Below are 244,113 nucleotides of genomic sequence, written 5' to 3' on the forward strand. Positions count from 1 at the left end.
CAGGTTTCATTTGGGCTGATCTGGCTGGCTAGGCAGGTGTCCCCTTCTCCCTTCCGCTTCATGTGCATCCATACTGAAGCAACATGCTGTCAAAAGGGACAACCCTGACAGAGGAGGACCGGCTTCAATCAAGAACACAGGAGCCGCTGTGCTCCCCTGCCAGCACCCACAAACCAGCTCTCCAACTAGCTAGACAAGATTTTGAGTGTCTTTATCACAAAAAAAAATTTATAAATATTTAAGGTAATGGATAGGCTCATTACCCTGATTTGATCACTACTCCATGCATATATGTATCAAAGCACACACTTTACCCCGTAAAGTGTTGAAGACGTAACTTTGTGGTAGAGCATTTGCTTAGCTTAGATGAGGCCCTGGGTTTGATCCCTAGCACCGCAAAAATAAATAAATTGAATTTTAAGATAATAAAATATCCATCAGGCAGCAACATGGAGGAGCAATTAGGAGTAAGACTGGGGGTTATTTAAGAGATTCTTGACATAATCTATAATAGTGGCCTCTATTTCACTCTGTTTTTGAGCCGACATCATCATCATCATTAGCATGATCATTATTATTACCATCTTAATAGTACTGGGCATTGAACCCAAGACCTCATACATTCTAGGCAAGCATTTTGGGATAGTGGTCTCTAAATGTGTTTTGACTGTGCTTTTTATAAAGGTAGAATAGATCAATTGGGTCAACCCTCTGACTGAATATGATTAAAAAATCAGAATGAAAAGACACTTTTTTACAAATATCAAGCAGCTAACAAGGTAATAAGGAACAACTGGGTGGAAGATAGAAATGGGTATCTGGAAATGAAGGCAGGGAATTTGGGGACTCTTTACTCAGAGGACACTGAGCATTGCTTCCCGCAGCCTTGGGGGCCACAGACAAGGTAGAGCCTGGACTTGGAGCCCTGGAAGACTACAAGGCACACAGGCAGAGATGCCAAAGAGTAGCACCCCAGGAGGAACAGGAGCCAAAAATAAACCTACAGACTGGGTAGGCTTTGTCTGATCCCATGACCCAGAAAAATTTAAATTCTGAAATTGGATTAAGGAAATCCTGGATTTGTATATCCCCAGGGCTTGGCAGAGACAAAGGAAGAAGCTCATTGTCCTGGGCCTCAAATTCTGTGAATAACTTTTCAAACATGATTTCCAGTAGATACTCAAGCACTTTTAATTGGATATGATTCTTAATTTTCCAACAACAAAAAAATTTTTCAACACACACATTTTATACACATTTGCTTATAAACCATTGTCCTTGTTACTTTACATTATGAATCACAGATGTAGACATTTAGTGGGATGAGATAAAGAGAGATGAGATATTTAACCTTTTAAAATTGTATTTTTAATGACAGAGGAAATGTTTAAAACCATTGCATTAGTTTGCTAGAACCACAAAGTTCCACAAACTGAGTGACTTAAAACGACAGAAATTGCTCTGTGTGACATCACACACCGTAATCCCAGCCACTTGGGAAGCTGAGGCAGAAGGATTCCAAATTCAAGGCCAGCCTGGGCGATTCAGCAAGATACTGTCTCAAAGTGAAATCACAATGGCTGGGAATGTAATTTAGTGGTAGAGAGCTCCCTTTGGTACCAAAAGCAATTATAAAAAACAAACAAACAAACAAACAAACAAAAACAAAAAAACACCCAGAGGGTCCAAAATCAAGGTATTGCCAAGGGCCATGTTCCCTCAGCAAGCCCTAGGGGAAGATCCAGCTCAGCCTTCTCTGCACCTGGCCTCTCCCCTGTGCCTCTGCCTTCTCTCTTATAAGGACACTAGCTACATAAGATCAGATAAGAGCCCACCCTTTTGACCTCCCCACACCTCTCTTTGGTACTGGGGATTAAACTCAGGGGCACTCAATAACCGAGCCCCAGCCCCAGCCCTATTTTCTATTTTATTTAGAGACAGAGTCTCACTGAATTACTTAGCGCCTCACTTTTTGCTGAGGTTGGCTTTGAATTCATTATCCTCCTGCCTAAGTGGCTTGAGCCTTGGGATTACAGGCGTGTGCCACCACGCCCCGTTTATGACTTTCTCTTAATTGAACTAGCTAAATCTACAAGGACCCTGTTCCCAAATAAGGTCAATCTAACGTACTAGGAATTACCTTTCCATGGGACACAATTTGACCCCTAACAATCACCAAATAGTCTTCATTACTTTAAAAAAATCTTTTGAAAATGATGAATACTCTGAGATTCAGCAGTTCAATGATCTAAATTCAGCTTCTCTTATTGCCTAATGTTCATCATAATTTTAAAAGAGATCTAGGACATAAGAAAAACTATATAAAATATATTTGGTCTCTGCCTCTGGTGCCTAACAGAGCTCCAAAAACCCTTGAAGTTTCCTGAACACTAGGGTTACTAGAAATATCTTTTATTCTACCATTTAATCTTTAACTTGGATTGCAGAAACAGAGCTCATAATGGCTTAGAATTTCCTTGGCGATAGGAACATCTTATATTTTAATGAGGTGACTTTTGGTGGCCTTTTGGTTGGGGGCTGATCACCAGAAAGATCAAGTCATGATTAGTAGCTTTATGATTAGAAGCTTGAAATGTTCAGCCCCTATCTCCACCCCATTGGGAGAAGACTAGAGATAGAGTAATGATCTCTTTATTTCTATAATGAAACCACCACAAAAAAATCCCTACACTGTGTTTACAGAGCTTTTGTTTTGGTGAATATATCCATATGCCAGGAGGGTGGTGCACCCCAACTCCATGGGTTCACCCTTCTGGACCTTCTTGATTTAACTATTCATTTGTATCCTGTATTATATCCTTTATTATAAACCAGTAAAAGAAGTAAAAGGCTTCCCAGAGCGCTGTGAGCAGCTCTAACAAATTATGGAACCTGAGGATGAGATAATGGGAGCCCACAATTTACCATCTGTTGGTTAGAGTATGTAACCGGCATTTGAAGGGGAAACAGTTTTTTGAGACTGAGCACTTAACCTGTGGAGTCTGCACCAATTCTGGGTAGTTGGTATCAGAGTTGAATTGTAGGAGACCCAGTGGGTGTCTGGACCCATGGAAAACTGATTGGTGTGAAAACACTACTCTCTCTCTCTCTCTCTCTCTCTCTCTGTGTGTGTGTGTGTGTGTGTGTGTGAGAGAGAGAGAGAGAGAGAGAGAGAGAGAGAGAGAGAGAGCAGTGTGGTGAGTAGAGAATGTTTTCCTTCTACATCTCATTGGATGGAGAGATTCAAATAAAAGCAGCCCATCTCTGACTGACTTTTGAATTGGGACTCACATTTTTTAATCCCATCCACTTTATTTATTTATTTACTTTGAGAAAAAGGAAAAAGATTTATTGCTTTGCTAGCAAAGGAAAAATGCAGGGGACTCCTGTCCCAGAGGCTGTGATTCTGCCCATCAGCAGGAACAGGGGGATTTTAAAGAAGTGATTCAAGGGTTACATTCCATGTGTCCTCTGTGGGAGTTGTGATTCCTTTGTTAATTTGGGAGACAGTCATTTCTGAGATCTTCTGGTGCCATCCCCAAAGTCTGGATGACTTCCTTCCTAAGGTGTGTGTGTGCTCAAGGACAGATAACTCTGCCTAAAATGAGGAAGAAAGATAATCCTGTTTCCCCTGAGATTAGGGAGGGGGAGAGTCATCCATCTTGATGATAAAAAATTCAGCTGGGAAATTTCCATATTTCTGATGCTAATGTGTTGTCCTATTGGGGGGTGATCAGTAATTTGGAACTGAACTCAAGAGTACTTGACCACTGAGCCACATCCCTAGCCCTAATTTGTATTTTATTTAGAGACAGGGTCTCACAGAGTTGCTTAGTGCCTCCCTGTTATGATCCATCTACCTCATCCTTCCAAGGCGTGTGCCACTGAACCTAATGTTATTCCTGAACACTAATGAAAGGTGCTACATTTTTGTTGTTGTTGTTTTATAAATAGGTTAAAAACCATGAGAAACTTTGTTTAGAAAATGCTTGTGCAAGTGAGGCAACTCTGTGTCCATGTTTGTGTGCAGAGGAGGTAACATTGTTGTATGGCTTTTGACACTTAAATCACATAACAGTGGAAATGTTTTTAAACATTTCTTGAAAAAGTACTCTTTCCATAGGAAAGAAATTCCCATAAATTTCTTTCTAAAGTAATGACTTTATTGTTAAGATATCCTTTCTTCTATGAGAAAACAGATTAAATATTGTTATTTTCCCCAAAAGCATTTAGTATGTGATGTGCTATAGAGAATCACTCTTTTTGTTGCATAGAAGTTCAGCATCTTGGTATAACCCAGGTAAACAGCATAGGCTGGGTGGCTTATAAAGTACAGAAATTTATTGTTCACAGTCCTGGAGCCTTGGAAGTCCAGGATCAAGGGCCCTTGGTATTTGGTGAGGGCTTCCTTGGTTCATGGAGATGCCTTCTCACTGTGTACTCACATGGCCAGAGAGGCAGGCAGCTCTCAGGGGTCCCTTTTATCAGGGCATCAATTCTACTCATGAGGCTCTATCCTGATAGCCTAATCACCCCAAAGCCACCAGCTCCTAATACCATCATCTTGGAGATTAGATTTCAACATATGGATTTGGGGTGGGAAAATGGGTGAAAAACATATAGACCACAGTGGTCAACAAGCCTTGTGTGTTTATCTCCTGGGATGAACAGTGATCCAATAGTTGTATTGCTCCAGCTGTAGGAGTGCTGGTGACTCTTCAGGGACTGCCTTACCCACAGCCCTTCCTGGCAGCCTCCTCCAGGGCCTGATACATGCAGGAATATACAGATCTGTTCAGCTCAGCCCAGCTGGGGACAACTTTAAAGTGCCATTCTAGATCCAGATTCCTGTGGGGTCAACCAAGGGGTCTCTGGCCTAAAATGTGTCTTGACTGTTCCCTCTGTTCAGATTACTTCCTTCTTCCCCACCTTTTACTGGTGTTAAAATCCAGGGCATGCCCTAATAATTATTTGCAGAATTTGCCTTGGAGTTTCCTTTTTAGGAACCCAAAATACAACACATTTTATTTTTTTTTTTAAATTTTTTTTTTAATATTTATTTTTTAGTTCTCGGCGGACACAACATCTTTGTTTGTATGTGGTGCTGAGGATCGAACCCGGGCCGCACGCATGCCAGGCGAGCACGCTACCGCTTGAGCCACATCCCCAGCCCAACACATTTTAAATGAAAAAAAAAAAAATGTGTAACTTGCCTTTAAATATTTTGCCCAGAGAAAACTCCTGTGTGGTATAAAAGATTTGCTTGGCTGTTCTAGTGATGACCTATTATTTTAAAGTCTTGCTTTAAATTTACAAAATTAGACATTAAAAATAATTTGTAGCCAGGTGTGGTAGCACACACGCCTGTGATCCCAGTGGCTTGGGAGGCTGAAACAGGAGGATTACAAGTTCAAAGCCAGCCTCAGCAAAAGCCAGACGCTAAGCAACTCAGTGAGACCCTGTCTCTAAATAAAATACAAATTAGGGCTGGGGATCTGGCTCAGTGGTTGAGAGCCCCTGAGTTCAATCCCTGGTACCCGCCCCCCTCCCCCCGCCCCCCCCCCCCCGCAAAAAAAAAAAAAAAAACCAACAACTTGTAGCAAGGAAACAGCAATATTCTATACTACACTGAACTTGGAACTCCTACTATGCTCTCAGGATGCTTCCTACTATACATGACCATATAATATAAGGAACAAGGACCAAGTAAGGGCTCTAGTGTTAATCTTTTTTTTCTTTTTTGCTTAACCACAAAGCCTCATCCCCAGTCCCTTTTTTTATATTTTATTAGTGATAGGGTCTCACTGAGTTGATTAGGGCCTTGCTAAATTGCTGAGGCTGGTTTTGAACTCACAATCCCCTGTCTCAGCCTCTCAAATTGCTGGGATTACAAGGACCCCAAATCCCTTGTTTTTAATAGCCTACTTTTGAAAATTTAAAGTAAGACTTTAATTTTAACAGGTCTGTCTCAGCTTCCCAAGTTGCTGGGATTACAGGTGTGCGCCACAATGCCTGGCTCAGTGTTAGTCTTGATGGCAACTATTAGGAAAGCTAATCTCTTACTGTGTTGGTCAAACATCCACTGCCATACCAAATGCCTGGAACAATGAAATTACAGAGAGGAAGGGTTTATTTTGGCTCACGGTGTTGGAGGTTTCAGTCCGTCGCTGACTAGCCCAGCTGCTCTGGGGCTATGGCAAGGCAGAACGTCACAGCAGGGAGCACGTGGTACAGCCAAGCTTCTCACCACATGTCCAGAACACAAAATAGAGGAAAGAAGAGACCAAGGACCCCAAATCCCTTTTTTTTAAAGAAACCTCAGCCTCATTTATTTTTCTAGATATCATTTTTGTTTCTATCAGCCTATACATAGTCTTATCTTTTTTTTCACATAAGTGAGAATATAGTATATCATGTATTTTGAATTTTTTTTTTTAAAGAGAGAGTGAGAGACAGAGAGAGAGAGAGAGAGAGAGAGAGAGAGAGAGAGAGAGAGAGAGAGAGAATTTTTTAATCTTTATTTTTTAGTTTTCGGCGGGCACAACATCTTTGTTGGTATGTGGTGCTGAGAATGGAACCCAGGCCGCACGCATGCCAGGCGAGCGCGGCTACCGCTTGAGCCACATCCCCAGCCCCCAAATCCCTTTTGATGGCACCTCCCCAAGTGACCCACTTCCTCTCACTAAGCTCCACCTCTTAAAGGTTCCCTCACCTCCCAATAGCACCACCTGGGGACGAAGGCTTTCAAACATGGGCCTTTGGGACATATCCCAGACCCAAACTATAGCAATTATTTTTAAAAGTAAAAACATATTATTTAAAAAAAATTTTAGTAGAAAAAAAGGAAAATAATAAACAAAGCATATTTTTCTTCATCTTTTCTTCTTAGGCTCTTAATGTATTCGACTGCATAATTACACTGGGTAAAAAGCCACAAGAACTAAAGTTAGGGAAGCAAGGACAGATGGGAGCAACACTGTGGAGACAGGCTCCGGAGTTGCTGCTGTGGATAGGAGAAGAGCTGATGATATATATATTCTAGACTGTTAGCCTGGGAGACAGAATAAAAGTGGGTGAGCTGAAATCTTTGACTTGGGGAGGAGATTAGGTGACATTTGCCATGTGGGACTTGGATCATGATGGTGGTACATCTAGATAAAAAGAAACTTGGCACCATGGTTCCAGTGCTTGTGTGTGGAGAGAGTTGAGCTGTGAGAGGTGAAGATCTACACAAGGGTAGAGTTCTTCAATATGATAATTGCAAAAGAAGTAGAAAGCATTAGCCCAAACCATTCCTCCGTCTCTTGGAGCTTAAGTGTAGGCACAGATGAACAGAATCTACATCACCTGAGGCAGAATCTCAGCACACTCCCCCCACCAGCCCTCTCCCAGATCTCCCCAGTCAGACAGAACCCACGTTGTCAATGATTCCCAAATGATGCTTGGGCTCAGATCTCAGCCTTGGTCTCCCTGCAGGGGAGCAACATTGATTAATGAAGTTTACTAGAGCTTTTCCCAAAGTAGAAAATGGCAAAAGAGAGTAGAAAGTACCCATCGCACCTTGTCTTACATCTTGAGGTACACATACGCAGTCAGCTCTTGGTATCCACGTGATCTGCATCCACATATGCAATGAACCTGGAACCAAAAATATTAGGGAAAAATTTATCTCTACCAAACATGTGCAGACTTTTTTTTTCTGTCACCATTCCCTAAATAATACAGTACCATAACTATTTACACAGCACTGACATTGTAGGAGGTATTAGAAGTCATCTAGAGATGATCTAAAGTCTTGGGGAGAATGTTCACAGGCTATTTTAAATTCTACACCACTTTACATAAAGGACTTGAGTATCAGGGGATTTGGGTATCTGCAGGGGTCGTGGAACCAATTCTCCTTGGATACCAAGGGATGCCTGAATATTTCAACTACTTTATCTCTAACTGTTGTGTATCAGTTTTCCAACCCTTAATGTATATGTGTGAGAAAGACATTAGTGGTCTGAAGCAAGCTTTTGGCTTGAGATCAGCATGGTTATTGATGTGCTCACCCTCTGGTCACTTGGTTACTAGTCCTCCTCTCAACTACTTGTCCACCTGCTCTAATTCGCCTCCTTATTCATTCCCACCTCCTCTCCCTTTCTCTCTTATTTCTTTTCTCTCTCAAATCAAGCAATATGATTTCCTTACTCCTTGGCTCATTCTGTTCTCAGGAGTGCATCTAAATAGACATGCGTGTGTGGATGTGTCCTTAGTAGTCTGCATCTCTGGGGGACTTAATGAAATTGATTAAGGGGTATAATAAAATGCATAGTGAAATTTCACCTTAAACTGCATTTATTGAGTTTAAAGCAATGATCAAGGAAATATGGAGGAGGTGGGTATAAAGAAGAAGGGGACAGTGTCCCTATCATAGTCTTTACAATCTCATGATGGAGAGAAGTATAAAATACTTTGCATAGAAATAATGCAAGTGCAGAGGAAGTAGAAGCAAAACTTATTTTGAGTGGGGACTCAGAAAATGCTTCTCAAAGGAGATGGTTTTTGGTCTTTAAAAATGATGACTGGCATTTCTACAGGGGCACAAAAAAGTGGAGAACACACAAGGGCATTTCAAGTGAGCATGGTTGTAGGCATTCTCATAGAGCATGTGGGAGGATGAAATTGGGAAAACAGGGCCTAGTTAGAAAGTCCTAAATGTCATGATTCTCATAGGTTCAATTCTGTCACTCTTGTTTTATCCAGTTAGGTCTTCCTCTTCTGAACACAGCAAGAGTAATTTTGTTCTGAAACAGAGCTGATGGTGTCCTACCCAATCCCTTATCCCAGCTCTTACTTTTAAATTCAATTACTTTTAAATTAAATTAAATTACTTTTAAATCCCATTCCCTTTTAAATTAAAGAGAAAAACTCCCTACTATGACTGACAGGTCCCCTGGGTCTATCCAGACCTGATCTCCCTCCCCTATCCCTCTCTTGATCTCTCAGCTCTGGGGCCTTGTTTGTCTGGCACTGGGAGAGCCATCAAAAGCTCTCTCTGGGTACAGACTGAGACCCCAGCTCACCCTGCTGGTGTCAGCTGGTTAGAGCCTGTTTACTGAGTTCAGTTCTCTCTGCCCAGTCCCACCTGTGACTTGGCCTGCCTAGCTCATGTCTCTCATTACATTTTCACCTGGAGTCGTAGCCTCTCACAGCACACATCATAGTTCACAATTAAGCACTTACTGATCTCTTCATTTGGGGAAAGTCTGCTTCCCAGTAAGATTGTAAACTCACCGAGGACAGAAACAGCATCTGTTGAACTCAAAATGGAATTCCCGGCACTTAGCACTGTGAGCTGAATGAATGAGCAGGGATAACATCATTTGTACTGAGATTTGGCAGATGAATCAGAAGACATTGTAGGAAGATTAGAAGATGATATATGTGTACAAATGCTCACTCACACCAGTGTGTGGCAGAGGGGTGCTGTGATGGAAAAAGGCATAATATTACAAATTTCTCACTTTCCTTAGGTATATTTTAATGTGTGTAAATTATACATGTATTAATGACTATATGTACATCTAAATTTCTTTTTCTAGGGGATCTACAGGAGAAAAATACCTTTGGCTTGTGGACAGCATCAGAAGGGCATTTGCTTAAAGGAGAAACTTCTTGTAGCACATATTTTAAATAATAACTTCTCCAGAGCCTATATTTAAAAGGCACAATTCAAAAATTCAAGTTGGCAGGGATCGCCTGTATTTGCCTAAGATTTACATAATTTCTCCAGCAGAGGGTGCTAAAATATAAATTTGGCACAGTGAAGATTAGCAAGTTTGTTCAATATTGGATTTGCCGATTTAGGCTTGTCAGATTCTTGCAACAAATATATTCAAAGAGGACCAATCCTGTGGGATATGGGTATAGGAGGTCTTAGAAGCTAATTTTTTTTTTTTTAATGAGAAGTTTTAAATTTTAGATACAATGGTAATTTCCCCCAGGTCACTTGTCACTTGACAAAAAACTTTTTTTTTTTTTTTTTGGTACCAGGTATTGAACCCAGGGGTGCTTAATCACTGAGCCATATCTCCAGCCAATTTTATATTTTATTTTGACACAAGGTCTCACTACGTTGCTGAGGGCTTAGCTCAATTGATGAGGTCAGCCTCTCAAGCCTCTGGGATTATGGGTGTGCACCATCATGCCCAGAACTTCTAATGTTTTTGAAAAAAAAAAAAACTTGTTAGAAGAAGATTTAGTATCTCTCTCTCTCTCTCTCTCTCTCTCTCTCTCTCTCTCTCTCACACACACACACACACACACACACACACACATACACAAGTGTCCAGACGATCAGAAAACGAGACTTTTTAGAAAGCATGGCAAAACTATTACTAGTTCCAATTTCTAGAGCGCAAACGTTTGATCAAATCAATTTTTTTTTCTTTTCGCATTATTTCAAGGGTTATCCACAGTTAGAAGTTAGAAGCTTCCCCTCTCTTTTTTGGGAGTGGGGTGCTGGAAATTGAACTCAGAGCCTCCCACAGGCTAAGCATGTGCTCCACCACTGAGCTACCCTGCAGCCCTCAGGTTTTTAGAGACCCTGTGCCTCAGTCAGGTAGGCCAGGAGGTGCAGGGCACATCCAGCTTCAGAGTTGCAGAGACTTAAAGCATCAGATTTTATTTTGAGCTCATGCTGCATGTCCATCAGGTGGCAGTTGGCATCATCAAGGTCCGAGGCTGAGGGAGCAGCAGGAAGGCGCCCGCTGCCATGGCAGGGTAAAGAAAGCATGGACAGTCATGAGTTGCCGCTCAGAGCCTGGGAGGACCTGAGGAGTCGAAGCTTACATGGTACATTGGCTTTTTTTTTTTTTTTTTTTTTTTTTCAGACAAGGTCTTCCTAAGTTGCCCAGCCTGATCTCAAACTTGTGATCCTCCTACTCCAGGTTCCTGAGTCACTGATTACAGGCACCCAGCTACTTTGCTTTAATTACAGCAAATGGTTCGGTTACACCAAACCCCCAGAGTTCAGAAATTCAATGCTTTTTTGCATCTGAGAGGGCAACCAGGATTTAGTCTCTCTAAATGTCTAATTTTCTATTATTATGACATTGACAGTGGTGGTAGTTCCTACTATCCATCACATAGAACTATGTCAATATAAAAAAACATCATCAGAGATAATATAGCCATGAAGTTATCCTTATCTCTTCAAAATAAGGGCCTGTGGGTTATATGATTAAGTCACTGTTGTCACTTAATAACAAGAGCTGCTAGCATGGACAGGTAAACTATTTTGCTTCTGGCAAAATTAGATTCATTATTGCAATGTACAGTTTGGAGGGCAGGCACTGGCCATCAATGCTAGTTCTCAGTGTACATTTTGCTCTGATTAATGTTCAAATCTACTTGTCTTTCCTGAGAAGACCACAACTGCTGGGTGTGTAAGGAAGGGATGCACTAGGCTTGGGGGAAAAGGGTCAGGGAGTCTGAATCTAAGCTTCAGTTGCTGATAGGTGACAAAATAGAAATAGGCTGCTGGGCCTAGCCCTTTTACTCAGCCTCCTACATCCATGGTAGCAGCTTTCTCTGATAAAGATGCCAAATAAAGTAGTCCTCCCAGGCCCTGGAAAGAAGAGCTTCATTTCTAAGGTGGCCAACTAAAAGCAATCTCAGATGGGTCTGCGCTAAGCACAGGGTTTGGCTGCCTCCTGCAGTGAAAGCTGCTCCTTGCTCATCAAGAGCAGTCCAGAGTTGTGATCAGGGTGTAATCAGAGACACACCAAAGTGGTTATCTTGGGAACTGGGGCTCTCCTGCCAAGGTAGAGCTGGCAGGTTGCCTGACCTAACAAAACGAAAGGATGTGTTATGTCAGTGTGCTGGTGAGATAAAGGACAACAGGGATCAAAGGGACCGGGGCTATTACTGATACAAAGATAATCTCAGGCTTTTTTTTTTTTTCTTTTTATAAAAGACAGAAGAAAAAGACATGGCAGCTCCCATGGACAGGCAATATGCCCTTAGCCTGGAGCCCGCCCGCCAACAGCTCCCATCTGCTCATGGAGCAAGTTGCGGATTTATGGAGAAAGGGGCAGTGGATGCTTCTGCATTGCCATGTAATCACAGGGGCAAACGGAAGCCCTGTGAGCTGCCTGGAATGTGGTCCCCATCCACTAAGCCTTGCCTGGAACCACCCTACCCATCATTCCAGCATGTTACAGCTCCCATGTTCTCCAAGAGGAAAGGATGAGACAAAAAAATTCTTTTTGTCTCCACCATGTACCATGAGTAGCACCATCAGAGCATTCCCTACCATCTCCCTCTACCCAGTCTCAGGATTGTGAGCATTTCAAAGAGACAGTGATCAATATGGTTTATTTGCTGATTTCACCCAGTTCCATGTACACAGAAGTGGCTTAATACCTATCTGCTGGTGTAGCTGGATCACATGGTGATTTTGTGATGGCATCCAATTTCCTTTGTTAACCTAAGAAACATTTCCAACACCTGTAAAAGTACCAAGAATAATATAGTGCTCCCTCAGCAGTATATTCATTTCTACGGATGCCTTTACTTAGGTGATAGACCCTAGAGATTAAAGACATGGACTTTGGAGTCAGAATGACATGGGTTTCAACATCTGCTCTGTTTCTGATTAACTGTGTGTTTCAGGCAAATTACTTCACCTTTCCAACCCTCATCTTTCTGTGTATAAAAAGGGGCTGACAATACCTAGCTGGCTGTGTTATTATAATGATTAAGTGACATAGTAGGGGCCAGGAGCACAGCTCAGTGATAAAACCCATGCTTAGCAAGCATGAGGCCCTGTTCAAATCCAGCATAGAATTAAAATTTTAAAAAATAGTTGAAAGGAGATAATATATACAGACAACTATTAGTTAGCTTTCTGCTACTGAGATAAAATACCCGAGAAAATCAACTTAGAGTAGAGAATATTTATTCTGGCTTATGATTTCAGAGGTGTCAGTCCATGGACATTTGGGCTTCATTGATTCTGGGACTGTGGGGATGCAGAGCATCATGGCAGAGAGCACATGGTGGAACATAGCTGCTCACCTGTGGTGACCAGAAATCAGAGAGGGAGGGAATGAGGGAGGGAGAGAAGGGGGGGGGGAGGAAGTCAAATCTACCCTTCAAAGGCATGTCCCCAGTGACTCATCTCTTCCAGTTGGATCCCACTTCCTAAAGGCTCTACCCCACCTCCCAGAAACACCATCAATTGGGAACAAGTTTTCAACACACAAGACTTTGGGGGACATTCCAGATCTACACTGTAACAAATGCTTACCATAATGCCTGGGCAATAAAACTGCCTGAGAAGGCAGCTGTCATTCCATCATATGCATTACCAAAGGCTCCTGGGACTGAGACTATGAGCATGACATCACAAACTTTGAAAAGTATACTATTTAAAAACTGCCTAACGAAAGAGGAAAAAAACCATAAGTCAAAGGAAAATTAAAAGACTTATAACAAATGGCATTGCATTGGAACTTATAGAGATCCTAATGCAAACCAACTGAACGATGTTATCTGATGAGGAATTATTATTAACTCTTAAAGCTATAAGAATGGTATTGTGGTTATGATCTTTAAAAAAAAAAGTCCATATCTTTTACAGATCTTGATACATCGACAGATTAAAATGTATAATAACGTAGGATTTGCTTCAAGATAATATAGGATAGAATGGGGACCATGGGAAACAAGGGTTTTTAGTTGGTACTTTAGCTGGAGACTAATTGGATAATAGACTAGTTGGATAATGAATAATGATGAATATTGGTCAGTAGCAAAAAAAAAAAAAAAAGCTTTTTTTATCCCATCTAGCATACAATGAACACATTCTAAATATTTTCCATGAACACTCGCTGGTTGCAGGTGTTTCCTTTTTACTTATACTTCAGGAGGTCATCCTTCTCTTCCTTACTCTATCTACCAGCTACTGCTCAAGGGGAATGTTTCTTCCACTCTACAAAATGGGTGCAAGGGAGTTAGGCATGTGTACGTCTATGCAGCAGGCTGAGTTAGGGTTTGGATCTTGAGTGTCCCCAGAGGCCCAGGGGCCAGAGACTTGTTCCTCAGCTTGGTGCTGTTGGGAGGTGGTGGACACTTTAACAGGTGGGGCCTACTGGGAAGTTTCAGGTCACGGTGGGTGTGTCATCAAAGGGGATTGTAGGACTCTAATCTTTTTTTCTTTCTTTCCTTTTCTTCCTGGCCATGAGGTACGTTGCTTAATTCTACCATGCACTCTCCATAGTGGTCACCTCGCCTTAGGCCTTAAAGCATCAGGGCCAACTGACCATGAGCTAAAACCTCTGAAGCGGTGAGCCAAAATAAGTTTTCTCTTTATAAGTTGATTATCTTAAGTATTTTGTCACAGTAATGGAAAACTGACAATTTGATAATGAGTGTCACTTTAAACCTTCTTTGAAGGGACTCTAGGGGAAGTTGATAAAAACATTAAATGTTCCTTAATAGCCACATTAATTAATGGATTATCTCACCAGTTTTATTTTCTCCTAAGGCTAAACAGCAGGCTTCTGATTTCATCTCACAAGAGAGTTTCAACTTGCTGAGACCAGAAACAATACTTTGGCCATCTATGTGCATCCCCATTTAAAGGCTTACAGCCAAAGAGCAGTGACTCATTTCAACTGAGAATTACACACACTCACACACACACACACACACACAAACACAATACACACACACTTATTCTCTTTTGCTATAATACACCATCACTTTTAAAATTTGAAGGAAGAAAAATAGGCAAGGTTTTTCTTTTCACTCAGTGAAAATGCTAGTAGATCTTAGATATCTGAAATCGTGGCAAGGCAACCAAAAAGGAGGCCTGAGATAGTTTTTATGAAACTCTGTTAGTTAAATGTACATGGAAAGTTAAAAGATAAGCCCTGGTACAAGAAGAGGCAAAGTAGACTCTATCTGAATGTACCTACCGGGAGAAAAGGAATCGATGGTGTTAACCTTCACACATTTATCTGCCGCAGGTACAGCATTTGAGACAAAGAAGAACTGAGAGAATTCATTGCTGGAAGACCTGTGCTACAAGAAATAGCCAAGGAAAGTCTACAGGCGGGGGAATATGATGGTGGGCATAAAGTTGGATCTATACAAAGAAATGAAGTTAAATTGGTTAACCTGAAAGTACAATATAGAAGTCATTTTCTTTTAAATTGCTCCAAAAGATAATTGATTTTCTAAAAGAAAAAACCCAGAAGTAATAAATTATAGGATTATGACACACATAAAAGTAAAATGCATGCCAACAATAGCACAAAAATAAAAATGAGGAAGCGGGAATATACTGTCATAAAGTTCTTATGCTATTTGAGAAGCAGTATAATATTATTTGAAGATAAACTATGGTTACAGATTAGGGAAACGTATGTATATAGAAGACCTATGAACTTGACACAGCTGACATTGGCTAAAAACAACATTTCATTCAACAGGAGCAGAATACACATGGAACATTCACCAATGTAGGCCATATTCTGAACTAAATGAATAAATTCATATTCTGAAATACTTCCACAGATTTTAAAGAATAAAAATAATACTATGTTCTCTAACTATAACAGAATCAAACTATATATCAATAAAAAAGAGATATCTGGTAATCTGCCAAATATTTAAAAATGAAAAAGCCCTCTTCTATGTCATTCATTTTGAACTGAATAAAATAAAATTACAATATATCAAAATGTATGGGATGTAGCTAAAGTAAAGTTAAAAAGGGGAAAAATGTAGCATTCTGTGCTTATATTAGATAAAATGAAAATCTATATTGCTTTGGTCTGAATATTGGTCACCCGCCACCTGGCCCCGTATCAGACTTATCTGTTGAAACCTAATGACCTATGTGATGGCATTTGGAACAGGGCCTTTGGGAGGAGGCTAGGTCCTGAGGGCTTTGCCTTCATGAACAAGACATAAAGGAGACCCCAGTGAGTGGACACACTCTGTCTCCTATGTGAAGGCACAGTGAGAAGGTGCTATCCAAGAGATAGGAAGGGGTCCCTCACCAGCAACCAGCCATCTACAACTTCCTTGATCTTGGACTTCCCAGCCTCTAGAACTGTGAGGAATCCATTTCTGTTGCTTATAAGCCTCTCAGTTTAAAGCATTTTTTGTTACAGCAGCCCAAATGGACTAAAACAGCCGTCTCAGTTTCTACATTAAGAAAAGCAATTTAATTCAAAGCAAGAGATGGAGGGGGGAAAATCAGAAGAATAGAAATCAATGAAATTAAAAAGAAATACATATATATATATGAAACCAAAAGCTGATACCTTGGAAAAACTCAATAAAACTGACACACCTTTAGCCAAATTGACAATGACTATCAGGACTAAAACTACCAATACTAATTAGGAACAAAAGAAAAGACATCACTGCAGATCCTATAGACATTTAAAGGACAATAAAGTAAAATGACACACAACTTAATGCCAATAATTTTGACAATTTAGATAAAATGAACAAATTATTTTAAAGATACAAATTGCTGAAATTCACTCAAAAAGAAATAAATGATCCAAATGGTCTATTAAGGACATTGAATTTATATTTTAATTTTTTTCTAACAAAGAAATGTTCTGGTTCATATAAATTCAGTGTTTTGTAATGCCAAATGTTTTAAAGAAGAAATAATTCAACACAAGTCCTTCCATAGAATATAAGAGCAGTCTACCCAACTCACTTATTGAGGCCAGCTTTATTCTGATACCAAAACCAGACAAGACATTATCACAAAACAATATTGTTAAGATGCTCAGGAATATAGATGCAGAAAAACTCTCAATAAAATAGTAGGTGAAATCCAGAAACATATCAGAATGATAATACTTCATGTCCAAGTGAACCTTCATAGGAAATGACAGGTTAATTAAACATTCAAAAGTTAATTAATGAAATTTGCCATATCTACAAACTAAAGAAGAAAAAATATAAGATTATCTCACCAAATTCAGCAGCATTTATGACAACAATTTTTTAAAACTCTCATTAAATTGGGAAAAAGGGAACTTTCTCTACATGATAAAGAATATTTACAAGACAAAGGAACAAAAAACCTACTATCATTGAACTTCATGGTGAAAGACTGAACATTTTCCACCTAAGCTAAGGAATAGGCCCAGGATGTATGCTCTCACTACTCTTAATCAGCCCCAGAATGGAAGTCCTAGTCAGCATGAGGAATCAAGCAAAGGAAATAAAAAGCACACAGATGGGAATCTAGGAAGAAATACAACATTCTCTATTAACTGACAACTTGGTGGTATATGTAGAAAATCTCAATCTGTGAAAGAGCTTCTAGAACTAGTAAGTTCAGCCAGACTACCAGATTCAAAATCAATATAAAACTCTATGGTAATTCTATATACTAGGAACAAAACAAAAATTTTAAACTTCTATTCATAATAGCACCAAAAAAATGACATACTCGGGTATAAAGCTAACAAAATATATGCAAGATGTGCTTAAAAGTATAAAACACTGATGAAAGAAGTAAAAACAAATGATGTAAATAAATGGAGACATGTGTCAGTACGGAGAGTGGGAAACTCAATATTGTTAAGATGCCAATTCTTCTCCCAAAGGACTTACAGAGTAAACAGAATAAAACTGTGTCAGTCAGATTTCCACCACTAAGACAAAACACCTGACAAAATAAAAGGATGAAAGGTTTATTTTGGTTCATGGTTTCAGAGGTTCACTCCATGGTCAGTTGGTTCTGTTGGTTTGGGGCCTATGATGAGGCAGAACATCATGGTGGGAGATGTGTGGTGCAGCAAACTACTCACCTCATGGTCAAGAAAAGGAAATAAAAGGCACACAGATGGGAATCCAGGAAGATTTCCACCACTGTAGAGAGAAAGGGGGTCGGGGTCCCAATGTCCCTTTCAAGGGCACCACCCCAGCAACCTCACGTCCTTCCACTGGGCCCCAATTCCTCAAGTCTCCACTTCCTCCCAACAGCTGGGGACAAGGCCTTTAGCCCAGGGCCTCTAAGAGACATTTAAGTTTCCAACCATAACAGGAACTTTCAGTGAGATTTTTCTGGTAGAATGTTGTCAGGCTGATTTTAAAATTTATATGGAAAAGCAAAGGAGCTGGAAAGACAGAATCATTTTCAAAAGCAAAATGGAAAGTTTACAAAACTTGATTTTTATTTATTTATTTTTATTTGGTGCTGAGGATCAAACCCAGTGCCTCACAAATTCTAGGCAAGTGCTCTACCACTGAGCTACAACCACAGTCCCAACATGTACTCTCTTAAATCTGTACTTATTGAACAAGATTATCTTTACAAACAATGCAAATATGCAGAAAACAAACAAACAAAAAGCCAACTTCCTTAACTTAATAAAAACTTGATTTTAAAAGAATTATCATATGGAAACAAAAATCCAGACAGTGTGGTATTGGTGAAACAAAAACAGACACATAGGTTGAAGGAACAGAGCAGAAAATCCAGAATAGACCCCTACCTGTATGGTCAATAGATTTTGGACAAAGCTCACGGTCAATTCAAAGTGAAAATGGTAGTCTTTTTAACAAATGATACTAGAATAACTGGACAGCCATATGCAAAAAGAAAAAGGCAAAGGAGAAGAACCTTGACCCATCCCTTGCACCATATACAAAAACTGAAAATGAATCATATTCTAGAAGGAAAAATAGGAAGAAAATCTTTGTGACCTTGGAAAGCAAATGTTTCTTATACACGACACCAAAAGTAATAAATTATGTCATTCAAAAATCAATAACTTGGTAATAGATGATGACAAAGAGAAAGATACATTACCATACAGAGTAAAACAAAGCATTTTAATTTGTTGAAGCATACTGTAACCCTTAGCCATTTGTGTTAGTTTTTCAGGGAAGCCACTATTTAACCATGCACTCATACATTTCACAGTTACATCATGGGCCACTATTTGTGTATATTTATTTTACTAGCTGCAGGAGAGAAAAAATATAACAGCATAAGTTTTTTTTAAAAGGATCCAGCAAATTAAATAAAATGTCATGACCTTTACTTCTCTCTTATAGGTTTATTTTAAATTATCACATTATCCTGTAAAAAGGAATTTTCAAATGGCATGTGATTTTTCCATTCTAATAAACTTCTTCAGAATACTATCATAAACAAAAGAAAAAGAAATAACTTGGGCTTTATCAAAAATTTGGAACTTCTCTTTGAAAGGTACTGTTAAGAGAAAGAAAAAATATACCGTGAATTAGAAGCAAATATTTGCACCATACTTACATGATAAAGGACTTTTCTCCAGAATGTAAAATTCAATAAGAAAACAAGTAACCTAATAAAAAAAATGAGCAAAATATGTGAAGAGATTCTTTTTTTTTTATATAAGAAGGCTTTCTATGAACATATAAAACAAACCCCTACAAACCCAGTGCCTTACACACATGCTAGGCAAGCGCTCTGCCACTAAGCCACAACTCTATCCCCAGGTAAATATTTTTAAAATGTGTCATTGTGCTTTATTTACTTATTTACTTTTCTATTTTATTTTTTCTTTTTTCTTCTAGTAAGGGCTACTGACCTGTTCCCCACCAATTTCAAAGGATGTGAGTTTTTTTTTCAATTGTTTGTGTAATAAATTCAAAAGGTGTTTTGACTCTTGCATATATAAGTATGCTTTGAATGCTATTACAACAGAGCATGCTAAAGTTCCAAGAGACAGTCTGGCTACTGAAAACAGCTTACTTAGTCTGGATGATGAAAGTATATACAGTCATCAGCAGAAGTTCATTTAGCAAGGTCCAAAGCTACTTAATACTTTGTAGAGTCTGATGATGGGATGAGGGTTGGGATTGCAGGATAAGTTCAAAGTTGCATGCTGAAAAAGACCTTACTCCAAATGTGGGATCTCTGGTAGCTTCTATGTATCAAAGATCAGGAATTTAGTGACTTTGGTTCACTAAAAACAGTGCACTATAAATTCCATTGCCTTCAAAGCTATAGACATTAGTATAAAAATGCAGGTGGGCTCAAGTTCAAGTGGAAGCATTAACATGCTTCTTTCAATAGGGAGACTGAAATGCAAATGAACTAAACCTTATTTCTTTCATTGATACTAAGAGAAATAACTTAAGTGGCCCCACATATCTCAGGCTCTCATGTATGTAAGTTTTCTAGAAGTCAATTCCCAGTTCAGTGATTGCAGCTGATATTGCAATGATTGCAGTTTAATATTTCAGCTGATATTGGGTTTCAATTGGCCCCCAGGCACTAGTCGGGTGGCAAGGTGATTTCCTCACTGTTAGTACCATGTTTGGTGTAATCAGCAGAAACATGGAGAGAATGCTTGAATCTGCAAGACACAAACTCCAAATGCAGCCATGCGCTTAACAAATATGATTTTCTTTTTTTTTTAAAAAGAGAGAGAGAGAGAGAGAGAATGAAATTTTAATATTTATTTTTTAGTTTTCGGCAGACACAACATCTTTGTTTGTATGTGGTGCTGAGGATCGAACCCGGGCCGCACGCATGCCAGGCGAGCACGCTACCGCTTGAGCCACATCCCCAGCCCTCAAATATGATTTTCATGTTTTGTGTTATTTAAATGTTCTATGCCTATATATCTTATCTCTGTTTTACCTGGAACTATGTGTACAGAGTTTTCTGCAAACATCTCAGTTCTGGCAGGGTGAAGGCCTCAGGAGAGTAATAGCCACATTCATTTCACAACATTATTTATATAAATGATATCATTAAAATAGGATATCAGAGACTATTTTTCTATTAGTGAATAAAACAATATACTTTTCAAAGACCTTTGAGTCTAATAAAATTCTTTTAAAATTGTCACAGAAACTTTAGGTAGCGTGGGATTAAAAAAAATTTAAAGGACCAGTTTGTCTCAAATATTAATTGAATGTCTACTCTGTGACAGAAGGTATGAAGACAGTCAGGATTAACATTTTAAGTTAAAACTGAAAATAAGCTGACATATTTGCAGAATTAATTGCAAAGTTACCTTCAACAGAATGAGTTATAGATTGACGATAGACTATATTTCGCCTCAAGATTACTACAATATAAACTTTTCCATGTAATTAGTTTAAGGAGGTCACCAAACAAGATTTTATTCAAAAAATCCCTCACTTCTCATTCACCTGATCTCTGACCTAGCTCCTCTTGAAAAGGACCAATCACATTAAAGCCTTTTGTTAATTTTTTCCTTTTTCGGAGCTTATGTAAACAAAGAAAAATTCTTTGAAAGATTCACTCTATTTTCAGATAGAACATAAAAGATGTGAAAAACAAGTTGGGCAATAACAGTTAACTGTGGCACTGCTGATGTTGGCAGCAGGTGTGAGCATTTCCAAATACTACTTATTCTTGACCTAACCTCATATCTAAATTTTGGACTTGCTCTCTGCACTTTTACTTTGTTAATGAACCATGTGTCTGCTTTGTGACTGGCAGTTTTTTCGACTCTCCTATACAAAGTGTTCCTATAAGTAACCAAAGAGTACACATGGGAAAGTTTCTCTTTAGAATGTTCTAGCTAATAGACAAAAGGAATGTAGAGCTAGTAGATCATAATCCTGTAACTCATAATGAACTGGTGGATGGAAGCATTGTACACCACCTGTTGTCTAGACACCTCAAAAGAGTGACAATCAGGTCTACTCTGCCTCCCAATAGGAAAAGACACCACCACCTACTGAAGTATTCTTGCCAATTTTTTTTTTTCCTAATGTGATTCTGATCAAGCCTTACAGAGCAAGTTACAGTCACCAATATACAAAATCACAGAGGTCAGAGGCACATGTTAAAGTGTACTGCAAGGAGGCCATCAGCAAAATCCAGATTGCTGCAAATTCTGCAGTGCAAACAAGTTGAAAGAAAATAAAAAGAGATGGAAGGGAGAGGTGTAGAAATCGAAAGAGACTTGAAAGATGTATGAAGCAATTGCAATAAAATCAATGGTCATAAAATCAATGGAAAGTTGTATACACAATGCTTGTGTTCAATAACATTAAGAAATTATAGTTAATTTTCAAGGTATTATAATGGTATTGTGATTGTATTTTTTAAAACGAATTTCTGTTTTTAGAGATACATACTAAAATGGTTATGGGTAAAATATTGTATTTGGGGTTTACTTCAAAATAACACAATGAGGGGAAGTAAATAGTGATCTAGATAAAACAAGACTGGTCATGAGGTGTTAACTTTTTAAAGAAAGATGTTAACTTTCTTTAAAGAAAGGTGTTAACTTTTTAAGAAAGATGATGGATGCAGTTGGGATTCATTATTATTTTGTCCACTTTCGAAGTATTCCATAATGAAGAAAAATATAATCACTGGAAGGCTCACACTTTATCTGCCCCTCTAGATTTTAGTACTGATAACAAAACAAGACCAGCGACATGAACTCACCTTCTGGATCCTTCAGCAAACACTATAGGAAAACTCCCCTTTCACTGTCTCTTGGAAATGAATTTACAGATCTATCAAGGTCAGCTTTAAGCCACGTGGACAGAGTTATCCACCCAACCCTTGTACCAATGCTATGCGAATCTCTTAGAGCCACTGTGGGCCCATTGTATAATCAATTGGCCCCCAATAAATGCACAAATGATCCACAGAAAGTGTGTTTCTCTGCCAGGTTTATATGGATTCCTAAACAGCATAGGATAATAATAGTCCTTGGATTGAATACTGGCTCTCCCAATCTCCAACTGCCTAACTGTGTGAAACTGTGTACATTATTTAACCTGTCTGAGCCTCAGGGCCCTCATCTGTACAATGGGACTAGTGACTGAAGTATTGTGAGGATTAAATAAGCTACCGTTGCCTGGTGTAGTTAGACATTCTGTATGTGAGTATCAAACTTGAACTAAAAGAATAATGAGGTTATGAGGCTGCCTGCAACTTTAATTTTAGGATCCTTTTAGGATCTGTTTATCATACATCAAAGAAGATGCTTAGGGCTGAGCATGGTGATGGACACCTATAATTACAGTGAATTGGGAGGCTGAGGCAAGAAGATTCCAAGTTCAAGACCAGCCTCAGCAACACAGGGAGACCATCTAAAAATAAAAAAGCAAGGAGCTGGGGATGTAGCTCAGGGGTAAAGCGCCCCTGGATTCAATCCCTAGTATGTAAAAGAAAGAAGCAGTTAACGTATAGTGTCTAGCCATTTATATATTTGGTTATGTGTACATATGTGTTTTATACATTCATTTAAACATATGAAAATATTGGTACTTGTGCCAGGTACAGTGGAGCATACCTATAATCCCAGCCACTCAAGAGGCTGAGGCAGGAGGATCATGAGTTCAAAGCCAGCCTCAGCAAAATCGAGGTACTAAGCAACTCAGGAGATCCTGTCTCCGAATAAAATACAAAATAGGGCTCCGGGTGTGGCTCAATGGCCAAGTGCCCCTGAGTTCAATCCCCAGTACCACCCCACCCAAATATATTGTTACTTGTTTTCCAGTTACATTTTAGATCCCAGAATAGTGCAGAATAACAGCCTATATATTTGAAATATATAAGATATTTCAAATATTTTGAAAATACTTTCATTGTAAAATTTAAAACAAAAACCTTGACTTTTGTTTTTCATTTTAGTATGTCTTGTAATTGTTTTCTTGATAAAAGGAACTGCTAAGGAGGACATAGAAAATTCAAACAGATCAATTTCAAGCAATAAAATTGAAGAATCCATCAAAGGACTACCAACAAAGAACAGTCCAGGACCAGATGGGTTCTCAGCCAAGTTCTACCAGACCTTCAAAGAAGAATTAACACCAATAATCCTCAAATTATCCATGAAGTAGAAAAGGAGGGAACCCTTCCATACTCATTCTATGAAGCTAGTATCGCCCTGGAACCAAAACCAAACAAAGACACATCAAGGAAAGAAAACTTTAGACCAATATCCCTGATGAACATAGATGCAAAAATTCTTAATAAAATAAAAAAATTCTTAATAAAATTCTTAATAAAAATTCTTAATAAAATAACTGGCAAATCGCATATAAAAACATATTAAAAAGATAGTGCACCATGATCAAGTGGGTTCATCCCAGGGATGCAAGTTTGGTTCAACACATGGAAATCAATAAATGTAGTTGCTTAGGTTGTTGTGACACGTGTGGTCGAAACCTGTGATAACAAAAATGCTCTTCATACTCCTGACCATTATTTAGATTCTCCCTCTCTCTCCCTCTCCTAGAATGTTCATTCACTAATTTATTAAAAAAAATAAAATGTTAACTACATTTTTATTTACTGTTTCTTATTTTGTATCCCATTAAATATCAGAACAAATATAAGAATGCACTAGCTCTTTTTCCCCATTAATATAACAAAATATCTGAGGCTATGAACTAAAGTTAAAAAGGTTCATTTATCTCACAGTTCTGGAAGTTCAAGGGCGAGGTGCTGCCAGCTTCTCCTCAGCTCTCCTGAAGACCTCAGGGCAGATGGCATCATGTCAGCTTAGGAACCAAATTCCTGTGGGGCATCATGGGCAGGAACATGTGCAAGAGCGGGAATCGAATGCAGGACATATCAGAGACCCAGACAGCAAAGACAAACCCACATAAATATAGTATCTCATACTAGACAAAGGCTTCATAAACATACTTTGGAGAAAAGCCTCTTCAACAAACGGTGCTGGGAAAACTGGAAATCCATGTGTAGCAAACTGAAATTAAACCCTTATCTCTCACCCTACTTTGAAACTCAATTCAAAGTAGATTAAGAATCTAGACCAGAGGCCCTGCACCTACTAAAAGAAAAAGTAGGCCCAAATCTTCATCGTGTTGGCTTAGGAAACTAATTCCTCAACAAGACTCCTAAAGTACAAGAGGTAAAATCAAGAATCAAAAAATGGGATGGTATCAAACTAAAAATCTTCTTCACAGCAAAGGAAACCATCAAGAATATGACAAGAGAGCCTACGGAGTGGGAGAAAATCTTTGCCACCTGCACCTCAGATAGAGCATTAATCTCCAGAAAATAAAGTTAACACCAAAAAAAAAAATAACCCAATCAAAGGAACTGAACAGGTACTTCACAGAAGATGAAATATGATGGGTCAACAAATATATGAAAAAAAAGTTTTAAATTTTGGCAATTAAAAAATGAAAATTTAAACTATACTGAGGGGCTGGAATTGTGGCTCAGTGATAGAGCAAAATAAATAAATAAATAAAAGCATTGTGTTGTGTACATCTACAAAAAAGTTTCTCTCTCTCTCTAAAAAAAAAAAAAAAACTACACTAAGATTTCATCTAACTCCAGTCACAATGGTACTTATCAAGAATACAAGCAACAATAAATGTTGGCAGAGATGTGGTACACTTATACATTGCTGGTGGGACTGAAAATTGGTGCAACCACTATGGGAAGTAATATGGAGATTCCTCAGAAAACTTGGAATGGAACCACCATTTGATCTAGTTATCCCACTCTTCAGCATATACCCAAAGGACTTAAAATCAGCATACTAAAATGATACAGCCACATCAATGTTTATAGTGGCTTAATATCCAATAGCTAAGCTATGGAACCAACCTAGGTGCCCTTCAACAGATGATTGGATAAAGAAAATGTGATATATATACACAATGGAATATTACTCCGTCATAAAGGAGAATGAAATTATAGCATTTGCCAGTAAACGGATAGAACTGGAGACTACCTTGCTAAGTGAAATAAGCCAATCCTCAAAATCCAAAGGCTGAATGTTCTCTTTGATATGTGGATACTAACACAAAATATGGGGGTGAGGAGGGGAGAATAGAAGTTCAGTGGATTAGACAAAGAGGAAATGAAGGGAAGGGAGGGGGTATGGAAATAAGAAAGACAATAGAATGAATCAGACATAACTTTCCTATGTTTATATATAAATTCACGACCAGTGTAACTCCACAGCATGTGCAACTGCAAGAATGAGAAGTTATAATATATAGTATAATATGTCAAAATAAATGTTACTGTCACTTATAACTAAAAATAACAAATAAAAAAGTAATTGTGAGGTACTAGTCTAGTCTCTTACACTACTCTCATTCCAAGCAAGAATGCTTCTGGTAAGGAAGGATGTGTGGCTAGTCAACACTCTCCACCCACAGTGTGTCCTCCTGAATTTTTTTTAACTCATGCTAGGAGCTGCACTTCATTTTATGCTATTTGCTCACTTTTTATTGGTGCATCACAGTTGTACCTATTGATGGGATGTGTTGTTACATATATTCTGACATGCACACAATATGCAATATAATTTGGCCAATTCACCCCCCCCAGCATTTCCCCCCTTCCTCCCTGCTTTCCACCCCTTGTGAATGGCTGGGTTTTATAAGCATTCAGTTGATTTTTGTCATGATTTAAATTTTAGATGTCCCCCAAACGCTCATGCGAGACAGTGCAAGAAAATTTAGAGGTGAAATGATTGGGTTACCAGAAGCTAAATGTAATCATTGCATTAATCTGCTGATAGGTATTACCATGTCTGTAGCTGTAGGCAGGTAGGGTATGAAAGGAAGCGGTGGGTCACTGGGGCCATGCCTTTGGGGTTTAATTTTGTCTGTGGTGAGGGGGAACACTCTCTCTGCTTCCTAGTGCCATGTCCTGAGCTGCTTTCCACAGCCATACACTTGCTGCCATAATGTTATGCCTCCATTCAAGCCCTGAGGAATGGAATCAGTTGTCTATGGACTGAGACCTCTGAAACCATGAGCCCCAAATATACTTTCCTCCTCTAAAATTGTTTTTTGTCAGTCCTTTTGGTCACAGTGGTGAAAAGCTGACTAAAACAGAAATTGGTACCAGGAGCACGGCCACTGCTGTGGATAAACTGATCTAATTGTTCAGAAGTTTTGGAGCTTTTTGGAATTTGCGGGAGGAATTAGGAGACATTTAGAGATGCAACCTAGAAAAGTTTTAGGTTATTGTAAGCAGAGCTTAATGGGCAATGCTGGTGGGAACTCCGAAGACCAGAATTCTAACAGGTCTATGAAGAGTAGGATTCATGAGATTTCAGAGAAGAATGACTCTGGAGGAAACTGGACAAAAGTCCATTCATGTTACATTCTGGTTAAGAAATTGTCTACATTTTGCTCATTTCCTGAGTCTTTTTGTGAGGCTGAATTCAAAGGTGATGGACTTCTTTTTTTTGTATGGTAGGGTTCTTTCCAGTTATTCATGACAGTAGAATCTATTTTGATATTTATACAAGCATGGAATATATCTTATTACTAATTAGAATCCCAGTCTTGTGGATGTACACGATGGTGAGATTCACTGTGGTGTATTCATATAGGTACATGGAAAAGTTATGTCATATTCATTTCACTGTCTTTCCTATTGAGTCTCCTTTATGCCCCTTTGTCTAATCCACTGAACTTCTATTCTTTTCCCTCCCTTTGTGGGTTAACATCCACATATCAGACCTTTTTTTGGGGGGGATTGGCTTATTTCCCTTAGCATTATAGAATCCAGATCTATCCATTTACTGGCAAATACCATAAAGTTGTTGTGTAAGGGTCCGGCGAAGCATCGGAGAAGGAGAGACCACACGAGACTAGCTCCATGCAATGGCAAGGGGGATTTATTAGGGATCCGTTCCAGCCCACTGGGGCTCCGTGCTCACTCAAGAAGGGAGAGCAGCCCAGAGCCCAGAGCAGAGGTCAAGCAGAGCTTAAGTACACTTTTTGGAGAGGGTGGGGGGCTTTGCATACATCAGAACAAATCATCATGAGGCACGGGAAAATTGAACAACAACTCTGATACATGATTAGTCCATTCATTGGCGGGAACAGGCTGGGCAGGGGTAATTGGTCACTTCTAAACTGGGTACACATTCAAACTGATTGGTTCGGGCCCTGTGACAAACTGCACAGGGCCCTAGGCTGAATGGCCAGTAGGGCATTGTCTTAACTATCTCAGGAATCTGGGTGTAACAGAGGAACTTAATAATACCTAATCTTTTACATTTTAATTCAAGCTTTCCAGCTTAGAAACTTTACCCTTTCAGTTGTTGTTGTTCTTCTTCTTTATTGGGGGTGGGGTGGGGTACCAGGGATTGAGCCACATCAGGGGCACTCAACCACTGAACCACATCCCCAGCTCGCTGAGTTGCTTAGGGCCCTGCTAAGTTGCTGAGGCTGGCTTTGAACTTGCGACCCTCCTGCTTCAGCCTCCCAAGTTGCTGAGATTACAGGTGTGTGTCACCACACCCTGCTAGATGGTGGACTTCTTAACCTGGCAGAAGAAATTGCTAGACAGCATAGCCTTCAGGTATTGGCATGGATTTGCTGGTGACTTTTAGTCAAGTTTACAGTGATAATCAGGAGCAGAAACAAAGAGCAGAAAGATTTGAAAAATTTGAAGTTTGGCCATAAAATTGTAAGTAAAGCTGGGGCTAAGGAAGGTGTGGTTGTTAAAGACATTACAGACACTTTGCTTTACCACTGGCAGTTTTCTCGACTCTCCTATACACAATGGGAATCCACTAAATACCGAAAATGTGGCTTGAGGACATTGCAGGAATTGGCAAGATCACAGCCTCTCAGACTCAAGGATGGAAAATTCCTTTGAGAAGAGACCATGGGGGCACCCTGCTTGTACAGGGGTCCTGGCAAGTTGTTTCACCAGGCTCAGCTGCTGAGGCACTCAGAGGCTGCTGCAGCCATGGTTCCTAGAGTTTTGGTAACTACTTGTGATGGTGGCAGATACTGGCATCAACTGCATGGTACTGGACCTGCAGGATGATTGCAGGATGCTGAAATTAGCAGGTCACGGAGGCTTCCATTGAGATTTCAAAGGAAGTTCTGTGATGCCAAAGTGCAGCAGGGTCAGAGTCCCTGTGGGATGCCTCTGGGAGGATAATGCATGGAGATGTGAGGAGGAGGCTGAAGCTGCAGTAGAGACCCCCAAGATTAAGAGATGATAGTAACATGGGATATGAGCCAAGGGAAGCTGTAGGAATTGAACAGAAATAAGCCAGGAGTGGGCTATAACCAGCAAAGCCATAGGGACAGAGCCACCACAAGCCCTTTAGAGAGAACATCACAATGCCCTGAGCCCCAGAGGCTGGATGTGAAGCTACAGAATTTGTTTTCCCAGCTGGATTTCAGATTTGCTTTGGCCCCATCCCTTCTTTCTATGCCCCTATATATTCCTTTTGAAATGAAAATGTTTTCTCTGTGCCTTTGAATATGGGGTATATGTAACTTGCTTTTGATTTTTACAGAGGCTCACGCTGAGAGTTTGCCTTGTATCTCAGGGGAGACTTTGAACTTGAACGTTGGGGCAATGCAAAAACTGTTAAGATTACGGGGACTTTTGGAATAGACTAAATATATTTTGCATTGTAAGATGGTAATGTGCTTTGGGGGGCTAGGTGTAGAATGTTATGGTTTAGATCTGAGGTGTCCCACAAAAGCTTTATGTTGTGAGACAATGCAAGAAAATTTAGAGGTGAAATGATCGGGTTATGAGAGTTTTAACCTAATCAGTGCAGTAATCCCCCAATAGTAATTAAATAGTTATCAACTGTAGGCAGGTAGAGTGTCACTGGAGGAGGTGGGTCATTGGAGGGCATGCCTTTGGAGTACATATTTTGTTCTTGGTGAGTGGGGTTCTCTGCTTCTTTGTGTCCTGAGCTGCCTTCCTCTACCACACCCTTCTGCCATGATATTCTGCCTCACCTTGGGCTCAGAACAGTGGAGTCGGCCATCCCTGGACTAAGACCTCTGAAATCATGAGTGCCCAATAAACTTTTCCTCCTCTAAAATTGTTTTTTGTTGGGTCTTTTGGTCACAGTGGCCAAAAAAAAAAAAAAAAAAAAAAAAGGCTGACTAAAACAATTTCTGAGCTTTAAGTTTGGTGGAGAATAAATAGAATAAATACACAGTAAATGTAGACTGGGGAACTACTATACAGAGTTAATCTCAGACAGAGAAGACACCTGAGAAAGGAACAGCCCATGCATGGTGTGTGTTGGAAAGGCTATTGTGGGTCATGTTGAGGAATTATGGACCCTCCCCCTTTCTTGTGAAGGAGGCTGTCCCACTTGATGCCCAGGCTACTAGTCATGTACAAAATGATCTTTTAAAAAAGAATATCAAATTGAATTAACAAATTCAAGTAAAACAGCATCTATGAAAGATAATATGGTAAAGTGAATGAACGTGTAGAGGAAAAAGACAGTTAAATGAGTGTAATAAAAAGATGAAAGGAGAACAAAATAATGGTCCCACCAGGTGTTTTGGGTTTTAAACTGAGGTGGCTGCAGCTGTAGAAATCATGTGAGAATGTTCAACCAGGACGAGGCTCTTGGGGCTGAGGTTCTCAAGGCTTGGGTCTAGGGGCTCAGGCTAACCACGGTGGTGTCAACAGACACACAGATCTTAATCTACAGGAGTGGGTGGGAGGGTGTGTCATTACAACTCCTGACTCACATATCTCTGGCCTCTTTCTGCTCCTCAAGAAAGCCCACCTGCTCATCAAGGACCCCCACCCTGGCCTCTTCATGCCCTTCTGTCTGGCTTGTTTTCATCATTAGTTCTCGACTCAGACATCATCTAATCAGCGAGGCCTTTCCTGACCATTCTACTCCCCAAGTCACTCTCTGTCGTATTATTTCTTTCTGACACGTCTCCATTTAGAATCATGTTGTCTTCTTCCTTCCCATTAAAGTCTAATCTTTATAAAAGGAGGGAGACCTATCAATATTGTTCAAGGCCATAGATATATCATCTAAGTTCTAGAGAGATTCACCTATGTTTTTTTGTTAAGGGTCAAATAATAAATATTACAAGTTTTGTGGACCATACAGTTTCTGTCACAACTAGGCAACAGGGCTATTGTAGTACCAAAGCAGCCATGCATAGTAGGAAAACAGATGGGCATGGTTGTGTTCTAATAAAACTTTATAAACAAAGACAGGCAATGGGATTTGTCCTATAACTGCAGTTTGCCAACTCCTGCTCTAGAATATTTTACTAGATCACAGTACTCAGTATGATATTTTTAAATGAACGAATAAACATAATTTTTAAAAATCTGATGGATATGATATTATAATTGTCTACTTGTTACTCCATCCCAACCAAATGAGCAATATGTTTAGATATTGCTTTTTCATAAACCCTTAGTCCTGACAATATTGAGAGAAGGATGTGATAAATCTGTTGGAGGTAACTCAGTTGTGTCAGTGTGGCTTTGTCAGGGTATATGCTTTGTCTTATAATTATTTTTCATTTCTAAACTCTTAGGTGCAGAACTTAATTAGAGTAGAATATGTGGCCAAGGAGGGGATTTGATTTCTGGAATTTGCTTCTACTATTACACCAAAAATACAAATACTCTGAAAAAAAAGTGATAGATAGGTTTAAAGTCATAATAAGTCATTAATAAGGATTTTCCCAAGTTTTGTGGTAAAGCATGTCCCTAGCATGTACAGGACCCTCGGTTCATCCTCAGTACCACCAAAATAAACAACAAAAACACCATGCTAGATATCAAAAGAAGAGATGCTTCAGAAGAAAACCATGCAGAAAAAGGACCAGACTCACAAAAATCAGTTTTCCTCCTTCATAATTTTGAAGAGAGCTAAAAGACTAATATGGATGGTAATTGAGATGATAAGAATACTGGCCCAGGATTCAAGAGATCTGGGCTTTAAGACAATCACCTAGCAGTTGTCAGTCTTCTCTAACTTCTCTGAGATAGTTTATTCACCTGTAAAATATAACATGTACATGAAAAAATATAAAATTTAAAGAGATAAAAATAGAGTCTGATCTTTTTTTTAGGTTTAAGATTCTTATATTAATTATGACTTTATATCATAGCACATGATGAAGCTATAATTATGTTATTGCATACACATTCAATATGAGCTAAGAAATACCAGCAGATTCTAGCTTTTATATACAAATAGAAGAGAATAAATAATAAGAAAGAAGTATTATAAAGTTATATTAGTGATGGCATATTAAAACCTTCATATTGATAAATAGGTGGGAATTCATATTATGTCTAATTAAGACCTTTCCCTGTTATATCTAGTTAAGACACTTTCCCAATTCTGTTTATAGAAGTAAAACTGCTTCCTTTCTCTATTTAATGAATAGTGGTGGGAAAAAATACCCTCTGACACTTGCTGTCTCTTGTGTTTCTTTATTGTAGTAATGGGGGAAACCATCAAATAGTAGTTTAAGAAATATAGATGACTTTTTAGACTTCCTTCTTGCCCTGTAGGTTGACATGTTTTTAAGTAATAAAGGCAAAATAATAATCATCAGGCTAAATAGGTAATGGTAATAGAGTAAATTCAAAGTTTAAGAGTTCCTTCCACATTCTAATGTGGTGTGCCTTGTAAGGTATAGGTGACTTCAATCAAGATTCTTGCAAGTAAACAGCAGCAGAGTGCTTGGAGGTTTATGTCATTTAACTTTTTTTTTTTTTGGTGAGGTCCTTAGTTCAATCCCAGTGTGTGTATGTGTGTGTGGCGGGGGTGTCCCCTTACATTGTTAGAAAAATCGACTAAAACTTCCCTTGAGTAGATGATAGTACTATGTTTCTCAAAAGATAGTCCATGGACCACCTCCCTGCATCAGCATCATTTGTGGTTTGTGAAAAATCCATATTCCTGATCTGTACCTGAGACCACCTGGACTCCTGGGGTATCTGTATTGAATCAGACACCCTCTGTAGCTATTTATACACAGTAAAGTCTAAGAATCACTATCTAGAATCCTAACTGTAGAGTATGTGTTGGGGGTTTGCTCATCAATGCATTACCAGCTCCAACCACAATGCCTCAATATTTGTTGAATGAACAAAATGAATAACTGGACTCATTTTGAATGTTTGATTTTGGCTCCCTGGACACTTCTTATAAAAATATGCCTGGACTAAATATAGTATTACTTTTTGATTTTCACTGTCATCAAGTCAATAACTAGTATTTTTTTGCATTGGACATTTTCCTAGAGTTTTACTCCTATTAATTTCATCCTAATGTTATATAGTGTAGGTGCTATTTTATTCTCATAGAGGAGGAAACTGGAGCACAGAGCCCAATAACCCACAACCAATATGTGGCAGAGGTGAGTCTTGAGATTTTTGAGTCTTAGCAAATATATACCTGTTTATGGTCATAAAGTTATCCATTTCTTATTGACAAATATCTACTTGATGTTTATCGCTCCAACTAAGGGAAACTCTAAAGCATGGAGTGATTATGCAAGAGTTAAGACTCAGCCCGGGAACCTGTAGTTACGCACTTAGCTACTTTACAAAATTCTGCAAACAAGTCCTGCGTCAGGTGTGAAATATGAAATGTATGTTACCTCCGTGCACATTCTGAAGCGTGTGGCATTCTCAACTACAAAACACACGTAGGACTTTGGGCGCTATATAAAAAAGCAAGTACACATTCTTATGGCCCCAAAGAATGAAAGGTCAAGTAACACAAGTTTACCTTTCCCTAGGTCTTTCCTTTAGCGTGCCCACACTCACACAAAATAAAAATTCCAGGGCATCAGATTCCACACATTCGGTTCGCAGAGTTGAACCACTAACAATGGAGATCACTGGCAGAGAAGCCCTGGGGCTAAGATTTCTGGAGGTTGTGCCAGACCTGCGGGAGCAAGAGCCAATCCCCCTTAACGCGTGCTTGAAAACACTTAGCCAGACTTAAAAAAGCAGCGATTGACTCTCCTCCCCACGGTTGGTTCTCGCGACTGTGGCTTTCATCCGGGGGCTGCAGGTGGGTCCTCGACGGGCTCCGCGATCCTGGAGCAGCCGCGCACAAATGGCGCCAGCTGAGCCTGCAAATCTCCGCCCGACCGGCAGGAGGCGCACGAGGCAGTGTCCCCGCGCGCCCTCCTTGCGCCTCCGCCCGCGAGGCCCCCGCGGCTCGCTGGGCGGGGCGGGGCGCGGGCGAAACGGCCCTGAGTAGGGCGCGCCGCGCGGCAGCGGCGCGAGCCCGAGGGGGCGTGGAGGCGCGGGCGGCGTGCGCGCGCCGGGCGTGGGCGCGGGTTAGGGTAAGAGGAGCGGGCGCCGAGCGAGCGCCGGCAGAGGGACGCCGGCTACCCTGGACAGCGCATCGCCGCGCAGCATGGTGAGTGCGGGCCGCGCGCCGCCCCTCGGGCCGCGCTTCCTTTCTCTCCTCCGCCCGCGCACTCGGCGGGAACCGGCGGCGCGGGCGCTGGGGGTTCGACTGCTAGAATCCGCGGCTGTTGGCGGGGCCCGGCCGGGTCCGCGCGGGCGGGCCTGGGGAGGGGGCGGTGGACGTTTGGGCGGGGGCGCGCGGGCCGGAGCGGGGCCTGTGGTCACAGAAACTTTGCCGGGGTCGCTCCCCGGGACCTCGAGGCGCCCACTCGCGTCCAGCCCCCTGTTGCATGCACGCGGACGCCGAGGACCCGGCCGCGCCCGCCCGCCGAAGCCCCCGACCCGCTCTCGCCCACCGGGACCGAGGACCGCTTTTCCCGCGCGCGGGACCCACGCTGCCTCGGGAGATTCTGGGGTCGGGGCCCTAACGGTTGAATCCCTGCGCCCTTCTCGCCTGCACCCGGGGGTGTGTCTGCGCGGCCGCCCTCCCCGGCCGGCGTCGGGTGCTTTGGGGTGAGTGTCGGGGGACCCCGCCCGGCCCGTGGGTAACGCTGGCTCCTCCGCCGGGAGCTCGTCTCCTGGAGAGGGAGGGTGTCCCGGCGTCCAGCGGCCTGCCCGAGAGTTTTAGCAGCACAGCCCGGTTCTCTGGATACAAAAAGAGAAATGGTGTTGTGCTTCGCAGGGAAGAACAGCCCTTGGCAAAATGTGAAATCCACATTTGTCTTCCGAGGTCCATTTTCTGCCTTCGCCTCCCTCCACTTGAGGGCTTGTTAAAATTCACTAATCTCCTTTTCCCTACTCCACCTGACCCTAATCAGCCCGAGGTTTTGCCCCCGCTACTGTTTTAGGCACACAAATGCCACTTGATTGTATGTGAAGTCCGATCACTTTTTTTCTGAAATTCCCACCATGTTCATATTTTGTTTACCTGCTTCATTTTTGTCTTCATTTATTATTTAGCATGCTGTATATTTTGTTTCTTGTTTATTGAGCATCTCCACCAACATCTAAGTTTCAGGAAGACAATTTTTTTTTTCCTATCTCTCTCTCTCTCTCTCACACACACACACACACACCCCACCAGTGCTGGGCACATAGTAGGTGTTCAAGAACTATTTAAAAAAAATTAATCCCAGTAAATCAAAATACTTTCTGTTCATGCACAACTGGGAAGCAGCATTCACTTTGTAATGACTGGGTAATCACTTTGAGGATTATCCCGTTGACATTGTGATGATGAGAGTCTCTAGTGATGTTTGGGAAGAGGTAGATATTCTTGGACAGTGGGGATTCAATTTTGTGACCCTCAATGGTAAGAGTATAGGTGGTCATCTCTTATTCCTGGTCTGTCACTTCATGCTCTTGACATCTTGGCATCAGAATAGACAGGTATTTTAGGGCTAATTGGCTCTCTCCTTTGTTCCAAAGTATAGGTAGGAGATTACTTGAATAAGGGAACAAATTCAAGGGTATCTCCTTAACTGAATGAAAAAGTTGTGAGAATTAATCTAACAGCTAGAATCGAGGATAGGCTCTTCTAAATTTTATCCTATACAGTTGTGCTACTACTTCTTTTGGTAGGCATTTTTCAGTAATGTATCTGAATCCAGATTATCTCACTTAAAAAAATGGGGCAGGGGGTTGGGGATATATAGCCCAGTTGGTAGAGTGCTTGCTTCACATGCACAAAGCCATGGGTTCACTCTGCAGCACCAAACGCGCGCGCGCGCACACACACACACACACACACACACACACACACACACAAACACACAAATAATAATAATGGGGCAGGGAGGGAGAAACATTGGGGGTTGAGTTTATATATAGTGGGTCAGTGAGAGAAACCCTTTTGAATTCCAATAAGAGCTATATGACATGGTTTGTTCTTAATCTAAGGAGTATGTTATTATAATTGGAGACCAACTGCTTAATGAAATTTAGAGGAGCAAACTTTTGAAAATGATGTTTTTTTAATTGTGACCTCATACAGGTTGGTTGTTCTGTGTTAACCATCTTGTCCAGATAGGTGATAGAAATTAAAGGTGAAAAGGAAGGGAAGACAAGCCTGTTTTTGAAATCAAAGCCAAATAATAATAAATGAAAGATACCTTATTCTTTGGTTCTAATTGATATTTGTTGGAGATTTTACTGTAAGGACTCTGGTCAAAATATCAAGTCTTTTTCTATCCCTTCACAGTGTAGCATTTTCAAGAAGTATAAGATTCATTTTAAAGTATCCAGTTGGGTAGGCTTAATTTTTGAATCTTTAGCAAATGGTTGCAATTTAACCTAGCTTCCTTCAAAACATTTTAGTCAATTTGGGCAGTTCAGGTGCTGTCATAGTCTGAAAGGGACTGCTGAAAATTTAAGCACATGCATTTCATATCTCTAGTTATACTCAGAAAACAGGGTTCTCCTCTTCAAGGTAGTGCCAATAACCCATCTTCATTGTACAGTTAGGTATGTACCATTTAACTTGGCAGGTGGAACTTTTAGGAGTAAATGCTGATAAAGGGAAACAAGTTTTGGTGGAGACTTATTTGGTGACTCAACATGATGAAAGTATGCCAACAGAAGTAGCTCATCATAATTCAAAAGTAACACTTTGCCGGATGTTGTGGGGTATGCTTGTAATCCCAGCTGCTTGGGAGGCTGAGGCAGGAGGATTGCTACCCTCAGTAAAAGCAAGGCACTAAGCAACTCAGTGAGACAATGTTTCTAAATAAAAAGTACAAAATAAGGCATGGGATGTGGCTCAGTGGTTGAGTGCCCCTGATTTCAATCCCTGATACAAACACATTTGTATTTTCTTCTCAAATTAGGGCATTACCAGTTAATCACTGACTCTGATAAGGAACCATTTTTAAGAATTGTTAGATTTTCAAAGGCTGTAATTAAACTGTTTAATAACTGGAGAGAGAACTTGTTTTAGAACTTGAGATTTGGTGTCATTCATGGGTTTGCATCTCAATACCAATATTTCACTGTGACCTTGGATCTCAGTATTTTCTTCTATGAAAGATGATAATATTTTTTCATAAGGCTGGGAGGAACAAATAAGATGTACTTTGTGTCAAGCATAGCACTTAGAGTGCTCAGTTAATACTTTTAAAATGTGTTCTTATTTTTTGTGTATCTGTTTTTTATTGAGACACTAGATGGTATCTCTTATCTATTTCATATTTCTCTGTCCTTTATGTAATTTTAATATATATCTTAAACATTGTTCTGCATCAACACTGTACAATAGGAACATAATGTAAACCACATGTAATTTTCTAGTAGTAACATTTAAAAAAAAGACTAGTAGAATTAATGATGTATTTTATTTAACCCACTCAATACAAGTATCAATGTAAAAAGGTTGATAACATATTTTACTTGCTTTTTCCATAAAAAAATCTTCAAAATCTGGTGTGTATTTATTCCTATAGCACAGAGCAAGTCAGACTAGGCACATGTATTTAGAGGCTGCTGTGTTGCACAAGACACCCTAAATAGCACACATCCTTCAAATTTACACGTTATCTGCTAGGCCCTCTCCACTGGGGAGAGCCTCACTGCCACCTAAACCCAGCATTGCACAGAGGAAGCTACTCATCTTTCAGACCCTCCTCTCTGTTCCCTCTCATTGCCAGTAATTCCACCAGCTCTTCAGTCTACTGTGTCTGAAATCTGATTCTTGTTCTCTTTTCTTTTATGTTGTTTATTGTCCTAAAATTCTTAATATTCTTGTTCAAAAATTCATTCTTTTCAGCTCTTTCTGTCATTTTTACCTTTTTTACAGGTGTCCAATTTTATTGTCTGTTTTAAATTTCTGCCTCTATTGAAAAATGTAGTTCTCTATATAAATCACTGAACTCTACATTCTATTCTTTACTTAGCCCTTTTCATGTGAAATTATAAAATGGGTTCTGTTTCATAGCTTATTCCTATGCTTAACCTCTTTCCTTTATGAAATATCCAAAGAAGAATACTGAATATGATAATCTGGTATTAAAATGATCCACCCAAGAAAAGGATAAAAATAAGCCACAAAAGGAAAAATGAAATTGTTTATTGAAATTTTATTACCTTCCAAGAGGCATAATAGAACTAATAATAACAATGACTATCACAACAGTGATGACACCCTACATACTTTATAAGAAACAGCACTGTCCTCTTTGCCTGGTGAATGAAGGCACAAAACAGAAAACAGACACTGGACCAAGAGTCAGCACACCCAGTGTCTAGACCTGGCTTTAGTATTTACTAGATCTATTCCCTTGATCAAGTACTTCTGAGTCACTCGTTACCTACCTGCTAACTGGGTGTTCTTTTCTACAATATTGTTAAAATCCCAAGGGGCCTGTGCCCCTCTTTACCTCCCTTGGCTGCATGGCTTTTCCCCCCAGAGAGCTGGATGTTTGTCTTAATCCTTTCACAGTCAGACCTGCCCTGATTATGCTGCTCATCAGGTTACTCATTTACATACACTTGAACCACTTGTGGTTTTTTATTTTTATTTTTTTGATTTTTTGTAGATGGACACCATACCTTTATTTATTTTTATGTGGCACTAAGGATCCAACCCATTGCCTCACACATGCTAGTCAGGTGCTTTATCGCTAAGCTACAATTCCAGCCTTCATCTATGTTTTTATTTATCAAATCGTTTATTTCTTACCTGAATGCAAATTTCCTGAGGCCAGAGTTTTGTTCAGTAGTGTATCTCAAGCACCCAGGTTGTTGCCTGGCGGGGAGGAAGTGCTAAGCTCTTTTGGCTGAGAAGCTGAATGCCAGCTCTCCTGACCTGCTGCACTGCTGTTCTCTTCACATCCCCCATGGTGGTTTGAGAAATGAACATTGGCTTTGCAAAGATACTGTGTAGTTCCTTCAAATTGCAGACACTCTTGAGGCAGTCAATTTTATTTTATTATAATCATGATTCAGCTTAGACACGTTTCAGTAACATAGCTGCTTCATTAATGCACATGTGCCAGTGTAACTTTTAGTAAAAGAGAAAGTGCATACAGTCCTACACCTATGTTTACACTTTAGTCATATTTGTGAAAGGAGCCAGGTTATATAATTATATTCAAATGATGAAATCTGTAATTTTATTATAAATTCTTACAAAATTAAAACATGCATTTCCATACTTAAGTTTGCATTTCATGGTATAATTTGTTGAAGGGGCCAGGTTATGTTATTTTTACATCATGAAATCTATAATTATAGCATTAAGTTCTTACTAAAACAAAAAAGTCTCAATGTAACCAAAGATGTGATACATAAATTTGCAGAATAATTTTTACTTTATATGTATTTATAGTAATTTTTAGCATTAGTTATATCTTAAATATCTCATATTTATTAATCAGTTAAATATTTTCAATGCATTTTTGTACACATTCACTCTTTTGAAGCTTCCATTACAAGAAAACAAATGCTGTATCAAAATATCTCCTTTACAATTAAGAAAATTGAGTTTCAAAAAAGCTAAATGAGGGCTGGGATTGTGGCTCAGCAGTAGCGCACTGGCCTTGCATGTGTGAGACGCTGGAGTTGATTCTCAGCACCACATATAAATAAATAAAGATCTATCAACAACTAAGGGAAAAATATTTTTTTAAAAAACTAAATGATTTGTTCAGATGTACACATACTGTGGGTAACAAAACCAGGTCTTAACCTTCAGATCTAAAAATGATACCGTTTCTACTATTCCATATATTCTAGCCATTAGCCAGCCTAAATATACTCATATAAATTAACAAAGTACTTTGGGAGAATCACTGTGACTTCTCTGTGTAGTTTCCTCCCCATGAATTACAAGAATAGACAGATATTTATGGATTTTACATATATATATGTACATACACATATATGTAAATATATAAATATATAAAAATGCTCACATATGTATATGTGTATTATAAATACATATTATATACATATGTATTTATATATATGTAATACATACATATACATACATACACACAAACACACAGGTTGGATGTCCTTTATCTGAAATGCTTGGGTCCAGAAGTATTTTGTATTTTTTTTAGATTTTGGAATATTTGCATATAAATAATGAGATATCTTGGGGATGGAATCCGAGTCTAAACATGAAATTAATTCGTGTTTCATGTATTCCTCCTATGTACAACCTGAAAGTAATTGTAATATTTTTAGTGCAACTGTGTATTAACTGTGACCTATTACATTAGGTGAGGTGTGGAATGTTCCACCTGTGGCCTCGTGTCAGTGCTTAAAAATTTCAGATTTAATTTTGGATTTTGGATAAGGATGCTCAAACTGTAATATGCACATATTTACTTAAACATATTAAATATACAAAAATCTGTTTCCATTTTGTATGTATAGAAAATGGGACCTACAAGGAAAAAGTGTTGTTTGTAATGGAGGTGTTCATGAACAAAATATGCACATATTAAACTTATTAGAATAATAAATTGGAGCACCCTTAAACTAGACTAATAATTTTCAAGTCACTGTTTTTTTAATAGAATGCAATATTAAGACATTGATCAGAAAGAATAGCAGTAGCTTTGCACATACCTTCTTATTTCAAAATGAAATTTTATAATTTGGCTTTATTTCTAGTACTTTTAACCATTGAAACACATTGAATTTTTCATGTGACTAAGCATAATTTGGTTTGTGAAATCTTTTTGAGTTTCACAGATAATAGGACTACCTTATTTCTTCGATAGGGTCAAAAATTTATTGACCATTAAGGAGTTAAAAATTAACTCATGCCCTTAAAGAAAAAGACAATGTGTCCATAATGCAAAAATAAGTTTGAGCCATTTTCAGTGTTCCTGGAAATCCAGTTCTGTTCCCCTGACCGTCTCTGCCTCTGGAAAGTCTGTGTAGTGCTGAGGCATGGCAGGAATAAAGGAAGTTTGTGCTTGGAGCCTCTGCTCCTGTTCTTTAGGCTTTTCTTAAATTGTTATAGGGAAGGCAGTCTTGGAACAGCAGCTTCCTTGACTTTGGGACATCAGATTTTATGGCTGTTCTAATGTCAGTCATGAAGTTATGCTTAAGAGGGAGGGTGCTTTGGGCTGTCAGGAAAACTCTCAGTGGGCTGTACTCTCCTCTAGGGCAACCCAACCAAAATTGTTCTTGGGGCTTCTTTACTTCCCTGTCTCCAGAGGCTAGGCAGTTGTTATCTCTTGTATTTTCAAGGAAGCCATTATCCTACCTTCCTTTGGCCTTTTCTGCTTTCAGACTCCTAAAAAGAAATGACACAGATCACAAGTCAATCTGAGATTTATTGCCTGAAGTCTTTTTCAAGCTCACAAATGCAAAAAGCAACCAAGCTAGTTTCATTGTTTTGTTACTGTGTTTCTTTCTTAAACAAGAGCATAGTTATGACATCAACCCCTAAAAAGTCCTACCAGTGCCACTAAAATGCTGCCAGGTTCATTTTGCAAACTAGGTTTATTGTAATAATTGTTAACCTTTACAGTTTAAAAAGTCGATGGAAACATCCCTGTGTTAATACATTTCTGAAAAGAACACTAATCTTATGAATGCTTGCCTCATATAAGCTAGAACAAGTATCTCTAATAGTCTTAAGCCCTTAGTGTGAAATTCGAAATTAATAGTTTTCATTTGTCGTTCTTTGGAAGGAAAGAAGTATGTTGTCTACATTGAATATCTGAGTCTTTAAAATTGCTCTCAAGGATACATGCAAATACATTGCCTCAATCATTTTTTGATTAGATATATTCAACACTTTGTTCATTCAGCATATACTCGGTACTGCTCATTACAGATTGTGTGTAGGCACTATCAATTTAAAATAAAAGACAGTCTCTGCTTCAAGAAATGTGTAGCAAAAGTGATGATTTGTGTCTTCCAGTGCAGTATACCTCAAGTCATCAGAGAGCCTTCATGTCCTACTCAGGCTACTAAATGTGCTTCCATGTCTATATCCTTCTATCTAATAGAAATACCTAGTCTAATAACATGACTGATTATCATACACAAAATACAGATTCTGTGGCATGGGTAAATTTTAATTTATCATAACAAGTATGTGGTCAAGGCATGCAGAGGACTGGTAACTAAGAGCCAAAATATCAAGGATTAATAAGAAGACAAATCTGTGTGACACCAGAGTACTCTGTAGACAAGGCAATTCAGTGAAGAGGAAAAAAGACAAACCAGTGGTCTGAGAGATAGTATTGATAAGGTAGTGTGGGTTTGAACAGGGCCCCAGGAATCTGACAGACATGTTTAAATGCACATGTGCAGACTGGGTGTAGCCAGACCTGCTACATGAGAATTTCTGAGGGAAAGGCCTGAGAATCTGTATGCTAGGAATCACCTGCCTCACATTTGAAATCTGATGCTCTAGGAAATACTTTCTAGCTGAATGTTTAGAATATGCTTCCTGAAGGAATTGGGATCAGTATTGAATCACAACTGGGTTATATTTTGATAGGCAGGAAAAGGGAGGAGTGTAGGATTGAGCTGAACATCCTGGTTAGAGGAAATAGGTGGGTAATGTCCCAGAAAGTAGTAACAGATGTATTTGAGAGACACTATACAATAAGCATTTTATGGATTAGGTGTCCGCATGGAGCTAGCTCACATGTAGGTGTTCAGTAGTTGCTTTTTGGATATGTAAAGTCTATGTATCACATGGTTATGGGGCTTATACCAGGGAGAGATGAAATCAAGTCAGATTCTGAAGTTTTAGACTAAGATGTTTCTCCTAGATTTTGAAGGTGGTAGAGAATGGTCCAGTTTTTGATATAGAGAGTCCACTGATAGCAGCATCATTCAGGAAGATTAATCTAATTCCCATAATCCATGGGGCTGGAAGGGCCTGGGTAAGGAGGTTATAAGGGTTCAAGTAACATTCTCTGCCTTTCACTTATTTTCATGTTGTCAACTTTTGAAAAAAATCTTGCTGCACATTCCTGGGTTCAAGTCCCTATTCCATGTATTACTAGGTTAGTTATTTGAACGTCAGTGGTCTCATTTATGACATGTATAATAACTAGCACATAGTGAAGGTGGGTCAGATAGGATAGGACATTTTAAGATTCTCATGTTACACAGGCCAGCTGGTGCAGATACCCACAGAAACTGAACCATTTCATCTTTACAATCTTTTCCCCAACCCCTCTATGCCTAAACAGGAGATATTTTAAAACTATCTTGATTAGTGTATATGCATTTACATTTTTAAAATTCTCAAATCAAATTCCTATGATAATGGATTTGAATTTTAACATGCAGGATTTTTTCTTAGAAGAAAAAAAAGTAAAAAAGATTCATTACCTGATTTCTGATCCTTATCTATAAGATTAATTCTGCTAGAGTAATCAGTGAATAATAGTAATTAGTGAACATAGTTCATGTTTGTTTCAAAACTATTTTTGTCATGTTCTCACCTATAGATGCATTGGTATTACAAAACTGAATTTTTTTTTGGAAAATTTTCATGGATTTGAATAACATTGAAAAATCTCAAGAGATCCACATAACCATTAAACCTCAGTTATCTGCCCAACCACTGGCATCAAATTGTCTGTCTTGAGCTTCTTAATAGTCTTTAATCTAGTGCCTTAACCCCTAAAAGTTACACTGCAGGAAAACATATCTTCCATTCTCTGTCTTTCCCACCTAAATATGATAAATAATTGGATTTGTGTATTGTTTTGGAAATAATAAAGAGGATGCATATATGAATTTAGCTTCTTGTCTGTCAATTTTGAAGTAATGCAATTTGATTACATGTTTAAGTGGATAAATGGGAACAATAAATGAAGAACAGGCAGTGTTAGATTAAGTGGGAAAAGGAGGAAACACAGGTTGGGTGTATTAGCAACTAATAGACCAACTGGACTGGAATGAATTCCTGTGCAAGGGACTGATTGAAGACAAGAAGGGAATATTTTGAACCAAACAGAATGACGTTTCTAGGTCTCTGGTCAAAGTCCGTAACTCCCTCCAGTGTAAAATGTTTTCCTGCTTGGTAGAATAACTTTGTTTTATACCCTTTGAATGGAGGGCAGAATTTAAAGATACAATCAGGCATCCCTTGCTGAAGACAAACTAATAGGAGGAGAATTTTTGAACCATATATTTTCAGAGAAACTTATTTAAAAGTAATATTTTTAAGCCCTAAGTCATGTTCTTTTGTACTTTTTATTTTGTAGGGCTTCTGCACACAAATATCTTTGTGCAGTAAATTGTTTTATAGAAACAGAAAATAAGATGCAAACTACTTTGAGAAAGGCAGAATCAAGTTTCTGAATTTGGTACATGTTTATAATAATATATGTGGGGGGGGGCAATGTATTTTTAGATTTCCTATCTCTGGCAATGTTTTCTTAGTTCAGTAAGTAATTTCTTGGTTAAAGACATTTCAGTAGAATACATGAACTTTGGAGTAATATAGTAAAAATACCAACTAACCATCACCACAACAAAACTGTCATTTTAGCCATTTGGAATACCCAATATCTTAATGGGGTTAAAAAAACAAACACAATGAAAATTTTCTTAAGAGTTTATTGGTATTTGTCTTCCTTTCCAGAAGTCACCTTGTTTTACACAAGTTTGCAAGTTCCTCTCCTGAGCTAAGTGCTCAAATAGGCCAGTTTGCTAAAGTCAGAGGTGTCTTGAATGCTTGATTTATTTGTAATAATTCAAGGGATATTTGATTATCCTTTGTTCATGTGAAAATAGATGGTATCTGCTACTCGAATTCCCTAGATTTGCCAATGATCTTGTACATACGGTAGAAAAAAATTAAGGGTTTAACACTAGATTTTTGTGGCCTTGTAGAGGTACTATCCAGGTCTCTCTTGCTTTTTGTTTTGGTAAAAACTTTTATTCAAAGTGGTAAAAAATATGAAAATTAATTGTGGCAGTTTTTAGAATAAATTCTGCAATTTAATAGTGTTGTCACTATTTTTAAGACCTTGAAGGTTTTTTCATAGCTAAGACCTCAATCTTATAAGGAGCGAAATAGACAAATATTTTAAACATCCTGTTAGAGGTATGACAGAATCGAAGCATAGAAAGTCACTTCTCCAACACATCTGTGGCAGACTAAAACTGGAGTCCAGGTCTTTGACTTCTAGTTCTTCCCTGTTTATAATAGGAAAACATCTTTGGTTTTGCCATAGAAATGTGGAAATTTCTGAATAGACATCTGGATCAGTGAGACAAAAAGAGAAAGTCCGTGTAGATGTGGGACCTTGCTACCAGAGAGGTGGCATTATAAACCAGAAGAGACTGCTCAGGGAATAGTGTTGGATAGATTAAATCTCTACTTGACATCTACAAAATAAATTTCAGACCACTTAAAATACTGAAGAAAAGTGAAGCTTTAAAGTATTAGAAAATATAGGTTATGGAAGGAATAATGTCTTAAATGAGACTAAAAAACATAAATGATGATAGATTTGGACTGAGGCCATACCTGGAAAAGGAAAAAGTGATAGGTTTGACCACATCAAATAAGGGCAGGCTAGAAGAAGGTATTTTCAATGTACATAAACAAAAAGAGTAACATCTAGGATATAAAAATGACTTTAAACACAAGTCAAATAATCCATTAGGAATATGAATGAAGGATATTCAAGACAGCTCACTGCTGGGCGTGGTTACACATGCCTGTAATCCCAGAACACAGGAGGCTGGGCAGAAAAATCACAAATTTGAGGCCAGCTTTAGCAACTTAGACCCTGTCTCAAAATAAAAAATAAAAAGGGCTAGGTATGTGACTCATCTGTGTTCAATCCCTAGTATCAGTTAATGAATACATACATACACACATACATAGGTAGCTCACTGAAGAGGAAACTATATTATGTGAGTAAATATTTTAAAACTTGCACAACTGCAATAGCAATATGGAAATGCAAATTAAAACCATGGTAAACACATGGACTTGGCAAAAATTAAAAACAGTAGCAGGTTCTGTAAATTTTTCAGAGCAATGTGAAAGTTTTTACAAAAATTAAAAATGCATTCTTTAAACAACATAGCAGCTCCACAACTAGATTTATTCCTAGAGAAATTGTGACTTGTGAACATAGAGATTTGTATAAAGCAGCACTTTTCATAATGACAGAAAATTGGTAACAACCTAAAATGTCCACTAGTAAAGAAATGGACACATAACAGTATAGAGCACCCACGTGGTGGAGTGCAGCCAGCAAACAAGACTGGGGCAGAAGGAGCCACAGAAAGGCCAGTGTGTACGGTACAGTGTATATGAACCCAAATGCCCAAAGCCTCTTGTGAGTGTCTGGAAATCTGTAGCAACGGGGAATGCAGACAGAAGAAGGGAAGCAAGGTCCAGGGATGTGCTGAGGGAATGACATCCCTATCCATTGTCTTATTTCTCAGTGTCCAGCACATGACAGATAACTCATAAACATTTTTTAATTAATTAATTTTAAAAGATTTGGAGCAAAAATGATATAATTTTAACATGCATGTGTTTGTCTTATTATTCTCTTCATTTCTGTGCTTCACATCTCCCCTTCCAAGTTAAAAATAGGTTTGGATTTGGGATCTGCATTAGAGTCTCAGATCAGAATTCTATTAATTAAGAACTGCATCCAGGACAGATGAGCCACAGGGCAGGAGACCTTCTGTTGTTCTGTTAAACCTTAATCCTGTTGTCTTGTCTAAATGAATCGACAGGTTGCCTCCATGCAGCTGTAGAGAACTGATAACACAGAAGGCTGGGTTTGTCATTTTCAACATCTGAGAAAAGAATAAGCCAATTTCCCCATCATGGAAAGACAGAATGACCAAATATAAGCAGTAATAGCAACGAATACATCTGATCGAGTGTTCCTTCCTTCCCAGCAGCTATAGGAATCTGTTCTTTGCTCACTCAACTTCACAGCAACTCTGGACGTTGCTACTGTCATTCCCTTTTTACAGATAAGGAAACTGAGGCAAGTCCAGGTGAGAGGGATATAAAGGAATAAGGAGAGCATTTTTACTCCAATTGTACACCATAAATATTTGTTTCCTAACCAGAAGTCAGTTGTGAAGGGCTCTCAGGAACCGGTAGTGTCCTCTCCCTTCTCTCTTTTCATATGCACACCTCATTCCAGTGTTGTTTTTGAGAATTGTATATTGACTGTCCATGAATTGCAACTCTCCTTTTTACACCACTGAATTTCCTCTTTTATTTTTATTTTTTTCAAGATGTCATTCTTGACAAAAGCACTAAAGGAGGATGCTTCTCTAGGATGACACTCCCCTTGGAGACAAGTCTGATGGCAGTGGGAGGGAGTGGAAAGCCTTGACAGTGTGTGCCTGCATTGGGATGCGAAAACTTAGAACACTGAGGTGCTATCTGTTATCTTCCATGTCCTGCCTGTCATAGATGCCTTTACAAATATGAGGTTGTTGACTCTTCACAACAACACTGTGAGGTTAGGGTGATTAGCCCCATTTCCTAGATAACAAAGATGCTGCTCAGAGATAATGGTTTACCCAAGATATGCAGTTACTTGGAGTCAGAGTCAAGACTGGGACTTGTGTAAACTCCCATTCTCTGCAGTGAACCGTGCTGAATGCCATGCTACCTCTTGGCCATAGCCTGAAGTGACCACTAGACAGGTTTGGCTGAAAATAATCACAACGTGAGTGACTGGCAGGAAGACAAAGCCATCCTATAAACAAGTCACTCATCATTAGCTCTATGAAATGGGGCAAGTGGCTTTATTTCTCCAAGCCTTATTTTACCAGTCTGTCAAGGGGGAAAGAAAATACCTACCTTATAGAGCAGTTAAGATAAAGAAAAGAGATAATAGGATGCAGTGTATCCAGTACAATGGCTGGTGTCTAGTGACACTTTCTTGCTACTTTCACTTGTTATTCCAGTTATCATCATCTTCTGTAGTGTATGTAATGAAGAAATAAGTGATGACGGAATTCTAAAATTGGGAAGTTCTTGATGTATTCTAAAATGGAAAAAAATAGAGTTAGCTTTATGACTGCTGTAGTAGCTAATGTGGAAGAATGTAATCTTTTCCCTTTTTATCAATCACTAAATAAAAATAAAGGAAAAGAAAGCTGACCACCATTGTCACAACATGGAGACGATTTACTCTTCTGATGGGAACAGTTGCTCCGCACTGAAGCCATTCAATCATGGGTCAGCCTGTTTTTTGTACCTGCTTCTAGTCAATAGTAAAATCTCCTTATAAAGTGACCCAACTAAAGAGCCAGAGAACTGGAATAAATCGTGCAATGGTTTATCTTGGCAACTATAGCCAATGAAGCATGCAATATTCTGGATTGACTGTTTTATTCTACTAAGGAGTTAAAATGCTATCCAAATCTAAAACTAGAAAATAAATCCCCAGAGAGCAAAAGGCATCCCCTAACCAGTGCGACTTAGATGTAGTTAAAAAGGAACTCTGCCGTCATCATTTGCTTGATTGAAAAGAAGAGAAATCCATGTGTGTTGACCCCCGCCCTGCACTGGCAAAAGTCCAAAGGACACCATTTGGAGGAAGGTGCCAGGGGAAAAGGTTTTAGAGAGGCCCAAGCAAAAGAATTGGTTATATCAATAGGCACACGGTGTTCATATTAGGAGTGGTAATAATATTTCTATTACTTTCTGAAAGTGTTCACTTCCGAGAGCTCTAAAATTGTTTAAAAATGGACAAACCTGAAAGATTTTTTAGCACAAAATTAGGAAGGGCTTTCCAAAAATAAGAAACATTTAAAGCTAGACTTTTTGAGCTGGTTTGGAGGCTCTGGCAGGGGAGCACAGCTGCACCTGTGCCCTGCCCTTGACCACAGCCTGTCCCCCTCATCCTAGCACACAGATTCTGGAGGGATACACGGGGAGAAGAGAGGGGAAGGGGACACCCACCAGCCAACCAGATCAGCCTCGTCAACCCTGGTGATCAGTGCAATGATGGATGTCACAGCCAGATCTCCCCCACACCAAGAACTTAAGGTCCCTCACTGGAGGTTTTCTAGTATGGTTGGTAAATGTCTATCAGAATTGTGGAAATATTTCGATGGAAAGTTGAAATAGATGTTTATGACTCTCTGATATTATAAGAGCTGAAAAACTGCTCATTCACCTGAGGTTGAAAAAAAAATTGCTTTTTGAGCTCTTTTTCTATTCAAAATAACTGGACCATGCAGAGCTAGTTTTTATGCTTTTACCTTGTGATAGGCAGTGAATCCTTACAATAAAAATTGACATTTTTCTTTACGTTTTAAAAATTATTTTTCATAAAACATAAGGATGAATTTAAGGAACAGAAGTACTCATACTAAAGATTTTCAGTGTATTTTACCTAAAGATATAAATCTTTTGCTGGTCAAAGGACACAAAATTTCAGTTTGACAGGAGAAATAAGTTTATAAGATCTATTTTACAACATGGTTATTAGCTAATAACAATATCCTTGAAAATTGCTAAGAGAATAAATTTTGAGTGTTCTCACAACAATAAATAAAAGAGATGTGAGAAATGCATGTAATTAGCCCAATTTAACTGTTCCATTTATATTTGAAATATACATATTTTAAAACATCATGCTGTACACTATTAGCATATATAATTTGTATTTATCAATTGTAAATCAAAAGATGTAAATCTCTAAGGTTAGTTAATCTGCTGGGTGTAATAATATTAGTAATCTACCTGGTTAAAGTTCATATGAAGAAATCAGGTTGCATTGTATAGACTGGTAAAAAAAAAAAAAAAATTCTGTTACTACTTCTACTTTCTATGTTCTGGATACATAAAAAGCTAGAGACCCAAGTTCAAAGGCAGATTTTAACATTAATCCAGGCATCATGTTGGAATTACATGTGAATAACAACTCAAAAGTATACTTATTTTACTGATTCTAAAATGTAGTGAGACGCCTTGATGCATAATTGATATTCTATGAATCTTTGTCTTCATAAAATCTTTGTTTCTAGGTATGTCTCAATAGCAGCTAATTCATTCATCATAAAAAGGATGAATATATATACACACATATTTGTGTGTATATATAAATAAAATTGAAGTCCAAGACCACAAAACTTGTTATTTTGACTTGCCAGACCCAAGTTAAGAATGTAGATCTCTTAATGCATATTCTGGTGCTTTCTGGCTTATGATGATGATTACTAACTTTGTAGTGAAACATTAATCTTTTAGCCCTTAATCCATTTTGGTTAATATAGGACTTCTAATTAACATATCAACCCTGAATTCCTTCTATATTCTGACATTTTGCTAAATGTATGCAAGCTGCTCTTATGGGTTTGACATAAATTTGCTTTATGCTAAAATATTTTAAGATGAAGTAACTATTTCTGGCATGGAATCAAATAGCTTTCTTTATTAATATATTTAAGTGACTCTTCAATTAGAGAATTCTATGGACTGAGGGATAGCAAACTAGAATGAGCCTAGATAATAGGTGAAAATCAGCCTGCATCTGTCTAAGAGACTGTGGTAAGGTTCTCTTTCTATCACTTCCCACTGCTACCATCATAATAAGTTTCTGAGACTTAAATCTCCTTACTGATGAGACGGTGGACATTAAAAACCATTAATAAGCAGCTGTTTCCCCACCACTCCTAGTCTGTCAGTGAAACAAGGGAGGTGCTCTCCTGCAGCCCAGCCCAACCCAGCTTGCCCATCCTTGTAGCTGAGAGGAGCCTTTGGATGTCCTGCCAGGAGCTGCCTTACTGTCTCTTGATGGCCAGCCCTGTGTGATCTGCTAGGCTTGCTACTGGCTGTGTCCAAGTCATTTACCCTTTCAACCCTGGGATGTTTTTTAAAGCCATGCAAATGAGTTAACCAGACTTTATCCTTTAAAAGCCAACAATAATTTAAAACAAAAAAATTGATAGTCTAGCAACTCCTTTGCCTTTTTTAATAAATCTAACCCCAGTACACATTTATTTTTTACATAGTTGATCAGGAAACTGTAAGTCTTTACTTACAGGACTAATTTGGCCGCTATTGGAGAAACAACCAAAACCACGGACGAGGCTGAGACCACTTGCGAAGTGGAAGCCATGCTGTCGTTAACTGTCATAACTCCTGTGTTGCTATGTCCATTTCACCATCCTGAAAACACCCACTGGAAGAAAACTCCAGAATGTTCTCAGCTCGCCTGTGCACACCTGTGATCCTCTTACTACCCACTAGTGTTACTGCATTTATCCTTTCCCTTCTGTAGGTTGAAAGGAAAAACACTAAATCTTGCACAGCGGCATTAACTACAGTAGTTAACACTCTCTATAACAAGACATCTCTGAAAGCCATATCTGAAAAGAAAAACCAAATCATCTTTGGGAGCTAAAAGGCTAAAACTAGGCGAAGACTTCTGCCAAGAAAATATTCTAAGAATTATGAAAGTAATTGTTAGAATATTTTTGTTTATTTTATAGAAACCAAGTACTTTCTAATGGACAAGGGAACAGATTGAGTCATACCTGTACACTTTTTAAAGATAATTTGGGAGTATTCTCTTAAATTATTTTGATGTCCATGGTTGCGCTTTTCTGACTGCACTTTGATTTTTATTATACATTCATAATTATTTCAAATAGGCAATTATTATTTTTAAAACTTTCCTTCCACCCTGCTAAAAGTTACACTGATAAGCATTTAAAAGAAGACCTTGCTGGCGTGCAGTTGAACTAAAAAATGGTCAAACGAATGAAATGCCTAAAGCAGCCCAACTCATCACACAAATCACTGAATTTTAACTTCAAAGGCTTCAGATTTTGGTCTCACTGATTTCAGGTTTGTCTTGCCTGTTTTTTTTCTAAATTACTCATCAGTCTTATGTACACCAGATACTGGCATCATACATGAAGCCAGAACTAGGTTAATTTGGTCATTATGAATTTTACATTATTTTCAGCAGTAGCTTCAAAAACTTATATAAGAATGGATGGCCATAGGGTTGGCAGCTGGGGGTGGAGGATGAGGACCAGGGGAGTGGGCATAAAGCTGCTTTTACTTCAGAGTTGATTAAGAAAATAGAACTTCTGCACTCTGAAGAAGGTGGGCTGGAAGTTACGGGAGGGTGCTGAAGCCTTACAAAGCCATTTTTCTTTGCTTCTGTTGCACATTGCCGCTGCTTCACCTAACAAGGCTACTGAAATCTTTTGGCAGGGGTGGGGGGCATGGAACAAACTTACTTCTTTTTTTCTGAATTTTTTAAAACAGGTACAGAAGGACTGTAAAACAGTTTCTCTCTGGCAGGAAATCCGAACAGATTTTTCCTTGGAGTTTAGGTACAGACTCATGCTTTTCCTCCCGAAGCAAACTTGCTCTTCAAAAACCCAATTTAAGCATATGTGGTGGTGCATGCCTGTGATCCCAATGACTTGGGAGGCTGAGGCAGGAAGAGGGAAAGTTTGAGGCCAGTCTCAGCAACCTAGTCAGACCCTGTCTCAAAAATGAAAAAGGCTAGGTATATGCTTGGTGGTAGAGTGCCTCTGCGTTCAATCCTCAGTAATACAAAAAGAAAAAAGAAGAAAAGAAAGCCCATTTAGGTCAAGGCTACTTTTTTCAAATAGGCAGTTATTATTTTTAAAACTTTCCTTTCACCCTGAAAAAGTTAACACAGATAAGCATTTAAAAGAAGACCTTGTTGGCATGCAGTTGAACTAAAAAATAGTCTAATGAAGAAAATGCCTAAAGTTACTTTTTTACTTGGGGAGGAGTACTAGGGATTGAATTTACGGGCTCTCTACTACTGAGTTACATCCCCAGCCCTATTTTGTATCTTATTTAGAGACAAGGCCTCACTGAGTTGTTTAGTGCCTTGCTTTTGTGAAGGCTGTCTTTGAACTCGAAATCTTCCTGCCTCAGCCCCCAGAGCCACTGGGATAATAGGTATGTGCTATCATGCTTGGCTCAAGGTTACTTTTTAGAGTTTTTGTACTTCTTGTTGCAAAAGCCATGGTAATTTCATTTTTGGTGATTGTTGAAACTTTAGAGTAATTCTTCCTTTTTGATGAGTCTCGTGCTTTGTCTAGCAGTTTTGAGACTGGAAGGGAGAAGAGGCAAGAATAAAAAGAATGGGAGGAAAAAAAACTCATTATCATTGTCTCTTTAAAACTTTAAAGTGGGAAAGGGCCTTGGGGGTCACTTTATTCAATAATTCTTTTTTTTATACTGTAATTACAAAAAGTTATGGTCTTAGAGGCCTACTAATAGCAGGAATAAAATGTTTCTTTAGGGAGCATTTTGAACTACAAAATGCTTTCTATTCATTAGAAAAAGGGTAGTATTCTTAATAGCTGCCATTCTGACTGGAGTGAGATGAAATCTTAGAGTAGTTTTGATTTGCATTTCTCTAATTGCTAGAGATGATGAACATTTTTTTATATATTTGTTGATTGATTGTATATCTTCTGAGAAGTATCTATTCAGTTCCTTGGCCCATTTATTGATTGGGTTATTCGTTTTTTTGGTGTTAAGATTTTTTAGTTCTTTATATATTCTAGAGATTAGTGCCCTATCTGACCTGCATGTAGTAAGAATCTGACCTGCTCTATCTACCTGCATGTGGTAGTAGGCTCTCTATTTACTTCACTGATTGTTTCTTTTGCTGAGATGAAGCTTTTTAGCTTGAATCCATCCCATTTATTGATTCTTGACATTCTTGTGCTATAGGAGTCTTATTAAAGAAGTTGGGGCCTAATCCAACATGATGGAGATTGGGCCTACTTTTTCTTGTAATAGATGCAGTGTTTCTGGCTTAATTCCTAGATCCTCAATCCACTTTGAGTTGAGTTTTGTGCATGGTGAGAGGGGTCTAATTTCATTTTGTTGCATATGGATTTCCAATTTTCCCAGCACCATTTATTGAAGAGGCTATTTTTTCTCCAATGTACATTTTTGGCGCCTTTGTCAAATATAACTGTAATTATGTGGGTTAGTGTCTGTGACCTCTGTTCTGTACCATTGTTCTACAAGTCTATTTTGGTCCAATACCATGCTCATACATTGCTGGTGGGACTGCAAATTGGTGTGACCAATATGGAAAGCAGTATAGAAAATCCTTGGAAAACTTGGAATGGAGCTACCATTTGACCCAGCTATCCCGCTCTTTGGTCTATACCCAAAGGACTTAAAAACAGCATACTACAGGGACACAGCCACATTAATGTTTTATAAGAGCACAATTCACAATAGCTAAACTGTGGAACCAACCTAGATGCCCTTCAGTAGATGAATGGACAAAGCAAATGTGGTATACATACATAATAGAATATTATTCAGCATTAAAAGTGAATAAAATCATGGCATTTGCAGGTAAATGGATGGAGCTGGAGAATATAATGCTAAGTGAAATTAGCCAATTCTAAAAAACCGAATGCTGAATGACTTCTCTGATTTAAGGATGCTGATTCATAATATTCTGTGTGGTGGGGGATGGGAGGATTAAATTAACTCTAGATAGGGGAGAGGGGGGAGGGAGGGAAATAGAGGGAGTATAGAGGTAGGAAAGATGGTGGAATGGGGTGGTCATCATTACCCTAAGTACATGTATGAAGATACAAAGGATGTGACTCTACTTTGTGTACAACCAGAGATGTGAAAAATTATGCTGTATATGTGTAATATGAATTGTAATGCATTCTGTTGACATATATAACAAATTAATTTTTTTTTTTAAAAAAAAGGGTAGTCATTACCCTTTCATAAAAGTGCTCACTTAGCAGGAGTCAAAACAATAGCCAAGTAGATTATTTTTTAAAATGGGGATCAGAGCCTTATATTTACATAATATTCTTTCTTTTTTAATTAAGTTGATTAATTTACTCTGTTTTGCCATCCTTGGGATTGAATCCAGGGCACTTTACCACTGAACTGCATCTCCACTCCTTTTTAAATTTTATTTTGAGACAGGGTCTTGCTTAAGTTGCTGAGCTTTGCTTTGAATCTGTGATCTTCCTGCCTCAGCCTCCTAAATTGCTGAGATTACAGGCATGTGCCACTGCCTGGCTAATTTTCTTCATTGTGACACAATATCTTGGCAAAAGCATTGGCTTAGTTACACATGGTGTATAGCTTGTAATAGATAACTTTTGTCTTTACTCTTCAGCCTGTTTTGGGAGACCGTGATGACTGATGGTTGAACACTGATGAGTGAACTTAGGTGAATTAAGTTGAGGTCCCAGAAGGTGTGTAAAATAACATGAACTTAAAATATCTAAAATTAGCTTGTCACACACTCTATCCATCATAAAGCCAAGGGTGATGTCCTTCCCATTTTTGTGCATACACAGCTTAGGCTGCAATTGCTGTTGATGATTTTTTTTGTTGTTGTTGCTGTTCTCATAATGGCTGCTAATAGTGTTCAGTTTGACTTGATATTGTCCAGGTTAAAATGCTAAGGGAGAGGTATGAATTTTTTTCCTTTACCTCTTAGAAAAAACTTTACACAGTGAAGAGTGGTACAGCTATCACTTTCGTGATAATATGCTGCCAAACAAAGAAGTGTTGAATAAGTATTTCATAAATTTCCATATTGGTTGGTTTTATATCTTAAAGAAATGTGTAACCAGTCTGTCTATATGCCTCTCATTTTGTCTCTTGCTCAGTATAGCAGTAAAAGAATACACCTTTTAACTTACCATAAATACATTTAAGTACTATTTAGTTTTAGAATATACATACAAATAATATAGATGTGAGCATTGTTTTTTATTAACTTTGTTTAATTTATATATGACAGCAGAATTCATTACAATTCATATTACATATATAGAACATAATTTTTCATATCTCTGGTTGTATACAAAGTATGTTCACACCAATTCGTGTCTTCACACACGTACTTTGGAAAATGATTCTACCATCATTTCTAACCCCATGCCCCCTCCCTTCCCCTCCCACCCCTCTGCCCTATCTAGAGTTTGTCTATTCCTCCCATGCTAGATATGAGCATTATTTAAAAATAAGGAATAATGACTTATATTTTTTTCCAAGAAATCATTTAAAAGGTTTGCTTTGTTTTCATATCCAAAAGGGTACCACTTGTACATGCAGAATAGCCAACCTGCTTTCCCTCTGGTCAGTACTTGATAACCAGAGCACATTCGAACAGAATCTCCTTTCATTGCTACTGTTAATTGTGAAAGAGCTTTATTCTTTCCCCATGTCCCCAAATTCAGAAACTGGTACAATTCCAAGTTGTCCTGAGTACAGATATCTGTTTTTGGATTAAATCTCCAAGGAGTTTTATATTCACTCACCACTTCCTGTGGAAGTTTAAATTGTAATACTTATAATCTTGAATTGCAAACTTAGCATTCTTGGCTTTTTTGCTCTTTGCATATTGAATCACAGAATAACTTTTTAAAATTTTTTTAATCATGAAATTGAAACTTTGTTTTTCTGTTTAGCAGATTTTATTTTATTCAGTTAAAATTAAGGCAAGTTATTTAATATCTTTCAACCCATAAAGTTCAAAGTTTTCAATGCTGTAATTATTTCTGTGAAATTGACAACAGTTGCATTAAAATAGGTTGGAAATCATTATATTAATCAGCATTATCATAGTTTTATATAATCTCAGATTATAAAATTTTATATACTGAAAGTTTTTTATATGTATTCCAAATCTAAGACAATGGAACAAAATGTTATGAGATAAATGTGTTTGGATTTTATTCCCATACTCTGGGAAAGAAAGCCATAACTTTCAAAAGGACTGGAAAGAAATTAATTCATTGTATTCATTTTTAATGATATGCATTTAGTAAAATATCATTTTCCTTAAACTTGGTGAATATACCTGTATAACCAATGAATTAATTCACAAACTGTTGAAGCCTTGTGTGAGTGTATTTTAAAGGTGTTCAAAATCTGTTCTTATGATTTAGGTATGTTTATATCATTGACCAAGCACTGTTCTGTGTCCATTGATGCCTTGTATCTATAGCTTATGTTTCACCAATTCTCCTCCCACTCCTCATGAATTTCCTGCAGTATTCTCCACCCTCCATCCACTTCTTTTCAGGAGTGCTTCCTGGTTGCTCCTGATGATTCTGGTCTGTTATTTCATGACACCTGTGGGGCAGTCGTCTTCTCACTCCGATCTCCTTTGCTGGACAAGGCATCGTCCCTTGAGCACTCACCCCTGCATCTGTGGAGAGCTGACTACCTGTTGAGCACTGCTCCATGCAGTGCTATTGTCTCACTGAGTGTCTCCATCTCTGCTGGGCACTGATTTCTCTCTAGCTGAACAGGAGCTGTGACACAGTGGAGCTCTGCACATACCAGACTTTATTCTGTGGAGAAGTTGAGGAGAATGCCTGTCTCCGCTTTTCTGTTCTGTTAGATTTCAAAGCCTCTGTTTTGCAATCCAATATTTTTGTAAGTTACGTGTGCCCTATTTTTCATCACTGCTTTCTCTCTGCCTGGGATCTGTGACGAATCCAGGATATTACCTCAACTGCATTTCACATGACTTTACTCCTCTCATGTCCAGGGCTTGGTTACTGAGGCAGTCCTGTCAGTATCTGGCTGCTGCACCAGCGAGCCTCCCTAGGACCAGCTCCTCTCAAGACATTGCTCAGGTTCTTGTGCAAAGTGGACTCTTGTGCCAGTTTGTAGAGTTATTCTACAGGCAAGAGGCAAACCATCTGCAGCACTTGGCCACGTGTGGCAAGACCAGAGGTCAAAGGGCATATGTGCCTTCTAGTAATTCAGAAGTCTGCTGTTTAAAACATGGAAATTAGTGATTTTTAAACATTGGTGTTTGTTTCTTTAAAATCTAGAATAAAAATATTTGGGGGTATGGAGATATGGTAGAGGGCTTGCCTAGCATGTATGAGGCCCTGGATCCATTTCCCAGTCAATGAAAAAAAAAAATTTTTTTTTAATTAGGGTTTTACTAGTTGGTGATTTCCACTGAGTCATGGTCCCTTAGTATTTTTTGTATCCATGCTCTCTTACTCTCTCTCCAATTTAAAAATACAGTGATACTTTGCCAAAGCTTTTCCAGTGACTCTCTTCTTTTTGTTCCCCACTACTCTTTACTTGTCAAATATATGTTCATACATATATATACACATAAATATATATATATATATATTCATACATATTCAATCCTGATAATCCTCCAAGCCTGTTAAAGAAGAGCATTGTCAAAATAAAAGGAGTCAAAGGTGGACCCTTAATGTTTTCTATCCCATTCCTGGTGTGATTCTGGCAAACTCATTCTTTCATTAACAGAGGCATTCCACAAATGTTTCTTTAAAATTATTATGTATAATAGTAAGAAGCATTTTTACTAAATCACAAAAGCATGGGATATAATTTGCTCCAATTTAGTCCCCAGAACTTCCTCCCCTCTGCCCCCAATCTCCTGCCTCTACTGATCTTTCCTCAATTTTAGTTTAGGTGGGTTTTTTTGTTTTGTTTTTTTGTTTTGTTTTGTGGATATACTTGATGTTGGGATTCATGGTGCTATGTTCACATATCTACATACAAACGTTTGGTCAGATTCATTCTACTGTCTTTACTTTTCCTGTCCCTCCATTCTCCCCTTAATTCCCTTCATCTACTATAGTGCTCTTTCCTCTATTTTGATGAAATTCCTTCTCCCTTTCTCTATCTCTCTCTTTCCAACCTTATTTTAGATTAGTTTCTGTGTATCAGAGAAACATTCAACCTTTGGTTTTTTGGGACTTGCTTATTTCACTTAGCATGATAGTCTCCAGTTTCATCTATTTACCAGCAAATGCCATCATTTCATTCTTTTTATGGTGAGTAGTACTCCATTCTGTATAGTACCACATTTTCTGAACACCTAGTATGTGCCAGGCAAAGAGGGTCTTGACTGGTTTGTGAGGTGGTGAGTGGCTTGGGAAAACCAAAATACAGCTGGGAGGCATCCAGGCAGAAACAAGAACATATATGCCATGGCACACAGAGATGCATAGTGCATTGGATGGATGTGTCTGGAGCAGAGCGCACGGAAAGAGGTCAGAAAAAAGGGGGTGAAGGTTATTGAATTCTGCAGCAGTCCGCCAACGGAGTTAATACAGTGACTTGATTTTCTAAAAGCTTTCATATTTTATGCTAAATTAGAAAAAGTAGTTCCTTTTGTAATGTTCAGATGAGTACCAAGGAATCGCAGTTAAGATGCCTAGTGTGTGTGTTTGAATTACCTTAGAGCAGTCCACTGAGCAGATGTACTTTCCTTCCACTGAGTTCTGTAATTTTTGTGTTATATTAAAATACTGGTAATAGTATCACTAACACTTGTAATAATAGAAATAATGAGGCTGTTACTGAAGTAGGTTGCTTTGGGACTCTTTGTAAAATTTTAATCTGTTTTACTGTTATACAAAATGTAATCTGACACATACTCAGGACAGACTGCTGTTTCCCTTGAGGGAAGCCCTGACAGGTTGCTTTTATTAAAGGCAGGTCCTTCTCTTGCTATGAGAATGGAGCTGTGGATCACCCGGATTCTTGTTCTCTTGTGGTGTTAGTGGGTAAAGCAGAGCGGAGACAGTTGTTAAAGGGCCCTCTTGATCTGTTCTCTGAGCATCCTGGTATAGAAACGTTGTGGGTGGACAGCTACTGGCTTTACTGATCTTTTGAAGGTAGTTGGATTTTAGTAGCTTAGAGTATGTGATTTGAGATTCAAGATTTAACCAAATGTGTGCTGATTACTATAGAGAATGGGACTAATCACTAATCTGTTTGTATCAATACAAAATAATAAAATATTTGATGGAAATTTAAGTTGCTTGTCAGGTACTTAGTCAAAAATTTCTAAGTAGGGTTATATTTTGTAGACATTTTATATGATGATATCTATTTTATCAAACCAACCCATTAAAAATTGATTTTCTTTTCCAACTCGAGGAGAGCATTGTACAACTTTCCTGTAATTCCATTAATTTTCTAGATTTTAGTTGTAATAGTTCAATTATGTAACTGATGTATTGATAGTGAGTTACTAGAGGTGATCATCTGGAACAGTTTGTGTATTGTGAAAAAGAAATTTTTTTTTACTTGGACACACATGCTAGGTAAATAGGTATACTATTTATTATCTAAGCCAAATCTCCTTAAGTCAAATTTATGCTTTGTTATCCAACTTCACCATGGTTTCGTTTCTTGGAGAAAGGCGGTCCTTGAAGTTATAGAAAGGCATTCCAGAAGGCTATTTTTCCTTTTACCTAGACTACTCAGTTTCATTTTATTATTTTAATAAAGGTGTCAAAATTTTGAAATAAACATGTTAAATTGGGAGAGGAGACAAATATACGTCTTGGAATTTGAATTGATCTTGTCAAGAGGCAAAAATAAGGTGGAAATGAAGATAAATTCAATAGCAATAAAAATTTAAATTGCCATATAGTTTTAAGTTTATTTGGAGGAGTGTGGTAAGGCTTGAATTGTATAGCTCACATGAGAAAACCTTGTGGTGCTTATCAGCAGACTGACAAAGCATCTGAATCCAGTCCTATGATGCTTTAATAGAAATATTATGACCTGATCAGGAGAGACCCAGGTCTTATCTCCCTTCCATGCCACCAAAAGGAAAAGAAAAGGTATATGTATTGTATGTGAAAAACTGTGTGTGTGTACACATATGTACATATATATATATATATATATATATATATATATTTATATATATTTATTCATAGAAGAAATTGTTTTCTTTGCTCTTTGGAGGAAAGAAACGTCAAAAGAGAAATTAAGAAAACATGGGGGATGGCGGCGGGAAGTGAGTAAGCCGCTCTGAGCCCCGCGCCGCCGCGTCTGAAAAGATGAGGTAAAGATCATTAAAGGAGATCTGTCGACAAAAACCCAGCACCGTGTCAAGAAAGGGGCCTAGGTGGAGTGAATCCGCCACTAATCCAGCCAAGGTGAAGGGAGTCCAGCACGACTTCAGCGCGAGCAGTAAGGACGCAGCCCGAGCTGCCCGGCTCCCTCGGCCCCTTCTCCCTCTCATCTCCGCCTCTCCGCCTTGCTTCTTTCTCCCCAGCTGTCCCTACTCCCAAGCTCAGTCTCTAAATTTAGATCTCAATTTCTTTCCCCCACCCCGCCCGCTCTCCTGCGTGTCCGGTACCAGACCGCGCGGCCCTGAGGCGCCGCCTCCCCTCCCCCAACCCGAACCCCCTCCCCGGGGGTCCCGAAGGCCGCCGCCGCTGCCGCCGCCGCCGCCGCCTCCCGCGGAGCACAATAGAGCAGACTCTTCACCGCGCGATTGAGCTGCCGAATTATATGAAACAGCTGATAAGATGAGTGACAATTTAAAATCCAAGTGATCCGAGAACACGCACTGAGCTCTGACCCGCTGAATTCAAACTCCTGGTCACCTGCTTCCCGCAGACAAACAGCTATGACTCGGCATTAATTCGTCCGGCTGAAACAACTGGTCAGCCCTTCTCATCATACAAAGGTAAATGCCTACCGAGCCTTCATAAGTAGTGGCCACAGGTTTGAAATGGGGCTTGGGAGAGAAGGACCCACCCGTTGAATTGGTCGCCCGGCAAAGGGAAACGACGTCATCAGACTGCTGCAGAGGAGATAACTTCTTTGAAACAGGGGTGTGATCCCATAGCCTTCCCTCTCCACACATCGGGAAAACTCAAGGGCCCCTCCCAGCTCTCCCGTAAGGGCCCCTCCCAGCTCTCCCGTGAGTGCTACAGCCAGCCCGAGGGAATCAGAGGTGGTGCAGGTCCCGCGGAGCTAAACTACCGCTCCCACCAGGGCTAGACTTCTGAGGTCTCTTGCACCAGCTACGGGGAAGTGGATACTGGAGGGCAAGTAAAATCCGCTGAGGATTCTCAGCCCCAAACGCTACAAGCTTAGGGTCTGAGGGAATGGCAAACTGGAAGAGTGTGCCCAGTCGTTCATGAAAACAGGGCTCCCGGGAGCAGCAGACTTGGCGTGTAGCCAGTATTGTGGTGAGAGGGGCCTGGCTAGAGAAAAAGTGGGAAGTGAATAGACACATGAGGAGGCCCTAGACACTCAGGATTGGAGACTCGCCCAGTCTTGGAGGAGCTGCTACACAGTGATTGGTTCCCGCGTATGGACAGGAGAAACTTGACCTGGTGGGCACAGTGCCATCTACTGGAAGAGAAGCTAATCAAACTCTAAGACTGCATTTATTAGGGTTTTTTTTTTTTTCGTTTTTTTTTTCTGATTTGGGTTTTTCTTTCATTTTCATTTTTTTTCTTTCTTGTTGTTTTATTAATTTTTTTTTTACAAAATATTTTTTTTATTTTTTTTCTACTAATTTCAACTTAAATTTTTTTTAACTATTATTATTATTTTATTTTTTATTTTTTTTATTTTTTTTTAATTGTTCTCTTTTTAGTTCCTATTCTTTTTCTTCTTTAGTCTTTTCATTTTTCTTATCCCCCCTTTTTCCTTGAATTCTACCTGCCTACTCTCATTCTCTTTAGAGACTTCTCCCCTTCCCTTCAAATACCTTTCCTCCCAAGCATCAAATTAATTTATAGGACTAAACTGTAACTCAGCAGTCAAACAGAACAAGAAGCAACATGAGCAGCTTCAAAAAACAAGGAAGAAAAAGGAGTACAAACAATGCAGGACAGCCTAAATATTCAGGAGGACCTAGAGTCATCAGAAAAATGGTCATATAAAGAACTCAAGGAACACCTAAGACAGATGGAATGGAACCTTAAAGAGGATACAAGACAGCAAATTCAAGCAGTGAAAGAACACATTGAGAATGCATTCCATAAACAGATAAAAGAAGAAGTTAAGCATCTTTATCAGGAGATAGAGATTATAAAAAATAATCAAACAATAATTCTAGAAATGAAGGAAACGATAAACCAAATTAAAATCTCAATTGAGAGTATCACTAACAGAGTGGAGCAAGTAGAAACCAGAACGTCAGATAATGAAGACAAAATATACCATCTTGAAAAGAGTCTAGCCAACTCAGAAAGGCTGGTAAAAAATCACGAGAAAAACATACAAGAGTTATGCGATAACATGAAGAAACCAAACATACGAGTCATCGGGATAGAAGAAGGTACAGAGATTCAAACCAAGGGAATGAGAAAACTGCTGGATGAAATAATTACAGAAAACTTTCCAGAAATAAAAAAGGAAACAGATATACAAATTGAAGATGCATACAGGACACCGAGCACACAAAATCACAGTAGACCAATGCCAAGACACATTGTTATGAAGATATCCAATATACAGAACAAAGAGAAAATATTAAAAGCTACAAGAGAAAGGAGACAGATTACATTTAGGGGTAAACCAATACGGTTAACCACGGATTTTTCATCACAGACACTGAAAGCAAGAAGGTCATGGAACAATGTATTTCAAACACTGAAAGACAATGGATGCCAACCAAGAATTCTGTATCCAGCAAAATTAAGCTTCAGGTATGACAACGAGATAAAAATCTTTCATGATAAACAAAAATTAAAATAATTTGCAGCCAGAAAACCAGCATTGCAAAGCATTTTGAGCAAAACACTACAAGAAGAAGAAATGAAAAACAACAACCAAAACCATCAGTGGGAAGTGCCTCAGTAAAGACAGAGGGCGAGGGGAAAGACAATCATGGAGAAACAAACTAAAATTTTTTTTAAAAAAGGATAAACAATCAAACATGGATGGAAGTTCAAACCACATATCAATAGTAACTCTGAATGTTAATGGCTTAAACTCTCCAATAAAGCGACATAGGCTGGTATCATGGATTAAAAAAACAAATCCAACAATATGCTGCCTCCAGGAGACACATCTGATTGGAAAAGACATACACAGGCTGAAGGTGAAAGGATGGGAAAAAATATACCACGCACACAGTCCTCGCAAGCAAGCAGGGGTGGCCATCCTCATATCGAATAAAATCGACTTCAAGACTAAGTTAATCAAAAGGGATAAGGAAGGACATTATATACTGTTAAAAGGAACCATTCACCAACAAGACATAACAATTATCAATATTTATGCACCAAATAATGGTGCTGTGACATTCATAAAACAAATTCTCCTCAAGTTCAAGAATCAAATAGACCACAACACAATAATTATGGGTGACTTCAACAAACCTCTCTCACCATTGGACAGATCCTCCAAACAAAAGTTAAATAAAGAAACTATAGAACTCAATACCACAATCAATAACCTAGACTTAACTGACATATATAGAATATATCAACCATCATCAAATGGATATACTTTTTTCTCAGCAGCACATGGATCCTTCTCAAAAATAGACCATATATTATGCCATAGGGCAACCCTCAGTAAATATAAACGGGTGGAGATAATACCATGCATTTTATCTGATCATAATGGAATGAAACTGGAAATCAATGATAAAAGAAGGAAGAAAAAACCCTACATCACATGGAAAATGAACAATATGTTACTGAATGATCAATGGGTTACAGAAGACATAAAGGAGGAAATCAAAAAATTTACTTAGAGATAAATGAAAATACAGACACAACATATCGGAATATATGGGACACAATGAAAGCAGTTTTAAGAGGAAAGTTCATCGCCTGGGGGTCACTCCTCAAAAAAAGAAGAAACCAACAAATAAATGAGCTCACACTTCATCTCAAAGCCCTAGAAAAGGAAGAACAAAACAACAGCAAATGTAGCAGAAGGCAAGAAATAATTAAAATCAGAGCGAAAATCAATGAAATTGAAACAAAAGAAACTATTGCAAAAATTAACAAAACTAAAAGTTGGTTCTTCGAAAAAATAAATAAGATTGACAGACCTTTAGCCATGCTAACGAAGAGGAGAAGAGAGAGAACTCAAATTACTAACATACGGGATGAAAAAGGCAATATCACAACAGATGCTACAGAAATACAGAAGACAATTAGAAATTATTTTGAAAACCTATATTCCAATAAAATAGAAGATAGTGAAGACATCGATAAATTTCTTAAGTCGTATGATTTTCCTAAACTGAGTCAGGAGGATACACACAATCTGAACAGACCAATATCAATGGATGAAATTGAAGAAGCCATCAAAAGACTACCAACCAAGAAAAGCCCAGGACCGGATGGGTATACAGCGGAGTTTTACAAAACCTTTAAAGAAGAATTAATACCAATACTTTTCAAGTTATTTCAGGAAATAGAAAAAGAGGGAGCTCTTCCAAATTCATTCTATGAGGCCAACATCACCCTGATCCCGAAACCAGACAAATCACCTCAAAGAAAGAAAACTACAGACCAATATCTCTAATGAACCTAGATGCAAAAATCCTCAATAAAATTCTGGCGAATCGAATACAAAAACACATCAAAAAAATAGTGCACCATGATCAAGTAGGATTCATCCCTGGGATGCAAGGATGGTTCAACATATGGAAATCAATAAATGTTATTCACCACATCAATAGACTTAAAGATAAGAACCATATGATCATCTCGATAGATGCAGAGAAAGCATTCGATAAAGTACAGCATGCCTTTATGTTCAAAACATTAGAAAAACTAGGGATAACAGGATCTTACCTTGACATTGTAAAAGCTATCTATGCCAAGCCTCAGGCTAGCATCATTCTGAATGGACAAAAGTTGAAGGCATTCCCTCTAAAATCCGGAACAAGACAGGGATGCCCTCTATCTCCACTTCTATTCAATATAGTTCTCGAAACACTGGCCAGAGCAATTAGACAGACGAAAGAAATTAAAGGCATAAAAATAGGAAAAGAAGAACTTAAATTATCACTATTTGCAGATGACATGATTCTATACCTAGAAGACCCAAAAGGGTCTACAAAGAAACTACTAGAACTAATAAATGAATTCAGCAAAGTGGCAAGATATAAAATCAACACGCATAAATCAAAGGCATTTCTGTATATCAGCGACAAAACTTCTGAAATGGAAATGAGGAAAAACACTCCATTCACAATATCCTCAAAAAAAATAAAATACTTGGGAATCAACCTAACAAAAGAGGTGAAAGATCTATACAATGAAAACTACAGAACCCTAAAGAGAGAAGTAGAAGAAGATCTTAGAAGATGGAAAAATATACCCTGTTCATGGATAGGCAGAACTAACATCATCAAAATGGCAATATTACCAAAAGTTCTCTATAGATTTAATGCAATGCCAATCAAAATCCCAACGGCATTTCTTGTAGAAATAGATAAAGCAATCATGAAATTCATATGGAAAAATAAAAGACCCAGAATAGCAAAAGCAATTCTAAGCAGAAAGTGTGAATCAGGCGGTATAGCGATACCAGATTTCAAACTATATTACAGAGCAATAGTGACAAAAACAGCATGGTACTGGTACCAAAACAGGCGGGTGGATCAATGGTATAAAATAGAGGACACAGAGACTAATCCACAAAGCTACAACTATCTTATATTTGATAAAGGGGCTATAATCATGCAATGGAGGAAGGATAGCATCTTCAACAAATGGTGTTGGGAAAACTGGAAATCCATATGCAACAAAATGAAACTGAATCCCTTTCTCTCGCCATGCACAAAAGTTAACTCAAAATGGATCAAGGAGCTTGATATCAAATCAGAAACTCTGCGCCTGATAGAAGATAAAGTTGGCTCCGATCTACAGATTGTGGGGTCGGGCTCCAAATTCCTTAATAGGACACCCATAGCACAAGAGTTAACAACTAGAATCAACAAATGGGACTTAATTAAACTTAAAAGTTTTTTCTCAGCAAAAGAAACAATAAGAGAGGTAAATAGGGAGCCTACATCCTGGGAACAAATTTTTACGCCTCACACTTCAGATAGAGCCCTAATATCCAAAGTATACAAAGAACTCAAAAAATTAGACAACAAGATAACAAATAACCCAATCAACAAATGGGCCAAGGACCTGAACAGACACTTCTCAGAAGAGGATATACAATCAATCAACAAGTACATGAAAAAATGCTCAGCATCTCTAGCAGTCAGAGAAATGCAAATCAAAACCACCCTAAGATACCATCTCACTCCAGTAAGACTGGCAGCCACTATGAAGTCAAACAACAACAAGTGCTGGCGAGGATGTGGAGAAAAGGGTACACTTGTACATTGCTGGTGGGACTGCAAATTGGTGCGGCCAATTTGGAAAGCAGTTTGGAGATTCCTGGGAAAGCTGGGAATGGAACCACCATTTGACCCTGCTATTGCCCTTCTCGGACTATTCCCTGAAGACCTTAAAAGAGCATGCTACAGGGATACTGCCACATCGATGTTCATAGCAGCACAATTCACAATAGCTAGACTGTGGAACCAACCCAGATGCCCTTCAATAGATGAATGGATAAAAAAAATGTGGCATCTATACACAATGGAGTACTATGCAGCAATAAAAAAATGACAAAATCATAGAATTTTCAGGGAAATGGATGGCACTAGAGCAGATTATGCTTAGTGAAGCTAGCCAATCCCTAAAAAAACAAATACCAAATGTCTTCTTTGATATAATGAGAGCAACTATAAACAGAGCAGGGAGGAAGAGTAGGAAGAAAAGATTAACATTAAACAGAGACTTGAAATGGGAGGGAAAGGGAGAGAAAAGGGAAATTGCATGGAAATGAAGGGAGACCCTCATTGCTAAACAAAATTACATATAAGAGGTGTGAGGGGAATGGGAAAATAAACAAAGAGAGAAATGAATTACAGTAGATGGGGTAGAGAGAGAAGTTGGGAGGGGAGGGAGAGGAGGGGGGATAGTAGGGGATAGGAAAGGTAGCATAATACAAAAATTACTATTAGGGCATTATGTAAAATTGTGGATGTGTAACTGACGTGATTCTGCAATCTGCATTTGGGGTAAAATTGGGGGTTCATAACCCACTTCAATCTAATGTATGAAATATAATATGTCAAGAGCTTTGTAATGTTGTGAACAACCAATAAAAAAAAATAAAATAAAATAAAAATTTTTGACGTCAAAAAAAAAAAAAAAAAAGAAAACATGGGTCCTGTTGGCTCTGAGGGTAAACCTAGCATTGTGAGTGCTTAGAGTCATTCAAAATACATTAGAAACCAAATCGACATATATGAGAATGTTAATAAGGTACCCAAATTAATATGAAAAAAGGAGCAGATGAGTATTGTGAATGTTTAGAAGAAGAAAGTTTCATCAATTCATTCAATAAATATTAAATACCCTTTGTGGTCAGTCATTGTTCTTGGGGATTTTGGTGGAGGACCCAGACATTAAACAAAACAGCCAGTGATAAGTTTGGTAATGACAAGGGCTAGGAAGAAAAAGTAGAGCAGGTCAAGAGATGGCCAGTGATTCTACAGCCCAGGTCCAGACCCCACAAGCAGGTGCCATCCTCCTCCTTGGAATTGGACCCATGAGAGATCACCAGGGAGATGTCTAAGGAGCTATCATTTGACTAGACCCTAAATGAGATGAAGATCCTCGTGGGAGGGCAGAACATAATAAACAAAACTGCAGTCATCATTTCTGGCCTTTGTAAAGTCTGTTTATCCCCTAATTGAAATTGTCCTGCCGACTCAGTTACCCAGGAATATTGCCAGACACTGCAGCCCAAGGAAGAAAGGTAAGCCCTGCTGGCTGTCTCATCTCCTGACATGCTGTCATTTAGCCCTGCTTAGAGACTTCCTCTGACACCCAGGCTCTGGAACCTCTCCATCTAAAGGCATGAGAACCCTGAAGGAGGGTGCTGCGCTTTAGTTCAGGCCTGATGTGGCCACAGTGCCCTTGAGCCTGTAGCTCGACATCTGTAAGTCAGGAAAGATTCCCAGCTTTTAAGGCTGTTGTGAAACCCTGGATGGTGTACCTCAAATGCCCAGCACATAATAAGTGTTTGATAAAATAGTAGCCAATATTACTCGCCATATGGTTCACTCATTTCTATTTTAAGATGTGATAACCAAATGTAAGTGTTCCTCTGATTTTTCAGGACTTAATTTAGACCAAGATTTCAGTTTTGGAAATCATTCTGTAAGACACAACAATTTAGAGTAGTTGTACCCCCACCCATTGCCTACCCTCAACCTAACTTCATTCATTGCTCTCTCCAGAGAACACTAGTGGGAAGGTGGGGATATGGAGTGAGTAGGTCCCCGAAAGGCAGTTCAGAGTGTCAGTGTAATGTGTGCATAATACACACTGTCAGGTCATCTGCATGGCAGCCAAAGAATTGGATGTGTTTGTGTCTGTTCACTTATCAGTCGTCTGAGCCTTTTAGTTTCAGTCACAAATGTGAACACATATAGTTTCTTCAGATACTTGAGGGACTGGCTGGGAACAATCGAGTCTGCCAAAAGAGGTCTCAACTTTTGACAACCATCCTGAGCCCTTTTACAATATAAAAGCCTTATTATGTTTGGCTCATAGTGTGACTGTACTCTAAACTGCCTCCCTTGTCCCTGAGAGGAGCCACATCTCCTCCTCTGTCTGCACAACTCAGCCTTGACCCTAAGCCATGACCTGGGAAACTATTAGGGAGTGACAGATTAATCCCAATATGCTCCATTCCTCAGCTGGCTGTCCCAACTCCTAATGTGCTGTCATCGAGCACTTCAGACTTAGTTCACTGTGAAACACAAGGAAGAAAGGATTTGGATCCATGTCTCCTTTTACATGTAAGAGTCTGTTTTGTGATCTTGATGCTTTTGCTAATTTTAAAAAGCACTGAGTTTGTGCTGAGGAATTGCTATTCTGGTTGTCTTCAAAATGTATAAAACTATCAACAAAACCGAACAAACACTGAGCTCTTGAATCTGTTTTTTTATATACAACACAATGTCATGGTAGACAGATGCTAAGAACTACAACACGCTTAAGACAAAGAATGGAGAGAGAAGAAAGGAAGGAAAGGAGATGGAAGAGAGGAAGGTAGCAAAGGAAGTGAAGGAAGAGAGGAAGGAAAGACAGCTCAATCTGGAGTCCTTTGGAGATCAGAAGCGGCACAGCAGGGTTTTGTAGTGGGGTTCGTTTTAGCCTTTCCTCCTGCCTCGGCTTCTGTGAAATGGCCCTTGATCCTGGTGGTTAAATTCTGACTGCAGGGCAGCCTTTTCTGAAGAAAAGGTGGGCTGTTGTGGTGTTCTGGGTGACCCCAAGCTCCACGCCTTCAGTTCACAGACATAAAGTGGCCTTGCATTGAAGACTTGGGGTAATGTTGACCCGGCTGATACAGTTAGGGTGGGAGTTTCATTGAGCATCATGGTGGCAACAAGTAAAATGTGACCTTCCTGGCTTTCCCGTCTACCACATATCCACAAAAGGTGATGGCTGACACAGGAGTGTGTGTGTGTGGGGGGGGTACCCATTTAGTTGCCAGGAAGATTGTCCCACCTCCAAGCAGTCTTCTGCTAGCAGAAGGAACAGGCATAGGATATCAGCCAGGTGTTAAGCAGTGCTGCTTCCTGGGGTAGGGATGAGATGGCATAAGAGGTGGTAGTGGTGGTGCTGGCAGTGACAGAGGCAGTCGTGAGTTAGGGTAGCATCTGTGTTAGGGTGCTCTGCGTTATGGCTCTTCAGTGAGATCCATTTCTATTGCTTTTGATTTTCTCTAAATTCTACTTTCCATGTGGAATCACTTATCTTTAGTGAAGACATCTTTAACATGCTATATAGTGCAGTTCTGCTGGCTACCAATTCTCACTTAAGCATATGTGCAGATGTCCTTACTTAACTCTTATTTTTGAAGGATATTCTGGTTTCTTCCTTTGCAGTCCTTAAGCAACCACTGATCTGCTTTTTGTCACTATAAATTATATTTTCTAGAATTTTATAAAAATGGAAATATGTAGTATATATTCTTTAATCTAGCTTGCTTCATGCAGCATAATAATTTTATGCTCTACCTGTCTCATTATATGACAGTTCCCAACTTACCACCTATTGGTGGACATTCCGGGTTTCTATTTTTAGCTATTACAGAGCTGCTATATTTTAATACCAGTCTATGCATGGAAATATTCTCTTTTTTCTCTTGGGTGGATACCCAGAAGTGGGGTGCTAGATCATACAGTGGGTGTATGTTTGTTTTTACTGCCAAACTGTTTTGAAAGTGATTGTTCTATTTTACATTCCCACCCACTGTAAGAAGTCATCAGGGACACATCCTCCTTGCTTCCATCCTTTCTGTTCCTTAGCTATCTATTGCACACAACCACAAACATGGAACATGGACTTTTTTGTTGGGGCAAGGAGTTTTAGAAGTGTGTTCGGGTTAGTTGGTAGAGTGTCCTGAGGCCTTGGGATCTTGAGACAGTCTGGAGAGGAGACATTGTATCCATGGGTAAATGTGTTTCCTTGGCCGAAATAACTTTTTTTCCTGTGTGATGGGGTATAGCCAAAGGATGACTAGAGAAGAGTCCTCAAAAGTGTGGAGCTCGGGACAGCACTTGTCTTGCTCAGTTCTGAAGGCAGGACGGTTCCCCTACCTTCTAATCTATCTTGTTTCTAACTATCTTTAAAAACCCATCTCACTCTTACTCCTATATCTTTCACCCTGGCTCTTGGAGGCTCTCCCTCAATTTCTTGCTGTTCACCTTTCTATATGCCTCACCTTCCCAATTATCTGTATGCTTTTGCGCCAACCACTTCTATGTCTTCAACTATCTGACAGACATATAAATTCATTAAAAATGTTGAATGAAGCAGAGTATGAAGTTGGTTTTTCTCTGTTCCTGGATTATCATGCTAATCTTGAGTTGCCCGGCATGCTTTTCCATTTGCACAGGTAGAACTTGCACATGTACATTGTTATTTTCCTGTCCAAGCTCTACTGCATCATTCTTGGCTGTGTTTGTCTTCAGTTAACTAACACCACAAAATTCTGTGTACTTTGCTTATATTTTACTCACCCAGTGTAACCTCCTTACTCGCTATGTGAAATGACCCAGAAACCCAGAGGCAATTTTTACTAGGCTTCTGATTTTCCTGCATTGGCTGTATTTGTCTTCCAGGTTACTAGAAAACCTGGCCATGAACATTTACCAAGTGAGTGGTGCCCAGTGTGCTTGTCCACACACCTGTCTCTTCCTGGTGTGCTCTTTCTTTCCTCCATCTAGACGATGGAAGAATATTTCAAAATTCAGCAACAGCTTTATCTCTTCCTGGAAGCTTTCTCTTTGGGGGAGATCTAAATTAAAGTACTTTTCTGTCTTCTTATAGTACATTTCTGTAAATCTCTCATAATATTTAAGTACTGGCACTGAGATTTTCAATTTACTTGCTGGTTAGTCTTTCTAGACTGAAAACTGGAAAGACAGGAATCGTGTCTCATTTGACTTTGTGCTTTAGCATCTAACATAGTACTGGCTTGTGGCAGTGCCCACATAACTGGTTAATAAATGAATACATAAGTGAATGAAAGAATGCCCTTTATATTCATCTTTTTGCATTTTCTGCTTTTCTTCATATTTTTTTTTTGTTTCTACTCTTTCACTTTGAATAAGTTTCTGCAAGTTTATGGAGTGAGTTTTGTGGCCTTTTAATTAGTTTTACTAGCTCTACAAATTTTGGAAAAAGGATTTTGAACCTTAGCAAACAAACTAAAATGTTAAATATTTGTTCACAGACATGGCAATGGAAGGTTTCATTGGTATCTGCTGCATGGGCAGGTACATCCTTTAGGTTCTTAACCTTCTCTGTTGAGAATCATGGGCCTCTGAACAGATCTACCCATTCCAGCAACCACACAGATCCTGTGCTGTCACACTGATAAGTTAGGTAACTGACCTTTCTCAAGTCAGGAGGGCTCCCTATATGGAAGCCAAAGTTTAAAGTACTGTCGAGAAACTTCCAGGCTTGATTTAGCCAAAATAATTTTTATAAAGATGTTATGAAATAAGGAAAACAAAGTCATTAATGCCTTGGTCAGCAGTAGTAGGTGCTAGTAAATGTAGTCCCATCCTCCCTCCCAGGCTTCCTGAAGTTCCCAGAGATCTAAATTCCCTTGAAATTTCTCTCAGATCAAAGACACGAATCCAGAACAGGTCCAAGTGGCTAATGCCAGTTGCACTTGGGCAGATCCTCTTTTCAGGTGCCACCAGTAGATTTCTTCCTCCTCTCTGGCGCTTATGCTTTCTTTTGGTGTCTTGACTGCACTCCAGCTATTGACTCTAGAGCTTGCTTGAGGAGGAGTGTTAGACCTACAGTGTGTAGAGGGCCAGGGACAGTGTAACAGCAGAAGTGCATGGATCAGAGGTAGATCAAATTGACAGTGGCCAACTTAAGATGCTTAGCAATATTCATCCCCAGCCAAGAACAGTTAAGACGACAGTAATTAATCTGGTGCACCCAAGTGACATTCTTTACCATAACATTAAGTAGATGTTTAAAAAAAAAAAAACTTTGAAACAAGGTTAAACAAGATTAGCTGTAGTACACAATTTCCTTACTTCAAAAAGTCCTCTTTAAAACTTAGATTTGGCCTCATGAAATATAATGCAGCTTAATTTCCATTTAAAAATTGCATTTATATTCTTCATAAGACTTTCCCTGTTGCTTACACATAGCTCCTCAGTTGCATCAGTGGTAGTTGCTTATGGAACAGTTGCATTCCAGAGGTAAAAGGCATTGAGTTTAAATGCAACAAGTCTGTTTTCCAGGAAATGAGAAATGAAAGAGATTGTTTCCTTCCAAGTCTCTGCAAGCTTGTGAAAGGTGAGGCTGCATTTCCTGTTTAAGTCTTTGCAGTCAACACTCCTTGAAGCTGGGCCTTTGGAGACTGTAACTGTGTGTTGGGGCAGTAGCATTTTGAGAGTTGAAAAATGAATAACCTTAAATAATGTTTTCTTTCTCTCTTTAGGAGCATCTAAAGGCCTTCGATGATGAAATCAATGCTTTTTTGGATTATATGTTTGGGCCTCGAGGTGAGTGAGCTCTTGAGAGCAGGAAAAATGCCATTTAATTATAGAAAAGGATTATGTTGTCTCTGGTGTCTTGAAAACAGTATAGCACCCTCACCTTTAATGTCCTCCGAGAACATCCCACAGGGCCCGTTTCTCCTCCTGTTCGACCTCACCTGGTACTGGAGTTCTGGGAGCAGGAACACGGTGAATGACATGCAGTGTTTTCCTCCAGTGTCTCTGTAGCTTTTCCTCTTCCCTCTCCATTCTTCACTGCCCGGTCATCTGTAGAATTCCTGCCTTTAAGCACGGGTGAACTTTCTCTGCCCCGGCCTTTGGAATGAGCTTGGAAGTCTCAATCATTCCTCCATCACCAGCAATTTAGACTGTCATAGCTCCTAACAGTCTCTCTCCTTCGAATCATTCATGAAGAAGCATCAGCTGGGATAATATTCTAAAGACCCAAATCATTACTGTGTTGTATCTTACAGTTCATCAGTGTCTTTCTAGTACCCATGTGGCTGGACCAAACTTCTTGTCATGGACAACAGACCCTTGCATGATGTAGCCCCAGCTGCTGCGCCAGCTCAGTGCCAGTCTTCCTTACTCAGCTTTGACCCAGGCACTGGAAACATCTTTTAATTCCTCAGATACTTACAGTTCCTTTATGTGCTGTTCCTTGAGCATGGACCTCCTCCCTTCTATTCCTGTTCCACTTCCCAGTCAGGTCTGCTCCTTCTCACACTTGAGATAGATACCAGTTGAAACGTGCCCTTTACGCGAGGCTCTTTCCTCTGTGGCGGCTTCTTGCCAAGCTTCCTTCTCGGCACACTCCACTGTTAACCCACAGCAGGTGTGCCATGCTGTGGGTTAACATTCAGAAACCAGGGCTGCTTTTCTGCAGGGCTTATCACAGTTCTGGGAATGTAATAGCACTAGATATTTTGCAAATGAATGAATTCTAGACAAAATGTTTTGTTCCACTTGAGCCTTGCTGGTTCACAAACCTGTAGAAAATCCATTGTTCTCTCAAGTTATTTCCTCAACTCTGTTAGGTGGAAAAGGAAGGAAAACTTCCTTTTTTCCCCTCTTTATCCCCCTTAGATATTGTTTTGATCCCTCTCAACTCCCAGTTCTATACAGGCTATAAACTGTTCCACGTTAATGTGATGATTTATATAGTTGTAATGATACTCTGTTGGAGTAGTGGCTCACGCATGAAATCCTAGTGACTTGGGAGGCTTAGGCAGAAAGATTACAAGTTAGAGGACAGCCTCAATAACTTAGCAAAACCTGTCTCAAAATAGAAAATAAAAAAGGCTGGGGATGTAGCTTAGTGGTAAAGCAGCCCTGGGTTCAATCCCCAGTGTGAAAAAAAAAAATTATATGTGTGTGTGTGTGTCATGGATTGCTTTTAAAAAAAAAAAAAAAACTTTTTCCATATTCTCTCCTCTTGGTGATCCCGTGGGTAACCAGGACAAAGGATCTGTCTATGTACCTACTTTCATGTATTCCATACCTTGCAGGTCTAGTGGGTGTAAAGGAGGTCAGGGTAGAGGGTGCAACCTCTTGCCTAGGCCTGCAGGATACTGGGAGGAACTATGAATTAGGTGACTTAGGTGACTGGCTTTCTACTGGGCACATCCACTGGAGTTAAAAACAACGTCTGTGAGCCAAGTTCACACTGAACTTTGCTATCAGTAAGATCAGCATGATGTGGAGTTACGTGGATATGAGCTCTGTGGAGGAAAGGACTGCATTTGTTTTCTCAGCTGTGACAGTTTTTAATGGAAGCTCTCCTCTGTAGCAAGGAGATTGTACCATTGACAACTGAATCACACATCCTCCCCAGTGACAGGGTGCTCAGTATCTCAGTGTCAAGAATCCTTTTTCCTTCCTCAAATGGCCCTAGCTTAAATTGCCTGGCATGAAACCTATTAAGCTTCTAGGTGTCCCGTCTTCTGATTATGTACACGTGGTATCAGTACCTGACACAGATGTAGAGCTAATATTCTCACGTTCTCAAAGGTAAGAAACATTACATTTGTTCCCATGTTTTTATTGGAGCATTATGACCATTCTTAAGAACTGTAGCAAAAATTTTTAGATACAACATTTTTAATAAGACCTGCTCACTGTCTCCTAGTACATATACTAGAGTTGGAAAGGTAACAGCTTTCCAATTATTACAGATGTGCTACTTTAAGTACTAAATTAGATGTGCTCTTTTCCTAGAGCTGCTATAACAAAGTACTGCAAACTAGAAGGTTAAAATAACAAATTTATTCTGTTTTGGAAGCCAGCAGTCTGAAATTGAGGTGTTGGCAGGGCCTCTCCCCACCTGAGGTGATAGGGAAGAATCTCTTGTGTGCTTCTCTACAAGTTTCTGGTGGTTGTTGTCAATCCTTGGGGTTCCAGGGCTTGTTGATGCATCATTAGCCTCTGCCTCCACATGATTTTCTCTTCTGTGTCCCTGTATCCAAACCTCCCCCCTTTAGAGGACACCACTCATCCTAATTCAGTATGGTCTCGACTTAATTACATTTACAAAGACCTGTTTCCAAATTAGGTGACATTCAGATACCAGGAGTTAGGGCTTTGTCATATCTTTTGGTGGATACACCACCATATAGAGATAGTATAAGTTACTTTTCCTCAAAAGCAAACTGGGGATAATATCACCTATATAATAGGATTGCTTTGAGAATAAACTAATGCAGGCTTCGGAACAGAATAAATGCTCAGTAACAGTTATAGCCATAATAAAAATCACCTTATTATGTAAATGAGGAGCTGTAGTTATGAAAGTAGGAAAAAGCTGTCTTCAGAAGGCAGGGCCTTTTATCTGGGCAAGAAAGGATGACTTTTTTAAGTTTTTTTAGTTGGATACATTTTTACGTGGGTGCTGAGGATCGAACCCAGTGCCTCAAGAATGCAAGGCAAGTGCTCTACCACTGAGCTATAGCCCCAGCCCACATTTACACAGAAATGAACATCAGGAAGTGGCACATAGAACAGGCTTTGGTTATTAAGAGGGAGGTGGGTGAGAGTTGTTATCTTTATCGCCAGTGGGAAAAGCGTACAGAGTAAGTAATGGCACTTGTCTCAAGGCACTTTTTCCAAAAAAATGGTGCCTTCTTCAGGACAGGTGGTCTAACTAAAGGTTGGTAGGTAGAGTGGGAGTAGTAGGAAGAGGGACTGAGAGTAGGGGAGTTGATCAAGGAAAGGGCTTTGCCTATTGGCAAAACCAGCTCCTTAAACTGTTTATGGAGAATAAAAACAATATGCCATTTTTATAATTCTAGGTCTTTAAACAAAAAGAGCAAGTCATTGTGTCTACAATCGTTCCCAGGTGTTAACAGTTCTATGATGAAGCTATCACATGGGCTTTTTTCAGGTTTTTAAAGATTCAGGGCACTTGATGCACTCAGGCTCTCACCTCCCTGCTGTTCCTTCTTCCTGTCTTCTCTCACTTCTCAGTCATCAGCTCCAAGCCTTTGTTATCTTTGGCTGTATTATAATCCCACTCCTGGTTTATTGTATAAGTGATTCTAGGCAATGTGGGTTTTAGAAATTATAGTATAATAAAAATGTGTCTTCTGACTCTCCAGATTTTCCCTATGGGGGATGGGTGTTAGCAGTGAATAATGGAGGAGGTGGAGGATGTGTAATCACAGCCCTTGTTTTACTTAATAATGGCCCCACTGTGCAAGATTGGTAGATTCAAACTTGCCAGCATCACTAAAAATAATCCATGCTGAGGTTGCTAAAATCTAAGAAAGAATAAATCTATCCATGAAATTGTAAAGGAAAAAAGTTTTGACTATGGTAGGTGGTGGTAAGTGCTTAGTGAAAATGAAAAAACGGCATTAAATTTGTGTATGTATCGTAAAAAACAGTACATGGCGTTCATGGGTGATCTTGGAACGCACCCCCCAAGGGAAAAATGGGGGAAATGCTATATAAAAAATGTATTGCTAACCAAAACCTCGTTCCTTGGGATTCTGTGTGCTTCTTTTCAGATTCCCGAGTCAGAGGGTGGTTCATGTTGGACTCTTACCTGCCTACCTTTGTTCTTACTGTCATATATTTGCTTTCAATATGGCTGGGTAACAAATACATGAAGAACAGACCTGCTTTTTCTCTCAGGGGAATCCTCACCTTGTATAATCTTGGAATCACACTTCTCTCCGCCTACATGTTAGTAGAGGTAAGCATCTCTGGCCAAAGCTGGAGTTGGTGGCCCAGTCAATTTAGGAAGCAGTCACATCTGGCCTACCAGAATGCTCCACAGTTGCTGTCATTACTGTTAAGAACTTGTTCCAGCATTTGACATGGTTCCTTCCCAAAGTTCTGGAAGTCTTTGTTTCTAACTTGAACTTTTCTTATTCCATTTTAGGCCTATTCTTTAATCCTTAGTCTAATTGCAATTTGGGATCATTTAAATTTGAATGGGCCTTTAAAGATCATGTGTTTTTTAACCTAAGTATTTTTTTTAGATGTCAAATTCAGTTAGTTTCACTGAAATGCACATATACATGCATATAAATGTTATGTGTACACAAATCATGCACACACCTACCCTTAAAGAATGCAACCACATCTTTGTCAGTTGTCCCTCAAGACTGACTTCTGGAGGGCCAAGCTGCAGCACGCACCAGACCCAAATGATTTTACGAGAAGAGGGACACGTAATGATTGCCCTGCCTACTCAACCAGCAGTTACTATTATACTAGGCAAAATCTAAAAGTATTGAACTTGCTGTAGCAAAGATGGAGCTACAATGGAAACAAAAAGTAGGATTCATACAAGTTATACATGACTGATAATGACCAAAACTTCCTGCTGTGTTTGAATTAAATCCTTGCCTTAAAATATAGGTTTTCTCATCTTGAGTTTATTCTGTGCCTTATTCTAATATGCACTCTTTTTTTGTAATATGGGGAATTAAACTCAAGTGTAATTTGAGGAACATTCTCCCATTCCTTACCCTTTTTCGAGAGAGGGTCTGGCAATCAAGTCTTCCTGCCTCACCTCAGCCTCCCAAGTCCCTGGGATTACAGATGCACTCCACCACACCAGACTTCTAATATGTGCCATTCTAATAATGTATAATAGCCATTATCTATGAGTGAGTGGAATGAATCTCTAATGAAATTTTAGGCATCAGAATGCAAGAGATGGAATTTGGGATCAGGAAAGCCATGCTGACAACTCTAAAATCCTAATTTTACCTGGTACTGAAAAAAGTTTTTATTTTGGATTCTTTACAAGATGAATTTTAGTGCACTAGATAAGTTTGCATGGTAGTGATTTATGGTTTAGTTTCTCTGTGTAGCAAAGAAAGACTGTCCCTTAGACAAGGCAAGTTGCTAGATTTGTAAAAGCAAACTGAACTGAACTTGGATTAGAGCAGGATGAACTCTAGGGATGTTCTGGAGTGATTTAGTTGATACCTGCCAAGGCTAACCCTATTTGACAGACTTGTTTCATTTTCTTCAGCATAGCCGTCCTGTACCCATGAAGTTAGGGGACTCAGGAAGTTCTGTCTCACACTGGATCATTCTGTGGCTTGGCTGCTTATTCTGCTATGCAGGTAGCTCTGACAGGTGACACATGGATGGGATCAGCCTGACTAAATCTGGTTAAAGCAGTCTGTCATAGAGAACGTGCCCTGGCTTGCTCCATGACTTTTTTTTAGCATAGAGAATAGCGATTTTTAGCATAGAGAATAGCGATTAGAACTCCATGCTACAAAACTGCAGCGTAATCATAAATTTTTAAGTCAATTATTGTACACAAAGTTAAACAGCTTTCTTAGTTTGAAAAAATGCACCAATGTGAAATTGGCATATCCTCTAAAGTAGTCCCTAGATCTGTCTAGCTTGTCACTGTTCCCAGGTAAGAACAGGAGCTTACAGCCCTGGGATTTGTTGGGCTCTATTACCAATCAAGTCATTTCCCCATCAGGAAAATCCAAGTCTCGCTTCTTTCACTGGATTTGTTTGTCCTGATAATCTTTAATTATGGTAACTGAAAGGTGTTTTCTTAAAAGGAAAGAGAATCAACAGAACAGTGAAAAAAAGACAAAGGTTCTGAAACCTTCTAAATGTTAGTCAGTAGTCCATCTTTTTAAGGTTTAGTGTTTTAACAGATCTATACCTTTACAATCTCTAGGACAGCAGGAAATATTGGGCCTTTTGTCTGTTATACTTTGTTGAATCAGAGCCAAATGTTCCAGAATCTTGCATTTTTACAGGGAGAGAATTTAACATTTTCTTACCAGGTTGAGAAAGAACAGTGATTTAGGAAGTTTGATCTTTAGTCAAATAGTTCTCCCACCTCTAGCCATGTAACTCTGAACAGACCATTCACCCATCAAGTACTGTACACAAGGTATCTGGCAAAGACTCTAGACAGAGGAGCTGGAAGCAGCATAGGTTTTGCAGAGCTGTTTGTGGTTTTTGTTTGTTTTGCTTTAAGAGTAAGAAGATTTTAACTAATCATGAAACTTACCAAGTAGCATAAATACGGTGAAGAAAATGGTTGATCTTTAAAATGACAATAGGTATATATTTCATGAAATTATACAAACAACACATTAAATTTTAGTGGTTTCCTTACACTTTGGGTGGGGGGCAGTACTCGGGGGCACTTGACTACTGAGCCACATCCCCAGCCCTATTTTGTATTTTATTTAGAGAAGGGTCTCAGAGTTGCTTAGCACCTTACTTTTGCTGAGGCTGGCTTTGAACTCATGATCCTTCTGAGCCACTGCAACTATAGGCATGTGCCTGGCTTTCCTTACTCAATTTTTATTCAATTAATTCTACATCTTAGTTGTTGAAATAGATGACTAGATGATTACACAAAATTTTGTAAAGAAAACCACTGGTTTCAGTTTAACCTCAAGAATTAAATCCCTTGATAATGTTTAAGGATAGGGTTGGATTAAATACAAAATCTGGGACATTTGTACTCAAACCTTGAATGGTTGCAAATAATGAGTGTAATACACTCTATTATTGTCATGTATGTTAAAAAAAAAAAAGCGGGGGAGGGATTGCTTCCAAATTCTTATGTTGAACCAACCCTCCTTTCTCGATTCCTTGACAGCTCATTCTCTCCAGTTGGGAAGGAGGCTACAACTTACAGTGTCAAGATCTCACCAGTGCTGGGGAAGGCGATATCAGGGTGAGCTGTTAGAAACAAGACAACCATCTGTTACCATTTCTCACTGAAAGGAGAGGAGGCTCTTCCTCCACATGTGAGGGTGGGCTGGGATGAGATAACGGGTTCCTGTTCCAGTAGAAATGTTTGGTAACAAAAATATCTTCTGAATGTTCATCTGAAGGGCACTGGCTGAATAAACCATGGCACATCCACAGAATGGAACAAGGGCGTCTATGTTACAGAATCATCTTGAGGTTGCTTTGCTGGCAGACCATGGTTATTGTATAGCACCTATAGTCAAGAGATTATGTGTATTTACTTATATTCTTGAAACAATGGCAGGATAAACCAAAAGCTATTCAAAATTGTTTGAGAGACAGAGGGATAGGGATGGAAGCTAGAGTCGGTTATATTTTGGAACCATTAACTGTTTTATGTAATTATAAAAAGAAAGTAAAGCATCTTCCCCAAAAAAATTTAGAAACAAATCAATGAGTATACCTTAAGTATACTTATTAAGTAAGGACATGGCCACTTAAAAGCTTTTGAGTGGATGTCCCTAATGAGATATCTTTAAAAGGATTTTTTGTTGCTATTACTATTCTGAGACTCTTACAGGGACATTTTAGGATAAAATATGTAAGTTATATAAGTAACTAATATTTCAGACAAAGAAAAGACATTTTTAAAAGTTAAACTAAAACTCAGTAACCATACAAATTAGAAATAATAAAATTATACTTCTTAAAAAATATTTGCTTTGTCTATGACAGCCCAGGGCAGTGAGCCATGCTTATCTAGAAGTGCTCTCAAAATATAATTTTCTACCCCAAGGAATGAGGGTTCTTAGAGCCAAGTGGCCAAATTCCAGTTTGGGGCAGAGAATGTTTTTCAGGTAAACCCAGGACATCCAGTGACCCAAAGCAAAGAAACATTATAAGCATCATGACATGAAGGGGCCACCTTAAAGGAATGCCCACTGGCGATGGGACACTATCTAAAAGAACATTGACTGGGATGGACTGAAACATACTAAATGTATTTTTTAAATTGGAGTTTAAAAAAAAAATCTTATGAAAGTTGCCAGACCATCATTTTGCCTTTTATATCCAAGTTTCCAAAGAGATGAAAAGGGTAAATCTTTGTTGTAGGAAAAAAAAAAAAAGCACCAAACAACAGAAAAATTGCCATTTTGTAGCTCCTACATACCCGAGCTCACTGCCCCTCTGAACATCACTGGAGCAGCGGGGAAGTGAACTTGAAACAACAGAAATCCTACCTGGCAGACCTGCATGTTGATAAATAATGGTCTACACCCCAGCCTCTGCCAAAGAAAGTGGTAGGAATTAGAATCGAGAAAATGAGAGTCATACTGAAAATTCTTGAAATTCAGTGATGAGTAGCTAGTGTTGTTTGGTATATTTACAAAAAATAATTAAAAATCTAATTGCAAGTTAGAGATATGGCAGAGATGGTTAGAGAAAATAAACATCCAAATCCAAAATATCAGGAATTCTGTATAACTGATGGGAGTTTTAAGAAAAAGATATGGGGAGTGGGGATAAAAGGAAGGAACAAGATGAGAAACTTTAAGACCATATCAATAAAAATTCAGTGTGGACCTTGTTTGGATCCTGATTTAAATAAGAAAGGCTGTTAGAAGATATTTAGAAGTTAATTGCATGGACAAGATAATGACTCATGGTTTGTTAAAATAAAAGTTCATTAGGAATATTTATAGATAAAATGATGTCTTGAAATTGCTTATAATGATCTACCCCACCCCACAAAAATGTTTTAGGAATTGAGAAAATTGGAGTCATATTGAAAATTCTCAAAGTTTAAGGATGGACACAGTTATTCTTCCTGTATTAGAGAATGTTTGAAATTTCTGTAATAAAAGACTTTGAGGGTTATCAATAAGATGATATATGTTTTAAAGTAAGATGGAGGTTTCTCTATACCCATTTTATTTCTAATGCATTATTACAGGCTAGTGCATATTGGGAAAAGAGTCTGCTCAAAGTTGCCATTCTAAATGTATTAATATTTCTGAAGGCTAATTGTTCCAGACATTAAGATGAATGCCACTATCTCATGAATGTCTTGAGAAGTAGACAGTATAGCATGATAATCTAATTTCAAGATTCCTATTATCTAACCTCTTCAAAAATATGTTTAAATCACCAAGCTCCTTTTGCGGAAGCTAGAGCAAAAATAAGCGGAAAAAGTGGGGGGCCAAGAGGGGGTCAGATATTATAGGAAGATCAGTGGAGGAGGAGGAGGGACTGGAAAAGGGAGGAAATGCAGAATGAAGTGGATAAAATTACGCAAGCATGTATATCACAAGTGAATTCCCCATTTATGTATATCTATAAAGCACCAATTATAAGAGGGGCTGCAGCTCAGTGGTAGAGCACTTCTTGCCTTGCATGTGTGAGGCACTGGGGTTTGCTCCTCAGCACCACAAAGATATTGTGTCCATCTACAACTAAAACTGTTTTTAATTATAATAATAATAAATGTAAGACCAGTAGAGAAGGGGAATGGGGGTGGGGAGGGAAAGAGGAGGCACTGAGGACTGAAATGGACAAAATTCCATGCATGTATGTTGACATAAACTCAACAATTAGGAATAACTACAATGCATAAATAAACACATTAAAAACAAAAAACACCATGCTCTTAAGAGGTATTTCTACGTAGATAAGATTATGTAAAGGGCATTGGAAGGAAAGCAAATTGGTAATCATGACCTATCAATGTTAGTAAGGACAAAGTACTTCTTGACTTTTAATCTCTTCCTCTCAGAGGCATAAATGATGTAGTCAGACTTTTTTTTAGGTAATATAATGTTTGAGAGAAACAGGTACATTAGAGCACAGAAGAATTATAATTTAGTATAACAAACAGTAATGACCCGTTGAGAGCTACATACTGCACAAGTCTGAATGAGACCGTCTCTGCCTCTGAGTTATATGCAGTCCAACAATAGGTTCACAACACTTGCTAGACTTTAATGGTGGTTGATTATAGAGATGTAGGCAAGTAATTTAAGACTATACATGTATTCTGCTGTCTATCCTATTCTCTACTATCCCCCCTCCCCTCCCCTCCCCTTTTCTCTCTCTACCCCCTCTACTGTAAATCATTTCTTCCACTTGTATTATTCTTCTCTTACCCCTCATTTCCTCTTATATGTAATTTTGTAAAACCCTGAGGATCACCTTCCATTTCCATGCGATTTCCCTTCTCACTCCCTTTCCCTCCCACCTCTCATCCCTGTTTAATGTTAATCTTCATCTCAAGCTCTTCGTCCCTACCCTGTCTTTGGTTACTCCCCTTATATCAAAGCAGTCATTTGGCATTTGTTTTTTAAGGATTGGCTAGCTTCACTTAGCATAATCTGCTCTAATGCCATCCATTTCCCTCCAAATTCTATGATTTTGTCATTTTTTAATGCAGAGTAATACTCCATTGTGTATAAATGCCACATTTTTTTTTATCCATTCATCTATTGAAGGGCATCTAGGTTGGTTCCACAATCTTGCTATCGTGAATGGTGCTGCTATGAACATCGATGTAGCAGTGTCCCTATAGCATGCTGTTTTTAGGTCTTTAGGGAATAGACCGAGAAGGGGAATAGCTGGGTCAAATGGTGGTTCCATTCCCAGCTTTCCAAGAAATCTCCATACTGCTTTCCAAATTGGCTGCACCAATTTGCAGTCCCACCAACAATGAACAAGTGTACCCTTTTCCCCACATCCTCTCCAGCACTTCTTGTTGTTGGACTTCATAATGGCTGCCAATCTTACTGGAGTGAGATGGTATCTTAGGGTGGTTTTGATTTGCATTTCTCTGACTGCTAGTGATGGTGAGCATTTTTTCATGTACTTGTTGATTGATTGTATGTCCTCCTCTGAAAAGTGTCTGTTCAGGTCCTTAATGGAAGTGTAACTGATGTGATACAGCAATCTGTATACGGGGTAAAAATGGGAGTTCATAACCCACTTGAATCAAACTGTGAAATATGATATATCAAGAACTATGTAATGTTTTGAACGACCAACAATAAAAAAAAAAAAAAGACTATACATGAAGCCACTGGTTCCACCTAAGGAAAGGAAAAGAAAAGATGGGGCACGTTCCAGAGGAGGTGGTGGCACTGAAGGAGTATTAATAAAGGATGACTAAAACATGACTGACCTGGAGGTAGGACAGGAGTGTTGGATGCAGGAAGAAGAGTCCTTGGCACTCGAGTAGGAGAATGCAGATGACTTACATGGTACCAGACCACAGTGATGAGGAATCCACTTAGTTTTGTAGGTGCTGAGTGGTAACTTGGATACATAGGTATTTTGGGAAGAAAATCCGACTTTCACTTGAGCAGGGTATACTGCCTAGAATGAGGAGAAACTGGAGGCAAAGACTCTGGACTAGCAGTAAGTAGTCCAAGAACAAGACACACGCTGGTAATGCACAGATGGTGTATGGAAGGCAGGATGAGCGGTAGGGCTATGCAGGGACATTTTCACTTCTCATACCTTTCTCCCCTTTTTAAATTTTTATAGGTAGCCAAGGTGCTATGGTGGTACTACTTCTCCAAATTAGTAGAGTTCCTGGACACAATTTTCTTTGTTTTGCGAAAAAAGACAAATCAGATCACTTTCCTTCATGTCTACCATCATGCCTCCATGTTTAACATCTGGTGGTGTGTCTTGAACTGGATACCCTGTGGACAGAGTAAGTTCCCTGCTGGTTTCTGGTCCTATGCCATGGCTCTCACAGGCCACCCAATAGGGTGGGGAGTGGGGCTGTGGAAGCAGGCGCTCACTAGTGGCCTTTGAATTTCTATCCTTTGATGCTGGCAAAATCTGAATGTAATTTTAAGTTTTAAAAATATTTTCTTTCCCATACACCAGATGTCAGAAGGCAGAGACACACACCCAGCCAGAGCAGACCAACTCTGGTATAGGTGTTGTTTGGTTCCTGTGGAAAGTGGCACCTTCAAGAGTTACCACTTGGTTGTGATAGAGTTATTTAGCTCTTAGGGCTTGTTTTTACATTCTGAAAAATTAAGATAACATCTTTGTGTGACCCACCAGAGCAATGACTTTCAATTTTGTTAACTGAGAACTGCAGTACAAAATATATTTTATTTCACAATCCAGCCCACTTATTCATATTATGTATTGTGTGTGAAACAAAAATTTCATTAAATATATACTGTGGCTTTTTTTTTTTTCTTATTTAAATCAGGGATTAAACCCAGGAGCATTTAACCACTGAGCTATATCCCCATCCCTATTTTGAGAGAGGGTCTTGCTAAGTTATCAAGAATGGCTTTAAACTTGCAATCCTCCTGCCTCAGCCTCCCAAGTTGAGGGGCTTACAGGTGGCCAACTGTGGCTCTTCCTGATATACTGTGGTATATACAATTTTTCATGAAACAAAAATTTCAGGTAACAGTATTTACTGTGGGGTTTTTTTTTTTTTTTTGTAAATTCTATTTCACTTGTCAAAATACAAAAAGCAGACAGTTCTCACTGCACTGACTTCACAGTTCATTACTGCATCAGTCACAAACTGCAGTTTGAGAAGCACTGAGCTGGAAAGAACAGGAGTGTCTATTTTATAATGTGTTGTCCCCCCAATTTGAAAATATCCTATGAAAAATCAGAACAGGTAAAATTTAAGAAAATTCTTTTGTTTTAAAATTCAATGTCTTTGTGGAAATAGAAAACAATCCCAAGAAAATTTGGAGTGCAGATATATGGAGCCACATCCTGGTATACCCACTGTGAGTTAAAAATTTCATAAGTCAAAAACAGTTAATACAACCAACCTGTCAAACATCCCAACAGCAGCACAGCATGCTGGTAGTGTGGGTTGTTCCTCCTGTGTGCCGCAGCTCCCCAGCATCATGAGTATTACAGCACATACCACTAGCCCCCTGGCTAACACTCAGAATCCTAGTTGTGGTTTCTACTGACTGCATCACTTTCACACCATCATAGGGTTGAAGTAAAGCTATCAGGTCAGGGACCACTTTATATCACTGACTGAAGATGCAAATAAAAACTAGTGTCAGGAGGGAAACTGGTAGGGATGCAGTAGGCAGAAAGGAATGCTTTCCACACTCCTCCTAGACAGAATCTACTTTTTTACAAATTTGATACTTAAAGAAGACTATAATAACTATCAAAGGAGAATTGCAAAGGTTAGTATTTTTTATCAAGTTTCATTACAAATTAGTACCTAAATCTTAAATCATTGTGTAAAAAGTCCTATAAATAATGTGATAGTTTCCACTCAAGAGTATTATAAAAACCTTAAGCAATGATCATTCACTAATTGATAGAAATAAAAACTCAAGTAAATATCACTAATGTGTCTCCTGATACTCACACTATATCTGTGTTTTCTATATAAATCCAAGTGTCATAACAGCTTGTGCACCCTGGACAAGCACTCTTTCCCTGAATGATAACCTGCTGCCCACAGGAGGCTTTTTCCCATCCAAGGTTAAATCAAAGCAAAGATAGTTCTGGTTGAGAGGAACTCTGCCTCTAGCTCTAAGTTATCTGCCCCCCACCCCCATTAGCTATTGTAATGACAAAGAGACAGTTAAAACTTTGCAAATAAGAACTGGGTGGCACTCTGGCTGAAAAAGTATCCCAGTTTACTTCGATCCAGAAGTTTTTGCCAAATCTTAGGGCAATAGCACAATAATTGGGGAATTTATCAGTATGAAGTTCATCATATGATTGTCCTTTACCTATTAATTTTTAGTTATTACGCACAGGAAGAATATCACTAGACAAAGGAGAATGAACAGTCTTATTTTATAAAATAGTAACTCATGCTATACTTTCCTAGGTTTCTTTGGACCAACACTGAACAGCTTTATCCACATTCTAATGTACTCCTATTATGGACTTTCTGTGTTTCCATCCATGCACAAGTACCTTTGGTGGAAGAAATATCTCACACAGGCTCAGCTGGTATGTCACTCCCAGCTCTCTCCATATGGCTCATGGAGGAGCAGGAAGTAGGAATTTGTCTTTTGGACATCAGAGGCCTCTCTACATGTGATGAGGATGCCTATTTTTCTCTAAGAGCCTTTAAGAATTATTTTTTGAATTAAAATGTTTGTATATATACAATTTATGATGAGAAGATCCTTGCTCTGAAATATCGATGAATATTTTTTAAATTATAAGCTAAACATTTTTATTTAAATAACTTTAGCTGCTGCTTCTTCATAAGAAACTTATATTGGTAATTATATAACATTGCCATTACTAAGTTCCGATAGTTCCTGGATAGGATAGTGGGCTGCCTCAGCATTGTGCTTGTTTCATTCCTGCAAAATGTAGAGCATGACAGGAGTTGATCTGACTGAGGAGGTCCCCGGCCGGGGGCAGCGGAACTCACTCACTCTGGCCCTCTGTGCCCCTGCAGGTGCAGTTCCTGCTCACCATCACCCACACGCTGAGTGCCGTCGTGAAGCCCTGTGGCTTCCCCTTTGGTTGCCTCATCTTCCAGTCCTCCTATATGATGACACTAGTCGTCCTGTTCTTAAATTTTTATGTTCAGGTATGTGAAATAGAAATATTTGTAGCAAAACACAGCATATGTGCACTTTGCATTATATGTTTGTAATTTTACTGATTAAATATTAAGCAAATGCTTGTGGATGAATTTAGATGGTGGGTTTGTAAATGAAAAAGTAAAACTTGCATTCTGATTTCTCTCCCTATGGCCTCCTACTCAAAGAAGAACCACAGTTAATAGTGTAGGGGGCATTCTACTAAAACTATGTGCATTGAAAAACATTTATCAGAAATACCAAGTTATATTGTTTGCATCATGTATTTGCATTCTGAAAATTAATCAGGTGTGAGACAGATCTAGGAAACTTACATAAATGGAGAAAAAATGGGACATTATTTTTTAATATATCATAGTGTTATAGATCATTTGGATAAAATTCCTTAAGGCCAATTAGTATGGAAAGGTTACACTGGCTTTTTGTTTATTAAGTGTCATTTTCTTTTTAACAATTAGAGCTTCAAAATGCAATTTCAAAGTGACTGTTTTGCAAGAACCTATGAAAGCTATGACAGAGCATAGGCCTCAGCGGGTTGTAGATTTTAAATTGCACTCCTTTGTGGGCTGGGGAAATGGAATGCTTCCTTTAACAAAAAAAAGGCATATTTACATTCAAAACAGTACTTCAGAAATTGTATTCATTTGCGGCCTCTTTTGAACAAGAAATGCTCTTATTTTTTAGTTTGGTGAACAAGAGAACTCACCATTGTTTTATGCAAATACAGAGTCCAACTGGAGGACTAAACCTCTGACATCTTTTTAGATTTTGTGTTTCTGAAATTGGACTGACTAGGCTTTGTCTCTTAAGAAATAATAGTCGACAGACCCAAACAAAGCCACACACACACACAGAGGAGTGTTAAAGGAAAGTGGGGAGTTTGGGGTGCTGGATATTAACCCTGGGCAGGAAGTAGAAGCCCAGCAGCGGTAGATAATGGCAATAGAAGCCTGAGCCCCACACGCTGGCTCAAATCAAATCTCAGTCCTGACGCTGAGTCTGTAAGTACAGTCTTGACTCTTAGTACTATTGCTTTAAAAAAAAATAACTTAAAGTAAAAATGAGATGATAGTTATCATAGAAGGAAGGCTATGCCCAGCTGGGGTTATGCTCAGTGGGGAGGCCCGGATTCCAGCACCAAAAATGGAGGATACTCAAATCAATCCAATAACCCAGTTGTTGGTCTTTTAGAATAAAATAGCACTTTTTCATTTGAGGTATCTTTTTTAAAAATTATATCCTTTCCAAGTAAGAAACTAATGCAGAAAAATTTCAGTGGAAATCCTGACCTAATATAAGATGAAGGGAACCTCTCATTAACATCACACATTTGTCTTGCTTTTACCCTGTTTTTAACTAGGGGCTTAAACATGGTCATATTTCAAACACGAATTCCTAGGAGAAAGTCCAGTGCCCAAGAAATTCATGGACTGTTTTAACCATATGCAGCCTTAGAGATAAGGTCTTACTAAGGAATTTTTTTTCTTTCTCTCCTATATATACACACCCAACAGACATACCGAAAAAAGCCAATGAAAAAAGACATGCAAGAGCTGCCTGCAGGAAAAGAAGTCAGAAATGGTTTTTCCAAAGCCTGCTTCGCCGAAGTGAATGGAGTGATAAGCAAGAAAGCCCAATGACAGAGTGACAGGGAACGCATGCCTGGCACCAGCCCAACAAGTCCGCTTGTTTTAAAGCAAAGACTGAATTGAAAGTTGTATGTTTTAGCATAAACTAATTTCTTCTGAGTTTATAAAATCATTTGTACCAGAATGTATTAATATATTGCTACTAGGTTAATCCATTAATGCTTTGGTCAGCATCGAGGCTGGACCCTGAAACTTCAGAGCAGATGCCCCCTCCCTCCGCGCAGACTCACCCTTCCTAGGTGCACTCTGTAACGCCACACACACGTCCAAGGCCAGGAGGTGTGGGGCACTGTCATTCATGGCAAGTCTTCAAGTGGAGTGTTGTTCAGATTAAACTGTCAAACAAAACGTTGTATTGTAAACATCGATATGATCTAATATACAGTAAGCAATGATCGTCAGTGCATAAAGGAATCAACCACAGAAAATATTAAAATGGGATCAGAAAGTGAAGACAAAAATCTAGTCAAACCTCTCAGGCCAGAGCCTTGTTTATCAAACTGTCACAACCACTTCCGATTCTAAATTAGTAATCTGGCAATGAAATTTGTTAATCTTTTGTTTAGAATAACTAATCTTAAAATTATTTTGAAAATTTTCTGCGAAATCCTCATTTCTCAGGGGCTTTGGATACAGGAGTCTCCCTGTTTTAATTTGGTTTCCTTAACAATTTAAATATTCATGTCCATCTCCCTTGTTAGCTAGCCTAGGTTAGTAAAGGTCTGAGCTCCAGACTAAAGCTGTCTCCCAAACTGGCTGCTTGTTTCTTTGTGAAGAAGGACTGCAGTCCAGCCCACCCTTTTCCTACAGTGTCTGCCACCAGAACACTTGCCATCAGAATTCACAGAGAAATGGGGGTAAGTCAGACTTGTCTGTTTTTTGAGAGTCTATTCATGAATATTATTCCAAATCCTTGCTATCAGTCTTTGTAGGTTATTTAAGTATTTGAAAATAGACAACACTGTCATAGTTTAGAAAGGCTCTGGCTCTGAGCCACAGGCTGGTGATGAGCACAGTGACAGTGCCAGCTTGGCAAACTCAACACATCCTTTCCCAGCTCAGCACCGATCTCTGAGAACAAGCACAAAGGCCAAGGCGGCACTGAACATTCCCTTTCTCCCTCAGAGGCGGGCTGTTAATCACTATTAACTGTACCAAGAATGAAAACAAAGGATTCATTTATCTTCTTTCCCATCTCAGTTTTTTTTTTAAGATAAAAGTTTTTAGGTCATAACATTAATATTAGGTGCACGGGCCCTGAAAAATTCTCACCACTTTGCCAGCCATGGTGCCATTCAGTCCCTTCTGTCCCCTCCCGAGCTTTAGTTTTAAATTCTCCCTGGTTGAAAACTAGACCAACTTTTTAAACATTCGTCTCACATCAGCTCCCCTTTCTCAGGACTCTGGCCTGTGTGGTTGAAAGGTGACTAACGCTGCATGGACTTCAGGTGAATTCTTCCTGCCCTGTGACAGCTTTTCTCTTCTGACTGGTCATTTCTGTGGAACAGACCCCTCTTCCTGTCTCATGCCTGCTCTCTTTTTCTTCTTCACAACCCTGTTCTGGTAATGGGGTTTGAACTCAGGGGCACTCTACCGCTGAGCCAAATCCCCAGCCTTTTTTGAGCCAAGATCTCCCTAAGTTGCCCGGGCTGACCTCAAATTTTCAGTCCTCCTGCCTCAGCCTCCTTAGTTGCTGGGATTCCAGGCATGTGCCACACACCCAGCTGCTCTATTTCCTAAATGGTTGTCAAGAGGTGACTTGCTCTAGGGTGCTCAATCTCACTTGCATCATTCATCACTTTAACTGTATTTAGTGTACTGTTCACTCCCAGGAATTCATTTTTAAAAAAGGGCTAACTTGGAGTATGATTGTTACTGCTCTTCTATGACAAGATGCAGACTTGACTAAGGAGAAAGTCCCTTAGAGAAACCGGGTTCTGTTTAGTTCTCAGACACAGGCTGAAATCTGTTACCAAAGTACATTCCAGGTAAATATGAAACTCGGGAGATGACATTGTACTCAGCTTGTGTTTGTATCATCAGCTTATCGTCACTGTATTCAGCTTACTCTTACTTGCCAACAAGGCCCTGAAGTCTCACCAGGACCACACCTGCAATGTTGGATGTTTTCACGGGCTTCACATCTGTAGAGCACAGAGGGAGTCACCCTTCGGCCGGTGGACAAAGTCAAGCAGCTGTCAGCACATGGCAGTGTGAAACTGCTGAGTAGAGGTGAATTCTACTAAAGCTTAATAAAACACTCAGAGCCTTAAACCATTCGAGGGCTGATAAAAAGTACGCAGAGCTATGAGATCTGAGCCACAGAAATTCAATCAGGTAAATATTTTAACCTGTTATTAAGTGCTATGACTTTAAAAAAACATTTAAAAGTGTTTGTTTAATGTGATTTTTCTAAAGCATAACTGTAAAAGAAATACTATCTATATACTCTATTAAGAAATAGAAAATGTTTTTACAAGTCAATTTCCACCTACTTGTGGGAATGAAAACACATACATAAATATGATTAAGCCTGTTTGTTAATAATTCCCCCAAATTTTTAAAACTAAAATGGATTTGTTTGCTGAATAGGATTAAAAATTTTTCAACCTATCAAAAGCACTTATTTAGACATATTGGTGGATAAAGTCCCCTCCACCCCCATCAGAGAAGTGTTTCTTACCTTTAAAGAAAAACAGTACTTACTGAAATGGAAAAAAAAAATGCGTTTTGTATGTAAGAGACGATTCTAGTTTTCCCCCAATATTTCTGTAGCATTTTATGTTTCTGAGGAGTACTTATTTAGAAAATAAGCATATCACTTTCTTGTTTTCCTTTGAAAGTGTATATATCTATATAATATCATGATTAGGGTGGACAGGGAGACAGAAGAGCCATTTTTCTTTGTAGATAAAAAGCATTCTGTATGATATATAATAAATTGATTTTTACATTAAAGCAAAGCATGTTGCGATTTTTCTTTTTTGGCTCAAAGAAGTTAAAATGTGTGTAGTATTCCAAGTGACCTATCACTCAGGGATTTTTTTTAACCAATAAAATGATATTTACAATTAATTTCAGATGTTTAATTCTTCATTTCAATGAGCAGTGGACTTTTAGGTAATATTACCTAAACATAGTAGTCAAATACCAAGTTGAATTATTTCAGAAGATGGTCATTCACCTGAAAAAGTTAAGACCAATTAGATAAGAAAAGCCAAAACAATCACAACAAATTACTATACAGCATAGAATAACTGAGGAAGGAGACTAGATTGGAGTGGAAGATATGAGGCAGGAATGGTACTTGCCCCTGAAAGCCAGGACTGTCTCTTCATAGATGCCTGACCACATCAAGGTGGCCACCTCCACTCAGGAACAGGAATGTAAATGAGACTTAAGGGCCAATCACAGGTTGGTGGCTGTCAATGTGGAGAGCAGAGTTGTGACTTAAGAGAAACAAGATAGGTCCCAAAACAAAAGACATAAAAGATGTGCTTGAAATCTCATTACAAAGTCACCTGAGGTCCTGGGTAGTAGCAGTGGAGCCTTCAAGGACAATTAAGCCCCTGACCTTGGTGATGAAGGTGGCCTGTAGAAGCCAGGCCCTGTGTTATAGCTACACATACCTGGCTCAGGTGTCAGAGGTGCTGGTGGAGATCTGGGGAGGCGAAGCTGCTCCAGGGCTTGCTGTGGCCTGAGCAACTACACAAGTGCACTCAAAATGGCAGCCACCGTCCTCTGCCTTGAAGTCCCCCAGGATACTCTCCATAGCCCACTTTAACCAGGGAACACAGGAATGAGAATTCTGGGCACAGGTGTTCAGCCTAGCCAAGCTGACACATTAATAAAGCCACCACATCCTGTTATAATAGCAAAACATATGCCTGCAACATTGACAAAATGATTCTTCGCCTGATCAAACTTCAGTTAGGATTCTGAACCTTCTTGCCTCATCTGTGTATTTCCTTATCAACTCAGCATTAGCAGAACTCTGCTAAGTCAGATCAACGAGAACCCTCCACTCTCAGTACCTGATCATCCTTGATATCTAATCAGGTTCTTCATCCTCTGCCAACACCCAGGCGTCTGATTATACTGGCCTATCACCAGCAAGAATCCTGTTAGGCTTACCTAGAATCCCCCGGCTCGATATTTTCTTTGTAATTTTTTATCTATTTTTTATTTTTTTGTAATTTTTTCCTATCCTGCTCCCTGGCTATAATTTCCTCTTGCCCTTGCTGTGTTCAGAGTTGAGCCCAATCTTTCTCCTCCTCTGCAAAATCCCATATCCGTGAGCCCCACACCTACCACAATGGGCTTGAACAAAGTCAGCCTTACCAGGTTTTAGCAAGTGTCACTGAGTAGTTGTGTTTTGTTTGTTGTTTTTTAAACACCACATAAAGAAATCCTGTGGGGCCCAAACAAACTGAAAAGGCACGTTCCTAGCTTACTGAACCCCAGTAAAAGGTGCTTCAGCCAATATTGACCAGATCAGAACCTCTCCCATTATCTGGGCAGTAACAATATCCATGTCATAAATAGGAGAATCAAACCATAAATGAACAGAAAATAAAGTACTGACCACGTACAGCTGGGCCTCCTACACAACAAATCCCAGTCTATATAGAAAGAGGTTTTCCATCTATCCTTGACTTATGCAAAGCTTTGGATTTGCATAATTTCTTTTCATGTACAAGTTTTCATAATATCAAAATTATCCTCTCATTGACCCTTAACCTATATATTCTTGGCACTCAGACTGCTCTCTACCCCACTTTTACTCACATAGTGCATTCATCTGCTTCTGTGAGAGGCCACAGCTATATTGGCCTAAAGACACTGTTAGGAGGATTCTCTGGAGAGCATACATGTATGTGCGTGCACACACACACACATATGTACGTGTATATGTACACACATAAATATGGATGGAGAGAGACTTCCTTTCAGCATTTGGCTCACGTGACCGTGGAGGTTGGCCAGTGAGAACTGGCAGGGCAGGTGCCAGCAAGCTGGAAATCAGGCCCTGTGTGAGGTGGTGGGGCTGCAGGCAGCCTGGAGGCACATTAAGGTTCTCACTTTAGGGGGAGAGCCATGACGACAGTGCTGTCACGGCTTGTTTTAGAAACTCTCAGTACTAAAGGGGTGGCTTCAACACAGGGTGAGAGAGGGGGACAGAAGATAAAGCTGACATGTATGGCCTTGACTGTCACAGTTAAAACAGGAGCCAGCACAGCATTCAACAGGGTGACTGGCAGATGGGGTGCACCAGCAGGCACCAGTGGAAAACCTGGGGTCACCGCGGAAAAGAGGAGGAGAAGCCGGGGGCAGAGGCATCATGGTGGCAGTTCCCCTGCAGGAACCGAAGCTCTGCCGGATCATATCATTGGAGCTTTCACAGGGCGATGGCAAGCAGCTTTTGCAGGGAGAGAGGAGACCAAATTCAAGATGCTCAGGTTGGGGACAGCAGTGGGCAGAAGTGCTGTGGGCTCAGCAAGGACAGGCTGTGGAAGCACAGGACGAGAGTAGGTGGTGGACATACTTGGTCTGAGGTACAGATACATTCCTCCAGGAGGAGTCACAGGCAGATGCAAATACACTGGGCCCAGGAAGCCATCTGCAGAGAGGGCAGGAAGACCAGCGAGTGAAGAGAAAGCCCGGTTCTTCCCAGAGAGGAGCTCATCTAAGGAACGTGTAAGAGCATGAGCCAGAAATGGGAACTGAGGAGACGGGAAAGGGGCATTCCAAAAGCCAAGTTAAAGAGAATATTAAACAGTCCAACGCAGCCAGGAGGTCAGGTGACAACCCAAAAAGAAGGAAAAAAAAAAAGAAGGAAGAAGGTGGTCCAGTCTTTGGGAGCAGCTAGAAAATTAACAGGAGGCTTGAATGAATGGGAAGTCCTGGGCGGAGGGGAGATCAGACAGGGTACATGAAAATCATTTGTAAGATCTGGGGATATAAAGGACAAGAGGGGTTCCTGCAAGGACCGAGGAGCGAAGGGGCACATGTGCTGGGAATCTGAGTCAAGGCGCAGGTGGCAGGTAAGGACAGGTGGGCTGCAGAGGAGGAAGCAGCAAGGAAGTGAGGGAGGAGGAAGGGACACCTCAGACCCATGGTTACCAGGGGAAAAAGAACTCACTGTCCGCGGAACACTCGGTCATCATGTACGGCTTGGAACAAAGCCCCCACTGAAGGCAGCCCACCAGGGTTTGGGGCTTGGAGAGAGACGGCCCGACTCTCCTTGTCACAGGTAAAGGAGGTGGGGAAGGAGCTAGGGGTGGCAGGGACACAGAGAGGGAACAATCTGCTTGGCTTACCTCAGGGGTCAACCTGCTCTGCAGGGGCAGTAAGCAGGGACACAAGGACAAAGCAAATACAAGAGCTGCTGTGGAAGAGAGGCTCAGAGCACAGGAGAACATCAGAAATGACACTAAGGCTGCAGCCACACACAGTAATGGCAATTCCTCCATAGAAGTGGGTCCAATGAAAGGCAGCGTTGGTCCCCAGCTGGGAACAGACCTGAAGTGCCAACCATAGCCACCAGGGTTGGGGTGAGACACCTGATGCTCCCCGGAGTGCTAGGTCGTCCAGCCTTCTCTCCATGTTGCCCAACGCAGTGCATCATGCCCACATTCCACTATCTAACACTACCCAACATTCCTACCCGTGTAGGCTGGGCCCGGGCAGGGCAGCGCACCCTGCAAAGCTGCCTTCCACGTCCATTTGTGTGACTGTTTCACTAACATCCAGCTCCCCATCGGACTGCTGGCCCTCCAAGGGCCATCAACACTGAATTCCCATCACACAGCAAGGGCTCCATGACGATTTGCTAAATTAGACATAACTGAACCCTTGGGGATGTTTTATAAGAGATGTCCCTCACCCCAGTGGTTGTTCAAGCTTGTAGTTTTTGCACCTTCATCAATCCAGCCTCAAAATCTGCTCAAGCCTTCACTGCCCTAGTTGCTCATGTGCCTCCTCTTTTACATTCCCAGAATTCTATTCTAGTTGAGGTTTTTATTGCTGCAGTCTCCCCCAGTATGTGGAATTCAGCCTTCACGCTGCTACCAGGTTAGTCTCCCTGAAGCACCGTGTTCATTCTCTCATTCCCTACCCAAAGTTCTGACCCACAGAGTAGGTCCAAGTTTGGGCCTAGCAAAATTTAATTTCCACTCATACTCCATAGTATCATTCCTCAAATTCTGCATTTTTCTGTTTCTATATTCATATTAGTCTCTCTTCTCTCATCCTAGAAAAAAATCCTCCCCATCCTTCAAGATCTATTTCAAATGGTACCTCTCTTCCAGGAATCCATTTCCAATCACCCAACAAAATTGACCTCACCCTCTGTCAGCCCTGACAGGGCTCAGCTTACACCTTATTGATGGCACAAGTCATACAGCCTTGATGTACATTAACCTTGACATCTTACTGTCTTCTGCAGACTGAGTTCTTAATAGCCAAAATCATGTCTTATCCATCCTAACATCCTTCATGTAAGTTTAACTCAAGGATTTTTACAGTGCTCAAATATATGCTCCCTAGTCACTGGAAGCCATATAAATTCCTAAGATATCCTTCAATGGGGACAGTCAATGTAATAGCATGGAAATTCATAAAACTCCAAGTTACCAGAAATCATGAGTCTCAAACTAGATACACCTAAATAAAACAAGGTTAGTTAACTTCACAAATTCTTTGGACATAAAAAACAGGTGTTCTTATGCTCTTTAAAGCTTACAATAATGGACTAAAACATAGCTCATTAAAAAAATTCTAAAGAAGTAGGGTTGGGGTATAGCTCAATGGTAGAATGTGCTTGCCCAGCACACACAGGGGTCCTGGGTTCCATCCCCAGCACAGGGGATGAAAATCTAGAAGAAAAAAGATGACAATAAAATTGGGGTTCTAAACATCTGTTTTAGGCAAATTATAATAAGCTACATCTAACTAACTTGCATTACACAGTAAATTGTTCAGTCTGCACTCTTTAATTTATCCAATTATAAACTAAATTACTTTGTAGATAGTCTTAAATTATGCAGATTTTATTTCTCTAAAGTATATTCAAATGCTTTCATACATAAGATTCATACACTCAAACTTCATGAGAACAGTTAGCAATTATCACGTGAATATTTCTTCTCTGCTAAAGATGCTTTTGTTAAATCACTGAAAGTAAAATATGTGCAGATCAAATGGATCCTCCTAACTTTATTTTCAAAACATACCACCATTGTTACCTGAGCTATTTTCATTATTTTCAAATTAAATTCCTCGTTTAAGCAAATATACCAAAACATATTTAGATAAGCAAATATACCAAAACATATTTAGATAAATGCTGAAGTTATGATTTGCACAAAATTTGAAGACATTATGCAAGTAAAAAATCAAGTTGACTTTCAAAATCATAAGAAAAAGCAACATCCCTTGAAATTACTGAACGTCCTGAACTTTCTATTATCTGAGCAATTTCTGATACAAAGGTTAACTTTTGTGAACAAATGAGCAACAACAAAATTGCAAACTACTAGCATATTTTATTCTAAGTCAAGAGTTCCCAGGTGGAGCAAACAGAATGAGCACAGAGCTTTACAGTACGGCTTCTGTGGTTTCAGCCAATGGCAAAGACATTTTTATCATCTTCTTCAGGTGGTTCAGACTGGTGGAAAAGGAGCACAATAATTAGTTGAAGCTCAGCTATCACCACTTGGTCCCTTAACATTTCATAAGCCAATATGAATGCCACTCCTTTTTCCCAATTATGTCACTAACTCACACACAGAAGTTGCATGGCTATGTGGTTGCTGAGAGCTAAAGTTCCAGCTAGATGGAAACTGCCCCAGGTCAAAATTACACTAGAAAATGTTTTAAACATCTGCCATCATCTGGAAGGTGTGCATGCCATGTCCCTACGGTCCTACAGTGAGTGTTTTTTTGTAGTTGTTGTTGTTATTGTTTTGTTTTCCTTTCTGATGTTGGAGGAAAGGCAGCCCTCTGTTGATAGAGCTGGCTTGGCTTTAGGGCACACGCTGTATGAAAATTACATGTTAATAACCAGACTTTGACATTCAGCCCAATTAGATGCCCATAAGAGGTGGGTATGAGCTGCTGTCCATGGAGCAGGGAGTAGCATGAAGCAAGAGATTCTCCCGTTCCACCCAAATCCCAGGGTTCATGCCCATTGAGAAGAACAGCAGACAGGATCACTGTGTGATCTATTTTTTGCTGTGTACATCTCATGCAATTTAACTCAGGCATGGCAGACATTGCCAGTTACCTACCCAATGTCTATTCTCCCCTGTTTCCTTAGTAACAGCACCCACCCTATTTTTAGAAAGAGGGGATGGTAACATTAAGTAACATGCTCACATTTTCACCTCCTCAGAGAGGAACTGCATGCACCCACCCTAGCAATTAGGGTAGGCCCTGGGACCCAGCTCCAGCCAATAAGATGGAACAAAATCTATTTGATTTGACTTCCATGAAAATTGTTTTCCTAATTTAACACAGAGGGGGGCTGGCACATGGCTTTTACCTTTTATTCATCCCCTACTTCCTACCTGGAAAGTTGGGGAAAAGGAAAAAGTTTGACTCTTTGTAAACTTGGGTATTGTTTTAGCTTATCACACAAAAGTAATTCGTATTTTGCAATGAATGATAAACATTCAGAACAGATGCTTTCCTTCCTGCATTGCATGCTTTATCAAATATAAATGGGACTTAATTAAACTTAAAAGTTTTTTCTCAGCAAAAGAAACAATAAGAGAGGTAAATAGGGAGCCTACATCCTGGGAACAAATTTTTACGCCTCACACTTCAGATAGAGCCCTAATATCCAGAGTATACAAAGAACTCAAAAAATTAGACAACAAGATAACAAATAACCCAATCAACAAATGGGCCAAGGACCTGAACAGGCACTTCTCAGAGGAGGATATACAATCAATCAACAAGTACATGAAAAAATGCTCACCATCTCTAGCAGTCAGAGAAATGCAAATCAAAACCACCCTAAGATACCATCTCACTCCAGTAAGATTGGCAGCCACTATGAAGTCAAACAACAAGTGCTGGCGAGGATGTGGAGAAAAGGGTACACTTGTACATTGCTGGTGGGACGGCAAATTGGTGCGGCCAATTTGGAAAGCAGTTTGGAGATTCCTGGGAAAGCTGGGAATGGAACCACCATTTGACCCTGCTATTGCCCTTCTCGGACTATTCCCTGAAGACCTTAAAAGAGCATGCTACAGGGATACTGCCACATCGATGTTCATAGCAGCACAATTCACAATTGCTAGACTGTGGAACCAACCCAGATGCCCTTCAATAGATGAATGGATAAAAAAAATGTGGCATCTATACACAATGGAGTACTATGCAGCAATAAAAAATGACAACATCATAGAATTTGCAGGGAAATGGATGGCACTAGAGCAGATTATGCTTAGTGAAGCTAGCCAATCCCTAAAAAACAAATACCAAATGTCTTCTTTGATATAATGAGAGCAACTATGAACAGAGCAGGGAGGAAGAGTAGGAAGAAAAGATTAACATTAAACAGAGATATGAGATGGGAGGGAAAGGGAGAGAAAAGGGAAATTGCATGGAAATGAAGGGAGACCCTCATTGCTATACAAAAGTACATATAAGAGGTTGTGAGGGGAATGGGAAAATAAACAAGGAGAGAAATGAATTACAGTAGATGGGGTAGAGAGAGAAGATGGGAGGGGAGGGGAGGGGGGATAGTAGGGGATAGGAAAGGTAGCAGAATACAACAATTACTAATAGGGCATTATGTAAAATTGTGGATGTGTAACCGACGTGATTCTGCAATCTGCATTTGGGGTAAAATTGGGGGTTCATAACCCACTTCAATCTAATGTATGAAATATGATATGTCAAGAGCTTTGTAAGGTTTTGAACAACCAATAAAAAAAAATAATAAAATAAAAAATAAATTATTATTTAAATTCCAAAAAAAAAAAAACATTCAGAACAGCCAAAGATAGAAAGTTAATTTACCCAAAATATCACCACTGAAAATGACGGCAGGTGACATTTCAAGGTGCACCTTTCTGGGATTTAGACCTGTGTGTGCAGGTACCTGCTCTGACTCTTGTCCTTTGTAATGCTGCAAAACCCTTGTTTCCTCCTGCTCACGGCTACTCATCCTCTTTTGCTGGATTCACCCCCCTACCCAGCTCCACATGGAAGTGACCAGGAACACTACCTGGGCCACATTTTCCGATTGGGTCAACCCATCCATTCTCAGGCCTAGCTTTCTCTCATGAGCTTTAGCCGTTATCCATCTTACAGCTCCACTCAGACGTTGAAATCATGTGGAAAGTTTATCCTAATCAAACCTAAGTATCAGTCCTCAAATACAACCCTTCCCAGTCTTTGGCACCTCCTTAAATGACACCAGTGTTCCCTTCAGTTGCTTGAGCCCTAAACCTAAACGTTGTCCCCAACTCTGCATTTTTACCACCGCCACATTCAATCCATCAATAATCCTTCCAGATCCTTCTACACTGCCCACATCATCCAATTCCCCACCCTAAACACACATAACCCTGATGAGTCTCCTTTGATCTTTACCCTTTTAGTACCAAAAAATAATTTAAAAATAATAATAATCACAAAGCCTCACTTTGGTGACTTTTCTTTTTTTAAGATTACCCACTTAATTTACTATTAATGAGATAAAACAAAACACTCTTAAAAAAACAATATCTGCACTCTAAGGTAAATGCAAATATATTCCTATAAAGACATTTTACAAATGGTCTCCTTAGGAAACCTAGTTCAGACCTGTAAACTGCAGACAATCTCAAGATTGGCGTCTGTAAATAGCGCTACTGTGAGTACTGGGGAGTGATCCTGGAGAAGCTACATTGTTATATTGTCTATCATGTGCAAGTACAAATACGTAACAACAAACCCCATCAGTGTGTACAACTATAATGCACCAATAAAAATTGTGTAGGGGGAAGGAGCCCTATTGTTAAATGCTGTGAGAATGAACAAAATAATAATCAAAGAATCCAGCTGAGTGGGAGAGCTGCTGTCCTTACAGATACTATTACCAAGAACAGAGGGCCGGTGGCTGCTGTACATGTTCTGTCCCTGCTCTGTGCGCCTCCATAATAATGCCACCAGGAAAGTCCTCCACCTTGTGACTTTAGGCTTCTTTGACGACCTCCTCTCCACCCCCCATCCACTCCCTCTTCCTCACCCTCCCAAGGTCTTTGGCTCCAGCCCCAACAACTAAATCAGTTTGTAGTTAACACCCTCACAGCCTCTTCGGGAGGAAAATCTCTCCTTGCCTCTTTCTAACTAAAATGTGGCTGACTTCTGAGGGCTCCACCTCCCCGACATCCTGTGCCTCAATTATCTTTCTTGGATATCCCATTACAGGTTGAGCATTCTGAATCTGAAACTCAAAAAGTTTCAGAGCATTTCAGATTTTGGATTGTTGGATCAGGAAAACTCGACTGGTAAAGTCTCATGGAAATATTCCAAAATCCAATCCCTGTGAATCTGAAACCTTTCTGGTGCCAAGCATTTCAGATCAAGAACAATGGACCTGGGCACTGAGGTTGTGGCTCAGCGGTAGAGCACTCGCCTAGCACGTGTGGGGCCCTGGGTTTGATCCTCAGCACCATGTAAAAATAAATCAACAAAATAAAGGTATTTGTCCAACCTATAATCTATAGCGCTTTCCAAAGTTATCTACTAGTCAGGTCACAGAGACCACACCTTGGCCTCAGAGTCCTGAGAATGACCGGACCAGCAAAAGCCATCTTGTGATCACCAGACTGACAGCACCCTCACATACCTTCCCACGTCCACCCCTCACTGATCTCCTTTAAAAATAAAAAGTCTGAGAACTCCAAAGGAATCTGGCCAAATGACCCACATTCTCCCTTGAATGTGTATTTCTTGCTTTCCTACCTACATCGCTGTGCCTGTAATTCACACACCCTTAAATTCATCTCCATAATGTTTTTCAAAATTTCACTCATTCTGAGTCAAGATCTCCCGCTTGCCAGGAACCTTCTCAGACCTTCTCCAGTGAGAACTAGAGAAGGACTCCTCCACTCAGCCCACCACCTTGGGACTGTGACCGCTGATGCCAAAAGCCCAGAATCTCCTGTGTCTGTCCTGAGACCCAAGTAAGGTCCTATCCTGGTCCTGCAGTTCCAGAAATCTACCTCTCAATCCCCCAAACCCCAGAACTGACTTGTTTATTTACCCCAGGGGAAGTAGGGGAGGTCTCCTCTGTAACCACAGTCTCGGGAACAAGCTTCTGGGGTCAAAAATTCTGGCACCACTTGTACTTGTCCTTGGGATGTGGTAAAATACTGTCTGGATCCCACAGCTACAGGGAAGTGGTTATCAATGCTATAAGCCCCAACACCACCTAAATCACCACACAGGATTTAGGGAAGGTCCCCTTTGTGTCCCACAATCTAGAGACCAAAGTTACTGGTATCATAGACCCCAGTATTACCTGCGATCATCCTATGGGACCTGAGAAAGTCCCTTCCCATCCTGTGGCTGCAGGTGGCAAGACCCAAGTATCTCCCCCATTCATCCTAAGTGAGCTCCTTTACATCCTCTGGCTCTGGGGTCATGGTTGCTGATACCACAAGCCTTGGACAGCTACTCGTCCAGTAGGACTAGATACAGTCCCTTCCACATCTCACCCAACTAAAACCAGGGCCAACTGCTGCCACAGGAACCAGTTCCATCAGTAGTCAACCCTGTGGGACCTGAGAACAGGCACCTATGCAAGCCTATATCCACTGCAAAGTCAGTCACCTCCATGAACCACTGCAGTCGAGGCTACTACAGCCTTTATAGGCACTGCGGATATCAATCACAGCCAAAGGAATTATACCGAGGCTGCGATTTTGAACTCCCCTATAATCTAAACACTTATCCAATGGACAGCCTACATCCCATCAACAGAAAATCTACTCCATAAAATTGGAAGCGGTGTCTGTTATACCAGATGCACAGACATCAACATAGGGACATAAGAAACATTAAAACTCCAAAAGAACACAACCATGCTCCAGAAACGATCTCAACTGGAAAGAAATCTGTGGACACCTGAAAAGGAAATTCAGGGTCCTGAGAATGACCAGATCCTAAGGGAACCCAGTGAGAGGTAAGAAAATATGAATAATACAAAGAATTGAGGAAGAAAAAAAGGATATAAATGAGAAATTCAAAGAGAATTTATTTCAAAAATTCAGAAATCTTAGAGTTAAAATTTTCAATCAATGAAATAAAAATATAAGTGAAGAGCTTGTGGACTAGAATAAGCAGAAGAAAGAATTTCTAAATCTGAGGAGAAGATTTCTGAATTAACCCAGACCGAAAACAAACAAAAGAATGAAGAAAGCCTACTTTGGGTACACCATTAACAAATATATGAATTATGAGAATTCTAGGAAGAGGGAAAGCACTGAAAACCTATTTCAATTATAATACCTTAAAGCTTGCCAATCTTCAGAGAGATGGATGTACAGATAGGAAAAACTCACCCCACCATACACTGAAACCTCTGAAACCGTGAGCCAAAATAAATCTTTCCTCCCTTATATCGTTGTTAATCAGGCATTTTGGTCTCAGTGATGAAAAGCTGACTATCACAGTCACGTTATTCAATTTCTATGCATTGACATACTTTCCATTTTTCTTATTGATTTGTAGTTTTATTATATTGTGGTCTGAAAAACACATTTATGACTTCAACTTTATACAATTTTTCAGGGCTGGGGTTGTGGCTCAGTGGTAAAGCACTTGCCTAACATGCGTGAGGCACTGGGTTCAATTCCCAGCACCACAAATAAACAAAGGTCCATTGATTTGTTGCCTAACCTATTATCTATTCTGGAGAATGAGAATGTGTATTCTGCTGCTGTTGGGTTAAATATGTTTGGTAAATGTCGATTAAGCCCATTTACTTTATAATATGATCTAACACAGATGTTTGATGATTTTCTGTCTGCATGAAGTGTTTACTGAGGAAAATAGAGTATTGAAGTCCCCAGCTATTATTGCTATTATTTCTCTTTAGATCTAATAGTATTTGCTTTAAATATTTGGGTAGTTCAGTACTGAATGCATACATAATTGATATATCTTCTTGCTAAATTGATCCTTTATTAACATATAAAGACCCAATTTTTCTTTTCATAGTTTTTGATTTAAAATTTGCTTTATCTGATATGAGTATAGCTATTCCTGCTTGCTTTTGGTTTCTCCTTGTATGGTATTATGTTGTTTCAACCCTTAACTTTCAGTTATATGAAAGTGTATATTTACCCGTGAAGTGAATTTCTTGTAGGCAGCAAATAGTTGGGTCTTATGCTGTCCATTGAGTTAGTCTATGTCTCTGGATTGGTGAATTTAATCCATTTACATTCAGCGTTATTATCAATTGATATGAACTTCATCCATTTTGTTAATTGTTTTCTGCTTGTTTTGTATATTGTTTAACATTTATTTTGTAATTTGTAGTTTTTATATCATGCTAAGATTCTCTTTCATGTATGTTATTCTAGTGAGTCTATGCTCTTGTGCTTTCTTGATGGCTATCATCATTTTGTTTTAGGCATTTCTTGTAGGGCTGGTCTGGTTATAATGAATTCTGTCAGATCCTGATTATCTGGAAAATGCTTTATTTCTTCAATTCTGAAGGGTAGTTTTTCTGGGCATGTAGTCTTGGTTGGTATGTTTGTTTGTTTGTTTGTTTCAACTCAAGACTTCAAATACATCATCTCATCCTGTACTGGCCTGTAAAGTTTCTGCTGAGAAATCTGACAGTCTAATAGGTGTTCCTTTGTATATGACTTGATGCTTTTTTCTTGATATTTAAAAGAGTCTCTTTTAATCTAGATTCAGCCAAAAAAGACCTTCACCAAGGGCATTTGCTACTAAAAATATCAAAAGTACAAGACAAAAGAGAACAGTCTCCATAGCTCGGGACTTCAACTCTCTACTTCCCTCAGTAAACAGATCATGCCAACAGAAATTCAACATCTGAGCTGGATCATATTATAGAGCAAATGGACCTAATAGATATTTACCAAATATATTTCACCAATAGCTGCAGAATCCATATTCTTCTCGTTCTCCAGAATAGATCATAGATGGGGGAACAAATCAAAGATCAAAAAATGTTTTAAAGTTGAAATCATAAATGTATTTTTCAGACCACAGTGCAATAAAATTACAAATCAAGGGCTGGGGATGTGGCTCAAGCGGTAGCGCGCTCTCCTGGCATGCGTGCGGCCTGGGTTCGATCCTCAGCACCACATACAAAAAAAAAAAAAAGATGTTGTGTCCGCCGAAAACTAAAAAATATTAAAATTCTCTCTTTAAAAAAAATTACCAATCAAAAAGAAAGTGGAAAGTATGTCAATGCATAGAAATGGAACAACATGCTCCTAAATGACCGTGTGAGCTTTCTTTCAATGACCAATGAATAACTGAAGAAATTAAAGGGAAATTAAAAAATTAACATGGTAGTACAACATATGAAAATCTGTGTGATACAGCAGCTGGGCACAATGGCACATGCCTGTAATCTCCGTACTTAGGAAACAGGCGGGAAGATTGCAAATTCGAAGCTGGTCTCAGCAACTTAGTGAGGCCCTAAGCAATTTAGACCTTGTTTCAAAAAAATAAAATAAAAAAAGAGCTGGGGTTGTAGCTCAGTGGTTAAGTGTCCCTGGGTTCAACCTCTAGTTAAAAAACAAACAAACAAAAAAAAAAAAAAAACAGAAAAACTGTGGATGGAATACAGCAAATGCAGTATCATGAGGGGAATTCTAACAATAAATGCATACATCAAAAAAACAGAAAAATCTCAAACAACGTAACCATTCACCTGAAGGACCTGGAAAAGCAATAACCTACTTAAAACCAGTAAAAGAAATGATAAAGATCATAAATAGGGGCTAGAGATACAGCCCAATGATAGAATTCTTGCTTGGCATATGTGAGGCCCTGGGTTCAGTCCCCAGGATGGCAAAATTAAGCAAGTGAATAAACAACATCAAGACAAAAAAGTAAAAAGAGCAATGAAAGTCGATTTCTTGAAAGGTTAAACATTGACAAACATTCAGCTAGACTAACAGAGAGAGAAGACTCAAAATCAGAAATGAAAAAGATATTACAACTGATATCATGGAAATATAAAGGATCCTAAGAAACCACTATGAACAATTATATGTTAAAACCCTGGAAGACCTAGAAGAGATGGATAAGTGTCTGAATCCATACAACTTATGCAAATTCAATCAAGAAAACAGAAAATATAAACTGACCAATAATGAGTAACAAGATTGAAGCAGTAATTCAACAAAATCTCCCATCTTAAAAAAAAAAAAAAAAAAAAAAAAGACCAGGACATGATTTTATGTTAGTCATCTCTTCATCACTGTGACCAAAATACCTACAAGAACAAGTTAGAGGAGGAAAGATTTAAAGGCTTAAGTTACTTTCAGGAAGAGCCTCCCAATTCCACTCAAGAAGAATTTGGAAGTAGCTCTTTTAAGAACGGACATGTGCAAAAGCTAGTTTGATCAACCAATGACCTTTTGATGTCACAAGGTCAAAATCTGTCATGCAGAATCTATCCCCCAAATACACATGCAACTTATAAATATGCAGGATGATCATTTACAACTCCCTTCCCACCATCCAACCAACACGTGACTTCTCCCCTCTCCCTTCATGCATAGCCTCTCACTGCCAACTGAATGAGGAGCCAATTTGAGCATTACCATCTCCTGGGCTTCCTTGCTGGTTGATGAGGCAAAAAACTTGTTTGTTTTGAGAAAACTCCATGCCACAGGATGGGCTTCTATGTACCCTGAGCAGTAAGCCTTTGCTCAATGTCAAAAACATCAGAGTGTCTTTTAGCGCCTGTTTCCTCCCACTCCAATTCACATCTACTGAACATTGTAAGTCTTTGTACCTACCTGCAGGATGCAATAATAAAACCGGCCTTTGGTTTTCCTTATGAAGGCTCTGTGGGAGTTAGCCTGGAAGAAATTGATCCATCTCGTATTATAGTCATATTAGGTAATTTTAAAACAGGAACATAATCTATGCATACATATATATCACAAATCATTCAATTACTTGCTAATGAACAAGCAGAATCCATGGCAACCCAGGTTATCAACACAAGGAGTTAAGTTTTCACTCGATTCTATTTATGCATTATCTTTGTCTACGCTACTAGGCTATAAACTGTAAGGAGAACTTCATAACCCCCATTCAAAGCACCAAATCCCTAACTCCTTGTACCTCTTGTGTTAGGGGCTGAAACAATCTAGTCCTAGAGATGTCCACTCTATTTCCTTAGAAAAATATGTGGAGTCATTACTGAGATGAAAAACATGACAGACAGTCACCACAGACAGACATTCAGATCAAGATGAACCTTTAAAAGATTCTCAGGGCTGTTGTACATCACGCACTATCCCAGGAAGCTCTAGGTTCCTACTAAAAATAAAAATCAAATCACACTATCCCATATTCTGAAGAGATGGGCCTGGTATCAAAAGGAGATGAATGCAAATAGTAACTAATACCCAACAATGTTAATTGAAAAGATATCTGCCTAAAATGTGGTGGTTACTCAAAATAAATGAATTCTCCAGAACACTAGGTGATAGAATATCTAATGCTTAAGCTCGAGTTGCTCTATGTCAGCAGTTCTCAGTGTGGTCTGAGGAACACTTACGGAACCCAAGCTTCAGGAAAGGCAAAATTATTTTGATAATAATGAAATAACATTTTACTCTCTTAAAAATGTACAGTGGAATTTCCTAAAAGCTATATGACTCAACAGATTAAAGTCAAAAGCAGATAAGAGAATCCAGGTGCCTTGGATTAAGTCAGACATGAAAAAAGACATTGAAGTCAGACATTAAAACAGACATTAAGATTTGCAAATAAAACAATGCTCTCTCGTGTTTCTTATTTTTAAAATGTAGTCATTTTTCATAGAAACTACATTAATAGGAAGGTTTATTACTGTTATTTAAAAAAGTAAATATATGTTCAAAGAGTCTCAATTTTTAATATTGGAAATATTCACAGCTCTTTCTCTCCTAAGCAAAAGCTCTTTGGGAATCCGCAAGAAATATTAAATTTGTAAAGAGATCTGATTCAAAGAAGTTTGAGAATAACTCACAGCCAGCCATGGGCACCCAGTGAAGAGGTCTTTAAAAGGCTATCACCTCTGATCATGCAGAACATTATGACTACGTAAAAGGATTTTGAAAGTGGCCCTTACAATCATCATTACTGTGTTCACTAGAGTAAATAACAGGTTGGACAGTAGTCTTAAAAGCACTTTTTTCTTTGCTTTTCAATATACAATGTGATCAGAATAATATCATTCCTTTAACAACAGATTTCCAGGTCAATGAATAAATAAATAGACAGATAGATACATAAATAGCAAAGCTAGTTCTCATCTGGCAGAGAAAACTTTAGCCATTACAGCCATTACAAATTTATACAGGGATTCCTTCTGATTATCCAAGTGGGAAGAGAATACTAGTTTTTTTTTCCCCCCCAGGAAAAAAAGAAAGGAGTAAAAGACTTTACTTTCCATCTCCCCACCCCACAGGCTCCAGAAGATGGGAGAATACTCTAAACGGACAGAGCAGACCTCAGGGTGTACACTGTGAAGTCCAGCGAGAGGAGTACATAGTGTAGTACTTGGCCACTAGCCAAGGGGCACTTGGCCACTAGCCCCATCCCCATCCTTTTTTTTTTTTTTTTTTGTATTTTATTTGGAGACAAGGTCTCACTGAGTTGCTTAGCACGCCACTTTAGCTGAGGCTGGCTTTGAACTTGCAATCCTCCTGCCTCAGCCTCCTGAGCCACTGGGATTACAGGGGTGTGCTACTGCGCCTGGCTCCATTTGTTTTTTAAAAAAAGTGCATGTATACACATACACACACATATGTATATATTTAATATATATGAATATCTGCAAAATATGTAGAATATGGTCTATCATCAAGAACATCAGTACATAACTAAAATCAGTAAATGAATATTTACTCAGAAACCTAAATAGATATCTCCAAGGTAATCAATTTTGAAAATATGGCTTAAAATTAAGTCATTTGGATCACTTTTTTTCACCATTTACCCTTCTTGACTGACATCATCAGCCACACTCCATCCCCAAGGAGGTGCCTTGGAAATCCCCAGTCTAAAAAGGCTCTGCTGTTCAGATGCTTAAATGAGCTTTGCCAACGCCCACTGCCCATACTTCTAGCAAAAGCATTACTTTATTCACCAAAGGACTCAAGGACATTTTTAAAAGTACCTCGGCACTTGCTCATCACAGAATGATTTCAGATCATCAAACTGTTTCCCCCAAAATTCCTAAAATTGAACAAAAGATTTATATAAGTAGCTAACACTTTTTCCTCCGCAGAAGAGATACTCCCTAGTCACCGGGAGAGTTCCGAACAAGAACAACTTACCAAAATATCCTTCTCAAGGTGTTTCAGAGCCTGAATATCCTTCTCAAGATTGCTCAACTCTTGGAGAACAAAATCGTGAAAGTGCTGTAGCTTATTGAGTCTGATAAACATAAAAGCAACACATTTCATGGGGTTTCTGGAGTGTGACGAATGATATTTCACCAGATCTTTATTAAGAACATGGAAGAGGCTCCCTTCTCATCCTCCTCTCCATGCTTGCTCATCCCCAATCTCCAAACCCCCAACATGCAAACTCCCGGTTCATCTTTCAACCGCATCCGGGAAGCTGGTGTTTCATTATCATTCTTAGTAGAGCACAGGACAGATGTCTCCAGGGAAGAGAAAAGACTAAAGCCTCTCCGTTCCTTCTGCCTTCCACTTGCTGTCCCTTCTGTGTCAGGTCTTAAACTGGCCCTGAGAGCTGTGGTCAGGAAAGGGCTCATGACACCATCTTTCCACCTCTGTTTTAGTTCTAAAATTTCTAACAGTTGCCGTTCTGATCTGACATATAGATTCCTTATCTGTTTGCTTTTTTGTCTGTCTCTCTCTCTCTCTCTCTCTCTCCTCTGTTAAGGTGAACATTCCATGAAGACAAGAGTTCCTAGAGCTTGCTGCTATAGTTTGGATGTGGAATGTCCCCAAAAGGCCCCCCGTGTTAAAGAACTGGTTCCCAAATTGGTGCTAGTGGGAGGCGGTGGAAGGTTTAAGAAGTGCTGTCCAGCTAGGCCACTGGGAGCATGCCTTTGACCAGGACTGCGGGATCCCAGCTCCTTCCCCCCTCTCTCCCTCCCTCTCATGTTCCAGTCATGAAATGAGCAGGTTTTCTCTGCCATATACTTCCAGCGTGACTGCTGCCTGGTCACAGGTCCAAAGCAACAGAGCCAACTCATCAAGAATTGAAGCCTCCAAAACCATGAGCCAAAATAAACTTTTTCTTATAAGTTGATTATCTCAGGCGTTTGTCACAGTCAGACTAACGCTGGTGCTCACAGCTCTCCTGTGCTGAGCAAGGAGCCTGGTACCCAGAATCACTCAATGTGCACCTGTTCAATGACTATGTGGCAGAGCCTAAGCCTCTGGAGCATAACAGGAGCTCCACAAATCCAAAGTCCTTCACGGGTTCGTTTGGACAAGTAGACGACATGGCATATATGGAAGAGTTTGAAAAAAATATTACAAATGTCTATTTAAAGTATTCTACCCTAAGAAACTTTTTACTTTAGTAAACTGACTCTCCGTCCTTTTCTTCCCTTCCTCATCTGCAGCCCATTCTTTCTAATAAGACACAATTTCTATATTCACCTCCCCTGCACTACTCAAATCTTTGTTTCCAAAGCCTACCTCAAGAAGCTCTTCCTTTGAGAATGTTCTGAATTCACTCTGATCAATACAGAATTTCATCCCTCCATTCCCCTTCCCACCCCTCTGAAACTTGGGTGTCTTGGTGCTTCTTGCTACATGATCACAAGGGGGAAGAGGTGTGTGAGTGCATGGATGAGCAGCATTTTCTTATCATGGTTAATATACATAACATCAAATTTACTTTTAGCCATCTTTCACTGTGCAGTTCAGTGGCATTAAGTTCATCACACAATGTTCGACAACCACCACCATCATCATCCATTTGCAAAATTTTTCCATCAAACTCTGCACCTATTAAATTCTCTCTCAACTTTGGAGACCTCCAACGTACCTTCTGTGTCTATGGATTTCCATTCATATTCTTGTAGTTACCTCCTCTAAGGGGAATAATGCAGTACCTCTTGTGCCTGGAATCTTTCTCTTAGCATGTTTTCTAGGTTTATCTGTGTCACAGCATGTGTTCGAATTTTAATTCCCTTTTAAGGCTAAATTAACATTCTACTACATGTCTGTACAATTCATCTACCCAGTATTTTTCACACATATATCCATACTTACCCTGTCTTCACACATGGATTTGAAAATTTTTAAGAACAATATTTTGGGATCATATAATGGTAGACAATGAAAGGCCCAAGGAGGATATTTAGTTCATCTTATGGATGCAAAACCAGATACCTGGAGGGGTTGAAGCATGTATCAAACTCACATCTGGCTCAGGCTGCAGCTCCTCAGGCCCCCATACAGCAGTCATGAGATAAATATTGTTTGTGAATAATCACATTTCCATGAATTGCTTTGAAATTCAATACTTACTTGCAGAGGTGTATCAGGTTTAAAAGTTTTATTATGCAATTCGGTGTTTTCTTTGCCTTTTCTGAAAGAGGACTCTCACTGTACCTGAACTAAACCATAACAACAAAAACAAAATCATCAATTTGAATTAAACATAACTATATAAGTGTATTCTGTGCTTTGCGTTAAAAAGATTCTGCCTGAACATTATAATATCCATAGTAAACATACTGCCCAGGAACAGTGATGGGGCACTATTCTGCATACCTTTCAGGAATTACCTCAAGCTTGGTACTAATAAAGAAAAATGAGAGAAATCAGAAAGCGTATATTCATGTTGAATACTAAAAGCGTATTTTCATTATAAATTTTCTTGCATTGATATTGCAGGTAGTAAGACTTTGGAAGCCTTCCATCTTAATTAAATGAATGTTGGTTTTTAATCTTGCGGACCAGGCTGTGGGACAGGTTGTAGGTACAGCATCTCAAAGGTCTGCTACCAAGTCTACCTTCACCTCTGTCAGAGTCCTCTCCTCCATACGGCCACCCTCTCCCCCTATCTCTGACTATCATCTTGGGTCCAAGTCATTGCTTTCTGATAGTTCATTTGTCTGAGAAAGCATCCAGTGGAACCCAACCATTCGTCTGATGTCCACATATTTAGTCCCGTTGGAGCATATGGACATGGAACAGTTAGCTTATAAATAGAAACCGCAAAAATCAGCGACCACAGCTAAGACAAATACACCTCCCCAAAGACTCAGGAGCACCTTCACATATGAAGAATAGCAGCAGTATTGATGAATATTATATATATATATATATATATTTCTTTAAATTCATAACAAGCTAATTTTTTACCTTTGTCTTATTTTCAGCTTTGCTGAGCTAAAATTGACAAAATTATTTATATTCAAGGGGAACATGTGGTGTTATACATACATGGTAAAATGATTATCACAACCAACCTGATTAACATATGCATCACCTTACTGTTACCTGGGTGTGTGCACCGTGAGAACACTGGAGATCTATTCTCTTCGTGAATTTCAAGTACAATTACTAACTATGTCACACCATGCTGTACACGGGGTCTCTAGAACTTACCCATCTTTTAATTAAAAGTTTGGTTTCTTTGACCAACATGTCCCCTCATTCCCCTAACCCGTGGTAACCATCCTTCCTCTCTCTCTGCTTACTTAAATTTCGTATTTGAGATCATGCAGTATTTGTCTGGTTTATTTTCTTTTGAATAACGTCCTCCAGGCTCACGAGATAGTTTTTCATTTTTTGGCGGATGATTACCTCGTATTTTCTTTTCATTTCTCCGGTGAAGTTTTCCAAGGCTGTGACAATGGCAGAAACATTCAAGTTCTCAGGCACATATTCCAGAGACGGAGTAGAAATGCCTAACAACAAAAAATATATATATTAAATAAAATTAACAAATGCTCAAAAGAGACAGGCTTGGTCCAACAGCTTCCTAGAGGATGGAAGAACCTGTGAGAACCACAGATGCCCCACTGACTGAAACAGTGCACTCGGTGACCCTGGCCATGACTGTACAAGGTCAGCAGGTGCCTCTGACCAAGTGACCTCTCTCTCTGGCATGAGCTTATTTCATCCAGACTCTCTTAGTGCAACACTGTTCCAGATAACAGATGGGTTCATTTTGACCTAACCATACATTCACGGAATATGATGGGCTCCATTTTGGTAGAGTACTTCCTCTTTCCCTTCTCTCCTTCCCTCCCCTGTCCACCCTTCCTCTACTCTGCAGGTCTTCCTTCTATTTATGTTTTCTAAAGGGGTACTTTATAGATATAAAGGTGAAATTCGCTGCAGTATGTTCATGTATGTACATAGCATAATTTGGTCAATTTCATCCTGAAATTCCTCACTTTTCCCATCCCGACTCCTTCCCTCCCTCTCTCCCTCCTCCAAGTCCACTAATCTCCCTTCTGAGTTCCTGGGATCCCAACTTCCCATCTTTCCCTTTATTTTCATATAGCTTCCACACATAAGAGAAAACACATTTAACCTTTGACAGAGTCTGGCTTACTTCATTCAGCATTATGTTCCCCAGTTCCATCCACTTACCAGCCAATGCCATAATTTCATTCTTCGTTATGGCTGAGTAAAGCTTCATTGTGTATGTCTACTACACTGGGCTGTTTATATAACTTGGCTATTTTGAATTGTACTTCTATAAACATTGATATACCTATATCACTACATCATGCTGATTTTAGTTCTTTGGATAAATAACCAAGGAGTGGGACAGCTGGTTCATATGGTGGTTCCATTCCTAGTCTTTTGAGGAATCTCCATACTGCTTTCCAAAGTGGTGGTATTAGTCTTCAATCCCACCAATAATGTATTCCTTTTCCCACACATTTATTACTATCTGTGTTCTTGATGATTGCCATTCTAACTGGAGTGAGATGAAATCTCAATGTAGTTTTGATTTTGATAAATTCATCAAAGCAGATAGAAGATCAAGATATGAAAATCAATACCTTTCCTATACTCCAATAATGAATCTGCTGAGAAAGAAATCAGGAAGATAACTCCATTCACTACAACCTCAAAACAAAAAAAAAAAAAAACAAAACAAAACAAAACAAAAAAAAAAAACAACTTGGGAATAAATCTAACCAAAGAAATAAAAGATCTCTATGATGAAAACTATAGAAGAATATAGTTTTTTTGAAGAATACTTTAGAATATGGAAAGACCTCTCATGTTCTTGAACAGGCAGAATTAAAATTGTCAAAATGGCCATACTACCAAAAGCAATATACAGGTTTATTGTAATCCCCATCAAAATACCAAAGAAATTCTTCATAGAACTAGGAGGGAAAGTCCTAAAATTCATATAGAAGAAAAATAAAAATCAGAATAGATTATATATTTCTAACCCCTCCAAATCTAGTCAATAACTATCAGCTAAAGCAGAGGCCTAAAACTTTAGGAACCTCAGGCCCCGAGATTAACTCTAGAAGAGTTAAGAGGCAGAAATAAAAATGCTAGGATGGAAGGCTGCTTGCTTCTATTGAAAATTTGTGCAATAATTTACTCATCTCTAAAAGGAGAAAATGGTAAGTTTTTAAGTGTCTGTGGCTACAGTGATCTGAAAACTATAATTTCCTTGTAATTCAGGCAGGTACACATTTCATGACCACGTATTTATTGCACTCTACTTCAACCATTGGCTGGGTGCGAGACTTTACCTGCCAAGCCGGAGGCTCCCTGAGCAGCGTCTTCTAATCTTGATTGTTTTGGCAAAGCAAAACTCCCATCTGGGACGCCTAAGGGCAAACACAGCACATTGATGACTCCACACACATCCCTTTTGTCCAAAATGTATCTTGTGCTCTTTTCTTCCGTTAATATATAACCTTGAAATACAGCAAGTGAAACTCATCCCCTGCCTGTTAATCATTACTTATCACTTGGTGCACCTAATCGAATAAGCGCAGCCTAAGTAAGTATCAAAACACAGAACCTACTGATGCAGAGGAGGGGAAGAGGCATTCCTTTGTGAGCTTGGTTACATTTAGCAAGGCTCAAGCAGATTCCCTAAACAGTGTTTCTAAATAAGGCCATGACAATAAATATCAAAAACATTTCCAGGGCTCTGGGCTCAATGGCAAAGTATCAGGATTTCTAGGCAGAGGGGCCTTGGGAAGTTCTTCAGATCACAACCCAGATGGTGCCACCTGCTGGTCACACTGGAGCATTGCACCGAGGCCATCTGATTGATAAGGCCATCTTGGCTGCTCACTTCTCCAGTGACTCACAGTCTCCGCAGATGAGAGCCCTACATCGCCATATAGTACGGTGCATCACTAAATAGCTTCTATTGCAATGTTCACTGGATTCTCCCAATGTTACCAACAGCACCCATTAACACTGCATTGGCTTTATGCTCTATTTCTGATCTTCTTTACGGTTGGCTTATACTCCATCATCAGGGCCTCGGGTCCTGCCCAGGGAATGAATACTTACTTCTATCCACATTGCCACACCATGACCTGGCCCGTGGCCATCTCCCTGGAGGATCTCATCAATCCTATGTCTTCACCTGTCACCTCCCAAATCTCACTCTTGCATCAAACTTGTGTCTCACAGCCCACCCAATTCCGTTCTTCTCTACCTATATCCCCCTTTCTCCATTCTGTACCCTTTAGCTATGAAGTTCTGACTTTTCTCCCTTTCTGCCCATATTTCACTAATTCAGTCAATGAACATTTTGTGTTACTATGTGCAAGGAGCTATGCAAGGTGTTCAGCAGACAGTGGAGAAGCAGAGGAGCATGTATCCTCATCCTTCACTCTTCTTCTACCCCGAGTCCCTTGTGGTCCCTCCTACTTCTCGGGCATATTATCATCTCAAGACCTATGCACTTGACATTCCTTATGATTATCTTTTTTCCCCTATAACTGCCTTAAGGTTCAACCTGACCACCTACCCTCAAATTTCAAGATATCTTCCACATTTTAAAACCCCTTTCCCTGTTCATTTTTTCCTTCATTTTTTTTTATTAGAATATACTATACCACAGGTTTAACTTCAGTACTCTCTCTCTCCCTCAACCCTACCACTAGATGCTAAGGTCCACCGAGGCAATGTTTTTTTCTCCGTTTCCTTCACTACTATGTCCCTCACACCAAGAAAAGTACCCATCCCATAACAGATGCTCTATAAAAAAACTACTGAGTGAATAAGTGAATGAATGCAACAGAATACACAAACTCCTATAAAAAAGATACTTGACATGTTCCAATCAGATCTCTGTAAAATATATAAGAATTTATTTTAATTCTTCTCTACTAACAGCAAGAGGAGAAACAGAAGAAACCATAAATTTTAGAAACAGAGTTGTCCCTTGGAATCTGAGAGGAACTGCAGAAACAGACAAAATGTGAACCAGGGAGTTGGTGGGATAGCCAAGTTGATATTTAATAGAATTTTCATACAGTGAACATTTCATCAGAGGATCACATTTCTACTCTGCAGGACATGGCAAAGAGCCAACCAATACCCAGCCTCTCAACAATGAAACAAAATACAAAGTATAACACCCTCAACTCCATTAGATACCTTATTGAAGCCAGTATCTCCATCTTCTTGTTACATTTAGATTGAGGTGTGCTCAATTGTTGCCCAAGTTTGGATGGGGACCTTCTAGGGAACTACATTGTTTTCAGGGCAAAAGGTCTTTAAAAATCAAGGACAGGACGCAGTTGCAGCTCCCACTGTTTCCACTCCCAAAGCAGGCAGCTGGGAGGGGGCTCCTCTGTGGTGTCTATTACCCCAATTGGGGTCAGAAAAGACTCTTAGAAGGCCCCCAATTTGATAATGAACAACTCCTACATTTCTTTCTTGGCTGCCTTCTCTGCCTTTCCGGGAAGTTTTCCTCGATGGTCAATTTGTAGCAATAGCTTAAATCATGACTTTGAACTTGGATTTATCACATTCACACACCACCTAGGGTAAAGCAGGGACACTAGTTGTATCCAGTGATAAGAGGAGCCTATAGGCATGGACTGATTGCCCTGGTCAGCCCCGGAAGGAGTTCCTGGGAATTTGTGAACCTACGAAGAGACATCTGGATGGACCCCTAAGGGACATGGAAGTGTCAGTGGGCATATAGAACCCTTCTTCTGAAGCACAATGTGGGGGGATGTGCCTATGTGTACTGCAGGTCTGGCTCTCCACAGATGACAGCATCCTCCAGAGAAAGCAGTGCTGTGTCATGAGAGGCTGCCAGTTCTGAGGGATGTCACCGGCTCGGCTTTGTTTCCATGGTAACTATACACCTCTTTCAGACTGGCGCTGTTCACCATTCTCATGAAAGGGTTAAAACTACCTGCACACAACACCTGAGAAAAAACACACCCAGTAAACACACTGTGGCTGAATGTGAGTGGCCTTGGGTGGCTCCCTCCGCGTGCTTGTCAGGGACTGGAAGAAGGGGAGAGGTGCTTGCTCCTGCAAGAACTCAGCTTTGTGCATTTCCATGAAAGATTCCGGCCACTCAAGGAACTTCTGAAGTTAGAGTAGGTGGCCTGCTGGGCACAAGTTTTAGTGAACAGTTTGGTGGCCTCATTGCATTTTGAAAACTCATGCTCCTGATAAGAAGCCGTTAGGTTCAGGCATTTAAAAATATCTTGCTCTGAGGTGACACCTTGTGGCACGGAATGACAAAGGCCAATAGCTTTCACTCAGCAATAGAGGACTTCACCAAAAACTGTCACTGTAATAGTCACAGCACTTTCTCAATGCCAATTCTTTTATTAATTCTACAGATACTTATTAATTACCAAGACTATTAAAAACTTTTGGATGGATTCGTACATTTAAAATCTGTAAATCAATTAACGGTATTTGTGACTGAGTATAAATATTTATTCAAAATCTGTAAATCAATTAACGGTATTTGTGACTGTGTATAAATATTTAGTCAAAAATGGAAAAATGCAGAGGTTCATTATTAAGTGCAAGCATTTTGTAGCTTTCTTGCTTCTTTTCCTTGACAAATACTGAATTCCTCTATGCCAGGCACTGGACCAGACAATCACACCTCGGAATGGCAAGAAGAAGCTCCCACCTGGCCCCTGCTTGATTTCAGAGGCCTCTTAAGAAGGTAAAAGAAGGGATAGTCATATCCATAAATAAAATTATCCTGTTGAATTGATAATTCTGGGGCTTTGCATGCATATCAAAAGTTCCAGGGTAAGGTAAACTGGACACACTGGCACACGCCTATAATCCCAGTGGCTTGGGAGGCTGGGGCAGGAGGATCAAAAGTTCAAAGCCAGCCTCAGCAAAAGTGAGGCATTAAGCTACTCAGTGAGACCCTGTCTCTAAATACAAAACAGGGCTGAGGATGTGGCTCAGTGGCTGAGTGTCCCCGAGTTCAATCCTCCATGCCAAAAAAAAAAGGTTCCAGAGTAAACATTAACACATAACTTGATATTTGATTGAGGCTGCTGTTATGAGTCAGCAGGACACTCAAAATGTCTTAGGTTCTCTGTTTTGGGGAGAAGGGTGTGCTGGGGATTTAATCTAGGGCCTTACACACTCTTGGCACAAGCTACAGCCCAGCTCAAAATGCTTTTACTGAAGAAAGTTACCTGAGCATCCTCTAGAGGGGGGGTGGGAACAGCTTCTGGCCACGTGGTTAGAAAATCCAGGACTGGATGCAATGATATGAAACACTTCAAGTTCTACTATATGTGTTTTTTTGGGGGGGCTATCCAAAGAAATGAATCAAAGAGAAACATAACCACTAGAAATGGTTTCTAAAAGGATTTAATGATTTTAGTCACTTATCTAAGACCCATACTTTAAGAACGTTAAAAAATGTGAGATTAGGAGATGGCTTTCTAATTCCTCTATTTTCTTAGAGAATAGCACAAAATAAAGATGCCAGGAATGATGTTTGACTAGTACCAAGACCAATAAGACTGATATTCACACTAGAAGCAGGTGACACAAATTGAGCACCACCACACGTCTGCACACAGAGCCTCACGTCAGCATCTCACAGAATCCTCAAACCCCGGGAAACTCTCCCTTCCACCCAGAGATGTACTCTGCTTCTGAAGGCCCTACCCAATGGCGAGCACGATTATTTAGTCATCAATGTCTGCTCCTCTTTGGCCAGCTGACCTTGAGGTCAGCCTCACCTGAGGGGCCCTCAGTGAAGGTAAAAAGACAATAACAGAGTGGCAGGAATAAGTGTGTTCTGCACCATGGTGACCCATGTGACTCCAGTTCACAGTACCCTGTTATACACCTTATGCAGAATATCAAGGGGAGTTTAAAGGCTCCAAACAAAAAGTAATGATGAGGAAATAGAAATGCCAATTTTCTGATCCCGGTTTGATCCATATATGTTGTATGCATTTATTAAATTATAACATTCTACTCCATAAATATGTACCATTAATTTAAAATAACTGGGCACACACCTGTAATCCCAGCTCTCTGGGAGGCTGAGGCAGGAGGATGACAAGTTTGAGGTCAAGCTTGGGTTAACTCAGTAAGACTCTGTGTCTAAATAAAAAAAAGTGAAAAGGGCTGGGGGTGTAGCTCAGTGGTAGAATTTTCCTGAGTTCAATCCCCAGCACACACTAAGTTAATAAATAAATTCAGTAAATAACATAAAACCCAGGTAGAAACTAGATATTTGTCGATTCATAAGGATGAAGACAGACTCAAAGTAGAAGAATGGGGGAAAAACATGCATAAGGCATTAGTCAAAAAAAAGTGTTTCTTTATTGTTATAAATGAAGTCAAAAGCATTTTGAGATGAAGAGTCACTTCTCAATGCATCTAGAAAAACATTGCCTCAAAATACATTGGATAAAAATGGACAGAACAAAGGGAAACCGACAAGGATATACAGAGCATTCATGAAATCTGAATACATAAGGCCAGTCTGATTGAGCCTTCAGGTCAGACCAGATAAATTCTAAAGGAAAAATATTATACACACTGGGTTTCTCTGAGCATGTGGCTATAAAGTTAGCAATAAATAACCAAAGAACAGCATTAAAATATCCCCTGTATTTGGGAACTAACCTAAATTTTACTGAATAACTGGTTAAAAAAAAAAAAAAACATTAACAAGGAAAAAATATTTAGCTCAAGTAGCAATGAAAACACTCCATACCAAAATAAGGCAACACACAACCAAAGCATTTCTAAGGAGGAATCTGAAATATATTTCTCAAGAAACAAAAAAGGTTAAAAATAAATGAGGATTCAACCAAAAGGTTGGAAAGAGAAATTCAAGATGGCTGAGCAGAGGTGCCCTGTCTGTCCCCACAGAGAAGAGCTGAGCAACAAGGGAAGCCGAGTTTTGAGAGAAGAGATTGAGGGAGAAGGGCAAAAATCAGCCAGGAAGTGCAAAACCCTCAACAGCATGGAGAGCAGGAAAGGCGAGCTGGAGAGAAGATGGAAGGAAACTGCAGCTTCCATTGTGGCTCAGTGGTGGGGCTGGTGGATGGAGGGTAGAGACGCCATGTTGCTGGGAAAAGGTAAACAGGGAGCACCCAGCCCCCATTACTGCAGCAGAGCAGCAGTCCTAACTGCAGGATAGATCCACAGTGGGGTCCGAGTCCCCACCTGGAATCCAAGCTGGGTAACCATCACTGCTGGACATTGTCCTGCCTCACAGACAGGCAGCTGGTCCCTGGACGCTGTGAAAGCCTTGTGTCAGGGTGAGCACCTCACAGGGCAGAAAACAGGCTCCTCAGCATCCTGCAGCCTCAGGACTAGGAGCTGTCAGAGCCACAAGTCTGATCCCCACCTGTGCTCACCACATAGGCATGAGGGGAGGTCCTCTTGGGACTGTCACTTCTAGTGGTAAAATCCAGGGATCACCTATAATACATGTCCCTTGGAGCCTGAAGAAGTTTCCATCTGTGTCCAAGACTACAGACCAAAGCCACAATCCCCAGCTTTTTCACCCACAAACTAAGCCACCAAGAGAAAGTCTCCTCCATATACCACAGTTCCAGGAATTTCAGGGCCGCGAGTACCAACCTAACCTGCATGTGCCCCATAGAACCTAGGGAATATGTCATTCATGGCTTGTAGCCATGGCACCAGAGGTGCTGGTTCTCACCAGCCTAGGCATCAACCAAACTTTTCTTGGAACACGAAGAAAGTCCCATATCTTCAGGGAAGTAGCTACCGGAGCCATAGCTCCAACACTACCAGTAATCATCCCAGAGAACCCAGTGTCAGTCCCCTTTGTGTCCCATGAAATTTAACCTGAGGACACATTGCCACAGACCCAGCATCATCCATCTCATCCTATGGCCCCAGAACTGTGGCTGCAGATGCCACGGTCCAGGTATCTCCCACATTCATCCTGAGGGATCTGAGAAAGATCTTCTCATCCTGACTCTGGAACTATGGCTTCTAATGCCACAGCCTTGGTGTCACTTATACAGTACCCTCCACGTCCTGCACGACTAAGACGATGGAAACTGTTGCTGTAAGTGCCAGTTCCGTCTGTGCTCAACTCTGAGAGCTGAGGACATGCACTTGGGAAGCCTCTGTCCACTGCAAAGTTGTGTAAGTACTTCTGTGGCCTGCTGCAGCAGAGATTAACGAGGCACTTGAAAGAGTGGAGGCAGGAGGGGGGACGATGAAGAAAGCCTCTGAGACACTATTAAGCCAATAAATATTGGCTTTATGTGAATTCCAGAAGAAAGTAGGAAGACAGTGGAGACATCTTCATGAAATAGCAGAAAACATCTCAAATCTTCAAGGACACGGCACATCTAAGTACAACAAGCTCAAAGGATTTCATGTAGGTTCAACAAAAAAAATAAAATTAAACTAAAGAAAGACCTTCATCAAGGCATGATAGAGCCAAACTGTCAAATGGGTAAGACAAAGAATTCTGAAAACAGCAACAGAAAATTGTCAAGTCCCATATCAGGGGAAGCCCACCAGGCTTAGAGCAGATTTCTCAGGAGAAATCTTACAGGCCAGAGGGAATGAGAAGATATATTCAAAAATCAAGAAGAAAAAAAAAACCACCTCACTAACCAAGAATACCATACCCAGCAAAACTACCCTTCAGAATTGGAGAAGTCGAGTCTATCCCAGAGAGGCAGAAACTGAGGGTGTTCACTACCTACAGTCCAGCCCCACAAGAAATGCTTAGTGGGGTCCTCCACTAGAAATCAAAGGATGGGAACCACTACTGTGCAAACACACAGATTTACAAGAAGAAAATCAAAACTTGGCATGTCTGGAAAGTACCAAGTCACAGAGACACATAAAAATAGAGGTGGAAAGGAACAAAGTCTACAAACAACGAAGGGGAAGAGAATGAAATGATTAGAAGAAGTCCACACCTATCGATAAGAGCCGTGAATATAAATGAATTAAATCATCGACAGACAGACTGGCCAAATGGATTTTAAAAACAACCTGACTCTGCTGCCTACAAGAAACTGACATTAATGGTGAACATTTAGCAGAATAAAAGGATTTAAAATAAGTATACAAGTAGAAGCCAAAAGAAAACTGGAATGGTTACCCTCCTATCGGATAAGGCAGACTTTATATCAAAAACTGTGAAAGGGACAAAGAAAGCCATCGTACATTGATAAAATGATCAATTCAGCAAGAGGCTATAAAACATATGTACCCGACTATCGACCACTAAAACAAATACTGAAATCAAAGGGAGAAACAAAATACTATACAGTATTAGTTAGGGGCTTTAACATCCCACTTCCCTCAACGAACACATCATCCAGACAGAAAAACCAATAAATCAATTCCAACCACCCAGCACCATCTGCAATCAACAGAGCCATGAACCTAACATTTACCGAACATTTCACCCACAAGCCACAGAGTGCACATTTTTCTTACCAACACACAGAAAATTCTCTTACATTATATGCTAAGTCACAAATCGAGTCTCAGTAAATTTTTAAGAAACTGAAATCGTATGCATTTTCTCAGCCCACAATGGAATAAAAAAACAAATCAAAAAGGATAGAAAATGTATGAATAAATGGAAATTGAATAACGTGCTCCTAAGTGTCCAAGGGATAATTGAGGAAATGGAAGGAAATTTTTTTAAGTATTTTTTAGTTGTCAATGGACCTTTATTTTATTTATTGATACGTGGTGCTGAGAATCAAATCCAGTGCCTCATACATGGTAGGCAAGTGCTCTGTCACTAAGCCACAGCCCCAGACGTAGAAAAAAATTTTTAAAAAGTCTTGAAACAAATTAGAATGACTCAATGGTATACCAAAATCTGGAATGCAGAGAAAGCGGTACCAAGAGGCAAGTTTATAGGATCAAATGCACATACACACACAAAAATAGATCTTTAATAAATAACCTAACAATGTACCTCAAGGACTTAGAACAAACCAAAACCAGCAGAAAATCCTCAACTATAAAGATCAAAGCATAAATAAAATCTAAACAACAAACACAATCCATAAAATGTTGGCTTTTTGGAAAAAAAATGAAATTGGCAAACCAGACCAATCGAGACAAAAAAAGAGACTACACAAACAAAATTATTAGAGATGAAAAAGGAGACATTGTAACTGATGCCACTGAAATACAAGGGATCATAAGAAACCCCTGTGGACAACTATATGTTAAAACACTGCCAAACATGGAAGCAATGGACAGACTTCTGGACACATATGATGTAGCAAAATTAAGACTCCAAATGCACCAATAACTAATAATGAGGTGGGATCAAAACCCAAATCTCCTAACAAAGAAGACTGGACTAGACGGCTTCACTGATGAATTTTACCAATGTTTTTATTTGTTCTAATTAGTTAGCCATGACAGTAGAATACATTTTGACACATTATACATGAATGGAGTGTGACTTCTCATTCTTCTGGTTGTACCTGATGTAGAGTTACGCCGGTCATTTGATTATATATGTACCTAGGGTAATAATGTCCAATTCATTCTACCATCCTTCCTATCCCCATAGCCCTCTCTTCACTCCCCTATCTGGTCCAAAGTACCTCTATTCTTCCCTAGAGCCCCCCTTATTAAATTAGCATTCACATATCAGAGAAAACATTCAGCCTTTGGTTTTACTGGGATTGGCTTATTTTGATTACCATGATATTCTCCAGCTCTACCCATTTACCAGCAAATGCCATAATTTCATTCTTCTTTAACGCCGAGTAATATTCCATCACATATATATACACACCACATTTTTTGATCCATTCATCTGTTGAAGGGCTTCCAGGTTGCTTTCATAGTTTAGCTATTTGCTATAAACATTGATGTGGCTGCAAGTGTAATATGCTGATTTTAAGTCCTTTGGGTATAAATAGAGGAGTGGATAGCTGGGTCAAATGTTGATTCCATTCCAAGTTTTCTGAGGAATCTCCAAACCACTTTCCTTAATGATTGCACCAATTTGCATTCCCACTGGTAATGTAAGCATATATACCTTTTTCCCAACATTCTCACCAACACTTATAGTTTGTATTCTTGATAATTGCCATTCTGATTGGAGTGAGATGAAATCTTAGTTTTGATTCACATTTCTCTAATTGCTAGAAACGTGGAACATTTTTTCACATATTTGTTGGTCAATTGTATTTCTTCTGAGAAGTGTCTGTTCAGTTCCTTAGCCCATTAATTAATTGGATTATTTGGGGTTTTGGGGGGCATTAAGTTTTGATATATCTTGGAGATTAATGCTCTGAGGTACATGTGGTAAAGATTTTCTCCTATTCTGTAGGCTCTCTCTTCATGTTATTGTCTCCTTTGCTGTGAAGATAGGCATTTATCAATTCTTGATTTTACTCCTCGCACTTTAGGAGTCTTGTTAAGGAAGTCAGTTCCTAAGCTAACATGGTGAAGATCTGGTCCTACTTTTTCTTCTATTAGGCATAGTGTCTCTGTTCTAGTGCATAAGTCCTTGCTCCACCTTGAGTTTTGTGCAGAGTTAGGCTTCCCTCCCATACACAGATACTATGCAGCACAGGTGTTTTTTCAAGCAGTGTCTCTGATCTCTAAATTCTCTATACCCTGACCTGCCTCAGTGTTCCCAAGAATAGGGTTCCTTGAATTCCTTTATTGCTTTACTGCATTCCTGTAGGGACTCTCCTGGCTTGAACCTCCAGGAGCTATCACAGCTGAGGGGCTGGGGATCTTCCCTTTGCTTAATTTATACAAGATCTCCTGAGTCCCTGAGCCATTTTGAGTGTCAGAATTAAATTCCAGTAAAGCCTCCCTGCCCCCATTTTTGATTATTCACCCACCTAGTGGAGAAGCTACCATCTGCTTTTCTTGGCTCACGCCATGGAGCCACTAAGAAGTGGCCCGTATATTCCACCATCTTGCCACCTCCCTCTGAATTTTACCAAACTTTTAAAGAAAAACTTGGGCCAGTTCTTCTCAAAATATTCCACAGAATTGAAAGAAAAGGAATGAACTCTTCCAAGTTAATGAGTTAATGAGACCTGTATGACCCAGTTACCAAAACCTGACAAAGACACAAAAACTACAGAAACTACAGACCTATGTCCCTGATGAACATAGATGCAAAATCAACAAAATACTAGCAAATTGAGTTCAACAGCACATCAAAAAGGTCATATCATACACTGTGATCAAACTGGTTATATTTCAGAGATGTAAAGGTGTCACAGCACATGCACATCCTCACATCAACAGAATGAATAACATCATGTTTATCTCAACAGATATAAGAAAATGATAAAGTCAACATTCCTTCATGATAAGAGCCCTGAACAAATTAGGTATAGAAGGATTATACGGCAACATAATAAAGGCTATGACAAAAAAAAAATAGCCAGCAATACACTGAATGGGGAAAATCTGAAAGTATTTCCTCTACCATCAGGAAGAAGAAAAAAAGCATCCACTATCGCTTTTATTTAATATGGTGGTAGAAGCTTTAGTCAGAGCAATTAGACAAAGAGGAGGAATACAAATAGGAAAGGAGGAAGTCAAATAAGATGGTATGATACTGACATAAAAGAAATCGATGAAATCAACCAAATTATGCTATGTGTATGTACAAATAAATCATGGTGCAGCCCATGTCTAAGTATCATGCACCAACTTAAAAAAAATAGAAGGTAGACCAGTAGAGGAAGGGAATTAAGGGAAGAAAGGAAAAGAGAGGGAAAGTATTGAGGGAATTAAATTGATTAGATTTTTATGTGCCTATATGAATCTCACAATGAATCCCAATATTATATATAATTATAATGAACCAATACATTTTTTTAAAAAAAGAAACCTAAAGACTCTATCAGAAGACTGTTAAAATAAATGAACTCAATAAAGTAGGATACTAATCAACATACAAAGTCAGTAGCTTTCCTACATACCAATAATGAAATTCCTAAGAAATCAAGAAAGCAATCCTCTTCAGAATAGCTACCAAAAAAATAATGAAATGCCTGGGAATAAGCTTATCCAAGGAAGTAAAAGAATTCACAATGAAAATTCACAAACACAGATGTAGAGATTAAAGAAAACACAAGATGACAACAAGATCTCCTATGTCCATGGATTGAAAGATTAACATTAAAATGTCCACACTACACAAAGCCAACTGTAGATTCTCCATCAAAATAACTATAACATTCCTGACAGAGATGGAAAGAATAAGATTCACATGGAAGTACAAAATGTTCTAAATAGTCAAAACAATCTTGAATAAGAAGAGCAAACTGGAGATGTCAAACACCTTATCCCAAGACATGCTACTGTGCTATTATAACCAAAACCACATAAAAACAGACTAACAGACCAATGGAAAAGAATCTACATATCAGAAATAAACTTCTGCATCCATAGCTAACTCATTCTTTACAAAGCTACCAAAAAATACGTAAACAGAGAAGGCACAGCCTCTTTGACAAATGGTGTTAGAAAAACTGGAGTTCCACATGCAGAAAACTAAAACTTGACCCTCTTACCTTGCACAAAAACAACTCAAAATGGATCAAAGGCCTAAATGTAAGACCTGCAACTCTGGAACTACTAGAAGAAAACAGAAGATGCAGTTCAAGACTTGGTATAGCAATGATTATCTGGATAGAACCCCAAAACCAATGATTGGTAAATGGAATTATTTCAAACTCAAAGGATTCTGTACAGCAAAGGAAACGATCAACATAGTGGAGAGATAAACCCACAGAATGGGAGAAAATATTTGTCAGCTATTCATCTAACAAAGGGTTAATATTCAGAACACATAAAGAACTCAAAACCTTAATTTAAAAAGAAGTAATACAGGGGCTGGGGTTGTGGCTCAGTGGTGGAGCGCTTGCCTAGCATGGGTGAGGCACTGGGTTCAGTTCTCAGCACCACGTGTAAATATATAAAGGTCCATCAACTAAAAATATTAAAAAAAGAAGTGATCCAATTTAAAAACTGGTCAATGATATGAATAGACACTTCTCCAGAGAAAAAATATAAATGGGCAACAAATATATTTTAAAAAGTCCAATATCATTAACCAGCTGGGAAATGCAAATCAAAACTATAATGAGACATTTAAATAACTAACTGTCTACTATCAAAAAAACAGAAAAATAAAAACAAGAAGGAGGAGGAGGAGAAAGAGGAAGGGAGGAAAAGGAAGAGGCGGAGAAAATTTAAAAAAAAAATGCTGATGGGGGATGAGGAGGAAAAGGAACTCCTATGTGTTGTGGGTGGGAATGTTAATCAATGCAGCCATTATGAAAAACAGTAGGGAGGTTCCTCAAAAAAATAAAAATTAAAATTAAAATTAAAAATAAAAAAGCTACCACATGATCTATCTATATTCCTGATAGTGGAAATGAAATCCAAAGGAGCAATATACAAAAGAGATATCTGAATATCCATGTTTATTGTGGCATGCATTAGCTAAGATATAAAATCAGCTAAGTGTCCGTTGATACATGAAGGATCATGTGATATACATATATAATGAAGTATTAGTCATTAAAAATGAAATACTGTCATTTGTAGCAACACAGATAGAACTGGAGTACATTGTGTTAAGCAAAATAAGTTGGACACAGAAAGACAATTACTACATGTTCTCTTTCATGTGTGGAAACTAAATAAATTGACCTGAAAATACAATAGTGATTAAAGGGACTGAGAAGGGCATTGAGGGTGAGGGGAAAAGAAGGGTGATTGGATATGATCACAGCATGCTGTAAGCATGTATGGAAATATCATACCAAATACCATTAATATCAATGTTAGTATTAAAAAAAACACAGTAGGATCAAAGATCTAAATGAAAAATTTGAAGATACAAAATTACTATAAGAGAACATAGGAAATGCTTCAAGACATTGGGATAGTCAATTATTTTTCAGATAGAACTCCAAAGGTATAGGTCATAAAATAAAAATGGATAAAAGGGATTACATCAAACCAAGAACCTTCTGCACAGCACAGAAAACAACCCACAAAGTAAGCAATCTACAGAAGTGGAGAAAATATTTGAAATTATTCTTATGTTGAGAAATTAACATCCATAATGTAAGAAGAACTCAAAAATCTAAACACTATAAAAACGACCCATTTTTTAAAAAGTGGGCTAAAGGGGATGGAGTTGTGCCTCAGTGACAGAGCGCTCGCCTAGCATGCATGAGGCACCGAGTTCAATCCTCAGCACGACATAAAAAAATGAAATAAAGGTTTAAAAAAACCCAAAAATTGGGTTAAAGATCTGAATGACATTTCTCAAAAACACAAGTGGCCAACAGGCATGTTTACAATAATTACAAAAGAAATTCTTAGGAATAAATTTAACCCAAAAAGCAAAAGATCAATGAAAACCAGAAAACATTTATGAAAGAAATTGAAGAAGACATGACAAAGTAGAAAGACATCCCATGTTCATGGATTAGAAGAATTGGAATTATTAAAATGGCCATACTACCCATGGCAATGTACAGGTTCAACGCAATCCCTATCAAAACACCAACAAGATTCTTTAAAGAATCTTTAAAAATTCTAAAACTAGATATTCACAAATATTTGTCGTGTGGATATTCTAAATATGCTACATGTAATTTATAATGAATTGAAATGTTGATATTTAACATGTAGTTAAGAAACCTCATGAAGAACAGCTAGGTACTATATTAGCATGGTATTGTGTGAACATGTGTATTCATATATTAGTGAGTTGTTGTGTGAACATGTGTATTCATATATTAGTGAGTTGTTACTCTAATATGACCTTGAGAACTAGTGTGGGAACCTTCCATCACTGTTAGCATGATAAAATGAATTTAGAAGTTTTAATAACTTGGTTGCATCTTTTAAACATCTCTTACAAGCAGAGTAGCCTACACACAGAGGGATGAAACAAATTCCTGGGCCTGATCTCAGAGAAGTGCCCCTGCTGTGTCCTCTCAGAGGCTACAGAGGCAGCGGGTGGGACCCAGGACTCAGAATCTCTCTCCACAGCCACAAGAGACTCTGGTTCCTGGATGGAGCCCTATTTCTCCCCTTGACCCTCATGAATGTTTGGAGCTGGTAAGCACCTCACACTGCTGACCCCATGGCCTGACAATAGTCAATCTGTAAAGTGACTATTAACTGCTGCAACGTAAATAATCACCCAGATTACTTTAACTTTATTCTGGAAGATTTATAGTTTTCTTACCTCTGTCTTCCAAATTCTGCAGCTTATGTTTGAAGGTAGTATTTTCCATTAACAACTCTTGGTTCACAGTCTAAAATGCAAACAAAAATAGTGGGTGTGTATATACTTATATATGACATGTATAAAATTGCAAAGAAATAGTGCCACACTATCCCTTAAAAAAATAAGCCAGTATGTTATGCAAATACATTTCTAATTCTAGAAAAGCAGATGAATAACTGAATGGTACCTGAGATATGTTTTCTTCAACTTGTGAATGCTCTGGGGACGAGAGACTTGGGAATTCTAAGTATCAGAGAAAACAGTTTCAAGTGAATAAACAATTAAAGATAAATAACATCTCACTATCACTCTATATTAAATCACGTAATAAAAAGATGGGTACGCAGTCCTAGATAAAATAATGTCTGCATTTTTCAGGGCACATGTGTTATGAGGTTTTTAGATCACTGTAGATAAGATGAAGAGTCCAGGACCTCAACTAGATCACACTTCATTAGCTGCCCATCTGGCCCCCAATATGGGCAAGGAGTCTGTCACCTCACCCTTGAGATTCTTCTCTTCCTTTGCTTGCCTCCCTTACTTGCTCCTTACCTCTCGTGTGCAATGATTTGACATCTACACTGAGCAATGGCTATCACACTTAGCACTTCCGCCACCACCTATGCTGCACATTCCGTCTCTAGAACTTGTTCATCTCACGGCTTCAAGTTTGTATGTTTAGATCAGCATCTTCCCATTTCCCCCCACCCCTGTGGCAACGACCATTTTACTCTGATTTGATGAGTTTGACTTTTGTAGATTCCACACATAAATGAGCCAGACGAATGGATGCTGTGTGATCTAACTTAACCCGGGCATAATGTCCTTCAACTTCATCCATGTTGTCACAAATGGTGGGATTTCTTCCTCCTTTGTGGAATGGGATGATATTCCATGATGTATCTATACCACATTTTTTTTCCTTCCATTTATCCATTGACAGGTGTTTGGGTGGTTTCCATATCTTGGCTACTATGAATAATGGTGCAGCAAACACGAAAGTGCAGCTCTCTCTTTGGCATACTTATGTCATTTCCTTTGGATACCCACAACTGGAATTCCAGGATCGTACCAATTCACACTCCCACCACCAGTGTACTGAGGGTTTCCATCTCTACATTTGCCAACACTTGTTACCTCTCGTCTTTTTGATAGTAGCCATCCTCAAGCATGAAGTGATAGCTAATTGTGGTTTTCAAATCTGTCAGTCATTTGTGTGTCTTCTTTGGGAAAGTGTTTAAGCATTTTGCCTTTATCTTTTTTTCTATTTAGTTACTTCTGTATTTTAAAAACTATTTTCTACATTCTGTTGATTCCTTTGAAGTTTTTTGCAGCACCATTTATTTCTGCTTTTGTTGGCGATATTAAAATCACTGCCAAGACTGATGTAAAGGAGCCATTTCTCTTTAAAGTCTACAATATCGAAGTCTATCATCCATTTTAATAGTTCAAATGGTATGAGGGGTTCGATTCACTCTTTTGTATATTGATGTCCAATTTTTCCAGCACCATTTATTGAAGAAACTTTCCTCATTGTGTATTCTCCGTACTGTTGTCAAAGATTAGGTGACTATGTATGCATGGGTTTCTTATTGAACTGTTCTCTTACCATTGGTCTGCAGGTCTGTGTTCACGCCAGTTTTGAGTAACATAGCTTTGTAACAGTTTAACACCAGGGAGTGTGATTCTTCCAGGTTTATTCCTCTTTCTTGAGATTGCTTTAGTCCTAGTCCCGATTCCATGCCTAGTCCATGACAGGTCCTTTGCTACTGCATACAAATTTTGGGATTTCTATTTTTTGGTAAAAAAAAAAATGCCATTGGAGTTTTGATAAGGATTACTTGGACTCTCTAGATTGTGGATGGTATAGACATTTTAGTATTAATTCTCCCAAGGGCTGGGGTTATAGCTCAGTAGTGGAGCACTTGCCTTGCACATGTGAGGCACTGGGTTCAATCCTCAGCACCACATTCAAATAAATTAAAAGTATTGTGTCCATTTACAACTAAAAGTGTTTCAAATAATTCTTCCAATCCATAAACATGAGAGATCTTTCCATTTGTGTTGATTTATCAATGTCTTATATACTTCCATATACAGGTCTTTCATCTACTTGTTTTCATTACTGTTTTATTTCTTTTGATGCTACTAAAATGGGATAATTTTCTTGATTCATTTTCCAGATAATGTATTACTAGAATATAGAACAGACTAAAGTTGATTAGCATAATTATATAATAATGGGGTTAGTGTATTTTCATACATGGGTACAGCATGCCCTGATCAAACTGAAATATTCTTTTTCTAACTTACCCCCCAACATGAACCCTTGCCAATCCCTAGTAGTCACTATTCTACTTGCAGATTGACATTTTTAACTTCCCCACATGAGAACCTATAGTACTGTCCGCATCCGGCTCATTTCATTGAACATAAGTTCCTCCAGTTCTATCTGTTTTGTTCCAAAGGACAGGATTTCATTTTTCTGCATGAGTAAATACCATGGTGTATACATACCACTATTTATCTGTTGAGAAAGTCTCGGGCTAATTTCTTAATTACTATGAACAGTGTCACAACAAACATGGGCATGCAGGTACCTCTTTGGTAAGTTGATTTCATTTCCTTTGGATATATTCCCAGGAGTGGCATAGCTGGATCATATAATAGAACTATTTTTAATTTTTGGAGGAATCCTCATACTGCTCTCCATAGTGGCTGTACCTAGTTACATTCCCATCACCATATAAGCACATACAAGTTACTTCTCCACCTCCTCACTAATTTTGTATATATACATTTGTGTATATACACATTTGTTATGTATGTACATATAAATACACAAGCATTCTAACTCAGGAAAGACAGTACCTCATTTTGATTTGCATTTCCTTGATGGTTAATGATGGACATTTTTTCCACATATTTGTTGTCCAGTTGTATTTCTTCCTTGTATAAGTGTCTATTCATATTCTTTGACCATTTTTAAACTAAATTATTTTATGTTTTTGAGTTCTTTATATGTCCTGAACAAAACTCTCTGTCAAAGGAATAACTGGTCAACATTTTCTTCCATCCTGTGGGGTTGTCTCCTATATTAACTTTTCTGTGCAGAAGCATTTTAGTTTGAAGTAATCCTATTTATCAATTTTTGCTTTGGCTTCCGGGGTCTAGCCAGAAAATTTTTGCCTGTCCCTAGGTGTCCATCAACAGATGAAAAATCTAAAAAAAAATGTGGTGTATATATATACATACACAATGGAGTTTTATTCAGCCATAAAGAAAAATTAAATAGTAGCATTTGCAGGAAAATGGATGGAACGGGAAAGTATCGAGTTAAGCTGAATAATACAGATTCAGAAAAAAACAAGTGTCATGATGTTTTCTCTCATTTGTAAAAGTTAGAGGGAAAAGAAAGAAAAAAATGGGTCTCATGAAAGTAGAAGGGAAACCACTAGAATAGAGGTAGGGAGCATGGGGGAAAGAGAAGGTAAGGGCAAGAGGACGTACTGGAAAGTGAAATTGATCAAACCATATTATATGTATGTATGAATATGCCTCAGTAAACTCACTATTCTGTTAAAATAATATGCACCAAAAAACCTTCATAAAATAATAATTATTCAGCTACATAATAGTTAAAAAATAAAAGATGTAGACCCCAAGGGCATGCCCTTCCCATGACCTACTACTTCCTTCAAGGATGCCCCACCTGCCTACAGTTACCACCCAGAAGTCCACTCAAATTGTTACCCCCTCAAATGAAATAATCCACTTCTGAGGTTACAGCTCTCATCATTGCCTAAAAGCCCCGCCTCTGAACCTCACTGCACTAAAATCAGGCTTTCAAAACGTGAACTTTTGGGAATACATTCCTTCACCCAGTCCATGACAGGTACCTTTATCAAGAATCAGCTGGCTATAGATGCATAGATTTACTTCTGGGGTCTCTTTTTTCCATTGTGTCTATTTTTATGCCAATGCCATTTTTTGATTACCTTGCTCTGTACTATGTCTTGAAATGAGATACTTGATGCCATCAACTTTGCTCTTTTGCTCAAGATTGCTTTGGTTACATCCACCACTACCATGATGCCATCTGCCACAATGTGGCCAAGGAGTCCAAACCAGCGGAGCTGTCTGATCTCAGTCTTTCATCCTCCAAAAAAAGACACTGGCAAAGGAGGAACTGATGACCAGGCTTCAGAAATCAAAGAGAACAGGGAAGTTCATGGCCCAGTTTCAGAGCCTTGATGCCAAAGCAACCGCTTCTGGATCACAGCCAAAGGGGCTTCAGGAGACAGATCTCTCTCACCTTCAGAAGAGGGTTCTAACTTTAGGATCTCAAGTCTCAAAATGAAAAAGATTTTTCATACCATAAAACCAAATTAATGACAAATGTAGCATACAGTTTCATTCTTCACAACACATGGAATCTATTTTTCCTGGAAACGAAGGAGTTAACAATAAAAAAGCAGCCAATCAGGTTTAATGCACTCAAAGAAAAAATTGTGAACCTCATTGTCTAGTGAGTGAATACCTTCTGCCTCCTAAGACTTCAGTGCTCTCCATGTGAGTATTTAAATACTGCTCCAGTATCACACCTTCCACACAGCACTCAGCAACCCTTATTGTTATTTAAGGAACAAACACTGAAAAGGGAAGACTGAATTCCAAACATTGCCCCTGACATCTGCATCACTTATCAACTGCTCCTGCAGCATAGCAGGCTAGTCAACCCCGTGACAGCTGCTGAAAAGATGAATGCCAATTCTACAACCCCAGAAGAGACGGATGGAATTATCCAGGCTGCTTTATGAAAGCTGTTTCTGAACTAGAACCTTTAGGATTTATAAAGTCTAAACAGAAGACAAGGCTAACGTGGGGAGACTGGAGGAGACCAGTCATATTTATATATCACTAGAGGAGAAATGTGTAATCCTCCCTTCTGTGATATTTAGCCGGAAAGTACACCGCTAATCCCAAACGGGTTTATATCAAAACACCTTTTGAGTATTTTAGAATTCAACAAATATAAATATATATACTTATATATTATATATATATAAATATAAATAACATACTTACACTGTAACCCAAACCTCTCATACGTTATTGTACTTTCTACAAAGTCCTTACTAAATTGAATTATTCATGGGTATATATATATATATATATATATATAAATAGAATAAGTTTCTTTACCCAGGAATATAAATTATTTGCTATTTTATAAAAAGATTCCTTTGGCTATTTAGTGTAGTTTGTGCTTCCATATGAATGTTACTATTTTTTCTAGTTCTGTGAAGAATTTTATGGGTATTTTGGTGGAAAATGCATGGAATCTATAGATTGCACTGGACAGTCTGGCCATTTCAGCTATCAATTCTTCAGTCGTGAACACGGAAGTCTTTTCATCTTCCTTCTGTTCACAAATTCTCTCATCTGTCTGGTTATTCCTGTAGAGATATATTGTTTTTTTTTTTTTTTGGTTAATTCCTGGACTATTTTATTTATTAGCTAGTATGAATGGAATTGCCTTCATGGTTTCTTTTTCAGCAAACTTTGCTACTGGTATATAGAAAACAGATATTTTATGTTGACATTGCATCCTGCTATTTTACCGAGTTTATCAATTCTAATAGTCTCTTGGTGGAATATCTGAATTTCTACATATAGAATAATGCCTACAGAGATAATTTCCTCACATTTGATGCCTTTTCTTTCTAAAAGCTCTGTGAATAAAAGCAATGAAAATACGTACTTGTACTGTCCATGATCTTAGCTTTCCCTCATGGATATGACATTGGTGACAGTTTTGCATATGTAGCTTTCAGTAGTTGAGGCAGGATCTTTCCATCGCTCACTTGTTGAGAGCTTTTATTATGAAGGGATGTTGGATGACCGAACTAGTAGTTCCCTCCCCAACCTGCCAGTAATGGGGGAGCGCCCGCCTGCAGTCCTAGCATTTAGCGGGAGTCCCTATGCAGCTGACCACACCTTTAGTCTCAGAGGGCCAGGGCTCCACTCTCTTGGTTCTTTTGGGCAGTGTCCTCCATTCTCCTCCTTGTCCCAACACCTCTCTTGCAGGGCACCCAGTGGACTTCAGTCACAGTTGTTCTGCTGTACCGTGTAGGGGTCATGAGACAGGGACCCACAAGTGAGTGTGGTGGAGTGTCTGTGGAGTCCTGGATGCGGGAATACGCAGGGGGTTCTGACACCTAGAGCAGCCCAGACAGACGACAGATCATTGCTCAAGATGGCTCCTAGCTACAGCACTTGGGGGGGGGGGGTTCACAGGGAGATAACCAGAGATCCTTTTCCAAAGCAAGGATACCGAGCAGATTTCAGATCACTTGTCTAAGTGAGCTGCAAGCACATGGGGATTGAAACTCTTCAGTATTTAGGATTGTCAGCATCCATACTGCTTCAGTTTTCTAGGATTTATTATTTTATTTTTTGGTGGGAGGTGGTACCGGGGATTGAACGCAGGGGCGCTCAACCACTGAGCCACATCCTCAGCCCTATTTTGTGTATTTAGAGACAGGATCTCACTGAGTTGCTAAGAACCTCGCTTTTGCTGAGGCTGGCTTTGAACTCATGATCCTTCGACCTCAGCCTCCCAAGCCTCTGGGACTACCGGTGTGTGCCACTGTACCCAGTGGACTTTTTCCACTCTTATCCCACGTAATCAAGACTCCTGTCTGCAGACCCTCATATACCAGGGTATTTTGTTTTTCTCACTATACTGTTATTCTTAAGTCTCTAAATCTTTCAAGTTTCAGTCTTTAGCTGCTTTTCAATGTCTCTCCTCAATGCTCATCTCAAAAATGCACAGCCATATATCTATTACTTTAGTTCATCTTTGTGGAAAATGTTGTGATAAGTGCCTTTTCTTCAGCCAATTTGAATCGGGAATAAACAGGGGGAAAAACCACAAGGGATTTTTATATATTGATCTTATTATCCCATAATTTTACTTCGAGGGGAAGCGGTTTAGCAGTTCTGAGATTTCTGGTGGAAGAAGTTTGGTGGTTCTCTCTATATAAGAGTTTTTTGGTAACAAGTTAACTTTTTCCATTCCAGTATGGATCCTTTTTTCTGTCTTGTCCAATGTCTCTGACTAGGACTTGCAGAATTCTATTGAGTAGAAGTGGTGAGAGTAGGCTGCTTGCTTTGATCTTAAAATTTTCAGGTTTTCACCACTGAATACGATATTAACTGTGGGCTTCTCACATACTGACTTAAAAATGTTGAGGTGATTCCTTACACATCTAATTTTTATTGAATTTTTTTCCAAATACTTTTTCTGCATCTATCGAAATGGTCATAGGATTTTATCCTTCATTCTGTTAATGTGGTTTTTTCCATTTATTAGTTTCCATATGTTGAACCATCCTGACATCCCAGTGATAAATCCCACTTGATCAGTGTTTTCAATGTACTGTTTTAATCCATTTACTTGTATATTGAGAGAGATTTCTGAATAATACAGGAACATTGGCCTGTAATATTCTTCTCTTGTAGTGTCTTTATATAGCTTTGGTATCAGAGTAATGCTGGTTTCATAAAGTACACTTGGTAATGTTCCCTCCTCTCCAAGGGTTTCTGGAACAGTTTCAGGAAGATCAGCTAAATTTCTTTTAAAAATGCTTGGTAGAATTCAATCATATATCCATCATGTCCTGGGCTTTGCTTTGAAGGGAAATTTCTGATTACTGATTCGGTCTCATTACTTTGAATCTATTCAAATTTTCTACTTCATGGTTCATTTCAGTCTTGGTAGGTTTGTGTGTCTAGAAATTTATTCATTCCTTTTAGGTGATCCAATTTGTTGGCATATAATTTTCTACAGCAGCATCTTATGATCCTTTGTATTTCTGTAGTATCAGTTGTAATGTTCTCTGACTCTCTAATTTTATTTGAGCCCCCTTTTTTCTTAGATAAGACAAAGTTTGTCACTTTTATCTTTTCACAAAACTTTTCTTTTTGGTACCAGGGATTGAACTTGGGGGCACTTGACCATTTGACTGCTGAGCCACATCCCCATTTTGTATTTTATTTAGAGACAGGGTCTCACCAAGTTGCTTAGCACCTCGCTTTTGCTGAGGTTGGCTTTGAACTTGTGATCCTCCTGCCTCAGCCTCCTGAGCCACTGGGATTACAGGCAAGCGTCACAGAACTAATTTGTTTTGTAGCTCTTTTAAATGATCTTAGGGTCTATTTCTCTTATTTCTGCCCTCAAATATTTTCCTCCTTCTCATGACTTTGGTCTTCGTTTATTCTATTTTTAGTGCCTTGCAGTGTAGAATTAGTTGGTTCATTTGACATCTTTTTTTCCTAATGTAGGCTTTTTTAAAAATAATTTTTTAGTTGTAGATGGACACAATGCCTTCATGTGTTTATTTGTGGTGCTGAGGATTGAACCCAGGACCTCACACGTGCTAGGCCAGCGCTCTACCACTGAGCCACAGCCCTAGTCCTTAATGTAGGCTTTTATCCTTATGAACTTCCCTCTAAATGCTGCTTTGGCTGCATCCCATAGGGTCTGGTGTAGTCTGTTTCCATTTCCTTTTGTCTCAAGAGACTCTTGATTTTCTCTGACCCACTGATTATTCAGAAGCATGTTACTGTCCACACACTTGTGAATTTTCCAAAAATTTCCCCGTTAACACTTCAATTTTGTGCCACTGTTGTCAGAAAAGATACTGGACATGATTTCAATCCTCTTAAACTTGTTAAGACTTGTTTTATGGCCATACATTAGATATATCCAGGACAATGTCCAGTGTACACTTGAGAATGTGTACTCTGCTGTTGTATGGAACATTTGTATGTCTGTTGGGTCCCTTGTTCCATGGTACCATCCAAGTCCACCATTTCCATATTGATTTTCTTTCTGGATGATCTGCCCATTGTTGAAAATGGGTTTCTGAAGTCCCCTACTACTATGGTATTGCTGTTGGTTTTCCTTCCATTTTATTAATATTTGCTCTACATATTTAGGTGCTCCAATGCTGGGTGCCTATATATTTACAATTATTATATCCTCTTCTTGAATTGACCCCTATAACATAATACATTAATCTTTGTGATCGATGACAGATTTTTGACAGAAAGTATATATTAAGTATAGCCACCTCTGCTCTCTTTTGGTTACCATTTACATGGAGTGTATCTTTGTTCATCTCTTCATTTTCAGTCTGTTTTTCCTTAAGACAAATGTAAGTTTCTTGCATGTCATTGGATCTTGTTTCTTTAAGCTATTCAGCCACTCTTTCTTTTGATTGGAGGATTTATTCCATTTACAATAAAGTAATTGTTAATAGGTAAGGACTTACTGTGGCCTTTTGCTAATTGTTTCTGATTTGCAGTTTGTTCCTTTTTCCCAAACTTTCTGTCTCACTGCTTCTCTCTCTTCATGCTGCATCTTCATCTCTCCCTTTCTATTTCCTTACATTTCTATGAGTGGCAGCCAGGCTAAGAGGCCCAGTGCTTCCTAGGTGCCAGTGTATGCCTGGCAGCAGCTAAACTGTAGAATGATAAAGGTGAACAAAAGAAAAATCCCTAAGCTTATGAACTTAAAAAGACGCAAACAATTCCAATAAGATACAGGGAGGGTTACCGTAATGCTTACAAAACAAAGCTTGGCAAAACTGGACCACCAGGCCAAATCCAATTTGCATCCGATTTTGTAAATAACATTTGGTAGAAGCCTGCTTACTGGTTTAAATCTTGTCTGCACCTGATTTTGTGCTACAACTGTGGAGTTAAATAGCTGCAACAGAAACCATATGCATTCAAGAAGCAAAAATATTTGCTATCAGTGTACTTTATGGGAAAAGTTTATCAATTCCTGCTCTAGGTCATCACTTGAGTTTTCCCGCATGTTTAAAGGGAGACCTGGCAATTCTTATGAGTAATCTGATTTCAAATGTCAAAGCAAAATATAAACAAAATATCTCCCATCCTTTGCCAATGGAGACATTAAAGGGAAAAGCCATCACAAACTAACACTTTCCTTCATGGCTTTTTAAAAAATGGTTTGCTTCAAACCACTTGTCTCCAAATACAACTTTTTGTCTATACAAACCAACAACAACAAAACACTTACCTATTTTCTGTGTAGAATCTTCAGGAGTTAAAAAGGAAGGGCTACGCTGGGGTTCAGTTTCAGAAATTTTTGGAAGTGTGGCATTTTGCCTATCAATGTCTTCCCGTACTGGTGACAGAAGTTCAGCCTAACATAATGACACCTTTGTTAAGTATGAGCATTTATAACCACTGAAAACTTTATCCAAAAAAATCCCAAGACATTTTCAATATCCTTTTAAGAAGTTAGGTATTGGATTTACTGCATTCAAAAATAAACCCAAAGACCAGGAAATTTCAGAATTATAAAAACAGGTCATACTTCAACTGATAAACTCTAAATCAGTGCTTTTCAGAGTGTGGTCCAGATCAAGAGCATCATCAACACACAGGAACATGAAAGAAATGTAAATATTCAAGTGCCACCTATGACCTACTCAATAAGAAACGCTGGGGATAGGACTGAGAAATCTGTCTTAACAAGTCATCCTAGTTTTTCTGATAACCACTCGAATTTGAGAACCACTGTTCTGAATCAGGGTTTGGCAAGGTACAACCCACGGTCTATTATTCTAAATAAAGTTTTATTAGAACACCGTATGCTGTTCATTTCCCTATCATCTATGGAACCTTTCTGGCTACAAAGACAGAGTTGGGTTATTGATAGAGACTGTATGACTCACAAAAGTCCAAATATTTACTATCTGGCCCTTTACAGAAAAGTTTGACAACTATGCAGTCTATACATACCTCATATGACAGACAAAAACCAACCACTAAGATAATTATTCTTATACTGCAGCACAGGAAAATATATTTTAAGTGGAAAGTCCACAAGACCCTCACTGAACATCAGCCTAGACTTTACCAGTTGCATAGCTTGGATTTAAGAATTCTTACATCTGTGATGTTTCTTTGGTGCTTATTTAAAAACCAAAGCCATATTTACTAGATAATCTATTCTTTGGGGCCATTTCATTATTTTGGGTTGAATGAGTCAACAAATAACCAACTACAATTAGCCCTCCATATCTATGGGTCCCATACCCACAAATTCAACCAACAGCCCATCAAAACTACTGAAGAAAACACTGCATTTACTCAATCTATACATCAACTGTCCCCCTAGTCACCGTTCTCTGAACCAGATAGTATAGTGACTATTTGCATAGCATTTACAATGCATTAGGTACTATGAGGAACTTAAATATGATTTAGAGTATATAGAAGGATATGCCTAGATACTTGAGCATCCATAGATTTTGGTCACCAAAGAGTTCTGGAACCCATCTCTCATGGATTCCAAGGGAAAACTGTACCTACTCTGGCTCAAAAGTTTACACTCTATCCTGAATGACTTGAGAATCAACATGTACTTAGTGAAGCACGCAGCTGGAGCTGCGACCAGAGCACTTGCAGTGTATTGAGTTTCTGCACCAGCAGGCAGGGTGCCAAGGAGGCCTCAATCACAGCAGTGGCCCCTCATAAAACCCTATGTCCGTGCTCACGGACTCTGTAGTCTATACACCCCTCACATGACAGACAAAAACCAACCACTAAGCAAAGGAATAACTTGGCTGACAAGAGGCAAAATGTGGCTTTGAATTGGTCCAGAGGACACTGGCATCCATACTTTTAACTCCTTGGTATAAAACGAGGATAAGTGAAATTTAAAAACCTCAAGGGTTTGTTCAATATTTACATAAGCCTGAACCACTTGCAAAATGAAGACTTATATGCTGAAAAAAGCTTTAGAAGCAATATAAGAAATATAAGAAACTGAAAAACTATAGGAGAAATTAAACCAAGTTTACTTCAGAACAAATTCAAAAGAGCAAATATCTGTGGGAATTCAGAATAGCCAAGGTTTTTGGTATCCTATATTAATATTTAACAATATTTTGAAACAATGAAAAAAAAAGATCCTAATCTTTACCTAAGATTCATACTAAAAGTTTGGAAGCCCTTACAGGTTTTCATTTTTTTTTCAGTACTCAGTATTGAACTCTGATGCACTCCACCACTAAGTGACATGCCCAGCCCTTCTATTTATTGAGGGAGGGTCTTGCTAAGTTGGCCTAACTGGCCTCAACTTTGCAATCCTCCCATCTCAGCCTTCTCAATAGCTGGGATTACGGGTGTGCACCACCATGATTCTTGCAGTTTCTATTGGCAGAAGTGGACATGACAGCAAACTTCTGGTTCATCATTCTCATATTGCTGGAGTATTTTGAGGGGAAAAAAAAAGTTGTGTAACCCATTAGGGCCAAGGGCAGTCCAACACAATTTACTTACTTGATCTTTCTCATGGTCACTGCCACTACTGAAAAGGAAATGTGGCAAGACTAAAGAACAAAAGAAAATAAGCATACAGTGGGTACATTTAGTTATGACACACACAGAGGTCCATTTCTCCCTCTAATGACACAGGCCACTGCTAGAGCTATTCCCACTTCTGAGCACCCGCTCGTGTGTCTGCTCTTAAATACTTCTGCAATGATTCCACCTTGTTCCTCACCACCTGGTGTGAACTCCTGCTCCAAACACCTTCCCTGAACGTCACCCTCACTTCCTGGGTGCATTTTGGTGGTTTTTACCTAAAAAATCTTCCCCTTCTCAGCTCTTCACACCCCACTCCTTTCCCAAGGCTTAGCTCAAGTCCTACCCACCTTGTACTTGAAAGTGGCTCTAGCTCTTATGAGGTCTCCCCAGCTCAACTCCTGACTTTTAATAACTTCTAGTTAACTCCATATTCTTTGTTTTATGTACATATATTTTTCCTTTCTGGTGTGATTGTAAAATGGGAAAGGGGGGCCCGTAATCATATTTCTTTGTTACCATCCCCCACACTGAAAAAAACAATACCCGCCGATTGATCAGAGATGCCATCAAAAGATGGCAAGCAAAGGTACCTCTTAAACTGCTTCTGACTCTAGTCTTACTCCTACTAGAATATGGCTTTAGGGATTTCCTTTTGTGGTTACTGCTCCAAGACTGTTCACTGGTAGAAGAACTGGAATCTTGATTACTCTCCGAGAAAAGATGTTTCCTGTAATTAAACTTTTACAAACACAGAGGCTAAGTAACCGGCCAAGGGGGGCCAGTGCCCTTGACGTACAGTTAATCCTGTTACTACACACATATTAATCAAGGCATCAGAGAAGGAAGTCCTTCTGGAAGAACTGGCTCCCTCCCATCATAAAAATGTGCACAAGGGAGAGAAAAAGGAATTATTCCGTTAGTGAGTTCCAACCCTGTTGCCACTGTAGAGGATGACACATAATTTTTAATCAAGTATCTGCACTTGAAGAGATGTTTCCTGTTCAAAAGAAAATGCACCGAATATTGGCCAACTTCAAAGCATAAACTCAAACGACAAAACAAAGTACACAGATGTGTAAACACAAGCGCACACACACACCCCTTTTTATTTTGCAAAGACCTGGTTCTCTATGCCTTAGAAGAACTGAAACCAACCAGGAGGATCATTTCTATAGAAAACAAAGCATTTTGAAACTAAGACTAGACTATAATAGGTTAGTGATTTAGAATAAAGTTGATATTTTCTGGTAATTCAAATGTACTTTGATATTTATGTTTAAAAAAGCTTTTATAGTTTTTGAGCTTCTAAAATAAATGCTATGATGAAAATATGTTTATGCTCCATTTTAAAACTGGTTTCTATTTTAACAGAAAAAATCCCACCCTATATGAGACCTGTGTTGGGCACCTCCAGGGGTTCTGTCCCCAAACCACTCTGCTTTACTGGGGACCCACCACTCAGCTGCAACAACCATTCCCATCTGCGGTAAGGGGGGATTCTGAAGGATCCCAACACAGTAACTGGTAAAAAGCATCTCAGTCTTCTCAAACAGGAAGCATCATCCACTGGAGGATATACCCACTATCTCAAATGACAAAACGCAGAATCATCTCCCAAGGCCACAACCAGGTTAGAATTGAACTAATGTCAGTTTTTGTGATATCACCACCACAGCCCAGGGGTGAGGGTGGTTAGTTGTCCAGTTACCAAATAAATTCATTTGTAAGACCCAATTACTCCTCCCTTAAAATGTTTCGTGGTTTAGCATTTTGTAGGGGTCATTTTTTAACTGACAAAATTCGTGAATATGTCTGGTGCACCCCCGTGATGTTCTGATATATGAATCCATGGTGTAAGAGTTAAAATCTAATTAGCACATGCATGACCTCACATACTTTTTAAAAATGAGCACACCTAAAACCTATTCTCATAAAAATACATAGTATACTTAAGTTGTATTAACTATAGTCATTTTGAGATAAGACAGGCCTACTTTTTGTCTAATTGAAATGTTGTATCCTTTGATCCGTATTTTCCCTAGCACCTCCAGCCCCTGATATCATTTCCCTCCCTATCTCCATGAGTTTGACCTTTTTAAAAATTCCACACAAGTGAGGCCACCCAGGATGTGCCTTTCTGTGCCTGGCTTATTTCACTCAACCTAATGTTCCTCATGCTCACCCACGCTGCCTCGAGTGACAGGATTTCCCTCCATGAGGTTGAACAGTATTTTGCTGAGTCCATACTCTACATGTTGGCCATGAATCCATGGACGGGCACCTACACTGGTTAGAGAAGGTGATTTCCAACAGGAACTTTCATGAGCCAGGCTTTTCTGCATCTTGCTCTTTATTTTTTAAGGGAGAACATGGACCACACTCAGCACTGTGCTTCCCAAAGCAAACGGTCATCAATGGTGTCACTTGAATAGATGTCATTGGCACAGACATAAGGCATGCCATTGAGCAATGCTGACTCAGCGAGACATTTTGATTCTTTAACAGGTCTGATCTACTCGGGATAAGTTTTGAGTGCTTAAGACTTTTAAAAATATATAGCAAAGCAAGAAGGGGCCTAATGTAATTTAGGGGGAAAAAGAGGGGACAAAGATTTTAAGAGGGGAAGCCCCAGGGTGCATTTTTGGGAGAGCTGTCTGGCTGTGCACTTAAGCGCTGGCGGCCACGGAGATGCCACTCACCCGATTCTGTTGCCATGGAGCAAAGAGAGGGTCCACCATGTCCTAGCTAACATGAGCGGGTTCTTTTCTGTTAAATGAGCACTTACTACAGAGGCAAAGGACTGAGAGCATCTACCTTCAAATTGTCCACTACCTATTTGCAAACAATTAGGATTTAACGTGACAATGTTACCTTCTGCTGAGTTTTTTGACTGGGCTCACTTTTAATCTGTCCAAACTGATGATCCTAGATATGGCCGACGGGACTTTTCAGAGCCTATAGTCTAACTTGGCGATTTTCAAGTGCTATTTGCTAGAACACTGCTTTTCCACTTAAAATTGAAATGATTTCTTTTAAAATAAATTTAAGATAGTTTTAAAAAACAGATAACCAGGAATCATGCTATGGCACATTTTATAGGTAGCATGCAAGTAACTGAAATCTGGGGAGTTATTATTTTAAAATAATCCAAGGTACTACATTACCGACATCCTTCGCCTTTGCTTTCTGCCACTCTGGAAAGCAGGATCTTCCCTAAAATAAAATAGATCCAATGAATGGAACTGGTACAACCATCACCCTCTTCCTTCCCTTACTTCACCACCCTTTGCCCAATTATGACCCCTGTGCACGGGGAGCATCCGTCCTGCAGACTGGATTCTATTTTGCAGTCTATTCACACAGATTCTCTGGAAGACAATGACTATAAGAAAATAAACTTTGCCGAGTTTCTTGCCCAAGGCACACACAGAAGAGGAAGGCTAAGCAGAACTGGCAAGGGGCCAGCCAGTAGCAAGGTTGCAGAGTGTTCCTCCAGCCTGGCCTCGCCCGAGAGCCACCTGGGTGCTTTAAACAGATGTTGCACATTAAGCATCTTTCCCTAAGCCGACTGTCCATCTGTAGGTCTTCCTTGGAGAATGTCTACTTAAGTCTTTTCCCCACTTTTTTACTTGGGTTATTATTATTATTAGCAGCTGTTGAGTTGTAGGAGTTCCTTCTATATTTTGACTATTCATTTATCAAACATGTGGTCTATTATTTTTATTTTACGGATGAGTGTTAGGATGTAACGTAACTGTAAAAATAACAATGGGAATAAAGGGAGATGCTGCCACGGAAAATAGTATAGAGGTACTCCCCCCCCCCCAAATAAAAATAGAACTGCCGTGTAATTCAGCAGTCCTACAAAGTGTACATTCAAAAGGTACCGAGATCAGAAAGTGCCTGCACTTCAGTGTTCGTTGCAGTGTTATCCACAATGGCCAGGAGATATGGTATGATTTGGGTAAGTGCTCCCCAAAGGCCTGCAGGTTAAAGGCTTGTTCAACATGCTGCGGTGCTAGGGATGTGGTAGAGGTGGGACCTCGTGGGAGGAAGCTAGGTCACCGGATGCATGCCCTAGAAAGCGATTTGGGGATCCTAGTCCTTTCCCCCCCTCGTTCCCCAGCCACCATGAAATAAGCAGTTGTCGCTGCTGCATGGTCCTGCCATGATGTCCTTTGCCACAGGCCCCAAAGCAACAGAGTCAACCAACCCCAACTGTGAGCCAAAATAAAACCTTTCTTCTCTTTAAGTTGAAAAAATCTCAGGCATTTATTTATTACAGTACCCTAAAGCTGACTAACACAATTTGTGAACAACCCAACTATCCATGAGGAAAGCATGGATAAAGAAACCATAGCATACACATGCACACACACGTGTGCACACATGAATACTACTCAGTCTTAGAAAAGGAAATCCTGCCATAGGTAATGGCATGGATGAACATGAAGAATTACACTAAGGCAAGCAAATCACAAAAGCACAAGTACTACACATAATTCCAAACATACAAAGTATCCAAAATACTCATGCTTATAGAAACAGCAGGATGGCAATTGCCAGGGACTGGGGGAGAAGGGGAATGCAGAGTTCCCATTAAATAGGTGTCGTTTCAGTTGTTCAAAATGAGTACCTTCTAGAGATCTCCAGTACAACACTGCAAATGCATGTCCAGCCAACCACTCATCCACTGCGCTTAGTGTGCACATTCTAGAATTTCATGTAAATTCCAGTATACAATATGCACATTTTCTCATTTCTTCCACTGGACATAATTATTTTAAGATTTGTTCATGTCACATTCATGTCAATAATTCATTCCTTTATTTCTGCATAGTATTTCATTGTGTGGATATCAGGCAGAGATTCCTAACCTGGAAACCCAAGATGCTCCAAAACCCAAAACTTCCTGAGAGTCAATACGATGCTACACATGGAAAATTCCACACTGGACCTCAAGTGACAGGTCATAGTCAAATCACTGGTGACTGATGTGCTAAGAATATTAAATAAGATCACCTTCAGGACATAAGTTATACATAAAAAATAAATTTATGTTTAGACTTTGGATCCCATCCCCAGGTTATCTCATTTTGTAATGTTCAAATATTCCAAAATCCAGAGAACTCTGAAATATGAAACACTTTTAGTTCCAGACATTTTGGATAAAAGATAAAATGAATAAACACATGTTGGTACAAATTGTCTATTGAAGACATCCGAGTTTCTAATTTGGAGCTATTACAAAGAAAGCTGTCAAACACTGATGTCCATTCCTTTGCATGGAGATATACTGACATCTCTCTTAGGAAAACACCTAGGATTGGAATACCTGGGCCACAGGGTGGATGTATAACATTTTAGGAAACTATCAGAATATAAAAGTTCCAGAGAAGATGGCCGCTGCGTAAGGGGGTGGCTGAAGTGCTTAGCCTGGTGCTCAGAACAGCGGCTTTAATCGAGACTTCGCCCAGCTTGTTAGAGCTCCTTTCACCATTAATCTGTAGTGGACCACCCGGCCAAGCAGCAGAAAAAACAGAGAGATTGAAAAAGAGACGCTTGGCTCCCGGTCGCTTTCCTGCTCAGAGCCTCGGGCGCTTTGCGCCCATCTGCTTCCTCTTTCACGCTCCCGGCAGAGAAGCTGAAGGGGCAATCAGCAGTGGATTGTAAGTACCTGAGGCAAAGAAAGCTCAGTACACCCCGCCCTTTTTTTTTTTTTTTTTTGAATATTGTCTATACAGGGAGAGTTAGTGGATTGGAATTGTTGGCGGGGCTGTAGTTTCGGGCCGAAAATCCACTCCGCGGGAGCCGCCATTTGCTTTCTGCATGCTGTCTTGATGGCCCTGTCTACACGGTCCAGCTGCAGCATCTAGAGACTGGAACTGGGCTGCGTGCCGAGCCCTGTCCTCCAAAGGCTGGACCACGGCCTCAAGTGCCTCGGTCGCTGTTCCCTGCTGCAACTTGGGGCATAGCCTGCTCTGGGGTCATTCGGCATCCCTCTGCGAGGGGACAGGCGCGGCGGCAGCCGCTTGGGCCCCCCGCGGCGCCAGCCGCTTGGGCCCCCCGCGGCGGCGCTGCTAAGGTCGCGGACAAGCGCGGCGCCCAAGAGTGCGGCCCAGAGGTGGAGGTGACGGCAGCAGGGTTTCAGTTCTAGAAAACTGGACTGGAAACAGTAGCAGCAGTTTGTACAACCCCAAGATCTTGCTTATGCCAGGAAACTGTAAGGGTAACATGAATATCATTGAGGAGGTCTAACATGACGGCAGACGCGGAGGGATCAAGTCTCTGACCTCTTCAACTGCGCGGGCATAGGGAGCTGTAAATTATCTAAAGCCTATTTGCTCAGGATCACTAGGCAATGCTGAGCTGATGTGGAGCTAGGGCGTACACTTTGGGCCCCTCAGAAAACACACACTGAGCACGAATTTGCGGCATTTAAGCCCCGGATCGCCTGCTTCTCGTGACTCAGCACTAACGATCCTGCTGAAATAACTAGTCGGCCCACCTGATCTCACAGAGGTAAAAGCCAACTGAGCACCATAGCCAGACCCAGGGAATCATGAGTAACGTGGGACTAGCGGCACAGAACCCCCGGCTATCGCTCCCACCAGGGCTGACAACAGAGGTCCCTTGCACCAGCTACCAGGGGAGTTGCTACCTAAGGGCAAACAAATTCGCTGGGGGTCCTCAGCCCCAAGCCCTACAAACTTAGGGTCCGAGGGAGGCAAACAGAAAGGGTGTGCCCAGGCATCCATGAAAACAGGGCTCCCAGGAGCAACAGACCCGGCGTGTAGCCAGTAATGTGGTAAGCGTCACAGGTGAGTGGGGCCTGGATTGAGGAACCACAAGAGAAGGACCTAGGCACTCAGGACTGGAGACTCGCACAGTCTGGGAAGAAGAGCTGAGGCACAGTGATTGGTTCCCACCTATCACGAGGAGAAGCCTGGCCCAGTGGGCATAGCTCCACCTACTGGAAGAGAAGTTAATCGAGCTCTATGACTGCATTTATTATTATTACTATTTTTTTAATGATTATTATTAGTATTTTTTTTATTCTCACTTTTTGTAGTTGATGTTGTTGTTGTTCTTTAACTTTCTTATTAATGGTTTCAATTTTTTTTAATTCTTTTATTCTATTATTATTATTTTTTAAACTTCAATTTCCATTATTCTATTATCATTATAATTTTTTGTTTGTTTTAAATTTTTATTTTTTAGTTTTTTCTTTCTTTCTTTTCACTTTCTTTTCTTTTGTCTTTTCATTTTTCAATTTTCTTATTCCCCCTCTCTTGAATTCCACCTGCCTACACTCACTCTCTTTAGTCACTTCTTCCCTTCCCTTCTAATACCTCTCCTCCCAAGCATCAAATAAATTTATAAGAGTAAACAGTAACTCAGCAGTCAAACAGAACAAGAAGTATCATGAGCATAAAAAAGCAAGGAAGAAAAGGAGTACAAACAATGAAAGACAGCCTAAATATTCAGGAGGACCTGGAGTCATCAGAAAAATGGCCATATAAAGAACTCAAGGAACACCTTAGACAGATGGAAAGGAACCTTAAAGAGCACATTGAAAACAGTCTAGCCAACTAAGACTGGTAGAAAATCACGAGAAAAACATCCAAGAGATTTGGGATAATTTTAAAAAACCAAACTTACGAGTCATCAGGATAGAGGAAGGCACAGAGATTCATGCCAAGGGAATGAGTAACTTGCTGAAGGAAATAATTACAGAAAACTTTCCAGAAATAAAAAAGGAAACAGATATACAAATTGTAGATGCATACAGGACACCGAACACACAAAATCACAGTAGACCAACGCCAAGACACATTGTTATGACGCTATCCAATATACAGAACAAAGAGAAAATACTAAAAGCTACAAGAGAAAAGAGGCAGATTACATTTAGGGGTAAACCAATAAGGTTGACAACGGATTTTTCATCACAGACGCTGAAAGCGAGAAGATCCTGGAACAACGTATTTCAAAAACTGAAAGACAATGGATGCCAACCAAGAATTCTGTATCCAGCAAAAGTAAGCTTCAGATACGACAACGAAATAAAAATCTTTCATGACAAACAAAAGCTAAAAGAATTTGTAGCCAGAAAACCAGCATTGCAAAGCGTCTTGAGCAAAACTCTACACGAGGAAGAAATGGAAAACAATAACCAAAACCATCAGCGGGAAGTGCCTCAGTAAAGACAGAGGACGGGGGAAAAGCTAATCATGGAGAAACAAACTAAATTAGGGGAAAAAAAGAGATAAATAATCAAACATGGCAGGAAGTACAAACCATATATCAATAGTAACTCTAAACATTAATGGCTTAAACTCTCCAATAAAGCGAACTAGGCTGGTAACATGGATTAAAAAAACAAATCGAACAATATGCTGCCTCCAGGAGACACATCTGATTGGAAAAGACATACACAGGCTCAAGGTAAAAGGTTGGGAAAAAATATACCACGCACACGCTCCTCGTAAGCAAGCAGGGGTGGCCATTCTCATATCGAATAAAATCGACTTCAAGACTAAGTTAATCAAAAGGGATAAGAAAGGACATTATATACTGTTAAAAGGAACCATTCACCAACAAGACATAACAATTATCAATATTTATGCACCAAATAATGGTGCTGCAACATTCATAAAACAAATTCTCCTCAAGTTCAAGAATCAAATAGACCACAACACAATAATTATGGGTGACTTGAACACACCTCTCTCACCATTGGACAGATCCTCCAAACAAAAGTTGAATAAAGAAACTATTGACCTCAATATCACAATCAATAACCTACACTTAACTGACATATATAGAATATATCAACCATCATCAAGTGGATATACTTTTTTTCTCAGCAGCACATGGATCCTTCTCAAAAATAGATCATATATTATGCCATAGGGCAACCCTCAGTAAATATAAAGGGGTTGAGATAATACCATGCACTTTATCAGATCATAATGGAATGAAACTGGAAATCAATGATAAAAGAAGGAAGGAAAAATCCTATATCACATGGACAATGAACAATATGTTACTGAATGATCAATGGGTTACAGAAGACAAAGGAGGAAATCAAAAAATTCTTAGAGATAAATGAAAATACATACACAACATATCGGAATCTATGGGACACAATGAAAGCAGTTTTAAGAGGAAAATTCATCGCCTGGTGGTCATTCCTCAAAAAAACAAAAAACCAACAAATAAATGAGCTCACACTTCATCTCAAAGCCCCAGAAAAGGAAGAGCAAACCAACAGCAAATGTAGCAGAAGGCAAGAAATAATTAAAATCAGAGCAGAAATCAATGAAATTGAAACAAAAGAAACTATTGAAAAAATTAACAAAACTAAAAGTTGGTTCTTCGAAAAAATAAATAAGATCAACAGACCTTTAGCCATGCTAACGAAGAGAAGAGAGAGAACTCAAATTACTAGCATACGGGATGAAAAAGGCAATATCACAACAGACACTTCAGAAATACATAAGATAATCAGAAATTATTTTGAATCCTTATACTCCAATAAAATAGAAGATAGTGAAGACATCGATAAATTTCTTAAGTCATATGATTTGCCCAGACTGAGTCAGGAGGATACACACAATTTGAACAGACCAATATCAATGGATGAAATTGAAGAAGCCATCAAAAGACTACCAACCGAGAAAAGCCCAGGACCGGATGGGTATACAGCGGAGTTTTACAAAACCTTTAAAGAAGAATTAATACCAATACTTTTCAAGTTATTTCAGGAAATAGAAAAAGAGGGAGCTCTTCCAAATTCATTCTATGAGGCCAACATCACCCTGATTCCGAAACCAGACAAAGACACCTCAAAGAAAGAAAACTACAGACCAATATCTCTAATGAACCTAGATGCAAAAATCCTCAATAAAATTCTGGCGAATCGAATACAAAAACACATCAAAAAAATTGTGCACCATGATCAAGTAGGATTCATCCCTGGGATGCAAGGATGGTTCAATATACGGAAATCAATAAATGTTATTCACCACATCAATAGACTTAAAAATAAGAACCATATGATCATCTCGATAGACGCAGAAAAAGCATTTGACAAAGTACAGCATCCCTTTATGTTCAAAACATTAGAAAAACTAGGGATAACAGGAACTTACCTCGACATTGTAAAAGCTATCTATGCTAAACCTCAGGCTAGCATCATTCTGAATGGAGAAAAATTGAAGGCATTCCCTCTAAAATCTGGAACAAGACAGGGATTCCCCCATCACCACTTCTATTCAATATAGTTCTCGAAACACTGGCCAGAGCAATTAGACAGACGAAAGAAATTAAAGGCATAAAAATAGGAAAAGAAGAACTTAAATTATCACTATTTGCAGATGACATGATTCTATACCTAGAAGACCCAAAAGGGTCTACAAAAAAACTACTAGAACTAATAAATGAATTCAGCAAAGTGGCAGGATATAAAATCAACACACATAAATCAAAGGCATTTCTGTATATCAGCGACAAAACTTCTGAAACGGAAATGAGGAAAAACACTCCATTCACAATATCCTCAAAAAAAAATAAAATACTTGGGAATCAACCTAGCAAAAGAGGTGAAAGACCTATACAATGAAAACTACAGAACCCTAAAGAGAGAAATAGAAGAGGATCTTAGAAGATGGAAAAATATACCTTGTTCATGGATAGGCAGAACTAACATCATCAAAATGGCGATATTACCAAAAGTTCTCTATAGGTTTAATGCAATGCCAATCAAAATCCCAACGGCATTTCTTGTAGAAATAGATAAAGCAATCGTGAAATTTATATGGAAAAATAAAAGACCCAGAATAGCAAAAACAATTCTAAGCAGGAAGTGTGAATCAGGTGGTATAGCGATACCAGATTTCAAACTATATTACAGAGCAATAGTAATAAAAACAGCATGGTACTGGTACCAGAACAGGCGGGTGGACCAATGGTACAGAATAGAGGACACAGAGACTAATCCACAAAGCTACAACTATCTTATATTTGATAAAGGAGCTAAAAACATGCAATGGAGAAAGGATAGCATCTTCAACAAATGGTGTTGGGAAAACTGGAAATCCATATGCAACAAAATGAAACTGAATCCCCTACTCTCGCCATGCACAAAAGTCAACTCAAAGTGGATAAAGGAGCTAGATATCAAATCAGAGACTCTCCGTCTGATAGAAGAAAAAGTTGGCTCCGATCTACAGATTGTGGGGACGGGCTCAAAATTCCTTAACAGGACACCCATAGCACAAGAGTTAATAACAAGAATCAACAAATGGGACTTAATTAAACTTAAAAGTTTTTTCTCAGCAAGAGAAACAATAAGAGAGGTAAATAGGGAGCCCACATCATGGGAACAAATTTTTACTCCTCAGACTTCAGATAGAGCCCTAATATCCAGAGTATACAAAGAACTCAAAAAATTAGACAATAAGAAAACAAACAACCCAATCAACAAATGGGCCAAGGACATGAACAAACACTTCACAGAGGAGGACATACAATCAATCAACAAGTACATGAAAAAATGCTCACCATCTCTAGCAGTCAAGGAAATGCAAATCAAAACCACCCTAAGATACCACCTCACCCCAGTAAGATTGGCAGCCATGACGAAGTCAAACAACAATGAGTGCTGGCGAGGATGTGGGGAAAAGGGTACTCTTGTACACTGCTGGTGGGACTGCAAACGGGTGCGGCCAATTTGGAAAGCAGTATGGAGATTCCTGGGAAAGCTGGGAATGGAACCACCATTTGACCCAGCTATTGCCCTTCTCGGACTATTTCCTGAAAACCTTAAAAAAGCACACTACAGGGATACTGCCACATCGATGTTCATAGCAGCACAATTCACAATTGCTAGACTGTGGAATCAACCCAGATGCCCTTCAATAGATGAATGGATAAAAAAAAATGTGGCATTTATACACCATGGAGTATTACGCAGCACTAAAAAATGACAAAATCACGGAATTTGCAGGGAAATGGATGGCACTAGAGCAGATTATGCTTAGTGAAGCTAGCCAATCCCTAAAAAACAAATACCAAATGTCTTCTTTGATATAATGAGAGCAACTAAGAACAGAACAGGGAGGAAGAGCAGGAAGAAAAGTTTAACATTAAACAGAGACATGAGGCGGGAGGGAAAGGGAGAAAAAAAGGGAAATCACATGGAAATGGAGGGAGACCCTCATTGTTATACAAAATTATATATAAGAGGTTATGAGGGGAATGGGATAACAAACATGGAGGGAAATGAATTACAGTAGATGGGGTAGAGAGAGAAGATGGGAGGGGAGGGGAGGGGGGATAGTAGAGGATAGGAAAGGTAGCAGAATACAACAGTCACTAATATGGCAGTATGTAAAAATGTGATGTGTAACCGATGTGATTCTACAATCTGTATTTGGGGTAAAAATGGGAGTTCATAACCCACTTGATTCTAATGTATGAAATATGATTTGTCAAGAGCTTTGTAATGTTGTGAACAACCAATAAAAAAATAAATAAATAAAGGTCTAGGGCCAAGTCTTAAAAAAAAGTTCCAGTAGCCTACATAGTCATAAACTCATGGTGCAGACAGCCATTCTAATAGTGCGGTGCATCTTGCAGCTTTAATTGACATTTCCCTAATAATTAATAATACTGAACAACTTCCCAGTGTTTCTCTGCTGTGTATTTTCCTTGGCGAAATAGCTGTTTAAATCTTTTGTCTTTTTACTAAGTTGTATTTTTACTGTTGAAGTTTGATAATCAGTATATTCCAGCTTCAAGTCTTTTACAAATACCTTCTCCAAGTATGTGGCTTGTTTCTCGTTTCTTCCAAGAGTGGCAGATGAAGAGCCTACTTCACATCGATGAAGTAAAATTCACCAACGTGTTCTTGTATGGAATATGCATTTAGTGTCATATAAGAAATCTTTGAAGTTTTTTAAAATTATTTCTCTTTAAGTGGGTTTTACATATAGGTCTCTGATCTATGGATGGTGAAGAAGAAAGGTCATTTATTTTCTTACACATAGTATTCAACTGTTGTAGTACCATATGTTGAAACACCTACCCTTTCCCTGCTGCATTATCTATGACAGACAGAAATGCAAAGACAAACTGTCCACATATATTCAGACCTATTTCTGTACTTGTCTGTTTTATTTGTCTTTATGCCACTACCAACACTCTTTTTTGGTAAATCTTGAAACCAGGTAGGGGTGTAAACCCTCCCACTTTCTTTCTTTTTGAAATATGTTTTGGCTCTTCCATGTCCTTTAAAATTCACATGAAATTCAGAAGTAGTTTGCTAATTTTTTTCCAAAAGGCTGCTGGGATTTTCACTGGGGATTATATTGAATCCCTAGATCAATGTGGAAAGAACTTGCAACTTAAGATTGAGCTTTTCATCTCATAAACAGTGAAACATGCCAAGAGTGTATCTCTCTACCTACCTACCTAAACTTCTCTCAACACTCTGTAGTTTTCTGCTTGTATGGCACAGAATGGATCTTACAAATCTTTTGTTGCTAGGAACGATGGCATGCCCCTGTAATCCCAGTGGCTTGGGGGGCTGAGGCAGGAGGATCACAACTTTGAGGACAGCCTCAGCAACTGGGTGAGACCCTCAGCAACTTAGTGAGATCCTGTCTTTAAAAATAAAAATGGGTGGGGACATGGCTCAGTGGTTAAAAAACCCCTTGGGTTAAATACCCTAATATAAAAGTAAATAAGGCCAAAGTAAATCTTTTGTTAAGCTAATCCCCAAGTATGTCATATGTTTAATATTATTGTGAATTATATTGCCTTTTATTTCAATTTTTGGTTAATAGTGAAAATTATTTTTGTATATTGAATGTTATTTCAATCTCAGATTCAATGTTTTGCAGCAGAAAAATACATCAAAGATACCCTAGAGATAATAGCAGAGGTCTATAGGTTCAGGAGAATCTGCCAACTCAAACAGTTCAACAGAGAAAACTTCTCAAAATGCTTTCTCCTTGGAATGAGGTGGGCGGAGGCAGGAAAAGGAGCAAAACCTAGACTGTTAACTTTTAGTATCGACATATAATAATTAGCACAGTTTTTAGTTTCATGATTGCCAAGATGTGGACTCAACCTGTGTCCATCCAGAGAAAAACAGATGAAGAAAATGTGGTGAGATACACAATGGAATAGTAGTCAGTCATAAAAGATGGAATTCTATCAATTTCAAAACATGGAGGACATTCTGTTATGTGAAATAAACCTAGCAGAGAAAGATAAGCACTGCTGATCTCACTTATGTGTGGACCCTAAAACCACCATGGAAATAGAGGTAGTATAATAGTTACCAGAGGTGGAAGTGGAGGTGGAGGTGGTGGTGATGGTGGGGCATGGGGATGGATAAAGGGAAAGAGATGTTGGGAAGAGATTGGCCAAAACTATAGCCAATATGAGGAACACCTGCTGGAGGCTACAGCCAGTTGGGTGCTGATAGTTAATATTGTGGGGCACATTTTTATGTGTATTTTTAGTTGCATTGGACATACTACATTTTTATTTATTTATTTTTATGTGGTGCTGCGGATCGAACCCAGCGCCTCACACAGGCTAGGTGAGCACTGTCCCGCAGAGCCACAACCCCAGCCCCCAGTGGTGCATATTTCAAAACAACTACAGGAGGTTTCTGAATGTTCTCACCAAAAAGAAGTGATAAATGTTTTATGTACATATGCTAGACACCATGATTTGATCATTCCGAGATACAGTTATAAAACTTTCACTGTACCTCAATATGTACAATTAGTATGTTCTATTAAGAACAATAAAACTTAAAAAAAAAAATCACTTACCTGGATTTGTTGTCTAAGTTAGGAGCCTGAATTGGAACGGACGGTTCTTTTACATCTGAAGAATACTCATGTTTTGAGGTAACTTCTAAGGAGAAAAAGCAAAACCAAGAAGTGCTAAGCATCCTGAATAAACTTTTAAACAGACCTCTCAGGTCTTATGACAGATAAGACACATCAGACCTTGTTGCGTGTCATCCAGTTTCAGTTTCTCAGGTGAATTATCAGCTGTATTTTTGTGCTGCAGGAAAAAAAAATAACTTATGATCTCTCTGAAGCCCCCTTTTGAAAGTCTATTGAAACCACTTCACACATCTTAAAAGGAGCATATCCACCAAGTATCAGGCTCTTTACTCATGAAGCATGGCTCCCAATGACTGTTGGCTCTTCCTAAAAGGTCACCTCCAATCTTGGGAAAGGATCTGCCACTACCAAAGAAATAGCACACACAGGTACACAGGGCAGCAGGAAGACAGACGGCATCAGCTGCTGGGACATGTGTATGACTTCCCAAGGAGCCTACTTAAAAGATGAGAATTCATTGGGGAAAACGGTCTCTGAGTTTGTTTTTGTTTTGTGACTCCACCATCCCACTGCTGTGTGATACATTCATGTAAGAAAGTGGGGAATGCACTGAATAACTAAATATGCAAAGCAGGGGCTCCATGAAATCTTCTTTAAATTTACTTTTTTAACTGGCACATTAAAACATTAAAAATGTGTAGGCTGAAGGCGTGTCATCTGCCGTTTTGATTCATGTATACATTGTGTAATGTTCAGATCTAGTCAAACATGTCTATCTCCTCAAATACCATTTCTTTATGGTAGAAACATTTGAAATCCTTTTTTTCTGGATTCTTGAAAGGTACAGTGCTATCTATAGGCATCCTACTGTGAACCAGCACACCAGAACTCCTTGGTCCTCTCTAGCCATAACTTAGTACCCATTTTTAAACCCTAGGAAGGGCATACCTATGAACTTGCTATTATCTTCATTTTGTGGTTGGGATGCCCCAAGAGCACTAATATGAATTTTTCCAAGTAACTACAGCTAGTAAGTGAAGACCCATGTCTAACTCCAAACGCTGGACTCCTAATTCCAGACACTAGTCTCCAGGTCCCAAATGTATGAATCGGGCAGAGGCTAGTGGAGTCGTGCCTTTCTTAGGAGAGCAGAGTTGAGCCAAAGGAAGACACGCACAGACTCAGCAGACAACAATAATCTAAAGGGCATCATTAAAGCATCGGGAGATGGTTGACCAGGAGCAAATGGCCTGGTCATCAGGAGGCTCGGCACCCATTCCAGCTTCCTCCTGGACCCAGATCAGAACCTATCCCCAGCTCTGCGAACTCACAGGAGGCTCAGACTGGCCACTCAGGTGACGGTCATCTCCAGCACTCATGAGCTCGGCCAGGTTGGTGGATTCCTCAGCTTGTTCTACTCATGTGGAGAAAATGACAATTAAAATAATGACCATGCATGATGCCAACATGCGCTCCAAGGAATGTGCACCCCTGCTCCTCCACCATCCCCTGGCACAACTGGGTAGCAAGGTACTACCTCAGACCTCAAATGAGCAATCTGTGGGCACGTGGCAAGAAGCTCAAGAGAGATGGGATCAGAGCCCTCTGAGACCCTCCTCCTGCCACCCAGCATCTGTTCTTTACCATCCCAGCCAACCCACAGGGGGTGCCATCAGGTGAGGCAGGATGGGAAGCTTACAGCAGCTCTTCCTCCAAACTCTTACTACTTCTATAACCACAGGTTTTCGGGGACTCCTTCCCAATAAGGCGTCGTCAGCACTTTTATAGAGAACTCAGAGTCAGAAAGTTGTTATTTCTCAAAATACCTGTTGCACTTTCTTGGCTAGGGAGAATCTCACGCTCTGCTTTCTCAAACTTACTAGGAAGTTCCCAGGATATTTTCATCTGATCGGGCAACATCTGAAATGCAAGCCAAAAGCCACATGACCTTTAAAAGCAGTGGCCTTAAAAATAAACAGGAAAAAAAAAACTTTGAAAGGAAAACTTAAAGCTAGGAACATTGGAACACAGCACATGGATCAATTAGGAGCTTGTCTTCAGTTGGCCCTCTCCTGAAGGATCTTTTTACCATTTCCAGATTTCTGTACCACCCTCCCTCCAGGACCAGCTCTGGCTGACCATTACCCTGCTCTCCACCACACTCTCCTGTGGTTACACTTGTTAGAAACCTGGTCCTCAGGGCAGCAATGCTGAGAGGTGGGACCTCTGGGAAGTGGGACCACAAGAGCTCCATCCTCATGAATGGATTGAACCAGGCTTGGGTCAATGGGTATCACGGCAGTGGCTGTATTCGAAACACTCGGGTTCTCTCCAGCACACTGGCTCTCTCTGGCCTGATGACACCCTGCAGCATATTAGAAAGCAAGGAGAGTGAAGCTAGCCAATCCCTAAAAAACAAATACCAAATGTCTTCTTTGATATAATGAGAGCAACTAAGAGCAGAACAGTGAGGCTGAGCAGGAAGAAAAGATTAGCATTAAACAGAGACATGAGGTGGGAGGGAAAGGGAGAAAAAAAAAAGGGAAATCACATGGAAATAGAGGGAGACCCTCATTGTTATACAAAATTATATATAAGAGGTTAGGAGGGGAATGGGATAACAAACATGGAGGGAAATGAATTTCAATAGATGGGGTAGAGAGAGAAGATGGGAGGGGAGGGGAGGGGGGATACTAGAGGATAGGAAAGGTAGCAGAATACAACAGTCACTAATATGGCAGTATGTAAAAATGTGATGTGTAGCCGATGTGATTCTGCAATCTGTATTTGGGGTAAAAATGGGAGTTCATAACCCGATTCTAATCTATGAAATATGATTTGTCATGAGTTTTGTAATGTTGTGAACATCCAATTAAAAAAAAAAAAAAAACAAGGAGAAGGCCCTCCCTAGAGGCTGGGTGGAGGCCAGCATCACATAATTTGAACTCCTCAGGCTCCCGAACAAGGAGCCAAAGAAAACTTTTCCCTACCAATTACCAGTCTAGTATTCAGTTATAACTTGAGAGAACATACTAAGACCATACTCTCTCCTTTCTCTAAGTCCAAGCCCTGGGAGTCTTCTAATCCCTGCTTCACTTAGGGATCGAGTCTCTAGGGATGAGACTGCAGGGAGGCCCCACCGGAGGATCCTCCAAACCCATCCCTTCCTCACAGGGGCTCATTGTCCAGGGGCTTCATCTCACACATACCCCGACTCTTCTCCCAAAACATTTCATTCATTTTGCAAAATGTGGAAACAGTTTGATGTTTTCCATAAGTAAAGGCAAACTTGGACCCATTCATCACGTAACAGAATGAAAGGGTTAATTTTATTGATTCTGTTTCTCGTTTTCTCCCATGAGATAGTCTTTTCACGGGGTCTTTGGAAATTCTTTACAGAGCACTTCATCCTATATCAAATGCCTGCCTGTACAGCTCAAACTTAAAAGGAAGTTGGCCCAAGACTTCTCCCATCAGACCTCTGACCTTTTAATGCACTAATGGCCATCACTACAACATTTTATATAATACATTTTTGTGAACTCTTGTCACAGATGTCTTGCCTTCCTACCGGCTATGATGGTGATAGAGAAAGGCTCTTGCTCCTGTACATATGTAGGAAGCATTTGAGTCACAAGATAAAAAACCATAGCAATCTAGAAGAGGCATAGACTATTCCACAGGGCAAGACAGGGAGTGGTTGGGGAAACACCCTAAGAAATCGCACTCCTAATGATTCCCCCTGGGGCCAGGTGGAGCTGAGAGCCCAGGAAGAGCCAGGAAGTCCAGTGGGTAGATACATGACTCCAGGAAGAACCAGTGAGGTGGTGATGTCTCCTAGAAAAGCTTTCTACTGTCAGCGAGAGACAGACGGAGCATTTCAAGGTACAAAAAGGCTTCGTGTCCTATGTAACTAAAGCAATGTCACATGTAAAGGAAGAGCTGGGATTAGAATTCAGAGCTCTCAATTCACATGACTTTCTAAAGACCAAGGCTTCTGCTGCACCAAATCTTCACATCGAACCCCAACCAGGACACCAATTTCTAAAAACCCTAGAAAGAAAATGAAGAGACATAAAGACACACTGCAAGAATTTCAAAGAATGAGAGAATGGAACTTGCCACCTGTTTGTCTTCTCCCAAAGCTTGGACGGAAGTTGGTGATATGCTGAACTGCAAATCAAAATGGATTTCTATTTTCATCACTTCTTTCTTGCTGATAATAATGGGCTGCTTCAGGTAAATGATGAGTATTTTTATGTTCTCAGTTTCTAGCAGAAAAAAAATATGGTATACCCTGCACATCAGCATAATAAAGGGCTTAAAACTTTATATTCAAGGGCTGGGGACGTGGCTCAAGTGGTAGCTCGCTCGTCTGGCATGTGCGGGGCCCGGGTTCAATCCTCAGCACCACATACAAACAACGATGTTGTGTCCGCCAAGAACTAAAAAATAAATATTAAAATTCTCTCTCTCCCTCTATCACTCTCTTTAAAAAAAAAAAAAACTTTATATTCACAAATGATCACACTGGAGTATCGGCCAACTGTCTGGACTTCTCTGCAATGAGTAGAAAAGTCATTACTTTGAAATTTTTATTTACATATGCATACATGATTGGTTGATCTTCCAATAAAAGGAAGCAGCTTACTTTATCAAAGAAATCCAAAGTTTTTGTGAGAGCCTTTTGTTTATCTGATAGCAATTTACTTCCAAAAACAATAAGCACAACATTTCTCTCTGGAACCCCACAAATTTCTAAAACACAAAATGAAGTCCCCTGTTTCTGATATGCAAAATGGAACAACCCACCTTCATTTCCAATAGACTCCTTTTAAAAAGGGGACGTGGGGGCATCAGTGAGAAGACCATCTCAGGTGGAAGCCTCCTTGGGCTCTCCTACCAGGATGCCACTGACAAGGGGTAATTGGTTTTGGAGGAGAAAACTGCTCAGATCAAAATTCATAAAGTCCAAGCATAAGTTGCAGTAAGGACAGAGAAGATGAAAACAGGAGAGAATGGAGTACAGTCTGTGAAAGAGCAGACAAAGCTAACAGCCACGTGTTGATGAGAATGGAGAGAGGGAAGAAAGACACACACAGGTCTAACGGTGGAGAACTTGAAACACAGCTCGTGCAAATTGAGACGTTCTGCAAGTGTGACCTCCATGCCAGACTGAGACGGTTTAGAACAGGAAGGACAACGTATAATAGCTCAAAGGTTCTTTATATTGATTTCACATTAATATTTTGAATACATTGGGTTAAAATAGTATTGAAGTTAATCCACTTTTCAATTCAAGTGGCTACTAGAAAATTTCAAATATGAATATGTGGCTCACATTTTTGTTTAGTTGTACATGACAGTGGATGTATTTTGACATACATACATACATGGAGTATAATTCCTGATTCTTGTGGTCATACATGATGCAGAGTCACACTGGTTGTATATTTATATATGACCATAGGGAAGTTATGTTTGACTCATTCTACTTTCTTTCCCATTTCCATCTTGCCTCCCTTCCCCCAGTTCCCCGTCCAATCTGGTGAAACTCCACTCCTTCCTCCCCCAACACCCCAGTATCCACACATCAGAGAACAGTCAGCCTTTGGTTTTTGGAGATTGGCTTATTTCACTTAGCATGATAGCCTCCAGTTCCATCTACTTACCGGCAAGTGCCATAATTTCATTAGTCTTTAAGGTTGAGTAATGTTCCATTGTACGTATGTACCACATTTTCTTTATCCATTCATCTATTGAAGGCCACCTAGGTTGGTACTATAACTTAGCCATTTTGATTTGAGTTCTATAAACATTGATGTGGTTGCATCACTGCAGTATGCCGATTTTAAGTCCTTTGGGTATAAGCTGAGGAGCGGGATAACTGGGTCAAATGGTGGTTCCATTCCAAGTTTTCTGAGGAATCTCCATACTGTTTTTCCAGTGTGACTGCACCAATTTTCAGTCCCGTCAGCAATGTATGAGAGTACCTTTCTCCCCCTACATCCTCGCCAACATTTATTATTGCTTGTATTCTTGATAACCGCCATTCTGACTGGACTGAGAATCTCAGAGTAGTTTTAATTTGCATTTCTCTGATTGCTAGAGATGTCGAGCATTTTTTTTCATATATTTGTTAATGATTTGTATTTCTTCTGTGAAGTGCCTGTTCAGTTCCTTTGCCCATCTATTGATTAGGTTATTTGTTTTGTTTTGGTGTTTAGCTTTTTGGGAGACTAATGCCTTATATAAGGTGCAGGTAGTGAAGAGTCTCTCCCCTTCTGAAGCCCCTCCATCACATTTTATTTCTATGTATGGGGCAGTGTTGGTCTAGAGTCAAGGTCAGGGAATCTTCCCCAAATTCTGATCTCACTGGATATCCACTCCTCACTGCAGAGTGTTTCTAAAACTCTGCTGCAAGAGTGGTTCAAAACCATTATCTGCCAAAATACATGTATTTTTAGCTAGTTGGGCTTTGGGGATCAACACAAACACATACGGGTCAGAAGAAATACCGAAGGTCACACCACGCTGCCAACATACCTGGCCAACTCCCCAGCCAGAAGGACTGTGTATACAAGATCATAGTCTCATTTGCAGAGTCTGTTAATCTTTGTTTTCCTCAGATATAAAAAAAAAATGGAAACACCCACTTTGTATTTACAAAGTGCCACACGGTATCTTGACAAAGTGTCACAGTAGTATTATGATCTATTAATAAAGTATAGAATATTCACTTTGGCAACTTAGTTATTGAAAACTATGAGTATAGCAAAGTTCAGAGTTGAGGCATAAAGTCAGAAAAGTAATGTTAAGGGTTACCCCAGTCAGTAACCCAAGGAAGTCCTTATTTACTATTATCAATGCCATCTTATACATCTTAAATTAACAATTACTACATAAGTTTACTGTACAAGTTACTCCTAATTTACATTTATGATAACATCTAATTTAGAGATGCTCACAGGTCATATTTCACTTTTCACCCTGGCTTCCAGGAAGCTAAGCAGCAAATGTGAATCTTGGGCTGGGGTGGGCTCCAGGGGTAGAGCACTTGCCTAGCATGAATGAAAATATAGCCTTCTGTATTTTAAAAACCCAATTCAGGAAACCTGATCATGTATAGTTACAGCTGAGATGCTGAGCAAGATCACTCCATGCCATCTATCAAGTTGGGATGAAAAGTCAGGGGGTCAAAGGACTGAAATCAAAACACAAGAGGTGGCACTGATGCCTGTGAACTCATCGATCAGTTGTTACTGTGACTCTATGGGAGAGGAAGACAGGTACCAAAACCATTTTTCCAAGTTGTGACTGGGGAGGGCACGGCAGTTTGGGGGTGGCAGGACAACCCTACACAAAATAAAATGTTCATCCTAATCATGTGTGTTTTTTAATTTAAGTTAGCACATGCATATTGTTATTCCACAGGATCTCCAGAACTTTTCCATCTTGCAAAATGGAAACTTGGTCCCCTTTGAACACCTGTTATCCATTTCTCCCTTCCCACAGCTCTGACAACAGCCAATCTGCTGTCTCTCTGAATTTGACTACATTAAATACCCTCGTACATTGGGATCAGTACTTTGCCATATTCAAATTGGTTTATGTCACTTGGCCTAATGACCTCAAGGTTCCTCTGTGTTGTGGCAGGTGTCAGAAGTTCCCTTTCCAAAGCTGCATAACATGGTATACATGTGCATGTATGGGATATTTTATCTGATACCATTCATTCTTCACTGAACATTTGGGTTATTTCCACTTTTTAGCTGTTGTGAGTAATGCGGCTATGAACATGGATAAACAGTTCAACATTCTCCTTCCAATTCTTTTGCATGTCTATCTCAAAGTGAAATCACTGGACTATATATTGATAAAAACCTTCTGGAAAAGTTACATGGTAGTTCTGCATTTTTTTTTTATTTTTTTGGTTCTAGGGATTAAACCCAGGGCCGCTTTACCACTGAGCTATATCCCCTGCCCTTCTGTATTTTAAAAAACCCATTTCAGGAAACCTGATCATGTATGATTACAACTGAGATGCTGAAACAGAGTTTCACCAAGTGGCTTAGGGTCTGAGTTGCTGAGGCTAGCCTTGAACTCCAGATCCTCCTGCCTCAGCCTCCTCAGTCACTGGGATTACAGGCATGCACCACTACATCTGGTGGCAGTTCTGCTTTTAATCTGGCGAGAACCATAACTAGAGTTGAGAAAACTAGGCAAGCAGTTGAATCCCAAAGCAAAGAAGTCATCGATACTATGCCCCCTAAACCTTGCCTTTAGCACCATGAGCCTTCCACTGTACCACACAGCCTTTCCTCTGGCCCACGAGATGACTGAAATCTGGTCTTAACACACACTGCAAATATAAACAAATACTGAGAGCTAGATGTGGAGGAGTTCTGAATTATCATCATCTTACCTATTACTCTGAAGTTAACAACTCCTTCCTTCAAAATTCTTACTGGGTCCCACAGAGCACTCTAGGGAAAGTAGACAGATGAAACTCATGAGCATATAACCCGTTTCCAAATACATGAAGCAGGTAGATCTATTAGGGAATTAAACTCCTTACCTCATCATTGTGTATATAAAAAGTTACTCTCTGACTTCCGAGGTTGAAATCAATCCAAAATTTCTCTAATTTTTCATCTGCTGGTTTTCTCATCTGTAAGAGAATTTCAGCAAAAAAGTAACACACACACAAAAAAACTATGTTATAGGGTCAGATAAAAAAGTACTAATTAAAAAAAGAATCTTGTGCTTTTCCTAGAACAGCACTCTCCTAATACTTTAGGGCACCCTTCATTTCCTGATTAGTTTGTGCAAAACAAAGATCTCGGCTTTATATGACCAAGCCATTCCCAATAAAATCCCTGTCCTTAGCACATTTAATAGATATTTTAAATGTCGGATGACCCCAGCTAGACAATTCTTCCTGGCGAGAATCATGAAGCCATCAGTTCTATGTGAAGCAATGACAGTCCATACAGCATATAGAGGGATACTTTTAGAAAGGGAGATGTGATGAAATCTGAAGAGTGATCTGTCACCTAAGCTACCATCTATTAGAATAAAGACTTAAGCTCAGAGCATTTTCATTTTAACTGATAATTATAATATATGCTTTAGTAAAAATGGAGAAAAGAAAGACTCAAATAGTGTGGTACCTGCCTCCTAACTTCCCATTGGTCCCTTTCAATAGGCACTATTAGCAATGCCTTTGTCCTCTCTAGTTCCTGCCACAGGTTTTGCAGACAAGTTATCAGGAAGTTCAGGTTGAGCAGCCCTTATCCAAAATGCTTGCAACCCCAACGCACTTCCTAACTTTTTGTATTTTGGAGCATTTGCATGTATGTAGTGAGATTTCTGGGGGGCAACAACCTGAATCTAAACCCAAAATTCATTTACAGATCACATACACCTCATACATAGGTCATTTTATGCCCTGTCACACGACTAAACCGATCAGGGTCACTCCAAGTGAATCTGGGGACTAAATATAAGACAGACTCAGAAAGTACCTTTTCTTTGGGCTCAGTGACTGCTCCTCACCTGCAGCTCCCACCAGGGGGGCAAGGCAGGCAAGAAAGAGCTAGGAGCACGTGCTGAACCCTTTTATTGGGGAGAAGCCATTCAAATGAGGCAAGGGGTCAGGTTTCAGGGGGTGGAGTCTAGCTTCATGATGTCTTGCTGTCAGCAGGTTGACTGACATCTAGGAAGGCCACGCCCATCTCATGTGCTGTGTGGGGCTCATAGGCAGAGAGAGCAAAAAGATGCACATATTGCCCGCCCAAACAGAGGGGCAATGTTGGTTCAGTCCACCCTGTGTGCTCAAGGCTCATAGTTCACATACACAGCCCATGGCTGGCTTGCCACATCTCCACATTCTCATCGCTCAAGGCTAACAGGCGGTTCGCTTCCTACTTGGCAGCTCCTGACAATTTTATACAGTATTTTCAGTACACCGTGTTTTGACTGCATCAAGTGAAGTCGGATGTGGAATTTTCCACTTGTAAAGGTCACATGGATTCTGTGAGTTTTCAATTCTGAAACATTTCTGGTTTTTGGATTAGGGATGTTCAACTGTATATATAAAGTTCTTATTCCCCAGTGATGGGACAAACTGCAGACTTGCTATTCTACAGCCTGCTTTTCCAATAAACGGTATTGCTTAGACATCTTTTCATCAAGCACGCCCACTTTGTAATGGCTACAGAGCTGGATGAAGACCTCTGTTCCCAGTGTATGCCACCAGAAGCCAGCACAAGGGGCCTGGTTGAAGCTGATGGAAATCTGGAAGTCTTAGAGCCAAGTGAAGAGAGGAAACCTCAGACCACCAAGGGAAAACAGGCCAAAGTGGGATACAGGGATCCGTCGACCAATGTCTGTTCTAGAGAGAAGGAGTGTGTAGGGTATTCACAAGCTCAAAGTTCAGCTCAAGAGACAAACACAGGCTCTGAATGTAAAGAAGTTGTTAATGAGGACAATCTAAAGATGGGGTTAAGGCATCTGCAGCTGAGTCAAGGTTCTAAGGCCCCTGAAGGTTTCACCCTGCAAATGAGACACTGTAGGTCAGGGACCTTATATAATGAAAGAACTTGTTCCTCTAGAGACTGAAGAAGGGGATGAAAAGCAGCTGATCAACCTTGGCTAGAAAGTGCAAGGTAGAAAGGAAGCTAGAGTCAAGCACTTGCGATATAAAGGTACTTTCTTTATAGGAGTAGTTTGCACAATATTATACAATGACAAAGTAGAGAAAAGGAATATGGTCTCACTTGGTCAGGAAAAAGGGAGGCATCAACCAGAGGAGAAAAAGTCCAGGCCTAAAGGATGTCACCCATCAATAGGGAAAAATAAGGCAAGGTTCCTGTAATTGACATAGGTACAGTATGGACCCTAAAACTCCCTTACCCAGTAGTAGCAGGAGAGCCCCTATGCTCACTAGCCCAGCATCATGTCATGGTCCAGCATGGATAATTTCAAAGTTGAGATCACTAGGAGAAACTGGCAACCTTTGTATAAAGCCCTTCTGAGTAATAACAATCTAGCCTAACTACAGGTTTCCTTGCACTCCACCCTCACCCACCCACCAAGAGAGACAAACATACCTCATGCTCATCAGCAAAAGCAGCAATACACGGAAATGAATAGACCCTGCAAAACACCTCACCATTAAAAATTAAGGATGGACCCCACACACAACCTACAAATGTTTTGCAACAAGCATCTATAACTAGGGTGTGTCACTAAGTCTTCTCATATAGAGAACAGTAGGGGGTTTCAATCCTGCAAATAGAAATCTACTCTCAAGCTGGACAGCTCACTAGTACTGTAATTCAGCCAAATTATTCTGAAAGATTCCTAAAGAAAGGGGTGAATTTAACAACCCTTGTCTCATCAAGGATGTAACTGTCCATGATACCTGAATCCCCAGGGACCTCAAGTCTGTATGACCTTGCTCTTCCTAAGATCTACAGACTCACTCAAGGATGTCTTGCTAAAAATAAATATGCAAAGTCAAAAAACATGCTAAAGACAGATAATTTTTTAAACACTCAAATGAGCCACTAGGCATAAGCGATCTGATCATCTTAGATTTCTAATCAGTGAACCATAGATTTGTATTAATAACTGGATCCTATATCTAAAGTGAAACAGATCCTATTCTTGTAAAATGTTAGACATTTCTAGAAAGTAATTAGTCAAGAAAACGGTACACAGAGAAACATCTTACCTTCTTTTCTCACCAAGTCTGTTGTTGAGGTGATTGAGAAAGAGTCGACTATCCTTTAAAATAAATAATGGCAAGTTTTATTTTTTAAAAAAAATCAAAATATCTTCTTTAACCAGCACGCAGAGGCCAGTGTTTGCTTCCAAACACTCAGGGTCCAGGAATATCACCAGGTTTCACAAGAACTCATTTTGTGTTAGCAACACTTTGTACCACAAAAAGAATATTCCAAGCCTACATTTCTGGAAATAACTACTCCTCACCATAGCATTAAGTTTTTAGCCAATGAATACTTAGGTCTCCAAAAGTCATATGCACTACTGCTTCTCTGGGTCAGAAGAATAATCAAGAAAAAAAAACCCAAGATTACAATATTGAACTAATCTTCCTAACACCCGTGCATCACAGCCAATCACAAATCCATCAAACGAATCAACTCTGGGTTTCTCTGGGTGTGTTTTCCATCGCCAATTTTCTTTAACTGAAAGCAATTCAATTAAAAAGCTGACAGGGGGCTGGGGATGTGGCTCAAGCGGTAGCACGCTCGCCTGGGATGCGTGCGGCCCGGGTTCGATCCTCAGCACCACATACCAACAAAAATGTTGTGTCTGCCGAGAACTAAAAAAATAAATATTAAAAAAATTCTCTCTCTCTCTCTCTCTCTCTCACACACACTCTTTCTTAAAAAAAAATAATAAGTGGAGGAATTGTGTCCAACTACAACTAAAATAAAATATTAATAAATAAATAAATTTAAAAAAAAAAAAAAAGCTGACAGGGTAGAAAGGATTTTGGAAAGAAGGTAATTACTTTTCTCCTATGGTAGACAAATTTCCCTGCAGATGAGGAAATGACAAAGGAAATTGATACCAGGTAATTTCAGCTTCTCCCATTAAGTGCTCAGCATTCTGATGGGGGTGGGGCAGGGTCTATTCCCCTCTTGCAGGGGAGGACACTCCGGCTTCACAAGTCATGCACCTGGCCAAAATACCTGCATCATGCAAGTCAGGGTGGTGGAACTAGAGCCCAAGTCCAGAACAGCCCCTAGGCTCCTGGGCTTTCCATTTAGAGCATACTGAATCTGGCTAAACACCTACTAAGTATAAGGCACTAGCTCAGAGTAGGAGATATATATACGAGGTCCAGATTTAACACAGTCTGAGTTGTGTATGAGTCCCAATTACATGGCAGGTTGAACCCGAGAGGTCTGATTAACATGAAAACTATAATTATGAATTTTTATCTTTTTCTAAGAGTCTTTCATTTTAAGAACATTAAAATGAGAGGGGAGATGCTTTAGCTGTTAGGATACAGTCAGATACACAATGAAGCCGTAGGGCATTTTTCTGTGCTACTTGAGGACATGACCACAGTAAGCTGGGGTGGTGTCGAAGATACTGAAAATAACTGTTCCTCTAAATGGTACAGGCTGCATGGCTCACAGCACAACCACCCCATAATGCTCTTCAGTCTCTGGATCAACACTTCCCAGCGACACAGCTGCTCTTTCCATGGCTCAAGTGCTCTCTCTTTCCTTCTCCTGTTCTCTTCCCAGTCTGAGGTTCATGGAAAACTGCACCCCTCTCCCTGGACACATCAATTCACAGAGCTCAGTCCCCAGTCTCAGAGCCCCATCTTCATCTCCCCATTTGGCCTCATGTTGCCTTCAAAATTATTTCACTGTTACACGGAATAGAAACTTAAGAACGGCCACTTAATCATAATGAAGAAAAAGAAAACTCCATCCAGGCCCGCACACAGGACAGGACTGAGCAGAGGCTTAATAAACACCCACCAACCAGGAATTTTTGTAACCAGGCTTCTCACCGTCTCAAATTCTCGATCCCTAATTTTCTTGAAAGCTTCAGCAAGGACCTCATCATCAAACCACTGATGGACAAGGTCACGCCTGGATGTTCTAGTCGTCATCCTACACAGCGCCTCCGTGAGAGTGACCTGCTGGTCATAATCTAGAGTAAAAACAGGGCAGATGTAGATAATTAGGGCACCAGGCAGCAGGACATGCAGGTTCCGAAGTTAGCACCTGCTCTGAGAAATTCCCTCCTAGGAATGGAGAAAGAAAATGTGGGATATGTACACACAGTGGAGCTTTCTTCAGCCAGAAAGAATTGAAATTATGTCATTTGCAGGAAAATGGATGGAATTTGAGTACACCACATAAAGAGAATTAAGCCAAATTCAGAAGGTCAAGGGTCACTTTTTTTTTTTCATTTGTGGAATCAAGGGAGAACAAAGAGGTTGAGTGCAGTGGCGCACGCCTGTAATCTCAGCCCTTTGGGAGGCTGAGGCAGGAGGATCATGAGTTCAAAACCAGCCTCCACCACTTAGCAAGACCCGAAGCAACTCAGGGAGATGCCATCTCAATACAAAATATTAAAAGGGCTAGGGATGTGGCTCAGTGGTTAAGCAACCCTGAATTCAATCTACAGTACCAAAACAAAAGGAAGAAAGGGATGGCGGGGAGAATCTCATGAAAATTGAAGGCAAATCAGCAGATGAAAGGAAATCAGGGAAGGGGGAGAGGAGGGAAGAAAAAAATACTGAGGAACAATATTGACCAAATTATAGTTACATCATATGCACGTATGAATAGGTAACAATGAATCCCACTAATATGTATAATTATAATGCACCAATTAAAAATATGGGGGTTACTCCCCTTATATCAAAGACATTTGACATTTGTTTTTTAAGGATTGGCTAGCTTCACTTAGCACAATCTGCTCTAATGCCATCCATTTCCCTCCAAATTCTATGATTTTGTCATTTTTTAATGCAGAGTAATACTCCATTGTGTATAAATGCCACATTTTTTTTTATCCATTCATCTATTGAAGGGCATCTGGGTTGGTTCCACAGTCTAGCTATTGTGAATTGTGCTGCTATGAACATCGATGTGGCAGTATCCCTGTAGCATGCTCTTTTAAGGTCTTTAGGGAATAGACCTAGAAGGGGAATAGCTGGGTCAAATGGTGGTTCCATTCCCAGCTTTCCAAGAAATCTCCATACTGCTTTCCAAATTGGCTGCACCATTTTGCAGTCCCACCAACAATGAACAAGTGTACCCATTTCCCCGCATCCTCGCCAGCACTTGTTGTTGGACTTCTTAATGGCTGCCAATCTTACTGGAGTGAGATGGTATCTTAGGGTGGTTTTGATTTGCATTTCTCTGACCGCTAGCGATGTTGAGCATTTTTTCATGTACTTGTTGATTGATTGTATGTCCTCCTCTGTGAAGTGTCTGTTCAGGTCCTTGGCCCATTTGTTGATTGGGTTATTTGTTATCTTATTATCTAATTTTTTTGAGTTCTTTGTATACTCTGGATATTAGGGCTCTATCTGAAGTGTGTGGGGTAAAGATTTGTTCCCAGGATGTAGGCTCCCTGTTTCTCTCTTATTGTTTCTTTTGTTGAGAGAAAACTTTTTAGTTTGAGTAAGTCCCATTTGTTGATTCTGGTTGTTAACTCTTGCGCTATGGGTGTCCTATTGAGGAATTTGGGGCCTGACCCCACAGTATGTAGATCATAGCCAACTTTTTCTTCTATCAGACGCCATGTCTCTGATTTAATATCGAGCTCCTTGATCCATTTTGAGTTAACTTTTGTGCATGGCGAGAGAAAGGGATTCAGTTTCATTTTGATGCAAATGGATTTCCAGTTTTCCCAGCACCATTTGTTGAAGATGCTATCCTTCCTCCATTGCATGCTTTTAGCCCCTTTATCAAATATAAGATAGTTGTAGTTTTGTGGATTGGTTACTGTGTCTTCTATTCTGTACCATTGGTCCACTCGCCTGTTTTGGTACCAGTACCATGCTGTTTTTGTTACTATTGCTCTGTAGTATAGTTTGAAGTCTGGTATCGCTATACCGCCTGATTCACACTTCCTGCTTAGCATTGTTTTTGCTATTCTGGGTCTTTTATTATTCCATATGAATTTCCTGATTGTTTTATCTATTTCTACAAGAAATGCTGTTGGGATTTTGATTGGGATAGCATTGAACTTATAGAGAACTTTTGGTAATATCGCCATTTTGATGATGTTAGTTCTGCCTATCCATGAGCAGGGTATATTTTCCCATCTTCTGAGGTCTTCTTCTATGGTAGAGACGAAGAGCTGGAGAAGAAGAATAACATTAAACAGGGATGATAGGCGGGAGGGAAAGTGAGCGTTAAGGGAAATTGCATGGAATTGGAAGGTGAGCCTCAGGGTTATACACAATTACATATAAGAGGAAAGGAGGAGTAGGAGAAAAATTATATAAGTGGAAGAAACGATTTATAGTAGAGGGGATGGAGAGAGAGAAGGGGAGGGGAGGGGAGGGGAGGGGAGAGGGGACAGTGGAGAATGGGATAGACAGCAGAATACATCAGTCACTAGAAAGGCAATTTGTAAATCAATGGAAATGTAACTGATGTGACACAGCAATCTGTATACGGGGTAAAAATGGGAGTTCATAACCCACTTGAATCAATCTGGGAAATATGGTATATTAAGAACTATGTAATGTTTTGAACAACCAACAATAAAATAATTTTAAAAAAAATAATAAAAAAAAAATAAAAATATGGGGGGAAATTCCATCTTGGAAGACCAGCATTGTGTCTTACAGTTCTAAGAAGATGTCTCCTGGAGCAATTAAATCATTTAAATCACACTTAAGAATTGTTAAGAGAAAAAAAAAAAAACAAACAATATGTCAGTAGACACCAATTTTTTAAAAATTATGTGTTTTATATTTTAGTTATATTAAAATAGTAATAAAATTAGATCAAAAAGCCTTAAAATATTGCTACAAAAAGAAAAATATCTGTAAACCCAGTGACTCAGGAGGCTGGGGCAGGAGGATTGAAAGTTCAAAGCCAGCCTCAGCAAAGGCGAAGTGCTAAGCAAGTCGGTGAGATCCTGTCTCTAAATAAAATACAAAATTGGGCTGGGATGTGGCTCAGTGGTCAAGTGCCCCTTAGTTCATTCCCGGTTACCACCCGCCCAAAAAAGAATATCAAGATCAGTTATGGTATTTCACAACAGATAAACTAAAACTATATATATATTGATATGTTTAAATCTCAAATGTCCCAAGAGAAAAAATGAGTTGTAACTGGATGTGTCCAATGGGATGGAATTTATATGTTTTTAAAATCTGTAAAAATAATGTATGTTGCTTATGGAATACAAAAAATAGAAAAATATGCTTGGGAATGAAAAAATAAATTCAAGTCAAAGAAAGGGGAATAGAATTGGAGACAGACATGGGGACTTAACTTGAGATTCCAATTTCTTTTATCTAAAAGAATTTCAGTTGAAACAGATGTGACAAAATACCAAAATTTGACAGAACTGGCTGGTGAGTAAGTGCATATCTCCTTATTATTAATAGTTTTTAATTTTCTCAAACTAAAAGTAGAATCTTAATTATCTTTAATTTGACCATAATAGATTCAAGATGCTCAGTTTTAAAATGGTGTCCAAATTCCAACATGGCGGCGGGCGCGGAGAGATCAAGTCTCTGACCTCTTCAGCTGTGCGGGCATAGGGAGTCATAAACAACCTATATCTGTTTGCTCAGGATCACTAGGCAATGCTGAGCTGATGTGGATCTGGGGCGAACAGTCTGGGCCTCTCAGAACACACACTGAGCCCAGATCGGCTGAATTCAAGCTCCCGTTCGCCTGCTTCCCGCAGACAAACAGCTGTGACTCAGCACTAATCCATCCGGCTGAAACAACTGGTCAGCCCTTCTCATCCTACGGAGGTAAATGCCTACCGAGCCTTCATAAGTAGTGGCCACAGGTTTGAAACGGGGCTTGGGAGAGACAGTAAGGACCCACCCGTTGCATTGGTCGCCCGGCAAAGGGAAACGAACTGTCGCCATTTGCAAGAGACACCACTATGGCAGAGAACTGACGTCATCAGACTGCGGCGGAGGAGATAACTTCATTGAAACCTGTGGCTACAGGTGTGTAATCCCCTAGCCTTCCCTCTCCACACATCGGGGAAACCTTAAGGGCCCCTCCCAGCTCTCCCGTGAGTGCGACAGCCAGCCCGAGGGAATCAGAGGTGGCGCGGGACCCGCGTCGCGAAACTACCACTCCCACCAGGGCTGACAGCTGAGGTCTCTTGCACCAGCTACCGGGGGAGTGGCTACCGGAGGGCAAGTAAAATTCGCTGAGGATTCTCAGCCCCAAGCTCTACAAACTTAGGGTCTGAGGGAATGGCAAACTGGAAGAGTGTGCCCAGTCGTTCATGAAAACAGGGCTCCCGGGAGCAGGAGACCTGGCGTGTAGCCAGTATTGTGATGAGCAGCACCTGTGAGAGGGGCCTGGCTAGAGGAGAAGTGGGAAGTGACTAGACACAAGAGGAGGCCCTAGACACTCAGGATTGGAGACGCGCCCAGTCTGGGAGGAGCTGCTGCACAGTGATTGGTTCCCGTGTACTGACAGGAGAGACTTGACCTGGTGGGCACAGCGCCACCTACTGGAAGAGAAGTTAATCAAACTCTAAGACTGCATTTATTAGTTTTTTTTTTCTTTTCTCTTTTTTTTTTGATTTGGGTTTTTCTTTCATTTTCATTTTTCTTGTTTTTTTAAATTTTTTTTACAATTTTTTTTTAATTTTTTTTCTTCTAATTTTAATTTTAATTTTTTTTATTATTATTTTTTTAAAATTTTTTTTCTTTTTTTATTTCCTATTTTTTTCTTCTTTTGTCTTTTCATTTCTTTTCAATTATCTTATCCCCCTTCCTTGAATTCTACCTGCTGACTCTCATTCTCTTTAGTGACTTCTTCCCTTCCCTTCTAAAACCTTTCCTCCCAAGCATCAAATAAATTTATAGGAATAAACAGTAACTCAGCAGTCAAACAGAACAAGAAGTAACATGAGCAGCTTCAAAAAGCAAGGAAGAAAAGGAGTACAAACAATGCAGGACAGCCTAAATATTCAGGAGGACCTAGAGTCATCAGAAAAATGGTCATATAAAGAACTCAAGGAACACCTTAGACAGATGGAATGGAACCTTAAAGAGGATACAAGACAGCAAATTCAAGCAGCGAAAGAACACATTGAGAATGAATTACATAAACAGATAAAAGAAGAAGTTAAGCAACTTTATCAGGAGATAGAGATTATAAAAAATAATCAAACAATAATTCTAGAAATGAAGGAAATGATAAACCAAATTAAAAACTCATTTGAGAGTATCACTAACAGAGTGGAGCAAGTAGAAGCCAGAAGGTCAGAGAATGAAGACAAAATATATCATCTTGAAAAGAGTCTAGCCAACTCAGAAAGGCTGGTAAAAAATCACGAGAAAAACATCCAAGAGTTATGGGATAACATAAAAAAACCAAACTTACGAGTCATCGGGATAGAAGAAGGTACAGAGATTCAAACCAAGGGAATGAGTAACCTGCTGAATGAAATAATTACAGAAAACTTTCCAGAAATAAAAAAGGAAACAGATATACAAATTGAAGATGCATACAGGACACCGAACACACAAAATCACAGTAGACCAACGCCAAGACACATTGTTATGAAGATATCCAATATACAGAACAAAGAGAAAATATTAAAAGCTACAAGAGAAAGGAGACAGATTACATTCAGGGGTAAACCAATAAGGTTAACAACAGATTTTTCATCAGACACTGAAAGCAAGAAGGTCATGGAACAATGTATTTCAAACACTGAAAGACAATGGATGCCAACCAAGAATTCTGTATCCAGCAAAATTAAGCTTCAGGTATGACAACGAAATAAAAATCTTTCATGGTAAACAAAAGTTAAAAGAATTTGCAGCCAGAAAACCAGCATTGCAAAGCATTTTGAGCAAAACACTACACGAGGAAGAAATGAAAAACAATAACCAAAACCATCAGTGGGAAGTGCCTCAGTAAAGACAGAGGGCGAGGGGAAAGATAATCATGGAGAAACAAACTAAATTTTTTTAAAAAAGGATAAACAATCAAACATGGATGGAAGTACAAACCATATATCAATAGTAACTCTGAATGTTAATGGCTTAAACTCTCCAATAAAGCGACATAGGCTGGTATCATGGATTAAAAAAACAAACCCAACAATATGCTGCCTCCAGGAGACACATCTGATTGGAAAAGACATACACAGGCTGAAGGTGAAAGGATGGGAAAAAATATACCACGCACACGGTCCTCGTAAGCAAGCAGAGGTGGCCATCCTCATATCGAATAAAATCGACTTCAAGACTAAGTTAATCAAAAGGGATAAAGAAGGACATTATATACTGTTAAAAGGAACCATTCACCAACAAGACATAACAATTATCAATATTTATGCACCAAATAATGGTGCTGCGACATTCATAAAACAAATTCTCCTCAAGTTCAAGAATCAAATAGACCACAACACAATAATTATGGGTGACTTCAACACACCTCTCTCACCATTGGACAGATCCTCCAAACAAAAGTTGAATAAAGAAACTATAGAACTCAATATCACAATCAATAACCTACACTTAACTGACATATATAGAATATATCAACCATCATCAAATGGATATACTTTTTTCTCAGCAGCACATGGATCTTTCTCAAAAATAGACCATATATTATGCCATAGGGCAACCCTCAGTAAATATAAAGGGGTGGAGATTATACCATGCATTTTATTTGATCATAATGGAATGAAACTGGAAATCAATGATAAAAGAAGGAAGGAAAAATCCTACATCACATGGAAAATGAACAATATGTTACTGAATGATCAATGGGTTACAGAAGACATAAATGAGGAAATCAAAAAATTCTTAGAGATAAATGAAAATACAGACACAACATATCGGAATCTATGGGACACAATGAAAGCAGTTTTAAGAGGAAAATTCATCGCCTGGTGGTCATTCCTCAAAAAAAGAAAAAAACCAACAAATAAATGAGCTCGCACTTCATCTCAAAGCCCTAGAAAAGGAAGAGCAAAACAACAGCAAATGTAGCAGAAGGCAAGAAATAATTAAAATCAGAGCGGAAATCAATGAAATTGAAACAAAAGAAACTATTGAAAAAATTAACAAAACTAAAAGTTGGTTCTTCGAAAAAATAAATAAGATCGACAGACCTTTAGCCATGCTAACGAAGAGAAGAAGAGAGAGAACTCAAATTACTAACATACAGGATGAAAAAGGCAATATCACAACAGATGCTACAGAAATACAGAAGACAATTAGAAATTATTTTGAAAACCTATATTCCAATAAAATAGAAGATAGTGAAGGCATCGATAAATTTCTTAAGTCATATGATTTGCCCAGACTGAGTCAGGAGGATACACACAATTTGAACAGACCAATATCAATGGATGAAATTGAAGAAGCCATCAAAAGACTACCAACCGAGAAAAGCCCAGGACCGGATGGGTATACAGCGAAGTTTTACAAAACCTTTAAAGAAGAATTAATACCAATACTTTTCAAGTTATTTCAGGAAATAGAAAAAGAGGGAGCTCTTCCAAATTTATTCTATGAGGCCAACATCACCCTGATTCTGAAACCAGACAAAGACACCTCAAAGAAAGAAAACTACAGACCAATATCTCTAATGAACCTAGATGCAAAAATCCTCAATAAAATTCTGGCGAATCGAATACAAAAACACATCAAAAAAATTGTGCACCATGATCAAGTAGGATTCATCCCTGGGATGCAAGGATGGTTCAATATACGGAAATCAATAAATGTTATTCACCACATCAATAGACTTAAAGATAAGAACCATATGATCATCTCGATAGATGCAGAGAAAGCATTCGACAAAGTACAGCATCCCTTTATGTTCAAAACATTAGAAAAACTAGGGATAACAGGAACTTACCTTGACATTATAAAAGCTATCTATGCTAAGCCTCAGGCTAGCATCATTCTGAATGGACAAAAGTTAAAGGCATTCCCTCTAAAATCCGGAACAAGACAGGGATGCCCTCTATCACCACTTCTATTCAATATAGTTCTCAAAACACTGGCCAGAGCAATTAGACAGACGAAAGAAATTAAAGGCATAAAAATAGGAAAAGAAGAACTTAAATTATCACTATTTGCAGATGACATGATTCTATACCTAGAAGACCCAAAAGGGTCTACAAAGAAACTACTAGAACTAATAAATGAATTCAGCAAAGTGGCAGGATATAAAATCAACACGCATAAATCAAAGGCATTTCTGTATATCAGCGACAAAACTTCTGAAATGGAAATGAGGAAAAACACTCCATTCACAATATCCTCAAAAAAAATAAAATACCTGGGAATCAACCTAACAAAAGAGGTGAAAGACCTATACAATGAAAACTACAGAACCCTAAAGAGAGAAGAAGAAGAAGATCTCAGAAGATGGAAAAATATACCCTGTTCATGGATAGGCAGAACTAACATCATCAAAATGGTGATATTACCAAAAGTTCTCTATAGGTTTAATGCAATGCCAATCAAAATCCCAACGGCATTTCTTGTAGAAATAGATAAAGCAATCATGAAATTCATATGGAAAAATAAAAGACCCAGAATAGCAAAAGCAATTCTAAGCAGGAAGTGTGAATCAGGCGGTATAGCGATACCAGATTTCAAACTATATTACAGAGCAATAGTGACAAAAACAGCATGGTACCGGTACCAAAACAGGCGGGTGGACCAATGGTATAGAATAGAGGACACAGAGACTAATCCACAAAGTTACAACTATCTTATATTTGATAAAGGGGCTAAAAGCATGCAATGGAGGAAGGATAGCATCTTCAACAAATGGTGTTGGGAAAACTGGAAATCCATATGCAACAAAATGAAACTGAATCCCTTTCTCTCGCCATGCACAAAAGTTAACTCAAAATGGATCAAGGAGCTTGATATCAAATCAGAGACTCTGCGTCTGATAGAAGAAAAAGTTGGCTCCGATCTACATATTGTGGGGTCGGGCTCCAAATTCCTTAATAGGACACCCATAGCACAAGAGTTAATAACAAGAATCAACAAATGGGACTTAATTAAACTTAAAAGTTTTTTCTCAGCAAGAGAAACAATAAGAGAGGTAAATAGGGAGCCTACATCCTGGGAACAAATTTTTACCCCTCACACTTTAGATAGAGCCCTGATATCCAGAGTATACAAAGAACTCAAAAAATTAGACAATAAGATAACAAATAACCCAATCAACAAATGGGCCAAGGACCTGAACAGACACTTCTCAGAGGAGGACACACAATCAATCAACAAGTACATGAAAAAATGCTCACCATCTCTAGCAGTCAGAGAAATGCAAATCAAAACCACCCTAAGATACCATCTCACTCCAGTAAGATTGGCAGCCACTATGAAGTCAAACAACAAGTGCTGGCGAGGATGTGGAGAAAAGGGTACACTTGTACATTGCTGGTGGGACTGCAAATTGGTGCAGCCAATTTGGAAAGCAGTTTGGAGATTCCTGGGAAAGCTGGGAATGGAACCACCATTTGACCCTGCTATTGCCCTTCTCGGACTATTCCCTGAAGACCTTAAAAGAGCATGCTACAGGGATACTGCCACATCGATGTTCATAGCAGCACAATTCACAATAGCTAGACTGTGGAACTAACCCAGATGCCTTTCAACAGATGAATGGATAAAAAAATGTGGCATCTATACACAATGGAGTACTATGCAGCAATAAGAAATGACAAAATCATAGAATTTGCAGGGAAATGGATGGCACTAGAGCAGATTATGCTTAGTGAAGCTAGCCAATCCCTAAAAAATACCAAATGTCTTCTTTGATATAATGAGAGCAACTATGAACAGAGCAGGGAGAAGAGCAGGAAGAAAAGATTAACATTAAACAGGACATGAGATGGGAGGGAAAGGGAGAGAAAAGGGAAATTGCATGGAAATGAAGGGAGACCCTCATTGCTATACAAAATTACATATAAGAGGTTGTGAGGGGAATGGGAAAATAAACAAGGAGAGAAATGAATTACAGTAGATGGGGTAGAGAGAGAAGTTGGGAGGGGAGGGGAGGGGGGATAGTAGGGGATAGGAAAGGTAGCAGAATACAACAATTACTAATAGGGCATTATGTAAAATTGTGGATGTGTAACCGACGTGATTCTGCAATCTGCATTTGGGGTAAAATTGGGGGTTCATAACCCACTTCAATCTAATGTATGAAATATGATATGTCAAGAGCTTTGTAATGTTGTGAACAACCAATAAAAAAATAAAAAAATAAATACTGTCATAAAGTATTTTGAGACCTCTGTGAATATGTTATCAAATGTTTTAAATAAACAATGACAATAAGCTTTTAAAAAATAAAATACAATGGTGTCCAATATTTAATATTCTAAGTATTTAAAACTTGAACTAATTCTTACCACCCACAGTCAAGATTGTCCATGCCAGGTTCTTCCTGAAACATTTAGATAGAACATATTTTATTGAAATGAAGAGCAAGAGGTAAAATTATTTTTTAATCAGATGGGCATCAAATTTTAAGACCAAGGTATGTATTTTTGCAACAATTTCAAACCATCAGAATTTTCACATGGATCATATTACATTTTTTGTGGAAAAATCTTCAAGTTTATATGTTAATTATCTACTCAGGGTTTTTGTGGGTGTGAAGCTTGAGCCACTACACTTTTTGAAGTTTTATTTATTTCATTCTCTATGAAGTTACTTTAATCCGGTGACCTAAGGTTTTATCTAATACAGTTCTGGAGTTATAAGATCAATCCCTTCAGCAGTCTGAGGGCTTGTATCATTTTACATAATTTGATACCTAGTACTCTGGGTCTATACTATGTGCTGTTGGATCTGATTTTCCAAAAAATGATCAACTTAAAAGATATAATGGAATTAAGCTACTATATGTTCATTTTAGAATTTTCCATATGGTATATTCATTTTAGAGTTTTTGACTAAGTGTGTGTCTAAAAATATGTTTTAAAGAAGAGACTTGTTAAGAACCGTGTGTTAATTCCATTTCTTATAATAAATGAACCAATTTGTTACTATTAAATACAAGCCTTAAGTCCGAACCACTGAGACTTCTCTTTATGCTTGCAAGTTTTCCCTTTGACCTGGAGTCCAGAACATTCTAGATTTTCTAGGATTAATTTGGAAACTTGAAAACATCAGTCAGCCACCATCCAAACCTAAGTATACCATTAAGAGTACTGACTTCATGGGCTGGGCTTGTGGCTCAGTGGTAGAGAGCTTGCTTAGAATGTGTGAGGCACCACATAAACAAACTAAATAAACAAAGTAAATGTATTGTGTCCATCTCCAACTAAAAATTATATATATATATATTTTTTTTAAAAAGGGTACCGATTTCATTAATGTATTCTATATAAATAGTTTATTTTTTATACAGTGGAAAAACTATATCCTGAAAAGACTAGTTAAATGGTCAAACATGAAGGCAGGAATCGCCACACCTGCCAATCACCTCTTCCAGACCCTGCACTATGGTGAACACCTGGCTCATGGCTTTGTCACATGAATGGTGGGATGTCATGGTGATGATCTTCATGGTCCTAGTGGGTCACAAAACCATGGATTCAGGTTCAAATTTCAAAGAAAGGTAGTTTTACTCTTTCCTTGGTGTCATGTATTACAACCTTACCTCCATATTTCACAACCCAGAGATTATATAACTGCAACTGGGTCACCAAAAAAATGAACATCAACCAAAAAAATCTATCACTTGAAAAGGAGTACAAATTTCATACCCTATTGGTTTAGCTGAAGCAAAGTAACCTTGGAGCATTCACTGTTTACCAGGTAATATGCTAATCACCTTAAATGGGTTTGCCCGATGTAATCTTTACAACTATCTAGTCAGAGTTATTTTTCGCTCCATTTCACAGGCAAGTAAACTGAGGTAGAGCAAGGTTACATCTGTGGCTCATGCACAGCTTGCATAAGTGGCAAAACCATCACTCAAAACCAAGCAGCCTGGCTCTAGGTCCATGTTCCGGACACTCTTCCATGAGTCATTTAGGTAGGTCATGTTCACCGTCAACAAATTATCCATAGCCCAAGAAAGCATTTTGTCTCAAAGTTCAATGCAACAAAGTAAAGAAAGAAAGAAAGAAAAATCCCTGTACTAGGCACAAGAAAAGTCTAGCAACATCTACTCTTTTCCCTCCATCTTTCACTGCCTAGCACAAGGCCCGATATCTATTAGGTACACAAAGCACTTACTAAAGGGAGGAATGAAGTAATTCGGTCTAAGGGGAACAAAGTAGTACAAGGAGAGACTTTGCCCTTGAGAAATCACATAACCAAATACAAGGTCACTTACATAAGATGACACGTGCCTTCCGACAAAGGGAACTTTCTTCTCTCTGCAGGAGACACACCATGCAAAATGTAGTTCAGAGTCTTCAGAGCCTTTTTGGAATGGAAGAAGGTGTTTGGGGAGAAGGAACAACATAGAGGCCTACACACGCAACTTCCTCCAAGCTTTCTGAAAGCAACTGCTGCCCATTTTGTTATCTGCAACTTACCTCCTGTTGAATCGAGAACTTTACAGTTTTTTCTATTACCAGGAATCCCAAGCTGAGTATGAAGGAATCCAACATCTGGACTTTCCCTGAAAGTATAATTTTTAAAATAATCTAATACATGTCAAAAAGAGTAAGGAAATGAGTCCTAGACAGCAGAAAGAGGAACAGATTGGGAGCTACAGGAGTAGTAAATAATGCAGGAAAAAAGCATATAGAGAGATTATATGAATGACATATCATGGGCAGGAGACGTATTAGAGAAAGCTTCAAGTTATAGAATCACCAGGTCATGATAGATTTGTATTACACAGACACCACAAAGGAAAATAACAGCATATACAAAGTACCTTTTCATTGTGATCAAAATTTGAGCAAAGCTACCTAGATTACTCCCAGGTACCAAAAGGCAAAGTGCAGGTCCTGTATTTTCCACTTGTTTCTTCATGCTTTTTATGTGTTTTAATAAACAAATCTTAAAAGGTCATGCACCAATAAGAGAAGCATGGTTTTTAAAAATAAAATATTGGCCCTTATTAAATAACACAACCAGAGAAACTTCAAGCCGTCTGTGTCAGTACACACAAAGAACAGGGTATGTAATACTATCTTAGGCTTATTAAATAAACTATTATCAATGGTTTCATTTATGCATGTTAAGATATGACGTGACAATATGGCATACTGCCAAAACTCACGATAAGGTCATAGTATAACTCACATGTCCAAATGTGTATTTAATATGTGGATTATTACAAAATGTATCCTTTTCAACCCAAGTAGCTCCTGAAGTTATGGGAATCCAAACCAGGAAGTAGAAATATAAAAGACCTCTCCTCAACCCAAGCAAACTGCATCAGTAGGATAATCTCTGGAAACCAGAAACGTGGCTAGAGTCTGAGCCTACCAGCTTAAAATCCAAAGGAACACTTCTAACAGAGCCCAGCCGGACAGTGTAAGATTCTAAAGGTGTCTATGTAGCCTGTTAGCAAATACCAGGTACCATTCCACATTGTCACTTTAAGAGCATTAAATGTTACTAAAAGTAACATTATATGGCCCTATGAAAAGGGAAAAGAGGAACTTGGCTAGTTAAGAGACAGCAGAAAAGTTTTGTGACTTTTTGGAAAACTCTGGAAACAAAAATTTAAGAAACATCCAACTCATCCTGCCCAAACACACACACACAAAAAAAGGTGAATTGTACAAGAAATTTGATTTAGGAGAGAAAGCAGTAGTCCAAAATGAAAACAGAAGTAAACAGAATTAACCGTGAATTAAAAAAAAAAAAAAAAAAAATCAAAGCCATTCTAGACCATTTTTCAATCCCAGGGAATTTGCTAGAGGGAATTAGTTATGAAGAGTAGGAAGAACTGAGAAACCAAAGTTGGACCAATGTGGCCACCCAGAGATTAATACCAGCAGGAGGTCACCATCCTCCTATCCCCATTCCCTAGGGCTGAAGGAGGAAGCAGAATTACCAGATCCCAGGAACTGAGACCATGCAGCAAACAGGCCCCAGGGACTCTGCAGGTACTTCCAGAGATGACACCGGAAGAGAGGGCGGATGAGACATGGCCCGTTTGCTCCATCCTGCCCATTTCACACCCTATGACTAGCAGACCGCAGTAGGCAAGAACCCCCAAGGAAACAGGACTGCACCAAACCAAACGCACTGAGTGAGGAATGGACCCAAGAGCGGAAGCAGATCGCCACCGCCCGTGGGTGTGCAGGGGGAGACACCCGATGGCAGAATCCAGCCTACAGCAGAGACAAGGAGAGCAGAATTGAAGTAGTGGCTTCCAAGAAAAACTTGAAAATATATAAAATTCAGAGGGAAAAAAATGAATGAGAAGGTGAGGCATAGGAAGACAAAAAAAAAAAAAAACAGATGAAAAATAGATGATCTTACAAATGGGGAAACAAAAGGCAATTAATGGGCTTTCACATCATCCTTCCCTCCTCCTAGGGAACAGTCCGGCCTTTGGGCGGGACTGACCATGGCGGGAGTGAATCCTGATTGGTTGAGAGTATACAGCATCCTATTCTTCTTTTGAGGGATTGGTTCTCTTGGGGAGCATTAGCATCCATTGAGAGCCAAGTTAGGTCTTTTGTTTGCTGTCTGGGGAAAGCCAACAGTTCTTCTCCTAGATGTGAATCAGGGGCATGGAGCCCCAGTTGCTGATAGCCATTCTTCAAAACCACTCCCCCACTCCCCGGGAAAACAACTTGAAAACACAGAGCAGTGAGGAAGGCAGTCTTGAAAGAACTGCAGAGAAGTGGAGCACAGCCCACACCAAGCTGCCCTGGAGCTTCCTGCCTCTGATGTTTTTAAAGTTCCTTGAGCCAATAAGTTTTTATTTAAGCGTGTCTGAACTACATATTGTTCCATGCCCCGAAAGCATCCAATTTCAGTGGTTCTCAACTAGAGGTGTGTGTGTGTATGGGGTGGGGTTGTCCCCCAGAAGATACTCCAATGTCTGGAGATCTATTTGGGTTGTCTCGATTGTGGAGTGGATTGCCACTGGCATCTGGTGGGTAGAGGCCAGGGGTACTGCCTAACATCTTGGGATACACTGAACACAGTTCAAGTCGGCTTTTTCACTGCTGTGACTAAAAGACCCGACCAGCACGATTGTAAAGGAAAAGTTGATTTGGAGGCTCCTTGTTTCACAGTCCGCACACAGCAGACTCCATTCCCCAGGGTTTGAGGTGAGGCAGGACATCATGGCAGAAGAGAGTGGCAGAGGGAAGCAGCTCACATGATGAGCAGAAGCAGAGAGACTCCGCTTTCAAGATAACAAATATATACCCAAAGCCACGCCCCCAATGCCCCACCTCCTCCAGCTACACCCACCCGCCTCCAGCTACCAACTAATCCCATCAGAGATTGATTCACCGATTACATTAAGGCTCTCCCAACCTCATCATTTCCCCTCTGTACCTTCTCATGTTGTCTCATACATGAGCTTCTGGGGACACCTCACATACAAACCATAACAAGCACCCCACAACAAAGAAAAATCTGGCTCAAAACTTCAATAGTGCCAAAGATGAGCAACTCTACTCTGATAATATTTATCAAAGAACAAACTTTTCTGAGCTAAAGATTTCAAATCTCACCAAGAACCATGCAAAACAGTTGTGTTTGTGGACATATGCATTCGTACTCGCAACTCAATATCAGAAGACCACAAAAATGGGTTATGAGGAGGACAGCCTGCAGAGTCAGAATATTGTACAGAAGCCAGAAAGACATCCTCAAGGTCACCAGTGCAAGGACAGCCTCAGCAACTCAGCAAGGCCCTGAGCTACTTAATGAGACCTTATCTTGAAATAGAAAATAAAAAGGGCTGGAGATGTGGCTCAGTGGTTAAGCAGCCCTGGGTTCAATCCTGGGAAACAGAGACATCCTCAAGTGATCTAAAGCCCTGACCATGTTCCAACCACACACCATAATGCTCTTCAAAATATATTGTAGTAGTTGGAGCCATAATGGAGATAGAACTCCAGAATGCAGCACAGGACAGAGCATAATATGGACCTAAAAGTAGACAATGGGGAAGAAATAAACATTGTAAATCATTGACATCAGGAGGAGAACAAACTGAGAAAGAAAACAATCCATACATCAAAACACAAAGCAATCACAAAAACAGAACACGTGTGATAAACCAAAGATCAATGGGAAAGAGCAATTAACTATCAATGTCAAAAGGACTGGGAAGGAGGTCAGTGAAGACACTTTCTACTTCAGAGAGGGATCAGGCCAACTCCGTAGAGCCCAGACATTCATGCAAAACACCCGTCAGCCACTAAATGTTAAAACCTGCCACTTCCACTCCCAAAATTCCTATTTTGAAGCCTTTACCCCCAGTGAGAAGGCATTTGCAGGGGGGCTTTTGGGTAGGCTAGATAAGGCCCTAAGGGTGGGACCCTCATGAGGCCTGATAAGATGGGACGCCAGAGAAAAACCTGGCTCTCACCACATGTGAGGACAAAGCAAGACAGGAAGAGTTCCCACAGAGCCCCACTCTGCTGGCACCCCAATCTCAGCTTCACACCCCAGAACTGGGAGAAATAAGAACTGAGAAGTAAATACTTAAGCCACCCAGTTTTTGGTATCTTGTTATGGCAGCCAGAGAAGATTAATGCAGCCATCTACAGTGTTTCGTCCCCTTGGCGAAGAGGTTATATTCCAAGGGTCATGTGACTCCATAAACTGGTCCCTTTAGCCAGTTTGTGTCTAGTCCACTTTCTATTGCTATAATGAAAATCCCTGAGGCTGGGTACTTTACAAAGAAAAGAAGTTTATTCAATTCTGAGTCTGGAGGTTCAAGAACATGATGCCATCTTCTGCTTAGCTCTGGTGGGGACCTCCTGGTAGACGTCATCACAATGATGGAGTAGACATGCAGAAGAGGTCACATAGCCAGACAGGAAGCAGTCAATTAATACCCAAAAGCCAAACTCTAGTAAAGACCCTTTCTCACAGGAATGAATCCAAACCCCAAGACCTGCATTGCTGCCTTCATGAGAGCTGTGCCCTGCCTACCTCTTAAAGATCCACTGCTTCTCTGGGGCTGGGGTTGTGGCTCAGTGGTAGAGCACTCTCCTGACTCATGTAAGGCGCTGGGTTCGAGCCTCAGCAACACATAAAAATAAGCAAAATAAAGGTTTTTTTAAAAAAAAAAAAAAAAAAGATCTACCACTTCTCATTACTGCCACAATGGGGACCAAGCATGGTAGGGACCAAGTTGCCAATTTGTGAACACCTGGGAGACAAACCACATTCAAATCATAGCACTAAACTTTTGCTGGTTTGGAATGACAAGAACGACCTTCCATTGCCTACGTAGAGGAAAATAGCCAAACGTGACAACAGCAGCCACATAAAAACATCTCGGGCAAACACAGACATCCTCTATAACAAAATGCATGCTGGCATCAAAATCTGACTACCATAAAGTAGCCCATAAATTCAAATATAAAGTTATTGCTTCATATATCATTTAAATATTTTATCACTCATATCATTTAAACATTTTCTCTTTACCAAAATATTAGTAGCCAAAAACCCACTTACCTTCACTACTACTCCTGGAAATAATCTGGAAAAAAAAAAAGGTACAGCTCATATTCTAAAATGGCATTATACACTGTAACATTAATAAGTGCTAATATTTCCTAATAGGCAAGAGTCAGCTTTAAACCCAAAAGAAAATTCTCTAAGAAAATCTATTGGAGCTTCACTTTATTAAAAGGAGCATATCATCTTTCATCTGGTGAATAATATAGTTGTATGTGTAAAAATAAATCAGTTTTCTATACTATTGGTTGCATATTAATGTTTGTTACTATTTCACATAATGTTCTAAAACAGGGGAGCCTTTTCATTAAATACATATCTTATAAAAAGCCAAGAGTCATCATCAGTTTCCTGCCCAGTACCTGTGGCATCTGCTCCATGAAGCATCTGTCCACTCTTACCAGCACAGTGTCAAAGAAGTCCTCTAAGACGTCAGTGAGTGAAACATCTGAGGCTACATCTTCTATGGTCAGAAATCCCACTGTTCTCTCAAACCAGGAAACCAGGTACATGGGAAGAAACACAGATGGAACCCGGTGAGACTGAATACCTACTGCCTGTGCCATAAAACTTCACAAGACAATTCTCTCACTTGAGCAAAATCATCCTAAAGACTTTTGCTCATACCTAGTAACTCAGGCCTGGCTCCGAGGCCCCCCACGTAGAACATCAGAATGGTGTCCAACGGCTACATGACTACTGTAAGTTATCTGAGCTCAGCAGGACAGACTTGGCCAGGATCCAGGCCAGAAATTCACATAAAGGGGTTTGTGAGGAAAGTTTAAGAGATGAATGAACCTCCCCTACCCAGAGGAACATCTTGTGGATCTGAGAAGCTGTAGAAAACTATCAAAGAAAATGTGCAGGGCTGGGGACTTGGCTCAGTGGTAGAGCGCTTGCCTAGCGTGAAAGAGACCCTGAATTCAATCCCCAGCATTGTAGTTAAAAAAGAGAGAAGATGTACAATTTAGGAAGTGCCCCTGCAGTACTCAAGGTTACAGTAACTGTGCCTCAGGCCTCGATAGCTAAAAGCTTTTGATAAAAGAAAGGTAACTGAAGGTTTGTTTTTTTTTTTCCTATAGGACTATATATCCACTTTCACATTGAGTTGCTAATATTGGTCTGATTTAAAATAAACTTCCTGTAAGATGCATTTGCTTTATCAAGCAAAGGACACCTCTGGACCATTTTTTGCTAAGACTGATCACTCATGGGGGAAAACATGCATACCTAGAAATCATTAGACGAATATAAAGTTAGCAACATGAGCTTTTTATGAACAACTACCTTTGGCACAGGGCCTTTGAAGTTTTATGCACATTAGACAAGAATCCAAGGCATCCTTGCTTTACTGCTTTATAAGTCAATCAGTTCTCAACTCTGGCTACACATCAGAAAAACAGTATGAAAATCCCAATGCCTAGAACCTATCTCGGACCCTAGAAATCAGAATCCTTGGTGACAGGGCCTCTAGGGAGTATCTGTAAAAACTTTCTGAGTGATTGTGACATACAGCCAGGTCTGAGAGTCAGCCCTGTTTCAAGTTTCTTTTATCTCACATTAGACAATTAAATCATTCCCCTTCTGAAGCAAATTGCTCTCTGACAGCCCGTGGGAAAAAATGTCCCCCTCTCCAGCAGGACTCAAGGTTAAAGCTATACTTTCCTTCTCCTTATGTTCAAAATTCTGTGGTTTTAAATATACTTTTCTTATCATTCCATCTCTCTCTCCAAGCATACCTCCTTTCCAGCCTTCCCCCAATTGTTAGATACAAAGAAGCAGGGGAAATGCATTAGTTTATCAATACCTGGGAATAGAAGTACTTGCTAACCCCTTTTTATGTGCTATGATCATACATCGTCTAGCAAGTACCCTGGCTGTCCCCACAGCTGTGCCATTACCAGAAGCTAGACACAAGAGCAATGACTTAGAAACATGGGGTAAGACAAATTGCTTAACCCTTCTGGACTCCGGGTACAGGACAAAATTCATTCCTCTCTACAGGAAATCCTGTAATTCGATGGAGTAGAATAATTTCCAAGCACACTGTGTTGACCCTGGAAACAATTGGCTTTGAAGTACAGACTCTAATATCCCAATCTTTTTGATAATATCGATCTGTTCTCTTTGGCAAAAAACACCTACATGAAATAAAGATGTTTTAGAAGGTGCCTAATCATTAAATTACCATCACCAACTAGAACTTGAATGTAATGTGGAAATTCCTATTTGATTTTAAAATCCAATGAGGATTTTGATATAACATGTTTTTAATCTCTGGAAAGGCAATCTAAATAGGAAAATCCAGCAGATACATAGTCCAACTCAACTCCCACTCCTCTACCCTCCAACCCCCCCACCCCCGCTTAAAAAAAAGAAAATCAGCTTAAGCTCTAAAGTACCCTTAGGACATCCCTCTTCCCTGCTACTTGTTATATGCATCAGTGTATCAGGGCATTAAGTGAATTAAATGCAAAATGAAAACAGTCTTTAAAAGTCCCTTGCAAACATTTTAAAAGTCCCCCACCCTAGGAATTTGGTAAAGCCTGGAAGTTACTCCCCCGCCCCAAAGGGGCAGCCCCATAATTATTGGTATGTGAGGCAGAGACAGGTCTTCTTGGCCCAACCTGGTCTTAATATATTCCAGGGCCTAGAGCCAACGAAGACAATCAAGGCTTTATTACCTGCCAGATCATCCCCCCACTGTACCGCCCGCCCTTCTCCCTGCCTCCTGCACACCATTCCCGGGGCTACAAGACCTCACCATGAACGAGCTGCAGTGAGGATTGAGAACTCTGCTTTCCTTCCTGGTGTGACTCATTAAGGTGATTGTAACGTTACCTCCTCATTAAGTTTTTTTTAAAAATAAAATTTATAACTGGAGTGACTTTAAATAAAACCAAAAAGCAAATGTTTTTGTTTTTCAGATTCATCCAGGGGTTTAGAAAGCAGGCAGAGTGAGGTATCGAAAGGGAAGTTTGATGATTTTTCTAGGTCCAACCTTGTTAATAAAGTCTATTAAAATATTTTTAGAGCCTGTGTGTACTCATCCCATCTTCCCCAAGTTCACTAAAATAACTGAAGACAGGCCACTTGTGCATAGGCTTATCAAAGAGAAGGGTTGTGTCCGACTTGATCCTGTCCACTTGAAATGTCCTCTGCCCAGAAAAACCACAGGAGATGTGGGTTGAATTTAATTTGATTGGAAAGCAAGAAGAATGGACACCAATTCCTTTTCATATTGGGTTTCAAAGGATCAGAAACTTAACCAGCAACTTAACAATCCACAGTAATTTCTGTGTTGTGGTGCTGAGGACTCGAGCCAGACACTTTCTGCACACTCACCTGCCACTGAGCCATCCCCACTAACCCCTCACACTAAAGGTTACCCAAAGTCATGTGAAATTAAAAGTGTAGCACTTATCTTCAAGATCAGTCCCTGCTGAATTAGCAAGGGTTCCTTTTCCTTGGGTTCATCTGTGAAGAATTGCTGAATACATTTCAGCAACAGCGAAACATACTGAAATTCATTTTTATCCAGTTCCTAGGTAGTAGATCACACCAAATTAAAGCTCTTGCAAGTAGCTGTACATTGGTATCTTGGCCCCCAAAGAAATAACCGGCTTGCCTTATTTATTGATCTGTCAAGATGGTGTAACAGAAGATGATTATATTTTTGAGGAAGGTAGCTCTCTTTCTCTTCAAAAAATTCTTTTATCTTCTGAAATCCTTTGTTATTTGACTCGTCAATAATTAGTGATTGAAGCTGGAAAAGTAATCGTTTGAGTTACTTTTTTTTTTTACTCAAGAACATCTGTTTTATAGTAATATTTCTAACTAATATCAATACTAATCATTCAGCAAGAAATAATGCAGGGTAAATATAGAATAAAAATCTGTCTTCAATAGTCCACCATCACTTAAATGATTGACCTTTCCATTGGCTTCAGGCAGAGGTCTCAGAATGTGAGTCCCAGTTCACCCTAAGCATTGGCATCACCTGGGGTCCCATGAGAGCTCAGAGACTTGCAAGCTGAGCTCTATGGGTTGCTGACACCTGCTAAAACTTGAGAACTACAGATTTAAGGGAAACTGCACTTCCATTAGATATCAAAAGACGCTCAGAAACGTTGCAAATTCTAATAAGAAATGCAAGCCTAGGAATACTTAAATAACAGAAGAAAAAATAAAACTAAGAATTATGTACGATGAAAGTTGACAAATATGCAAATTGCCATACAAAACTATCTTTTTGCCTGAATATTAGCCAAGGGAGACCATTCACTTGAATAACAGACATTTCCTTAAGTAGTTATGCTACAAAAGACAGTTTAAAAGAAAATCCAGTCCAATTGTATAGTCCAAATTATAATATACAATACTATTTTAGTAAGGAGGTATTTTACTATATTTAATTCAAAATTCTAATTCTTAGTGCAGGTTTAAATAAAGAAACAGCATTTGAAACTACTCCATTTCAATTTTTTTTGTGTGGCGGGAGGAGGTACCTGGGATTGAACCCCGGGGAGTTTAATCACTGAGCCATATCTCCAGCCCTTTTTTGAGACAGAGTTTTGCTAAGTCGCTTAGGGCCCCTCTAGGTTGCTAAGGTTGGCCTTGAACTCACCATCTTCCTGGGTTGCTGGGGATTACAGGCGTGCAACACTGAGCCCAGCACAATAGAATATTCTCTTAAATCACCACATAGCAAATTTTTTTTTTTGTGCCAAATGAGTTAAGGACTCCACAAATGCTCCCCCTCTGAAACCTCCCCAATACCCTGAAGTTAGTCTTCCTCTGGAGAAATAGCAAGGCTGGGGGAGGTTACAGACTTTCAGGAGATCATTCAAGTGAGATTCATACTCAGACCCCAACTCAAAACTTCATGCTTTCACCTACTTAAGTCTCCACCATCTCTTCCCCCAAACTCAGAATAAATCCAAACCCTTTATCCTTCAGGCCTTTACATGATCTAATCTCTGCCAACTTCTCAGACTTCCCTACTAATGTGTCTGAGAATAAATCAAAGTCTCCGTTGCCTCAGGGCCTTTGCACTAGCAGTTAGATCCCTAGACTGCTGCTCTCTACCACTTTCACCATGGTGAATCTCAGACTAAGTATCACTTTCTCCGGTAGCTCTTTCAGGACCACCTTCTCTAAAGTGAGCCATGTGCCTCCTTACAACCCCATTTACAATACCCTGCCCTTTTCTTTACCATTGCATGATTATTTGTTGGTCTGTTTCTTGAGAGGGTAGGAACTGTGTTTTGTTTTGTTTGATATTATCTACTTTCACCTGGAATAAGGCTCCCTGGGTGCAAGATGGTTTATACAAAGGTGTCAGGACAGTGGGAGGTAAGATCAGCTAGACATGGAAATGAATTAGATATGGGAGATTAGGGACGAAGAAACAAAAAAGGGTTTCTGGCTTGAGAAACAATGGGGCTAATGACCCATCGGAACTACCAAAGAATACAAAATAAACTTGATCTTTACCCAGAAAGCATCTTGGTTCTTCCCGACACTATCATCTTCCTTAACAGACTGCAAAGGACCTTCATTTTTCTGTGTGCAATGAAAAAGATGTTACACACACACACACACACACACACACACACACACTTTATTTTGAATAATTCTATTTCAAGGTCTAAAAATAAAGGCTTATATTGTTTATTTGAATAGAAACTTTTTGTTTGCTCATGATGCCGATTACAGCCTAAGACAGACCATGGGTTTTTGTTGTTGTTGTTTGTGGTGCTAGGGATCAAATCCAGGACGTCCATGCCAGATAAGCACTCAACCACTGAGCAACAGTTCCAGCACATTAACAGTGCCTTTTTTGGGGGGTGGGGGGCAAGATGACCTTGGATTGAACTCAGGAGTACTCAACCACTGAGCCACACCCCTAGCTTTTTTTTTTTTTTAATTTAGAGACAGGGTCTCACTGAGCTGCTGAGTGTTTCACTGTTGCTGAGGCTGGCTTTGAACTCATGATCCTCCCGTCTAAGCCTCTTGAGCTGCAAATAAATATTATCCGGCTTCCTTTAGCACAATGCAGACTATCAAAAGAAGCAGACATTATTTGAATAAATGCCCATAACAAATTTAAATTCTATACTGGTGACTGTAAATTAAAGGCTTTGAATTAAACCATTTTCAGAATCAGAACTTGTAAATTAAAATAAAAAGTGCCTCTCCAACTCAGCCTTAGTTTAAGCTTTGTATTGGCAATGTGCAACTTTTCAATGTTGGGGCTTCTATACTGAAATTTCAAGGATCAAACACCAACCACCACTAAAGAAGTATCCAAAACATTTAGTAGTAGGTTGTTTTCTTCAGGAAGTGATCCCTGATCCACTATTCTGATTTCAAACATTGTTAGGTCACATTGAGTAACAGTATCTGATCTCCCTTCATGCCAACAATTGAAAAGCATAATACAAACGAGCCTTATTTACTTATTTTAGTTGTAGATGGACACAATACCTTTATTTTGTTTATTTTTTTAATGTGGTGCTGAGGATCAAACCCAGTGCCTTACACATGCTAGGTGAGTGCTCTACCACTAAACCACAATCCCAGCCCAAACAAACTATTTTTAAAAGTATCTTCTAAAGGGGCTGGGGCTGGGGTGGTGGCTCAGTGGCAGAGCGCTTGCCTAGCGTGTGTGAGGCACTGGGTTCGATTCTCAGCACCGCATATAAATAAATGAACGAATATAGGTCTAAAAGCATCTTTAAAAAAACATTTTTAAAAAGTATCTTCTGAATCTAGTTTGGACAAACAGTACACTTCTATGCATCTGACCAAAATTCTTAAATGTATTTTACCATATTATCATTTACAAACATGGAAAATAGGGTGAGGTCAAAGACCCTAACCCAGACCTGGGCCATTTTTCCCCAACAGCCGTCATTGCTAGTTAAATGCTGATAAATTGGAGCTCTGGGGGTACCAAGACCCTCTGGCTGTCTTAGGGGGCATCCTTTTTCTTGGAGTTAAATAAATTCTCAACATTTCGGAATGCAGATTTGGGGCCCAGCAGGTGAAGGTCAATCGAAACTTTCTACGCACAAAAGGGAAAGAGACTCGGGAAAAAGCTTGAGGAGCTGGAATAAAACATCGCGTTGCTTTCCAAATATGAATCCTGCAGTTTCTTCCCCAGGCGCTGTAACTGACAGACAGGATTTCTGCCCTGTCTCATTGTTCTACTGAAAGCTGCCAATAAACTCCCAGAGAACAGAAGGAGGTTGAAGCGTTCAAGGAGCCTCGGGAAGGATTTGTCTAGCAGTAGCCTAAGACTGTACCCAGTGCCTGGTCTCTGGAGACTTGGGCCTCGCTCCACCCGCGCCCCCGGTGCGCGGGTGTCGGTCACTCACCGCTGGCATCCCGACGCTTGGGAGCTTACGCCGCACTTGACCCAAGACTCAGGGCGGTGCGCTCCGCCCCGCTCCACACTCTCAGTTCAGAGGCCGGAGATCACTGCCGGCTGGGAACGCTGCGGTGAGGGTCTGAGGCGCAGGATGGCTCTTGGATTTGAATCTTCTCCAGGATCTCTAATTGAATGAACCTGCTCCTGAAATCTATTAGACCCCGGTGCTGGAGATTCAAGAAACGCGTGCGAGTAACTAGCGCTCGTGGCCAGGCCACCTGCGCGCACGCACACGCTCCTTAAGAGAAATCAACGCGCAAAAGACGCGAACACCTTTGGTAAACATTGTGTGCGCGAAAATCCAAACTAATGGGCGTCACCTTTGCGCTACTCGCCAGGTGAGGCTTTCTCTTCTTGGTCCAGGGACCGAGGGGCTGGTTTTGGTCCTTTGATGTGTATTGACCACAGCTGAACCGTTTCGCATAGGAACAGTTTGTACCCGATATTCGGAACACTTTCCTGGCATCACAAAAAGGTGCTTTCTGTTCCTTTGTATTTTAAAGTACCTTGGACACGGGGTGGTAATTAAAAATCAAACACTCAGCTTGTTTTTTGTCCGCTTACTTAACCTGTGCGTGCTAATTGCTAAGTTGCCCTGGGTAGGTGGCCTGTGATCTGAACACCGCGGTAAAAATAAATGACTTGAGTTTCCTCTAAAACAAAACAAAACGCCACACATTCCTTGTGTAAAACTCGACTTACTTTTATTCCTAACCGCTGTACTTCATGTTGTGCTATTTACAGAAGAAATTTATCTACACGAAAGCAAACACAAAACCAAAATCCTTGTTACTAAGCCAGGACTTGGCACGTCCAGTCTATTCAAAACGATGTTCCTGTCAACTATGGACCCGTCTGTTTCCTGGCAAACATGTTGTAACGACACTTTCTTTAATCTAGTTGTGTTAATCTAAGTTTACAAAATTTAAAGTTTCGTTCCTTTCATTCTGAATGAATGGACTCTTATAATTTTAAACTAGTAACAGGCACAGTTGTGAATTTTAAAAAATCCTAAATTGCAGCGAGGTGGGGCACACTGGAGCCTGAGACAAGGAGGATGAACAATTTAGCAAGACTCTTTAAAACAGAAAAAAAGAAGAAGAAGAAGAAATAAAAGACAAGAAAAAGAAAGGGAAAACAAGGAAATGGGATGTAGCTCAGTGATAAAGCACTCCTGGTGTCAATCCCCAGTATAAAAAACACAAAAAAACAAGACCCCTAAATCCATGCTAATGTTAGGGCAGGAAATAATTAAAGCATAGTAAAAACAACAATCAAATATAGTTTAAATGCATTTAATATGGAATTAATTTTTTTTTACTTTTAAATAGAAAACTTCAAAATCAACCTTTTTCAGATTTTGAGGGAAAATACAGCCTTCAAAACTCTATAGTATCAATGTTTTCAATCTTCATGAGATATTAAAAACAACATCATAAAAAATAATATACTTATTTACTTATATTTTTACATTGGTTAGCTTCTTTTACCAATATATTTACTCAGACATATTTTAGGGTAACTTGGAATATATATTCTAATACTTCACAAACTAAATATGGTGGGGGTTCTGTGAGGTTCCCCTTTTTGAACAATAGAATCCATTTACAAGTTAATTGATTTACTTTTAATGTTAAAAAATCACATATGCTGGCCACAGTGGTGCATGCCTGTAATCCAAGCAGCTCAGGAGGGTGAGGCAGGAGGATCCAAGACAACCTCAGCAATTTAGCAAGGTTTTAAGCAATGCAGTGAAACCCCATCTCTAAATAAAATATTAAAAAGGATTGGGGATGTGCTTCAATGGTTAAGTGCCCCTAAGTTCAATCATCAGTACAAAACACATATTTTTGAAGGGTCATGACTTTCTAGGGACATCTCAAAAACATGGAGGAAAGAAATATTCCAACAATGTTTGCACTACCACCAGAAATGAATGTCTATGTATTCTCAGAGATAATGGTAAATGACTATTTTTAGTCTTTTTTTTTTCTTTTGGTACAGGGGTTTGATCTTAAGTGCTTTACCACTGAGCTATATCTCCAGCTACCCCACCTCCTTTTAATTATTTTTCCCCAATTTTCAAATAGGGTCTCACTAAGTTGCTTATGGCTTTGCTGAGTTGCTGAGGTCTGCCTGGAACTTGTGGTCCTCCTGCTGGGATTATAGGCTGTGCCACCAGCCGGTCTTCAAAATCGTTTTTAAGACATTTAAAATATAAATTATCTTAAACTATCACATTTAATGAAATATCTATTTAAAATTGGTCAATAATTTTAATTTAATTTTGAAAGAACACGCAATACAAAAAAGCAACCGAATGACAGGGACCTTCCGCAGTCAATGAGATGGTAGTTTGTGGGTGGAAGTGTGAACAGGAGCAGAAACATCTTTCCCATTCCCACCCAGACTTAGTGATGCCTCCGAATGAGGGATTTTATCCTGAAGCCTTGACAAGACCGTTCAGGAGAAGTTGGGGATGAAAAAATTCTCTTCCTTCTTCTAGGACATTTCCTCTTCCCCTGGGACGAGGGCCTGGCCTTAAAACTAGAAGGAAAGCAAGCGAGGATCTGCCCCCAATTGACTTTTCGCGAGTCCACTGAGGTTGGCGGGCAATCCTGAAGCGTGCCTTGCTCTTGGACTGACTTTTCTGAACAGACATGTGGTGCCCTTGATTGCAGAGGTAAGCTAACAATGTGGGCGAATGATCCTTGGCTTCTTGGGGTCCTGGTCTTAAAACGCACCTCGTTTTCCAGGCTTTTGTCAAACGAAGGGATTAATCCTCAAGAGGCGCCGCACCCAGCGCCCCCCTGGCGAGGTCTCCCAGCAGCTGTGGGCATTGCGCCTGGGGCGCGCTCCAAAGTGCCCAGGTCCAGTGTCGGGATTTGGAGGGACGTGGGTCGGGAATATCCTCCGCTAACAACTGTAGGCCTTGAGGGGTTGATCTGTGCTCTGGCTAGAGCTCGAACTAGAAGCGAGCCGACTGCAAACAAGACATCTTGGAATAAATTCCGGATGACCATCCTCTCTCGCTGCCTAGGGAGATCCGTCCCTGGGATATCGAAAGAGCGACTTTAGTGACTCCAATTGATTTCTTTTCTCTTCTTTTTTGGGGGGTGGGGGTGGGGGTGCCTCCAGGTGCCGGAATCGCCAGAAGTGAGGCGGGTGCACATCGGAAGAAGGCTTCGTCTCAGTCCTGAAGGGCTCACATTGTCGTAGCAAGGGTTCTCCAATCCCCCAAAAGCCTTCCAAGACACTACGAAGTAACTGAATTTGTCGCGATGTTTCCACGACAATATCAATAAAGATTACTTTAAAGGGAATTTCCACAATACCAATAGACATTTCTTTTTAAGATTAGCGTTCATGTGGGTGACTTGAACGGAGACCTCACGGAACTCCACTCGGTTCTTTATTTAATGGATAAGGAAGCCGAGTTTCCGGGGTTCTTAGGACTTCTGAGCTCCCGCAGCAGAGCGCAACTTCGACCGCCCTCTCCCTCTACCCGGTGTTCATCTCACCCCCACCGCCTCCAGATTCACTTTCCAGGACTTTCTCCAGGACTCAGGTCTCTGCAGCCCCAAGAGCGTGGGTGCGACAGCGAGCTTTCGGCAACATCGGGGGGGGGGGGGGGCTCCGACGTCCCATGCAGCTAAGCATAGACTCCCTGAGTCGCCCAACAGCTACAGCAAGAGCAGAGAGCGGAGGTTCAAAGCAAATCGGCCCCACGCCAGGTGTGGGCACGCCTATTCAGACTTGGGCGTGGGGCTGGCGGTTGAGAGTGCCTGCACGGTTCCCACGCTCTCCTGTAATGGAGTGTGGGCTCTCGGGGGACTTTGCTAGCAAACCGCTGCTTCAAAAGCCTCGATCTAAGCCTTCTCCAAAACCACGGAGACCGAGGTGCGATTAGGAATAAAAATGGTTTGCAATTTAAATGAAATATTCTAATTCCTGCATCCCATCTTGGCTTCAGTTTCTTCCTGATTCAAAAAAGGCTAGATTTAACCTCCTCCTCCTTTCGGGATCTATCCGGGAGGGGTGACCCGCTTCTGGAGAAGGGCGCTAGAGAGCGCAGCGAGGAGGAAAGGCGGAGCCGCAGGGGTGTATCTCTATAAACTTGCAGACAGCTGCCAGACCCTTGCTGCTCTCTGGGTGGAGAGATTTCAGCACCGCAGTTGAGGACAGGGCTCCGCCCGATCCAAGTCTGCAGCTTGCAGCTTCTGAATTTCTAAACAACTCGCTTGCGCGCTCCCTCTCACACACACCTGATTTCTTCTTATTAAAGGTGGGAGGATCACCTTGCACATCTCTCGTTTTTTCTATCTTTCAGGATCCTAGGAAGAGAAGGCGAGCTAGGCTGGGCAGATGCCGGCAGAGGTAGCGCAGGACGCGGACCGTGCGCGCGCCTACGGGATGAAGCTCAACTGGGACATCAACGATCCGCAGATGCCTCAGGTGAATGAAACTGTTTGTGTGCGGGCACGCGTGGCGTTGTCCGTTCAAAGAAGGGGGAACGGCATGTAAGTTCTTGCTGAGACTCTGGAGACACACACACACACACACACACACACACACACACACACAATTTCTGAGAGCCCTCAAATGTAGAGAAAAGTTTTCTGGACTCTCCAAAAGACCAAGTTGGATTTTGAGATTTATGTACTCCCAGCAATTACCTTGTGATTATCTGAAAGGGTGCTGGAAGCAGTAGGAAATATCGATTGGGCTCCACATTCTGATTAGTCCAGTGAGAGCAAGACACCTTGCCTTTAGCCACGGTAGAAATCAGTTCTTTCTCCCATTTTCTACTTATTGGAAAACCCAGAAGAAACGTAGGAGGGAAACACAGAAAATGCAAATACCACTGCTTCTCCTGCAACAAAGCTGTAAGATAGGATTGTAAAGGGAGGTGGCAACTTGAGCAATTTGCTTAGATAGAACCCACTGCCTTATTTGGAGTTTCCGCAGTCATGCTAATGAAGGCATTTTCTCCTAAACCTCACTTCTTTAAAGACAAGGAGACCATCACACTTTTAGTAAATTTGTTTTGTTTTGTTTGAATGGAGCCAAGTGGTTTAGAGCTACATGCAGGAAATGAGCCAGGCAGTTATGGTTGGTCTACTGATTTGGGTCAAAACTGAGGGGTGACTTGAAAGTCCTGGGTGTAGGTGGTCAGGCTGGAGAATGCGAGTTGCTTCCTGAGCAACTTTCCAGCAGAGTTGTGGTGCAGGAGTGAGAAACTTGGCATTTACTCAGTCTTTATCGTGTGCCAGGTGAATAGCAATTCGTTAATCAGAAGTGTAGCTTCTTACAGTTTGCTATTTTTTGAATGTATATATGTGTTGTAACATAATTCAGCAGTGGCTCATCCCTCCAGCGTTTTCTAGACTTTCTAGTAAATATGAATTATTTTCTTTTAGAAGACTGGTTCTTAATCAGGGAGTATGTGTAACATCTCAAAAGGAACAGTCACACTGGCCCATAAAAAGAGAAAGGAAAGACAGCTTCTAGCCCTGCTCTGACTGAGGGGGAGAACTGAACTGGCTCTATGACCTTGATACAGTCCTTGAATGTGCCTTAGTCTCAGGCTACAGACCTGTCATCAAGTGGTAGAACTAGATAAGAATCTCAAACTCTCATCCAGAGTCTGTCTTTCTCTCTCTCTCTCTCTCTCTCTCTCTCTCTCTCTTTCTCTCTCTCTCACTCACACGCACACACACACACACACACACACACACACACACACGTGCCAATGTAAAACAGCAAAGGAAATCTTTAGTCTTGGACATCCTCTGCTGTTGTATGATTTAGAAACAGTTTCTGACTGCACCTCTAGCACCTGTTCCTCAGGAGCTGTGTGAGACAGGAAGGCCTGGTCTGCACCTGGAAAGGGAGTACTCGAGCCATTCTTTTTTCTGGACAATTGTTGACTTGATACTAAGTTCCTCAATTTTAAATGTTTACATTTAAAACCAACAGATGTGCTGTTAATATAAACTTAGATTTGATAATACATCATCATATATTCCGTTTGTTAATTAGCTTAAATCAGTGTGTTAATTTATATCAATTCTAATGTTTCAAAGAAAAATAAATTATGCCTATTACTAACAATAATGACTTCAACAATATCCTTGTGGTTTTGGAAATAAAATTATCACTATATGTTATTACTATTAGACTGGGAAATACTAATAATGTACACAATTCTGAATTGTCCAACTGAGAATACTTTGACTTTGCAAATGTTTGATCTAATTTTCCCAGGTAGTGGGAGGGCAAAGAGCTACGATTGGCTTGCTACTATGAACATACTCTTCTGATCTTTTATTATACCAGTAAGATCAATAGGGTCTGGCTGCTGCAGATCTTTTGTTTAATTCCCAACTATACTACTGCAGAAAACTATCTGTCTAGCCTCCGATTCCTTGTCTGTTAAATGAGCGTAAGGATGCTCATCTTGCAAAGTTTTGTGAGGATTACAGATATTGCAGAATATGGCTTTGAAGCATGCATGATGTCTCTGTCCCAAATACTCAATTCTGCATTTTATTGCAAAAGCATCCATAGATAATACACAAAAGAATGTATGTGGCCATCTTCCAACCAATCTAATAGACACTGTAATTTAAGTCCTATGTAAGTTTCAGGCATCACAAAATATAATTCTTTTGATTTTCCCCCAACCATTTAAAAATGTAAAAAATTACTCTTAGCTTGAGGACATATAAAAACAAGGAGCAAGCTGGATTTGGTCAATAGTACCAGTTTACTGGCCATTGCCCTAGAAAGTATCTGGTAAATAGTGTTCAGTGATGGGTAATTTTATATTGAACTTAAATACAAAAAGACACATATCACAGTATAAATAATACACAAAACAGGAAAAAAGACTCTCAAATATGAGTATTAAAACAATGCTCTGTATTTATTTTTATGGTATGTACATTTTTCATTTGTACATATAATTATGTATAATAGTGGGATTTGTTGTTACATATTCATACATGCACACAGTATATTAGTGCTCAGTATTTTAGATATTACTTATTATTTCAGGCATGTGGCTGTTTGTTGAAAATAATGGCAATATCACCAAAGCTCAAAGCTCAAGATTTATCATTATGGCTAGGTCCTTCATCAAGGTACCTTTTTAAATTTGCACAGTTAGGTGAAGAGTGGAGAGGGGAAACTGTCCTTGTCTCAGGAACATTGTTCTGGGCGCCACTGGCAGGTTTGGGATAGAGAACCAAGAGTTTTTGAAGAAAAAAATATTGACTTAAAGATATTTACAGGTTCAATTGCATTTCAGTTATAGAGCATTCCAATTACTTTTTTGCCCTGGAATTTTGATACTGAACTTGAAAATGTTTTCAACACTTGAATACATCAAGAACTAGAATGATAATGAACTCAGACCTCAGGCTCTAGAGTTTGTCCAAGGCAAGTCTGGGGTGGTCAAGCCTATAGCCAGGTCTTTCTAGCCTTGTGAACTTGGACAAGTCAATGCACCTTTCTGCAAAATGGGCATAATTGCCTTTACGTGGTGTGAGAGTGATGACATAATACATGTACAACTTTAGAAGATAAGTATATACAAATATTTATTATTAGCTGGTTGTCAAAAAAGCACACATAGGGTAAGTGGTATCTTGTAGCACAGTTTGGGAGTTTTACAACCTTTCTGCATTTAACAAGAACCCATTTTTTATTCTAATGTGCTTGGAGAAAATTAAAAGCTTGATGCATGTGATTTGAGCTCCATGAAAAGAGTCACTTTTGTTTCCTCGCTTCCTCCCAGGAGCCGGCTCACTTTGACCACTTCCGTGAGTGGCCCGATGGCTACGTGCGCTACATCTATAGCAGGGAGGAGAAGAAGGCGCAGCGCCACCTGAGCGGCTGGGCCATGCGCAACACCAACAACCACAATGGCCACATCCTCAAGAAGTCGTGCCTGGGCGTGGTGGTGTGCGCGCGTGCCTGCGCCCTGCCGGACGGCTCCAGCCTGCAGCTGCGGCCAGCCATCTGTGACAAAGCCAGGCTGAAACAGCAGAGTGAGGGCGCGGGCCAGGGAGTGGGGTGGCCTCAGAGTCCTGAGCTCTCGGTTCCCAATTTCCCCTTTCTTTAGGGAGTCTGAGGTCGGGGTTGTTCCTAACATTTCTCCCTCTGGGGTTGGCAGAGAAAGCATGTCCCAACTGCCATTCTGCTTTGGAGTTGATTCCTTGTCGAGGGCACAGTGGATACCCTGTGACCAATTTCTGGAGGCTGGATGGCAACGCTATATTTTTTCAGGTAGGTGAGGCGAGAATACAATTTGTGATGGATAGTTTCATCCTAGCACGGGCACCAAACTCTAAATTAAACCCAATACAACTCCAGGGGTTGAAAATAGGTGGTGGGGGGCCCCAGGCACCTACCAATTACCCAGGAATTAGTTTATATACTGTGTGTGCTCTTTAAAGGCCAGATGTAGTAAACCAAGTTATAGTAACAGTTACAAGCTAGCTTTTAAGGTATCTGTCATTGATGGTGTTTTATTTTCAAGATTTTTTTTTCTCTTTTTGGAAAAAAGAAAAAAAAAACTTGGGATCTTTGGAAAAGTCATGATCAATTTTTGGCCAGCTTAAACCATAGCCAGCTTTCTCTAGAGGAACAGATAGATGATCCATTTCTTCATTAATGTAGGCCAAGGGAGTTCATGATCATGCAAGACCAGAGAGTAAATCAGAGACAGAAGCTAGAAGAAGTGCCCTCAAGAGACAGATGACCTCTTTTTACCAACCCCAGAAAAAGAGAATGCGTGAACTCGAGGTAATGGGGAGATGACCGTGCACTGTGCTCTGTGTTCATTTTCATTGTCAAATACATTGATCATTGAAATATGAATGTCTTCCCTTAAATTCAGTATCCCTAAAAAATGTCATTACCTGGACACTTGGTTGGGATCTCTAATCCCCTGTAGCCCATGATCTCTACTGGCAGTGCTACAGTTAAGATGTATGCTGACTTCCTGATACAAGGCGCCTGATTATCCAACAGCCTTAGAGAAAGAAAGACACCAGAACTATTATCCTCAGGGAATAAATTCAAGACCACCCAGTGCATACCTGAAACTATAGATAATACCAAGCCCTATATAGGTTGTTTTATATATATTTATATATATGTTTGTTTATACACATATATATAAACCTATGAAAAAGTTCAACTTACAAATTAGGCATAGTAAGAGATTACCAAAATGACTCATAAAATAGAACAATGATAACAATAGATTATAATTAAAGTTATTTAACATTTGTGAATTATTTATTTCTAGTATTTTCCACTTAATAATTTTGGACCTTGGTTGACCATGGGTAATTGAAACCTCAAAAAGCAAAACTATGGATAAGTGGGGACTACTGAATGTGCATACTAACAGTGAGTTAACAGGGCATCCTTGAAAGGGCCCTTTATATTTGTGTTAGCCAGCTTTCTGGTACTGTAACGAAATGCCTGAGTCAATCAAATTTTTAAAAAGAAAAGTTTCATTTTGGCTTATAGTTTTGGTGATTTCAATCCATGGTTGGTTAGACTGTTTCTTTTGGGCCTGTGGTGAGTGCATGGTAGAGAAAGCCCTTACCTTATGGCCAGAAGTAAAAGAGAAACAGCAGAGAGAAGGGGCCAGGGTCCCAATATCCCCTCTGAGAGCAGGTCCCCAAGGACCTATAACCTTCAACAAGAATCCACCTCCTAAAGGCCCCCTCACCTCCCAGTTAGCACCACCCTGAGGACCAAGCCTATAATATGTGGGTCTCTGGCAGACACTTAAGATCCAAACTGAAGAAACATTTGTAAAGGAACAGATAACATTTCTTTAGGCAACTTGATACAGCATGGCTTTTCCAGAAGGATTTCAAGCAGGCAGAGTGTTCATGTGAGGATAACAGAAACTGACACCGTTTGAGCACTGCCACATGCCAGGCACTGATCTGGGAGTGGCATACATTTAGTGGTTGCAGAAACTCATCATATTTCTAATAAGGAATCTAAAGCTCAGAGAGGTTGAGTTACTTGTTCAGTTAGTGAGGGACAGAGTCAGAACCTGAAGCCAGCTCTGTGTACTCCTGAGCATCCACTGTTATGGACACTGCATGGATGAGAACAGGACCACCTGCCACTCACACTCATCCTGCCTGGTTTCTACAGACCTTCCTCATTCCGTATGTTGTGTTCATTCCTGAGCAATCTCAAGCTTAGCAAACTCTGGACCACAAGCCCAAATCATGTCACTTAGCAATGTATTGTCACAATACAGAGCCCACTAACTGGAAACTTGTTTTTATTTGCATGGTCGACTATTGTTATGGGTGAAGATGTCTACGCCATTTACATATCATATTTCTGCATTTGTGTCTTTTTTTTTTTTAAGGCAGGAGCAAATCAAGACAGCAGTGAATATTTCAACAGCACATCTTTCCTGGAAAATCCAGAACTGTTTGATGTAATTACTGACACGAGCTGCCTTATTCCAGGGCAGCCTTGTACTTCCTTCCCAAACTCTGATGCTTACAAAGCCACCTGTGACCTAGCAGTCTTTCAAGGGGACATGGTGCCTCCCTTTCAGAAATATCCAAACCCAAAAATCTATTGGCCTCGACCACCCTGCAGCTATGAATGGACAGGCCCTGGATACACAAATGCAAGCCCCTATCCCACCCTTTGTAAAGATTCTAGCAGTGTTCCTAAAGACCCAGACTGGGTTCATCTGAATGCACTCCAATATAATGGCAATTCATACAGCAGCTACGAGAGGAATTTTGATTTCACCAGTAAACAGTGCAGCTGGAAATCAGCACTTGGAAAACCCAGCCTTGGGGAGAGGACTGACCATGGACAGTTACAGGCCATGGCCACACCCCCATGTCAAAATCCAGAGTTTCCATGCAGGTACCTCGCGACTCCTTCGGCCGGTGGCCCAGCCCTGCAGACAGTGATCACCACTACCACCAAGGTGTCCTACCAGGCCTGCCCGTGCCCTGCTCTGAAACACGGTGATGGTGGACAGGAGGCTAACAGCCTTTCAACCTGTGGCTATGCTGCTGACAATGCTCTGATGTCTGTCTGTGCGGAAGCCCTGGACCCCCCAGCTGCAGTCACCAGGGCACCCTCTCCAGCAGGGAAAATTCCTTTGAAAGTTCCAGGAGATTGCTGGGCCATCAGATCCACATTGGCTTTCCCTCAAGAGGCAGCTCCCCCTAGGCCAGAGGGAGCAGATGCCTGGGATGTGTGTCTGTACGGGCTGGGCTCTGCCATCAGTTATGTGGATAGAGCAGGTCCACTCTTTAGCTATGACAGTGAGGACTTTTGAGAGACATTCCAAGTTGCCCTGTGCATGATATTGGTGTGCGTGCAGGAAGGAAAATGCAAAATGGCAACTATCTTTTGTTGAGCTGGGAGATGGGTCTTGTGTTCCAAGAAATAGAGATAGTAGTAAAAATGCTAACTAGCTAAGGAAGTTATCTGTTGGAAATATTTGACAGTATTGGGAAAGTTTGTGCAGCATTTTGAGACTGGCTGTGGTGCATACAATTAGGTTGAGAAAATACGATTCTCCCAAATGAACAAATAAGCAAACTGCAGAACAGGAAGATTAACAATATTGGCCTTAGCTTGGGAGCTGCAGTGGAAGGCCAAGCCTGTGGTTCCCTCCCTGAGCCTTTGCATTAGCCTTTTCTCTATTAGGGAATTTCACATATCCTCATTCGGCTCTTAGAGGCATCTAAACAGCTTCAGATAAAAAGCTTTACGATTTTATCCCCTGAGACATTTCATAAGATTTTTGCTTAGCATTCAGAACTTGTTAGAATACTCTCAGGAAGTAATTTGATCATTTTATCTCCAAAGTATATATTTACAACTTTTAAAAATCTCTGTTAGTGGTAAAGTTTAAATGTTTTAAAAAAGAATTTTAGTTTTTATTAATTAGATGAATACTTTTGCTTAATGTGATGGTTTTTGTAACACAGGTACCCTAACGAGGATGATGTGTGTGTAGAGGATTATTATTGTACTAAATATGTTTTTCTGATTAGGTTTCAAAATCAGAGTGAAGGGTTTCATTCAAATATAGCTTTATAGTTCCTTTGTTATTCTTCATAAATGTAATCAATTGTGCTCAAGTAAATGTAATTAAGACATTTAAAATAATGTAACTGATGCTTTAATTACTTCAGAATGGAAATAGGAAAAATAGAGTTTATATTATGACCTGAAGAGCTTACTATGAAATATTAAAACTTATTAAATAATTTGAAAGTTTTGTAGCTTATTTTAGAACTGTTTACTATTGTCATAATATAAAGCCTCTTAAAGACATTTGGAATGGGAGCTGGGATGCAGCTTTGTGGTAGCACTTATGCTTAGCATGTTCAAGGCTCTGGGTTCAATCCCCAGCACTGCAAAAAAAGAACATTTGGATTGTACACAACCACAATTTATACTGCTCCCAATACTTAGTGAAAACACTCTTTCAAGCAAAGTTAACAAACTTCACAGGAAAAAAAATTTTGAGAATGGGGTCTGGGTGAAGGTTATCATTTTCAGATTTGTATAGAATACCCATTTGGAATAACCAATTGCAGTCAGGTGCCATTTTAAATCATTTTGGGTTCTATATAGGCCACCTGACTTATATAACTCTAATATCTTGAATCAATAAATACCTGCAGCATTTACCATGAAATTGAACACATATGAGTTCACGCCTATGATTCCTTAGCCAAATTTTTCTCAAAAGAAAGGGTGCCTAGTGAACCCATAGACTACTTTTTTTTCTTGAAACTTCCATTGCCCGAACTCACAGCTTGTACTAATATTTAACTTCAGACAGCACTTACTATGTGCAAACACTTTCCTAAGCCCTAAACATATGTTAGTTAATTTAATCTCATAGCTATCGGTACCTGAATAGCTCACACTAATCACACCTTTTTCTTGCTGTGACCAAAATACCTGACAAGAACAACTTAAAGGAAGGAGAGTTTATTTCAGGTTACAGGTCCAGAGGAAAATATATATATGATATTATATTAGACAATAGTACAAGTATTACAAGGACATGACCAAAGTCGTGAAAAAAATATATATATATGACAATAGTACAGGTATTGCAAGGAGATGACCACAGTCGTGAAAATGGTTAGAGAACTAATGATGAATGAGACACTCTGTCCTACAGCAAGGGATCAGGGGCTGGAGGGAAGCTGTTCAGCTGGAAAGGGTCAATGGCAATGGCAATGAGATTGAATAAAGCAAGAGCCTAAGAGAGAACAAGGTTGGGTGTGACGTGGCATCTGGAACCTTAGCCACAGAATCGAATGTTCCACTGGGCAATATGCATCAGCCTGGCTATGGGGGTGGATGCCAGGAGAGGTGGGCAGAGAGAGAGCATCTTCCCAGTGTTGGCCCCCCACCCCAGTTCCACCATCCTCAAAGAAGCAGGATGCAGGGCAAGGTAGCTATGTAACACAGAACAGTGTCTGCAAAGTGGGCCAACTGAGGAAAGTTGAGCCTCTGGAACACATTTTCAGCTCCAAAACACTCATCTATGGGGGAGTAAAGGAGTTCTGTAGAAAATGAGTGGAAGTAGGAAACATACAAAGGCACATCATATTATTAATGATACTAAGTATTAACTTGGAATACTGATTATTAACAATAGCTATTTGTTGATTTACTAATTAGCTTTCAAATATGGGGAGCATAAGTGAAGGGCACCAGGCTGCTGATGTTCATTGTTCTGATCAGCTCCAGAGCTGGGATGAACCAAGCCTGCAGTTAGACCTGTGAGTACATCAGCTGCTGAGAGCAGAGGGGGTCAGGGCCAAGGGAGGTGGGGCTGGGCTGAGAGCTGATGCCTCTGATCAAGGCAGACTCCCCAGTTAGGCTTCCCTGGTGCAGAGGGACTCGGACGAGAAACACAAGTCGATCACTTACCAGCCTTTCTTCCCCCTTCATGGAATAGTGTGCAGTCTTGATATATTTTGCAGAAGACTTGATGTGCTTCTCAGAAAAAAACTCAAAAATCAATGGAACTAACTTCTGATGAGTTTCCATGAGTCATTTGAGAGAGACACTAATGACTTAGCCAGGCACGGTAGCACATGCCTAATAAATCCTGGGAACTCAGGAGGCTGAGGCAGGAGGATCACAAGTTCAGGGACAGGCTCAGCAACTCATCCAGACCCTGCCTCAAAATAAAAAAATAAAAGGAACAGGGGATGTAGCTCAGTGGTAAAGTGCACCTGGGATCAATCCCCAGTACCAAATACAAAAATTAAAAAGAAAGAAAAATACTAATTACTTATCTCATAATTAAAGGATTGGCTAATATTGACTAATGATCAGTGAGACAATGCACTAAGAAAACCACTGCAAATAGAATTCATGACTGACAAAATAATCGGAAAAATTATTTTCCAATTATTGATGTGTTTATAGCCTTCCTCCATGGTCTCCCTTCCTCTCTAAAAAGACGACTATATAGCACAGCGAAGGTCTTACAAAGTGGTCAACTGAGGAAGGAACTGGAAGGTTGAGCCCTGGCTACACATTAGAATCACAAGGGAATTTTTAAAATCCCACCATCCAGAATGCACCTGAGGCCAGGAAAGTCAGAGTCTCTCGGAGTGAAACTTGGCCATCAGCATGGCTTAAAACCCCCAGATCATTCTAGAGTACAACCCAGGCTCTGGCTCGAGTTTGCCAGAACAGGACTGGGAACCTCTTTAGAGTAAGACATTGCTGGAAGCTCAAAGCAAGATGGTCTTTGGAAGAAAAACAGTGTTCTCTGTGTGACTCATCTCTAGGATGCTTACTTTCCTCCTGGATGCCACCATGCTCTTCACTTAAAGGGAGGAAGCTGGCAAAGCCAGGTTCTCTATTTGTTATTATTTAAAGTAAAAATTTAAAATTGAGCTTTAAATCAATAAAATTAGGGCATACAGTTGGCCCTCCATATTTATGAGTTCTCCATGCATGAATTCAACCAACTTCATCAAAAATAGTCAGGAAAAAAAAATTATGCTTGTACTGAAGTTACACAAACTTTTTTTTTTTATCATTACCTAAACAATACAGTATAGCAAGTATTTGCATAGCATTTACATTGTATCAGATATTATAAAAATCTAGATATAATTTAATGTATACAGGAGGATATGCAAACACTGTACCATTTTATTTAGGGGACTTGAGCATCCATGGATTTTTTTATCTATGGGGTGGGGGGTGGGGGTCGTTGAACCAATCCCCTGTAGATACCAAGGGATGATGCTATTACCCTGCCTATGAATCCAGTCATCAGCTGCCGCAGTCTGGCTAGACACAAAATCACGAGCCACTCAAGCAGGAACAAACTTTATTATTATTATTATTTTTTATTGTTGGTTGTTCAAAACATTACATAGTTCTTGACATATCATATTTCACACTTTGATTCAAGTGGGTTATGAACTCCCATTTTTTTTTTTTTAAAGAAAGAGTGAGAGAGAGGGAGAGAGAGAATTTTAATGTTTATTTTTCTTAGTTTTCGGCGGACACAACATCTTTGTCTGTATGTGGTGCTGAGGATCGAACCCGGGCCGCACGCATGCCAGGCGAGCTTGGCCACATCCCCAGCCCTGAACTCCCATTTTTATTTGAAAATGCCGCCAATGCCCCGTTCGCCCCCAGGAACAATCCCGATCGACCCACGCGGCGTTCTCCCAGCACCCCAGAGGAAGTTCCTCCCCCGGAATTCCCTCCTACCGCACTTCCCCAACCAATGGGAACTCTCCAGGAGTCCTGTAGCAGGCCGAGGTGAACAGCAGGAGTCCAATATCCATATGAATGCAAATCTTAACATAATCATATCATCTCAATGGCTAGCTGGCGTCACCTTTCAACCAAAAATGCCATGCATCATATTACTTGGCTGTGGCTCTTAGCAATCAGCTACTTCATTCGGTCATTCATCCAACAAATATTTATTGAGCCCCTACATGAATCAATGATGTGTTAGTATTAGACACATAGATACAAGACAAGTTGAAGTCTCTGCTCTCGGAGCTTACAGACTGGCAGGCTACAGACAATGAGCTTGTATGATCTGTGATCACATACTCTATAAACACAGTTCAAAATGCACAAAGGAGAAGATATGCTAAGATAGAGAATAAAGAAGAGAAGTGACTCTGTTCATCAAGTGTCTAGGAAAGAGCTACTTACCAAATTGAGACTTAAGAACTAAAGGATGGGGCTGAGGATACTGCTTAGTGGTAGAGCATTGGCCTAGCAATGCAAGGCCCTGGATTCAAACCCCAGCAATAAACTAAGGATGAGAAAAGGCCATCCATGTGAAGAGCTGGTAAGAGAGATCACAAACAGGGGAAATGGTAAGTGCACAGGCTCTGAGATAGCAGAAGCCAGGCACAAGGGGAACACAGTAGAAATGGGTTGGGAGTGGATAGCAGGTCCCAGAATGAACCAGCTCTTCTCCCTGTTTACTCCATCTCTCTTGGTTTAAAGCCAACAAGTGCTCTTTGGCTGCTCCGGCAGACAGTAATGTGCTTTCCATTAATCAACCCATTAGACTTGAGTCTTCTGATCCTCTCTCAGACAGCTGAGCTACCCACAGAGCATTGTGTTTTATGGTTTGTCTGATAGATCTTTTCACAAAGGAGTCATTCCAGGGCCATGACATGAGGGAGAAACAGGGAGAAGAAACGGCACCTTCCATCCTCAACCACCTGTGGCTCCCTGGGACAGATGGTCCAGAAAGGCATTACTGAGTAAAAATGCCACCCACCCACTTACAGAGGACTCCACCTATAAAAAACATTGTCCTTTCAAATGCTTCTTCAGGGTGTGGGTTTAAAAACCCCCACTTTTTCAGGCCTCTGCCTGGAGAGGGTCTATTTATTAGGCTGCCTACTGATCCAGGTTTTCATAGACCACCTGTATTCATTTTCTTTACCATCCTGAGCACTATGCTTTTAAATATTCTTTCTGACTGTTGTCAAGATGTACCAATTAAAACCCTTTAAATGCAAATACACCCAGAATTGAGACACCTGAGCAGATGTGCCTAAGTCATCAACTCCAGGTTTCTGTCTTCAGGCCTAAGTGTGCCAAGGATTTCCAAAAAAGAATCCCATGCATTTTCAATTTGAGTGTTAGGTTTTCATTGCAAGAATACAACTGTCTTCATAGAAGTGTAAAGGGAGAATTTAGAATAAAATAAAGGTACAATTTTGTGTTCTTTGGTTTTGTGTTTTTAAAAAATAAACCCAAGATTTGATTTGCAAAAAAAAAAAAAAAACACATGACATATTCAATAGAATATACTCATTTATTAGTTAGCTGCTAAGGGCTCAAGTATGAATTAATAGAGAAGCATAAAACTTAAGTCACAAAATTGTGGGTCAGGGCTTAAATTCTGCTCTCTCTGTATCCAAGACCTTTTCCTTAAGGACTAAGTTATACTGAGGATGGGATAGGGTAGTAATAAGGGGCTGGGGTGCAGCTCAATGGTAGAGCACTTGCCTAACACTAATGGGACCCAAGTTCCATCCCTAGCACTGAAAAAAATCACAATAATTTTATTCTTCCCTGCATCATACCTTGAATATAGTAACCTGGAACATGCTCGGAAAAAAAGTTAAGCAGGATGAGAAATTAAAAAAAAGAAAAAAAGACTTAATTGCCTGGCATATTAATCAGGGTTGACCAGAGAAGAAACGTATATCCAATAAGAAATGTCTGGACAATATATAGATACAGAGAGGGAGACATGGATTCATTTATTTATTTAGAGGAACTGACTCCTACAACTGTTAGGGTTGGAAGTCACAGATCTCTAGGGCAGGTCAGCGGCCTGGAAATTTCAGAAGAGTGGTTGAGAGTCTTGGAGTCCAAATGTGGAAGGCAGTAGGCTGAAATCACAGGCAAGTTCTTGTGTTGCATGTTTACTCTTAAGGCTTTCAACGGATTGGAGGAGGTTCACACAGAATCATCAGTTTTACCCAGTCTACTGATTTAACCGTTAATCACATCGCTAAAATACCTTCACTGCAACATCTAGACTGGGGTTTGACCCAACGGGGCCACCATAGCCTTCTTAAACTCACAGACTTAGTCGTGGCACCCATAGAGACAGATTAACGGGACCAGGAGTACTTAGCTGAAGCAGAGAAGACAATTTTAGTGGGATATGATAGGGTTTAGGAATATTTGCAGTAACTTTGTGCTAAAATGGAATTAAGCAGGATAGTGTGGAGTTGAGCAGTGTGGGCTTTAGAAGCAGACAGAGGTGACAGTGGAAAGGGATTTTGTTGGAACTTCACGGTGGGAGCTGCGATGTGAACCCAGCTGACATTTTCTCACAGTGGCGATGGGGTAGGCAGTTCCTGTTGGGGAATAACACAAGTCTGCAGTTCCTTCCCCTCAAGGTACCCGAAGTCCCTCCTTATTCAGGGGCAAGGATTTTAAGTTTAGTTGGAAGGACTTGTACAGGGACATGGGGAACATCTGCTTTACAAACTGAAATAAGTAAGAGTGAAGATGAGCTGGAAAATGGGAAAAAAAATCCAGGCGTTTACTTAGAAGTGACTATTTAAGCTGGGCGTGGTGGCTGACGCCTGTCATCCTAATAACACCAGAGGGGAGGCAGGAGGGTGACAAGTTCAAGGCCAGGCTCAGCACCTTAGCAAGACCCTAAGCAAGTTAGCGAGACTCTCTAAAAAAATATTTTAAAAAAGGGCCTGGGATGTGGCCCAGTGGTTAAGTGCTCTGTATTCAATCCCTAATACAAAAAAAAAAAAAAAAAAAAAAAAAAAAAGTGACTACTTAAGATACAGAGGAAAAGACTGGAAACAATGTATCAGATGAAGCCTTTCAAAAGTGGTCTCACTATGTCCTTAGAAGGAGGATTCAAGATGAGACTACCACATTTTAAATACCTAGCCTTTCAGATCTCGGTCTGCATCACATGACTTCTGTTTAGTATTGTTTTATGACTCATTCGGGACCAAAGATCAGACCTAGGACCTGCCAATCCGTAGAAACACAGCTCACTAACTCTTCAGTCTTGACTTAGACAAAATTTAATTAGTATAGTGGAAGATTAGACAAGATTACACATTTAAAAATCAAATGTACTTTATATGGAGAAGAAAAAAGACTGATAATATACAAAGCTAATATATAAGGTCATGTTTACAAACCAATATGTCAACTTACTACCTCCTAGTCTGATACTGGTTATTCAGTGGCTAACAACATTCTTCTACGCTGTTACTAAAGGAAAATATCTGTGGTTGTCAGCTGAGACCCTGAGATTCAGTTCTCTGATGAGGACAAGTTGCTGTGAAATGTTATACCAGGCATTTGTGGAACTTGAAGGGAGTAACAAGTGGTGACAGGATAATAAATGCTATCGGTGACCTGTATCAGTTGTGCAAATGCCAGGAAAATAATTTCCAGCTGACTTCCCAGGTGTAATAGATTGTGTATAAAAAATGGTTGCTCACTGGTAACATGCGGCTCTCCAACATGGCTAAAGTGTTCCTTGGAGGAGAAATACAAATTAAATGTTCTTCTCAAAATATAAATGTTTTCAGCTGGATGTGGTGGCACACACCTGCAATCCCAGCAGCTCCAAAGGCTGAGACAAGAAGATTGTGAGCTCAAAGCCAGCCTCAGCAACAGTGAGGAGCTAAGCAACTCAGTGAGACCCTGTCTCTAAACTAAATACAAAATAGGGCTGGGGACGTGACTCAGTGGTTGAATGCTTCTGAGTTCAATCCCTAGTACACACACACACACACATACACACGTATATGTTTTCAAAAATAATCCAGCAACAAATGGACAAATAAAATTTTAACTCCCACAGTTACTTCTGACTCTTTAATTCTCCAAGAGAAATTCTTAATTAAGTAAGAAATTCGTTCTAAAAGATTACTTAGAAGTGTATTACTTAGAAGTGAGGTAAAGGATGGATTCTGCATTTTTTTTCCTGGACATTGGCAGTGGTGAGCCACCCCACAACCCTGTAGGATCCAGTGGTCAGCAGAGAAGGAGGGACACCTGAAAACGTCACCCTGGAAATTTTGCCTACATATTTCTGGCATCATAACCTATGAAGAGTCTGCTCTCTATACCCAAGTAATTGGCTGTGGAATCATGGACACTTCAAGGCAGGTAAGGCCCATATTAGTCAATAGCACCCGAACACGCACCGACATGTGGTTCCCAGTTTATGATACTCTCACTTTATAATGGCGTGAAAGTGATGCCATTCACTAGAATCTATAGTTGGATTTTGAACTTGATCTTTTCCCAGGGTAGCATCATGTGGCCTGATCCTCTTTCATGATGCTGAGCATCAGCAGTAACCGCAGCTCCCAGCCAGCCCTGTGACCTTGAAGGGAAACAAGTGTCACTCCATGGTGTGCCCTGCTGCTCAGCTAGGGTGTCTGGCAGGTACTGAATATTGGTAGTTAGGATGTTGGGCAGTTAGGGGTAGTCAATGCATTTTCAACTTAGGATAGAATTAATTGGGATATAACCCCATTGGAGCATCTGTACACACATACATATATAAATAGCCTTACGTGACTGGCTCACATGACTGGACTGTCCAGTCTGAAATCACTATGGCAGGCTGTCAGTCTAGACTCTCAGGCAAGATTTGATGATGCTGCAGTTTTGAGGTGGATTTCCTTCTTCTCTGGGAAAAATGAGTTTCCTTCAACACTTTCACCTGATTGGATACGGCCCATCCATCTTATCAAGGGCACATAAATCCAACTGACTGGAAATGTTAATCATGTCTTCCAAACACCTTCACAGCAACATCTAGATTAGTGTTTGACCAAACAACTGGGCCCCACAGCCTAGCCAAGGAGACATCAATTTGGGCCACCACAGGGTCATAGACTGAGGGCCCTCCAACACCTGCCCTGGCTGTACCTTGCCGCAGTCTGGCTGGGCACAAATCACGAGCCACTGAAGCAGGAACAAACTTTATTTCTGAACTCCACCAGCACACTCCACACACGCTCCCCTGGAATTCTCCTGCATGCCAAGCCACGGGGCTCCTCCCGGAACCAACAACTGGAAAAATCCCTCCTCCGGCACTTCCCCAACCAATGGGAACTCTCCGGAAATCCCCGAGAGAGCTCAAGCGGAACTCAACGGGAACTCCGCGAGAACTCAAAAGTCATCATCTTAATGGCTCGCTGGCGTCACCTCTCAACCACTACTTCTGGCAAAAATGCCATGCGTCATCCCGACTCGGCTGTGGCCCTCAACATCACCTCCTGCCCAGAGTGTCTTTTCCTAAGACATCTGCATGGCTGATTTGTATGGCCAAATCTTTAGGTCTCAGGTGAGAGGATGTCTTCTCAGGGACATTCCTTGGCCACCCATCTCTTGTTGGTCACCTCCCTTTCCCCTCCCACACTCTCTTCCACAGTGCCGTGTTTTATTTGCTTTGGGGCAATTTATTTTCTTTGTGGAAATTAAATGTTTTACATATTGTTTCTCTTTCCCACTAGAAAATAATCTCCATTACAGCAAATTCATGACTGTGTCATTGATCACTCACTCGGGTCAAAAACAGTGCCTGGCACATAGTAAGTATTCAACAAACACCTGTAGAAATCATTAACAGATCCAAGGAGACAGTTAACTCGTTCTATTGCTAAACAGCTCAACTGATGACAAAATTTGAACTCCCACAATTACTTCTGACTCCTTAATTCTCCAAGAGAAATTCTTAATTAAGTAAGAAATTCATTCGTGTTTTAACTTACACTAAGTTGAAATCCCCTTCATGTGAAAAGTCAACTGCTTGTCCCATATTTATCTTCTGAACCATGCAGAATAAATCTGTTTCTCATCCCATATCTTTAAGCATTTTAATACAGTGTTCTTTTCTCTTATTAATTTTTCTTATCTAGGACAATAGCCTCCGATTTCTTCCATATTATGGTTTCCAGAAGTCCACCCTAACTTGTTTATATCCAACTGAAAGATCTCTCTCAATCTCTCTCTCTCTCTCTCCCTCCCTCCCTCCCTCTCCCTCTCTGTCTCTCCCCACCTTAGATCATAAACTTCTTAAGATTGGTATGTATTTTTTAATTCCATAAGGCACGTTGCTCAGTGTAAATCAGGAACTCAGTAAGTGACAGGTCACCATAAATACATGTGTCCATGTGTTGTTGAGAGTGTGATGAATTCTTAGAAATGAAAATGATCTTTTAAGTAAAAGTGATAATGTTCAGGTCTTAGAAGTGGCAGTCTGGCATTTTACACTGGTTACAGCACACCCAAAATAGACCAATGGTCATGGAAGAAAAGGATCCATGTTAGTTCACAAAGAACAAACTGACACATAAGAGAAATTCTGAATTATTTAAGTTTTCTTTAGCTCGGTTCTCTGAACTTATCATAGCATCATTTGCAGAAGGAAGAAAGGAAGGAAGAATGGAAAGGAAGAAGGGAAGGAAGGAGAAAAAAAGTCTACTACTACGATTTCGTTGCCAGAGGCGACGATTGTACCATATGGTGAATGTATAAAATGTCACGAAACTGTTGAATTTAAAATGGTCAATTCTATGTTATGGGAATCTCACCTCAATTTGAAGTACATAATAATATTATGTTTATAGATGTCCCAACTCCTTCTTCCATTGGCATAGAAGTACAACATGTGCATTTATTCTTTGGACTGAGATGACTCATGGGCCACACTCATCTTGACTTTTCAGCAGTATGGTGCCATGGAAATGTCTCTGAGCCCAGAATTATACATTTTGCATTCGATTGTCATCTTTGAAGTTGACAAGGTGCCTTGGATTGTCATATAATCATCCTAACTGTAGTTTCCTCACCAGTAGAATGAAGATAAGGCAAACTCATCTCATGGAATTGTGGTAAGGATGAAATATGGCAGTGTGCATGAAACTTCTTTGTGTTATTCATACAACAAATATGTCTACTCCATGCTAGACACTGTCAAGCCACTGGAGATAGAGTAGCAGATCACCAGCTCAAATCCTTGCCTTGAGTTTATATTCTAGGTACAGACATTGGCAATATGTCACACAGTATCAATAAGAAAAGAAATAGTATGGCATATAGTGGTGAGTGCTAAGGAAGAAAATAAAGTAAGAAAGGTGCTATGGTTTGTGCTGCCTAAAGATGATGTGTTGCAAACTTATCCTCAATACAACAGTAGTGAGAGATGTGACTTTTAAGAGGTGGTCAGACCTTGAGGGTCTGCCCTTGTAAATAGATTAATGTCCTTATCATGGAGTGAGTTTGTCATAAAAGTGAATTCAGCCTGTGCTTGCTTTCTCTTAACCTCCCTCTTTCTCTAGCCTTCTTCCATGGGATGAGGCAACAAGAAGGTCCTTGCCAGATGCCAGTGACTTGATACTGGACTTCCTATCATCCAGAACAATGAGAAATATTTTTTTCTTTGTAAGTTATCCAGTCTATGGCATTCTGTTATAGCAATACAAATGGACTAAGAAAAGAAATTGGAAGAGTGTGCAAGGAGGAAATGTACAAACTCACATAGAGAATCAGAGGAAAGACTCACTAAGAACGTGACATTTGGATAAAGATGTGAGAGATGGCCGTGTAGACATATGGGGTAAAGAGGACTCCAGGCAGAGGGAACATCGAGTGTTTGCATGTTGGGAAACACCAGGGTACTCTAGCAGGGTGAGGGAGTGGGGAGCAGTCAGAGATGAGGTAGGCTCTGTCATTCTAAATTAGAATGACCCATACCTTTCATTTGGAATGACATGGGAAACCTTGGAGGGCTTTGAGCAGATGCAGGGTATGATCTGATATGTGTTTTAACGGATTCACTCTGACCCCTGACTGAGGAGGGCTGAGAAGGTTATGGCAATAATGCAGGTAGCTAGGACCAGTGTTGTGGGCCGCAGGGGTGACAAGATAGGCTGAATTCATGCCATGTTATAAATGTAAAGGCTTTGAAACTTTGCAGCTGTGAAGAAAAAGGAGAAAGCATTCTGGGGCAATGCCTCAGTCTTGGCTGGGCACAGAATCACGAGCCACTCAAGCAGGAACAAAACTTTATTTCGTACGCGCAGGCAAGCCAAAAACCCGGTCCACCCACGCGTGCGTCTACCAGAACGCCCCCCCCCCCCGAATTCCCTCCTACTATCCTTCCCCAACCAATGGGAACTCTCCAGGAGTCCCGTAACATGAGTCCCGTAGCAGGCCAAGGTGAACAGCAGGAGTCCAATTTCCATATGAATGTAAATCTTAACATAATCATATCATCTCAGTGGCTAGCTGGCGTCACCTTACAACCAAAAGTGCCATGCATCATATTATTTGCTTGTGGCTCCTAGCAGGGCAAGACACTGCATATTCATAGAACTGCCATCAACTTAGATGGAGATTGCTGAAGTAGGAGAAGCTTGGTGATGCAGGGAAGGAGAGCATCAGTAGGAACTTGGTTTTGAACCTATGAAGTTCCAACTGTTAGATTTCTAAGTGAAGTATCAAGTAGGGTTGAATATAGAGTCTCAAGTTCTAGATGGAGGCACAGACTTAGAGATTCGGGAACCACCGACCTATACTTGGCATTTGTAGATTGTCAGATGCTATTCAAACATAAAATATCATTATGTAGCAATTACCCACAAATACCACACACAGCAAGCACTGGCCCACTTAAACCCTCTGTTTGGAACACCAAAGCTACTTTTTAAAAGATATTTTTAGCAAAACACATTATTTTCTAAGCACGGGGGGCATATACAAGCTATGTTTTTCTTGTTCTACTTCTCAACTATTTATTGCAGATCTTAAATACAAAGAATTTCAGAGGTTCTTAATTAGTGATAGGTTTGCAAAGCATTTTCAATCGGGAATTCTGAGGAAGCCGGGTCGTGACATCTTCTTTGAGATCGCTGTCTTCCTAGAAATTGAAAAGCTCAAACGTGAAGTGCATAGTCTTGCAGCAGCGCGAAGCTGCTAGGTCAGCTGCTGTCTTGATATAATCGTGTACTGAGGGATATTCGGCAATCTTTGATAAGAAATATGCTGGTGGTTTTAAAACATAAACACTCTACGCTGCAGGGGAAATTGAAAGAAAACTCTATTAAGATTTCACCACTGAAAATTTGATTATTTGAGCCTGAAGCAATTCATGAAAAACACAAAGGAGAATGTATACAGGGGAGCCCCAAGAATATTATTTATATGAAACCAACTGCAAACTGAAGTTATATAGAGAATGAGAACATATATTTTGCCTTCTCGCAATCTCTAAGTCTGTGCCTCCGTCTAGAACTCGAGTCTCATATATCCAACCCTAGTCAATACTTAGAAATCTAATAATCAGAACTTCATAGATTCAAAACTAAGTTCCTGCTGATCCTCTCCTTCCCCACATCACCAAGCTTCTCCTCCTCCAGCAATCTCCATATTTATCTGCGTACCAAGTCACAAAAACACAAATATAAATATTTAAGCCATAAATGCTTAAAATATTTTAAAAATATTTGGGGTAACCATAGTTGTAGGTAAATTCTTGCATTTCTGGTTCTGGAAATGATGGAGTAGCTTGCATTGGACTAGCCCTTCTTCCTGTATTATAGACTCTAGTCGAACATACATTTAAACTCTTTGAAGGTTCCAGAGAAATTACAAATGTTAGGTAGCAATTGCAGGGAATTTGACCCTTGAGAGCAGGAACCACAATAGCTGAGGTTCCTACCTTTATGGCATCTCTCCTGCCCACTCCCCAGCCCCTGTGGAGCATACAGCAAGGTGTTTTTGACTTACCAGAGAGTGGAGTCAGGAGGCTACCAAAGTAGCGGGAAATCAAGGGGATGAACCTTGGGAAAGAGGGAGCCACAAAGAGGAGGCCCCACATCTGTATGTATATGAACTCACTTTATATTTTTGGCTGATCCATGAACCATGCATGCTTAAATAGACAGGACTCCAAGAATATCAGGGTAAACCAACAGTTGGAAAGCTGCAAAGACAGAGCAGGAATATCACCTGCTGCCCACTGCAATTTGGAGTTTGCATATGACTGAGTTGAAAGAATTCTGGGAATACCATATGCTCACCACAGAAACCCCAGAAAGGTCATGCCTGGGGGTAAAGATTATGTTCTAAGTCTAAGGAATTTGCCCTAAAACTAATGGCAAAACCAAAGTTCATTGTTTTAAAGTATAATACCAAGCATGGACAAGTTCAAGGTGATTTCTTTAGTAAGATTTTTTTTAGTGGTAAAAATCAACAGTCTATTAAGAGAGAGAATAAATACCCAAAGACCCTTCAATATATTATGCATAATGTATAGTAAAAAGACTAAAAAATGACTAGACATGTGAATAAATGGTAAAATATCACAAGGATAGAAGGAAAAACAACCAATAGAAGAATCTCTGAGATGGCTCAGATGCTAGATGTAGAAGACAATTAATTTTAAACAGCTATTATAGATATTCAAAGACTAACAAAAAATATTGTCATAATGAGTAAATACATGGAGAATTTCATCGGGAAGTTATCTAAAATGGAAATTCTTTAAAAGATCCCAATTACACAAGACATCATCATAGGCCATGAATTTGTTTTTTCTTTTTTTGGAGGGGTGGGGGTAAAATCCCCAAAGCACAAATAACAAAAGCAAAAATAGAAAAGTAGGACTGTATCAGACTAAGAGGCTTCTTTCTGCCTTGGAGAGGAACCAACCAACAGAATGAAGTGCAAGGACACACCTGTAGAATAGGAAAAAATATTTGCCATCCATTCCTTTCCTCCAATAAGAGATTAATATCCAGGATATATAAGAAATTAAAAAAGCTCAACAGTTAAAAAAAATCTGACTGAAAATGTGCAGATGATCTGCTGAACAGAAATTTCTCAAAAGAAAATAAACAAATGAATGACATGTATGTGAAAAAATGCTCAGTATCACTAATTATCAGGGTAATGCAATCAAAACCACAGTGAGATTTCATCTCAACCCAGTTAGAATGGCTGTCATCAAAATACAGCAAGAGCTGGCAAGGATGCTGAGAAGAGACTGTGAGACACTTTCAGGGAGTGAGGATGTAAGCTAGTACAACTGTTGTGGAAAACAGTTCAGGGGGTACTCAGAAGTGAAAAATAGAACTAATGGATGATCCAGTGGTCCCACATTGGGTATAAACTCAAAGAAAATGAAATTAGCATCAGAGAGATAGCTACCTACCCATATTTATTACAGCACTATTCAGAGTAGCCTAAATATGGAGTCGATCAAGGGCCACTCATGGAGGAATGAATAGAGAAAATGTGCCAAACATACACAGGGGAATGTTATTTGGCCATAAAAAGAACAAAGTCCTGTCATTTGTAGCAACATGGATAGAACGAGAGCACATCATGGTAAGTGAAATAAGCCAGACACAGAAAGACAAGTAGAAGCTTTAAAAAGTTGATTTCATAGAAGTAGAGAGTGAAGTGGTCATTAGAGGCCAAGAAGGGCTGGGGAGGCAGAGCCTGGAGGAGCGTGGAATAACAGCTACCAAAATACAGCTTCATAGGAGAAATCAGGGGTCACACTCTCCAGCACAGCAGGGTGACTATGTTTTTTTTTTTTTAACAATTTATTACGTATTTTAGAATAACAAAAAGAGAGAAGTTCACCAGTTTTCAATATGATGAAATGATCCACATTTGAGGAGGTGGAAGTGCTAATCACCCTGACTTGATTATTACACATCATTCACATGTATCCAAGTATCATACTACACTGCAGAAATATGTGCAATTAAAGAGAGCAAAAACAAACAAAAATTGCAGAACTGAAAAGTAACGTATTTGAAATGAAAATAAACAAAAACCCAACCACAGGGTGGGTTTAATCGCAGTTTGGAGATGGCACAAGAGTCTGTAAACTTGAAGATTTTTTTTTTCAAATTATCCAATCTTATTCACAGAGAAAAGCACCTTCACAAAGTCAAATCAAAATGGATCAAAGACTTAGGAATTAGTCCAGAAACTTTGCAACTACTAAAGAAAACATAGGGTTAGCATATCATATAGGTACAGGTACAGACTTCCTCAACGAGACCCCTAAAGCTCAAGAAATAAAACCAAGAATCAATAAGCAGGATGACATTAAATAAAAAGCTTCTTCATAACAAAGGAAATGTTTAAGAATGTGAAGGCAGCCAGGTATGGTGGCACTCGCCTGTAATCCCAGCAGCTGGGGCGGGGTGGGGGTGGGGGTTGAGGCAGGAGGATCATGAGTTCAAAGCCAGCTTCAGTAACTCAAAATAAAATAAAAAGAGAGGGTGTGGCTCAGTGGGTAAGAACCCCTGGGATTAATCCCCAGTACCCAACCCCTGAAATAGAGTGTGAAGGCAGAGCTTAGAGAATGGAAGAAAATGTTTGCCACCTGCTCCTCTGATGGGGGAGTAATAACCAGAATATAAAAAGAACTCAAAAAACTTAATGCAGAAAACCAAAAATGACCCCATCAATAAATAGGCAAAAAAGAACTAAAAAGGAAATTTCTCAAAAGAAGAAACACAATGGCCAACAAATATATGAAAAAATGTTCAATATCTCTAGCAATCAGGGAAATGCAAATGAAAACTACACTAAGGTTTTACCTCACTCCAGTCACAATCACAGTTATCAAGAACACAAACAATAATTAATTGCTGGTGAGGATGTGGAAAAAAAGGTGCTCTCATGCATCAGTGGTGGGACTACAAATCAGTAAAACCACTATGGGAAGCAGAATGGAGATTCCCCCAAACCCAGTAGTGGAACCACCATGTGACCCAGCTATCCCACTCCTTGGGATTTATCCAAAGAATGAAAATCAGAATACTATAGTATACAGGCAAATCAATGTTCATAGCTGCACAGTTCACAATAGCTAAGTTATCAAACCAGCCCAGGCACATGTCAAGAGATGAATGGATAAATACAATATTATATATATAATATTGTATTTACATACATACATGCTGAGGGCCATTACCAAGTAGGAAATTTCCTTGCCAGCGTACCCCATGTTAATTTCGCTGTTGACATTGCATGTTAGGTGACCCTGCCCAAGGACGAGGGTGGATCCAGGATTAGGGTGTATCCTGCAGTTTGAGGAAGTATCCCAATCCTTGGGTTTAGGGCGTTCCCGGTTTAAGACAAGTTTAAGGCGTTCCCAGTTTAAGACCTTGGATTTTAGGGAAGTTCGATGTTGAGGATTATTGCTGCTGGAATTAGGGCGTTCCTGCTGCCTAAGCTCCTGTTGAACTCTCGTGAGATTCAGAGAGCATTTTGGGAAGGAGAGCCTTGTGGAGTAGGTGATTGGGGTGGCAGGAGAACTGGGATTGCGAGAGAACGTGTGTGGAGGCCGGTGTGAGTTCGGGAATAAAGAATTGCTGTTTGAATCTACAAAGCTGTGTGGTGGCTCGTGATTCTGTGCCCAGCCGAGACTGCGGCACATACATAAATGGAGTTTTACTCAGCCATAAAGAAGATTGAAAGTATGACTTCTTGGTAAATAGATGGAAATGGAGAACATGCCAATAATGAAAACTAAGGGTCGACTGTTGTCCTCTCATATACGAAAGTTAGAACAAAATTAGGGAAAGAAGGTGGTGGTGGTGATGAATCAGATATCATAAATAGACAGGGAAGATTAGCGGAGTAGAAGGAGGAGAGTGAGAGGGAGGGTGGAGGGAAGGAAAGGGAGAAGAAATATGTAGTGAATTCAACAAAATCATGTTATATGCATATATATGCTGAGAGCCATAGCCAAGTAGGAATGACGCATGGCATTTTGGGTTGAAAGGTGACCCTGCTCAGGGATTAGGGTGGCTCCGGGTTTAGGGTGGATCCTGCTGGGAATAGGGTGTATCCTGCTGCCTCAGGCACCCTGGAGTTCCCCTTGAGTTCGCGAGGGGTTCTGAGAGAATTGGTACGCAGAGCCCGGTGGAGGGTGGAGGGAGTGTATTCCCAAGTAGTGTGTGCAGAGAGTTCGGGAATAAAGATTGCTGTTTGAATCTACAAGGCTTTGTGGTGGCTCTATTATTTTGTGCCCAGCCAGACTGCGGCATATATAACTATACCATAGGGAATCTCACGTTTACATGTGTCTAGAAAATACAAATCAAAAATAAATAAGGGAGTGAAAGGAAGATCAGTAGAGGAAGGAGAATAAGAGGAGAGGGGGGGACAGGAGAGGGGAACAGGGATTGAATTCAAATTCTATGCATGTATGATTTTATCAAAATTAAACCAGCTACTATCTATAACTATAATGCTCTAATAAAAAAATTCAGTGTAATTTGACAGATATTCATCAGGAGAAAAAATGAACTCTGTTTCTACATCACACTATCCATATGAATTCATTTGTGATGAATCATAAACCTAAATGTAAACACTAAAACTATTAAGCTTCAAGAAGAAAACATAGAATATCTGTTATGGTTTAGATGTGGTGTCCCCCAGAAGCTCACGTGGGAGACAATGAAAGAAGGTTTAGAGGAGAAATGATTGGGCTATAGCCTAAAGCTAATCAGTGAAGTGATTCCTTTTATTTTTTTTTTTTGACCCTCTTTCTATAAACCCGTGTGAAGTGATTCCTGATGGGATTAACTGGGTGGTAACTGGAGGCAGGAGGGGTGTGGCTGGAGGTTTATGGGGGCGTGGATATGGGGTATATATTTTGTATCTGGAGAGTGGAGTTTCTCTCTCTTTTTTTCTCTCTCTCTCCTTCCTGATCATCATGTGAGCTTCTTCCCTCTGCCACACTCTCTTGCCGTAAGGTTCTGTCTCACTTTACTCCTGAGCAATGGAGCCTGCCTTCTATGCACTAAGACCTCTGAAACCATGAGCCCTCAAATAAACTTTTCCTCCTCTACAGTTGTTCTGGTTGGGCCCTTTTCATCACAGCAGCAAAAAAGCTCACTACAATAATACCTTTGTGACCTTATGGTAGACAAAGATTTTTTTTTTTTTTAGCAAGGACACAAAATAACACTAAATGTTATAGAAAAAAATTGATAAATAGCACACCATCACTTAGAACTGGTAAATTCAGACAAGAGAATACTATTTAGCAATTTCAGAAATGAACTACTGGTCACACAACAGCTCAGATGAGTTTCAAAATCTTGTGTTGTGCCAATGCAGTCAGGCATAAAAAGAGCGCTATGATTTCATTTCCATTAAGTTCAAGAGCAGGTGAAACTAATCTATGATAACAGAGATTAGATGATGGCTAGGAAGGCTGGTCAGCAACACAAGAGACTTTCCTCGGGTATGGGAGGCTCTATGTCACGGTCAGGGTGGCTGTAATTTAAGTGTATACCTTCATTAAAAACCCAATGAGCCATACACATAAGATCTGGCGTTTCCTAACAAGCTTTATCTCAAAATTTTTAAAGGTAAATTCTTTAGATCTCCCAGAACAAAATAGTAGCCTTTGTATGAATATTCCTCCAGAAATGAAATAACTTTAGAGATGTCCTTTAATCCTACTAAGAGTGTGTTTTAGTGATAAACACTGAACTCTCAAAGATGCATTTTTTTAATTTACACGACGGGTAAATTTAACAGAGCAAACTTTCTTCTGCAAACGGCTATTTATCTCCCTGAACAAAAATACACATCTTAATCAATTCCTCTAAAATCTCAGTATGAAGCCATTTAAAAACTATATCTACCAAATGTTTCTGTATAGTTTTTAAAGTATCAAGGTCATATTTATCTTCTATATTGAAAAAAAAAGCTGCATGAATTTCCTGAGTTGTTGTTTTAACACAATCTTCTGCAGATGTCCTATTGTGACGTAATTCAAGAATCATATCGTGCATTGTAAGACTGGAAATGAAAATTAGAATTTCGTTAGTGACTTGTGTTTATGATGTCCCTGTGGTAGGTCTTAAATTTTATTTCAGAGCCCTGGAACTTCATTTTGGGCAAAAACTTGGTGATATATCATATTACGGAAAAAATCTTCTAAGTCAGTGAATAAGACATATCAACAAAGTTGCTGGACTTAGGAACACATGATAAAGATCAGCTCCACAGTCGTTTTGACAGAAGCAAACATACTTGAGGTGACATAATTTATGACTTCCTCCTAAGCGGGACAACCTGGAGACTTATCTGTGAAAGGAATGAAGTCACTCACCAGGGAAGCAGCAGCCTATTGACAGACAGGACAGGTCTCAGGTTCCCAGCCTGCCAGGTGGCCCTGGGAGACTCCAGGAGTCACCCATACAGATGTTTTGTCCTGAAGTTCTAGTCCTTAGTGTTTTGGGTTTGCTGCCTTTTGATCTTCTCGATATGGACCCTCCCTGACTTCTGCCTGACACCTCGGGGACCGCCATGAGGCAGGTGCAGAGGGGCCCAGTTCTGCAATGACACTTAGCCGAGGTGCTGTTGTGTGTCTTCGAATGACATGACATTCTTGCAATGGAAAAAGCAGCAAACCATGAACTCTGGTAAAAATCAACATATCCACGATTCTTGCTCTAGTAGAAACCCTATTTACAAGGTGATATGAAGTAGTTTTTCTTTTTTTTTTTTTTAAATAAGCTCTGCATATGTTTTGGAACTTTATACCCATTGAACAACTCCCCATACAAGCAAAAAATAATGCTGATCTAGCAGGTAAATAATAGTGTGATTCTTCTCCTTCCCATCCTCCTCCTTTTACTTTCTTAAAACCAACATCCCCTAACTAATGACTGACAAGAATAGAAAAAGAAAACAATAATGCTGGCTACTCTACAGGATGGCAAAAAGGGTGAGCATTCTTGCTCAGTTAAGCGTAAGTATGAGGACGATCATTTTAAAAATTATGACCATGTATGTTTGGATCTTGAATTCCCCTGAAGGCCCAAGTATTGAAGACTTTGTTCCCACTCTGTGACATTACTGCAAGGTAGCAGAACCTTTCATAGGTGGGGCTGAGTGGGAAGAAGTTGGGTCACTATGGTGGGCCTGCCCTTGAAGGGGCTACAGACGCTAGTATCCCCTTTGCCTTGTGGCTGCCATGAGGTAAACAGGACTCCTTCATCACATGCTCCTTTGCTGCCACAGGCCCAAAGGAAACAGGTCCATGTATTTAAACCTCTGAAACCATGAGCCAAAATCAACCTTTATTCTTTCTAAGTTTATTTATCTCAGCCATTCATTATAGCAATGGAAAACTGACTAACACATCATGTAAACATTTGTTTAAATTTACAATTAAAATTTAATCATGAGCTTAAATAGAAAATAAATTTCATTTAAATCCTGAGGATAGAGGATAATCCACAAACAACATTTGATGTTGGTTGCATCAGAGTGGAAAGTTGAGGAAAAAGTAAGACAAGATAATACAGTTAAAAATATATGAACTTGGAATTTCTGAACCTTCAGTCACTGTCTGAATATCAGGTCACATGCTTGCCTTTGAGACTGGGGGAGAAAATCAAGCATGAGATGAAAGACTGTACAGGCTGAAGAAAGGACCCTTTACTCTGCAATAGTAATAGGGCGTGAGAGAAGGTGTGGAGACATGGGACAATTTCAAATTCTAGAAGAATTAATATGTGGGAGGAAAACGTTTTCTCTACGGACCTGTGTAAGTTAGGAACACTTACAACTGCAAAATGAAATAAAAGCCAAATGACTAATGTTTTAGTCAGCTTTTTTGCTGCTGTGGCCCAAAGACATGACAATTTGAGGAGGAAAAGTTTATGTGGGGGCTCGTGGTTACAGAGGTCTCAGTCCATAGATGGCTGGCTCCATCGCTCTGGGCCCCAGATAAAGCAGAACATCAGGGCAGAAGAATGTGGTGGAGGAAAACAGCTCATGACATGGCCACCAAGAAGCAGAGAGATCAAAATATATACCCCAGAGTCATCCCCCCCCTCCAAAGACCCACCTCCTACAGCCACACCTTACCTACCTACGGTTACCACCCAGTTAATCCCTATTGGATTAAGTTAAGGATTCAGTTAAGGCTTTCATAACCCGATCATTTTACCTCTGAACTTTCTTGCATTATCTCATACATGAGCTTTTCAGGGGCACTTGATATCTAACCAATAACAACTAAGAAGAAAGAGGAATTTTCAGGGGCTCTCGTCATTGAAAAGAGCAGTGATTGATTCCAGCTCTGTCCAGGCGCTCAAAAGCAACCTCTAGAAACAATCTACTTCCTCTGAGCTCTGAGTTTCCCTGAGCTCATTCTCAGGAAGACCATTCCTTATGCAGCAAAGAAAGCCTCCAACCAGTGGGCCTCATATTCCTAGCAGATAGGAAGTACCTCTTCCCCAGCAGCTCAGAATCAAGTCCTATCTAAATAAGCCACTTGCCGAGAGTAAGGGGCTCACATGCCCTTCCCTGAAGCTGAGCCACACAAGACAAATGGGTCAGGGGAGTCTGCCCAAAGGAAAATCGAGAAAATACTGAACAGGGCAGATTCTGGACAGGTAAAAACAAGAGGTCCTCTACAGACCATAATGGATAAAACTCAAAGTAATAGGAACTACAAAATGTCATGTTGCCATTCAACAAAAGGACGACAATTTGGCCAGTTGAAACCATCCCAAGTTGGGACTAGAGGAGGTAATGAGTTTTTTCATAAAGTTCTAAGCAAAGACTTGCATGGCTAGGGTTTATATCCATCAGTCAAGTCTATCTAAGGGTTGATTTGTAATAAAACACCACAAATATCTCCTGCTGTCTCTCTGTTTTCTACTCCAGTCCACCCTAATCCATCATCAGACTAAACTGTGCAATTACAAATGGCCCCTAACTCATCTCCCTGCCTCCTCTCCACATCTTAGCAGTGAGTTCAACCCTGTGTGGAGTCCTAGATGTTCTTCCAGCAAATCTCCAAATCTGGAGATGGTCTATGAATTCCTGATCCAATCTCTAAATAACATCTCACCTGGTTTTCCTTGTATTTTAGGCTTATAAAAATGTTAGCACACTACATGTAGCTTTGTGCAGCTTATATATTTCACTCAATATCGTCTCTAAGGTGACCCTGTGGTGTTCTTTTTCATTGCTGTAATAAGTCTTTGTGTGACTACATCATCATTTATATATCCATTCTCCTGTTGATGACAGTTGGGTTGTGTTCCATTTTTTGCTCCTACTAATACTGTATACATGAACATTTTGGCACATGATTCCTCGTGCACATATCTAAGAGAGTTCTTTAGAGAGTTGATTCTCAACCTTGATAGCACTTTGGAAACATATGGGGATATTTAAATACATCGATGCCAGTGTTCTGTTTTCATAAACTTTGATTTAATTGATCTGAGGTGTGGCCTGAGGATTTTTTTTTAATTCCCCTGGAAGTGGATTCTCTGGGTCAAATAGTAATTGAGTATTCAACTTTGACATTGGCTGTGCCTGGGGATACAGCCCAGTGGTATGGGGCTTGCCTAGCATGTGCCAGATCGTAAGTGTGGTTCCCAGTACTGCAAGGAAGAAAAAATGTACTTGTGTCAATTTATATTCACCAGCACTACGTAAGTGTTCCTGTTCCACTACATCCTTGCCCACATGCCTGTCAATCAACTAGGTTTATTCGTTGTTATGGTCTGGATATGAGCTGTCCCCTAAAAGCTGACTGGGTGGTGCCTGTAGGCAGGTGGGGAATGCTGTATGAGGTGGGTTCCTGAGGGCTTTCCCTGGGAGGGTCCTTCATCCCTGTGGCCCCTTTCACCCCTTCTCTTCTCTGTGCACCCAGGCTGTGATGAATGGAGCAGATGCCCTCCATCTGCTATGTGACCTTGGGCCCAGAAGCAATGGAGTTGGCTGACCACGGATTAAACTGCTGAAATCATGAGCCCCAGATAAATTTCCCTCTCCTCTAAGTATTCAGGTATTTTGGTCACAGTGATGGAAAGCTGACTAACACATTCATCTTTAGTATTTACTATGAAATATACATTCATATTTTTCTTTCACTTTTCTTTTGAATTAATAGTCTTTTGTTTGTTTGTTTTGATACTGGGGCTTGTACTCAGGGCCTCATGCGTACTTGACAAGTGTTCTACCACAGAGCCACATCCCCAGCCCTGTCCCTTGAATATACTCTAACATTACTTTTCTATTAGAGTTGGCATTTTTCTTGTTTAATAAATCACTCTCTATCCAAAAGCCAGAAATATATTTTTCGGTATATTTGTTTAAACATTTATAAAGCTTTTCCCTTTGTTAAGTATTTATGCATTAGGAATCAATGAATATTTTTAATTAATTAATTTGTTTATTTGTTCTAATTTGATTATATGACAGCAAAATGCATTTCAATTTGTAGTACACAAATGGAGCACAATTTTTCATGTCTTTGGTTGTACACAAAGTAGAGTCACACATTTGTGTCTTTATAGATGTACCGAGAGAATTGATGTCCATCACATTCCACCATCTTTCCTACCTCCATGTCCCCTCCTTTCCCCTCAATATATAACTTAAGGCTGAATAATATTGCATGGTGTGTGTGTGTGTGTGTGTGTGTGTGTGTGTGTGTATGTGAGATCTGCAACAACATGGATCAACTGTAGGATGTCCATTAAGTAAAATAAGCCAGGCACAGAAAAACAAATGCCATATGCTTTCACTTATGAATTTAGTGTGAAAAAGCTGGATTCACAGAAACAGAGAGTAAGATGGTAGTTACCAGAGTTTGGAGGTGACAAGATTATGGAGACATTTGTCAAAGGATGCCTAATTCCTATAGATAAGAGGACAAAGTTCAAGAGATTCATTGTACATCACTGTGTACTTGAAAAGTGCTAAAAGAATAGACAAGAAACATGTAAAGTAATGCACATGTTCAACAGCTATGTTGTACCCCATAAAACATACAATATTTCCTTATCAATTAAATTCTTCTCACATTTAAATGTGGCATAATTTATTACTGTTTCTGATCTTGAATTATTTCAAATTCAGTTACTACAAGCATCTTTAAGCTTAGGTGTGAAATAGAGAACAAATTCCAGGTTCTTTAATTGGTTCTTTTGAATTATATATGACACTATTATCCTCTTTAACATAACTATAAAATGATGGGCTATATCTTGTTCTAATTCAGACCCCAGTACCTCTCCTTCCCTCTCCACATCCCTCACTTCACCCCTCTCTTCCCTCTATTGATCTTTCTGCTATTTACCCATAGTTTTTTTTAAATTAATTTCTTGTGGATGTGCACGATGGTGAGATCCACTGTAGTGTATTCCTATATGTACCTGTGTGGATATGTATGTATTTCTACTCCCTCTTCCTTCCCTTTATTCCCCTTTGTCTGCTCCACTGAACTTCTCTTCTATCCTCCCCACTTATTGTGGGTTACCTTCCACATATCAGAGCAACCATTCAACCTTTGGTTTTTTTGAGATTGGCTTATTCCACTTGCATGATAGTCTCCAGATTCATCCATTTACTGGAAAATGTCATAAAGTCACTCTTTTATGTCTAAGTAATACTCCATTGTGTGTATATACCAGTTCTTCCACATGGGTTACTTATTCTGTCATTTGTTGAATAGTCTATTTTCTCCCTTGAGCTTCGAGTCCCTCTCCAAAACACATCAAATTGCCCTATGTGCCTGAGTTTATATGTGAGCTCTTTGTTCTGTTCTTTTGGAGAATTTCTCTATCCCTGCATCTACACCGATTTATTTCTTTACAATAAATCTGATGTCCAATAGGGCAGTTTGGCCACTCACTCATTCACTCACCCAGTTTATTCTTTCTGGAGTGTTTAATACCTCTTGGGCCTGTGTTCTTTAAGTATTTGAACCAGCTTAATAAATTCTTGGGAAATCCCTTGTTGGGCTTTTGATTGGAATTGACTGAATCTACAGATCAGTTCAGGTGAATTAGCATCTTTAAGGTATTAAGCCTTCTCACGCAGAAACATGCTATTGCTCTCCCTGTATTTTTTTTTCTTTTAAACTTCCTACCATATTTGTTCTACTACATGAATGGAGAGGGCTTTAAAATTGAATATAATTAGAAATGTGTACCTAACTATATGTTCACCCTAACTATATAGACCAAACACAAACATAAATGAGAGTAACTTTTTTAAAAAATAATTTTTGGTTGTAGATTGACACAATACCTTTATTTTATTGTATTTATTTTTATGTGGTGCTGAGGATGGAAGCCAGTACTCACACATGTGAGACCAGCACTCTACCACTGATCCATAACCCAGCCCCAATGGAAGTAACTTTTGAAAACTGTTCTTTATAGTACACCTTCAGTGGGATGTATTTTAAAGACATGTGAAACTTCTGCAAAGAAATATTGAACTTTACATAGTAGACATTGTAGATAATGGATTGTTGCAATGATTCCAATTAGGTCTCTTGATTAATTTTCTAGTTTTTGTTTAACTCAGCTACTAGCCTAAGACTTGGTCCACTGGTTGCTATGCAGAAATGGGATTTGTCTTTAGACCACATTTGCCATTTATATACAAATTATTGCTCCTGATTCATATCATATTTCTTGTAGAAGGGGTTGGGAGTATTTAGAGACTTTCTATTTTTCCCTATCACAACAATATGAAAAAAAATATGCTTTATGAGCTAGTTGTTATGGAGCCAGAGGGCTCTTCAGATTATCTAGTCTACCATCCATTTTCTTTTTATTTTCCTAATTTCTTTCAATCTTTTTTTAAATCTATTTTTCCTCATTCTGAAATGCCATATGTCTCAGATATATCCTTTCACTTCTCTAACTTTTCTTTTTCATTCTTTCTCTCTCTCATCCCTACTCTTCTTTCACTACTTTTTAAAAATGACATTTTCCAGAATCCTGGCCCTCTTTTCTTCTTGCCATTTATCTCATCCATATTTATGACTTTGTTTACAGTATCCCAATATACCTATATTTCCACCTCTAACAGAACCTAAGTTACAAATTTATATTTTAAACTACCTTTTTTGTAACTTCCAATGGGTTTTCCTCAAATTCAACATTTTCAAAACTGGGCTTGTAATTTCTCATGCCCTCCATCCCCAACTTCTCCTCTTCCAATATAGCTTTGTCAATATATATCTCAATATATCTCAGCTTGTTCATGAACCTCACTTTCTACCACTCATCTGAGCCAGATGGTCCTGTCCATTTTAACTCTGACTTTGTGTCCCTTGAATTGTGTCCCTCTTTGTCCTGTTTCCATCACCACTGGTAAGTTGGATCCTTGCCATTTCTTCCCAATCAGTAGCAATAGCCCTTTTCCTTTTTTTCCCGAGGGAAATTCTTTTTTTTCTGTGGGAAATTGGTTCCTTTCATTCATGCACATTAAGGCTTAGGCTGACTAAATGGACATAGAGGTCTCTAAAATGAACCTGTTCTTTTATTTTGCCTGCCCACTTCACTCATGATGTGAGAGGGCCAAGACTGTGTCTGTCTGCTCTACCTTGACACTAGTCTAGTGCCAAATCCAAGCCTGATACCTTAAAAAAATCACTAAATAAATACACCATGGTCTCAACTCCCTTGCTTCTGATTCATGGGACCTTTCTGCCAGCCATATGATTTTTTTTTTTTTGCAGCAATACAGTGTGCTCTCTTTGCACAACTCTAGTTACTATTTACTCATTTATTCACACATTCATCTAGCAGCTATTGCTGCTAACCCTGTGATTGGTACTGAGTGGGTTCTCTAAATGAATAAATGAAAACAAACTCAGAATGCAAGCCAGGAGAAACTATATACCTGAGAAATTGACCAATATAAGGAACTGCAATACAAGAGCAGGTTTCTCCAGAAAGTATACAAATGAAGTACAAGTAGGAGGCAAACATACGCTCTTCCCTCTCCCTGCCTAGCCTGGGAACCAGATTTAAAGAATCAAGACTTTTTAGAATGAATCTGGGCAATACCAAAACTAAACTCTAGTAAAGAACTGGCTGAGAAGGCAGACTCTTTCAAACCCTTAAACAGACAAGAACAGAAGCTTAAAGGATGGTCCAGGTGGTCTCTGGGCCACGCCCCTCTTGGGGCGGGGCTTGTTCTGATAGGGCGGTGCCTACCCAGATGGGACACGCCCTTTATGGGCGGGGTGTAAGCGGCGGCCGCGCGCGGGCAGCCGCGCCCCCGCGGTTTCCTAGGAGATGAAACACACAGGACGCCAGAGCTTCACAAGAGAGCGAAAAAGGTAAGCGGCCGTCGCGGGCGGGTAATCCCGAGCGGGCTGTGGGGCCACCATCCTCTATCCAACCCAGCCCAAGCTTGTCCTGCGCGGCCGCCCGGCATGCCCCCTCGGCGCCCAGTCCTATCGGGGCCAATCTCTGCCGAGAGACCGGACCTGGACGCCGGTAGGGGAAGGAGTGGCGGGAGGAGGGTCCTGGGAGGGCGGAGCGGCCGGGGAGGGTCCGCCGGCGCGGATTGCAAGCAAGGCTTCCCAGGCCCCTAGACCACTTTCCCGCCGTCTACGCTGCGGGGGACGGTGCGGAGTGGAGGATTACGGTGGGCTGTCCTCAGTGTAAGAGACCCCCGACCCGAACTTCTCCAGAACCCCATTTCCTTCTCTTTCCCTGCAGCCTTGGGATGGAGGGGACACTACCTTTGGGAGTGAGGGGTGGGACTGCGCCTCGGGGAGGAAGCGAAAGTGAGTTCAGAGCTGTTACAGAATTTAAAAGGAGGGAGAAGAAAGAAACGGGGTCCAAATCCGGCCCTCGCTTGTGCATCCTAAATGTCGTGCTGGTAAAAGCGGAATCCTGGCACCTGGAGACCCTGGGGGGCGTCCCGCCAAGCCCTCCTCTGGGAGGGTCCTGGAGCAGGTACAGGTGCCCGGGGAGCCCCCGCCCACGGCTGTCTGGACGACGCCCTCGCTGCAAACCGCGTGACACCGGCCTCAGGAGCCTTTAAGGGCTCTGGTTTGCGGAGAAAGATCAGTGTGTGTGAGCAAAACTGTCCCAATACTGCAAACAAGACATTTTAATTTAGGGGCAGGCAAGAGGTGAGGGTCTGGGGGCGGTTTAGTGGTTATAATTACAACTCTACAAAGAGATTTATGTAGTTGTGTTTAATCTTTTAAAATGAGCATTTATTCTAAGGATAACGGGATTCTCATAGAGGGAACTGGAAGTTATCAGACTAATTTTGACCAGAAAAAGACCCAACCCCTTGAGTCAAAATCGCGGTCGGGGAGGGAGAAGCTTCACCTGAAGGAGGCCACCTTCACTAAGGCCACACACAGCTGGTTTTGGGCAGGATGCTTGATCTCTTGCTTGGTGTGGGTTTGTTTCTTTTAGTTTTTAAATAATTTGTAAATGTTCACACAGAACACTATGCTTTTATTTTTTTAGGACAGAGTCTTTGTTTCCCATTATAATAACCCAGCATCGAATTTCTTAAACTTATAACTTGGTTAATTTGACATCTTTTTTGCTCATTAACAAAGTTGGTCTTTTTTAAAATGCTAATTCCAGTTCTGTTTTACAACCATTAATGCCAGTATTGAAATGATACCATAATAATATGTTTTTCATGACAAGTTGAACACATCTAAACCTTGTCTATTTTGTGATTAGCAGACACAGGTTTTAACCTCCATTTGCCCTCTGTGCTGATCTTCTTTAATTTTATCTAATCCCTTATTAGCTGGACAAAGCTGTTGAGAATAAAGGCCAAGTTTACACTAATTGTGCACTTAAACTGTAATTGTACACTTAGATAAAAATAAGAAAACTAGAATAAGGGGTAAATTATGAGGGTATTTATTAGTGAAAGTCTATAATTGAGACTCTTTAAATAAGTGTCTTTTTAAAAAATCGCAAGCGTTTAACTTGTAGAAAAGTCTATAGATATTGTAGCTCTCTTGTAGAAAATTATGAGTTGCTAACAATTCTGTTAACTTAATTGAGGATCATAGTTGTATTACATTTTCTTAGGGGTTTTTTGCATATATATTTCATATATTCAAGTACATAAGCAATCATGTTAGTACATCCTTATTTTGCAGAACTAGCTTTCCATTGCTCAACAAATAAGAATAGATGTAACTTGTAGAGCAGTATTATGTGTGAAGTGGAGAACCACAGCGATCTGTTTTGAGTTATATATACTAGTTACATATACTAGTTTTAACTAGTAATAAGCTTAGGACCTTGCAATATTGCACTGATAAAAGCAGTTGTATATGTGCTATCAGTGAGTAAGTACATGGAAATATTTATTTATTTTTTAAACTGCCTTCATATCCATGCCCCACCTTCCTGCTGGCTTTTTTTTTTTTTTTTTGAGATGAGGCTCTTAGTAAATTGCCCAGATTGACCTCTGCTTGTAATCCTCCCACCTTAGCCTTCTCAGTAGCTGGGATTATAGGCATGCAGCACTGTGTTTGGCTATGTCCATGCCTCTTAACACGAGGCCATTGTCCCTGTATTTCAGAGGATTGAAAGGAAAGCTGAAGTAATCGGCTTCTTACCCCGAAGAGCTGTTTATTTGTTAATTATAATGGCTCAGCAGATGCCTTTCTAGAGTTTATATTTGAGAGCACAGTATACAAAGTTGTTTTTAAAGGTTAGGTAGGGCTTAAACTGGGCAGATTCTTCCAGACCTACAAATCAAAACATTTTAGAAAATCGATGTGACAGGGCTAGGGATGTGACTCAGTGGTCGTGTGCTTGCCTAGCATGCATAAAGCCCTGGTTTCAATCCCTAGCACTGCAAAAACAAATAAATAAATAAAAATCCATGTCATATCCATAATGTTCCCCACTCACCCCTCAATAGAAAGAAGCTGGGAAACAGTTGGGTTCCATATTTATTCTTCCCTAATTCTTAAGTATTCTCTGACCTATAGCTCTCCTCAATTGAAGTAACCTTCGTTACTTCAGATAAACCATGTTAGGTAGGCAGGATGAAGTTTCCCTAACAGCCCCTCCCAAAATGGTGGGGCTTCCAGGCCAATGCAGAAAGTCATCAGTGACCCAGTGTTCTGTTTTACTGATGTCCTGGTGCAGATTTAGGGTCACCCTCTCACCTCAAGGTAGTGGTGGTGATGGTGATTGATGCTCTCACTGGATGAAAGAGAGAGGCAGTTAATTCCTTTTCTTCAGGTTGTTGGGTGCATGCTGATTGTTTCTGGTGGCCCTCTTACCTCTGCACTTGTTTCCACTTCCTGGATAACAACCCCCACCCCATGTTGGTGACCACCATAATCATCTTCTGGGAGTAGCTCCTCTTCCATTCCTTTTCAAGCAGCATGTCCTCTCTCAGAATTGCCTAGTTACCTTCTGCCTCTCAGGACCTTACTTGAGTAAGCATTACCATGAAAATCATTTGGTTAAAAGAAGAGATGATGCTGTCATGCGACTTCAGTTCTGAATTATTTTTATGAGGGGAGTTCTACATGACTCCTTCTCCCTTAACCTTCCAAGTTCTAACATCTCACACTTTCCCTTTATTGTTTCTGGGATTTTTCAGTGTCTTTCCAGGTATCTGGAAGACCCAGGTACAGCCCCAGGCTTCAGGGTAGGGAGTCGAACCCTTGCGCTTGCCCACTGGCCAGCAGTATGGTGGTGGTGCAGGGTGAGGAGCTGGGTTAGGGATCTTAATGTTAAGTTGTGGGGTTTTAGAGCATGGATGGTTTGGTTCCTTCCGCTGCATCAGTGATCATAACTGCATAAGAACCAGTTGTTATAATTGGTGACTAGACTTAAAAAAAAAAAAACAGCTTCAAATCTAATGCAAGAATTAAGCCAACTCCATCAATGATTCTCTGATTGATCATAGACAGGTCATTTATCCTTCCATGGTTTTATTTCACTATATTACTGACATGAGGAATATGATATATATTCTCTATATTGCTATCTAACCAGAAAGGACCAGTAAACCTACAAAGAGCACATTTCTACAAAAGGTACAGGTGTATGTCACCTTAGCAAGAGTGGTTAGCAATCTAATGTGCTGGTGATAACCTGCAAAATGCTGATTTAACAAACTCTCAAATGATAAGAAATAAGTTTTAATTCAGGTTTTGTTAAATCATAGCACATAGTACAATTACATCTCCCCCAGGAGTTTCGCATAGAGTTCATGAGTCTTTACTGGATAGTGTATGTCAATACTGCGCTAACTGCTTCATAAATACAGGGCAAATTAAGAAAAACATGTGTTTTAGTTTGGAATAACATACAAAGATTTTTACCTTTTTCCATATTAACAACTTAATATTTTGAATCAGTGTCTATATATAAATAAAGACCACTTATAAAAACTTTGCTTTTTCAAAGGCAAATAGCAAATCATTTGCTGGCATTTGTTATGATATTTAGTTTAGGCTTAAGTTAAGAAAAATGAAGTAACCCTTACATAGGAATGGAATCTACTGTTGTGGTTTTGTTTTCATTTTTTGTTTTGTTTTTCTAAGATCCTGGCTTCAGAGTTAGCATAGCTTAAATTATTTTCCGTGTTCCTTTGAAGAGATTATTCTCTATGTGAAGTAGGAGATGTATTAAATTAATACAAACTCTCTGCCATTTAAAGGTCCCACAGAATTCTTCCATCAGTGAACAGGAAAAACAGTGTTGTTTCACTTCTCTGTACATGTATATCTTTCTCAAGAAAGCCTGAGTTCAAAAGCTTTAGGTACTTTGACAACTACAACATATCCTTGTTGCACCTAAATTCCCACATGTAATAGAGAAGCAATTTCTTTAATTTTATTTTGTGGAAGTAAAAGTGCTACAGTGAGAGAAAAAATAATCTTTAAATGAAGTACCAAATTATAAAAGGCATTATAAAATCAGTGATTTCTTTTAATGGTGCTTATATTTTGATATTAACCATGTGCAACTAATCACAAAGTCTTAGAACAAGAGATTTCAGTAGAATAAAAGTATGTTATAGGGCTGGGGATGTGGCTCAAGCGGTAGCGCGCTCGCCTGGCATGCGTGCGGCCCGGGTTCGATCCTCAGCACCACATACCAACAAAGATGTTGTGTCTGCCGAGAACTAAAAAATAAATATTAAAAAAAATTCTCTCTCTCTCTCTCTCTCTCTCTCTCTCTCTCTCTCTCTCTCTCTCTCTCTCTCTCTCTCCCCTCTCTCACTCTCTCTTTAAAAAAAAAAAGTATGTTATATGCAAGCATGAAAATGCCACAATTAGTATGCACTAATAATCATAATTAAAATAAAATGGATAAAGAGCATAAATTTTAAAATTCAATGAGGAATACAAGTAATTTTTAACAAAGCAAAGCATTTTAAAAAAAGAATAAGAGATTTCTAAACATAAAACAGGAATGATAAATAGGAATGTATTGAAAATATTTCCTTAAAATGAAGAACTAAAATCAAACAGTGGGAGAAAACTGATTAGTTATTGCAGTGAGGTAGATACTAGGTGTGTGCTTTGTTTAAGGAAGTAATAAAATTAGGACCTAGTAAAACCTGAAAGATACCTCTACCTTCTAATATGTACAGATCTATAATTTCTTATCTGTGATTTTGAAATCCACAAAACTCTGAAAATTAAAATGTTTAAAATAAAATTGTGTAGGGGCTGGGGTTTTATAGCTCAGTGGTAGAACACTTGCCTAGCATGTATGAGGCACTGGGTTCTAAGCACCACATAAGAATAAATAAATAAAATAAAGATATTATGTCCATCTACAACTAAAAAAAAAATAAAATAAAATTGAGTAAATTCATTCATAAGAAAGCAAGACTAAATGGCATGAGGTCATTTATAGTCTTTATTTTATTTAGTATACTTTTCATGTAGTTTTTTCAGGTATATTAAGATATGGCTTGAAAATATATCATAACACTGGTATATGTACCATATTACTTTTCTGAAATATGGAAACTTCTGGATTCCAAAATACATCTCCCCCAGGAGTTTCACATAGGGTTCATGAGTCTTTACTGGATAGTGTATGTCAGTACTGCGATAACTGCTTCATAAATACAGGTTGAGCATTGCTAATCTAAAAACCCAAAATCCAGAATGCTCCAAAATCTGAAGCACATTTTGAGTACTAACAATGCAAGTCGAAAATTCCACACCTGACCACACGTTACTAGTCATGGTCAAGACACAAGCATCCTGAAATGGCATATAATTACCTTCAGGCTCTGCATAGGGAACATAAGTGAACTTTGTGTTTAGACTTGGGTCCCATTCCCAAGATATTTCATTATGAAGATGTAAATATTCCCAAATTCCCAAAACATTCAAAATTCCAAATTCTTCCAGCCCCAAATCTTTCATGATTCTTTCCTGCTCAGTCGGATAATGACATTCCTGATGGTAGGATACAAACTGGAAAATAAGCCAGGAAGTGGAAGCTTTACATTTGATAAAGCACTGTCCAAAGGACTGTTCCAAATTCACTCTCCGGATCCACCTTCAAGGAAGCTTGCACTTGCAGGATACCTGGTTTGAATCTAGACCCTGCCCCCTTGTTCTTTTAATAATAAATTTCTTATTTTTAAAATTCAAAAAGATGATATAAAGAAGTTCTTTCCAAATTTATTTACTCTCAAAAATATTTAAAAGTAAATTTCTGTCATTCAAATTATAATGAAAAATCAAATACAATTTCCATGCACTTAAGATTGGTACTGTTTTATGTTC

At 39.8% G+C, this 244,113-nt stretch overlaps 3 protein-coding genes across 3 annotated transcripts; 2 read left to right on the forward strand and 1 right to left on the reverse strand.

Annotated features, from left to right (window-relative positions):
• Positions 1-34,053: 34,053 nt before the first annotated feature.
• On the forward strand, positions 34,054-90,688 carry ELOVL2 (ELOVL fatty acid elongase 2). Its single transcript, XM_081295638.1, has 8 exons — positions 34,054-34,166; positions 73,938-74,001; positions 78,000-78,187; positions 81,095-81,172; positions 85,723-85,894; positions 88,031-88,155; positions 88,616-88,750; positions 90,278-90,688. The coding sequence occupies exons 1-8, from the start codon at positions 34,164-34,166 to the stop codon at positions 90,401-90,403; spliced, it is 891 nt and encodes a 296-aa protein (XP_081151764.1). The 5' UTR covers positions 34,054-34,163; the 3' UTR covers positions 90,404-90,688.
• Positions 90,689-98,995: 8,307 nt separating this feature from the next.
• SYCP2L (synaptonemal complex protein 2 like) lies at positions 98,996-197,397 on the reverse strand (the record flags this gene model as incomplete). The annotated part of the gene is made up of 30 exons (XM_081296463.1): positions 98,996-99,080; positions 108,424-108,486; positions 110,799-110,857; positions 110,959-111,058; positions 113,137-113,225; positions 114,388-114,524; positions 116,349-116,426; positions 131,315-131,384; positions 131,544-131,599; positions 144,361-144,508; positions 146,935-146,983; positions 158,626-158,710; positions 158,806-158,863; positions 159,978-160,060; positions 160,473-160,566; positions 162,772-162,917; positions 167,072-167,132; positions 167,225-167,317; positions 169,761-169,806; positions 170,387-170,439; positions 172,211-172,353; positions 182,779-182,813; positions 184,716-184,804; positions 184,921-185,006; positions 190,004-190,028; positions 190,408-190,576; positions 193,396-193,550; positions 193,635-193,772; positions 195,503-195,571; positions 197,317-197,397. 29 exons carry the CDS (start codon positions 197,395-197,397, stop codon positions 108,462-108,464), a joined length of 2,520 nt encoding a protein of 839 aa, XP_081152589.1. The 3' UTR covers positions 98,996-99,080; positions 108,424-108,461.
• A 4,409-nt stretch (positions 197,398-201,806) lies between these two features.
• Positions 201,807-208,794, forward strand: GCM2 (glial cells missing transcription factor 2; the record flags this gene model as incomplete). Its single annotated transcript, XM_081296464.1, has 5 exons — positions 201,807-201,896; positions 205,243-205,495; positions 205,621-205,733; positions 206,127-206,252; positions 207,856-208,794. The coding sequence occupies 5 exons, from the start codon at positions 201,807-201,809 to the stop codon at positions 208,792-208,794; spliced, it is 1,521 nt and encodes a 506-aa protein (XP_081152590.1).
• Positions 208,795-244,113: the final 35,319 nt, after the last annotated feature.

The sequence above is a fragment of the Spermophilus citellus genome (genome assembly GCF_964194105.1).
Source record: "Spermophilus citellus genome assembly, chromosome: 5".
In the NCBI taxonomy this organism is placed as follows: Eukaryota; Metazoa; Chordata; class Mammalia; order Rodentia; family Sciuridae; genus Spermophilus; species Spermophilus citellus.

Bases quoted from the DNA above. Each gene is read 5' to 3' on its own strand.
- ELOVL2 (XM_081295638.1), top strand. The intron at 74,002-77,999 runs GTGAGTGAGCTC...GCTTCTTTTCAG, and splicing joins TTATATGTTTGGGCCTCGAG to ATTCCCGAGTCAGAGGGTGG. The intron at 78,188-81,094 runs GTAAGCATCTCT...ATTCCTTGACAG, and splicing joins CCGCCTACATGTTAGTAGAG to CTCATTCTCTCCAGTTGGGA.